General features: G+C 39.9%; 2 protein-coding genes and 1 long non-coding RNA gene across 3 annotated transcripts; 1 reads left to right on the forward strand and 2 right to left on the reverse strand.

Moving 5' to 3' along the window:
* Positions 1-5,003: 5,003 nt before the first annotated feature.
* Positions 5,004-25,330, reverse strand: LOC120222702. The gene is made up of 3 exons (XR_005526104.1): positions 25,274-25,330; positions 15,959-16,095; positions 5,004-5,666 (listed from the first exon to the last, which is right to left on the reverse strand). It is a non-coding gene; the product is annotated as an uncharacterized LOC120222702 (long non-coding RNA).
* A 308-nt stretch (positions 25,331-25,638) lies between these two features.
* On the forward strand, positions 25,639-237,003 carry TNKS (tankyrase). Its single transcript, XM_039220634.1, has 27 exons — positions 25,639-26,336; positions 57,240-57,464; positions 87,499-87,594; positions 139,289-139,325; positions 140,075-140,150; positions 162,515-162,609; positions 164,518-164,584; positions 164,892-165,078; positions 170,032-170,153; positions 171,806-171,897; positions 171,990-172,068; positions 182,012-182,183; positions 188,650-188,729; positions 192,161-192,306; positions 194,257-194,422; positions 195,889-196,108; positions 196,388-196,497; positions 203,268-203,456; positions 204,552-204,789; positions 205,392-205,474; positions 213,707-213,827; positions 215,044-215,141; positions 216,687-216,761; positions 217,604-217,709; positions 218,309-218,495; positions 221,090-221,246; positions 231,341-237,003. The coding sequence occupies exons 1-27, from the start codon at positions 25,664-25,666 to the stop codon at positions 231,425-231,427; spliced, it is 3,984 nt and encodes a 1,327-aa protein (XP_039076565.1). The 5' UTR covers positions 25,639-25,663; the 3' UTR covers positions 231,428-237,003.
* Positions 237,004-248,873: 11,870 nt separating this feature from the next.
* Positions 248,874-262,064, reverse strand: DUSP4 (dual specificity phosphatase 4). The gene is made up of 4 exons (XM_039220832.1): positions 261,189-262,064; positions 252,367-252,512; positions 250,474-250,693; positions 248,874-249,869 (listed from the first exon to the last, which is right to left on the reverse strand). Exons 1-4 carry the CDS (start codon positions 261,616-261,618, stop codon positions 249,484-249,486), a joined length of 1,182 nt encoding a protein of 393 aa, XP_039076763.1. The 5' UTR covers positions 261,619-262,064; the 3' UTR covers positions 248,874-249,483.
* Between the last annotated feature and the right edge of the window lie 26,294 nt (positions 262,065-288,358).

A 288,358-nucleotide genomic window follows, 5' to 3' on the forward strand; every position in this document is an offset into this window, starting at 1 on the left:
TTTCAGAGTGCTTTACAATCATTCATTGGTTATTCCTCACCACATCGCGATGAGAGGGATCATCGTTATCGCATTACAGATGCGCTAAGGATGTCAAGTTGGATTTAATTGATCCACGAATGTCGCTATTTTGAGTGATTCATTTGCCGGGCGGCTTTCTGGTCTTAAAAATCTATGGATGCTCTCTAGAGGGGGATCCAGCTAAAGCGCAGTTGAGAAGGAAACATTGTAGAAAAACGACAGAGAATCACAGAAGAGTAGGTACTAAATTTCTGAAAGGTTAAGAGGTGCCACAGAGAAGCACCGATGGATTCTAGAAGTACATGCATTAGCTGCCAACCGGGTTCTAAACAACTGCTTTTCTCCTAAGCTTACTGCCACCTTGAAAATAGGGACTTAGGTTAACATATATCGGTTTGAAAGCAGTTTGTACAATTTGGTCTCACAATGCTGAGCCAGGTTTCCTATCAGTGATATATCCAAACCCCGGGACCAAATTAGTTTGTGCATATGGTAGCTACAGGCGATCAGATGTTCACTCCGAGGACTAAAGCAAGTATGGTCACATGTTGGAAATCATATTGCCTAAGAAGGCTGGTGAATCTGTGGAGCAAATGTCAGTCACGGAAACGATATGTGTCATATGCGAGGAGAGTGCCCTAACTACCTGTCTATGGGGTGTTTGTCCTTCCCCTCTCCATTGTCTAGCTCTCCATTTGGCCATCTGTGGAGCCTTCTCAATAAGCACTGACATTGTCTTTCTTGTGTGTTCAGTTATATCCCTCAAAAAAGCCATGTTGGAGTCCTAACCCCTACTACGTCAGAATATGACTTTATTTAGAAATGGGGTCTTCGCAGGGGTAATCAACTTAAAATGAGGTCATAAGGGTAACCGTCATCAAATAAGATTATTATACAATCCTATATACAATCCTATGATACAATATAAATTATATTATACAAACAGGACCAGTGTCCTTAAGGAGGGGAAAGTTGAATACAGAGACAGACATACAAAGTGGGAGGATGGCCATGTGAAGGTGGAAGATTGGAGTGATGCATCTGAAAGTCAGGGGTCACCCAAGATTGCTGGCAAACTGCCCAAAGCTAGGAAGAGGCAAAAAAGATCCTTTCCCGTAAGGTTTCAGTGGAAGTGCCGACCAGCCCATACTTTGATCTCAGACTTCTAGCCTCCAGGGCTGCGAGACAATAAATTTCTGGTTGAGCCATCCCGTAGCTGGTACTTAGTCATGGCAGGCGTAGGAAACTAATACAGTCCTACGAATAGACTCATCTCAAAAGGAGATGAAAAATGACATATCATCCAAGGACACTGCCCAGTTTTCAATGGTTTCTGGTGCTAAGTCACTTCCTACTGTGTAAATGCTTGGGTGTGTAAATGAAGATTCCCCTCATCCAAACCACTAGGCAACATTTTGAATTGTTACATTAACAATTATAATTATGGCCAGAGCTCTTCACCAGAGAAGTTGCCTTTTAAATAACTAAGATTTTCATATTAACAAACTATATCCCTAGTTTGTTAAAGGACCTTCATTGGGAAACACATGCTTTGGGTCACACAAAACAGAATAGGGAGGAGTGCCTGGGTGGCTCAGTTAGTTAAGCGGCTGACTTTGGCTCAAGTCATGATCTCATGATTCATGAGTTTGAGCCCTGCATCTGGCTCTGGGCTGACAGCTTGGAACCTGGAGCCTGCTTGGGATTCTGTGTCTCCCTCTCTCTCTGTCCCTCCCCCACTTGTGCTCTGCTTCTCTCTGTGTCAAAAAGAAATAAACATTAAAATTTTAAAAAAAAATAAGAATGGGGAAAAAGGTGAATGGTATCGTATGATAATATAAAAGAAGTGCTTTAAATTCATATATTGCTAGTATCCATCACAAGCAATTTTTTAAAACGCAGTGAGTTAAATCCAGATAATGAAGAAGAAATGAAATAAAGAGGGGCAATTAATGAAATTGAAACTATAAAGCAAATAAAATCAATGTCAAAAGTTGGTTCTTTGAAAGACATTTAAAAGTGATAGATATTTAGCATAGCTAATAAGAAAAATAGAGATAAGACACAAATTGTGAATATTGGAAATAAAAAAAGAACATCACTGTAGATTAAACATGTGAAAAAGCTAATAAGGTATTATGAACAGCATTATGTCAACAAATTGGCAATTTAAACCAAACGTACACATCCAAAGAAAAACACAATTGATAAGCTGACAGAAAATTACATTTAAAATTTCAAACATGTATCTATTAAAGAAATTGAATCTGCAATTTAAAACTTTTTTACAGGGCTCCTGTGTAGCTTAGTAGGTTAAGTGTCCAACTCTTGCTTTTGGCTCAGATCAGGTCCCACAGTTCACAGGTTCAAGCCCTGAGTCGGGTTCTGCGCTGACACCGCGGAGTCTGCTTGGGATTCTTTCTCTTCCTCTCTCTCTGCCCCTCCCCTGTCCCTGTGCATGCTCTGTCTCTCAAAACAAATAAACTTTTAAAAAACCTCTCTTACAAAGAAATTTCCAGAGCTAGATGGCAGGGCTAGTAAATTTATCTAAACATACTGAAGGACGGGATAACACCAGTCTTAACAAACTCTTCCACAGAATTGAAGAGTAGAAGCACTTCTTACCTCATTTTATAAGGCCATCAGCACCTAACAATGACATTACAGGAAAGGAAAATTATAGAGTAATATCCCTCATGAGCATAGATGCTAATATCCTAAGCAATGTGTTAGCCTAGACCTCTTCACAGAAAACCATAAAGCATTTTTACAAAAATCAAAGCAGTCCTAAACAGATGAATGAACCATATGCACCAACTGGAAAATTTGAGATTATAAAATGTAAATTCTCCCACAAATAGATATATAGATCTAGTGGCACCTGGGTGGCTCAGTGGGGTAAGCATCTGACTTCGGCTCAGGTCAGGATCTCACATTTCATGAGTTTGAGCCCCACATTGGGTGAGCTCAAGCCCTGCTTTGGGTGAGCTCCACTTCTCCCTCTCTCCTCTCTTTTTGCCCCTTGTGGGATTCTCCCTCTCCCTCTCTTCCTGCCCTTTGTTCACTTGTGCCCTCTTTCTCAAAAACAAAACAAAAAACCGATATATAGATCCAGTGAAATATCGATCAAAATCCCAGATTTATTTTTGTGAAAATTGGCAAACTGATTCTAAAGTTTATATGATAATGCAAATAATGTGGAATAGCCAAGACAACTTTGAAGAACAAAGCCGAAGGACTTCCAATACCAAATGCCACAACTTATTATAAATAAATAAAGCCACAGTTATTAAGACAATGTGGCATTGGTACAGGACAGGAAAACAGACTGATGGAACTGAATAGAGAATCCAAATATAGACTCAAAACAAATGTAGCTATCTGACTTATGAAAAGGTGATTTTGCCTGGGTGGCTAAGTTGGTTAGAATAGATCTAACTTCAGTTCAGATCATGATCTCACAGTTCATGAGTTCGAGCCCCGCATTGGGCTCTGTGCTGACAGCTCGGAGCCTGGAGCCTGCTTCCGATTCTGTGTCTCCCTCTCCCTCTCTCTCTGCCCCTCTCCCACTTGCACTCTCTCAAAAATAAATAAACGTTAAAAAATAAAATAAAAAGGTGACTTAGTAGTGCAGAAGGAAAACGATGGACTTTTTGGTAAATTGGTCAAATGAATATCCATATGGAAAAGCCACAGTATGATTGCTGCCTCACATCATAAGCCAAAATCAAATCTAAAAGATTTCAGATTTAGACGAAAAACACAAAGCAATATGGCCTGTAGATGGGAGAATATCTTGATAGTTTAGAGAAGCAGAGTTCCCAACAGGACAACAGAACCATATTTTAAAAAATGAACCTATTAGACTTCATTAAAATTAAGAACTTATGTCCATCAAAAAATACACTGAGAGTGAAAAGGCAAGACACAGAATGGGATAAATGTGCATGTGTGTGTGTATACAATTTCCTCTATGTAGGATATGTAACTCCTCATAGATATGTCCTAAAATCAATAGAAAACAAAATGAGCAAAGGACTTGAATGGATACTTTACAAAAAAAAAAAAAATCAAAATGGTCAGTAGACGTGAAAAGTGTCTCAGCATCAGTTGCCACTAAGGGACCATAAAACCACAATGAGATAACATTACATATCCACCGAAAGGGCTAATATGGAAAAAGACCACAATACCAAGTGTTGGCATGAAGGAACACTCACTCACTGCCACCGGGAATGTAAATTGGCACAACTATTTTAGTAAATTGCTTGGTAGTATCCACTAAAGCTAGTGACATTCATACCCGATGACCCGATACTTTTACTCCTAGGTATACGTCCTATAGTCATGCATATACACAGTTATTGAAACACACACACAAAAATGTTTAGAGCAGCACTATGCTTAGTAGCTGAATAATGAAAACACCTGTCAAAATAAAATGGGTAAACGGGTTGCCTGGGTGGCTTAGTCAGTTAAGCATTTGACTCTTGATCTCAGCTAGGGTCATGATATCACGGTTCATGAGTTCAAGCCCTACATTGGGCTCTGCACTGATAGCAAGGAGCCTGCTTGGGATTCTTCCTCTCCCTGTCTCTCTGCCCCTCAGTTTCTCTCAATCTCTCAAAAATACATAAACTTAAAAAAGCAAATGAGTACATTGGAACACCAGACAGCAACGAGAGCAACCAACAATTGTTAGCGTTGACACAGATAAACCTTACAAACTATTGAGGAAAAGAAGCTAGGTACAAAAGAATTCCTCCTGTACAGTTCCATTTCTACAGAGTTGTAAAACAGGAAAAATGAATCCCAGGTGATAGAAGGCAGGGGACAGGAAGTGAGCGAGAGGGGGTCTGGAGAGACTTATAGGCAGTCCTGGTGATGGTCTATTTCTTGATTTAGATGACCGTGAAAGCGATGTGTTTATTTCTAAAATCAATCAAGCTACACAATTAAAGCATTTGTACTCATTTGTGTATTTCAATACTAAATTTAGTTGAAAAGTACGTATCTTACTGACAGTGGGTTCTTACAAAACCATACAACTTTACAGTCTGATGGAGTCTTAGATTTGGGGGTCAAAGGGGAGTGACTGACCCACCCTTGATGAGGAGGTGACTAGAAGAATGGCTAGGAGGGTAAATTCAGGCCATACTGTGACGTTCTCTCAGTGCAGTGCCAAGGGCTTGAGGATGTATTCAGTAGACCAGACACAGTGAGTGTGGACTGAGTGAGGCAATACAACTGGCTTCGTGTTTATAGAAATATTCTCATGGCAACTTATGAAGCAACTTGAAAATGGGGAGAGAAGACACAGGAGACTAGTTAAGACATTGGCAAAACGCTGAGAAAAGACAATGAAGAGTTTGAGGTAGCCAAGCATTAGAACGTGTGCTTTGCCCTGGCCCATGTCTGCTTCTTTATGTGGATCCTTGAGTAACAAGTACAGATTCTGAAAACACGGCTTCTGCCTAGAAAGTCACCATCCTTCTTTCCCAGGAGTATCCCCGTTGTTGACGGTTTGCGGGAGAAGGGCAAGTCCCTGGAGGGATCGTGGTCAGACCGTCTGCATTCTGACAACCGCTTGGGTGGTAGTTCTTGTCATGCTTCATATCTCAGGGCACATTCAAGCATGGAATTTCCTGTGAAGTTAAAAGAAAAGTTATGTTATCTGCTGAAAAATCACAGGGCAGACGCTGCAAGCAGGCCAGATCTGAAAGCTACAGAGGTGGATCAACCTTTTTTGACACTAACTTCTTTACTTGGATAACGCAGTCTGATGTTAAGATAGATTGAAAATACTAAACAGTAACAAAGAGGGAAGTATAGGGGATGCTTTTGCTGGTTTATGGTTTTATATGTAACAAGAATGTTCCTCCAGTTCTGTGGATACAAGGGATTCCCCCCCCAATTTTTAAACAAGGTTTACATCTGCAAGGATCCAGCAAAGAGACAAGAACACCCTCCTCCCACCTTACCTTTTGTTTCTTTATATATATTGTGTATGAGATGGAGGTATATGAGAAAAGTTAACCCCATAGGCTTGAACTGCTATTTTTAGAAAGGGCTGCTGCAAGTCTTGCCCTTGGCTGGCTTCTGGAAATTATATTTGAGGAGTGTTCCACCCATTGAGAGATCAGAGTGGCTCACTGCATCCAAACTGTATAAACCATATGGCTTATACTTGTATTACCCAGGGTTCTACAGAGGAACAGAAGCAATAGATTAGAATAGAATAGAATAGAATAGAACAGAACAGAATAGAATAGAATAGAAAGATGATATATATGTGAGAGAGACTGAAAGAGAGAAAAGAAAAAGATTTATTTTAAGGAATTGGCTCACATGATTATGGAAGGTAAGTTCAAACTCTGAAGATCTGCAAGATTAAGCCATTAGGCTTAAGATCCAGGGATAGCCAATGTTGCAATTCAAGTCCAAAGGCTTTCTGCTGACAGGATTTCTTTGTGCTTAGGAAAGGTCAATCTTTTGTTCGGTTCTGTACCCAACTGATTGGGTAAGGTCCGTCAACATTATAAGGAATAGTCTGCTTTGTTCAAATCCACCGATTTAAATGTCAGTTCCATCCAAAGCACCCTCACAGAAACATCGAAATAATGTTTGATCAAGTATCTGGGCACTATGGCCCATCAAGTTGACACAGAAAATGAATCATCGGAATGCTGAACACCTACTTTGCTTCTGGAAGTCTGGATATATGGCACATGCCGGGCAAAGTTTGCCTCTGTGATCAGCTCTCAATAAAAACCTTAGGCAATAAGGCTCTAATGAGCTTCCTTGGTAAAATGTTGTCACAACTTGCTGTTGGAGGAATTTACTGTACCCTGCACGAAACCACTGGACCCTTGGAAGCCTGCATCTGGTCTCCAGTAGGCCTTTTCCTGGGTCTCTTCCTTTGTCTAATTGGGCTTTGATTCCTTTTGCTGTAATAAATCATACCTGTCAGTACAAGTAGATGTTGAATCCTGTGGGTGTTCCTTGCGAATCATCCAACTTGGATGGTGATCTTGGGGACCCCCCAACACAGGGTATTACAACTGCCCATCCTTGTCCACTCTTCTCTTGAATATATCAAAAATCATGACACAAGTAAATCACGTATTATATCAAAAGGACATTATAATCAATGACATAAAAATTGCTCAGGAGGAACGAGTGATTATATAATACTTAAGGAATATGAAGTGCTACATAAATACTAAGTAACAACAAGACAAATTATACTTTTCAATTAATTCCAAGGGACGTTTCCACAGATTTCACAGAAAATAAACTTAATTATGTATGTCCAGCAAGAACTGTTATAAACCTTTTAAATGGTCCTAGAATATTTTTAGTGAGAAGGATAAATACAGAGATCCATTAACCAAAGGGGAAAATGTTTGGGGATTATTGAATGAAATTTCAAGGCTAATAGGTTTTGAAATCAGTTTATTAGAGTTATAGAGAAATATTTCATATATAATGATCTCTGGGTTTTGCTTAATAGTCATACTAATTAACTTCTCAAATTCAATAAAAGTGTAGGAAATTTGCCTATGTTTAGTACTTGACAAATAAATCATGGTAATTACATATTCACATGGTCAATGATAATTCTGCCAACTCAGTCTAATAAGCAAGGGTTCTTTAAGATAATTATTCTTTCTTTAAAGTTTATTTATTTATTTTTGAGACAGAGAGAGAGAAAGGACAGAGAGTATTCCAAGCAGGCTCTGCAGAGCCCACCACAGGGCTCAATCTCATGAACTGTGAGATCATGACCTGAGCCAAAATCAAGAGTCAGACACTTAACCAATGGAGCCACCCAGGAGCCTCGAATTATTCTTTCTTTAAAAAAAAAAAAAAAGCCACATTTATGAAACAGCGCCTATTGGTCAGGAGTTTTGAGGCTTCATGATGATATATAAATAAGAGTTTCCTAAATCTTCAGGTCAGTACTAACATCCTGTCCAGCTTTAGTAAGATGTGTATTCCCAGGGTTTTGTAACACATCCAGATAATATCTCTGGGGAAGTCTGAAGGTGTGAGGTGCATAGTACTGGGATTTTTCAATTTCAGGTCCACCTTGATTTCCATTGTTGCTGCATGGGGAACAAGATAATATACCAAATCCCAGAAAATCCACAGAAGATGAATTATCAAAAGTATGATATTTAAGAAGTGATCAAAACCACACACCATGCAAATTTTATCCAACTTCCGTACCATAAACAAGGCTGGCACTTAATCACTTGACATATACAATCTCATCTAAAACAGTGATTCTCAACATGTGATTCTCAGATCAGCATCACCTGGACACTTGTTTAAAATGCAAATTATCCAACAGCAACCAAAAAACTGAACAACCCAATTCAAAAATGGGCATAGGATTTGCATAGACATTTCTAAAAATATATATACACATATTTTATGTTTTATATAAGGTATTTCTATATATTGTATATATTTATATATATTGTACTGCCAATAAGCACATGAAAACATATCCAACATCACTAGCAACAGTGTAGGTACCTGACATTAGGCCTTGATTGCGGAGGTACCCACTGCAAAAGACTCCCATGTGAAATAAACATACTGCCAGCTGTAGGATGCAGCTGCTAGCAAACCAACAGATACAGAACTAGGCTGCACCCTACCTGAAGTTCCCATTATAGAAAGCCCTGGGCAACCTAGATGACTGACCACTCGAATGACCCCTGCTTCTCCCTTCCCATGCTTTAATTCCTACTCTTATGTTTTAAATTTGCCAATAAAGAGTGAACCCAAGAAACCTTTAGGCACCCAAACTCTCCACGCTAATAAAGGCAGGCCCAGGTCTGTGTTCCTCTCTGTCTTGTTACCTGCAAGCTTGCTGGTAGCCCTTGGGGCTTGCCATGCATCTGCCAGGACTTGTTAGTAACAAATACTATTCCTCAAAGTTCCCTGATGGTTTTTGTTGGAGTGTGTCCTGCGATCATAATAAGAACCACAAGAGTCCCCTCCCCAACCCCCATAAGTAGAAGCCCCAGAGGGGGACATGTCTGTGGAGCTCCCTACAAGGGATGTGTGCCCAGATGAGTGCTCTACCAAAAAAACAGACTGCATCTGTACTCTTATTGCTTTTGAGACAGAAAGACCCAGCCAACACTCTGTATATATGGAGTGGGGGCAGGGAGGGGAGAGGGAAGGGGAAAGAAACTTCACTTTGGTAAATTTTGTGTAGTTTCAGATAACCAAGGATACCAAAATTAGCACTATTTAAGTGGTTTCTTTAAAGCCAAGGATCAAAAAATATGTGCCCGTAAAATATCTGACAAATTCTCTCCATGGCCAAGGCTTGTTCAGTGAGGGTACTAGTTACCTTTATGAGCAGTTTATTAAGGACGTTTATTTAAATTCACATATTTTATCAGTTAGGATCCACTGTAGGTCTTTCAGATGAAGGGACTTTAATATAGGGAATCAAGTGCAAAGCTTATGGAAGGACAGAGAAAATAAGCAGGGCATAATGAAGGACCCCAGAAACTAGGAGCAGCAGGAAATCATTTACCTCTCCTGGGGCTGGAGGTTCAACAGGAGGGGGTGATATTGCCAAAGCCCAGAAGGCCAGGGGGATCTGGCTCTGATAAAGAAAGGGCTGTCAGGAGTGCCTGGGTGGCTCAGTCAGTTAAGCATCTGACTTGGGCTCAGGTCATGATCTCAGGGTTCTGGAGTTCGAGTCCTGTGTGGGGCTCTCCGCTGTCAGTGCAGAGCCTGCTTTGGATCCTCTGTTCCCTCCTTCTCTCTCACATGTGCGCTCTCTCTCTCAAAAATTAATAAATATAAAAAAAGAAAGGCTGTCTGACAGGAGACAGAGCCATGGAGGCCACAGCCCAGAGATGCCTAGAGATGCCCCAGGAAGCTTAGAGAGGTGGAGAATTATGCTGACTTCTCCCTTCTTCCTCCCCTCCTATTAGTGTCTCCACTGACTGAGCCCACCCGGTGGCCTAGAGGCAAGGGAGCCTGGGGAATGCCCCATGCAGTACAATACAGAACAAGGGAAAGTGGCTCATCTGAGATCAAACTGGCAGTCAAGGGGCAAGTAGGTCATGAACAAGATGCATCTCTTTCTACTGAAAGGAATAGCACACTCAGAACTAAAACATTCAAATATGGGGCCAGCGCTGTCATCTAAGATCTGAAAGAAACTGAACAACTCAGTTCACCTTCTTCAGCTCCACATTCTTTTCTACAAATAAGTGGTACTCTATGATGGACCTCTCAAATTGGTTGTAATTATCAAGTAGAAGAACACGTTTGCACATGCTTGTCAACTGTGAACCGTCATATGCACATGATGGCACTACTGCTAAGAGCAGAACCAGTGCTTTGAGAAGTTTTCATTCACTCTGAGAAAATAAAATTAAGGCACCACCATCAGCCCTCCAAAGAAGAAGCAGAGTATCTCTGCCCACCTCTTCCCTTCGTCACTCCATCTCACTTTAAAACCTGAATTCTGGAAAGCCAGGCTGGTTTAACAATGGGGTAACTCAAGCATGAAGGGCTCTTCAATTCTGTCTCCAAAACACATTGGCTGGAGATTTGGGCAGATGGCTTCTGAACTGGTATCCTCATACCTGGGGCCAAGATGTGGACCGCAGCTATATGACAATACAAGTGAACTATTTTCCCAGCTGTGAAACTAGGAGTTTAGGCAACTCTATGCCTAAAATTACTTTCGGTTATAACATTTCATGTCTTTCCAGTGAATATTATAATTTCTGTTTTATTGCGAAAAGCTTTGCCTTGAATGGAACAAAGCCACCAAGACTGTAAAGATCCTTATGACATTTGCCTCTTGCTGCTCTAATGACTACTTTTGAGAATATTAGTATGGAAATATGTCAAGAAGGAAGGCAGGTGACATAATTTCTGTTAACATCCTTATATATTTTCCTATTTGATTTTCCAGATGGAATAAGTATACTCAAGCCCATCAGCAGGTGGTGATTCCTAATCAGGGACCATGCTTGAAGGACTGCCAGGGCTTGGCTGCCGCAGGTTTAGTGATTTCAGCGAGGCCACACAGCCGGAAACATCCAAGGCAGACAGACCAGGACTTCTCAACATCAAAGGACAGTGGAGTCTGATCTTAACATTTCTGAGATCTTACTCTTCCAGCAGGCAACGGCAGGCAGGCAGGACTGATTCATCAAAAGGCATAAGCAGGGGCACCTGAGAGGCTGAGTCTGTTGAGCATCTCACTTCGGCTCAGGTCGAATCATGATTTCATGGTTTGTGAGTTCAAGCCCCACATCTGCCTCATTGCTGTCGGCGCAGAGCTTGATTCGGATCCTCTGTCCCCTGCTCCCTCTGCCCGTCCCCTGCATGTGCTCTCAAAAATAAATAAAACATTTATTTAAAAAAAAGCATAAGCAACCCTGGGAGTCCTAGAGGATACTTGGAGAAGGGAAACCTAGGAAAAGCCTGGACTTTGTCACCCTAGGGTGTACATTTGGCTATAAATATGTGACCCTATTTTATTGTCATAAGTGGTAAGGCTAAGACTCTTACTTTACAAAAGGAAATAGTAGCCAGCTGTGGTTGTCTGCAAGGTTTTTTTTTCCCAGCTATCATCTTACACACGTTTGTTTCCCGTGGCACACACTTGTAATAAATCATAGTGGGAAGAATCTCTGCAGCTGATTCAAAAATATCTGAATATTCCTGGCAATCTAGAAGCCAGGCATTCTAAGGAAAGTAAAATAGGAAATAAAATAGGGAGAATCCAGACTTTCCAGTCAGACAAACTGAGGGTAGAAGGCGGTAAATGGGTTCCGCGGGAGTTCCATAGGCTACATTTGTTTGGGACACCGAGAAGCATTTTAGCAGCACCTCATAAACGAATGCGTCATTACCATTCTTATTATGTTACTGCAGTGTGCCTTTGAAAGAAGTTTCTTGTAGTAAGCTCTGACTTTCTAAGTATTTACATCTTTTTCTTTTTTTAGTGGGGAGGGGCAGAGAGGGAGAGAGAATTCCAAGCATGCTCCGCATGCACAGTGCAGAGCCGGATGCAGGGCTCAATCCCATGAACCGTGAGATCATGACCTAAGCCAAAATCAAGAGTCGCTCAGCTTAACTGACTGAGCCATCCAGGCACCCCTTACATCTGTTTTGATTTTACACGATCAATAAGCACCCCCAAGTACTCTCAATTGCTACCAAGAGCCACTGGGCTCCCTGTCTTAATGCATGTCTCTGTCCCTTGGGAGCATCCTCCTCTAAAACTGGACAGCCTTGGTGGCTGATCTCTTTGGCTCTCCTCCATCTCTCCAAGTCTGAATAGTGATGATTGTAAGTTTCCAATGTTAATCAAGGCTTAAGATATTAAGTCAGCTAAATCAATAAAAGCTTTGTATAATTAAAGTTGAGCACCTCTTTTTGTGCTTGAGAAAAAGCCATAATGATGTCCTTGCTCTTTAGAGAGGGTTGGCTGAAGTCTAAAGATTTTCAATAAGTTCAAACTTCCAAAGAGATTTGCTTCACAGAGAGCCAAAAGAAAAATGATAAAATGAATTTGAGTATATTGGTGAGAACTGTAAAGATAATTACCCACCTTAGTCACGTTCTATCCATTTTCTTTGTCTGCTTTTTTTTTTCCTAAAAAACTAGAAAGGGAATCCAATAAAACAAATCTGAGATAATGGAACAGATCCCTTTATGAAGTGTAAGTTCACTTGAGATATAAATCCAAATGACAGTGCTGTAACTGCCAGCCGATGTTCAAATATTCTAAGTTAGATGCTGAGATGACATTCTATAAAGATATGGATCACTGGTGTTCATAGGCATTTCTCCGTGGGTGCCCTTGGGGTGGCATGGAGTTCTCCCAAGGAAGACCATGGTATGATTCTGGGCACTCTGTTTACAGAGTGCTGCCTTCTATCTGGCTCTGGGCACCCAGGGAGCAGCAGCATCAATGATTGTAATGCTGTTAATAGTACTCATCATATTTAATGAGATCTTGAGAAGCAATGATGGTACCTCATGAATACACACAGCACCCAACTGGCTGATTGGCATATATCAAAAGTCTGTGACATTTTCAATGTTGTACAAAATCACAGAACTATTATTATTGAATATGTGATCCCATGGAGCTTTCAAAACATAGTAGAGTTGTATGTATTTTCAACCTTCTGCATATGCCAGGGACAGTATGCAAAATATTTAACAACCTCTATGGCCCGGTCACCAACCAATCAGACAGATGTCAGTCAACAACAATTCATGCAGCCCCACTTCTGCTTATTAGCTGCACACAGCCCTGCTTATGTTGGGTTCTTTAGAATCTGAGTGCATTCCAGGAGATCTCCCATAGACTGATTACCAATCCTAGGACTAAAATGAGAAGACCAAATCGTTGAGAGGTCTTTAACCTGAACTGTAAAAGGGTATAGAGACATAGATGAAGAATAGTCAAAAAAGAGATGAAAGAAAGGACTGTAAAAAATTATCTTTAAGACCCCTTATAGAACTCTGAATTTTTCAAAGGACAGAATCTCTTGTCAGAGAGAGAAGCCCTATTGTAGCAACAGTTCTGACCATACATGCTTTATGTATGTATTTTGGTAGAACAAATTGAATGAAGGGATCAAATTTTATTGCTAGAGAAAGAGATCATTATTCATCATGAAGAAGTTTAGGTCAGCACGATAGTTTCCAGGATATAAGAGAACAGAGACCTGCTATTCTCCCAAGGGGCTAGGTTCCACTAAGACTCATTTCCTTCCTGAGCATGGAGCCAGACCCAGGGTCTGGAGAGCACAGCAGGAAACTGAAGAGAGCCCAGCTTGTCCTTCCTGTGATGTTATGTAGCAAGAACTGCCCATTCCTCTGTGATACCCATAATTATCCTTACTCAAAGTCAGCTGTGCCTGTGTAGTTTGTACAGTCTGAAGGTCAGGAAGGTGCAGAGGGAAGCGGACCCATCCATTGTGGAGTACCATGTATTACTGAGGCTGGTAAACAAATTGGAAAAGCTTTGAGTAAACAGAGTGGTCAAGGTGGCACTATTATCCGTAATAGAGAAATCTATTGTGGATAAGATGTAGGTCTTACCTTCTCAAAAATAAAAGGACAGATGAGATTAAATAGCCCTCCCCTGATAGATTATAGGGGTACAAATGTGCAAAAGGGATAATAGTCAAAGAACTTTTCTTTTATTTATTAATAGAATGTTAAGAAAATAAACAACGGCGTCTTTTAAGGGTATGATTAAAATAAGAATAGTCTTCTTTTCATAGTATACGTGAACAGAATAGTAAAATAATAAAAAATGGAATTTGTAAGTTAAAACTTTCCCCTCACCCAGCATGAGCCTGTTTAAGAAGATTTTTTTTTTTAAATTTTTTTTAATGTTTTATTTATTTCTAGGAAAGAGAGAGAGACAGTGTGAGCAGGGGAGGGTCAGAGAGAGAGGGAGTCACAGACTGAAACAGGCTCCAGGCTCTGAGCTGGCAGTCAGCACAGAGCCCGACGCGGGCTCGAACCCACGAACCGCGAGATCATGACCTAAGCGAAAGTCGGACGCTTAACCGACTAAGCCACCCAGGCACCCCAAGAAGACTTATTTTTTTAAAGTTGGCTCCATGCCCAGTGTGGAGCCCAGCGTGGGACTTGAATTCATGACCCTGAGATCAAAACCTGAGCTGAGATCCAGAGTTGGACGCTTAATGGACTGAGCCACCCAGGCACCCCTGTTTTAGAAGTCTTTTAACTGTTTAGATGAGATTCACCCGCAAAATGGAAGAAACTCTCCTTTACTTACAGTCAAATGATTGTAGGTGCTAACAACATCTGCAAAATATCTTCATAGCAACACTAGACCATTGTCTGATCAAATAGCTGGGTCGTATATCTTAGTCAAGTTGACATGTAAAGCTAACCATCAGTCTACCTTGTCAACCTGGCACCCGTACCAATCTCCTTAAACCATACTTAATCTGTATGTCAGTTATTGCCCTCCAAAGCTCATCCTTCTTATCTATCTCAGAACAATTGCTATCTAAGGAATTGCCCCAGCAATTCTCTCTGTAGTTCCTGCATCATGAATTTCTCTCTCTACTGGATTCTTCTCATCAGCAGAAAAACACACATTATTATCCCCATATTAAACGCCCCTCTTCTAAGTAACTGCTAATGGGTACAAGTTTCCTTTTGGGGTACTGGAAATGTTCTAAAATTGATTTCGGTGATGGTTACACAATGCTGAATAAACTATATACTAGAAATCATTGACATGTATACTTGAAATGCTGTACACATATAAATGAATTGTATGTATGTGAAGTGTATCTCAATAGAGCTATTATTTAAAAAGATAAAGCTGGCAGATATGATACCCAAATATTTGAAATTGGGTAGAATAAGTTGCAATCCTGTTTCAACGACTTTAATGGAAGATCTGAAAATATTTGCAAATGTATCCTATGAAAATGATGTATGTAGCATCTATTCATTAATAGAAATATGATAAAGTAGAAAACAGAGATAGAAGATAAAAGTACATTCGTTAAAAAAAGCTCTCTCTTGACACCACTCCTTCCAGGTGCCATTTTATTCCTCCCCTTCCCTTTGCACCCAAAGTTTAAGAATTGTCTCTACTGCTTTTCTCCAATCCTTCTTTTCCAACATTTATTGGATTTACTCCATTCAAAGTATCACCACACCACTTCAATAAAACTGTCTTCAGGGACACCAGCAACCTCCATGTAGTTATATCCGATGGTCATTTCTCAGTTCTGATCTTACTTGTCCTATCAGTCGTCTTCAACAGTTTGCCTACCGTTTCCTTATTATCCTTGCTACACAGCTACAATAGTGCAGTGTAACAAATCATTCCAAACCTCAGTAGTTGAAAACATTTATTTTGCCCATTCACCTGTGGGTCACGTGAGGGGTCTTCTGATCTGGGCTTGGCTCAACAGAGGCTGGGCTCCAGGCAGCAGGATGGGCTCAGGTCTTTCTTGGGCCAGCGAACTTACGAGGCCATGCTTCTAATCTCTTGTTGATGACAGACTGCAAAAAGGCAAGTGGAAACATAGGATGTCTGTAAGGTCTACACTCAACTGACACTGGCTTTTCCACCTAAATCCCATCAGCCAAAGAAAATAGTGTCTTTGAGTTCCAAAGCAAAGGACCCTTAAATATGTTCTATCTTTAGGGGGAATACTTATGGCAAAGAGCATGGAAACAGGGAGGGATGAAGACTGGGGGTCTTTAATTTAATGCACTATTTTGATCCACCTCATTGGTTTCCAGAATTGTACAATCTACTAGTTTTACTCTTACCCTTGGGCTGCTCCTTCTCAGCAGTGGAATTGGAATGTCTCAAGGATCAGTCCTTAGACTTCTTCTGTAGCTATAGTGGTTCTTGTGGTGATCTTCTTAGCTTTATGGTTTTAAAAATTGTCTATATTTTGATGGCTCCCCGTTTGCATTTTCACTCTGATCTCTCCCCTGAACTCTAGATCATATACCCAACTGTCTACATTTGAATGGCTAATAGTAATTTTAAATGCAGTGTATCTATTTTTTAAATGTATTTTTTAATGTTTATTTATTTTTGAGAGACAGAGGGACAGAGCATGAGCAGGGGAAGGGCAGAGAGAGAAGGAGACACAGAATTCGAAGCAGACTCCAGGCTCTGAGCTGTCAGCACAGAGCCCGACGCGGGGCTTGAACTCACAAACCGTGAGATCATGACCTGAGCCGAAGTCAGACACTTAACCAACTGAGCCACCCAGGTGCCCCAAATGTCACATATCTGAAAAGAAAATCTTGATCTTTTCCTTAAGCCATCCCTTATGTATGTCCGCCCAATGGCAACTCTCTCCTTCCAGAGTCATTCTTCCCTTTTCGTCACCATCATCTCATATTTTAACAGCCTCTTCCTTCCTAGAGTCTGTTTTTGATATAGTAGCTGGAGTAAGATTTTAAGAAAATGCATCAGATAATGTCATTTTTCTGCTCAAAATTCTTCAATAGCCCCCCCAACTTACCCCTGGACTTTAAAGCCCTGTGCAATCTGATCTTCTGTTATTCTTTGACCCTATTTCTTTTCCCCTTCTCATTAACTCTGCTCCAGCCACATGAACTTCTCTGATGTTCCTTGAATATGCCAACTATCTCCTGCCCCAGGACCTTTGTATTTGTTGCACCCACTTCCTGGAACTCTCCTCCCCCCACTATACCCATGCTTACTCCTTAAGCTCATTCACATCCTTGCTCAGATGTTACCTTTGCAATGAGACCTGGCCTAAATACATTTTATTTATTTATACCACATTTTAAATTATAATCCTTATCCCCCTCACCCTGGTTTTCCCAGCTTTTTTTTCTGTAGTATTACTTATCACCACCTGACAGACCACAGATTTTACCTATTTGTTATCTATTTCTCCTACGCAGAGATATAAGTTTCATGACAGCAAGAACTTTTGTTTTGTTCTGTATCCTCAGAATGTGGGATTGTGCTTGGCACTTGGTATGTACTCAGTAAATATTTGATGAATGGTGGGATGGATGGATATGTGGCATTGAAGAATTTGGTTAACCTGCATAGTGATATTTAATCTGCTTCATTCACTGTGGTTGAACTTAATGATTACTCAGACTGACCTGACATACCTTAAATGTCTCGATAAAAAGTGACTACCTGCCAAGTGTTATTAGCATCATGGGTACGGATGGAATCATCCAGGAAGTACATACACATGGAGGAAAGAAGAGGGCAAGGATTCCCTTGTTCTTCCTCTTTCCACTTGTCTGGCTACTTTCTATTCTTCCTTCAAGCACCACATTTAGTATAAGCCATTTCCAGTAAAAACACTGGGGCTATGGGAGGAGTGCTTTCACCTGTGAAGAGAATTGGTATCTCTGCAAATCAGGGCAAAACAAATATCCAGGGGAGATGTGGGTCTCACTGTGAGCATAGACATTAATTCCAGTTCTGGAATTCATACAAAGGTGCTGGAGTTACCATAGAAGGTGGTGTAGGGCAGGGGCTAAAAGCCCAGTCACCAGAGCCAAAATCCCTAGGCTCAAACTGTGGCTCCACACTTAATGGTCATGTGACCTTGGTAAGCAACCTGAATTTTCAGTTCCGCATTTTCTCATCTGTGCAATGCATTTAATAACAATAGCTACCTGATAGAGTTATTGGAAAGACTAAGTTGTTTAATGTCGATAAGGCACTTAGGACATTGTGTGTGTGTGTGTGTGTGTGTGTGTGTGATTTATATATGACATGGAGCAGGTACTGTGTAAATGACAGTGATAATGGTGCTATTTGGGGCTAGGATCTCAGTGCAATATGGAGTTATTGCTTCCTTGCGTGCAAACCCAGGACTGGACTACACACTGCTTTGTGTCTCCAGGGTATTCTGGATGCACCTTTTGGAACACTCCCAGTATTGTGTTGATGTTACCTGTTTATGAATCTGTCTTCCCTACTGGACCATAAACATTCAACATTTAGGGCCAGGTCTAATTCATCTTGGTAATCCACCTGATATGGCACATGGCACATAGAAAACACTCCGTGTCTCTGGGACCAGGACCTTAACCGGGTAAAGCCAACTAGTTACAAACTAATAAAAGAAATGATGGGGGAATAATTGCCCTCTGGCAATACCAAGTGGCAGCCACTATGCCATGTTAGCCTATCATCATGCAGAAAAGTGGGCTGGGTGCTTTGTATCAATTCATTTTCCAACAAATGCATTAGTTTTCTTTTGCTGCCATAACAGATTATCACACATTGAGTAGCTTCAAGCAACATGAACGTATTATTTTATAGTTCTGCAGGCCTTAAGGATGGCATGGGCTTTGCTGGGTTTAACTTAAGATGTAGGCAGGGCTGCATTCTTTTCTAAATGAATGCTAAAGGAGCATTCATTTCCTTCCCTTTGCACCTTCTAGAGGCTGCCCACATTCCTTGGCTTGTGGCTCCCTTCCTTCGTCTCCAAAACCAGCAATGGCTGGTTGATTCCCTTTCACATTGCTTCTGACAATGTCCTTTTCCGCCTCCCCTCTGCACGTTTCAGAATTCCTGTGATTACATTAGGACCGCCTACAAAATCTGGGAAAACCCCCTCCTTTAAGGTCAGTTGACTAGCAGCCTTAATTCTATCTACCACCTTAAATCCACAGGTTCCGGGGATTAGGACGTGGATATCCTTGCGGTGCCATTATTTGGCTTACCACAAGGCGGAAATATGGATATAAAAATTAACTGTGGATTGCTCTATTGTTTTCTCTGATGCAGGGCCTTTCATTCACTGGGTTTGTTGTTTCTCTCACACTGTTGGCCCTTCTCACATGCTCGCGGATTTATGGTAAGCTCATCTTCTGTGGGAGATTCCTTCTGCAAACATCCTGTTTCTCAGTGACTTCAGGACCATGGCTGCTGGGTTCTTATGAGATGGTCCCCCATACAATATCCGCAGTGGTTTCTCAGCACAGGGAGTGGGGCAGAATCTTTTGAGGGAGAAACCTACATACTTCCCTTCTGAGGTGCCCTCTTTTTCGATCTCCACCTCCCCCATGCCTGACTGCAGCCAAAAGGGATGGTATTTGCACTTCCCCAAATGTAAGAAGCCCTTTCAGTTTCCAAGCTTACTAGACCTTCCTTTAAAACACTGCAAAGCAAAAAAAGAAGTAGGTGGAAGAGGCTGGATACCAATGTCATTGGGTGAAAAGAAACCCGCTTTTTGTTGGGCTGGCAAAACTGGTCACATCTCCCAGGAAACCTTTAACATTCCATTACCAGAGGCCTTCCCCAGTTCTTGATAATAGGAGCTGACATTTACTTGTAATTTTCCATGACTTTTATTTTATTTTTTAAAATTTTAGTTAATTAACATACAGTGTTATGTTTCAGGTGTACAATGTAGAGATTCAACAATTCTATACATTACTCAGTGCTCATTGCAATAAGTGTATTCCTTTTTTTTTTAAATTTTATTTATTTCTAGGAGAGAGAGAGAGAGAGAGACAGCATGAGCAGGGGAGGGTCAGAGAGAGAGGGAGACACAGACTCCGAAACAGGCTCCAGGCTCTGAGCTGGCAGTCAGCACAGAGCCTGACGCGGGGCTCGAACCCATGAACCGCGAGATCATGACCTAAGCAAAAGTCGGATGCTTAACCGACTAAGCCACCCAGGCGCCCCTGCAATAAGTGTATTCCTAATACCCTTCACTTATTTCACCCATCCTCCTGCCCCAATGCGAACCATCAGTATGTTCTCTATAGTTTAGAGTCTGTTTTCTGGTTTGTCTCTTTTTTCTTTGTCCATTTGTTTTGTTTCTTAAATTCCACATATGAATGAAATCATATGATATTTGTCTTTCTCTGACTGGCTTATTTAATTTAGCATTATACCCTCTAGATCCATCCATATTGTCACAAATGGCAAGATTTCATTCTTTTTTATGGCTGAATAATGTTCCATCAGTATATACACCACATCTTTATTCATTCATATATCAATGGACACTTGGGTTACTTCCATAATTTGGCTATTGAAAATAATGCAGCAATAAGCATAGGGGTGCATATATCTTTTCGAATAAGAGCTGACATTTACATAGCATTTGTCATGTGCCAGAAGCTGTTCTAAGCACTTGGTATAGATCAATTCATTTACTTCTCACAACAAAGCTTTATATATCTGCCTTGCTGGTGGGTTTACAGAGGGTTAAATAACTTTTCCTGGATTGCTCAATGTCTTCTGAGCAACAACATCAACACAAAGACAAGATGAGAAGGAAGTAGACAATCCTATGAGAAGTTGCACACAAATATCATTTAACTCAAACAACTTTTACTCATTTATTTCTCTCAATGAGCCAAGCAAAACTGCAAGAAAGCAAAAGGAGATAGCTGGTGAAGCCCTCCCCCCTCCCCCCCCCCCCCTACTAGGAGACTGACTAGTGTCTCTCAATGGCTTGGCTGCCACTTACTCCAGCCAGTAGGTCTGGTGGGCTCTGCTTGCCAAGGTCTTTACTCCAGTCTTCACTGGGGGTCAGGTCATGGTCACTATGTGGTAGTCTGCAACTCCTGACATCCTGACAGTTGAGGATATGTGTTCATTATGGCTTGGCTGGCTAGCCCCATGCTCTGTCTGGGGACGCTGAGCACCCTGGGTTTTCCTCACCGTCTATTGCTTTGCTCTTCCATCAGCTCTATTCAGGTTAGCAATACCCAAACTTGCATAAGCCATTGCACCATTACATGTGCATTATTAGCTAGTTATGCCATTATCAATACATTCCAGAACATTCAAGAACTTTTCTAGACTTGTTTATGATTTTGGGGGGATATCAGGTATTTCTCTTTTTTGAGGAGGAAGCTATATGCTAACCCGTAATACACACACACACACACACACACACTTTTAATTACTTTTGTAAAAAATGCTTACAAGGAAACGAATGTTTTGGTGGGAAAGCTTGTTTACCACTTTTTTAAAGCACAGCAAATAGGTTTTTATATATTTCTGTTAAAATGTAGGATGATCTCTGTTAAAACGTAGGATGTGGTATCCTTTAATCACATATAATTAGTGACAAAGCTAGGATTCATATCCATGCAGTCGAAATGCAGAATCCATGTACGTTTTTTGTTACTTTACTTTTTTAAAAGTTTATTTATTTATTTTGAGAGAGAGAAAAAGAGAGCAGGGAAGGGGCAGAGACAAGGAGGGAGAGAGACAGAATCCCACATGGGGCCCGAACTCAGGAAGCGTGAAATCATGACTTGAGCCGAAATCAAGAGGTGGACACTTAACCGACTGAGCCACCCAGGTGCCCGCAGAATCCATTCTTTACTACTATATTATATTGCTTTCCTGCCTGGAATTAATACTTCACATTGAAGTGACTAGTCTCAAATATACAGACCACACCAGGAGAAAACCTAAGTTATCGGAGGGCAGACTATAAATGTCTTAGGAACAGTAACCAGAGACCCTGCTATGGAAGAGCTATCTTCTAAAGCAACTGAAAATCTAATAAATTAGCATATAGGGGTATTAAATTACTATAATTTTCTTGCATTGTAATAAGTTGTTTAGCTTTTCCATTTAATGAAACTTTCTCAGATACCATGTGGTTAGCATGATTGAAGCTGTTGGAATCTTTGTACATCTATGGCTTTACAAGATAATATTCTCCTGGGTTTCTGAATAGCAATGCAGCTAAAGTTTCTGTCAGCTTATTACTACTTTCATAGAGAAATCTGGGCTGTGGGCATAATGGCTATTTCTGACTTAAGAATAACATCTTCTAAGGCCAAGGTGAGGAAATGGCACTGACTCAGCTAAACTATAGCTCTAGTTGTGCTTCAGAGTTTGCAGAGAAGGCTTTGCTCAGAGCATGGGAGCACAAGTGGACTTAGTAGATCTAAAATTCTACCAGTGAACCTGGATCTGCGGCAGATCAATGAGAAGTACTTGGATGCAATAACCACAAGAAGTCTAGTTGAAATTTGGAAACTGTGCAGGTTTATGACTGTGTAACTTATGAAGTATGTTCATATGATCCCTCTGGGGGAAAAACAAACATTACATCAGAGTCCAGAAGGCGAGTGCCCTTTGAGCTGGTGGCTCTTTCTTTTGTGTCAACAATAATGCTCCAGAGAGTGCTATGTACTCACATTTTTATACCACGTGGACATTATTTTTCTGAAAATATGTTTAAAAGTGATAGGGTGCCACATAGTTTTGATTCTCAATAATTCTTGGAGGTAGTCAAGGCCTGTATAAAATCTTGAATTTTCAGATGAAGGAACAATTAAACCTGATCTTTCTTTGTTTAAGACTCCTGTTACATGCAAAATGTTGGCTATTTATTCCTAGCCACTATTTTTGCCACCAAGGCAGTTGTAAGGAGATAGCATCGATAGTGGCTATGAGTTCCTATTAAACCTTATGTATGCCACGTAAGAGAATCAAACTAACACTCGAGAAGTGCTTACAAAACACCCTTTAATCCTCATGACAATGCTGCAATAAAATCAGAATTTTTGAATGACAGAGCTGAAGCATATCTACCAAGATTAACCAACTAATAATAGTCAGAGATCTGATTCAAGCCCATTTGACTTCAGGCTTTGCTCTTTTCATTAGAGTACAATGCATCCCTCATGGAATTGCATGTAGCTGTAAAAGATTAGGTAATGATATCTGCCCTTTCCTGTTTAGAGCTCAACATTAGTCCATATAAACCTCACCCTTATAAATACTTAATGTTAAGTACCTTTACTACTTTACCACTGGAAGGGGGAAAGGCAATTTCCAATTGATCGAATGCATTTTCAGACCTAGTTTACCAGTAGAATAGTTTCAGGCAATTTGGCCTGTTTCTCTTTATCCAGCAGAAATTTTATTATTTTATACTGATAAACAGACACAGTAGATGCATTTCAATTAGGGTAAACATTACTACTTCTCTGATCTATGAGTAATTGGACATCAGGTGCCCGGTGGGATATTTCTTATGCCTCCCGTTCAGGAAGAAGGCCATAGTCAAGGGGGTGCAACGTGAATTGGAGCAACTAATGTATTATGTTGATAAATCCTTTTCTCCATACTATCCAGTGCTGTGCAATAAGATGCAATACCAGGAGTGGAGCACCTGGGTGCTCAGTCAGTTAAGTATCCAGACTCTTGATTGCAGCTCAGGTCATGATCTCACAGTTTTTGTGAGTTTGAGCCCTGCTCCTGACAGTGCAGAGTCAGCTTGGAATTCTCCCTCTCTCCTTCTGCTCCTCCCCTACTTACGCTCTCTCTGTCTCTCTCAAAACAAAGAAATTTAAAAAAAAATTCAAAACCAGAAGAATGTGTATTGTGGGCAGATGGTAGTTATACTGATGGAGTTTTCCTATCCAGCCACACATTTCTGAACAATGGCACAAATTTGTAAAACAGATGCATACAGTTGAAAGTTATAATCTGTAATCCCAGATGAGATGATAACAAGTGTCACTCATGATATTATGTTACTGACCTTGTTTTATGTAGATAGTATTCCTAAATAAACCTATTTACTTAGGTGGGAATATTAACCTCACAGTAATTATATTTAATAATGAACATATGAAACAATACCTGATCTAACATTCTGCAATGTCCAATTTCTACTTGACCCATGCAATCTTTGTCCTTTCTTAAGACACAACCTCCATCTATGTCCCCTCTGTTGGAATAATGCTGTTTGTTTAAACTTCCACAATGCATAGTTGACTGTTAAATAGGGGCAGGAAATGGACACTGTTCTGAGATGATCTCATGTGCTGACACATCTCTTCCATGACAGATCCAAAAATAGGTACAGGTGGAGGAAAGAGAGAAAAAGTAGTTGCTAAAGAATGGCATCTGAAGGTGAATGACGGATAGCAGTCAAGTTTTTATCTTAGTTTGGGAGGGAGAGAACAGAAGCGAGAGTTACTGGGGAAGAAAGGTTCAGCTAAAAAGAATTCAAAAGGAACGTATTCATAATTATTTGAGTCGAACTTTAGGCAAGAAATAAAAGTACAGAGATAAAAGCATAGAAAAATCACAATTTTAATAGTTAATAGTTACTGAACTATTAATTCGATTTTGCAGAGGAGGCCGTGAGATGCAGTGGTTATGCAGCTTGCCCAAATTTACACAGCTAGTAAATTACAAAGTTTGAAATCCGATCCCGGCAATCTGAACCATTAATTAATTAATTAATTAGTTAATTATTCTTTATTTTGGGAGAGTGTGAGCAAAGAACCTCAAGCAGGCTCTGCACTGCCAGCACAGAGCCCCATGCAGGGCTGGAACTTAGGAGCCGTGAGATCACAACCTGAGTCAAAGTTGAGTCCCACGCTGAACGGACTGAGCCACCCAGGCGCCTCCTGAACCACTATTTTAAAATGGAGTATTAACAAAGTGGACAGAGCGAGAATACTTACAGGAAGGGACATAAAGACCAAGGGAATAACGGGGGGGCGGGGGGGGAGGGGAAAGGAAGACGGTAGAGGGGCAAAGATGGGTGGGCTCCGTGAAAAAAAATTACCAATGGGCTAAATATAGTTATGTTTTAGTACCAGTCAGAGCGCTTGTGTACATTTGTTCACATAATTCCGCTAACAATTCTGTGAGGTAGGTACTCGGAGTTCCATTTCTCAGACGAGGCCACCTGAGACATGATAAATGATACAGTACCTTCTTGCACTGAATTACGCCTCAGTGGCACGCTGTGGAGCAAGATACGGAAGACTGAGGAGACGTGGCGACAGAATCGAGCAGGGCAAGGCAAGCAAGCTGAAAGCGACAATGGAGGAAAAGTGACCCATTTACAGAGTGGTCGGTTCCAACTTTCAAATCTCCGTAGTCGACCCGCCAAGGCGTCACAAAGCCCGCCCCTTAGTCACAAAGCCACGCCCCATTCCGTGGCTGTTCTCTGAGCTCCCAATACTTCCCTCCTTCTCTTTGGCCCCGCCCACTCTGCCCAGCATCATTTCCTGTGCGCTGGATGCTAATTGGTCTAGCGGTCGGAAGTGAGGGCGGGCGGTGGGGCCGTTGCCGCAGTGACAGTGCTGGGGGAGTCCGAAGATGGCGGCGTCGCGTCGCTCTCAGCATCATCACCACCATCATCAACAACAGCTCCAGCCCGCCCCAGGGGCTTCGGCGCCGCCGCCGCCACCTCCCCCCCCACTCAGCCCTGGCCTGGCCTCGGGGACCACCCCAGCCTCCCCAACGGCGGGTGGCCTGGCCCCCTTCGCCTCCCCGCGGCACGGCCTAGCGCTGCCGGAGGGGGATGGCAGTCGGGATCCGCCCGACAGGCCTCGATCCCCGGAGCCGGTTGACAGTACCAGCTGTTGCAGTACCACCAGCACAGTCTGTACGGCTGCCGCCGCCCCCGTGGCCCCGGCAGTTTCCGCTTCATCTTCCGTCGGGGTCGCTTCCAACCCAGCCGGCGGTGGCAGTAACAATTCACCGTCGTCCTCGTCTTCCCCGACTTCTTCCTCATCTTCCTCTCCATCCTCCCCTGGATCGAGCTTGGCGGAGAGCCCCGAGGCGGCAGGAGTTAGCACCACAGCAACATTGGGGCCTGGGGCAGCGGGACCTGGGCCCGGGGTCCCAGCAGTAAGCGGGGCCTTACGGGAACTGTTGGAGGCCTGTCGCAATGGGGACGTGTCCCGGGTAAAGAGGCTGGTGGACGCGGCAAACGTGAATGCTAAGGACATGGCCGGCCGGAAGTCTTCTCCCCTGCACTTCGCTGCAGGTCAGAGACTTTGTTTATTAAGGGTTTTGGTCTTGGGGACAGGGGTCTGGGTAGGGATAGAAAACAAGTTATGATAGACAAAAATGGGGGCGTGGTTATGGTTCCTCGACCCCTCACCGGAAGACTAGAGGTCCCTTTCTTTAGCTTAGTGCCTGGATGACGGGGGCGTGGTGGGGGAAATGTGTGAATCCATTCTTTTTTAGCGTTCGCCCAGGGGTCCCTGTGCTTGTTTCCAAACTCCCTTAGAGGTAGTCTCCAGATATGGGTATACTTAAACTTTTTGGTTACGAGTGTGAAGGAGTAAAGTTAGGTTTGGGCAGTCTTAAGAGTTTTGTCGTTTGTTTGCTAGTTTATTTCGTTTTTACAACAAGGGTATGTTGCATGAGGATAGCCTAGACCAAAAGAAGTTTACTGTAATTCAACAAGTGTTTAAGGATCTATGGTACTTTTAGTAAGCCAATGAAAGGCATAAATGAAGTATGTGAAACTTTTCCTCTTTCTCAAGGAGTTTACAGTCTAATTGGGTAGATTAAAATATGCCTATATGAAACAACTGGAGAAGAATATTTGGGTGCATTATGTGATGGTAGAAGAAATAAAGGCTTTGAAGTCCTAGATACTTCTCTATTTGTTACTTGTGTCACAGACAGTTTACTTTATCTCAATTGCCTCAGTTTTCTTGTGGGCAAAAACGATATACTAAGTTTGTGTGAGAAGCATCTGGCACATTAGTTTTACAGAAAAACTCTACTAGTTCTTAAACTCTGGATCACACACTTTCTGTCTTCTTCTTTTTTCATTTTATCAAGTAGTTGGCCGTTGTCTTTTAAAAATACCTAATATACTTGTATAAAATACAGAGTAGTATTTTAAAAAGGACCATAATCTCACTTCCCAGATATCTACTATTGATGTAAAATAAAGGTAATAAGGTTATATACATTCGAAACATTAAAAGCGTGTATGTTATATATACATTATAAAATTCATACAGGACAGAAATGTACAAAATGAAAAAGCACCACACACACACACACACACACATCAAGGATAACATACCAAAGATAACTCCTGTTAAGTTTCTTGCAGTGTTAGTAATATGTATCACTCTTTTGATTTGTACTATTTATGGTAAGAGATATGTTATGAACTTACTATGTGTATTACATATTTTTACCCCAACTTGAAAGATATTATTACCCTCATTTTACAGATGACAGAAGTAAAGCACATATTATTTTTTAAAAAGTCCAAATTCACACAGAAAATCATGGAACCTGCATTTGAACTCCGTGTGATTTTACAGTTTGTGAAATGAAGCTTAAACTATTAAAACCAATATCTGGGTTAAAGTCACTTTTCATTTTGTGAGTGGGTGTGATGGAAAGTTTCTGCTTTTGCGGTGTTTTGGGGGGAGGAAGTAACTGGGGACATGAACTCTAAGAGCATTCACATGTTCTTTATTGCAGCCTATACTTAGAAATCTAGTTTACATTGTCTCACACACACAGAAACTGAATCAAAAGCTTTGGGAAATACTACTTTCTTTTTTTACATGTGTGGTCTTCTTATGTTTTATATACTATTCCACTTCAGTTGTTACAAATGCTGTTTGTGGTTTGTTAGTGGGTCATGATCAGCAATATGAGAAAGAGAAAATCATTATTAGATTATTAGATCTATTTTTGATGTATAGACACTTAATAGATAGTGTCGGTACTATTAGGTATTTAGTGTATTGAATCATAAACAAGCCCATATAACTAGATATTTGCTCAAGAGTGTTGCTTATTTTAGATGAAATAACGTTTCTTTTTCTTTAAGTCAAATGAAAGATCTTATAAGTCTGATATAATAAATCAACTGAGGCTTTCTCTTGCATGCTTTGTTCCAAATTTGTCTATTTTAGCCAGTGTCACAAACCTTGTCATTCCTCACTGTACCCCATTGTAAGTAATCATTAACAGAGGATAGTTAGGTTTACTTCTGTGATAATGTACTTATTTAGGATTAGTCACACATAAAACAGTGCTTGTCTTCTAAATCAACTTCTTCTGTTTGCTATAATAGTTACTCTTTATGCTGTTTCAGAGTTTTATGAGTCCCCAGATAAGTTATAAGACAATTACACACAGCCCTGTAACTATATTGTAATTATGCGAACCTGACTTTGAACTGGTTTTTTTTTTTAAGAAAATTTATTTAGTTTGGTTGTGGAAAACAGATAAAAACAGTAAAACTCTACATAGTATAAAAACATAACACTCTGCAGTCAGTTTACCATGCTTTCCTGTTCGCGTGTATAGCATAGTGACAGATGAGTAGTTAGGAACAATTCTCAGTTGACTCTTGGTTAGAATGCTAGTAATGGGATTGCCATAGATAAGCTGTTTTAAAGAGGAAATTGGAACAGTCCCTTGGACGGAAAAATTTTAAAATTGTAATTCGTTTGTTCCACAAATGTTTTGTTACTTGTTATAGGTCATTCAATTTTGTTGTAGTAGGTAGTCCTTGTCCTTACGGAGCTTACAGTCCAATAGGGAAGAGTAAACAAGAACAGCAGTGATAACAAAATCCCGTAAAGTTGTGTAACTTGGAGTTATCGGAATATACTTCTGTGGAGGAGGCAGTAGGGATTCTTGTCCTGGTTTTAGAGCATTTAAGGAAGTCTTTTTAGATAGAAAGGGATTTAAAGGATGAGTCCAATCTAGCCAGTCAAAGATTGAAAAGGAAGTATGTTAATTAATGCCATTTAGAAATGAGTTTACAGTTGTATAGAATGAAACGAAACCATTCTGAAGATCTCAAGTGGTATGAAGTCATATTTAAATCCTTACAACTATTAATATTAAAAAATTGTTTATTTATTTTGAGAGAGGGAGGAGAGGAGCAGAGAGGGAGGGCTTCTGTGCAGTTAGTGCAGAGCCCTACTTAGGGCTTGAACCCATGAAACATGAGGTCATGATCTGAACTGAAACGAAGAGTCTGGGGCTTAACCCACAGAACTACCTGGGAACCCCTAAATCCTTATAACTTTAAAAATATTATCATAATTCTTTCTAGAGGCAGAATTAAACATTTTTTTCTATTCCATTTTAGACTGTGATAATTATTTAAAATATGGCTTAGACACAATAATGGAATCACTCTATCCACAATTAGAAACGTAATCTCCAGTTTCCATTGTTTATGCAGGTTCTCAAAATACTGTTTCTAATGCCTTCTTAAGATGGCCATATCAAAAGGATCCAGTCTTTTTATTGTTGACTAGAGTTTATATAAGATTTTCTCCTGCAAATAAGATCCTTGGCCGTGATTTTCTATTATTTAAAGGATAGCAGTCAGGGGCGCCTGGGTGGCTTAGTCGGTTAAGCGTCCGACTTTCGCTTAGGTCATGATCTCGTGGTTCATGGGTTCAAGCCCCGCGTCGGGCTCTGTGCTGACTGCCAGCTCAGAGCCTGGAGCCTGTTTCAGTCTGTGACTCCCTCTCTCTCTGACCCTCCCCTGCTCACGCTGTCTCTCTCTCTCTCCTAGAAATAAGTAAAACATTAAAAAAAAAAAAAAAAAAAATAAAGGATAGCAGTCAAAGCTTTATAAATAGTATCAATTTGGAGTGCTCAGTTCATTTCCTAGTAGTGACATATTTTTGACCAGTATGTTCTCATGTGATCTCTATTAAAGTTTAGATGGGGTCTTTTAAAAAAGGGCTTTAACAAAGCATTGAATTCTAAGATTTTTGTAGTATTTAAATTGATGCTTTGAAATAGGCTTCCTAAGTAGTTCCTAAGGCACTTCAGTATCAAAACCAGCAAAATATGTATGGCAGTTTTATACTTTCTTTTGACTTTGATGGTACAAATGAAGTTCCTACACCTGAAAAAAGGACACATAAAAAGCAGCCTGTTTCCTGAACTGTTGCCCATCGATGGCTAAGAAAATGAGTCAGAACGCTTCAGTCCTGGGGTGAGAATCTTCATTAACATTGATTGGCAAGCTCCTTGATTATACTTTCAAGCAAATACCCTGCTTCAGAGTTTAAGAAGGGTCTAATTTGTAAAAGGAACTAGCTTCAATCTTCCCATTTTGTCTTTTATTTAGTGTTTTCTTAAAGCCTTCTGCTTTGTTTAAGGTCCGTTAAAAAAAAAAGTTATATTGAGCTTTTAGTTAGAAGATGTGGTTGGTAAATTTCTCTTTCTTCTACTTTAACTGTGTCACTCTCTGGAGGCAAGGGATTTAAAGAACAAAATAGCTATGTGTAAGATGTTATATAAAACTAGTCAACAATAGAGGAGTATTTATATAACTAATTTCTATTATGTATGTAATTTCTATTACATATGTATATGCTTGTATATTCTTCTATCAATCTATTTTTGGGGGGCAGGTCAGTATAAATTGCAAGTATTTGTGCACCTTCCCTAAGTGTGCCAATATATGCATATTATTATCTAGAGTTCAGTGTTTGTTACCAAAGTTGTGTTTTGATGTAAAATCTGTACAAATCTTATTTGTACATTCACTGAGTTCTTTTTAACTAATTTATTTAACTTTATTTATTTTGAGAGAGAGAGAGTGTGTGTGTTTGTGTGTGTGTGTGTGTGTATGTGTACGTGCAAGCTGGGAAGGGGCACAGAGAGAAGGAGAGAGAATACTAAGCAGGCCCCTCACTGTCAGCACTGAGCCAGTCGCAGGGCTCAGTCTCATGAATTGTGAGATCACAGCCTGAGCTGAAATCAAGAGTTGGGATGCGTAAATGACTGAGTCACCCAGGCGCCCCCATTCACTGAGTTTTGACAAATGTGGCACCTCAAACCCTTATGGAGAGTCGTCATAACCTCAGAAAGTTCCTTCATGTCCATTCCCTCAATCCCTGACCCAGATACAAATATTGTTCTTTTTGTCCACTCTAGGTTATAAATTGCCTGTTTTAGAAGTTCATAAAAATGGAGTTGTATAATATCTACTCTTTTCTGTAAGATGTATTTTTCTCAGCTGATGTTTTTGATGTTATAACATGACTCAATAGCTCCTTACTACTGCTGAGTAGTATTTCATTATATGGAAGTGCTACAGTTGGTTTATTTCTTCTGTTGGTGAACTTTTAGGGTATTTCCAGTTTTGGACTACAGTGAATAAACATGCTATGAGCATTCCTGTAAAAAAAATTTTTTTTTGTGGACATAGACTTTCTTTCTCTTGGGCAAATGCTGAGTGTTGAAATTGCTGGGGCTTAGGGTAGGTATATACTCAGTTTTTTAAGAAACTTACAGATGTTTTCCCAAAGTGGATGTGCCCATTTTACATTCCCAATAATGTAATGTGTAAGAGTTCTAGCTGTTCTGTATCTTCATCTTCATCATTTCATTTCAGTTTTAACCATTCTGGTGGGAATGTGTAGTATCTCATTGTGATTTTATTTTGCATTTCTCCAAAGTCTAATGTTGAAGACTTTTTCATCTGTTTAGTTGCCATTTATATATCTTTTATGAAGTTTTGTCTTTTTTTAAATTAGACAAAGTTTACTTTCATTGGCTTTATCTTTTTATTGTTGAATTGTGGGAGTACTTTATATATTTACATATTAGTCCTTTGTTAGTTATATGTTACACATGTGCTGATCCATTATTAATAAGTCCTTTGAACAGAAGTTATAAATTTATATTATTTAAATTTTTTTAAGTCTTTATTTTTTTTTTATTTTGAGAGACAGAGAGTGAGTGGGGGAGGGGCAGAGAGAGAGAGGGAGATAAAGAATCTGAAGCAGGCTTCAGGCTCTGAGCTGACAGCACAGAGCCTGACATGGGGCTCGAACCCACGGACTGTGAGATCATGACCTGAGCCGAAGTAGGACACTTAACTGACTGAGCCACCCAGGTGCCCCAAATTTATGTTATCTATATGTTTATTTTATAGTTATTGCTTTCTGTGACCTATGACTTGGGTAAGAACTTTCACTGTTCCCAAGTAACAAAGATATATGTTTCTTACTAAAAGCTTTATGGTTTTAGCATTTACATTTATATTTGTGATCAATCTTGTGTTCATTGTTGTGTTATTTGTGAACTTGAGTTGAGGTTTATTTTTCACTATGTGGATATCCAGGTTTTTTTGATGCTATTTCTTGAAAAGACTTTCTTTTCTCTATTGGATTGCTTTTCTTCATTGCCAAAAATCAGATGCTTTTATAAGTGTATGTGCGAGGGGATCTGCATTGAGTCTTATTATTCTGTCTTGTTATATTTGCCTGTTGTTATGTCAGAATTACATTTGCCGCGTAACTAACTTTGTAGTTAGTTTTGAAGTTGATAGTTTGAATGTTCCAATTTGGCTAACCTTTCTAAGATGCTTTAGATCTTCTAGGTCTGTTGCATTTTCATTGAAATTTTTAGAATCAGGTTATCAATTTCTACAACAATGCATGCTGAGATGATAATTGGGATTATATTGAATCTATTGGTCAGTTTAGGAAAGATTGACATCTTAACAATATTGAGTCTTCCAATTCATGAGCATTATTTAGGCCTTTATTTTCTCTCAGCAGTTTTCATAAATTTTAGTGTAGGAGTCTTTCATGAGATTTTTTTATTCCTAAGTTTTTTTAATGTATGTAAATGCCATTGTAATGGATTTTGAAAATTTTTATTTTTCAATTGTTTGCTAATTTGATCAATTTCTATATTAACTGTATCCTATGATCTAGAAAATTTCAGTTTCCTTAGGATTTTATTAAAGAGTCATATCTTCAAATAGAGACAGTTATGACTTGTATTTGTTCTTCTGGATGATGTTGAATAAAAGTGGTGAAGATAGACTTCTTTGTCTTGTTCCAACTCTTAGGGGGGAAAATGTTCACTATTTCATATTAAGTATGATGTTAGCTATAAGTTTTTCAGAGCTGTTCTTTATCATATTGAGGATGTTCTCTTTTATTTCTAGTATGTTGAGTATGTTTTTTGTGAAACCTTGTTGAATTTTATCAGATGCTTTTTCTGCATATATTGGGATGACCGAATAGGTTTTCTCCTTTATTCTTTTAATATATTACATTATACTGAGTTTTGAAATGTTAAGTAAAACCTTGCGTTCTTGAGGTAGACACTGCCTGGTCATGATGAATATTATCCTTTTAATATATTGCTAGATTTTATTTGCTAATATTCTGTTAAAGATTTTTGCATCTAAGTTTATGAGAAATATTGGTCTGTAATTTTCTTTTTGTGTGTGTGATGTCTTTGTCAAGTTTTGGCATTAGGATTATGCCAAATACACTTTATTTGTATTTGTCAAGTGTATTTGGCAGTGTTCATTTCTTTATTTTCTGAATGAAGTTTTGGAGAATTGCCATTAATTTTCCTCAAATATTTGATTAGAATCTCAAATGACACTAACTAGACCTGTACTTTTCTTTGTGGGAGGATTTTTGATACTGAATTTCTTTTATACTTAGATGGCTAAGAGATTGTCTCAATTATCAATTTTGGTGAATTATATTTTCCAAGGAATTTATTTAAGTTGTCAAATTTGTTTGCATAAATTTGTTTATAATATTGTTTTATTACTATTACATTGTCTATAAGAGCTAATGAGATAAAATCCTTTTATTATTTTTCATACTGATAATTTGTGTTTTCTTTGATTAGACTTGCTAGGAGGTTTATCAATTCTGTTGATCTTTTCAACCAACTTTCAGCTTTGTTAATTTTCTCCATTGTTTCTTCCCTTAATTATTTCCTTCTTAATACCTAATTTGAGTTTACTTTGTTAGTTACTTATTGCTGTTTATGAAACAACCCCGAAATTTAAGAGCTTAAAATTACAAACATTTATTATTTCACAGTTGCTGTGGGTCACGATTCCAGGTGTGGGTCAGGAATCTAGGCATGACTTAGCTATGTCCTCTGGCTCAAAGTCTTCTATGTGGCTGCAGTCAAAATGTGGGTTAGGGCTACAGTCTTATCTAAAGGGGTGATTAAGGGGAGAATCTGCTTCCAAACTTGTGCATGTGATTGTTAGCAAGATTTAGTGCTTTGCAGGTTGTTGGACTGAGGTCTCCCTCAGGTTCTACAGAGCAGCTCACAACATGACATTTGACTTCTTTTAGAGCCAGCAAGTAAGAGAACAAGAAAGGACAAGCAAGATGGAAGCTAGAGTCCTCTTGAAATATAATATCCCTAGTATTTTCTCATCAACGTTTACAGTATTCTGTTGGCTAGAAGGAAATCAATAGGGCCAGCCTGTATTAAAAGGGAGAGGATATGTCTGATGGGAAATGGGGATCATTGAGAGCCATCCTGGAAGCTGTCTTGTACACTTACTTTGTTTTTCTCTTATAAACTTTATTTAGTTTTAGTTCTACAAGTGTATGTGTGATAGATAGTCCCCAAAGATGACACCATATATTCCTCCATTTTATGTATACGTATGCTACATCACTTATCAGAAGGTGTAGGCTATTTCCCTCCCCTTGTATTTGAGTTGGTTTTGTGATCTGCCAGGATGAATGGAATGTGGCAGAAGTGTTGCTGTGTAACACCCGAGCCTTCAGAGATCTTAAATTTTCTCATTCATGCATTGGAAACTTTCTCTTTTGGAACGCAGCCACCATGCTTTGATAGAAACCAGGGAGAAGAGAAGTAAGGCTTGTGGCTCTCAGTCAGTCTCCACTGCCAGCTGAATGAGTGAACCAGCTTGGATATTCCAGCCTCATCAAGCATCCAGATGACTGAGTTTAGTTAATTCATAGTATCATCAGAATAAGAAGTCGTAGTTGCTCTTATAAGCCATAGATTTTGGAATAGTTTGTTATACAGCAATAGATTCCTGAAATCATTATTTATAGCTACAATTCTAGCCATTTTTGCTGCAAATGCTCACTGCTAGTCCTGATATTGAAGTCTCTAGTTATTTTGGTGGTCACTTGTTCTCCAGAGTTTACCCAGGAAGGTGTCTTGGAAACAGCATTGTCTGAAAGTTTTTAATGTCAGTAACAGTTGTTGCCTTATTCTTGAAAGTCAGTTTGACTGTATATAAAATCTTTGGTTCTCATTTTCTTTCCTGAGTATTTAAAACATTTTCTTCTGGTAAAAACTGTTTATGTTGAAAGTGATGGCGATCTGATTTTCTTTCCCTTGGTCTTTTTTCCTGGATGTCCAAAGGAGTTTTTTCTCTTCCATAAAGTCAACATATTCTAATGGAGTATACCTTGGTCTTAGCTCCTCTAAATTGATTTTCTCAGGTACATGATGTCCCTTTTCTTTATATAGTTTTAGATCTTTTATTTCAGAAAACTTTTTTGAATTTTAGTTTTTAGTATTTGGGTTTTTTTTTCCTTTTATGTATATTGGAGCTTCACCTTTCTAAATTTGTTACTTTGCTCTCTGTGTGTGGTAAAATAATACATAACAAAGTTTACCATTTTGGCCATTTTTAAGTGTTATGTTCAGTGTCATGAAGTATATTCACAGTGTTGTACAGCCATCACCACTGTCCATTTCCAAAACTTTTTCATAGTCCTAAATACAAACTCTGTACTCATTTCAACACTAACTGCTCATTTCCACCTTCCCCCAAGCCCTGAAAACTGTCGCTTTCTCTTGAATCTTTTTTCAAAAAATACATCTTCATTTCTTTTTGCTTTTAAAAATGTTCTTTTACCTTCCCTTTTTCTCGAGGCAGGAGTTTGGAAGGTTTTTCTGTGGCTAGACAATATTTTAGGCTTTGTGTCCTATACGGTCTTTGTTTCAACTGTTTCAACTACACAGATCTGCTTTTGTGCCTTAAAAGTGTCCATAGACAATACATAAGTGACTGGGTGTGGTTTGTTCCAATAAAGCATTATTTGTGAAAGCAGGTGGTAGCCATATTTGGCTCATGGGTTGTAGTTTGCTGATCCCCATCACAGGGCATTCTCTGTGGTATTTTTTTCACTTTTGTTTTCCTTCTTAAACAAGAAGTTTTTACTTGTGAAGTTATTGAATTTTGAATTATTTTCTGAGTTTTGTCATCTTATTTTGAATTCACATACTGCTACATTTTCATATCTTGAATCCTTTTACTGTTGCCTTTTAGGAGAAAGAAATAGTAGATCATAATTTTGTTTTTGTCAGTGTTTTCTTCTGACATGCATTGTTTATGGGGTATATTATTCTGCTCAAATTATTCTTATAATAACTTTGCATGGGATTTTACTTTAATTTTTTTCCATTGCTCATGTTTATAGAAATTGGTAAGTAATATAGAGGCCTGAAAAAAAAATGAAGGTCTGAGAAATCGAGGGTAACTCCATTTGTTGTTTCTTCTCGTGTTGGACATGCAACTCTGATCTAGAATAGATGAAGTCTGTCTATAAGGTTCATATCTTACTGTAGTAGCATTTGAATTATGAAACATCACCATTTTATATCTCAGCTTAGATAGCCTAAGTACTGCTCTCTATGGGTTAAGGGACTTTTAATAGTAATATCCTTTCCTCATAGTCTATTTACATAGATTTTTTTGACAAGAAGTTTAGTCTACTCCTCTGCCATTACTTTCCCCTGGGGCAGCCCTTCCTGCCCCAGCAACTGTATAGATCACAGCTAGGTGTTCCTTCCTTCCAGATATGAAGTGATTCTTTGGCAGTTAAAAGGGTAAAGAAATATATCTGGGGGATAGGAGGCTAGTCAAGGGCCAAGTTGTGAGCATACATATGTTTAAAAAATGAAGTCTTAAGCTTAGATCTCAGGAGAAGAAACGTAATCAAGAACGTACTTGATGCTAAGAAAATAGATTTTATTATAGTGCCTCATTTTGGAAAAGAATAAACATCATCAAGAGTGTTATGATAAAATGCTGGTAAAAACACTAGAGTAGCTATTCTTAAAGTAGTTTTTTCAAGTAATTTTTTTAAGTTTATTTACTTATTTTTGAGAGAGACACAGAGAGCATGAGCAAGGGAGAGGCAGAAAGAGAGGGAGAGAGGATCCCAAGAAGGCTCCGCACTGCCAGTACAGAGGCTGACTCAGGGCTCGAACCCCTGAAACCGTGAGATCATGACCTAAGCCGAAACTAAGAGTCAGATGCCTAACCATCTGAGCAACCCAGGTGCCACTAGAGTAGCTATTCTTTTTTTTTTTTTTTTTTAAATCTTTTTTAAATGTTAATTATTTATTTCTGAGAGAGAGAGAGACAGCGTGAGCAGGGGAGGGTCAGAGAGAGAGGGAGACACAGAATCTGAAGCAGGCTCCAGGCTCTGAGCTGTCAGCACAGAACCCGACGTGGGGCTCGAACCCACGAACTGCGAGATCATGACCTGAGCGGAAGTCGGACGCTTAACCGACTGAGCCACTCAGGCGCCCCTAGAGTAGCTATTCCCTAAATGCATTTAATAGCTTCCTTTTGCTTCATGACAAAGAAATCTTTTGGATGGTTAACTAAAAATGCAGAGACCAGTGTCTCTTAAATTCTTATCTCCCCCCCATTAAGGTCCTTGAAGTTACTTTAACTTAATTTTATTTCTCTGACAAAAATGCTCAGGAAGGTGGGATGTAGCCTTGATCATGGGATTTCCACTGAAGCCTAGATACTTGGATCATTTTGAGGGTCATTTTCTAAAAATTGTTTTTTGAGTAATTGAGAAAAATTAGGAGTTCTTTGTTTTTGTGGGCTCCCTGGGTTTTCTTTTTCAGATTTCATCAGATGTCCAAGATTGCTTTTTTTCCAGCAAGTTGCTGGGTTCTTTGTCAGGTGGAAACTTGTTCTGCCTGTTTGGTCAGGTATTTGTGTATAGAATTCAAAACTATGAGTTTGAGTCCCTCTTTTCCTTTTCTTTCTCCCTCTCTTTTTTCTCTTTTTTTTGGGGGGGGGTAGTATGTCAGCTCTCTATTTAGTTTAGACTAGTGTATTTTTTAACTGTAGAAAAAGAAAGTAAAATGATATGAAGTTTCCTCTCTCTTCTGCCTTCTCTGTATAACAAAAAGTACATTAATGGTTGGTGGTACCTGTTCGTTTGTTTGTTTGGACTTGCAACTTGTTTCTTTTATGGTAGATTTTTTTAAAAAGTAAAGAGGCATTTGGTAGTTTTAGGTGATACGTATTAATGACAAACTTAACTTACTGATTGACTAAAATTTTTTTAAATTAAAGTTCCTGCATCATCAGTTATAATTTAAAAAGAACCTGCAAGGTGTCAAAACCTTGGCCTCCCCTCCCTCTCCCCGTCCCTGTCTCCTAAAATTTAATAGTAGGTAAGTGTAATTGTTCTCCTGTTAGAGTTACATGAAAGCAGATAAATTTGAAGTATGTAATAAGAGAAGTTCAAGTCTTTAATTCATTGAATTGCTCCTACTATGCACACTATAAATATTCAAGTAGTGAATTTTGTTAGTTAATGCCTCTGCTGTCTGATCTTCGGACTTTCTTAAATGTGTAAGTAATAGTCCTTTTATAGTAGTCTAGACCTTTGTCATCAGAGTGCTTTCACTGTTCTATTGCCACATATATGAATGAACTTAATTTTGAAATTATTACTACATAATAGTATAAAAGCTAATAAAAATAACAGTTGTCTTAGAGTGATTTTTTTGCGCTTTCCCTATGTAATTTTATTTAATCCTTACAGCAGTGTAGTACAAGGTAGATTTTAAGTCTTTTTTAATAGATGAAGAAACTGAGACTCAAGAGCATTATATCTTGTCCAAGGTCACATAGCTGGATTTAAACCCACATCTGGCTGTCTAAAATCATTTGGCCTGTGCTAACTCAACTAGAAAGTAGGTAGTAATCAGAAATAAAGTTTTTGAGTCATTTTGTTATTTGACAGTTGTTACCACTTTCTTATGTTTGTTTTCTGAAAATAAAAGTAATTGTACAGATTTTGGAAACTACAGTAAGAAGTCCATTATCTCACTACCTCAAATATGCCCATTTTGGCATATTTCCTTCCAGCTTTTTCTTGTAGGCATTTAAAATAGAGCAAAACTTCACGCAGAATTCATAACCAAATGGAAGAATGATCTTTTAGCAACTCCTATTTTTTTTTAAGTTTATTTATTTTGAGAGAGTGAGTGTAGGGGAGGGGCAGAGAGGGAAAGAAAGGGAGAATCCCAAGCAGGCTTTGCACTGTCAGTGCAGAGCCCAATGCAGGGCTCCATCTCATGAAACTGTGAGACCTTGACCTGAGCCAAAACCAAGAGTGGAATACTTATTAACCGACTGAGCCTCTCAGGCACTCCACAACTCCTTTCTTTTAAAGACTACTTAAAATTGATGGGGTGCCTGGGTGGTTCAGTCGGTTGAGTGTCCAGCTTTCATTCAAGTCATGATCTCAGGGCTAGTGAGTTCAAGCCCTGAGTTGGGACTCTCTCTTTCTCTCTCTAAAAAATAAACACTAAAAATCTTAAAAAAAAAAAAAAAAAGATAAAGACTACTTAAAATTGTTAGAATATCTTGAAGATAAACTGCTCTGTGTTTTGATTTTTTTTTTTTGACGTTTTTATTTATTTTTGAGAGAGAGAGACAGACCATGAGCTGGGGAGGGGCAGAGAGAGAGGGAGACACAGAATCTGAAACAGGCTTCAGGCTCTGAGCTGTCAGCACTGATGCAGGGCTCCAACTCACAAACCACGAGATCATGACCTGAGCCAGAGTCGGATGCTTAACCGACTGAGCCACCCAGGTGCCCCAGACTGCTCTATGTTTTGATTCATAGAAGTAGTCAAGGAAAAAATGCATTTTGAATAAAACACCTGGGAATCACAACAGTTTGAAAGTACTTAATGCCCCTAAATTGTACACTTAAAAATGGTTATAGTGGTAAATCTTATTACAGGTATTTTATTACCATTCAACGTTTTTGAATGGGGTATCTATCATAGTGGCATTTTGATTTTTCTGTTGTCCTAGAGAGAACTCCTTTCATAATATCACCAGCATGAAATATGGAAAATAACATATTCAGTAGAGTGAATCCTAGTGATATATTGCAGACAAGCTTTTCATCACTCCATTAATTCATGTCTCTAAGAGTGACTGAAATCTTTTCTGGGAGTGTGAGACTCACTTTTAGTAAAATGTATATGGAAATTCAAAAGAACTTTGTGCAGTTTGTTTAATTAACAGCCATGAGGACAATTCCATAGTGTGTCTTCCCCCTTTGGTCTATTTCTCAGGAATCTGGCATGATTCCTAAGATTTTACTAAGGTTTTATAGTAGTTCAATAACAACTCAAGAATTATAAGTGCCATAAGGAGCAGGATGATGAGAAAGGCATTATTTCCCACCCTTAAGGAAGTTTATTATCAAAATGCAGTCATTCCCAAATTTTGTAATCTCAGAACTCTTTTATACTCTTTTTAAAAAATATTTATTGTGTGAGTAGGGGAGGGGCAGAGAGAGAGGGGAGAGAGACAATCCCAAGCAAGCTCTGCACTGACACCTGACATGAGGCTTGACCTCACCAAACGGTGAGATCATGATCTGAGCTGAAATCAAGAGTCGAATGTCAGCTGACCGAGCCACCCAGGGTCTCCTCTTACATTCTTTTTTTTAATTTTTTTAACATTTATTTATTTTTGAGAGACAAGAGAGACAGAGTGTGAGCAGGGGAGGTGCAGAGAGAGGAGACACAGAATCAGAAGCAAGCTCCAGGCTCTGAGCTGTCAGCACAGAGCCCAATGCAGGGCTTGAACTCACAAACTGCGAGATCATAACCTGAGCCCAAGTTGGCCGCTTAACCAACTGAGCCACCCAGGGTCTTATATTCTTAAAAAGAGCTGAAAGAGCCTTTTGCTTGTGTCTTTGGAGATTTATCATGTTAGGAATTAAAACTGAGAATTAAAAAAATACAGTTAAAAAACCCTCTCTTAGATGTTAGAGTAAATCACACTGTTAATGAAAAGTAACTGTTTTCCAACACATAAATTAACGAGGAGAGGCATTATTTTACACTTTACAAGTCACTTTAATGTCTGACTTATTAGAAGAGAAGTCTCATCTGCTTCTGTGTGTCCTTTGTTGTGTTGGATTGAAGTACATGGAAAAAGTCCTGCTTTAAACAGATATGTAGTTTGAAAAGAAAGGACCATTTTAATAGCATCTTCAGATAATCGTAGATGTTTTTCTTTGGTACTACACCATAATTTGATAAGTAATGGTTTCCTAAAGGTTATTTGCAACATGAAATCTGGAGCCATATCAATGAGTTTTTCATACTCTGTTAAAATCCATTGGTCTCTTTTTTACAGATGGATCTTATGCCTATACGTCTTTCAGTCATTTGTAAAATATTAGTTCGAGGTATGCAGATCCTCTAAATGTTCACACGTTTTATTTTATAGGAAATTGTAAAGCATATTTATTTCTACCACACCACTCTTATCAAAAAAGCACTTACGTGTTGGGCAACCATCTTGGTTCATGCCAAGATGTCAGCGGTTTCACCTACCATTGCTTTGTATCACGAGCACCATGAGTACAGTTGTCAGATGACCAACCACACGATGTTATGAAAGCATGTACTTATCAATGTCTTGATAACGAAAAGGTAGAATCATCTTAGTATTATTTTGTAAATAGTTTTGACTTCTCAGACCCCCAGAAAACATCTCAGAGACCAACAGAGGTACTTACTGGCCACACTTTGAAAGCTGCTGGACTTATGTAAGTGTTTCTTAATTTTGTCAGCATTCTTTTGAGGATCTGATGAAAGGTGTAGGCGTTCTCTCCAGAAAGATATACTTAAACACCAAATTTTACATGTGATTTTCAGAGGATTACAAACATCCCGAAGCACTAGAACTATGTTTCTTAAACTCTGCATCAGGATAACCTGAAGGGCTTATTATAACAGGTTGCTAGACTACACTCCCTAAATTTCTCATTGAGCTGCTCTGGAGTAGAGGCTGAGAATTTGCATTTTTAACAAGTCCCAGGTAATTGCTGATGTTGATGTTCACTTTGTGAATAGTGATTCTTAACCCTGGACCAAGTAAGTCAAATCACAGGAGTAGGGGCAAACCTTTGTTTTTTATTTTTTTATTTTTTTAAATCTCCTCTAGTGATTCTCACATGCAGACAGGGTTGAGAATCACTGCTTGAGGATACATGTAACACAGATTAAGACTCAAGTCTAGTGAGATTAAGAACGTCTAATATTTGTATAACTTTTTATGTTTTAGGAAGTATTTTGATAATTGTAACTCATTGACTACTTACAGGCCTGTAAGGTAGTTATTATCTCTGGGGAAAACTTGGCTTGGGATTTAAGAAATTATAATTTTATAGTTATTCCAGGTTTTGAGTCTATGAAATGAACTAAAAGGGTAATTGCTGGAAGGTTTTTTTTTTTTTCCCTTAATGTTAATTTTTGAGAGAGAGCAAGTGAGCAAGCATGAGTAGGGGAGGGGCAGAGAGAGAAGGAGACAGGATTTAAAGCTGGCTCTGCGCTAACAGCAGTGAGCTTCCTCCCCGAAAATTTTTAAGACAATGCAAGACATATATTCCTAGAGAGTTTTTGTATGTGGATATATATATCTTATTAAATTTGCATTATTTAAAGGTTCTACTAATTTATATTCCTACCACACCCTTGGCAGAACCACTTTAAACTCCTGTCATGTGTCATCTTGAGTTACTCACTGCCTCTACAGCAACCATAGATTAGTTTTGTTTGTTTTGGAACTTGATATAAATCATATTGTATAGTATATTGTATATAGTATATATTGTGCGCAGTTCATCTGTCCTGCACAGTTATGGTTTGTTCATTTTCATTGTTATATAGAATTCCATGGTGTGAATATACTACAACTTATCTGTTCTACTGGTGATGAACATTTGGAAAGTTTCCATATATTATTGTGAATAGTGCTCCTTTGAGCATTTTTGTATGTGCCCCAAAGTCATCATTTAAGACATGTTTCTTAGCTTTTTGATTAAAAAAAAAAAGCAGAATTCATGTTTTAATATACATCTCTTTGATTATATCTGGATTAATTGATTTTACTTTTAAAAATAATTGATATTTGCTTTTAGTGTATTATCTTTTTCCCTTATGCTATTATTATTTTTCCTTTTGATGTTTTTCTTATCTATCATTGCACATATTTTCTTGGTTTGCTTTCTTTCAAATGTTTATCTATTTTTGAAAGAAAGAGAGCTGGGGAGGGGCAGAGAGAGGGGGAGGGAGACAGGATCTGAAGTGGGCTCCATGCTGACAGCTGGGATCTGCGATCCCAACGTGAGGCTTGAACTCACCAACCTAGAAATCGTAACCTGAGCCAAGACCAAGAGTCGGATGCCTAACTGACTGAGCCAGCCAGGATCCCTGGTTTGCTTTCTAATTTTATCCATAAACTTTACAAACATGTTGCCTTTAAAATTTTTTTTGTCTGTCTTCTTCTATTTTATGTTTAAAAAATTATTTCCATTCTGAAATCATGCAAATGTCCACCTCATTTTTTTTATGGTTTCATTTTCTCATTTTGCAACTTAATCTATTTTGAATTTATTTTGCTACATACTGAGAAGTAAGGATTTTAAAAGTTTTTTTCCTAAGTAGGTTGCTGGTTTCCTTGAACCACTTATTGTATAGTAAGTATAACCATTAAAATAAAAAGATGAAGTCTACTTATTATTATAGCTGAAAGCAAAAGTATGTTGTAGGACACATTTTATATCTTTTTTCTTTGACTTCTGGTTAACTATGTGATTAATTCATTGTACTATATTTGTATTTGACCTTTCCTCTTCTACTTTCATAGTAAAAGAATCTTCTCCAATAAGTTCTCTATTGAAATTAATTGGAAGTAGACTGAAAACTGTCAGTGGAATTTCAAGTCTTTAGCTCTCCTAAGATTGATGTATATTATAGATGTTTACAATTTGCACTTTTCTTTACAGTTACCCAAACTTGCATTCCAGAAATTTTGAATTATGCCATTTTGGTAGGGTACGTCATACTCTTCCCAGTGACTTAAGAATTTAATTGAAACGCTTTTTAGTTCTCATCTACAACTGGTTTTGAAGGATGATCCTTTTTCTCCATGATTTTTTGTGGTAGAAAGTTGGTTGATTCTATGCTGTTTCCTATTTCAGCGTCTTTATTACTGTCTCTCTGAACCATTCTGAACTTCTTTTAGGTACTTGAATGTATAAAGCGTTTCTTACCTCTTGACCTTTGGATATACTATACCTTGCCCTCCTTAGAACATTTATTCCTATCCTTTTGTCTGGTTAACTGCTTATTCACATCTTAGCTCAAAATATCACTTTACAGGAAGGTTTCCTACCCCAGGGTCAGTTAAGTTACTCTTTGTAACCCACACATAGCAGTTATTTGCTAAAATGTTTATTGTTCAGTCTTCTTGGAGATGACAGTAAACTTTTACTGAGATAATTCATGATATACAGATACACTCATATGCACACACAGATTATTAAATCAGTTTTTCATCATGCTGAAGTATTCTGATGAGAGTACTTTCAACTGGGATCTTTTTGTGTTCAACCTTGAGATTTTACATACATGAGAAAAACTTTGCTCTTTCTATGTAAATAAAGAGCTAGATATAAAATTAAGCATCAAAATGCCAAAACTGAGAAGGTTGACTTTGTTTTTATTTTGTATTTTTTTTATATGAGAGAGAGTGCAAACAAGGGTGGGGCAAAGAGACAGAGATAGAATCTGAAGCAGGCTGCAGGCTCCAGGCTCTGAGCTGTCAGCACAGAGCTCGATGTGGGGCTTGAACCCATGGAGCAGTGAGATCATAACCTGAGCCGAACTTAACTGATTGAGCCACCCAGGTGTCCCAAGAAGGCTGACTTCAGCCTGAACTAAAACAATTTCTGTTTTTGTAGATGATCTGTGTTTTCTTTCTGAAGGATTTAGAGATTTCATAACCTTTGGGCACATGAGTGGTTCAGTTGGTTAAGCATCTGACTCTTGATCTTGGCTTAGGTCATGATCTCACTGTTAGTGAATTCAAGCCCCACGTTGGGCTGTGCTGACAGCACAGAGCCTACTTAGGATTTCCTTTCTCTCTCTCTCTCTCTCTCTCTCTCTCTCCCCCCCCCCCCCCCCACTCCCATGCATGCTCTCTCTCTAAATAAATAAATAAGTAAATAAACTTAAGAAAAGAAATTTCATAGCCTTTAATATTGGCAGATTACATATAATGTGTCCATTCTGTTTGGTACTACATGAACTCTTATTAATCTGAACTTTATATTTTTCTTTAATTATGAGAAGTGCTATCATTGCTTCTACATAGGTATGTTTCTTCTCTTCCCAATTTCTACTTCTACTTTCTTCTCCATCTGTTTACTCCTATCGGACACTTTCTGGGATAGTCCTTCAACCTGATTTTCTCAGGAATTTATTCTTTGTTTTCATTACTATTCAATCAATTCATTATATTTTTTTTTGTTTCTCCACTTACATCTTCATGTCAGTATTTCCAGTTGGCTTTACTTGGTAGATTTTTGTTCTCATGTCATGCTTTCAGTATTCCCCAGTTTTTTCTCCTGAAGCATTTAATTTCCTATCTTTAAATGTCTTTTTCCCCTTTAATTTCACTTTCATTTTGCTCTTTCATGGTACTTGCACTCTTCAGACATGTTATTATTTTCTGCTATGAGCTTATATTCCCTTGAAGCTAACAGCTCTTTGGGCCAATATTGCGTTATTATGGGAGAATGGGTTTGATGGAGGTCAGGTTTAGAGGTGCTGAAGGCCTGTATTCTTGGTTTTGGTCCTCCTTCTGGACAGAGGAGAGGCCAGAAGAAGGTGTCCCTTTTGTGTCCTCTTCAAACTGTCACACTGCCCCCTATGCTACTGTGGAGTATGAACACAATATTTCCAGCCCAGTTCTAGCCAAAAGAAGAAGGTAACATCAAGGTAGAATATTAGCACTTGTTCAGGGTGGGAAGCAAAGGACCGGTGGACTCCCAATTAGGCAATTACAACGACAGTGACAGCACTTTGAGAAGAGAAGGATCAGAGAAATTCTGAGCAACCTGGATGAAGTTGAGCAAAAATTACTATCCAGAGCCTCTCTACCCGGAGGCATGTCTCCTCTGGCCAGGATACCTGATCTGTCTTTTAAGCAGATGTTTCTTCTCACAGCGGCACCCAAACATTTCGCCTTCCTTCTTCACTGTTCTGTTGTTGTTGTTGTTGTTTTAATGTTATAAGCTGGAATCTGAGATTTATCTCTTACCCTTTCTGCTTCTGGTGCTTTCTCAGCTGGGTTTGGGGAAGGCACACATTCTTGATTATACGTGCCAATTAATTAAATACTATTTTATCCAAGCATAAATGTTTTTTTAACCAGGTTCTAAAAAATAGAAAAATTAATTGGTGAGAGTCTGCCTTTGACAAATGAAAAACATGCAACTTCATTGACGTTGAAGTCATTTTGTGGTTAGTTTTCTAAATTGTTATTCTAGAACCAACAGGGAATATACATACTCGTTATTGCTTAACAGTGACCTTTGACCTAATGAAGTGTAAAATAGTTATTTATTTAAAATTTTTTAAATGTTTTATTTATTTCTGAGAGAGAGAGCTCATGAGCAGGGGAGGGGAATCTGAAGCAGGCTCCAGGCTCTGAGCTAGCTGTCAGCACAGAGCCCAACGTGGGGCTCAAACCTGCAAACTGTGAGATCATGACCTGAGCTGAAGTCGGACACTTAACTGACTGAGCCACCCAGGTGCCCAATAGTACTTTATTTAAAGGCTAATATAGTTAGAATTGAAATAAGAAGAGGAAGCAATAATGACTTTGAATATTAAATAGAAAATTTATGTTTCTTTGTCATAGAATATTTATTATACAGTAAGCAGGTATCTATGGTCCGTGTATATTAGACTGCATAAATTTAACCTAGTATATAGAAAACCCTTGACATTAAAAAAATGTTTTTAATGTTTATTTTTGAGAGAGAGAGAGAGCATGAGTGGGGGAAGAGCAGAGAGAAAGGGAGACAGAATCTGAAGTAGGCTTCAGGCTCTGAACTGTCAACACAGAGCCCAGTGCGGGGCTCGAACTCACAAACTGTGACATGACCTGAGCCAAAGTCAGTCGCTTAACTGACTGAGCCACCAAGGCAGCCCCACCCAGAGAGAATCTTAAGTAGGGTCCCTGCTCAGTGTGGAGCCTGCCATGGAGCTCGATCCCACAACCCCGGGGTCATAACCAGCGAATCTCAACTCAAATGGTTGTTTAAGCCTGGTTAAATAAAAACAGCTTATATAATGGAATATTGTACAACTAATTAAAAAAGAACCAGACAGCTCCATATATGTCAGTAGGTCCAGAGAGTATTGTTTTAATGTTCATTTATTTTTGAGAGAGAGAGAAATGAATGAGTAGGGGAGGGCCAGAGAGAGAGGGAGACACAGAAGCCAAAGGAGGGTCCAGGCTCTGAGCTGTCAGTATGGAGCCCAGTACGGGGCTCGAACTCACCAACCTCGAGGTCATGACCTGAACTGAAGTCAGCCCTTTAACCAACTAAGCCACCCAGGTGACTCACACGCCCTTGACATTTTTAAAAGAATGTGTCAAAAGACTTTCCCTACTCCCCAGATTTGAGAATGCCATTATAGCATGTAATTTCCTTCATAAAATATATTAAAACTGGAAACTTACAAACTTTAGAAGATAGACCTGTACAAGAAAGCAAGGAAAATTAGAAATCATGTAGAAATGCTCGCTAGGCACCCCCTGTAATTTTGAGGCCACCTCTTGCACATCAGCTAAGATACAGGTACAATTCAGATTCAGTGAAGTTATAAACTACTGTTTATGGACTTTTTGCGTTGCTCACAGATATCTGGAACTGCCAGTGTTAAATAGATGAATGGTAAGTCTGTTGAGGAAGGAAAAGTTACTTAAATACCTTGTATCTATTGCATAAGTATATCATAAGTAAATTTGTTTCATTGAAAGTAATTTTATTGTCATTGATGAGTTTTTATTTTGTTTTTTATTTGTATGGGAGTGGATTAATAATGCTTAAGAAAGTAAGTACATTCTTCTACTATTTTAAATTCTAGTTTTTTCTAATGTTTTTAGAGAGAATAGTGAACATTCATATCTGCCATCAAGTACCTTTTTATCTTTCCCAGCTTTGCTCTTGTGATTTCTTTGTATCAGGAAAACAGTAATATATGTGAAAGTTCATTAGTATTTCCAAGATGTCAAACTTATTTTACTCTTACTTTGAGTATCTTCTGAGTATAATTAGGTTTTTCTACCCTTAAGGAAAAAAATTTAAATATATAAATATGGGAGATGTAATATAAATTTTCTCATTGAGTATATAAGTGTAGGTCAATGGATTTTGCAGTTCAAATGATGTACAGTAGTTGTTGCTTTGCTGACAGTCCAACTAGTGTGAAAAATAACTTTAAGCTATGACTTTGCTATCATAAATGAAAACATCACTTTAAAATACTCCAGATGTCTTAGCTTTCTCTCCTTTTATTACATTTTAGAAATCATAATTGTTAGTTAGAAAGTTTAATATCGGTCAGAGTTGTTCCTTTGAGGCTTTACTTTTAGGCAGGTGTAAAATGTTGAACATGAGTGAAATAGTTTTCTATCTCTAAACTTGGACCAGGTGAATATATGCCAAATGATCTCACATTTGATACTGAAACATTTTTGAATGGCCTTAATTTAGACTCTAACATGAGGATAAGGGAAATAGTTAAGTGTATGAGTAGACGAGCCAACATGAGTTTGCTCCTTGGTGAGTCGCAGAAACTACACCAGGTGAGTTGTTGCAGAATCTGTCGGTTATTCACTCAAAGTTCATTTTCTCCTTAATCTTCACAAACAGATCTTAGATTTTGGTCAAGGCAGCACTGTGCCCAGCTATAAGCGAACTGATTTTCTAGACTTTTGGGGGAGCTGGTCAGATGACTCATTTTTGGTATAAGTGAAAGTATCTTAGAGAGGCTTCCTTAATCATAAAGACTAAGAGAAAGCCTTTTTCTCCATTTGCCCTCTTCTTTCTTGTGTGGTACCCTGAATACCAGGCTTTGAGGTGTAGCACTCTTTTCATGACCATGAGGTGACAAACAAGTAGAAGATCCTTACCCATGCTAAGCATGCCAGAGTGGAAACATTTTTAAAGAGCTTTTGTTAAACTGCTATATGAGCCTGAATTGCCTCTGACTGGACAAGTTAAATAAGATATGTGAATCTCTACACTTTTTTTTTAAGCCTCCATTAGTTAAGTATTTTGTTATTTGTAGCTGGATGTTTTCCTCACCGATAAAGGCCCTACATGATCTAGATCTTGCCTATCTTCTGACCTCATTTTGTCATTACTACCTCTAGTCACATTAGCTAGCAGACAAATCTTGGCTGACAAGCTCCTGCTCAAATCCAAACTCCTTCTGACTCAAAGGCTCTGTGTGATCTGGTTTTACTGATTGCCTCTAGTGTACCACTGCTCTCCATCCCAATATCAACAAAAACCTTTCACATACCCAAAAGTTCTTGACAAATAGTTGCAAGAAATTAATGGAGGAAAAGAAAACACAAAATGAAAGATGTGAATTTGAGGAGAGATATATCATATACGTGGATTAAAAGACTCAGTATTGTAAATTTGTCAGCATTATAGGATTAATTCTAATCAATGAGCTTAAAACATTTTTTTTCTAACACATTTCTTCATGGAACTTAAAGATACTCATACTGAACATCAAAAAGCATTAATACCCGAGATAATCTTAAACAGACAAACTGATCAACCAAAGAGAAAAGGTATAGGAAAAATAAAATTAGATTTCTGGCTCACACCATACAGACAGGTAGATTAAAGATCTAAATATGGAAAGCAGAATTATAAGAGGAATCTGGAAGAAAATGTATGAACAGTGTAAGAATAGGAAGGATTTATTATAGACTATGTAGAAAGTACAAACAGTGTGGGGAAAGATTGATGTATTTTATTATGTTAAGGTTTAAAACTTGTCTGAAATCAAACTCTGTGTAAATAGAGGGTAAGACAAGCCTTAAACAAAAGTATGTATTTTTAATTCATGTAACCAGTATAAGATTAGTGTTTAGAAAATATAAAGATCTCCTACAAAATAATAAGAAAAAGACAAAAAATTTGGGCTAGACCGTGAACTGAAAGCTGATGGGTGAGACTTGAATGGTTAGTAAATATACAGACAGATGTTTGTATTAATTTGCATGGGTTCAGCTCCAAATATTCCAGAATTCAACCAACAGAAGTAATGCCTCAGGACATTTATTTCCTGCTTGGCAAGTCTAGAGGTAAGAAGTTCAAGAATTAGGTGAGTACTCTGTGAGCACAGTGAGGCATGCATGTAGGATTTTCATAATTGCCGTGACTTTCCCATCATGGAATCAGCAACTCCAAAAGTCACAACCTTATGGGAAAAGTTTTTGAGAAATAGAGAGGAAAGGAGAGAGGAGACAGCAACCCTTTTCCTCTACATACATTCTATTAGCAGGAAGAAAAGTCTTTCCAGAAGCTTCTAGATTTTCCATTCTTTCTTATTGCCAGTCACTGCCAAAGAGGAATGAATTCATCTCTCTGGCCTGTAATAATGAGGATTACTCCTTAGACTGGGGAGTAGTCTTAGCATATTGCATTCTGACCGATTCCTGAGCAGTAATTGAGTTTCTGTGGCCCAACAAGAAGAGGGGATAATCACCACAACTATCAGCCTCCCTAATAGAGGGGGGAAGACCAGGTGATATTGATAATATAATATGAATGTATATAATCTAATAACATGGAATGTGAAACATAACATATAGATATATTAATATGAAATATATATAACGTAAAAATGTATAGGGGCGCCTGGGTGGCTTAGTCGGTTAAGCGTCCGACTTTCCGACTTTCGCTTAGGTCATGATCTCGCGGTTTGTGGGTTCGAGCCCCGCGTCGGGCTCTGTGCTGACTGCCAGCTTGGAGCCTGGAGCCTGTTTCAGTCTGTGACTCCCTCTCTCTCTGTCCCTCCCCTGCTCATGCTGTCTCTCTCTCCTAGAAATAAATAAAACATTAAAAAAAAAATGTATAAACACACATATGTGAAAGATATAAAAATATGCACAAGTATAACAAACGTCGAGTTTGTGTAATGATCTCTTTGGAGAAGAAAGAAGACTAGGATTAAGAGAGATTTCAACTGTATTTGTATATTTAATTTTCTAAAAAAGAGCAAATATTTGAACCCCCAAAATGTAAATTGAACAATGCGTTTTTTGTTTTTGCCTCTTCGCTTATAAAGCTTATGTATTTATGTTCACGGACATAAGATGGGAGAAATGGGTGTGTTTTGGTTAAAAATGAAAATTGATAGACTGAATTAGAGGACAGTTTGGCAACATAAAAAATTTTTAAATGTGTATCCTTTGACCTCATCCTTCTACTTTGAGAAGTTTATTTTATAGAACTGGACAAATGTATGAAGATACGTATACAATGGTATTTATTTGTAACTGTTTTATATAATGGCAAAATCTCCTTTTTATAATGTGGAAAACCACCCAACTAAATATATTATGACATATCCATGTAATAGAATGCTAAGTAATTCATAGGAAAATGGTGTATAGATTTAAAATTTTTGACTGAAAAATTTGAAAAGTGAAAAGCCAGAACAAAGATGTTTAAATACACACACACATGCAAAGAATGACATCTAGAAGCTTAATCATCAAAATGTTCATGGTGATCTCTGGATGATGATGGCATTACAGATGATTTTCCTTTCTCCAAACTTTGTGGGGTTTTTTTTAATATTTTAAAATATTTCTGACATTTTTGTATCTGGAAAAGGCTTTAAGAATTTTCATTTGTAAGTTAAAAATATAAAATTAAAAGCTACTCACTTTTTGATTTAATTATGATGAAGTAAACATTATGTATATTTGTGTAGTCAACAGATATTTTATTGAAGCCATTCAGGCACTGTTTTAGATGCTGCAGATACAGACAGCTCATAAGATAATTCATAAGTCAAGAATAGCTCATTTTATAGAACATCTTGAGTGGGGAGATACATAAAAGGCAAATAGATAAATGAACAAAGTGCTTTTAGGTAGTGATTAAATGCAGAAAGAAAGTAAAACTGAGTGATATTGGTATCACTGATGGAAAAGTATGTGTCATGCACGGATGACTTTAAATTGGGTGGTCGACAGAGTCCTCTAAGTTGCTTATTAACTTTAGGCTGATAATTGGATGGCATAAAGAGCTAGGCATGCGAAGATCCGGGTCCAACTTCTCAGGTGGAGGACAGTGCAAAGTCGCCTAGGCTGAAAGGAGTTTGTCATATTCAAAGAACAGAGAGTGAAAGACAGAGGGAGGAAAGTCAAACACATGGGAGAGCTCACAGGGCTCCAGTTCACAGAAAGCCCTGTAGGTCCTCAGAAGTTTGTAGTAATATTATATGCATTATGGGAACCCATTGCAGGATTTTAAGCAGGCAAGTGACCTGATCTGATACATGCCTTGAAAAGATCACTATGCCTATTATGTTAAGGATGAATTGTAGGGCAGCAGATGTGACAACAGAGTCCAGTTAGAAGGGTATATGCTGTTAGAAGGTATATGCTGAAGTCTAGGCAAGAGATTATTGAACTAGAAACTGAGATGGTAGCGCTGGGGAGTAAGTAGATAGAATTGAAATGGGTATTTGGAAGCAGTTCATGAATATCAGCACTAAGGGAAAGAATCACTTAACAAAATGAGGATAATGGTATATCCCATAGGGTGTTATCACAAGAGCTAATGCATGTCAAGTATTCGGCATCCTTTTTGACACATGAGAGCTTACAAACTGTTACTTACCATTGTTATTTTTATTATTGTCAAGAATAGGGCATTGTCTTTGAGCAAAAAGGGTTTTTCTGTAGAAGTTAAATAATACGAGTACAACTCAGATTGGATGTCTGTTAAAACACACAGTGGGTATTGGTAAAGATCAGAGAATTAGTCTTAATTTTTAGTGACTTTTGCTGGGATCAGAGAGAGAAGATTTATTGATTTCCTTCTTTACTTCATAACACTGAGCCATAAATATATGTATAAGTAGCAAGTATGTGTAAATGGCAACATTATTTCTTTAAAAAGTTGTGATTTAGCTATTTTTTAAACATGTGCTAGTTTGATGAAGTGAGACACTGAAAATCTTGTCTGCAAGTATGTGTCTGTAATGCTTTTGCTTAGGGACTATTTTCCTACAAGTGAATTAATGTTAAGTTTCTTCAAATTCTATGTAGTTCTTTGACTGTGATCCTAATTACTACTTTTATTTTGGTTCTTTAGACCCAAATAAGCAATTCAGTTATAGGGATAATTATGACTACAAACTTCGTGAAACAAAGGTCTTGTATAACCAACCATCAAAGATAATGAATTCTGTTTATGGGTAAAAATAACGTATAAGCATTTAGCATTGTCAAATGATGAATGAGCAATTTTGATTTGTACTCAATAGAACAGGTAGAATATACGTTTCAAGTAAACTTTATGTTTTAAGTAAAAGTTCCTGATTACTAAATTTCTAAGTAGTTTAGATAGAGGACTGTTTTGTGTTGTGGATAACAAAACCTCTGATTTAATACATTTCATAAATTCAAACCCAAATTAAATGAGCTAACTTCTGGGGTACCTGGGTGGCTCAGTTGGTTGAGTGGCCAACTCTTGATTTCAGCTTTGGTCATGATCCCAGGGTCGTGGGATTGAGTCCCATCTTGGGCTCTGGATGAGCGTGAGGACTGCTTAAGATTCGCTGTCTGTCCCTCTGCCCCCTCCCCCGCTTGCACGTGTGCTCTCTTTAAAACAAAACAAAACAAAACAAAACAAAAAAGATAACTTCTTTATTGTCTTTACTGATTTTGACTATTCACCTATACCTTTTTATTTTTATTTTTTTTTAACATTTATTTATTTTGAGAGAGAGAGAGACAGCGTGTGAGCAGGGGAGGGGCAGAGAGAGAATCTGAAGCAGGCTTCAGGCCCTGAGCTGTCAGCCCAGAGCCCAGTATGGGGCTAGAACCTATGAGCAAAATCATGACTTGAGCCGAAGTTGGATGCTCAACCTATTGAGTCACCCAGACGCCCCCACCTCTACCTTCTTTTATAAACATATATGTGTTACACACTTACACATATTTTATACCAAATTGTGTTTTTTATGTGATAATTAAGAAAACAGATAAAGAGAAGAAAAGGAAACTCTGTAATGCCACTACTTAGTGATTTAGTCCTTTTTTCTGTGTTTCAAATATATGTGTATATATATTTTTTGTCCTGTATTTTGTTTTGTATATATTTTAATCTAAAAGACCAATCTAAAAATACTTTTCCATGTTGTTTTCTATAATACCCTGTTTTTTTCTTGCACGTATGGTTTATACTTTTTTAATGATCTTAACTGCAGTAAAATACACAAATTTAAAATTGAAAAAATTTTATTTTTAAACAAAATTTACCATTTTAGCCATTTTTTAGTGTGTAATTCAGTGCCATTAAGTATAGTCACAGTGTTCTATAGCATCCTTTTAGTACAGGATGATGTTATATGAAAAACCGTCATTTATTTAACAGATACTTTATTGTTGGACATGTGAATTGTTTCCATGATTGTCCATAAATAGTGCTTTGATAAACATCTTGTGCAGAATCTTTGTTCAGATAATGCTATATTTTTTTCTAAAATGTACCAGGCAGCCCTTTCTCTCTATGGGTCCTGTCCCTATGCTTTAATAAAACCACTTTTTTTGCACCAAAAAAAACAAAACAAAATAAACGAAGTATGATACCAGTTTGCACTCACATTATCAGTGTATGAGCACAATTCCATTTCTTCACCCTCTTACTGATACCAAGCAGTTTCTGTTTTTGTTTTTTATATTTTAGATCTAAAAGTGTTAGTAAAAAGTAAATACACACTTTGCTCTTTTGCTTCAAAGTTGTAATGGATACTTTTTTAAAAAGTATCCATTTTTTTATTAAAATTTTTTAATGCTTCATTTATTTTTGAGAGGCACAGAGTACGAGCTGGGGACGGGTAGAGAGACAGGGAGACACAGAATCTGAAACAGGCTCCAGGCTCTGAGCTGTCAGCACAGAGCCCTACGTGGGGCTTAAACTTGTGAACTATGGGATCATGACCTGAGCCAAAGTCAGACATTCAACTTATTGAGCCACCCAGGTGCCCCTGGATACTTTTTAAAATGCCAGGTGATAAGTTTAAAAATATCTATTTTAACCTATTTGTTAGTGAAGAAAGGAAATTCAGTCTCAAGTATTATTAATGCATTGATTAGGGAAATGTGAGTTTGCCATGGAGGCTTTATTCAAACCATAGAGGGAAAATGATGCAATCTTCATGAGCAAGGAAAGTATGTGTGGCTCAGTGGCAGAGTAAGGTTATGCTAGTAGGTAGTAGGGTGAGAAGCACGCTGAAGTTAGAGAAATAAACAGAACCTAACATCTATAAAGTTGAGCAGATATTAAAAAACAAACAGCAAGATGGTGATATTTACATTAGCATGTATCCTCTACTTTGGGTATTACAAAGGTAGTAGTACAAAATTGACTTCTTTTCACCCAAAATTTTCAGCTTAATTTGAAGGATATTTTCTACAGAAACCCACTTCCGACCTTGTAATACGTATCTGTGGAAACATAATCTTTTACTTTGAAGACTTTTTCTTAGAGCCTGCTCTCCTGAATTAAATGAATTTCTATAGATAGTATGGGGAACATTATCTTGAAATAAGTCTCTTTTTTTCAATTTTCCTCATAGTTCTCATTTAGTTTATTTATGCATAAAATGGGGAAAGATATGATGGTTTTATTCTTTTAGTTTTATTTATGATGCCATTTTCTAAACTACATTACACAGTAAGTAATAGCATAGAGGTATTGATACTTAGAGAGTAAGACCAAATAAAATTTAAAGTAGCAAAGGAAGAATCCTTAATAAAGTGTATTAGCTTATAAAGATAAAAATACTAATGCTTATGGTTTCCTTTCTTTTTAATCCATAACAACGTAACTTATAATTTCATCACTGTACTAAAATTTAAAATTGTCAGCAGCTTTTTTTCACTTTCTAAATCCTCATCATGCTGGACTTTGCATAATGTTGTTGCCCTTTGACTTTTATAATGTACTTTCTTCATAATCTTCACCTTTCTCAGCATGTGCCTAGTTCTTATACTGCTTCTGATCCACTCTGGCTCCGTCCCCCACTTTTTCTGTCTGAAAATTATGATACTTCTCACTAGTTTTCTGGTTCTGCATTTCCAAATGCCTCTGTTCGGGCTTCTTGGTCATATTATTTCCTTAGAGTTACTAAATCCAGGCTTGCAATATTTTAGTTTGGTCCTAATTCCCAAGAGTAGAGTGTTTTGCCATTATTTTTAATTCTTCCTTTCCTAAGATCTTGTAACCAAACTATTACACATATTTCTAGTATCCCTATGTTCTTCTCTATAAGGTTGTAATTTGTCTTAGATTTAGTTGTCAGCTGTATTTAAATAACCTTTATTTCTTAAAATATAGAGATGGATTTTATAGATATAATAATTTTTCTTGTGAAACATGAGAGGAAAGTGCTTCGGACAGGAGTCTTCTTCTATTTTGTATTTCTAGCACAGTTGCCCAGCCCATAAAAGATGTTGAAGAAATGTCTTTCAAATGAACTGCCCAAAGACCTCAGGAACTTTCTTAGTTCCGAGTTCTCTGAGAGGAGAGAATCAATCCATTTGGATGATAGCCATTTTTTAAACCCTTTTTTGCTACAGTACTTCAGGTGTTCATATTTGTTAATATTAATATTATTAAAGAAATTCTAGTGTTTTGGTGTTTTTGTTTTTTTACGAAATTGTTTCCATATATATTCTCCTTTTCAGGTTTTGGAAGGAAGGATGTGGTAGAACACTTACTACAGATGGGTGCTAATGTCCATGCTCGTGATGATGGCGGTCTCATCCCGCTTCATAATGCCTGTTCTTTTGGCCATGCCGAGGTCGTGAGTCTGTTACTGTGTCAAGGAGCCGATCCAAATGCCAGGGATAACTGGAACTACACGCCTCTGCACGAAGCTGCTATTAAAGGGAAAATTGACGTATGTATTGGTAAGTATAAGTTGTAAGATCAATCTGACAGGTATAAAATTTGAAATGAAGGTTTAGCATTTTTTCTCTCGTTTTTTTTTTTTTTTAATTGTGGTGCAGATAGTGTTCTCTCAGAATAAATAAAGAAGGCCTTATTACTTTTTATTCTTAGAAGACTTTATTTTCCCCATCAAAAGGGAAGTAGAGAGATGGCAATATAAAGTTGGTTAAGAACAGGATTCACAACATTAACTTTCCAAATGCAAGTCAAATGCCAACTGACGTGGAACTAAATTTTGATGGATTGCTATTATCAAATTTAGTTAATTTATAGTCTCTTTAAAAGACTGCAGATTTTCCATTCTAGCATCACATGCGAGCCATTGTAAAATACAAGTTCTTACTGAATTGGATGACTTACTGGAATGTTTCAGGCTGATTCAGGGAAAGTCATCCAGCGCTAAGGCACAATCTTTTTTCCTCATGTTGCTAAAATTGAATGCCAGTTATTAGCACTGGACAGCTTTGAGTGAGTGGTTCGAATACAGTAGTATTAAAAGCTTAATATTTTCAACATGTGCCATAGTCTAGAAAAACAGCCATTTCAAGTAAAATTAAACTTTTCAACCATTTTAAATATTGAGCTTATATGAAATTGTATTCAACCAACATTTCTTTCTCTTTCATATTTACCTAAATGTGTATATATGTATATATTTTAGATTTTACTTTATTATATAAAAATCTCTCATTTTGAAATCTAAAACAAGCTTCTAGAAGACAAGCCTAGTTTCTTTTGAGTATATCTGTTTCTTGACACTCAAGATGGTGGATGTTTTACCCATGGCAGATTGGTTTTCATAATTGTCTTTCAGGGTGACATCCATTTCAAGTTTAATCTTTCATTTTTATCTTTATGATAAAACTCAAATATATATGTCATTTTTAAAGATACAGTGATGGTGGTGTTATTAAAAATTTCTCCCTCCTCATAGCCATCTATTCCAGCTTCCACTATATTTTTCATTCTTCCTCAAATTGCAATTCCTGACATATAGCTTCTTTATCACATTGTCTTTTGTTATCTTTTCTCCCTTCTACATCTGTTGACCTAAGCCTTTGGGTATCCTGGTCCTTTTTGGATCTCTGAGAGCTTCCATTTTCAGTTGATTCTCCCATTTCTTTCTAAGTCTTTAACTAAAACAGCCACGTCCTGGACTGAGTCATTACATAAAACTACCTGAAAAGCTTGAACTTCTAAAATATCCTCTCTGACCACAAAACCTCTCTTAAGTTACTCGTGTTAAGTTACCATGTGATAATTATTTTTGAATTTGTGACGTAGTCTTACCTAATCTAAACTTTCAACTTCCTACCTTTATCCCTTCTTGCTTTACCTTGTCATATCCATTGGATTTTTCCATCATTAGTCACAAAATTTTATATAGTTTTCACCTTCTTGAATTATTATCCTTTCTAGGCTTTGGTATTATATTTTCTTACCTGTGCCCCTCTGAATATCTTATTGCAATTAATATTCTTTCCTCCTCTTCCTAATCCCACTCCCAAAATTACATAATGAAAATGCACCTTTTATCTAGGTTCTTTTGGAATAAGAGACTAGATGTAGGACTTGAATTTTCACAGAATGGATCCCCGCAGTCCCCCAGCCCCTTGTCCTCGGTGTACTCTGGCACATATTGCTTTCCTTCTGTTTAAGTGCTTGTGTCTTAGAAAAGGTGAGAGAAGGGGAAGGGCACCTTCAAAACTATAATGAAGATATAATTGAGGCTGTAGCTGCTATTAAAATAGTTATTATGGGAAGTAAAATTGGTTATAGATCCTTCTGTACATTTAATTAGCTTTCAGGAATCTATTAAGAAACCAAATATACCAAAATCTCTGATTATGCAGTATATCATATTTTGTGAATTGAGTATAGTTAAGAAACTCTGAAATGTTTCTATTAGGCAAATTTCCACTTTGGGACAACTAGATGAAAACATGAGTCTGATGGTTTGGAGAGATTAGTGTACAAAATTAACTTTTGAAAGAATTTTGCCTAGATGATGAAATCCTAACCTGATTATTTTCAGATTAATCATATCTCCATGTATGAGGTATAATAGTGGCTTTTTTTTTTTTTTTAATTTATAAAAGTAGAGCCAAGCCACGTTGTCACTGGTTTAAAGGAGGCAGCAGGATGGATTGCTTCAAAGCATATGTTCTGGGCTTGTATCCCTGATGTGACCAGTGATCACCTGCTCTATGAGATCAGGGGCCATTTAAGTGCCATGTTTATATGTGAAATGGGAATACTCGGGTTCTTGGGGAATTAGCTGATAACACATTTAAGTACTTAGAATATCTGATACAGTGAACATTAAATATTGATTGCTGGCTTTTTTCACTGAAGTGTCATTGATATAATTTCAGGTATACAACATAGTGATTAGACAAGTTTATACCTCATGCTGTGCTCACCACAAGTATAGCTGCCATCTGTCACCTCACAGTGCTATTACAATTACATTGACTCTATTCCCTGCGCTGTACCTTTCCTCCCTATGACTTACTCCTTCCATAACCGGAACCCTGTACCTCCCACTCCACTGCACGCCTTTTTCCCATCCTCGAACCCCCTTCCCTTTGGCAACCACCAGTCTGTTTCTGCTTGTTTGTTTGTTTGTTTGCTTTTCTTTTTTTTTTAGATTGCACATATAAGTGAATGCATATGGTATTCTTCTTTCTCTATTTATTTCACTTAACATAATACCCTGTAGGTTAAAAAAAACACCCTCTGGGTCCATCCACTTTGTAAATGGCAAGATCTTACACATTTTTACGGCTGAGTGATAGTCCATTGTATGTGTGTGTATACCACATCTTCATCCTTTCATCTGTCAGTGCACACTTGGGTTGCTTTCATCTCTTGGCTATTGTAAATAATTCTGCAGTAAACGTAGGGGTGCATGTATCTTTTTGAAGTAGTGTTTTCATTTTCTTTGAGTAAATACCCAGTAGTAGAATTACAGGATTGTGTGATAGTTCTCCTTTTAATTTTTTGAGGAACCTCCATACTGATTTCCACAGTGGCTACACCAGTTTGCATTCCCACCAATTTCATGAGGGTTCCTTTTTCTCCACATCCTTGCCAACACTTGCTACGTCCTATCTTTTTGATTCTAGCCATTCTGACAGGTATAAGAGCTATTATTGATTGCTATGATTATTGCTAAGATCTCAATCTGAATTGTGACTACTATGTAATGTATACTTCCTGGTTTCTTTTGTTTGCCCTTTATTGACATTTTTTAAAGGCCAATTTAAAGTCTATTCCAACAAAACAAACAAATAAAAACAGACACAACAGTAAACTAGTGGTTGGCAGAAGGGAGGTCAGCGGGGGTATGGGTGAAATAGGTGAAGGAGATTAAGAATACAGACTTAAAGTTTAAAAATCAAAAAATCTATCCCATGTGTTTCTTAGATGCTATTTAGCTACCATCCAAAACAAAAAACAAAAAAGAATACTGCCTAAGATTATTTTAAAAAATCAACTTTAAATGCTTGAATAGTTAAACCAACTACTTAAGGCAGAGGTCATAGTTCATTATAGTAATGGCAATGATATAATCTTTATATTATATCTAACAAGCCTAATTTATTTTAGAAATCAATACTTCTAACTTTAGAACTTACTCATTTCTCTCTACTTCTCTCTACTCCCAGGAATCAAGTCTCTAAAAAATAAAATAAAAGACATCTTCTTTTCTGAATATATGTTATGTGGGTTTTTTTTTTGAGACTATCCAAGTGTTAGTGCTTTGAGGTTCATTTTAAAAACAAGTTGTAGATGTATCTTCTGCAAAGTTAACTGATATAAAGTCTGCCAGAATAATGGACATTTGTCTTTTGTTTGTTTAATTTTGGCTAACTAGTATCCAGCTGCTTTTCCTGATTTTGGAGATTTAAAACTATGATCATTATGGAGAGGAATACACAGGGATGATCTGTTTTGGTCAAGCAGACACACTCCTTCCCCTTCCATATTGTAGAATTTTGAGTACAAAGACTTAGAGATATTTACGATCTTTTTTTAGCATTTATTTATTTTTGAGAGATAGAGAGACAGAGCATGAGTTGGGGAGGAGCAGAGAGAGAGGGAAACACAGAATCTGAAGCAGGCTCCAAGCTCTGAGCTGTCAGCACCAAGCCTGACGCAGGGCTGGAACTAATGGACTGCAAGGCCATGACCTGAGCCAAAGTCCGGTGTTCAACCAACTGAGTCACCCAGGCACCCCAAAAGGCTTAGAGGTGTTAAGGAATCATTCATAACAGCAGTTTTTTTCCTATGGTATTGGTAGTGGCTCTGCCCGTTTAAGGTAGACAGAATGGGTTTTTGTCATTTCCCAGTGTATGTAACACAGAGATCCTGAAAAGAGAGCTAAGTGGAAGTTCTAGTATGGGGCCTTTAAACTAATAAGGAAATCTCTTGAATCTTTATGTAATTCCAACGCATGCACATTTATATCACAGTCCCATCTCTGCTTATACTGTGTGATTCTCAAGGGAGAGAGGGAAAGAGCAAGTTCCCTTTGGAGACTTCTGGTTCTTCAGTGGCCACAGGACAGCCCGCTTACTTCCACAGCAGACAGTTTCAACGGTGCAAGGTTTCATAACACCTGTGGGATTCTCACTGATTGGAATGCCCAGGGTTTAGACCTGAAAACCCAGTAAACCAAATGAAAAATTCTCAGAGGGGAAGATTGAACAATCTGAATGCATACCCCTGAATGAAAAAATAAAAATAAAAAGATTCCATCAGGGAAATTAAACTGTACTATGGGAGAAACTTCCTGGGGCCCAAACAATCTAGATTATTATTTTTTTCAAAGTAAAAAATTCAGTAGATGACTTAAAGACCACATTAGTAGCATCAAAGATCGCATATAAGAAATAACCCCAAGTACAGAGCAAAATGTTAGCATAAAGAAGTCCTGAAAAAAGGTAAATAGACCCAGGAAGTCAACATCTTTTAAAACCTTACATGTGATAGGAGTTTCAGGAGGGAAAAAGAAAAAAAATTACTGATGGAAGAGATCGGTAATAGTTAAACAAATTATAAGCATAGAACAACCCGAGTCTTGATATTGAAAAGGCTCATAGAGCTCTCTGCTGTATTGATGTGAAAAGACACACTGAGGAAGATATGTATCTATATACTGAACTTTTCCAGGCAGAAAGAATAAGTTGCCTACAAAGGGAAAAATTAAGTGAAGAACTTTCCATTTACAACATTGAAAACTTGAAGTCAGACTACTAGAAGAAAAAAACCTGTAATTCGCTTGATTAAGAGGAGTTCTTAAGCTTTGTGGGAGTATGAAAGGCTGAATAGAGCAAGTGATGTTACTTTAGAGAAACAAAGCTCCTGTCACTTGCTTTCTTTCTTTCTATACTTTGAAATAATTCTTGACTTCATTTGTCCTACATGCAAAGACTAAGAGGATCCTTCATATATATATATATAACTCCTACTTAAAATCTAACAATTAGCACTTTAAAAATATTTTCGGGCTCCAAAAGTTTTTTTCAAGCTCGATGGTATTATATTATACTGGTTGGAGTCTAAGAGATGTGGATTTTTGAACAAGGTACTTATTCTCTTTTAGTGATTAAAATGGCGGTAATAACTGTACTTCATATAGCTGGTAAGGGGATTAAGTGAGAAAATGCAAATAAAACATCTTCATGTAATATCTGTGTGGTGTATGTGCTCAGTGATTGGTAACTGCTCTTATGTTAATATAAAAATAACATGATCAGAAATAACATTCCTATTGTGTTACATAGTATTGATTCAGGTACTTTTATATTTGTTGAAAAATGTAAGAAAATATAGAGGTAAGAAGATATTTTTCTAAGAAGTCTTTAAGCAAATTGGTTTATTAGGAAAGATTAGGCCAACTTTACATAGTAACATTTAATACCATAATTAAAGTTAGCTACTGGAATGAATTAATAAAAATTCTTAGCTACATTCTCATTCTTATCCCAATTTAGAACTTCAGTTAATTATTTCATATATAATAGGATTTCTGCCCTTTTTCCCCCCATTATTTACCATTTGGGGAGTCTTACATAATTGTGTTTTGTCTGTTTTTCTTTTTCTTTGCCATAGAAATGGGAATGCCTTAGTTTGTGAGCATTCAACTGGATAAAACTTAAGTTCATTCAATCAAATGTAATATATTAACCTGGATAAGATCCTGGTTCAGAAAAAAGTTAAAGCTGAAATTATTACGTTATACAGTTTATATAATTTTTATATAAATACACTCATGTATGTACAAGTGTGTGTGTGTGTGTGTGTGTGTGTGTGTGTGTGTGTGAAATTAGGCAGTAAATAACCTAACTGATGATTCATTTAACTTATGGGCTGATAAAAATGAGCACGGAAGTTTTCAGCAATAGGGAAGACCTTGCTCTTAGAGTAATTGAAGACAGTTGTGGTCTGCTGCAGGGGGCAACAAAATAGGAAATCCTGGGACCTTGTGACTGCTCTTGGCTCTCTCATTAGCAAGCACTTTGACTTGGGATAGATTATGGGCCAGGTTACTCCCTGTGCCTTGGTTACTTCGCTTGTCAAGTGGAAATAATAGAACTGCTGTATTTATTTTTTACCTTGCTGTTATTTTATAGAGATAATATGAGATGGTAGAATGTCCTATGGGTTACAGTGTGCTTTTAAAATTTACAGTTATAAGAAGGGACATGCTATATGCAGTATGCAGCAAAATAATAGCCCAGAGATGTCTGCATCCCAATTTCTGGAACCTGGGAATGTTTTAGTTTACATGCAAACAGGAATTAAAGTTACAGATAGAATTAGGGTTGCCAGTCAGTTAACCTAAAGATGGAGAGATATCCTGAATTATCTTGGTGGGCCTCAAGTATCACAAGGTTCCTTAAAATTGGAAAAGGGAGACAGGAAGGAAGTCAGAATGATGCATTGTAAGCAGGATTCAACCAGCCATCACTTTCTTTGAAAATGGGGAAGGAGGCCATGAACCAAGGAATGCAGGGGCCTCTAGGAGACTGAAAAAGCAGGGAAATGGGGGCGCCTAGTTTTCCCATTGGTTATACCTTATGACTATTTATAGTACAATACTAAGCACAGGAAACTCGTGTTGGTACATTGTTTGTATAGTTCTGTGCCATTTCATCACATTTGGGAATTCATGTAATTACTACTGCAATCCAGATACAATACTTTTATCACAAAGATCACTCTCATTCTACCTATTTATGGTGTACTTTTATGGTCTACTCCCCAACCCCCATCCTTAACCCCTAAGAACCACTAATCTGTTTCAGTCTGTATAATTTTGTCACTTTGAAAATGCTAGAATCATATGGTATGTGATTTTTTTGAAATTGGCCTTTTTCCCACACTGCACAGTGCCTTTCAGTTTTGTTTAATTGCTGATTAGTATTTCATGTTGTTGATATACCATGATTTAGCCCTTCACCAAGTGAGAGACATTTTGATTGTTCCCAGTTTCAGACTATTATAAATAAATCTTCTATGAACATTTGTGTACAAATTTTTACATGGATATGAGTTTTCATTTTTCTAAGATAAAAGTTCTGGAGTATGATGACTGGATCTTAAGTTAAGTGTTTGTTTAGTTTTCTGAAGAAGCTGTCATACTGTTTTCCAGAGTGTTATATCATTTTCCATTCCTAACTACAGTACATGAGAGATCTAATTTCTCTGCATCTTGCCAGCATTTGGTATTGTCCCTTTCTTTTATTTTAGCTATTCTAATAGGTATGAAGGGATAGCTCAGGGTGATTTCAATTTGTACTTCCTAATGGCTAGGGATGTTAAATGTCTTTTCACATGCTTATTTACTGTCTGTATATCCTTTGGTGTAAAATATCTCTTCATGTCTTTTGCCCTTTTTCTTTTTTTTAAATTTTTTTAATTTGTTTATTTTTGAGAGAAGAGAAAGCAGGGGAAGGTCAGAGAGAGACAGACACAGAATCTGAAGCAGGCTCCAGGCTCTGAGCTGTCAGCACAGAGCTGGACACAAAACTTGAACCCACAACCATGAGATCATGACCTGAGCCAAAGTCAGATGCTTAACCAACTGAGCCACTCGGGTGTTCCTTGCCCCATTTTTTAAAATGGAGTACGATGCTGTATTACCTGGGATACATTAACTTGCAGATAACATAACACCTCACCATTGATCGCTTAAACAACAAATACTTTATTGTTTTCAAACATTTGGCACCTGCTAGGCATTTAGATTTATACATTGGTGAGGAAAACAGAATTTAAAAATGTTTATAGCCATCACAATAGATGGTGATATACTTGATCCAAAAAAATAATTATTTGAATATAAACTGATTAAGAGTATTTTAAGTAACAAAATTGATATGAATGCTCAGATAGACTCCTCTTATCTCAAGTGAGAAAATGTTCCATTTTACATTTTTGGAAATCAAACAGTTGAGTTTTCCATAATCTTTACAATTTATCCTAAATGATTTAATTTTATTATTTGAATACCATTAATCTGATATTAAATCTTATGGTTGAAACCTTCTGATTATGTATAGTGATTGATCTCATAGAATTACCTCCTGCTCTTACTGAATTCTGTGCAGGTGATAAAAAATTCTGTAGACAGTGATTTGTTTGGATGAATTGAAGCCATCCAGCCTGTAGTAAATGAAGAATAATCCACTTTGTGTTGAGTAGATTTGATTGGAGAATTAGGAAACTTGGAAGCTAGATAGGAATTCTGGATTGTGGTTGGTAGTAGGATCAGCTAGACCAGAAGGGTCTGCTATCATTTACAGAATAGAGGACATTTGCAAAGGGTCAGACAGGTATTTGTGGTTATAATAAATACTCCATGTAAAGTTGTCAGACTGCATGTCACATGGTTGAGTCAGGAACTCAACCATTCAGGAAAACGGAGAATGGAGATGTGAAGAACCAAGCTGGCTCTGGGGACTTCAATAGCTCAGGTTTGTGGACCTCCTCACTAGAACTTCCCAGTGATGCTGATGTGTCTTGGCTTCGGATCCAGTCTGGTTTTCAGACTTGAGATAGAAAGAATCTGATGCCCCAGCTGGAGTCAGATGTTGACTTTTAACCAGTCATCTTTGTTATCAGAAGTTCTCTAGTATGGACATGGCTCTCCGGGCCTCACTCTAGCAACAGGGTGCCATTCCTAGAGAGGTACCAAGTGGTGAGGTGCAGACGGTAGGGTGAGTCAGGGAGACCAAGAAGTAAAAATGAGTTTGGTTTTGAATTTGGATTCCTTCAAATATTGAATAATAATTAGCATTCTTTGAGCCATGCCATCATGCCTTCAAGGATACCTTCATACTGTTTCTGGGTTAAGGAAAAAAAAGTATTCTATATAAACTTCTATTTTATTGTGGGTGTATGTGCTGCTGCCCAGGGTATCTCTTCTGTTGCAACATACTCCATTGTCCCATTGGACTTTGTTTACAAAATCGGTGTTAAAAGCTAAAATCATTAAGTATTACAAGACAGTGACAGTAGAGCATAAACCTAGCCTGGGGCCCTGTGCAGCTGCACAGGTTATATGTCTTGATCAGATCACACCTTCGGCCTGGTTAAAGTGCTCCACAAAGAATTCTCTATACTCGAATGACATCTTAATCCCTTAACAGGGCGCTCCTTGATCTGGGTGAGGCTCCCACCTACATCATGGACCTCATGCCTGTCACTCTCTCCCTTTCTTCCTGTTACAGCTTCACTGGCCTTTTTGTCTCTGGAATGAGCCAAATGTGTGTCTTTACCAGGATCTGCGTAGTTGTTATTTTGCCTAGAATACATTCGTCTCAGATTTTCACACATGATGTTAAATCCTTGTACCTTTGCTATGATGCTATCATAATGTCTTGCCCTACCCTGCTTGTCTGGTTTCTCGAACCATTTTTCATTTTACCAACCATGTTTCATTTTACTTAATAGCACTTATTATCTGGAATTATATATTTGTTTAATCATATATTTGACTGTCACCTCTGTGTTCTCTTCCCTACTCTGTGCCTGAGTAAAAACACAGGAACCTTGTCTGCCTTATTTTGCACTGTTTCCAAGAGTACATACCTCTGTGCCTACCCAGAGCAAAAACCACCTCGTTGTGGTTTTATTTTGCATTTCCCTGATGAGTAACAGTGAGCATCTTTTCATGTGCCCTGTGGCCATTTGTGTATATTTTTTGGAGATATGCCTGTTTATGTCCTTTGCCCATTTTTAAGTGGATTGCCTCTTTATTATTGAATTGTAAGTGTTTTTTAATATATCTAGAAGCATGTTTTATCCCAAAAACATGATTTGCAAATATTTTCTTCCATTCTGTGTTGTCTTTTCACTTTCTTGATAACGTACTTTGAACTGAACGTTTTTAATTTTGATGATTTGATTAATAACATTAAAAAGTCTACTTTTTCTTTTGTTGTTCGTGCTTTGGTGTCAAAAGAATGAATCCTTTGCCAAATCTCAGGTTATGAAGAGTTAACCCTGTTTTCTTCTAAACATAGGGAACATTTCTTCTGTGTTTTATAGTTTTAGTTCTTTTTTTTGGTCTGCGATCCAAATGGAGTTAATACTTGTGAGATAAGAGGTCCAACTTTGTGGGTATCTAGTTTTCCCATTCAATTCACAGTATTTCTTTATAATCCTTTTTATTTCTGTAGTAATGTAATCCTTTCATGTGTGATTCTGGTTATTTGAGTCTTCTTTTTCTGAGTCCGTTTAGCTAAAAGTTTGGTAGCTTATGTTACTGTACTTCTCGGTAGTTCCTTCCTTTTTGTTGTGTAGTGTTCCCGCATGGATGTAGTCCAGTTGACAGCCATTTGGGTGCTTTCCAGTCTGTGGCTGTTACGAAGAATGCTGCTGTGGACACTGGTGTGTAGGTCTTGGTGTGAACATATTGTTTCATTTCTCGTAGGTGGATGCCTAGGAATGGGATTGCTAGATGGAATGCTATGTCTGTGTTGAACTTTCTAAGAAGCTGAATTTTCCTGATGGCTGAATGTATTAAGCATATTTTCATCCTTACTGGTCATTTGTGTATATTATTTTTTGAGATTTCAGTTCAGATCTTTTCTTTTCTCTCTTTCTTTCTTTCTTTTTTTTTTTTTTGCATTCTTATTATTGAATTGTATTGAATTGTAAGAATTCTTTCTGGGTTTTAGATATGGGTCCCAAGATTTTTGATTATCATAAGCATTAGTGTGAATGCTTCCTCCTAATCTGTGTCTTTGGACAAGCAAAGGTTTTTAATTTTGGTGAAGGCCAGTTTGTCAATTAAAATAGAAAAGCATTTAGTATTTTACCAGCATTGGGATAATAAAGTAGATTTCTATTAGACAACTATTTGTAGGTTAAAAACAGTTTATACAGAAATAAGATTGTAATTTTAATTACATTGCAAAAATGTAGGAAAGTAGTTTGGGTTTAAGGGTTTCTGCTTGAAGTGCATTATAACAATTTGTTTAGGACTTACTTTTAAAATTCAAAATGAAAGAATAAGCTACTCTATAATGAAAACTGAGTATATTATATAGGTCAGTTTTAAGATTTAAGAGTAAATGTCAGGCGGACCTTCTTTAATTAGAAAATAATTATCTAAAATATGCATGCTTATTTTTGAGATAATATTGCTTGCCCCTACTGTTTGGAAGTATATTTCTAGAATTTAGGGAAATAGTTTATTTTAATAGCTTGTTGTCTGAAATCTTCCCATAAAGGAAGACTCAATTCCTTATAGTTAAACATTTTTTTCGCTTGTGCTTTCCCTCTGCTTCTCTGAGATCAGAGGACACATAGATATTCTTTGAGATATTTCTCATTGTTATTGATTTTGGTATAACTCTCATAGTTTTCCATATTTCTACAACATCGAGACAGGAAATATGAGCAAAGCTTCAAACACTGATCTTTTCAGTCTGGTGTAGTCCAGCAAATCTCCAGTTCTTCTTGGCACCTGGAAGTAAACAGTCCTCTGTCCACTGGATGTATTTACTTTCTTCTTTTCCTACCCAGCAAAATGTGAGTGGGAGGAAAATATATAATTTCTGAGCAGAAGTGTAAGAGCCAAGGTATAGTTTACTATATTTTGTTTTTCCCCACCTTGGTTAGGCAGGTATCACATTTTAACATAGAGCTCTCTTCAGCCTGATATGTAAGTAAACTCCTCTGCTGTCACTTTTTCAAGTTGTGTGAGTAAGAAATAACCTTAATTTTTCTAATAAGCCTATGGGATTCTGGAGCATTTTGCTACTGCAACATAACTTAGACTAGACTGAGTGAAAACACTCTGTTTATAGAATTGAATGCAAGTGAAAATAAACAGTAAAGAAATGATTATTTAGAAAGAATGACTTGTTTGGATGCCATTATGGAAAGAAATATCTTGGAGTTGTTCCCCAAGTAAACCGGGGTCCTACACATACTTTAAAATACCTTCCTATTTATTAGCATAAACAATTGGTATGTGCACAGTGATGAATTAAATTAAAATGGCTATAATCAAAGTATATTTACTTTCTAATGCAACTTTAAGACCTGGGGCCAGTCTCTTAAACTGAATCAGATAAGGTGTGAACTTGATTATGCTCCAGATAGGTTAGTGCCTTGTTATATGCTTTCATAGTATTCTACTTGATCATAGTTGGTTCTTCTAGCTTGATAGATTGTTAATTCCCTTTGATAGGGAACTAACAATAATCTTCTGATTCATTCTTGTACTCTTATTGCCCATCACTGGTACTAGTGTGTGTGGTGTGTTCCACATACACTGATGTGTGGGGGATGGCAAAGCAGTTCACAAGAAGATAGCATTGTTCTATCCGGCCTTTTTTGCATTAATCTTGTGTTAATGGGGATAAGGAAGCCAAGTAATTTTCCACTTCTTAATTAGGTGATATTTTGAAGTGCTTTTTATTTTAAAGATAGATGAGTTTGCAATATGTCCAACATTTCCATATTCATGTACACATACAAGACACATTTTATGGTCAGGTATAAATTATGTTTAGATTATCTGTCATTTGTCAAATCATTGCTTGTCTTCATTAGGCTGGGTCGTTGAATATTGATTCCAGTCACGCGTTCACCTCTATTATAGTGGATTTTCTATAAAGAATGGGCAAACAGTTTTTGTTGTTACTTGTGGATTAAACCTTTGAATTGCTGCTGTCAGGAACTGAGAAATTGAGGTAGGGAGAGAGAAGAAAAAAAAGGTGATGGTGGCAAATGTACCAAAAATTGCTATGGATGGATGATACATAATAAAGTGTTTCCCTTTGAGGTGGCTCAAAGCACTTAGCCAAATTAATTTTGCTAATATTTATATTTGATGTATGAGGCAGGTAATTCACATCACCTGCCATTTTATCAGTGAGGAAAGGAGAACATTGTTAATTCCCAGCAGTCCGTAAAGCTGATATAGGGTTGTTATAATAGAAGTGTTTCTTTATTGAGAACTGAAAGTTCTGTCTGCTTAGTGGGAATTTATTCAAGAATGTATTTTCAGCATAAAAAAATAATTTCATTCTTTAAAGTGTGCCAAATAAATTCTTTATTTTTAGGTTAGCTTTTGAGATTGTATAATTTTTACCAAATTTGAGTAGTAATCATTACCAAGCTAGCCTTATTAAAAAAAAACCACCCAAAAAAACAAAATCTAATCTGTTTACTAAAACTTAAACCAAGTTTTTATTATTGTAATCCACTCATAAAGTAATATATTCTCATAATTTCCTGGTAACTCCATTTTATTTATCTGCTATCTAGAAAAAGATATTTACTTTCCCTGTATAAACTCTATTTTAAATGGAGTTTTGCCCAATCACTTCCATGGTTACCTGTCCTTTGATGAAGTTAAAAGCCCTGGAACTTGGAATGGCATACACTGGGGGTCAGGAAGGGAAGAGTGGGACTGGTGTTGGACCCCTCCCCCCAGGTATGTACTTACCTCTTGTTATTTTAAACATAGTATGTCAAAAATTAGCAACTTTTTTGGTATTGTCTTAACAGTATTATTAGAAGTTAAAGGTGTTCATTAAAGAAAAATGAGAAAATACACCTATAACAACTGTCACATCTTGTTTTCTGTCCAATATGGTAGCCATTAAATAAAATTAGCTAAAATTTAAAAAATAAAAAATTTAGGGTCTCACTTGCCCTAGCTGAATTGGTTATCATATCAGAGTGTGCAGGTTATAGAAATATCCATCATGGTAGGAATTTCTGTTGAGCAATATTGTTAGACCCCACTGTACCTGTGTATATAATCCTTTTTATAGTAAAAATGGGATCATTTCATGCATACTTTTCTTATTTTTTCACTTTGTGTTGTGAACATATTTCATTATCAGTGAATATTTTTATCTAATCTCATTTTTAATGGCTGCAAGAGTTATATGGAAATAACCATTTTTTTAAATCAGTCACCTATATTAATACCATTTATAATATTTCTGATTTTTCACTTTTGTTTTATAAATAGTACTATAAAGAATGTTGTTTTCTTTAAATATATGCATAAACCTTAATTATCTTAGCACAAGTTCCTGGAAAGCCACAAATTCTTAATAAGAATCAAAAAATTGTAACTGCTGGAGATCTCCACTAAGGTCCTTGGTTTAATCTGTCACATTATGTATTTATATGTCATTCATAAATGGGCTGGGTTAAGGAAAGTCATTTCCCACATCTTCCTTACTCTTTGCAAAAATTCATTGAAAATTCAGCGAAGCTCTTGAGAATGTGATTCACTTACTTTTGTTTCATGATTGTTTCTTTCCCTTTTCCTGCCAGAATACCTCCCTTAGGCTTTTTTAACATCAGTTTGTCATATAAAAACTGAGTTGAGATCTTTTAAACAAGTCTCAATATAGCATTTTCATAAAAAGTAAAAGTTGGCAAAAGTCCGCACTCGTATCCTTAAAAAGGAGAAGAGCCAAGGATGATCGTAATTTTTCCCTTCTGAAAAAATCCCCACTGACACCGAAAACCATTATCTTGATAACTTGCCCACTTAGGTTCAGCTGCTTTCAAGAAAGTTAGAGTATTTATGCATTTACTGATAAATTTGGGACTACTTTGGTAGGCATTGTGGTTAATGGTGGTAAGTATATATATTTATATATAAAGTTTTATATTTGTTCAGTTGTATTTTATTAGAATTCCCAGAGTGAATGCTTTCATTCTTTTAAGGCCTTAAGAAATATAGGAGGAAAAAGGTCAAAAACCAAGAACAACAACACAAACCTCATACAGTTTTTGAAGTGGTGTAGGGATTTGCTTATTGCTCAAGTCTGTCTATTAAAGGAATTAATTATACATTTGCATTTACTTTTAGATTAAATGTGTCGGTCCAAAACAATCTGGATTTCAGGGAGATGTCCGGCTTAAATTTGTGGTTGTATGAAAATGGTATTTGATGCAAATGGCCCATGTAATCAGTCAGTTCTCTCTTTACATGGTTATCATATTATCTGAAACGTGTTCATAATAAAGCTGTGTCCTCCCTTTGTATAGTTCCATGGTAACTGAGATTGCAGAAGCGGGTCCAGATGGGAAAGAAAGATTTACAGAGTCCTTTTCTCTCTTTATTCTCAGCTGACCCAAACTACATAGAAAATTATTAAGTATAGTAAGTACAGTTCCAGGCTTTAAAAAAATATGTACTCTTAGTCCTTAAATTGTTGGAATCTATTAATTTTTTTTTTAAATTTTTTAAATGTATGTTTATTTATTTTGGAGGAGAGAGAGGGAGAGAGGAAGAGAGAGGGAGGGAGAGCGAGAATCCCAAGCTGGCTCTGGGCTGTCAGCGCAGAGCCCGATGAGAGGCTCCATCTCATGAAATGTGAGATTGTGACCTGGGCTGAAATCAAGTGTCAGATGCTTACCCAACTAAGCCACCCAGGGGGTCCTTAACTTTCTCTTTTAAATGGAGTGGGTATTAGACTTTTCTTCTGTAAACAGAATCCAGGATTACATATATAAACCTTACTGTGAATTGTTCCATATTTTGCCCTTAGATATGACAGTTACAAATAAGACATTAAGAAATCCCACAGTGTGTCCAAATATATATGTTTATTTTATGTCAGCCCTGAAAATTTCTAAATTTGCTGTGTGGTACAAGTAATCATGGTTAGAAATAGAAGACATATATTTTATATTGCCTTTTATTTACTGTGCTTATTTTGGGACACAGTTTTGAGTGTTGATCTTTAGAAGGAATATGCTTGATCATAAGGATTGAGGGAACAAGAACAGGAAATATTCTAGTGGGTCTCCTAAAATGGAACTCTGGCTGTCATGGGTGTTATTTCTGAATCCTGGCTTCTTGGTTTCCCACTGGGGGGTTGTTCGATGGGATGAGAAAGATGACATTGGTCATGGGATTAGTAAGTAAGGTTATTTAGGACAAATGTGTAGATAGATGTGTGTTTAAGAATTCACCTAAGGGGAAAAAGGCTTGAGTTACAGTTCGGGGATGTTCCTGCCTTGTTCTTGTGTAGAATGATAAGGTAGAAATTAAATGCCTGACGTTAGTATTAGGTATGACTTCTCCTTTCCACCTATAGACTGTCACCTTGCACAGATAGCAAATTTAATTGCTGTGAGCATCAGTTTCTCATTTATAAAATGAGCATCATATTGCATTGGGTTGTTAGGGGGAGAGTTAAGTGAGACAGTAAAGCAGGTAGAGCTTCAGTAAATGTTCATTTGTTTTCACTCTCTTTTCCCTTGGGTAGCAGCAGTAAGGTATTCTTATAGGTGGGTTTTGTATAAGCTAATGATGGACTGGATAACTGTCCATTACCATATGCCATTCTTTGTTACCATCAATGCAAATTAGTTTATGTCCTTTGTTTCGTATCCTGTGTAATTTTTTAAACTTGAATTATGATTTAATAAGGCATGAAATCAGTTGTTTTTCCTCAACGTGGGGCAAAGGAGCTGAGGTGGGGTGTGAAAATGTGATTGAGTACTGTTATTAAAAATATTGCTAATATTGGTTGGCCAGTGTGTGGGCAAAACAGGTGAAGGGGACCAAGGGGTGCAAACTTCCAGTTGTAAAATAGCCACGGGGATGAAAAGTAGAGCAAAAAACAAAAGAAGAAAGGAAAGAATATTGCTAATGGGATAATTTATCAATTCTAATAGAAAAACAAAAGTGAGTTTAAAAAAATTATATGGTATATTTCCCAAAGAGTGAAAATGTAAAAGCGGTCTATTCTTTGTCTCTGTCAGATTGAAAGAACAACAGTGCATTGAAGTTGAGTCTGTTGAATCAATTCTCAGAAATATAGGAAAATAATAGTAGTGATAAAATTTTTTTTTTTTTTTTAACTTTTAATGTTTATTTATCTGTGAGAGAGAGAGAGAGACAGACAGAATGTGAACGGGGAAGGGGCAGAGAGAGGGGGACACAGAATCCAAAGCCGGCTCCAGGCTCCAAGCTGTCAGCACAGAGCCCAATACGGGGCTCGAACTCCCGAACCTCAAGATCATGACCTGAGCCGAAGTCGGACACTTAACCAACTGAGCCACCTAGGTGCCCCATAGTGGTGGTATAATTTCTTAAACTAAAGTTCAAAGCAGAATCAGAATGTTATGGTACAGGTTCAATCCTGTGTTCCTTGAGGCAAATGTTTCTAAATGTGCAACTTTAAGCCTTGTATCTAGTGGCACTAAAATGAATTTCAATTGGCTGTAATGTTTTATACTAATGAGGAGTTTGCCTGGAATACTAAGTCCTTGAGGACTTGAGAGAGGGGAGGTGGGGGTGACAGTTTAGGTAAGGTTTCAGAAAGGTAGCTAAGATCTGCCTTTCTCTCCCAGAGCACCTTTTGGATGTGGTCATTGCCCCTTAGAACTGTAAAAATATCTGTAATCCTTTTATAAACTTGTGTAGTTAGACTAAGGTTATTTGCTTTGTTCTTATTAGTGTTTCATTTAGCAGAGTCTAGTCAAGGTTTAGAAAAAGTAATCTCCCCCTAAATAAAAAGAAGCATAAAACAATAATTAACTTGGCATAAATGAATTCATTGTTCCTAGGACTGTTACCATTTTGCCTTTATTTCAGTCCAGCAGATAGATTTTTAGCACTTCCTGTGTGTATGATTCTGTTTTTGAAAGGCAGATGAAAAGATCCTGATTGAAGGGACAAGGTGTTTATTGCGTCCCTATCATATGCCAAGAACCAAGCAAGCTGGGTTTATATATATTGTCTCACTTAATTATAACAGCAATTCTCTGAGGTAGGTAGTGTTTTATGAAAGAGGAAATTGAGATTGACAGAGGTGAAGTAACTTGTGTAAGGTCAGACAATTGTAAAGTACAGAACAGTGTTCTAAAACCAGGTTTGTACAACTGCTGGGCAGTACTTTTTAGAGTTGGCTCTGTGGGGTTTCCAGGTAGAAAGGGTATCCTTTGTTATAATAATTCTTAGATTAATTCTAGGGCCTGCTTTGTCTTAAATTGTGGTTTGTGTAAGCAGATAATGCTGATTTCACAGATGTATTGTGGCCTGGCCTGCCTCTATTGCAAAAAGGATGCAATTGACCTGGATCTAAACATCTACTATATATGCATACGGAGTAATCTGTTTCTGAGTTACTCTGGATGCAATGAGCCTTTTAAAAAATTCTTGTTTTTCTGAGTTTGTTGGTGAACTTGATAATGGGAGCAAAATCTAACTAGAGGATTCCTTTATTATAATTTTCATGCCAAAATATGATCATGAAGAACTACTCTTCTGTGTGAATTCAGTAAATTTTTTCTTGGAATAATTTTTTGAGTGAGTAAATATTTTTTAATTCTTAAAAAAACACATAGAGTAGTTTCAGGTATACATGATAGCGATCCCCACGGTAAGTCTAGTTACGATCTGTCGCCAAAGTTATTACAGTACTATTTAGTATACAACTCATGCTGTGCTTTACATCCTCATGTCTTATTTATTTTCTAACTGGAAGTTTATACCCTTTGCCTTATTTATACTCATGCTTACTATATGCTGGGCACTATTCTAAGAACACCTCAAATATTTATTCTTTTTGTTCTCCTAATAACTCCACGCAGTGGGTACTGTTACTATCTCCTTATTTACAGATGAGAAAATGGGAGAGCAGAGGGGGGAAATGGCTTCCTAGGGCCCCAGAACTAGGAGGAATGGAAGCTAGGACTCGAACCCACGCAGTCCAGTTCAAGGGGATGGTCTCTTCACCACAGCTCTGTTCTTAACTGTTAACTAGGATGTTTTACCATTAGTAAGTGAAGAAGACTTGTAGAGAATTTGATCTTTTTGAACTTTTTTTCAAAAAAGAAATGCAGTCTTCCCCCCCCCCCCCCCCCCCCCCCCCCCGCAGTGAGGCACATGGAAAAAAGTAGTAAGTCAGTATCTAATAAGGCACAAAAAGGCAGGTAGTTCATTGAGGTGAAATTAAGAAATGTACCCCAAGTATGCTAGTCCCAGATGTTGACAGAATTCTGAATTTTTGGCGATTTTTGTATGAAAGACAAAGACTAAAACAAAAGGTATGATTAAAAACTTTGACTTTTACACAATAGAAAATTCTTTCTGGACTATTTTACTTAAGATTCTTTTCTACAGTCTTAGCATTATATAATCTGGATCTAGGTTCTTTCTCACATGTATTTGTTGCACATATTTTGTTCTAGTCTATGACTTTCCTTTTCATGTTTGTAATTGTGTCTTTGGAAAAGCAGAAGGTCTTAATTTTGATGAAGTACAGTTTACCAACTTTTTTAGCAGGTAGGCTATTTTTATCTTAAGAAGTCTTTTCTGTCTCAAGGCCATGTCTCTTCCATGTCTTGTCCTATAGGTTTTATTGTTTTAACTTTTATTTTTGAATTTATGGCTCATTTGGAGTTAATTTGTTTTTACGTGTGAGGTAAGAGTTTGACTTTATGTTTGTGTGTTTTCTTTTTCTTATCTGTGTAGGCAACCGTTGTTCCAACATGATTTTGTTCAAAATACTACTTTTTTCCATCATTGTATTACCTTGTCGCCTTTGTTTTTTATTAAGCTTATTTATTTATTTTGAGAGAAAGAGAGCCTGAGCATGCAAGTGGGGGAGGAGCAGAGAGAAAGAGAGAAGAGGGAGAGAATCCCAAACAAGATTGTGCTGTCAGCACAGAGCCCTTTGGGGGGCTCATCCTCACAAACCGTGGGATCATGACCTGCGCCAAGATCAGGAGTCAGAGGCTTAACCAACTGAGCCACCCAGCTGCTCCATCCTTGCCTTCTTTATAGAAAAATCAAGTGGCCATACTTGTGTTGGTTTGTTTTCTTTTTTGTTGTTCTGAATATTGGTTTTTATCCCAATAATTCGCTGTCTTATCTTTATAATAAATCTTGAAACGAATATCATGATTTCTTCAGCTTTCCAGCATGGTTCTTAGAGTATCGCTCTCCGTTTACTTTTTCAGATCATATTTTCCTTTAATTCTTTGGACTCATTTCTAATAATTGCCTTAAAGTCCTGTCTGCTAAGTCCAACATCTTGGCCATCTTGGACATGATTTCTTTTGACTGCTTTTTGGTTCTTGACTGTGGATCACATTTTCCGTTTTCTTTGTATGTTTAATAATTTTTATTCAATAGTAGATACTACAGGAGCTGCAATATTATTTTTACTTACCTTCCTCTGAAAAATTTTTATTCTTGTTTTAGCAGAGACTTTGGTTGCTGGTGAATCACCTGAACTTCTGGATGTTTGGATTTATGCTTATTAAATAAGTGCATTTCTGTGGAAAGCCCAAGACTAAAATCTCTCATAGAGGGACTCAGTGTTCATAGCGTCCCCTGCCAATCTTGTTGAGGTTTGGTTTTAGAATTTTTTAGGCTGTGTCTATTCTAAGGCTTATTCTAGAGCAATTTGCATATATTTTGGCCTTTTTGTGTTCTGAAGGGCTTTTGTTTATTTGGGCCATATATAACATTAGAATCAAAACTACAGTCTTCATAAAGGTACTAATTTATTTCACTAATAGTAAATTCACTCTTATTGATAGAAATAATGTTTTTATGAAAAGTAACTATGTTTTCCAAAATAAAGTAGTAAAAATATTGGCATTAATGCATATAATCTTTATTATCTGGCTTAATCAAAGACAGCAGGATACTTGTGAATATTCTTCTTTGATATCCCAATCCAGACTTGACAAGTGGTAGGTTCTAAACGGGCAATTGCAATATGGAAACAAACCATAAAAGAAAAGCTTTTGTACTCTGTAACATAACGGCCTGTTAACGTGTGTTTCACTTTGAAAGGTTCTGGACTCAAACATGATTTTGTAAGTTTCCATTGGTCTCTTGAAAATATTAATTCACTGAGTTGGAAATTCCAAAATGTTGACTCATTTCAGATCTATATCAAAAAATTACTTTTGTAATACCGATGTCAACAGAAAAGCCTTAAGTATTTACAATAAGTTCAAGTTCACATAGGCAGAGAAAGAAAATTTACAGAGTTCTGATTTTTGTGTGAAAGCTTAAATTTTCCATCGTTGGCATTTTAAAAATGATTCAAGTCTGAATGACCATTGTATTTCTGTTTGTTTTTCTTTTAATTAAAAATGGTGCATCATGAAAAAGAGTGGCTATTTCAGCTTGCAACCACAGTAATCCCATGAGCCCTGTAACTGAGACAGTAGAAGTCCTGAATGCATGTTCCAGTTCTTCGCAGAGAACATTAAGAAGACGTGTATCTGTGGGTCAAGATTTAATACAATTAGTAATTTTTATTGTCATTAAGGACATTCTAAAATGAAACCGCTTTTACTTATTTATTCTTTCCTTTTAAGGTAGTGAAGAATGCAGGGATCCCTAGTATAGTTTGATGACACTGCCTTGGTTTGTGCTAAGTTACCAGCAGTTTTATTCTTTGTTCTTGTACCGTCAGTGCAGATGTTAATAATAAGAAAAAAGGGTAATTAGTGATGTTGTAGACCCCAAGTCTCTGCTCTAGGGTGTGGTACATATTCATAACTCAGATGGCCTTTTGTTTTCTCAGCTCTGCACTGTTGAGGAAGTGTTTTTAGGATCTGTACTTTCTTTCTTTTTTTTTTTAATGTTTATTTATTTTTTGAGAGACAGACAGTAAGCGGGGTAGGGACAGACAGAGAGAGAGAGAGTCACAGAATCCAAAGCAGGCTCCAGGCTCTGAGCTGTCAGCACAGAGCCCGACACGGGGCTTGAACTCATGAACGGTGAGATTGTAACCCGAGCCAGAGTCGGTTGCTTAACTGACTGAGTTATCCAGAGACCCCTAGGATCTCTGTACTTTCTTAAGGCCAGAATTTCTCTCAGCACTACTCCCCACCTAGCACTTTTTGACCTCCACTAACTGTGTTATGTGCTCAATCCAATAGTAGCTACTACCTGCTAAGCCTCAGGCGGTCTTATCTTATACAGACTATACAAGGCCCGCCCACAGCCCTGTGATTGCAAGGGACCCCTACACAGACCTTTGGGCCCTGTGTGCTGCATAGTCACTCCTCTCCAGTTTCCCATCCCGCAGATTCCAGCCAGCTTATGTACTCCGAATTCAGATCTCTGTCTTCTTAGCTCAGCATGACCACCTTGTTCTCTTCTGATTCTAGTTGTATGCGGGTGGTTGCCAAATTGTTTCGGGCAGAGAGCTGATTATGGTACCCATCTTTTGAGTTTCCCTTCTTTCAAAGATCACAGTTTAGCGCAACTGTTGACCACTGCCTTCAGTTAGTTGCTTCATGTATTTTGTCTACATCATAATTATTTGCATTAGGAAGAGAGGGCTAGTCTGATACACTGTTACTCCATCTTGGCTGGAAACTAAAGCCCTGGTTTTTAATTTCAGTGAATTGCATTTTTATTTCTCAAGATTCTTTTTGGTTCTTTTACAAACTTGCCATATCACTTTTTATACTTTTATCTAACTTAGATATTTTAGGTTGTCTTTTATGATTAAACACAATAAACATAGTTCTCTTTGTTTTTCAGTCTTTGCTTGTTTATTAAATAGCATAGTTCTTTTTATAATGTATCTGGTAGTTCTTTCTGATACTTGAAGTTTTTATGGCTCTGTTTTTTGCGTTTATTGATGTTAATTGTTGCTTCTGCATTTTGGATTACCTCTGTACTTGGTTATCTTGGTTATGTGCTGGGCATTTTACTATACATTTATCTGCAGGACTAAATTTTTGCCCTTTGATGAAAGTACCTTCCCCTGAGAGGATGGGCATATATGTTTGCCAGGTATCCTGACATTACTGCCAATCTGGGACACCTTAAAATTAAACTCAAGGCTCCAGATAGTTTGGACACCCAAAGTTTCCAACCAGAAATATGATTCCGTACTAGGGTGAGTTCACGTCACTTTATCGTCATCCTGAGCATATAACTTTTTGTATGGGGACAGTCTTCGTTAGAGTACTTGCTTTGTGGGGGCGTGGCTATGATTGCTGTTCCCTCTGTCCTATGAGACATTGAAAGGACAACTTATATTTTTCTGGATTAAGTGCTTTCAGAACAAAGGGAGTTTCCATACATGTTTGTCCTCTAGATTCCCATTTGCTCCTTAGTTTGGGGCTAGTAATTGTCATCAGCTCTTAGATGAAGTTATGTTTTTGTTTTAAATCTAGTTCTGTTCATTATTCACAGCCTGAGGATTGGTCCAAATAAATGGTCAGTCAATACTGAAAACAAAATCATGTCATTTAAATTCTAACTCCGATTCAGTAAGCCATACTACTGTATAGGCAAACACTGGTACCTTAAATTTTCATGTCTACTGTTAGTGATAAATCAACTCGATTTTTTTTAAATAAAGTACAGTCTTACTTTTATGCCGTAGTAAGTAAAGTGTGTCCTAAATGAAAAGATAAATGGCTTTTCAAAACAAAGATGTATGATATATATACAGGATTATAGTGATATAATACTATGCCATTACAAAGTATTATACAGTTGTAGTATTGTACATGTTTCTATGGAAAAGGCAGTCTGAATAGGTATTAACTTCAGGATATGCCATATATATCACCTAGAAAAAATAATTTGTTGGGGCGCCTGGGTGGCTCAGTCAGTTGAGAGTCCGACTCTTGATTTCAGCTCAGGTCATGATCTCACAGTCTTGGTTTGAGCCCTGCGTCAGACTCTGTGCTGACAGGACAAAGCCTGCTTGGGATTCTCTCTCACCCTCTCTCTGCCCCTCCTCCCCTGCTCATGCTCTCTCTCTCTCAAAATAAATAAATACACATAAAAAAGGAAAAAATTAATTTGTCTTTTAGAAGCCATGTGTGTTGGTGAAAGTCCTATACATTGAAGATTTTAGTTTGTTAAAATTTGGTCCTTGATATTTTGCTCTAAAATTAAGTTTTATTTGCTAAAAAAAGAAAAAAGTCTAACAGATTTAGTCCTCTGTGTGATTCAGTTTTGGAAGCTCAGTCAGATGAATATCTCTATACTCATAAAGAGTAAGATGACTATGAAATACATTTTAATATAAACATAACTGCTTTTAAAATGGAGTGTTCAGGGGCTCCTAGATGGCTCATTTGGTCAGGCGTCTACTCAATTTTGGTTCAGGTCATGATCTTGTGGTTCGTAAGAGTGAGTCCCTCATCAGGCTCCACACTCAACTTGGGATTCTCTCTGTCCTGTTCTCTCTGCTCCTGTCCCACTTGTTTTCTCTCTCTCTGTCTCTCTCTCAAAAATAAAAAACAAACAAACAAACAAACAAACAAATAAATAAATAAATAAAAGTGAGTATTCTTTGTGAGGAACAGTTTTAGACCTTTAGCTCTAAAATTCACATAACAAAGAATTTATGATATTTTAATAGGGGATTTCTACCTTTTATAGTGAAAACACTTTTTGATAACTTACCTAAAAGTCTTGCTATGTTTTTAGCTTGGAAATTCATATTGTTTCTATTTCTTTTATCTTCTCTTTTTTTTAATGTTTTTTATTTATTTCTGAGAGAGAGAGAGAGAGCATGAGCAGGGGAGGGTCAGAGAGAGAGAGAGATACAGAATCCAAAGCAGGCTCCAGGCTCTGAGCTAGCTGTCAGCACAGAGCCCGACGCAGGGGTCAAACCCATAAACCATGAGATCATGACCTGAGCCGAAGTCAGACACTCAATGGACTGAGCCACCTACTCGGCCCTCTTTTATCTTCTTAAATAAGTTACTAATACCTATAATTAAATACAATCTGCTATAGTAGCACTTTGTATTTTTCTAGGAATTTGAAAGGACGAGGCTTTGCATACATGTAAAAATCTTTTCTTATTATTTGGAAGAATGAAAATGATAGGCATGCTTAAATTTAATAGTTTTGATAAATGAAACAATTTCAGTTTCTACTGTATTGGTCACAGGGTAAAGGCGTGCTTTCTGAATCTGGCTCCCTATAGCTGAATGCTTGCACCAGAAATAGGAAAATCACATGTCCTTCTTGGCAAACACTCTTTTGAGAATGACATTTTGAATACTGTAATCCTACCTTAGTTTTAACTATCTGTTGTTATGCCAGCTGCTATATTTTCTCCATCTCCTAAACCCAGAAAGAGATAAATGGATTGGAGATGCATCAGTCGAACAATTGGATATAGTCAAGTCATTTGGGATTTGAGGTTTGATGATGACCTAATTAATTGGTTAAAGATAGTACAAGGAGATTTTTGAATGGCTGCAGTGGTCTTGAATTTATGTACTGAATTATTACTCAGATTTTAGTTCCCTTGTTTTTCTTTCAAATCTTACTTTCTATGTTGTTTGTATATTTTAGAAACTTTGCTTCAGACATTTGTGCTACTTTTGAAGGAGAATCTGTTTTATATGAGTGTGTTGTCAGTGCATGTTGATGTTACAAGATGAATTTCTTTTTTTTTTTTAAGTTTATTTATTTTGATGTTTATTTTTGAGAGAGAGAGAGAGAGGGAGAGGGAGACACAGAATCCTAAGCAGGCTTCAACTTGTCAGCACAGAGCCCATTGTGGGGCTCGAACTCATGAACTGTGAGATTATGACCCGAGCCGAAGTCGGTTGCTTAACCAACTGAGCCACCCAGGTGCCCCACTATTTATTTATTTTGAGGGAGCCAGAGCATATGAGCGAGTACGTGCAAGGAAGGGGAGAGAGAGAGGAATTTCTAATTGTATTATATATTTGAAGTCACATTTTGTAATTATTTGGTAGCTCAGAATTTTGAATGCAAAATTTGAAGCAGGATTGAGAGTTCCTCATGTCACCAGTTCAAGTCTAGACTGACATTCTTGAAATCCATTTTTTTACCTTTGACTGATGTATGTACTAGTTTTCTGGTGCTGGAAGCAGAGAAACAAATCCCCATAGAGAATGGTGTGAAACAGCAATTCAGTTGAAGGAATTGCTTGGGAGTAGCTTGGGACGTTTTAGTATGTACCTCACAACTTCCATTGATTATGGACTCTGAGTTTTGTTTTTGTTAGATAAAGTGTTAGTGTGAATGGAAAACATTTTTTTAAATTTTGATTTAGAGGGTGGGGAAGGAAAAGGTTCTACTTGAAATAACTCTTTTTTTTATTTTAAATTAAGTTTCTACCTTAGATATCTAGACATCACCTGCCTAGTCCAGCTTCTTCATTTTATAGACTTGGAAGTCTGGCCCAGATAATTTTTTTAATCTCAAACCGTATGAGTTTTTTCTTCTTCTCCAATGCATGGCGGGCCAATAATTTTGTAATGAATAATAAAAACGAAATACCGGAAAATAATTTTAAAATAACATACACAGTTCTAAATGCTTCCTCTTAATTTCTATGCTTACTTCAATGTAGATGGATTACAAAGAGTTCTGGGACTAGAATAGTCTGTAGACCATACTTGGTATCTCACTGTCAAGGTAGGAATTGGCAGATGGTCATGTGTGGGCCAAATACAGCTCACCCCTTGCTTTTTGTATGTAAGCAAAGAATTGTTTTCACATTTTTAAAGCGATTCTTTAAAATTTTACAGTACAATATTTTGTGATACACAAAAACTATATAACATTAATATTTCACTGTCCTTAACTAAGATTTTATTGGAACACAGCCACTCACGTTCTTTCAAGTATTGTCTGTAGTGGCTTTTCCCCTGTAAGGATGAGGTTGAGGCGGGGATGAGTAGTTGAGACAGAGACCATATGGTCTACAGAGTCTGATATATTTACTATCTGACCCTTTGCAGAAAAGTAAAGATCTAAAGAGCTGGCTTTAGGACAAAGCATTGAATTAGTAGTTAGTGGCAGAGTTGAGAGTACAAACAAGGTCTCCATTTACAGATGTGCTTTAAACGTTATCATTGGCTGCTGTGTAGTACAGGCTCCGTTCTTAGCGCTTATGCCTGCCACTGTTCTTATGTCAACTTCCCAGCACTGCCCTTTTGTACAAGTTAGAGAATTGTTAGCTTCTAGTTATAGATGCCTTTATTGCCCCTAAATCCCCTTTTTAAAAAAATTTTTTATAATGTTTATTTTTTGAGAGAAAGAGCAGAAGCAAGGAAGGGGCAGAGAGATGGAGACACAGAATCTAAAGCAGGCTCCAGGCTCTGTCATCACAGAGCCTGATGTGGGGCTCGAACCTACAAACCGTGAGATCATGACCTGAGCCGAAGCTGGACACTTAACCAACTGAGCCACCCAGGTGCCCCCCCCCCCCAAAACTCTTAATTCTCCTGAGTTAGGTTTTTAATTAATTAGTCTCCAATTAATTAAAAATGATTAAATACTTTCTAATGTGGATTTTGTTGTCAGCGTCTGCTTTAGAAAATCCAACTTCTTCACTGTTGCGACATTTGTCTGCACTGATATTTCTGTGGGTTCAGGTCTAATGAAAGAAATACATAGGACTCAGAATCTTTAGAAAATAGATATTTTTAGTAACAAGATTACTCCTTTAAAAGTCACCTAAAATAAAGCAAAACTGCAGCCAAACTTAATAGCAGGTTTCTATTGTAAAATAGCGGAGAGATAATAGGTAAAGTACTAGTTACAACAAAAAAGATTGAGATTTTAGGTGACTTTTGGAGAAACGATAAGGCTTTCAGGTTTTTTCCTCTACCTCATAAACTGGAAAAAAAAAAAAAAAAAGCTCCCATCATATAATTGTCAAGCCTTGTTAAATTAACATACTGCTTACTTATTTAAAGCAGGTCTGAAGTTCCCAAAGTATGCAGTAAAAACTCTGCTTTTCATGGTAGATGTTACTTCTTTGTTTTCCTACCCTTTGCATGTGATCACTCAGCAACTAAATAAAGATAAAGTGATAGCTGTCAGCTTTGCATTTGATACATGAGTCCCCTTCCTGATAAAGACCCTTTACAAGCCAAACCTTCATGTTGGGATTTCTTCTTGGAATTAAAACAAAACAAAAACAAAAACAAAACTGTCCCCGTGAAAGCTTACTCATTATGATGAAAGAGTAACTACAGTTTGAGATTGTGATACTTGCTATTTTATCCTGTTTACTCTCGAGTCAGTTTGTAAACATCTGGAAAATAATTATGATTGCTTGCATTCAAGGATGAAATAATATGAAAAGTCCTGGCAAAATCTCACCCGCATCTTCTCAGCCCTGGCTAGTTTTTACTATCCCATATGTGAGAGTAGCCAAGATTTAATGCAAGAGGTGCTGATGCACACTGTTCCAGCAGCTGCGTCCTAATTCCAGATAAGGCTATTCCTTTATAACGAAGCCACTGACTAGATGGCTTATGGATTAAAGGAGGGGGAAGAGCTTTATAAACAGCAGGACTTATTGCTTAGTAATCTATGAGGATTGCCTTCCAAATACTCCCAAGGAATGTATGTACTTTAGCTCGGAATATCAATGAATGAAAATTCAGAGCTCACCCACTGTAGTGGCTCAGATGTTTTTAGATGTTATATAACATCTCTTTAACCACTTACTTGAATATAATATTTCTGCTTTGTTTTAAATTTATGTTGTAGTATAGTGGTAGATAGTAACAGCTACTGTCCTCCTTAGTAGTGCACAAAATCTTAACCATTTGAACTGTTAGAATAACTTATAATTGAACCTTGCTTGTTTGGACTCATTTTTATTGTATTTATTAGCTTAACCGTTGGTTGGGTGATATTACAGCATTCCCCCCCCCCCCCCCCCCCCCCCCCCACTCACATACCAGATGTGGTAGAGAAGTGTTTTGGATTAATAAATTATTAAATCCGGATTTTACTTAAACAGGGCTTCTCTCTTTGGGGAGCCTCTATGTCTAAGAATTCTCTGTAGCCACTTTCTGCCTAATATAGCATGTGCAGCATTCATTCTTTAGCATATATTATAGTGATACTCTGCTTCTAAACATTTTTTATGGAAAGAATTATTGCAGAAGGCAGTTGTTTTTTTGCAGCCTGCCTGCAGGGGAGCAGAGTTGCATGCATTCCTATGTCCCTTAAACTTCCTGGAAGCGAGCCAGTATGTTATGGTGAGTTTCCTATGTAAGCAGCGAGCCACTAAAAGGCTTGCACAGTCTTACAACTCTGCTGAGGAGAGGAAGCGCTAGGAAATTCAGCAGTAAAATAGCAGCAACAAGCAGCCACAGTGGTAGTAAAGATAGGGAGGTTCACGGTTAGTGTATTTCACAGTGTGAGGCAGTGAGCATACAGCCTCCCATTCCGCTGCCTGAAGGAGGCAGACCCAAACTGGCTTCTTGCAAGATTTTTCTAGTTTCGTGTTTATGATGTTAAGTCATGTGATAATACTGTACCACAAGTTGCCAACTTTGCTTTACTCTAGAGAGGATCTTCTGCTGCAGTGCTTGTTTTCCACCTTTCTGTGTCTGTCTTTCCTCTTTTTTTTTCTTGAAAGAGAAAAAACTGTGCAATGTATGTTTATGCCTACACCATGCCGAGGCGACACTTACCAGTAAATAATCTCTGTATCCCTGAGGTAAGATACTGTCTCTGCTTTCCCTGCACAGTGCTGCTGCAGCACGGAGCCGATCCAAACATTCGGAACACGGATGGGAAGTCAGCCCTGGACCTGGCCGACTCGTCAGCCAAAGCTGTCCTTACAGGTAAGGAAGCAGAGAGCCCACGTTCTTTTTTCTCTGGAACTTCTAGCTCGATTTTATGTAAAACCTTTATGTACTCAATTTTGTTTTCCTGCTGGTTAAGCACAACAAATATGCGTGCCATTATCTCTACTTTATTATTGATTTGCTGTATTAACTGTCTCATTAATTTCTATGCCGTCATAATCATAGGCAATAAGATTGTTTATTCTGCTTTCAATTTCTGAGAATTACAGCATTAAATGATAACATAAAGTATTCACTCATATTTAGCCCTTTTTTATGGTTTAGATCATAATTTCCCTGTACGTCCTCTTCTCAGTTGATTTCTTTTGAAGACCTTCACCATTGAGCAAGCAAGGGCATTTGTTTTACTTTATAAAAGTAGTTTTTATTGGAAAGACAACCTGCTGCCTTATTACTCAGATCAATAGTTAAATAAAATATGATACTGTTCCTTCCTTGCCCTTCTGTTTATATTTTTATCCTGTCTTCTCACTTTGCCCATGAGAGCTAAGCACTTTGTAGATGAGGCAGTGTATTGCCTTTTTCTTTCAGATGATGAAAATTGGGGGCTTAAGTATTGGTTTTATTAAGGCAAATGTCAAGAACCAGCAAAGAGAAAATGCTGGAATAGGAAGGTTGTCTCACAACAATCTAGAAGATGATGCTAGAAGTGAGATGAGACGGAGCAACTGTTCTCATTGATCTTCATTCTCAGAATACTGCATTGAATCTATTTTTGTTTTTATTCTCAGCATCTGAGTTCTGCTGCCTTTGCCTTCTTTTACTTAACTGACCTTTGTCATTTGGAGCCTCTTTGTCACTGCAGTGCTAACAGTATTGTTTTAGGTTGTGTGAAAGTAAATGACTTTTACCTTCCTTTTAAATTTGCCCATGTTTGAAGAAAATAAATCTTAACATTCACTTTTAAGTTTAGAGTACATGCTGCGCATTTTTAACAAGAGTCTGAGGTGAATGGAAAGTGTTTATGCATAGAAAGCTTTGAAAATATGTGGAATTTTGCTTAATTATGTAGAAAGGCAGCTTCCCACTATTGTTAAAATTAAGATAAATCTCTGCTAAATCAAAGTAATATGACTTTTCTCCATTAATTAAGTGATTTGAATTGGTGAAGGGATTTGGTTGCCGAATCAGGATAACATATACTAGAGAAATAAAGCTGTTTTAAACCAGTGTAGATAAGAAGGCATTTAAATATAATTATATAATTTTAAATAGTGAAATTAAAATATGTAGCCTCAGGCCTCCTTAGGTTTTGCAGCCTTTCCATCTCTTCTTTTCACAAAGCACTGGGCAATGGGAACAGCCTTGGAGTGGCCTCTGACCAGAGGAGAAACAGCCGTTGTGGTAATAGAGGTGTGTTATAAATGCTGACCAAGACTGTCTCTGTATCGGAGTGTCCTCCTCCTGACCTTCCCTTCTCTTCAGCCCTCAAAGCCTTTCTTGTCCATTTGTTAGATTCATTTAACATAACCCTGTGTTTAAATCCACTTTCAGTTTTTCAAGAGACAAAGTTTAAATATAAATTATTAACACCAAGAATCTACCTCCTAATTTGAATTGAATTTCTCGGGGCATTATATTGGCTGCTGTTAGTTTGCAAAAGAGCTTTGGCATCGTAACTCATGGAGACTAGATTCCTGGAAGACAGATACCATTATCTGTTAAGCTTGATTTGAAAACCGTCTTGCACTGTACTTTGCTTAGATAAGAAGATACTAATTCTTCTTGGTCCTGATTCTGAATTCACTAATTGTCCTTTTCATGAATATTTACCTTTTTGGAAATGATGCACAACTTTTTAGATTTAAAAGATAAACGTGCTAGTAGTGGTAGTTAATTTTGTGGAAAATATAAGCTACTGATGTTATATAATCTAATGAATAACCACTTTAGGAACATGCATTCTAAAATGATTTTTGCCCATACAGGTTTTCTTCCAAGCAGTTCTTTCGTATGGAATTATAGAGGAAATATATTTCCAAAGCTAAATTAAAACAAGAAAGCATTGATAAAAAGAATCTTTTGAAAAGAATGCCTTAATTTAGAGTTATTAGGGATTATTTTGGGCTATGTGCCATTCTTGGTTTTTATGCCAGGTACAGTTGTAGTATTAGTACTTATCTTAAGAGTAAACTTCCCATTCTTAATATTTTTCCTCTTTGGGAATTTAATTGCTGAAGATGGCTTTCTAAGATCTTTTATGTTACTGCTTATGCATTAGGCAAAATTGTGTACAGGTGTATGTGTATATTCCTTAAAGGAAATTAACAATGTGAATATCTCTTTATAGAATATTTAAAAATATGTAAATAATAATATCCTCATTTGCAGAAACAATGCATGGATTTTTATAAAGTCATATAAAACAACAGCATACCTTTAGAATAACTAATTGGAGAGACTCATCAAACTCCTATTGTGCTAAGTGAATGACATGCTAGAAGAAATCTTGAGGGTTTTTTGTTTGGTTTTGTGGGGGGAGGTTTGTTAGCCCCTCCTAAGTTCTGGGCAGTTAACCTAAGGTCTTGGAGGTGGTTGTTTGTTTGCTTTTATTTTTAGGGAATAAGCATATAAAAAGCCTAAAACAGACTATGCAAATTTTATTCCAGAGCAGTGTGGATGTGCCTTTACTTTGGCCTTTTATCCTCCCCTAGTTAAAAGAAATACATATGTTGTAGAAATTAAGGAACGTAGAAAAAGTACAAGAAAGGAAACAATTCATTCTTATTTCTACTACCTAGAGAGACCATTTTGTCTATTTTATTTATAACCATTTTTTTTTCTGAGCACACATATCCCGCACTCTTCTTTCTCTTTAATCAGGTCAGTCTTATACACTGCATGCTGCTTAATAATACTTTTTTAAAAAATTGAATTACATGGATACTCCCAGGATGCATTAAGTATTCTTCTGGAACATGAATTTATAATGACTTCATAATATCCTTTTATAGACATATTTTAGTTTTTGAGCTACTACTCTCGTGTTTGCCATTTAGGTGGGTTATTTTCACTCTCTATCCTTCTTGTAAATTTAGAGTCATTTTATCTGTTCTGTTGGAAATGTGCTTCTTTATCATAGTCGATCTTAGCATCCACAAACGTGTCATCTCTCCCCATTCCTGACTGAAGTATGTGAGGATTTGGAGAATGAGGAGCTTCCCTCTCAAGGGGCTGCATTGCATGTGGTATTATATGGGGAGAACCACATTTAAATTAAAGTTGGCTGAGACAAGAAATGTTCATTAGAGAGGGCAAGGCTATAGAGGTGTCTGTTAATCCCATAAAGGAGGTTCTGTGGGGCACCGTGGGAAGTTGAGTCAGGAGAAGCGGTAACAGCGCAGTGAAGCTGAGCGTTTGGGAAAGGATACCCGACCAAGGGAGTGTTTATCATTGGAAGAACCGAAGGTGACAGGGATGTAAAGTGGACGCGTTTAGATGGTCACAAGCATGCCCGGATAATTGGTCCCAGCGGTTTTCTAGCAGGGTAGGGAAGTCGGGAAGAAGGATGTGTTTGCACCAAGGTCTCAAGAATAAGCTTTCACTTGGATTCATTGCACTTCTGAGGAAATCCCAGTTGGTGATTGATGGGCTGGCTCCCAGTCTTTCCAGAAGGACTCAGCCGTGGCTCAGGCTAGAGGCAGCCTTGAAGGGTCTGGCATGTGCTTGCTGAGTGTGGCATGTTAAATCAACAAAATACATCTGGAATCCTGCTTTTTTTCTTACTCCACTGCTTTGTACTGCTTTTCAGAAGAAACCAAAATCTTTAGCATGATGAGTGAGGACTTCGGTGAACTGGACCCTACCCAGATAGGTTTGATCGCAAGGTTTTGCTCAGGCCAAAATTTAAGATTCCTCTCTTTTTCTCATACTTTGTTATCTGCACTGTCAGAACCTCAGGTCTACGGTACTTTGAGCTCCAACCCAGCGTCACTGCTTCGGCCTTAGTACGCACCTCCATCGTCTTTCTTTCCTGACAGCAGTAACCTTGCAGCGAGTCTCTGCCTCCACTTATTTTTCACTCAGTTTTCACTGTAGCTGGAGTGGTCTTTCTAAAGCATAGATCAGCCCTATGATTAGAAAGTCCCTTAATATATTCTCATTACCCTTCAATAAAGTCCAAACTCTCTGGCCACAGCATACCATGATGGGCCCCTGCCTCGCTTCTCCCTCATCTCCTCTTCCACTGTGTTCTCCCTTGATCTCTTTGCTTCGGCTACAGCTGGATGCTTGCCGGTCCGCCACCAGATGAAGGCCTTGTCTGTGTCTGGACTAGCACATGCTACTCACTGACCCTGGGGCACTGCCGCAGAACTGCACGTGGTTCAAGACACATCTTGGCTCAAATGTTTACTCCTCAGAGATGTCTTTTTGTCCTCAGTCCCATTAGGTTTCTTTCTTTTCTACAGGGATTTATTGGTATCTGAAATTGCATTATTTTTTTGTGCTTGTTTATTTGCCCCAATACAATGGAAGCTTTATAAGGATTTGGACCGTTGTGTGTCTTGCTCACTTTATTGTGCCCAGGACTTACATAAACACATGAAATCATTAAATACACAAATACTGATTACTGGTGACTGAGGGCTGCATATTTTCCAGGTCCTACAAATAAATACTCATTAACCATTAATTATTTGATGTCTCATGCCATAATAGAATAGTCTTCTTAAGTTTTGTACTTCCTAAAAATGGTTTTGGATTGCTTATAGTCATGGACATTTCTTAAATCAGTCCATTTAAAAGGATTTTTAAATTGGTGTAATGGGTGAGGTGTGTACGGACCCTTTCATCAATAGATTTCTTGGATAGCTCCTTTGATTGAGAACATTCCGGTTCTGGAAAGATCAAACTGCCTGCAGCTGTCACATCAGACTTCTAGATGTCAGACCAGGGCCTGATTTTTACTGGGGGTTTTTTGGCATTGCTCCGTTACTATGCTATTTTGCACAGTAGCTAATACTACTACATTGTGGCAGATTGCATTATCAGATGTAATACATTTTTACTGTCAACCTACATGATTGATGCTGATTTCTTAGACCCTTAATTTGAACTTTAGGAATTATTTTTATCAGTTAATAGGAAGTCTAATAGTATAGTATGCACCCCCCCCGCCCCCCCGCCAAGAGTAAACCATAAGAGGAAATAGCTTACTTTTAAAAAAGAGCTGTATGTTTATCCACCTCATTTTTTAAAAATGTTTATTTATTTTTGAGAGACAGAGAGACAGAGTGTAAGCAGGGGAAGGTCAGAAAGAGAAAGAGACACAGAATCTGAAGCAGGCTCCAGGCTCTGAGCTGTCAGCGCAGAGCCCGATGCGGGGCTCAAACTCACGAACTGCGAGATCATGACCTGAGCTGAAGTTGGCTGCTTAACTGACTGAGCCACCCAGGTGCCCCTATATACCTTAATTTTATTAGGGAAAATTATTGTTATGTTAAGATAAATTCCTGGTCTTTAAAATAAATTCCCTTTAGTGTAAGAGTAAGAAAGTTAAAACGTGTTATTGCTGAAATAAATCAGTGTGAACACTCCTTTTAAAGGTATGTTGAAAATGTTAATCCCTAAACCACATAATTCGTAAGAAAATTTTATTAATGCTTTGATCTGTCTATAATTTTGGGCATGAGTAGGAAAGTATAAGATTTTATTACTAAAAGTGATTGAAACATTTTTTATTTGAAACTTTAAATGTATGAAAATAATTTAGGATAGGAATATAAAGCTAGTACCTTTTTTTTTTTTTTTTAATATTTTTATTTTATTTCTAGGAGAGAGAGAGAGAGACAGCGTGAGCAGGGGAGGGTCAGAGAGAGAGGGAGACACAGACTCCGAAATATGCTCCAGGCTCTGAGCTGGCAGTCAGCACAGAGCCCGACGCGGGGCTCGAACCCACGAACCGCGAGATCATGACCCAAGCGAAAGTCAGACGCCCAACCGACTAAGCCACCCAGGCACCCCAGCTAGTACCTTTTTTAAAAGACCTTAGCTGACATAGGTCATATTCATTTAAATTTTAAAATATTACATCTTAAATAAACAAGTCAAAACCTTACTGAATCTAGTTATAATAATAATAATAGTAGTAGTAATAATAATTGACAACTCCCGAGTGCTTCTGTGAGCCAAGCACTGTTCTAAGGGCATTGATCCTCACAGCACTGGGAAATAGACATGATTGTACCCATTTTTACAGATATCAGGTTACTTTTATGAATTCACACAAACATTAAGGGAAATCACTGGGATTTGAACTCAAAACAGTTTGGCTCCTGAAGAATCAGTGCTCTGATGCAGAGTCAGATTTTTTACCTACTCATTCATTTAGAAGGATGTGGTATAAACATATTTGGAAAATTGGACAAACTCATAAATTCAGAGCTTAAATCCAACCTGTTAACAGGTTTCTCTACTTTCTTAAAGATTATTCCTTTCAAAAAAGAAAATTTACCTGATTAATATTATCTGCAAGATTCATCATCGTATTATTATAAGCTGAGTTAATTGGATAATAAGAACTACTTATCTAACTTTATAAATGCGATTTTTAAGTCTTTGCTATCTAGTCAGTAGGTTTGAATAACATTTATTTGACACATTAAAAAAACAATATTTTGAACCTATAAGGAAAGATGTAATTTCAAAATGTTTGAGCTATTCATAGATAAGAAGCATCTCAAATAATGTACATAAGCCATTCACGAGTTATAAGCAGTTACGTATGTATAAGGAGTAAGAGGGAATAGAAGCTATGTTTCTGTTTTGATAACCTAGCATTCCAGTATTTCAAATTCTTCCCATCTACCTTTTGATGTAACTAAAGCTAGCAAGCCTGCATCATTAAAACCAGCATGATCTTTCAAGTCATCGAAAATGACATCTTTGTGAAGCATAATAACTTGTGAGTGTACACCCTGAGAGCAGCTGTCATTTTCCCTGTTGAACTGTAGCAGTCATATAGCATCTTCATTGCATTTTGGATTACAGCCTCAAGTACAACCAAATTATGGCTATTTTTTTTTTTAATATTTTTATTTATTTCTAGGAGAGAGAGAGAGAGAGAGACAGCGTGAGCAGGGGAGGGTCAGAGAGAGAGGGAGACACAGACTCTGAAACAGGCTCCAGGCTCTGAGCTGGCAGTCAGCACAGAGCCCGACGTGGGGCCCGAACCCACGAACCGTGAGATCATGACCTAAGCGAAAGTCGGACGCTTAACCGACTAAGCCACCCAGGCGCCCCTATTTTATTTTATTTTTTAAAGTCTATTTATTCTTTTTGAGAGAGACAGCAAGAAAGGGACGGGGTGGGTGTGGGTGTGGGTGTGGGGGAGAGAATCGCAAGCAGGCTCCACACCAGCAGCACTGAGCATGATGTGGAGCTTGAACTCGAGCTCACCAAACGCGAGATCATGACCTGAGCCAAAACCGAGAGTTGGACACTCAACCAACTGAGCCATCCAGGTGCCCCAGATTATGGCTATTTTAAGTGTTCTTTTAAAATTTCTTATAATAAAGTAATTGCTGTTAACATTTACTTTCTTAAAGTAGCACATGACATTAGAAGTCATTAATGCTTTGGTATTGTAAGGGTTAATGGCTCTATTATTTGAAATTTTTACTAAATTTTTATTTTGACCTAATTGTAGATTTCCATGCAGTTGGTAAGAAGTAATAGAGAGGCCCCCTGTACCTAGTGTGTTATTTTCCCCAGTGGTAACATCTTACAAAACCTGTGGTATGGTATCATAATCGGGATATTGACATTGATATAGTCAAGATGCAGAACATTTCCATCTTGGGAGATGTTGTTCTGCAGTTTCTCTGTTTATAATGTGTTTATCTCTTTTGGTATTGGGGTGATGCTGGCTTCATAGGATGAGTTAGGAAGTATTCTTTAGGAAACGTTGAGTTCTTTTATTTTCTGGAAGAGATTATTTCTTTTAGTCAAATTCATCAGTGAAACCATTTGGGCCTAGTGCTTTGTTTTTTGGAAGATTATTATTGACTCAGTTTCTTTAATAGACACAGAGCTAACAAGGTTATATATTATTCCTTGTGTGAATTTTGGGCTTATGTCTTTCAAGGAATGTCTCAGTTTCACCTAAGTTGTCAAATTTCTTTGTGTAAAGTTTTTTATAGTCTTCTCTTCTTGGGTTTTTGGTGTTTGAAGGATCTATAACGATATTTCCTATTTCATTTTTGATAATTGGTAACCCACTGATTATTTAGAAGTATGTTGTTTAAACACTAAATATTTGGAGATTTTTCTGTCACCTTGCTGATACTACTTTAGAAACTAGAGCTTGATTCCATTGTGGAATGCATTCCAATGCATTCTTCCTTTTTTTCTTTTTAAAGTTTTTGTTTTTATCCCAGGATGTGGTCTATTTTGGTATGTTCCATGGGCACATGATAAGAATGTGTTTTCAGCTTTTATTGGTTGGATATTCTGTAAATGTCTGTTAGATCCCATTAGTTGATGATGTTGAGTTTTTCTGTATCATTGCTGATTTTCTTCAAATAACCTCCATTGATACCACAGGGCAGGAGGTGAGAGAGGGGAGCCTCATTACCACTGGATCGTAGTGAAAGTCTGTGGCAATCTGTGGTCTCCACTAACACTCTGGTGAGGAGAGGCTAATTATAACCAGCAGATATGAAAGTCCTGGCTCCCAGTGAGGTTGTGAATCTAGGCTCATCGCTAGGCCTTTCCTTCATGAGTGTGGGTGGAACCACAATGCTTTTCTTTCCTTTTTTTGTTTGTGTTTTTTTTGTTTGTTTGTTTTGAACTTTGTTTTTGTTTCTGTTTTTTTTGTAGTGTTTGGCTGGAATAGGCTGGTAATTGTCTAAAGGTTTTTGTCTTGCTAGGCTGTTCCTTTACTGCTCTTTGTCTAGAGGGAGTGGTCTTTATTTTGCCTGCACCCATTAGCATTTCTAGATTGCCAGCTTCTTCAGCTCTTAAGTTTGTGTGTAGGGAGCAAAAAGAACTTGCAAACCCACCACCCTGTCGGTCCTTGGGTATTGAGATCCCTAACCAGTCTGTTTTATTCTGTCCATGTTTGGGAGTCTTCATATGTTTATTTTACATATAAGGTCTAGGTTTTTTAGGTTTACTTAGCAAGAGCAGGGAAAAGTACATCTCCATTCCCCTAGAAGTAGAAGTGTTGAAATTCTTTTTAATTAGTCATTGCTATATGGAATGAGTCATTACTCAGAGTCCTTTCTCTGAGGGTTTATTCAGACAGTGAAGCTGGATAAACAGTAGGGATTTTTGTTGGATATCTATTTTTCTAAATCTACCAGCTAATCAAAAACCTGGATTTAAATAGCTTTCAGTTATGGGGGGGTAGTAGGGGACTCGCAGTACTGCTCACCTAGTATTGCAAAGAATGCCACTGCTTCATGAATGCTTTTGCTTTTTTTACTGAATAAAAAGCACAATTATGATTTTAGTTTTATAATTGAAATAATTGTGACTAAAAGAAATAGTTACCAATAGCCTGCTACTTTTTCAATTGGTAACTGGTAGAAAAGCTTATAGTCTCCTCTTGTAGGATCTTCTTTCTGTGCTGCTCACTAATTTCATTTACTCTTTGGCTCAGCCCTAAGGGGGGAGGAGGCCACCAGCCAGTATTTTCCTAGTTTGTCTCATCCAGAGGAATTACTAAACCTGTGGCATGAAGTTTTTATTATTAAAAAAAACGAGGTGTCATGGAGTGGTGGAATAAAGGGAATAATCGGTAATTATTTAGGATCAACAGGACTCCATAATTAGAGTAACCAGCTTAGTGTTTGAGTACTTAGTAGTGGAATTTCTACAGAATACCGTCTTTTCCTGATGTACCCCAGCTTTGCTATACACGGTGTCCGTGTCCCTCTCTTCTATTACTCATTCATAAGCCTGGGGAAACCGGAGCAGGGTATGATACAAAAGATATAAGTTGACCTAGAACAAAAACCTTCTTTGAACAGATACCTGCTATTATGCCTGGTATTTTCCAAGTTAAACTGCCCTTCCACCTACCTGCGTTCAATATCTTCCAACATGCTATTTAAGCAGATGTCAGTGAGGAACTTGTGCTGGCTGCTAGGCAGAGCAGCATTTGCTTAGAGAGCAGTTTAGGGAAGCCTTGGGGCAGGAGGCTTACTGATGGCCCTATAGAAGGCACCGTGCTCTTCTCAAGCCTTTTTAGGCCAGACAGAAGAAAAGACCTCCCTAGCAGCAGGTTTGTGGCTATTGTGTAAGACTGCAGCAGCGGCTATACAGCACAGTTACAGGAGTTTTGAAATCAAGAATATCTGCATTAGAATCCAGTTCTGCTACTTACTAGTTGTAAACCTGGGGAAGTTACTTTGCCTTTCTAAGCTTCGGTTTCCTACATTTTCTCATTGAGATAGTGGAGGTGATGATACCTACTTCTGGGGTTGTATATAGAATAAATTTATTTGAAAACACTTGATACATAGAAAAAAATCACTACATTGTATTTTGTGAATAATGAGCGTGTTTATTGCTTTGGCTTTAAATATTATCAACTTAGCTCTTCTAGGGCTTGTAGAATCATTTGCGTTGTTCTTTATTTTATTCTTTAGGTTAGGTTAGTCCATTATCCTCGGCTCAACTACACTGACATCATTTGGAACTTGTTAGAAATGCAGATCTTCAGGCTTCATCCCAGAATTACTGAATGAGAAATTTGGGGCCTGGGACCCTGCACTCTGTTTGACCATAAGCCCTTCAGGTGATTTTGGTACAAGCTCCAGTTTGAGAACTTTATGTACTGTTTCTTCAGTAAAGGAGGGCAAAGGAAGTCTCATTAACCAAGTCTGTTCTTTGCTAATACCTTTGATGAAAGTCATAAAAATGTGTTGACTCTGAGATGTTTAGAAATTATCTGTGATTTTAACTGATCCATTATACCTGGGAAAAAAAATTTTTTTTTTTACAAATAGTTTGTTGTCAAATTAGTTTCCACATAACACCCAGTGCTCGTCCCCACGAGTGCCCTCCTCCATGCCCATCCCCCCTCCCCCCTCCATCCATCAGTCCTCAGTTTTTGTCAACATTCAAGAGTCTCTCATAGTTTGCCTCTCTCCCTTTCCCCCACCATTTCCTCCCTTCTTCTTCCCCTTGTTCCTCTATACCTGGGAAAATTGGAGGTCAGTATTCTTGAATATAAAATAGTAAATTTATAGTTAAAAAAATGCATCTTGGATATCAACAAGGAGACTTTGGAAACATAACAAAACAGTATTTTCCTCGCAGACAACAATGACTCCTTAGTGGTGGTCGTTGTACCTCTGAAAGTATAAAATTTCCAAGACTGAACAACCACAGTAATAGAACAAACAGGATAGGAAGCAGAGGGGATTTGTCATTCTGGATGATGGGAATAAGCAATGAACAAAATCATCAAAGTTTTGCCCTTATGAAGCTTATATTCTTATGAGGGATAAGAGGGATAATGTTGGGATGAGTCATTAGGAATATGTACTGAGTCTTTTGAGTTTCCAAAGATGTAGATGGAAGAGAGATTGATCAAAACATAAATTCATAAATGATGTTCCTATTCTTATATATGTATTCATATATTAAAATGTAAGAACTTTAATACAAATAAAAACTTCACTCTTCCTACCAGAAAATAAACTTGTAGGTTTATATAGAGTGTACTAGAAAGAAGTAGAAATTGATTCATGAAGCATTTGAGCAAATACAGGAGAAAGCCATAAATAACAGTATCCAGTTAAAGTCAGGAACACATTGAAGCCTTTTCACAGCTTAAGAATTTGCTTTAGCAATATGTTATTAATATCAGATGAGCTATAGCTCTGCATCAGTATGATTAGAATGGTGGGTAGACCGGGGCGCCTGGGTGGCTTAGTCGGTTGAGCGTCCGACTTTCGCTTAGGTCATGATCTCGCGGTTTGTGGGTTCGAGCCCCGCGTCGGGCTCTGTGCTGACTGCCAGCTCAGAACCTGGAGCCTGTTTCAGTCTGTGACACCCTCTCTCTCTGACCCTCCCCTGCTCACGCTGTCTCTCTCTCTCTCTCTCCTAGAAATAAATAAAAATATTTAAAAAAAAAAAAAAAAAAAAAAAAGAATGGTGGGTAGACCGTTTTCCTCTAAAGTTTGTTGACACCACCCTGCCTCATCCCCAGGTCTCCACATGTCTAATTTGCATGGATGAAGAAAAGGGGGAAGAGTATATTCTATTTGGTAGAACAGAAAATGTTTAATATCAGGAGACATCAACTCTAAGTTTGGAGGAAAGGTGAGACCCAGTGAAAGTCTTAGATTTGTTCCCCATGGAGCCCTTTTTAGTTTCTAAGTGGGGATTTGTTTGGAGAGTGTTCTGTGTCAAGAATATGAATTAGACATACGTGCATTAAGTTTGTTCATAGAAGGAAAGATAGGAAGTAAGGAAACTGCTTTGGAGAAAAGTATAATTGAGGCTTGAGGTGATGATGGTGAGGGAATGGATTACTAGACTGTAAAATGAAAAGAAAGGGATGAGTTCAAGATATGTTGAAAGAATGGATTTGATATAACTACAGTGTGTGTGTGTGTGTGTACACGTGTATTTAACTTTTAAATTTATTTAGAATAAATGGGCTAGCTCATTATTCAGGTATTTGTGAGCCAAAATAATATGCTTACAAAGAGCTTTATATTTGGGAACAAGAGATGCCAGTTGTAGTCTTATATGCCCCCTTATTAGTTTTGTGGCCTTTGGTGAGTAAGTTTGCTTCTATTTCTTCTTCCATAAATAGAAGTGAGAATGGGAGATGACGATCTTCTCTCTTTAAAATTATTTGATTTCTGTTTGTTTTAATTATATGATAAGCCATTAATCGCAAGGGTATCAGAAAGACATAAACACAACTTATCTGTAACACTACTGTATTTTGACATATCTACATTTTTGTCTACATAATTGGATAATAAATTGATTCTAGATCATTTTTTCATATTTAGAATATCTTGGTGGGGCACCTGGGTGGCTCACTCGGTTAAGCGTCGGACTTCAACTCTGGTCATGATCTCACTGTGAATTCGAGCCCTGTGTCAGACTCTGTGCTGACAGCTCAGAGCCAGGAGCCTGCTCCAGAGTCTGAGTCTCCCTCTCTCTCTGCCCCTCCCCTGCTCACACACACACATTCTCTCTCTCAAAAATAAATAAAACATTTTAAAAAATTAAAGAAAAAAGAATATCTTGGTGTGTTCCTTTTTAGGGTACTTTGAAGCAGATTCAGCTAAAAAGCAAGGGGTTAAGATACTGTGTCCTTATAGTGGGTTGGGTCCGAAAGTTCCTTGGAAACTAACCTCTAAAAACAGAGAAGATTGTATGCTATGTTATGCTTGTCAGTTTTTGTCTTCAAAGAATGTCGTGTGTGTGTGTGTGTGTGTGATCATTTTCAGCCTTTTCCAAAGGATAAAAGAAAACAATTATATTAATAGGTATTACTGGAATGAGTGACAAAAAAAAGCAAATATTCATATGCCAGACCTTTTATGGCCTTGAAATCCCTAAATAACAGTTGTTTCACTTACTTTTTCAGATCATATTATTTAGGGAAATTGAAGTATTATTTCACTAACATCATGATGTTATTTCATCTTCCACATGGGTGACCACTTAACACCCTAACTTTTCAGTTTCTTGACTGCTTGTGTCAAACTGATTTTTCTTCCATCCTATCTTAGCTACTCACACTGTCGTCAGACTCTTCATCTTGTCTTATAATAACTGCTGTACATCCAAAATCTTGATTTTGTATCAGGACTTATGGCTCTTGTCCTTCTATCTCTCCAACTCTATTATTTTGTACATTCTTGAATTTCATCAGGCCCTCCAGTTAATAGACTCTACCTTTTTTTTTCCAATATGTCACCCGCTTTTGTCTTTACCATCTAATTATCCAGCTTAGATTTCATTGCCCACCATTGTCTTCCTTTGCACACAAACACAACTATTTACTGGCTCTCTAGCCAGTGTACTCACTTGGCGACACTGTAGTATTTAAGCCCAGCTATCTGCTTATTTTATTCCTCTACTTGAGAAATGAATGTGGCTGAGAAAAAGGAAAATATGTATATATAGAGTTGTTGGATTTCACTTTAGTATCATAACCATAAACCTCAAATTGGCTTTTATTCTTGTTTCAGCCATTTCTCTCCTTGAATCTTTAGCTCCTATTCTATTTCTTTTGTTCAACTAATTTATTTTCTTATATTTCATTGAAAAAGTAGATGGTGTCAAGCAGGAACTTGTTGCTAGGGCCGCTTCAATCAGCCTAGCTAGCTCTGTATTCACATACTCTGCTTCCTTCTACCAGTGGGGACAGCGTCCTGTTTCTCTCTAAGGCCAGCCCTCTTCTACATTTGCTCTGGATTTCATCCCATCTTACCTGTTCCGGGACCTTCTGCAGTTTTGCTCTCCCTGTTGGCTTGTAACCATTTGCATATATATGAATTCTAGTAGCTCCCATCTTTAAAAAACACAATAAAAACAAAAATTTTTCTCTTGATCCCTACATCACTCTCTAGGACCCCGTTTTTGTGCTTCCCCCGCGTGTACAAGAAGTTATCCGTGGTTGCTCTTTACTTTCTTCTTATTCTGAACAAAATTCATCTGGTCTAATTTTTGCCCCTAGCCATTGTGATAAACTCTTTTCTTTTTTCTCCCAAGTTTATCATTAAATTCTGTCCTGTATACCTAGTGGTCACTTCCCTGTGCAGTCTTCTGATGGCTTCTAGGTCGCCACACCCTCCATTTCACTGATGGCTCCTTCTCCTTACTGATTTTTTCTCCTTTGGTCCACATCTAAATACTGGAAGGGCCCAGAAATAGTTTTGGGATTCTCGTTTCCTTTCTGACTTTTAAGCTGATCTCACCTAGTCCATTCATTTTAAATAGTATCTCTGTGGCCTCACAATCCCTGTATGCCACTAATATATGACTGTAGTGCTGACACATCCTACTCGACACTTCCAACTTCACTGTAGACATCTCAAACTTAACCTGGCCAACACAGTATTCTTTATCTCCCTGTCTGATGCCATCGCCGAGCCCATCAAGCTTGGACCCCATTCTTTCAGACTCTTAAGAAATGGCATAAAAATCTACCAAGTTGCTCAGGCCAGGCTTGATTCTTCTCTTGTTCTCATACCTTGTATTCGGCTCATCACTTAATTCTGTTGATTTTACCTCCAAAATCAATTCCATATTTATTTTTCAGTCTTTCCTCCTACCATCACAATTCTAATTTAGACCAGGGCTAAGCAAAGTTGGTCTATAGGCCCGTCCTGGTGAGCTCTTTCTGGCTTGTGATAAGATAAGGGAGTGGCACCAGAATATAAATGAACTACATCAGTATATCAGTAAGAATACCCTTAGTATAGCTAACTATATGTATATTTATGTATTTTTTAAATATATATATTTATTTATTTTTGAGAGAGAGAGAGTGAGCCAGGGAAGAGCAGAGAGATGTGGGGACAGATTATCTGAAGCAGGCTCTGTGCTGACAGCAGCAAGCCCACTGTGGGACTAGAACTCACGAACAGCGAGATCATGACCTGAGCTAAACTTAGATATTCAGCCAACTGACCCACCCCTGTGCCCCCCACCTTTTTAAATTGCAAGACTGCTTTGAAGAAAACCCATTGCACTGATTCACATTCTGATGGCAAGCTCCTGACCTTGTTGCGGGCTAGCTCCTTTGATGAGTGTTGGTCTAGACCACTGCCGACGGCCTCCTGTCAAACTTCCTTTAGACCATTGTCTGTATAGCAGCCAATAAACTTTTAAAAATTTTAACTGGTTAATTTCATTCATTTCTTTAAAAGTAATTCTACTCATAATAAAACTCAAACTCTTTATCAGCCCTCTATCTGACTGCATTGTGTAACTCTTTCTGTTCCTCCTTACAGCCCAGACAACCACCAACTGCATTTCTATTAACTACCGACACCAAGTTGGTTTCTGTCTTGATTTCTTTCTCTGCCTTCTATCCTCTCCTTGGTATGCTGGTTCCTTTACTAGGATGTTCTTTTCCTCAGATCTTGTCTTAACTACTTTCTCTGAATATTTAGGTCTCAACTCAAAAATCACTGCCTTAAATAAGTTCGTCCTAACCCCTTAAATAAGCTAATGTCCAGGCCAGCTGCTGGTCACCTTTCACATCACCAATCTGTCACTGTCTGAATTACTTCATTTATTGACTTTTTTGCTTATTTATTACTTAGCTCCCATCCCCTGAATTCTAGTACTGGCTTCTTGAGAAGTGAGATTTTTCTCTTTTGTTCATTGTTTATAGTGTCAGCATTCTCTAAATATTTGTTAAATGAATGATCATTCAGCTGATTGGTACTTCATAAACTAGAACTGTTTTATTATACTGCTATAACATGGTAAAATCAAAACAGCATTCCAGAACTATAAAATGTACAAGAAATGATACCTCAGTCAGGCAAGCTGCCATTGACAATAAAATCCTGAAAGGGATCCTTGATAAGTTATCCAATCTAGTGTTGGTTCGTTAATCTGTGTTGATCTGTTGGTCCCAACATCTGCAAGTGCCATTTCCATCTGCTCTTAAATAAACTGACAAACTTGCTTATTAGTTAGATTGCTTAAGAAATAACCCTCATCATTAGTGAAAAATGAAAACATCTTTTGTGTAAAAATTCATGCTATATAAAATTTCCCATTGTGACCAGTGCAATATCTGGCCCCTCGTAGGACCCCAGTAAGAATAGTTTTTGTTACTAAAGAACAATTACAGAGCACTAGTTTTATAATTTATATAGTTTATATACAAAATAATAATCCCAGATGTATAAAATAACCTATCAAGAAGGAGATTTTGAAACTCTTCAGTTGATTTTTACTTATTTTTATGCTCTCTATACACCCTCAGATTTTTTTTAATATTTCATAATTTCAGCCACACATTCTTAATTGTGTCCAATGTAGAACCTTCTTTTACTGTCTTATTTCTCTTCTTGATGAAGCAGTGCATACATCCTCATGAGGCTTCTTAAATCTCCATGCAGTTTGATCTTAACTTTTAAAAACATTGTTTTTTGAGAGACAGAGAGAGACTGAGCATGGGCAGGAGAGGGGCATAGAGAGATGGAGACACAGAAATCGGAGCAGGCTCCAGGTTCTGAGCTGTCAGCAGAAAGCCAGACATGGGGCTCAAGCTTATGAGCTGAAGCCGGATGCCTAACCGACTGAGCCAACTGAGCTACCCAAGTGCCCCAAGTGGATCTTAACTTTTAAAGAAAACAACTTTTGATTCTATTGATTCTCAAAAGACAGTATTATAAGTTAGATATTCCTTTTTTTAAGTTCATTTTATTTTTTGGGAGAGAGAGCAAAAGTGCACGTGCGTGCATGCAAGCAGGGAAGGGACAGAGTGAGAAAGTGAGACAGAGAATCCCAAGCAGGCTCTGTGTGTCACTGCAGAGCCCGAGGCGAGGCTTGATCTCATGAACCTTGAAGTCATGACCTAAGCCGAAACCAAGAATTGGATGCTTAACCGACTGAGTCACCCAGGCACCCAAGGTAGATATTCTTGCTAAAGTTTAGAAACTTCATATCTATCATTGTGTTGATTTCAAAGATTTCATTTTAAGAGTCAGCTTGTTCATAAAGCTGACTGTTCATGAAGTATTCCGTAACATTGCTAACACCTGAAATTTTTACATAGCAAGAATCTTCTTGTGCTTGTGTGGAGTGTTAAAAGGGATCTTCCATCGACAGAACTTTTACTGACACCTGCCATGGCATGACATTGTCACAATCAGGAGCCATTTTAGGGCATTTTAGGGCAGACAAAAGATTGAAAGCCTCCCATGACTGAGAACAATCCTACTCCAGTGTGATATGATTTTTGTGGATATGTTTTCAAGTGTTTGCTTGGAGGTCATAAAATATACTGATGAAAAAGAAGGCACTGGTAATTATTTTATAAAATTAGATTGTTTTCTTTTGTCATAGAAGGAAATGTACTAAGAACTAACCCAATTTGGGGTTCTTATCAATCAGATAAACAACCTGGTCTTTTTTTCTATAGGCTTAATTAGATACTGGATTCAAAAGGTAAATCTGCTTCAAAATTTATTATTCCAGTAAACAAAATTTTTAATTTTATATTTGCAAGCCCTTAATTTTCCCCTTTTTCTCTTTTTGGTTTTCTTCTTCAGTTATAAAAGACTTTTCCAAAATAGAGCTAAAACAGAATCTAACCTGTTTAGTTCATTTTTTTCCAAGAAAAAGGTGGCAGATATTTAAGAAATTTTAACATTAATACCTACGGAATGCAGATGTGGTATCATAAAATGACAGCTGCAATGACAATTGTGCATTCTTCAATGATTCACTCATTTATAAGTCTTCTTATAAAAGGGGGCAGATGAACATTGGGTTGTATGTTCAAAAGTAATCAGATTTTGCATTAAAATCTTTGAAAAAAGGTTTGGGTGGATCATTAGTGGCAATTTTAGGTGTTATTATTATTTATATCTCTAGAGAACTTAATGATATTCATAGTTGATAACTTTCCATTAGACCTTTGATAAGCAAAAGATGACAGATTTCATATACTGAAATACAATAACATTTTTACTGCTTAAACTTTCTTAATACAGATGCAACTGCCATTCTGCCTCAAAATTGCATCATCTCTTGGATAAGTAGTTGAGCTATTGAATTGCGTGATTCATATGTCAGTGCTAATGTCAGTCTTCCCAACTGCTATTTCCCCAGAATTTATATTTTAAAAATATTTCCAATTTACAGAGAAGTTAAAAGAATAGCAAACTGAATACTTTATATACCCTTCTCATAGATTCACCAATTGTTAACATTTTCCAGGTTTATTTTTTAGCTTTTTCAATCTCTATATTTTTTCTTCTCCGAACTATTTTAGACTTACCTGTAGACACTGTCGAGCTTCACACCTAAACACTTCAGCATGTATCTCCTAAGAACTAGAATACAATTATGCTTGGGAAATTAAGCATTAATACAATTCTGTATTTCTAATATACAATTCATCTTCCTACTGTTTTATGAAAATATTTCTTGGCCTCCGTCTTTTCTCATCAATACCAGGGACTCTGTTTCTTTAAGTAGCTTTTGAACCCTTTGAACTCTTTCTTTTTTATTTAATTTTTTTAATTTTAATTTTAATTTTTTTAAATATTTTTATTTATTTCTAGGAGAGAGAGAGAGAAACAGCGTGAGCAGGGCAGGGTCAGAGAGAGAGGAAGACACAGACTCCGAAATAGGCTCCAGACTGTGAGCTGGCAGTCAGCACAGAGCCCGACACGGAGCTCGAACCCACGAACCGCGAGATCATGACCTAAGCGAAAGTCGGACACTTAACCGACTAAGCCACCCAGGCGCCCCTAATTTTTATGTTTGAGAGAGAGAGAGAGAGAGAGAGAGAGAGAGAGAAAGACAGACTGTGAGCAGGGGAGGGTAGAGAGAGGGAGACACAGAATCGGAAGCAGGCTCCAGGCTCTGAGCCATCAGCACAGAGCCTGATGCAGGGCTCAAACTCATGAACTGTGAGATCATGACCTGAGCCAGAGTCGGACTCTCAACTGACTGAGCTATCCAGGCACCCCTGAACTCATTCATAGACACTTAGAGATTGTAGATCTGTTCACTGAAGTATTTGCCTTTTTTCTTTTATGTCTTTTACTTTTGGTTTAATGATGTTATGACTGGCTGTGTTTGTGTTGTTCTTTACAGGGATATTTGGATGCAGGTAGGAATTATGGAACATGATGCATTACTACTTATATTAGGCTCTTCAGAAATGCAGGATAAAATTGTTTTAAAAATCAAATTAAGACTTTTTAATCCCCCTTCAAAAAATTTACTACTGATTTTCTCAAGGGAGTTTAATGCATTGGTGATCCAGACTGGATTTTCTAAGAACTTATAATTTTCAACAATAAAAATACATAGGCAAAAGTTTCATTATTTATAGGTGCAAAATACTGGAAACTTCCTAAATGCCCACTTATAGGAAAATGGTTGAATGATCTGTGGTACACAATATTTCATAGATATTTCATGTCTGTAAAATAATGAAGTTCTTTGTACACTGAGGATGTAATTCCCTAAGGAATATTGTTTACCGGAACAAAATATGAAAGACCACTTATAATATGCTGTCCTTTCTGTAAAACGAGAAGTGGTATCTAGTCCCCAGTTACCTTGCCTGCCTGGCCTTTTTCGCACCTTTGTGTTGTCCCTCCCACCCATGCTGTGTCAGAGTTATTCTGTGTGAACAATAGCAAGATGGCAGAGCTGATGGTCTGTCAGTTTTGAGATGGATCATAGAAGCCTGTGACTTCTGTCCTGGGATTTTTTTTTTCTTCCTCTTGGATCCCTTGCTTTGGAGGAGCCAGCTGCCATGTTGTGAGCCACCTTGTAGAGAAGTTCACTGGGGAGGTACCAAATCCTCTGGCCAACAACCAGTGAGAAACTGAGGCCTGCCAGCCACCACAAGACAGCACTGTACTTGGTGGAAGAGTCTCGAGCCTGCTGCTTAGCTGCAGCTCTGTTAGACATTAAATCCGAATCCTGCAGTTAACCATCCCAGGTTCCCGACCCTCAGAAGTCTTATGAAGTATTTGTTCTTTTAAGCCACGAAGTCTTGAAGTAATTTGTTAGGTAGACATAAATTACCAGTACACAAGGGAACATCTTTTAAAACATTTATTTAACTGCTTATTATTATTGTTGTTGCTGCTGTTAATTGGAAAATGAAATACAAGAAGGCTAAACTTGAAAACATTGAAATTGGTTATCTACCAAGGTGTGGGGATTCCAGTGGGATAAAAGAAGGTAAGACATTTTCTGTAGTATGCTTTTTTGATATAATTTTAATTTCTGGAAGCATATTAATGTTTTACATGTTAAAAAATGAAATTAAGGGTGCCTGGGTGGCTCATTTGGTTAAACTTCTGATTGTTGATTTCAGCTCATGAAATCAATGTCTCATGATTTCACCATTCGGGGGTTCGAGCCCTGCATCAGGCTTCACACTGTCAGTGCTTGGGATTTCCACCCCACACTCCAAACCTTCCCCTCCTCAAAATAAATAAATCTACAAAAAATTAAATTAAATCAAAGGTTGTTAGGGACCCTAAAATTTGACTTGAAACAAAAAAATGAACATTTTTAAATTGAACACACCACTTTGACTTTATACCTTCAGTCTAAAAAGGGAAAAGGGGGCAAATTCAAACAAACCTTGAATTCTTTATGTTAGGATTTTTTGCAGTGATATAAGATAGTTCTTCAGAAGGGATTTTTATGTATATTGTAAGATTGACTAAATATTTTGGGAGCCAAGGTTCTTACTGTGGCACAAGAGACATACAAATGTGGAATGTAGAAGACCAAGGAGAGTCTTGTGGTGTTCGATTGAAGGTGTAGGCATCAGAATCAAGGGCAGGGGTGGGGATCTCCTAGGTCTGCTGCAGGCAAGGCCTACAAGCAGTGTGTCGCCCACAGCAGTGAAGCACACCTAATTTCTGTATCTTGGTTTCTACATGCTATTCACTTACATGTGATAAAAAGAGCTCTTTTGAAAGAAAAAGAAAAAAAAAGACTGATTTCAGGGCTAGTACGGGATGGTGTAAGATGATCCAGAGCATTTTATTGTGCTAGAAAGTAAAGAAGTACTCAAAAAAATTATGGAGATATGTCAAAAGGACACAGGAGACATCTCAAAGGGGCCCCCGTTGGCCACCTCCGAGACAATTTGACCATCAAAATAAACAATGAGAGTAATGGATTATAACCCATTAGATAAAATAGGAATAGTTACATTCATATAGTTATAATAAAATGAGTGAATGAATGAATGGGGAGAGATTCTTTCTTGCTGTTAGCATGTCTATTTTTTTTTTTTATTTTTATTTTTTTATTTATTTCTAGGAGAGAGAGAGAGAGACAGCGTGAGCAGGGGAGGGTCAGAGAGGGAGGGAGATACAGACTCTGAAACAGGCTCCAGGCTCTGAGCTGGCAGTCAGCACAGAGCCTGACGCGGGGCTTGAACCCACGAACCGCGAGATCATGACCTAAGCGAAAGTCGGACGCTTAACCGACTAAGCCACCCAGGCGCCCCTGTTAGCATGTCTATTGATAAATGTGGAGGGACTATTGGAGTTGGAAAATCACCGTTTACAACCATCGTAGTGAAGACTGGTTAGGACAAGAAACAATAGTGGATGCTGAATCTTAAGGACCATATTTAATGACAGTATGTATGCTGCTGATTCTCAGCATGTCTGCCCATGGATTGATTACTGCTCAGGAAAACAGTAGCTATACAGTAGAGACATTGGACATTACTTTCTTTGGGAAAGCAAAAGTAATATAATCAGTGAGTCAGATAAACTTTCTGTGCTGGCAGATGTAATACCTGAGAAAAACGTAATATCTCTTCTGTTGTAGTCTAGCCAGGGATGCAAAACTCAATCTCGTGAAAAGACAGGAGACAAATAGAAATTTAGGCACATCCTATAAAATAATTCTCTATTTTTCAAAAATGTCAATGTCTTGAAAGACAAAGACTGAAGAATTATTCCAAATTAAAAGAGACCGACCTCTAAATACAAACTACATGATCTGGACTGGAAGGGGAAATGCTGTAAAAGATATTATTGGAACAGTAACAAAATTGGAATACTTACTCTCTGTTAGGTAAAAGTGTTGAACCAGTGTTTAATTTCCTGAATTTAATTACTTTGCAGTCTTACATTAAAAAAAATATCCTTGTGTTTTAGGAAACAGATGCTGAAGTAATAAAAGGCAAAGAGACATGATGTATTGCAGCTTTCTGAAATGGCTCAGGAAAATTATTTGTTACTTATACAAACATACACAGAGATATAGAGGGTGTTGGGAAGGAAAAGTATTTTTTTCTCTGCCCTCCAAGGCCTTCCCGCTAGACTACAAATGAAATTTATGTGAGACAGATCAATAGAAAAAGACCAAAGTTTTAATATATATGCGTGGAGGCCCACTCATGAAATTGAGACCTAAAGAAATGACCATTGTGGGCAGTTTTTACATATTTTAGATGGAGAGACCGTCCGCAAGTTTGTGGGAGAATTGACAGGATCAAGAAGACTGGGGTTTGGGAGCTCTAGTTAATAGAGGATTCCAAGCAGAATTTAGGCTGAGGTGGTAGATGAGAAAAAACAAGGTTGTTCCTATAGCTGGCTTGGCTTTGGAGTCCCTCTCTCTGTTGATAAAGGATATCTTTTTACTTCTCAGTACAGGGAGGGTATTTGTCATATGGGAGATTTGTCTCCTACTTTCAGGGTCTCAGTGTCCCTGAGTGCCCCTGTCCACAGAGGAGGGTCTCAGTGTCCTTGCACCAGCTGTTTCTAAAGCAACTTACTTAGAAGAATCCATATATCGTACTGAAGTGACCCATTTTGAGGTGGCCTGCCCTTGGCCCCTACTGGAAAAAGACGGAGAGAATGTAAAGCACGTAGGTAGAGAATTAAAAGTTGCTGAGTCTGGGCAAAGAATGTGCAAGAATCCTCTGTACTAATTTTGCAGTTTTTCTCTAGGTTTGAAATTATTTCAAGATTTTTCAAGTTATCACTATTGGGCGGGGGGGGAACCAACTAGGTCCCAAGTGGCTAAGTCCATTAAGCCTCTGACTTTGGCTCAGGTCATGATGTCAAGGTTTGTGGGTTCGAGCCCCACATAGGGGTCTGTGCTGACAGCTCAGAGCCTGGAGCCTGCTTAGGATTCTGTGTCTCCGTCTCACTCTGCCCTTCCCCTGCTCATGATCTCTCTCTCTCTCTCTCTCTCTCGCTCTCTGAAAAATAAGTAAACGTTAAAAAATTATTTTTAAAAAGTGACAGTTGGGTTAAAAATTATTAAAATCTACTATTTCCTGCTTTTCAAACTCAGATCTCAGGGTTATCTTTTCACATTACTAGTATTTAGGAAAAGCTCAGTGTTTTCTTTACATTTTACTTCTAACTGCATTGCTATTCTGTTTATTATTCTCTCAAAATTAAATGCTTATTTCTATTCTGGGAATGAAGGTCAAAGTCCGCATACCTTGCTTTAGATGAGCATACCATTTTTTAAGCGTTATTATGATTCTTAACTATCTTTGTTTTCTGCCTTTCTCTGAAGAAAACTCTTGGGCATTACATTTGTTAAGATTGTTTTGAAACAAATAATATCTGGATCTTTTTCTCTTTTCTTTTTTCAAGAACAGAATAGACTCAATGTTCTTCTTTGGGTGAGAATGTATTTACTTCCTGCTTTGAGGATACATGACCTTAGTGGGCACTAGGTAGGTGTTAGTGCCCGGGCAGCTTTTTAACCTAATTAACCTTCTTAGTTTTGTGCGTCTAACTTTTTGTGCATAGGGAGGTGAGTGGGATTTTCTTTTCTCAGGGAAAGGACTAGGTTCACTCACAGTGTCAGTAATTTAGAGTATCTTAAAATTGTAAATTTGATTATCAGCCTCTGACAGTTTAAAAATGCTTGTCGTCCGTCCGTCCTTCCTTCCTTCCTTCCTTCCTTCCTTCCTTCCTTCCTTCCTTCCTTCCTTCCTTCCTTCCTTCTTTCCTTCCTTCCTTCCTTCCTTCCTTCCTTCCTTCCTTCCTTCCTTCCTTGACGTGGGCATTGAAAAGTCATCCGAATTGACAGCTTGACCAGGCAGTAAGAGGAATAACACAAATCATCTGCTCACGTCTTTTTGAATGAAAGAGGAAACTGTGTATCTGAAATGACTATGAGTATTGTTTTATGTGTGGGCATTTCTTTTCAAAGAAGTCATTTTTAGATTAATTAAACAGGAAATCGGGGCTCTACTAATAGTCTGTCCATTGATTTGTGGATTATCAGAGCTTTGTCACCTCCAGTTTAGGTTATAATTCTTTTCTTTCTGTCAGAAGTAACAATGCTGTGTATCAGTCCTTACTTAGGTTCCTTCCTTCTGGCTTTTTCTTTGTGAGGAAAAATTCATTGCTCTTAATTTTAGGTATATGTATTTGGCATCAATGTGGGGAAGTAGGCCCCAGGTGAGTGAAAAATAATCTTTTTCTCAGTTGATGTTCTAATCTTTCTATGTTGTTTTTCTGTTATTCTATTACCTTCCATGGCACTGAAAGTGAATGATATATTGCTTATGACAGGACATAAAAATGACTCTTGTTTTTAAGAAGTCATTAGAATGCCGTTGGCAATAACAGACAGACACGAGAGATGCATACTTTTCTCCAGAAGAGTGACAAATTTTGTGGACTTGTTTGAAAAATAAGTCTTCATTCATTTTTAAAAACCTAATAAGGGTTGTAGAAAATAACTGCTGACCTATAATCGTTCTAAAGCAAAAAGAAAAACATGCCAAATAGAAACATTAATGATTATTTATGGAAGAGAAACCTGGCCAAGAATACAGAACAGAAACTCAATTACGAATGGAAGCAGTATTGGAGCACCTGGGTGGCTCAGTCGGTTAAACATTTGACCGTGGCTCAGGTCATGATCTCACGGTTCATGAGTTCAAGCCCCACGTGGGGCTCTGTGCCGACAGCTCAGAGCCTGGAGCCTGCTTTGAATTCTGTGTCTCCCCCTCTCTGCCCATCCTCTGCTCACACGCTGTCTATCTCTCTTTCAAAAATAATCAGTAAAAAAAATTTTTTTAAAAAAAGAATGAAAGCAATATTTAAATGCCTTATGCTTAGTACCATCATACCAAAGTTTGTGATTTTATTCATTCCTTTCTCTTACAGATATATTTTTATATATACTTTCCTTGATATTTTGGTTCTTAATTAGAGGACATTTGACAACTTAAAGAACCAGGATTTCATAGAAAGTCCTTGGATCCTTTTATATTTCTCTGTATTTACCTTAATCATTGCTTTCGTCATTGTTACTCTGTTCATTACTTAAAGTACGCTTTGGGCCAAATGTCATATATAAATGTTATGAGTGATACTTTGAATTATGGCAGGATTTGGACCTAAAGATTGCCTCCTCTCTTAGAGAAGACAGTAACCATGATCATACAGTGACATCCACGTGTGTATATGTATGTGTGTGATCCACGTGTGTATACACACACATATTCATTTTATATGATGACTCTTTTTTTCTTTCAGAGCAAAGAGATGTTGTTGCATGATAGTTTGTATATTTTGTTTCTTAAAGAAAATGGAAAATGTTATTCCAAATATATTTTAAGTCTTTATGTGGTACTTTTCTGAGAAAAATTGTTGGACGAAAGTTGATATATTTTTATACATGACCAAAGAATTAAGGTAAAGAAATCTTAAAAATGTGAAGTAGAAAAAAATTTGTAAATGTATTCAAAACCATAAGAGACTACTCTTCTAGAAAAGAGAATGGCACATTTTTTGGAATAGAAAAGAAAGAGGAAGGTGATATTCACAGAGCCTTTCAAGAGAAATGCGTGTACATACCTTGTACAGTTGGTGCCTGGATTACAGAGCTAAGGAACACTATAAGGAATGAATGATTGGAAAACTTTCCACAAACTGAAAGAGAAAGGGAGCTGGAGAATGTCCTGAAATTTTTACTCATAGAGAATAAAGTGAGTGAGGTTCTTAGGAAGCTATGTAGATCGCAAGAAGACTTAAATTTATGGAATGCCTGACTTCTGTTTTCCCTCAAAACAAATGGTTGTCTCACCCACTTTTGTTATTGAGTTAACTTACTTTCTATGAACTTGAGTTGAAAAATATTGCTAGACTTTTATCATCACACTTTGTCAATAGGTTTACCATTGTCCAGTAGTGTGATGTAATTAAGTCTGAGTGTTCTCAGTGTTGTTTTTCAAAACAAACGAGTGTTAACCTTATAAATTCCTTAAGGTTAAAATTCAGAAACACTACTCTTAAATACAGAGAACAAACTGAGGGTTGATTGGCACAGGGGGCTTGAGGGGTGAGGTAAATGGGTGATTGGCTATAAGACGGCACTTTTTGGGATGAGCACTGGGTGTCATGTAAGAGATGAATTATTGGGTTCTATCCTGAAGCTAGGACTACACAGTATGTTAACTAACTTGAAAATTTAAAAAAACAATCAGCAGCACTAATTTATTTTTGTTTGTTTGTTTATTTGTTTAAATAGACCCAATTTTACTTGGTATGAAAACCAGTTAAGCTTTCAAGTAGCCCACATTTACAAACAGTAAGTTGTTTCAACATATGGTGAAAAGCTTAAGAAAAAAATTTATTGATAGAATGTGAGAGCAGCTTTCTTTTGATTTTGACCAAACCTTTCTCTTTGGGGTAAGACCAGTGAATTTTATTTGTTAATTGAAATGATAAAGTATATATGATTGCTTTAAAATATATCACATACTCTTTATTTTTTCCTTTCTACTGTATAATCTTGTACATCTAATTAATCTGTTATTTTCCTGAGTATTCAATGAAAGACCTTCTATCTTTCATCATGTAGGATAATACCACATATATGTACTATGTTTCTGTGTCTCATGCAGTTCAGTCACTTTTCTGTTTATCTGTGATTTGATTAAATGGGCTTAAATAACTCCTGAAGCCATTCCTGAAAATTATGGTTAGTTCTTCATGTCATGATAGATTTTGGTTTGTATAGTGAGTCTGTTGCAGTGAGGAGGTGGATTGAAGAGTGTACTTCTCTAGTGCTTCTGAATACTTCAAATCTTTTATTCATTTTCCCTTAAGACACTCATTTCTACATATGCCTTCTGGTAAATTGTATAAAGCTTGGTGTTCCAACACAATCAGGAAAATTCAAGAGAAGTAGGAGATGTTCTTTTATTTACTTAACAAAGGATACTTGCCAAAGAGCATCATGGACCACTGTAAATCCCACTGTATCTGAACTCTTGAAGCTGAAAAGCACTCATACAGGGAATATATCAAAAGGCCTCAGTGGTAATTTTGATATTCTTATTACATCATAATCATGTCAATATTAGATTTATCCAGAAATACAAGGTTATATACTATTTGAGTTACTTATTGGAGAATTGTTCACTCCTGTCCACTTTGAGTTAGACTATCTAATATTGGAAAATAAATAAATTACTATCTGACTAGATCCATTATATTCAGGAATGTGTCTTAGGTTATATGGATTGCAATGATTTGAGAATTAAATCTGGCATAGGAAGAGTCCTCCAAGAAAACATTCACTTGTACATTTGGGCTCAGCATAGAAGTAATGTTTTCACTATCAAATTAAATGCTCCTTTTGAAAAATAGCACCTTTATTCATGGGAAGTGCTGTGACACATTCAGGCCACAGACAAAAACAAGGTCACTGTGCACCCACAACTCAGCAAGCATCCTCCTCACCTGGCTGATAAGAGTAACAGCTGCTTTTTTAGCCATTCATAGACTTGCCCCCATTTTTTTTTTTTTTTAATCAAGACAGACCTCCGTTTCCTCAGACCCTCCTTGCAAGTCTCAATAAATGCCCACTGTCTCCTATGGCTTTGTTCGCCCTCACTATAATGAATCACAGACCAACTTACTCAGCTGTAGCTGTTCCTGGTCTTGTTTGGTTAGAAGGCACTGACACTGTCCTTAAACATATTTCTTAAGGTGCAAATTATTCTCCCAACATTTAGGGGTTGACTGCTTTGTTAACTTTTTGTATATATATTTTCAATTCAGCCTGTTTGTTACCACTTACATGTCAGACATTTTAATGTTTGTTAAGTATATAAGGATACTGTCTCTGCCTTCTAGGAAATTTCAAAATAAGCAATTGATATATTTTCATGTAATAAGCATGAATCTGACTTAGTTATAAATCTTTTTCCTTTATAGATTATACTCATTTTTACCGTATTTCATCTGAAGGCAAAAAATGCTTGAAAAGTTGTTAACTTTTGTATAGGGTGTGGAATTCTGGTTTCCTTTGCCTAATACCTCGACAGGGGCTTATTACTTTTTGGAACTTATTCACAAAAACTTTGTGCCATTGAGTATAACATTATAAAATAATCTCTCTGAGAATGGTGTGTGTGTGTGTGTGTGTGTGTGTGTGTGTGTGTGTGTAGGGGGACAAAGAGACTGAGAGAGAGACGTTTACTTTGTACCTCAGTCACAATAATTTACACAGAACTACCTGATGGCCAGTTATGATGATATGTGCCTTCCTAAAAGAACCTCTGGAATTACAGTTCATTCCACCATCTGCCCCAGGATATATCTATCTCCATGAGTTGTTTTCTGTAAGATATGAACGTTTCTCAATTCATTCTCTGTCGTGAAAATTATAGATCTTCATTTCACACAAAGCAGAGGATGAATCTTAAAGCGTTTCTTGGTTTCGCTCTTTGGCAGATAACCTCAGTAAGTCTTCTTATACTCCAAGGCAAATCGGTGGATCCCTGGGACTTAAAATGTTTACACTTCCAAACAGCTACAGATACTTCTTTATAAGCTTATTGTAGATGTGTTTGCCTTAAATCTTTTAAGGTTATCAAGATGAGAAAACATTAGGCTGTCAGGAATCTGAAAATAGCTCGCTAAAATTTTGTACTCAGTCACTTATAGGTAATCCTTGTCACCATCCTCATGTAATTATTTGCAGAAGGCCATTATAGAAATGGCTGCCTCTATCAATTAAACCACATTTACTCAAAATGAATGCATAGTATTTTTTGCTAGCACAGAATGAGAATTTTGAAAGGAAGAATCATTTTCAGTATTTGCATGGTTCTAGTTGCTGTTAATTATAGCGTTCCCTAAAATGTGTGACTATTATTACCTAATCACAACTTAGAAATATGAATTTATTTGAAAGAGGTACCTGCTTTCGTCACATTAAAATTTCCACAAGTATGGTTTAAATTTTGTTTGTGTCTGTATATTCTCTTTGGCCTGGGGACAAATGATTTGGAGATGGTGGCAAATGGGCCAGAATAATGTCATCCTTCATAAGCATGGCCAGCTATGAACTAGCTCGCTATAACTTGTCAGACTTTTTTTATGTAAAAAAGAAACCCTTTAATATTGTCCTTGAAATAGGATTCATTTCCCTTTGGTTTAGAATATTGGCCACCCATTTTTTTCCTTTCATTTCTTTTTAGCCCTAATTTCTCCTCAAGTCTTTTCTGGAGATACTTTAATTCTCTATTTAAAATGAATAATAGTAGCTTAGTAGAAATGTGTTAGTTCTTTCCTTGGTTTATACCTGCAAAGAAAATATTACTAAATAAATGCACATACTTTATAATCTCATAAAAATTCATGTAAATTTAAATCAAAATATAGAAAATTCATTATTTTACCTCTTTTGGAGGACTATCATAGTAAGTACCTGACTACAAGTATATAAATACTATACATCTTTATATCCTCTTGTCATAAAGTTTATGTCATAAGATTAGCATAAAGATTATGCTATACTCCCAGAATGGTATGAAAAGACAAACATTTTATTTATTTTATATTAATTTTAAGTCAGTGAAAGGAAGAGACCGATCAAGTAAAAACCAAAATTTGCTTTATTATGCATCATTTAATATGAGAAATTATCCAGAGAAGTTTGCTTTTTGACCTAACTTTGGAGTCATTTATGGAGTCTTGGGGAGTGAGTTTGTATGAAAAATATATTCATTAGACATAGTTTTGAAAAGAAATATAAAAAAATCTGGAGTGATACCATTTCACACCCATTAGGATGTTACTATTTTAAAAAACCCAGAAAACTGCACATATCAGACAGGATGTGGAGAAGTCAGAACCTTGTGCAGTGTTGGTGGGAATGTGAAATGACGCAGGCACTATAGAAAACAGTATGGAGGTTCCTCAAAAATAAGAACAGAATTACTATGATCCAGCAATTCAACTTCTGAGTATTTATTTTAAAAAATTGAAAGCACAGACTCAAAACTATGTGTATACTCATGTTCATAATAGCATTATTTGCAGTACCCAAAAGGTGGGAGCAATTGAAGTGCCCATCACAAGATAAATGGATAAAGAAATGTGGTATGACCATAAAACGGATTTTATTCATTCTTAGAAAAGGCTCACTGCTTATAATTAGTCCAGTATTCTCCTGGAGAAAGAAATAACAAGTTCTTTGCATAACATAAATAGCTATGTTTGATTAGTTTATTGATTACTGTTGAAATATTTTCTTCCTAGTGTAATTCAGATAGCTGTCTCAACTATTTGCCTTTCATTCAGAGGTAAGAGATACATTCTAAAAAGCTAACAAACTATAGCAAGCCACACTTAAATGCTGGAAAGTACATTTATATATTTATATATGGCTGTAATAATATTTAGCTGAATTAAAAGCCACCTGGCTCAGCAATTTCAGATTGCCACATCATATTCAGTATATATTTATCCTGTTTTATTCATAATGCAATTACTAAGTCTGTATCCTAATCCTATAGTATTGGATTTTTTTTTTTTTTTAGGAATTTCCATGCAATCTTGTGATACTTTTATTCTCAGTTCTAATCCTAGATACTATTATTGCAATGGTACTTCCTTTAGATAAGACATTCTTTTTAAGAAACATGGACCCCCTCTAGATATGGAAAGGTGAGATAGATATTCCTCTTGTTTTAATAAAGTACATTGAATGTTCCTAGGGGATATAAGAATGAAAGTAAAATATGCGGTCTGACTTAAAGGAGCTTAGGTTAGGCAAGGAACACAAATAATTTTTTATACAACACAGAGTGTTTGGATCATAGAGGAAGGAGCAATTGATTCTCCAGAGAAATTATTACAGCCAGGAACTCACCATTTACCATACTCCGGTGGTTCTCTACTTTTGAGGCTGAATATTTTCTAATATTTTTGTGTATTTTTCCATTTAGAATATTTTGTTTTTCCATACTTTCGCTCAACAGTGTCAAAAGAATACAGCCTAGACGAAAACTAAATGATATTCAATTTCACTCTCCAGTTACTTCTAGGTCATCTGAAAGCATGGCATGAAAACAAATGTAATAAACAAATTAAGCAAAAGAAATACAATTCTTTTCTATCTTGTTCTCAACAACAACAATATGATTCTCCTGCATAGATAGCACTTTCCTTCTGTATCCAACTGGAGGCATCAAGTGATTACAGTCATTATGCAGAACGTGAACACAAGAAATTATTGTCTCAAATGAGGATAAAAGTATGCTTGCCTGTGTGTATGCACTGGTTTGCTAGTTTTTTCAAGTTAAAGCTTATACAGCCTTGGAACCTATTCCTGAAGATGGTAACAGGGAGTAGCTTATTTAACATGAGTTTCAAACATACCCTTTTAAATATTTTCCTTAGTTATTAATGAATGTCTTGCTACCAAAGAAGCAAGAAGAAGGGAAAAGGAAATAGTTGTCTCCAATCTGCCCATTACGGATTTCTGCTTTATTTAGTGTTTACTCGGAGCTAATGTACTGGGGACCCACACACTGAAACACACACACGCAGGCACACAATCAGTGACTAGCAGAACTGATCCCGAAGCCAGGCTGGTGGTGTCTTTATGAAAGCAATAGTAACTCGTTAGAAAAGATTGTCAGACACTTTCATAGCGATGGGATGGCCTTGTTTTATGTGGCCTTGTCCATGTCCTGATGGACAGTCACTATCAGCAGGCTGACTTTCACTTCCTCAGTATTTACCATAGTACTAATCCTAGATTACTTTTAGTTTTAATTTATCTTAAAACTCATGCTTTAAAATACTGACTCCTTATATAAGTGTGTATTAATCTTGAGCCGAGTTTCATAAAGTTTACTGCATCATATGAATGGCACATTTCTGTGGTAGCTACGTAAAATTTGCCAAAATCGATATGCATTTCATGAAATCATTATATGTAATTTAAAGTAAATCTAAAGTTAAAATGAACCAAAAACCAAACACAGACTTATCATTATTGACAGGTGGATATACTTGAAGTCACTAGGATTTAAGAAATATCACATGACTGTAGGATAGGAACTTATTACCGGTACATAATACATCTTTCTTGTGGAATGAAGTTTTCTATTGAGGAACTAGAGATTTACTCCTTGTAAGTTTCCATCAGTCTTCATAAGGTTCTATCTTTTTTGGTGTGGAGGAGAAGGGAAGTTTCATTTGCCTGGTGTTTCTAATTATCCTCTTTGAATAGCTTTCACTTTTTCTTAGAAATTATTTAAACCACCCCATTTTTTTTCCTACTATTTTATTTATGTGGTACATCAGTTTCGATAGCTTTCTTCTTATATTGTGATTACAGCTTTCTAAGGGCCCAGTAGGATTTTTAGGGCCAGAGACAAAATGCCTCCCCTCTCTTTTCATTATATGAAAGCCATTTTAGGGGCGCCTGGGTGGCTTAGTCGGTTAAGCGTCTGACTTTTGCTTAGGTCATGATCTCATGGTTCGTGGGTTCGAGCCCCGCATCGGGGTCTGTGCTGACTGCCAGCTCAGAGCCTGGAGCCTGTTTCANTAAATGAACCTAAATATGTCAGTGGTATAAACACATGGTAAGATACTGTCCCGAGTGACTTTAAAATACTGTAGTTGGACTGTATGCTTTTAACTGGATATGCCCAAAGGATAAAAGAATTAAAAAAATATTTTGGGGCACCTGGGTGGCTCAGTTGGTTAAGCGGGGTTAAGCGGTTAAGCCTCTGACTTCAGCTTAGGTCATGATCTCATGGTTCGTGGGTTCGAGCCCCGCATCGGGGTCTGTGCTGACTGCCAGCTCAGAGCCTGGAGCCTGTTTCAGAGTCTGTGACTCCCTCTCTCTCTGATCCTCCCCTGCTCACGCTGTCTCTCTTTCTCTCTCTCTCTCTCCTAGAAATAAATAAAACATTTTTTAAAAAAAGCTATTTTATTATAGAGAAATTTAGTGGGGTAGGGAGAAATCTGTTTTCTCAAATTCCTTAAATGTTAGTTAATTAAAATTCTTTCACTGATGTTAATGAAAAAGAGGTCCTAGCTTCCTGGTGATTTCTAGGAAGAAATAGTAAACAGTTATTAGTAAAATCAAATGTTTTAAAATTTGAAAAGCCTCATCACTGTCGTCATCATCATCATCATCGTTTTGTGTTGGAGATTTACTGTGAATCAAGCATTGTTGGCTGTTTTGTCTGTCTTATCCCTGACCCTCAGAGCCACCCATAAGATAAATATTATCTTTCTCATTTTACTATAAGAAACATGAAACTCAGAGGAAGGTTAAATGATTTGGTCTCACTCACTCGGTGAGACAGTAGCAGACCTAGCATTCCAAAGGTCTGGCGCAAAATGGCGCCAAAGGTGATGCTTTTTTTGTGATTTAGCGGTGCCTCCCAGGCCAAGCCCAGGCCCTGCTCCCCGTGAACAAGTGTGTATAGCACCCCCCTCTTTATGATCAAAGTCCTGAAGTTACAGGAAGAAAAAAGATTAAAGACAGCAGTAATATGCCATCCTGACTTCAATTAGAGCTTTTTAGCTTCTCCTTTTATTTTTTGTCCTCAAAAAGCATGTGGAGCTCTGGAAGAGACTCATTATTAACCCATTTTACTTAATATCAAAGATTACTGTAAAAATCCCAGACACAAAAGAAATGTTTTTAACCAGAAAGACTTTGTTCTTGAGTCAAAGAAGAAAAAAATTTAGATATTCTATACATATATATCCTTTTATATTTTATAAGGATATATATATATACACATATATCTATATCTCCTTTTCTAGATTATTTCTGAGTCGGGTACTTATGTACGTTTTAAAGGGCGTTGTGAATTATATAAAAATAAATGTAAACGTTTTAAAAACAATATTAAGCAAATAAATGAATTAAATCATAGTAGTGTTAAATTATTTGGAATCTAAAGCCGTATTTTTAAAAAGTAGGTTGGAGGCTTCAGCTGCTGCAGATTGGTTTGAATTTGCCTGTTGCTTTTTAAAGGTGAGGTGGGAGGAAGTTTCAGGGAAGAGAACAAAGCACATTGTAAACACTCATGAATCTAATTACTATTATTTAAGTGACAAAGTTTGTTGTTTAAGGGTCTTAACTACACAAAGGCAGAGATATATTTGACATCAAGGTCTGCTGGATCCGGAGACTCAGACTGCATCGGGTATCTGACTGTCACTGTTTCTCTAACCCATCGATCTACCTCCTCAGGCCCCGCGCTCTGAGCACTCTGCCCTCTTCCCTGCTTCCTTCCCCTCATTCCTGTTCTTTCTCCTCTGCTTCTCTGTTGTTTTGTCGCCTGCCTCTCTGTCTGTTTCATTTTCTTGTTTTCTTAGAGTCTTCAGATGTCAAAGAACATGGCCGTTGACAGCTCTGGGCCCACAGCTCTATAGCTTTTCTTATGTTTCTAATGTAAAAAGGGGGCTTTTTCCCAGTTGTAGAGTGAACCCTCTCAAGGAAGAACTCTGAGTCAAATATCTGTACCTGCATCAGTCATGGGTCTGTGGCTGGAGTCCAATGACTGACCAGGGGTGGAGCAGGGCTCTGATTGGGAACCCATTACAACCACACAGTCACAGTAAAGGAGGGAAACGCCTCACAACAAGGGAAAAAGCATGTATCAGAGGAAAGATGTAGCAGGCACTTGGGCAGACAAAAATAACAGGTCTTTTGTGCTTTTCTGTTTGGATTTATGTTTTCCTCTAGTTTTTTCCTAACCTAGTACTAATTAACTAAAGATAGAATATTCCATATATAACATCCATGCATTTACAAGAAAAATGAAATGTTAATACCTTTGCAATTGGAAGGAGGTATGAATGAAGTTCCTCAGAATTTTGCCAAAATCTTCCTTTCAAAATATATAAACATGGTTTTATTGATAAAGATTGTTTTTAATATCATTGCAAACTTAACCAAAAGTAGAGTAGCTATTTTCTTTAGACATTCACCATATATATATTTTTAAATAGAAAATATATTTTTTATGCTCCAAAAGAAGGTTATGCCAGGTAGAATTTTATTTCTTTCTTTATGGTCTATAATTCTAGGTGTTAAACTGAAGTCATATTGAAGAAGATATTTTATTCCTAGCAGCTGGTAGGGGATACCTTATAAGATATAATGTACTTCCCACTTACAAAGGAACAGTATTTGAGAAGCAGTGTTCATTGTGGTTAAAAATCCTCCATCTGCTCTCTACTAGCTATAGTAGGCACAACGATGGCCTCCCAGAGATGTCCACATACTGATACTCAGAACCTGCGAATGTTACCTTAATGGGGTAAAAAGGACTTTTTCGGTGTCATTAAGTTAAGGATCCTCTGATGGGAGATTATTTTAAATTATCTGGGTTGGTAGGAAAGAAAGCCGGTTAGAGAAAGAGATGTGACATGCAAATAGAGGTTGTAGTGATGCAGGGCCACAAGCCAAGGAATGTGGGCATGCTTTAGAAGCTAGAAAAAGCAAGGAAATGGATTCTTTTGTAGAGCCTCCAGAAAGAATGCAGCCTCGCTCATCCATTTCAAATTTCTGGCCTCCAGAATCCTAAGACAATAGATCTGTATTTTAAACCATTAAGTTTCTAGTAATTTATTACAGTAAAAGGGAACCTAATACAGTTAGCTCTGGAACCTTCTATTTTTCAGTTTCTCCATCTGTAAAGATGAAAATAATAGAACCAAACATTATTTGAGGATTAAATGAGTTCATTCAAGGATAGTCAATAAGATCTATAATTTTATATATGAACTCAACTTCGAGACTAATGAAGAACAGACAGTACAGAATGCATACATCTATAATTTCAATCTAGTTGTATTATAATTAACAACTAGATAACTGTAACATAAATATTACATGTACAATCATGGATCTGGAAGGTACCTGAGATTTAGAGCTCAGCTAATCCTCGGTGACATTTCTACACCGTATCCCTATGAGCTCTCTGACATAATTAGTCCATTGTTGAATAGCCTAAATGGTTAGTAATATTTCACCCATTTATTAAGCAAAATGCAGTAACTTCTTTTTGAAGTTACACTGTGTATGGCTTTGCATTTGTCTTTTGAAGAACCTCCTCTGAAATTCTAACAGTAATAGAGGACACTTCCTGTCACTATAACCACCGCCTCTATCATCTCCGTTTTTATAATGTAGGCTGAATGGCACCCACTCCTACCTTATTTTATTCTGCCGATACAATGGAAGTTTCCATTTGCTTTTCTGTAAATTTGTCACTTAATTCATTGAGCTTCCTGTCAAATGAGCTTCAGAGTAGTTTAATCTTGGCTAGTCTTAAGTCAGTTTAAGTATTTCTTACATATTTGAGCAGTCGACTGTTTTTTTTAATTTGTTCTAATAGCAGGACACTGTTTATCCTTGTTACTCATGTTACTCTTGCAGTGCTCGCTACCAGTTATCATCATTTTGTGTCCTAAAGCTCAAGTTCCTCAAGACCAGATTTTATTCTTCCATGTTATCTGGATAGCCAGCTGTTCCTTGTTTTTTTCAAAGTTGTTTTCTTTTCTTTTCTTTTTTTTTTAAGTTTCAATAAGAAATAATGAATTTATCAAGTCCTTTGGTCCCTTGCCCAGGACTTGAGTGTCACGAGAAATGATCTATATTTCTTTTGGTAAGGTCGTTCCTCTCTACAAGACCCATTAAAAGCGGTTAGTGGTATGTTTGACACATAATCTGAGCATGCTCTCAGACACGTTTTGGCATATGCATTGGAATGAGGTAGCCTAGTAAAAAGCCTGTGCTGCCTCTGTGAGTCCATGTTAACCATGGCCAGCCTCCCTCTCTGGACCGTCTAGCATGTGGCAAGGATTCTTCAGTCCTGTGAATTCTCTGCACTGTTGCATACATCTTTAAAAGCCCTATTTACCTACCAAGAAAAGCCTCATTTCTGCATTATCTGGTAAATAGTGTTCAGTACTTTGTATGTTTTACTCACTCCCCTTCCCTTTCTTCTTCTCCCGCCCATCACTCCACCCTGGCCAAATAAATGTCCAGAAGTCATACTCTGAATCGGAAGTTAGGAGAACCATTCTTAACTTAGAATTTGCTCCTACCTTAGTGACAGTGTTTTGACTTTTGTAATCCTCCAGCTCATGATGGTTTTAGATATTAACCGTCCAGAACAGTAGCTACTGGCCACAGTTACCTGTTGAACAGAGCAATGGGTCTAGTGTCACATGGTGAAATGATAATATTTTAGATATATTGGGTGACATAAAATGTATTATTAAAATTAGTATCTTCTGTTCACTTTTTAAAAAACATGGTTACTAGAGAATTTTAAATTACACACGCCTTGAATTATATTTGCAGTAGACAGCATTTTTAGACACTCTAAATTAAGGAGCTTCATTAGGCCAAAGAAAAAGAGAAAAATAAATTATACTTTAAAAATAACGAAGTGTATAGCGATCATATTGGACAGGCACACTGTTCCTGTACATCTCAGTAGCCCCAGAGAACATGGTGGCATTATTGCACAGTCTGGCTGCGGTTCATAATAATTGGTCCTGATTTGTCAAGAAAGGTTAAGTTATGTTTGGAATAACCCATTTTTAAATGCATATAATTGTGTAATATATTTCACAAAGAGATGCCATCAAGAGCAGAGGAAATAAACTGCTAAATTAGCAGTTATATTGAAAACTTGGCTATCTGGCGTGATGTAGTCTTTGAGTGTTCCAAGAGAGTTAATTTTTATGGCAGCAGCTTTCTAATAGGGCAGAGTGACGATTTTTACATGAGAGTAGGTGACAAATTCACGCAAGGAAAATAAGCCCATCAAAGAGTAGAAATCCCAAAATACTCAAAAACAGTTTGTTTCTTTGGAAATGTTTAAAATTTGATGTCAACTATTGTGTTTATATTAAAGTCATTATTTCAAGAAAAATTTTTTGAACCTATATATAAATTTGATCTCATCATTCAAGAAACTTTAGTATGTAGTACTCACAATCTTTGTCTTTGGTCATCTGTGTTTAGAAATGGTGATAAACATTTCTCACTGGCAAATTCTATAATAAAGTTATGGATGATGCAAACCCAAAACTTAGCATTGGAAAAGCAAACTAATGTTACCATCAGTCTCTGAACCTCCTGGCAATATTGTGTGCATCAAGTGATGAGTATCACAGGTTAATCTCCACTTTCTAAAAAATAAGAGGAACAAAGAATTTCTGAAGGATTATGTTCCAAAAAAGATACCAAGCACTGAAAATTACATAAACCTAACTTCTGCCCTCTAAGATGTAATAACTAGGCAGACAAATTTATATCAGCAAGGAAAAGACAAAAAGACAAGGAATTTTGACTCACACTTTATTGTTATTAATATCAGATTGTCTTAGACATATTTCCGTTAGAAATGTTGCTGCCCTGTACTGCTAGGTATTTAAAATAAGAAGGAAGTAGACAATAAAACTGATACTACGGGATGGGGTTTAATATATTTTAGATAAGAAAATGAAAATGTACAGTTGACATGCCAACTCTGCATAGAAGAATGTATTCCAATAAGAGAATTTTAAGATTATCTGAGTTGAATATCTTATTTCTCCTATTTGCTACTTCAAATAAAAAACATTTTTCTGACTTTCATTTAGTCAGACATGAAACTATTTCCCAAAGCAAAATACTACAAAATAATTTCCCCCAATGCAAATATGTCCTTTTTATTTTCTCAACTTTAAAGTCTTTTTTCCATATTTTTCTGAAATTACAGTAAACATCTTCTTATGTCTCCTTCTCGCTGAACAAAATAAGGAAAGTAGATAAAAATACAAGAGAATAGTTGCAGCCAAAAGTAACCATAGTAGTACAATAGCCCAGGGGATTCACTTTATAATAAAATGGTTAGGTAAATTAATCAAGTAAATGTTCAACTGTATTAGAAATTTTTGAAGCTGGGGCACCTGGGTGGCTCAGTCAGTTAAGCATCCAACTTCAGCTTAGGTTATGATCTCGTGGTCTGTGAGTTCGAGCCCCACGTGGGGCTCTGCTGACAGCTCAGAGCCTGGAGCCTGCTTCAGATTCTGTGTCTCCCCCCCCCCCTCTGCTCCTCCCTCGCTTATGCTCTCTCTCTCGCTCTCGCTCTCGCTCTCTTTCTCTCTCTCTGAAAAATAAATAGAAACATCAGAGCCTGGAGCCTGTTTCTGAGTCTGTGACTCCCTCTCTCTCTGACCCTCCCCTGCTCACGCTGTCTCTCTCTCTCTCTCTCCTAGAAATAAATAAAACATTTAAAAAAAAAATAAATAGAAACATTAAAAAAATTTTTTGAAGTTAATATTATGCTCAGGAAAAGGCCAAATTGACTTCCCAGGCATTATATCTCAGTAGCTCTCTTCATAGTCTTTCAGGTATAATATTTTTCAAAATTACTTTTCCTGGAGAACATTATCTTTAATATGTTTGAAGTGCCTCCTAGCTGAACTGTGAACCCTCAATGTGTGTTTTGAAGTGGGCTGTACAAGAATGAAAGGCTACTCAATTTTGCCAACTAAATAATTAAATAAACTGTATTATTTAAATAGTTTATTCTAATTTAATAGACATTTCTCAGTATATGAAGTCTGACTCTATAGTAATATACTCATTAAGTACAAACTGAAACATCAAAAGTGCTTCTATGATTATGTTCAGAAAGATTATTGGACAAAGTGTTAATCTAAGATCAAGATACAAATATTTTGAATTTTACAAATTATAGTTGTGCAACATGATACTCCTGGTCATACCATAAAGCTAACACATCAGATTACAAGCTGCCGCATCATGATCCACTCAGTGCCTTTTCTCTCCTTGACATTCTTTCCGTTCTTGTTGCTGTCATCCATGTTCTTTTTTCTCCCACCGTCCTCTGGCAGTGGCCCTGGAACTAATCTCCAGTGTCTCCAGGTCATAACTCATTGAGTTACCAGGTTAAGTTCAGCTTTAATTTGCTTACTCTTGTGCTCAAAAAAGGCAAAGAATAACTCCCCTCTTCCTATGCCTTACAGAATAATGTTCAGTTCTGCAACCTAACATTCAAGATCCTTTAAAATTGAGACCAAATTTATTTTTTTGAAGTATTATTCAGTGTTCTTTATGCGTTTTCAACATATTGGACATCGGTCACTTTTCCCCAAATATACCTTGAGTTTTCAAACTTCTTTGCTCAGGTAGATAATTATCCAACCTTCTGTCATTTCACATGTTTAAAACCCTGCCCACAAATATGTGGCCAAGCTTGTATATGACTTGACTTCATGAAATCACTCCACATCATTCGTATAAAAAATACTGTTAGGGGGCACCTGGGAGGCTCAGTCGGTTAATTGTCCGACTTCAGCTCGAGTCATGATCTCATGCTTTGTGGGTTCGAGCCCTGCATCGGGCTCTGTGCTGACAGCTCAGAGCCTGGAGCCTGCTCCAGATTCTGTGTCTCCCTCTCTCTCTGACCCTCCCCTGCTCACGCGCGCGCGCTCTCTCTCTCTCTCTCTCTCTGTCTCTCAGAAATAAATAAAACATTTTTAAAAATTAAAAAAAAAATACCATCAGAAGAGGAAAGCATCCATGCTGCTCCACTGTCTTGCCCCCTCCATGCTGTCACAGGGCAGAGATTATAGTACTAGTTTTGTCACTACATCGTTTTAAAATTTGGGGTCTTATATGAATCATGTATAAAATAAGGACATCAAACTGTTTAAACTACCAAACCTGTTTTAAGATTATATTTAGAAGCAACGAGCACAAACCAGAGGTTCTTAACCTGTTGTGTCTTTATGAATCCAAAAAGCCTGTAAAAACTCTAAGACAAAGATTTGAGTTTATTGTCAATGTGCAAGGTATTTTCTCCCTAGGGAGGGGGTCTAAAGCTACTCTTTCTTTAATTCCTTAGGATGGTCCATGATCCAACAAAGGTTAGGAACCGTCCATTTCCCTGATCTGAATCTTCTGTTTACACAGACATACCCAGATACACACAGTAGCTCTCTCAGTCACATTGGTAAATATCTAAAAGCTTTAAAAACATAGTGCTTAGCTCCGTTATCTCCGAAGAGTGGTCCTCCACCACTTTTCCTCAGCACACGTGACAGATAGTGTTCACATGGGTGATAGACATACACATCCATCAATACAGTTCTGCACCGCAGCTCGCTGAATGCGTAGGATACTCTGTAGGTTGGTGCCACGCCTGGTGTGCTAGCTCTAGTTCTAACACTTTTTCTCCTACCCATCCAGGTTAAGCATACAATAAGGAAGTGGTAGCTGTATTATTATTGCCATATTGTAGCTATCGAGAACATATATTTTAAATGAATGAAGGAAGGATGTCATTCAAAGGAGAACTAATAAATGAATCACGGATTTAAAAAAAAAAAAGAGCAAGAGTTTGAATGAGAAAGACTATGCCTAGGACAGTACCATCAATCAAACTTCACTAAAGTTAATTAACTCAACACTCAAAAAGAGATTTAGTGATACTTAGGGGAAAATAGAAAAAAATACATTAAGCATTTGCAGTTGAAATAAACCACAATTGGTGCTTCTTGAGAAGGCCAGAATGGCAAACAAGGCTACTACATCTTTTGTAAAACCAAGGACAAAATACAGTATGCAAAGAATATAAACACAGCCATACACAATAATTACAATAAAGACAAACCAGTTCTTATGCTATTCAAAAGGTGGTCACTTTGCCCTTCTACATTGCCTTTGCGTCTTTAGTTCCTCATTATAAGAAGCAGAGATTGGACAGTTCCCAAGTAGGTGTCTCATCAAACTCCAGGCCCTGAGTGTGCCGATGCACTGAGGGACCAAGCATCCTGATAAGTGTAAGGACTGCAGGAAAGTAATTTTCTTTTCCTGGTTCCTATACAGCAAAATATGCCTTGTGTGTGTATTCTCATAGCTCTGGTGTTGCAGGTACTGTGTACCAGTTTCTTGAATGAAGAGATCAAATTTGTATTTTCTCCCTGTTTAAAAAAAAATACGACAGTGCTTCCATGGCTCACTTGTTTGAGCATCCCACTCTTACTGAATCGGCCCAGGTCATGAGCTCATGGTCTTGAGATCAAGCCCCATGCAGGACTCTGTGCTGAGTGTGAAGCCTGCTTGGGGTTCTGTCTCTCCCTCTCTCTTCCTGCCCTTCCCCTACTCACACGCTCTCTCTCTCAAATGAACATATTTTAAAAAATTAAAAGAAATACAAAAGCACAAGTAAGAAGTCAAGAACTAAAAATGTATGCAAATTTGTTCAGTTTAGGTGAATTGCCCTTGTTGGGGCAGGGTTGGGATTTCTAGCTGTGAGGTTTTGGCAGTATTGTCTTGTTTCTCGTTAGTAAACTTCTTCTGTTTTGTTCTTATTCCTTTCTTTCCTTCTTATTTATTTACTTAGTTATTTAAGAGAACCATGCGAACAAGGGAGAGGAGAGGGAGAGAGAACCTTAAGCAGGCTCTACATTCAGGGCTGAGTCCCATGCAGAGCTTGATCCCATGACCCTGGGATCATGACCAGGGCCAAAATCAAGAGTCGGCGGCTCAACCGACTGAGTCACCCAGGCGCCCCTCTTATTCCTTTCTACAGGTGATAACATCCATATTCCAGAATTAAGAATTTTTCAAATTTTTAAAAAAGTCATGATTTGGCAGTTTCTTATAAAGTTTAAATGTATATTTATTATATGTAGCACCTCTACTCCTAATATTTGCCCAAGGAAATGAAGAATAGATCCTTGCAACATCTGAATTTTTATAGTAACTGTATTCATAATCTACCAAAAAGCTGGCAACAACCCGGATCTCTATTAGCTAGTGAGTACGCAAATTCAGGTGCATTCATATAAGGCTTCACACTCAAAAAGAACAAATATTAACCTGTCCAATGACATGAATAAGCATTTGTACTAAGTATAAGAATCCATATTCAAAAGTTGACATATTCTTCCATTTGTATGACGTTCAAAAAAAAATAAGTAAAACTGTAGGGACAGAAATCAGCTCAGCAGTTACCAGGGAAGTGGGTTGTGATAGACTGATTATAGAGGGGCCTGAGGAGACTTCCTGGGTGATGGAAATGTTCTGTATCCGGAGGTAGTGGCTATGGCCATGTAAGTTTGTCACAGTTCATAGAATTGTACATCTAAAAGGGATGGATTTTACTTTATGTAAATTATACTCCAGTATGAGAATAAAAGAAGACACTGTGCATCTATCTCCTATATCCTATAAATCATCCCAGTAGAGTCTTGTGCTGTACCTTGTAGTCAAACATTAATATTTTTGCAGTGAAACATATGATAGCTGTGTATGCTGAGTAGGTTAAGTTTTGCTGCCAGATGAGGTTTCGGAGCCTTTTGGATTTGGGGTTTGCAAAGAAGAAATTGTTGATTGATGACTATGGGAAAAGGACCACTGGTATAGAACAAAAAATATAAAACTATTGGCCTAACTGTTTTGGATCAAACATGGATTTTACTTTTCTAAACCACTTTTTTCGGGGAACAGATATTATGATGGTAATAAAGAATCAATGTCCCACGTCTACCAGTCTTGTCTCAGCTCTCCCTTCTTGTCTTCTTTCTGATGTCTCAAAAGATCTTTTCCTCTGCAGCATAACCTAAAAGTTCTTTTCTTTTAAAGTACAGGCATACTTTGGAGAATTTCTCATCGGTTAATAATGTGCTGTTAGAACACCTTTCTTGCTTTTAATATCCAATTTTAATTTTTTTAAGTTTTTTATTTATTTCTGAGAGAGAGAGAGAGACAGCATGAGCAGGGGAGGGTCAGAGAGAGAGGGAGACACAGAATCTGAAACAGGCTCCAGGCTCTGAGCTAGCTGTCAGCACAGAGCCCGACGTGGGGCTCGAACCCATGAACCATGAGGTCATGACCTGAGCCAAAGATGGACACTCAACTGACTGAGCCACCCAGGCGCCCCTATTAATAACCAGTTTTAGAGAGTGTATATATCTTGTAATACAGCCCTTTTTGCTGGGGTTACTGTACATTTATTTTTCTGCCCCAAATTTAAATACTTATTTAATAACAAAAACCCAGTGTAAAGTCTTATTACCTGCCAAATACAACTGACAGAATGTCAGAGACATGTATAAATTATTTGAAACTCTGCAAAGTGCCCATGAATGGGACATGTATCTTAGTTGTTGCTGGGGCTAAGCAAGGTGATATGACCCCCTATAAAGAAACTAAGCATTAACAATTCTGTTATTTATTTGGGCACCTGGATGGCTTAGTCAGCTAAGCACCCAACTTCGGCTCAGGTCCATGATCTCACCACTCGTGGGATCAAGCCCCACATTGAGCTCTGTTCTGACAGCTCAGAGCCTGGACCCTGCTTCAGATTCTGTGTCTCTCTCTCTCTATCTCTGTCTCTCCCCTGCTCGCACTCCATCTCTCCCCTTCAAAAATAAACATTAAAAAAAATTTTAAAGAAAATAATTGTTATTTATTGGTTGCATTACATGTTTTTTTTGTAGGGCCTTTGTTATTTTTGAACATTGTATTATGTTTTTGAAATGTTTTAGGACATCGGTTTAGGTTTGTATTGACATGTAATCTGTTGTTTTTTATCATTTAAATGTTGTGATATAGGATAATATGATTGTATTTGGGGGTCTTTTTCTTTGAAAATTGATTTTTAGCTGCCTTGCAGAAAGCAGGACACTTCCATTTTCCTAAAGAATTGGAAAAGTCTCAAATAATCCTTTTGTTTATATCTAGGTCAATACTTAGATGAACTTTTCTTCCTTAAAAAAAATCTTACCAACAAAATAGAAATATCTATAATTAAATATCAGAATTCTACAAATCACCACTTCCTTCTGAAAGAGCTATTTTCATTTAGCTTCTGTTAGAATGTCTCCAAAATATAGAATCAACTAAGTAAATAGTATAGGTTGAATAAAATTGCTTTATTACCAATCCTGTAATTCACAGGTGTAGTACGTCTTAAGATAGTTTAGTAGAGATTTTGTTCCCCTCATAATTTTATGTTTTTCCCTAAAGTTTGTTTTGAGCAACGTTAAAATTATATTAGAGAAAGAGCTGAGCAATATTGAGAATCAGATAGAGGATGAGAATTTTACAGCTGGAACCCAAAATCATTTAACCCCTCACCTTCCCGTTCCAGATGACAATAAAATGGAAGAAGGCCCCTGGAAGATAGAGTGACTTTCCTGAGGTCACACAAATAAATTGACGTCAGAGCTCGAATCCACTCCAGATCCTTTATCATGGAGTTCAGTGTCTTCCCCTAAATTTCATAGTGATGAAGAAGTTGTTTAATATTTAATAGGAGAAAAAAAAAATTTGTAGAGTTTTGACATTGACAAATTAATAGAATAATAATATGGCAAGTAACTTATTAAAGATGACTTTTTTTTTTGAGATGACTTTTTAAATAGTCAATAAAAACCCTAGAGTAGCATGGTCCAAAGAGTTTTAACTGTTCTAATGTTCTTTCTGCACTGTCTGCTACAGTAGACAGTAACCACATGTGCCTATTGAAAACTTGACATAAGGCTAGTGCAACTGATGAACAGAGAGTTTTGTTTTTTTATAATGTTAATGTCTGTAAAAGTAAATAACTATGTGAGAGTTGTGGGTACTGTATAGGACAGCATGGCTTTGAGGTTATGGGGTATTGTAGCACAGGCTATGTTTAATGTTAGCTGATGTTAGCTAATTAAAAAGGTCAGAGTTGTAGGAGGCACAAGAAAAAAAAGATCTCCACTAGGAAAATACTCTTGTTCAAGCCTAGAATTTGAAAGCCCCACATTATTCTGTGTTTAGATTGGATGTGGAGTGTGTACTTTGACCATGATTCTAGACTTAATTAACTAATGGTATGGACTTTGACTCCAGTATCAGAATGAATGTGAAGACTGGTAAGATTCAGAAGTACGAGGAAGGCGCGAAGAACTCTTATAACGTTGTAATTTTTCTCCAGTTGTACTGAAAATATTTAGGAAAGATTTCAGAGAGAAAAAAGAATTCAAGAACTCCTAGGGTCCTTGTTTATTATAGTACAATACCAGTCTGTCTGCACATTGCTTTTGGTGGAAGACCTGCATGTAGCTTTGGCTTCTTGAGATGAGATTATTTCCTGGTGCTTTAATGAAAGTCCTTCCACAATTACATAGTTGATTCTAAATTTTCAAATCTATTATTGAAAATACAGTGGAGTTTGTCACCTAAATTAATATTTTATATCCCATGTAGGCTGTCAGTTTAGCTGCAAGAATCAGTTCATCTCTTATATTTGCTGGTACCTTGATGAGAAGGTATCTCTGTAAGAATTATCAATTCATGGTACTATTTAGCACTCAGCAACGTAAAGTGTCCATAAACCTGATGACTGAGATGATTGATTAAAGTCTTTACATAGCTCTTCCCTTGAGATCTCTAAAGCAGGAGGAATTAAGCATGTTACTGGAAATGCAGAAAGCATTGATCATTTGAACAGACCTGGAATGAATTTTTTTCATTCCTATTGCTTTGGTCCAAAATGTTAAAAACGAACTAAAAAGGTTAAACCCTATATGCTTTTTTTTGCCCATGTTTACAAGCTCATGTGAAAGTTCAAATGCTTTAAAATGGTTTTGATGGAAATATTTAGCTTATAAAAATAAATAGGCTTAACCTATTTAAAGTTAGTTATTGTTTTAAAATTGTTTTATTGCTATTGTTTTGTTTCTCTTTGGTTTACATCATCTTGTAGAGCTCAGATTTGTTAGCTTGTGTTTACATATTAGCTTTTTTCAGGGCCTGGCAGATCATGAATAATGCTCAGTAAAACCTTAGACAATTCATTTAACTGCCTTGGTGTCAATTTCATTAACTGTAAATGAATATGTTGCAGATGATCCCTTAGGACAACAATTCTGAAATTGGAGGTGAGGTGACAGAAGAAAGGTGACTTTCAAATTCTGTTCCCCTCATTGCATCTAAGAAGATTCTACTATAAGTGTATATTGCAAATGGCTTCAAAGTAGACAAAAGTCATAATCCTTTTTTGGCCCCTCATTGCTTTAAGAATTTGTGATCCTGTGTTCATAACCTTTCCATAGTATTTCCCCTCAGCAAAGCCAAATGACTCATTTTTACAAAACTAAGTCTCCTTTGATCCTGTCAGTTGCTAAAGAAAGAGGCAAAAGCACTTTTAAATGTTGAAATGAGAGAACTCCATAATTTTGACTCCTGTTTACTGATGTACGTTTTCTTCATTTTTATTCAAAAAGTAATTTTGCCTTCATACTAAATGAAAGGAGAACTTTTTTTCGTAACCCCCTCAGAGAAATGCAAAGGGGAGTTTCATTTTTAGCCTGTATTAACTGTTATTTTTTAACCTTTTTTTTAACCTTTTTTTTAAAAACCTTCTTTCTTTGTAACACATTGACTCACACCTCCTGTGTGTGTGTGTATTTAATTTTACATATATCTTGGCATTAGTTTACTAAAAAAGAAAGCAGTTCAGACTTTGAAAAGTAAACTTTGTGGCTTGCTTATTTTTTTAATCCCACTTATTTTATTCTAATCAAAGAAAAATATTTTAAGCTATCTATTTTCAACATTCCTGCCTGCTATTATCTTGACTCTAATTGCCTAGTTTCCCTTCTGGCTGATCTATTGCTCGCCTTTATCTGGATGTTATTAAAGAATATAAATGCTCCATAGAGCACCATAGTCCCAGCCAGAATGTTTTCAGATTCTTAGCTAAAATGAAACCGAACTAGTGGTTTGGCTGTTTAGTAAGTAGCTCAGATTTGTTGTCAGAAAGTACAAGGGATTCTAAATTCACTGTTCATTGTTCCTGAGATGTGGCATTTGAAAAATAGCTTCAGCTGTTTATGGATTATGGTCCTTGGGCACCAGATAGTGGATGTTGGAATGTATTGCAGAAAAGCTGATTAAAGTACTAGAGTCTCCAAAGGTAAAAGTAGAAAGTCATTTGTAATACCTGTGCCTGACTCTGTCCGGTGCACTTATATGGTTCCTTTAGAAAGCTTTAGTTTATTATCATCTTATCCATGCAGGAATAACATTTTTGTAAAAATGTGCCTTTTGGAGAAAACATTAATAAACAGTACTTGACGAGAAGCTATGTAGGTAGACTGATTTGAACTTTGAAAATCCTAAATACCTTGCACTTTTATTATCTAGCCTATCAGAGTCTTGTTTCACTATGACTCAGATTTCAGTAGTAGCTACTTCAGTTCCCAATTTTCATGTGTTGTGACTGTTAATCAGGGAATTTACACTTACTCCAAAATATAAACTGTGTCAGAATTCATTGTCTCTCCCCACCCCCTATCTCTTGGGCCACTTTTCTCCCCAACAACAGTTCACAGAAGTAGAGTCTAGAGATATTTTATTACACAATTATTACACAATATACAGGTCTTTAAATGTACTTTGTACCCCTCTTGTTAAGATAGTTCAATATTTCTTTATTGTTTTGGAAATAAAGTTCAGACTTCTTAGCCATTCGTGATCTGTTCCTTTCCTTCCCTTTCCCCTGCAGTGTGAGTATGAGTGTGAGTGTGGTTTCAGGCTTTCAGAGCTACTGTTTCCGTTGTTGTTGTTGTTGTTGTTGACTTTGGTTGCTTGCTTCTCCTTTACCCCCACCCCCTTTTTTTTTAACCTGAGTATTACTTGCTCTTCCTTCAAAACTCTGCATACATTTCCCCTCTTCCAGTAAACCTTCCTTGAACCACAGTTACCCTGCCTCTTATTAATCTCAGACTAGCCTTTAAGCTGTTTATGGCTTTCACAAGATTGTTTTCATACTCTACCAGAATCTTCTGCTTGTCTGGCTCACTTAAGAAACTAATATTCCTTGAGTTCAGAGATGATAGTAATGTGTTGTGGTTTTGAATCTGGCATATAGGGCTTTCAAATAAATGTTTGTTGACTGACTGGATGACTTCTATAGATAATCTCATAATTTGACTTACTTTGCTCCTGATCCTTGAGGCATCTGAGAGTATGGGTTATGTCGTTTTCCTCACAAGGAGCTTTTTAAATTGACTCACTCACTTCTATGTTGCCACCTAAAATGTGTAGTAAAGGTAGGTCTTTGGCTTTTGGAAGACAAAACCTTATTGGCTGAGAGGTATAGTAATATAAATCTTAAAACTGTCAGTCATTTAAAGAATGTGGAATACAACATATGGGAAATTGGAAAGACCAACTCTATGATGATGAATGATACATTCTAACTTATCCATGTATATTGTTGAACCTGGGACTTCAGTGGTATATAAAATTCCCTTAGGAGAGAATAGATATTTACTGCGTTTTTCCTTATTTGAAAACAACTGTTTACAGTTTCTAGATTTTAATGTATCTTAATATGAGAAGCAAGACAAAGTTTAAACTAAAAGAATATTTGCTATGATGGGTTAGAGAATTTAAGCGTGTACTTGGTTGTCCTTAGGTGTGTTAAGAGTATTTGCATCAATATTCTTCATTCTGTAAAAAAACAGAAACAAAATGCAAAGAAATCCATATTTATAAATGATATGATGTTTACAATACTTTAAACTTATTAATAGAATATAACATTTTCATTTAATCTAAATGAAATTTTTTTCTCTTATGTATGCTGAATATTTGCTTTCATGTAATTATTTGCTTAGACATTTTGTATAATTATTTCTCTAATGATACAGCAAACTGAGTCAGCACATTATAGCTGAATCATAGTTCTGGCTCTTCTTTTTATTTATTGAATGAACAAACACTGTATTGTTAAAATTCCTTGTCCTTCAACTGAGCTTGCAAAAGAAGCTTATTTGTTAGATCTTGAATACTCTAAGAAATGTGTATCAAAGGTTTGAAATGATATACCTATTTTCAGTCTGATATTTTAAAAAATAGAAGGGAGCAAAATTATCCACATCTCAATAGTTGGCTCTCTGCTTATTCTCAGAGACCCCAGCCTCCTTTAAAAAATAATTTTAAGGGTTTCTTGTTTATTAAAATTTGGCATTGAATTTGTATAAAGTCTGAAGGCTGCAGCATGTTAGAATATTTTTGTCATTTAAGAACATATTCACTGTTTTGGTGTTTGGAGCACTGCCTCCAAGAGGTTCATAGCATTTGGTACGGAGTTCACGTATTTCTAGTCTACGGACCTACCCTATTGAGGCAAAAGCTTCATGATGCTCATGTATTTTTTTCTACTGCTATAATGCTCAGCAACGGTAATTAATTTTTTTTGAAAAAACTTTCCATGCCATTACAAATAAAACTGAGGCTTTTTTTGAAGGCTAGTAATTTGTACCTTTAAAGAGCCACATTATTTTGCTTTTGTCTCAGAATGTATTATGCTTCACAAGTATACTGTGACAGCCTGAATAGGAAAGGGGGGAGGGGACATTGTCTTCAGCTGGCATGCTGTTATCAGAGGGAATGTGTTTCTGGACACGAGATTTAGCATTCATTGGTTGTCTGAAGAAAGCTATTTCATCTGAGGATTGGACAAGAAGCTGCGTCAATTTGCTGCCCGTCTCCAAGGCACTGGTGATGCTGCCTTCACAAGCTGGCTAACGTCACGGCTCCATCACCCAGCGGGGTGTGGACTCTCTTTTTCTGTTCTTCTCTATTTAATTCTCTATTTGCTGCCTACTGCATTTCTTAATCTGTCTTCTGCCAAATGCTAACAGCATGATATTTTGCAATCATCTAGGTGAATACAAGAAAGACGAACTCCTAGAAGCTGCTAGGTAAGTGATTCCATTCATTTTAAGTGAGTATAATGCATGTAAGGGAGAAAAGGGGGAGGGCAGGTGGAGGACTATAAAAATTATAACATGTTATTGTCTCGCTTGAATTTTGCGCGATAATGCGGATAAGACCTTATACTCAATCTCCGTATACTTTATTTTACATGACTAGTTTATTAAATGATAGAGTTGTGCAACATGGTGAAGATTATAAGGTTAATTTTATTTGGAACATTTCTCAAGGTACCTGCAGACCTTAGTTGCCCAGCTTTTCGGAAGATCTTCTTGGGAGTATTTAAAAACCTATCTCTTCATTATTCTCTGAATATTTCTCTAGCAAAGCTTGACTGGGGAGTATAAAGTAAATGTTAAAATTCTCATCCATTTTCTTTTGTTCTTGGTCATTTATAATTTAATTAATTGGCTTTTTTCATCATTTTGTATGTATTTTTAAGTCCAGTGTTTTAGGTCACTTATCAAAATAAAGTTTGTAATTAAGAAGGTGACTCGATGCAGATAAATAAATAAAAATGTAGAAAGCTATATTATTAGAGATGTACCACTGATTGATGATTAACAGGAATTAATTAGGAATATGTTAATTTAATTCATCATACCAAAAGAGATTCATTGAGAGCCGTATATAAGAAATCAAAACAAACCCATATTATTTTCCTTCCGAAAAATGTCCATAAAGATTCATAAAAACTCCCTACTATCATAGGAATTGACTTACTACCTTTTTGCAGGAGTGGTAATGAAGAAAAACTAATGGCTTTACTGACTCCTCTAAATGTGAATTGCCACGCAAGTGATGGGCGAAAGGTAAGTTATTTAATATCTCCGTTCAACAATTTCTTCTTGCTTTATACTGAAAATTTTGAAGTTGGCATATATGTACATTTAACTATTTTTCCTGGCATCTTTTCACCATAAAATGAAACGCTGCGTATCTTGTTATTGGCAGTTGTGAGATATTCATAGAGCTGGTGAAGCATGGTTTTAAGCCTTTTCTCTTAAATGTCAGACACTGAAAGTTGTTTGTTAAATAGAACTGCAGCTTTGTCGGTGATTAAAATTATAGCAACATGTATTATTTTCTATGTATGATCATAGACATTGGAAATATTTGTTTATGTCCCATTTTACCTGTCTTTGTTAGGATATTTGCATTTTTGATTTCCTGTTTGGCAGAGGATGATTTGTTTGCTAGATACCAACAGTTTTTTCATTTAAAGCTGAGAAAATGCTAACAGTTTTTAGATATGCAACAGCATATCTGCTGCTCTTTTGTTTCTTATTTTTCTACTGGCTATGTTTTTATCATGGTATATTGAAAGAGAGTAGATTAAAAAGGAGAGAAATAGTCTGCACTAATTTACAGTTGTTACAAACGTAAGGTATATATAAAATGTATAGCTGGCATCTTTATTACATGCTCTGTATTCTTGCTGAATATAGGCTGAAATGTAACCCTTCACAGCCTTTGGTAATTGACTGCAAAGTTTTGCAGTGATTTCTCTAATAGATATCGAAAAACAAAGCACTCTGTATTGTAAAGCCTTGTTTAAAAATGACAGCTCATATTTTCATATTTAAGGATAGCTTTTGTATTTTAAAAGTGTAAAATATTTCTGAAGTTACACTGTAAATATTGAGAACATCATTTGTGTCTAGTATTTAAAGAATTCATTTCTTTGAAATTATTTTATAGTGAAAATGTGCTGTGGAAAATATCAGGCTGGAGGGTACACCCCGTAGATACCGTGTCTTTATAGTCCTCCACACAGTGTTCCCTTCCAGTGAAACCGGTATCGCAGTGGCAAGGAACTGAATGAGCCCTCCCCTCCGAATGTATGTTATCTGTTATTATAGGTGGTTTGTATATTATTTCACGTGGCCTACTGAGCGTCCAGTTTCTCTGGATAATTTAGGGACAGACTTCTACTTTAATGGAAGGTTAAATTATGCATATATCAAGCTATAAAGTAGCAGAGATTTACTCAGTATTTTTAATGACTTTTGGGAGATGTTTTTAAATGATAACTGCTCCTTTTTTTCCTTCAATTTTGAAGTTGCTTTGGGGATTTTAACATTCTTGAGCTACTTTGAGCTCCAGATTTTGTTTGGATCCTCTCAGTAAATAAAGTGACTTTTATCACAGTGCAGAAGAGGGCCTTCTTACTATGGTAAGTGTAGCTATGTCTTTAGCTAGAACTCGTCTGGAGCCCCGCCTACTCCGTTTTCCGTAGTCATTTTAATATTACAGACTTGCTGTGAGAGGACTCCAGCAGGAGTCGATTCCCACCCCTGCCTCCCATCATCACCCTCGTACCTCACCAGTCCCATTTGTAGCTGTAGCTCAGGAAGTCATAAGAATTAAGGAGCACGAACGCTGATAATTAACAAATTACCTCTTCTCCCTGCCTCACCCCCTGCCTAACTATATAAGCTCCTTTATTTTCCTTTCTGCCCAAAGGAGAATACACTTCCCTCATTCCTTTAGCTGGAACCAGTGGATTCCTTACCCAAATTCCTCTGGCTCCTTTTCTGTATTATTCTATGGCATTTACCACCGAGTTTGCTCCTCTGTTCGTCCATTAGCTCTTTGAATTTTGCACTGGACCAAGCCTGGTACCGTGCAGGTAGCCAGAATCTTAGGAGATGACTATGCTCCTTAATAGACATGATTTTATCCTCTGAGCGAAAAATCATCTGTGCTCTTTTCCATTTAGAAAATGAATTCACAAGTGTGTAAATAGGGGGTTTTATATTTTCTATTATTATATGTTACTACTAGTATTATTTTACTAATTTATTTTTGTTTATTATATCCTGAAGGAAAACTACATTTTAAAAACATGTTTCACAAATTATTATTTTGCTGTAGGATTCATACCATATAAGTAATGCAGTAATTCTCCAGAATGGGCTCCTATACTTTTTTAGATTATTAATTTGCTCCAATTAGATAGAAAAATAAAATTAGATGTAAACATTTATTAGGTTTTGGTGCTATGCATATAACATAAAAAAATAAGTCACAGTTGTGCATTAGTATGCAAAATGCAAATAAATTTTCATAATTAAAATTGAATTATGTTCATATTACCCTTATTTATAGCACAGAGTAGTCCTTATTAAATGTGCCAGCTACAATGGCACAGTGGCACACAAAGTGGCAAATATTCTGGCTAATGGAGATTGGGGTAAGATCCTTTAGTTGGTCTCAAGAAAATGTGTAAGGAAATCTAGTTGTGAAATTACAAGTCTGTCTTATGTATTTCATATTTTTTCAGGCCATTGTCCTGTGTTTATCTACAATTAGGAAATCAGATTGCATATTAACAAAAGGGTAAAGGAACTTTACATATATAGTAAGTTAGGTATATAAAGTTTTATTTCTTAAATTTGCATTTTAGAGCACAATACTGAATCAAACTTATTTTTAACGGGTTTCTAAATGACTGTATTAATGCTTCACTGAATCCGTGCTGGTCTCTGTTTTTACTATGATTCCTGGTTTGTAAATTTAAAAAGCCCTGATTTGTCCATTTAAAACTTGACATGGAAATGTCAATTCCATAATGGTTTTAGAAAAGAAATGTTCTTTATACGTTAACTGGTAGGTGTAGAATTTGCCTTGGATATATGCGGGGGTTTTAAACTACAGCGTTCCGCTTTAATGCAATACGTGGGGTTATACAATGACAATGTAACTTTTCAATAGCCTTTAATTCTAATACTGTCACTTGGTGATTATCTAATTAGGTAATAAATAAGTGGTTAATGTTTTTATTTCCCACAGACATTTGTTTTTCTAACCTGTAGAATTCTGAAAATAGTGAAGTACCAATAAGGTTTTAAGTAATTTATGTTGTTATTTTGCATGTAAATCAAAGTGGAGCTTGGCTACTCTAGAAATTTCCAGTTGTTTTTTCCCAAAAAAAAACCAAAGACAATATTTTTTTGTAATGTTTTGTTCTAAAATTCCACTTTTATACACTTACATACACATTCAAATGATGACCACTTTAGAAACATAGGGACATAGATAGAAGTTATTCTTCAATCTCCTACCCATTATGACTAGACAGAACATTCTACGGTTCCTTATTTTGAACTGCAGAGAAATGCAACTAAATTTTTCAAACAGATTATTCCCTTTCTAGAATTCTTTTTTCCTACGTTTACAAGCTTAGATTTGTAGTTCTTTAATCTCCCTTTACAGTATTTTCTGTTTATGTTTTATTAGCAATTAGCCAAATAATTGTTTACCTGTAACTTTAAGTTTACAGGTGGTCGTGGTCTCTTGTTTTTCAATATTGATTTTCATAGGGATGCCTTTATACAGTGAATAAAAAATAATTGAATACATCTCAGAATATTCCAGTACTCAACCCTCTTCAGAGTTCTTTTTGGTCCCCTTTGTGCCATTCCCCTTTCTTGTCTGCCTTATCCCCTTCCAAAATAAATGGTCTGCGGTCATCTCCTCCTTGTAATAAGGCCATAGAGTTGAGCATTACTGTGCTCATTCCTAAACAGGAGTATATACCTTTGCATGCATGTATGGTGCCTACCGTTGATATAATTGTATGTCACCAAATAATGAAAGTAACTCATATTTGGCTGGTAATTTCTGGTATTTCAGGCTTCTTTGTGTTCCTTTCACCCATTCAACCAGCACCCAGTACTTACAGCGTATAGGTCACTGTGCTAAGAGTCCTGGGAGATACATACGTGTTTACCGGTAGTGGTTTCCATGGATAGAATGATTAAGACATCATCCAGTATGAAACATTAAAAAAAAACCCGCCACGCTCCCTGTGGCTTCCTTTGTGGGGCACCTGAGTAGCTCACTCACTTACGCATCTGACTTCATCTCAGGTCATGATCTCACGGTTTGTAGGTTCGAGCTCCGCATCAGACTGCACTGGCAGTGTGGAGTCCGCTTTGGATTCTCCTTCTCTCCTCTCTCTCTGCCTCTCCCCTGCTCATTCCTTTTCTCTCTCTCTCTCAAGATAAATAAACAAACAACAAAAAAAAGACATTGTCCAGTATGTTGAAGCTAATTCTCTAAAAAATATATATATATGATTCCTTTTGCAGTGATACAATTAAAACATTTATCTATTTTTGAGAGACAGAGTGCAGGCAGGGGAGGGACAGAGAGAGAGGGAGACACAGAATCCGAAGCAGGCTCCAGGCTCTGAGCTGTCAGCACAGAGCCCGACACGGGGCTGGAACCCATGAACCGTAAGATCATGACCTGAGCTGAAGTCTGATGCTTAACCAACTGAGCTACCAGTTGATATGCTGTGATACAGTTATAAAGTGTAGATTTAAGGTGGGTGTTTGGCGGGGGTGGGGGAGGACATTTTAAAGCATTGGTTTTTAGATAATGGATCCTCTTCTCTAAGAAACCACAGATTTAGATGAACAGACAGTTGGAGAGCATGATTTAAACTCAGAAAGATTAACTGAAGGGTATCTTTAAATGTCACATTTCTACTGTGTAAATATTTGCTTCCATAAAACAGTTAATAAGGAGTAAAATTCTGGAAACAGAGAAAAGTGTTTAAAAACTATTTTTTAATAGAGATCAATCAGAAATAAAGTAGAATTTAATGCCATCCCTTGAAGATACCATAAAGAATTATTTAGTTGAAAGAGCAAATAGGCTTTAAGGTCAGACAGATTGGGTTCTCTTCTCTGTTGTTCCACTTTCTAAGTGTGGAAGTATGGCTCTGTAGTTTTCAATGCATTCATTTGTAAGTGGAGATAATCAGACTCATTCCACAAGGTAGTCGAGAGGATGAAGTGAAGTAATGTGATGACTTTATGCCATCGTAGTACTTAGTAGAACCTCAGTAAATTAGATTCCCTACTCCTTTGAAACATTTTTTTAGGCTTTTAGACATACTTAGAATGGACATATATATAGTTTTGAGTATTCCAACATTCCCCACTCCACCACGGATATTGTCTTTATTATCCAAGCTCCGTCCCAAATGTCATGTGAATATTTATGTTACCAGTTAGTCTATAAAGCATACGATTGAAATCATTCTTTAGGAGCTCAGTCTTCACCACCCTCCAAAAACATCACATTTAATAAATAAGTTTGTTTATATTAACAGTTTATAAATTCAGAAATGTGCTTTCGAGATCTATATAACCATCTTTAAGACTATATTTATGAAAAATTAATATCTGGCTGAAAATATTCAAATGAATAACAGTATTCATTTGAATTGCATAGAGCACATCCAGTGTAGCACAGAGAGAATATGGAAGGTTCGTGAACTTTCTTTGTACTTATATTGGAATGCTCAGGGTATGTACCTTTGTCATACTGTAGTATAGAATTTCTCCATATGCTTGGTTAACAGCTCCCTCCCTCACTGTTAAGTCTCCACCACGTATTATGTTTGACCAGGATTTAAACAGCCATTTATGTTAGATTATTGCTTTGATGACCCCTCAATGAAACCATGCCTCTCTTTATTTATGCTTTGGTGCAGTTCCCTCTTACACGGACTTGAGCTAAGCCCAGGACAGCTTTGATGCGTAAAATGGAGCAGAAGTGCGCTCTGCCACTTCCAGGACTAGCCTCCAAGGTGGCCCCACAGCTCGCTAGTTCTCTGCTTCTGGAATGCTCCCTCTTTGAACCCGGCTGCCATGCCATGAAGCAGCCCAGGCAGCCGTGCCGGGCCTCTAGCTAGAGACCCACTTGAGCTCAGGGAAGCCTCTAAACAGCTCATTGTGCAGGCATCATAGCCTCAGCTGAGCTCCCAGTTTAGCCTCCAGGTGACATTGGCCATCCCCAGCACCCCAGCCCATACCACACAGAGTAGAAGAACCACCCACATAAGCCACCAGCAGTTGGGGGGGGGGGGCGGTTACCTAGTAAAAGAAAACTGAAATACCCCTACCATAAGAAAATCTAACGCAGTGCTTGTTATCTACTGGGCAAGAAGATTGCATCTTTTCTCAGGTGGATTACTGAAAATTGCTGTTTCATAGCTGTGTGGAAAAGTAAGTGAAGATTTAAAGATAAATCTCCAAATATATTGATTTCTTTAGATTTAAAGATGATTTTGAATTTATATCTTATAAGATTATTTTCCCCCTCAGAATGCAAAAAAAGTAATTTCATGTACATCTTAGGTGGTCACACTATGGGGGAAAAAACAGGAATTTGAAGCTAGATGACCAAGTTTTAAGTTAAAATTATTCGTAGCTTTTAAGTTAAAATTACCATGAGGCAAGTTTTGTCATGCCTCTGACTTCTCCCATTTTTTAGCCTGTAAAATGAAGGATTTGGGCCACATGAGTTCTTAAATACCTTTCAACTCTAGGGGCAGCTGGGTGGCTCAGTCAGTTAAGCATCTCATGGTCTTGTAATTCGTGGGTTCAAGCTCCGTGTTGGGCTCTGTGCTGACGGCTCAGAGCCTGGAGCCTACTTCAGATTCTGTGTCTCCCTCTCTCTCTGCCCCTCTCCTATTTGTGCTCTGTCTCTCTCTCTCAAAATAAAAAAAAAAACAAAACATTAAAAAAAGAATACCTTTCACCTCTAACATTTTAAGATTATAATGTATTTTGTTATTTATTTCTTCATTAGAGCAGTAATTACCAGCAATACAGAATTGGATTATGTAAAGGTGTATGGAGTCACATTAGATAAGATACTCCTGGAATCTGGAATAAAGTCTATATAGAGCCTTTTTCCCCTTTAAGAAAGTGTTAGCATTGCCTGGGGCCCGGGCCTGGCTCTTGGTGGTCTTCAGTGGCCTTCAGGGGCCTTTATCATCCTCCTCTGTTCTTGGCAAATCTTGGCAGATGAAAGGTCATATCACTTTTTAATATCCAGCTTTTATGGACCATAGTTCAGATGTTACGTGGGATTACAGGAAGGTCAAAATGCATTAGGGAACTCTGCAAGTACTTTACGTTTAATTATATATCTAATCTAATCAGTTCTTTAAAGTATATCTTGCTGAGCAATGCATGTCTTGCTGTAATGCAAAAATCCCTTAGAGCAAGTTTTCTTGCCTACTTATGATGGAATATATTGTATAAAATCTTTATGCCTGTGTATATTCATTTTGTAACAATAAGGGCTTGAAAATGTCTTTTTTATTTTTCACTGGGGAATCGCTTCTACTAAAACAGTCTCTATTTTGTCAAGCATGACATTTCTACTGGTGAAGGTAATTAGTACCCATGCCAACTGTGCTCTGTTTCTCTCTGTGAGGAGAGAATTTTTAGTAGAAAGAGACCTGTGTTAAAAAGCAGGTGCTGGGGCGCCTGGGTGGCTCAGTCGGTTAAGCGTCCGACTTCGGCTCAGGTCATGATCTCACGGTTCGTGGGTTCGAGCCCCGCGTCAGGCTCTGTNCAGGTCATGATCTCACGGTTCGTGGGTTCGAGCCCCGCGTCAGGCTCTGTGCTGACAGCTAGCTCAGAGCCTGGAGCCTGCCTCAGATTCTGTGTTTCCCTCTCTCTCTGACCCTCCCCTGCTCACGCTGTCTCTCTCTCTCTCTCAGAAATAAATAAAACATTAAAAAAAATTTTTTTTAAAGCAGGTGCTAGTATAGGAGTTCATTTAAGCTCTGCTTAGGCACTCTTCTCACTTTGGTTTCTCCTACACTTGTTTCCAAAAGCATGTTTGCTGCAGTTTTCAGCATTAGACTGGTTACTGGCCGAGGGATAGAAAAAGAGTGAGTATTAAATCGTTTTGCTGTGAGTATGATTCATTACTACAATTTGAATTATAGGAGCCACTTTACAGAAGTGACACTTAAGTGTCATTTCTTTCAAATGGCAAGAGTCTAAGTTGAAAGTGCTCTTTTTGCCTCTACAAGTAAACCAAACCTTAGAGAGTACAGTGGATTACGGCTACAGCGTTAACCTGGGAAACCTCCATCTGGCAGAGTGGCAAGGGAATAGGTTCTGGAAAAAACACACAAAGTAGCTTCAGTGGTATCACTGATGCCCTCGTTCTGCACTTGAGTGGGATGGTGGGTAGTGTTATTAACATACCTTTCTGTATCTATTAGTACACACGGAAGACATTTAAAAATAGCCCTATAATGATTATGATTTGATATCATCTCTTTGGCTTAAAGTATTCAGTTAACATCGGTTAACAGAGTATTCAGAAAAAGTTCTTAAATCCTTTTGGTAGAGGGTGGACCTTAGTGGGTGAAAAGGCTTGCTTAGGGACAGAGAGAAGTGTGATTTCAGAAAGTTCGGGCTTGATGAGAAGCAGCCAAAACTGAAGAGTTAATTATGGACTTAAGAACTTCGAGACTGTATGTAGCTTTGAATTAGCATTATTAGGAACTGTGGTCTGGCCATCAGACAAAATCAATATAAACTGTTACTTGTTTTAATTCATTTTGTACCAGTTACCTGAAATCTTAGCTCAGGTTGCCATACCATAGACTGGGTGATTTAAATAACAAAAATTTTTTTCTCATAGTTCTGGAGGCTGGGAAGTCCAAGATCAAGGTGCCAGCATGGTCAGGTTCTCATGTGGGGCTCTCCTCTTGGCTTGGGGAGGGCAGCCTTCTTGCTGAAGGAGAAATTGAGCTCCTTGGGCACTAACCCCATCGTGAGGACCCCACTTCATTACCTTATCCAACCCTAACTACTCCTAAAGGTCCTGTCTTCAAATACCACCACATTAGGGTTAGGACTTCAGCATATGAATTTGCCAGGGTGGGTGTGGACCCAAAACACTCAGTCTGTAACACTTGGTTACTTTTGTGTCACTACCTTTAAAAAAGAAAAAAAAAGAAATGAAATACAGTAACGCTCAGGAATCCTACTTCCCTCCCCCCAATGCATATTCATCCATTTATTTACTTGCTCAATTAAATTAGAATTATAAAAGAAAATTTCTTGAAATATCAAGAATCCTCATAGTATTCTTTTTTTCAAAAGACTGTTTTCAGTGACTAATAAGAAAACATCTTTCTCTACTAAGAATAGCATCAGTAGTAAAACTTGAAAAACACTATGAATACCATGCATAATTGTTTGAAATGCGTATTTGGGTAGCCAAATTAGCAAATTTGAAAATAGACAAACTCTAAATATAAAATGTTTCATATATTGATTTTCCTTTTCTGAAGATAGTAACATGATAAAACCCTACTCTGAATACCATAAAAACACCCATTAAAGTCATCTCCCAGTTTCAGAGAGGGTTTCAGTACCTCTTAGAATTGGGGAAGGGGCTGCAGGCAGGGAACAGAACTACAGCTCTCTGCTCCTGGCTCCTTTTGGCTGCCATATTCACAAACGCAAACCCAGAAACAACAAGGACTTTATCGCTGAAGGAACTGTGAGGAATTCCTCCCAGTTTACACAGTTAAAATGACCGTTGAATGATCTAATGTGGAACGATACCCTCATACATAACCTTTAGATGCCAGTCAGTGTAACTTGTGTCCTGTTTGAAGAATAAGCCAACTTTCTATTGAACATTAGTTAGAATCTTTGATGTTTAGATTTAAAAACCCAAGATTGTAAATATTAATTGTAAAAAGGAATTCATGCGAGATTTGGGTTGTATGAAAACTTTCCTGTTTAAGGTATAAAACATCAGGTTAGTATCAGACATGAAACCTGCTTTCCATAAAGTCTGCCAGCTGTTTCTCATTAAACAATGCAAAATTAATGTTGCACCTTCTGAAGAGTGCTAAGCATTCTGTTTTTTCCTTCCTCCCATACAAACCCTATGAGAGGAAGCTAGAAACTCATTTTCATGCATACATTTCAATTCTGCTGAATCTGAGGCTGGTAAAGAGAAAAACAAATTTCTGGCTGTTGAAGAATCCCCTTGGAGTTTCCATGATGAGAACGTTAAGTTAAAATTGAATTAAGTTGGCATTCAGAGCTTTATTCTCACAAAGATTCCTCTGTGGATTTCCTGTTCTTTCTTGTATGCTCATTTCCTTTCCCCTCTCCTTCTCTTCCCAATGCGTGCACTAAAGATAGTCCTTTATATTCTCAATATAAAAATAAATTTATATTGTAAAAAGCAGCTGAAGTACAGAAACTTTGCTTTAGAATATATTTCAGAAATTCTACAAATTTCCAAATGCCTTAGATTCCTTCCTAAAGATGCCTACATATGCTTTGGTAGAATATCCTCTCTGATCCTGGAGAATATCAATCATATTTTACCTCTATTCATGTAGCTTATCTAGAATTCATAGAATCTTACTTGGAGGAGAACTTAAATGACAACTAATCCAGCTTCCCAGTACAGCTCTCGTCTTTGCTATAGGAACTCTGACAGATTGTCATCTGGCTCCACTTGAATACATTCCTAAAAAAGAGAGAGCTCACTCTCACTGGTTTGGATCAGCCCACATCTGATTTCGTGCTGAATTTCCAGTTCCACACATTAGGGAGGTACATTGACCAGCCCAAGGGTGACTAGGGGGGTAGTCAGGATATTATTCTGGAGAAATCAGTTGAGGCAACTGCAGGGGTTTAGTTCAAGAGACCAGATGACTATCTGTTAGGGTCTGTGGAAGAATCCTACACTAGGAAAGAGACAGGTAAACTGCCTTCTCCAATTTCAATTTTCTGTTACTCTTTCTTGTCCCCTAATATTTACTGTTTCAGATAACTTCTGTTGTTAAGAAGTCCTACGTTTCTGGGGTGCTTGTCCAGTGGTATGGTCACACTGTCATTATTGGTAAGGTTTCACATACAGTATCCTTTGGATCACAGCTGAAATAGCCAGAACGACCAAAGTGATCCCAGCCTACCAAGTTACCCTTCCACACTTAGCCATACTGGTCCATTTCTGGACATGCTGTCCAGAACCTGAGCACCCAGGCAGAGGAAAAGAAGGAAAGCAGAATGAGAGTTCTGAAGTCAGACTCCCAACTATTTTGATCTCCAACTCTGCTATTAACTTGCTGTATTAATCCTCCTCTTCCTCAGTTTACCCTTTTGTTGTATGGAGATAAGAATAGTTTCTAGCTCTGATCATTGTTGTGTAAAGTCAATGCAAGTAAATACAAGTTAATAAATATAATACGTTTTGAAGAGTTCTTGGTACATAGAAAGTACCCAGTAGATTTGAGCTGTCATTTTCAATAAACTACTTTGTATTTTCAAAATATTTTCATGTCTTCTGTTTCATTTTAGCCTGAAAATCACTCGGTGAGGAAACCAGTACTGTTGTCGCCCAACTCCACCTTTACAGAGACTGTGACTTAAAAACATTAATATGTTAAGCCCTCTTCGGTTGTAGGAGTGGTGTCATGTCTATTATTGAGAAGTCATAGTCATGGAACTCCAGGGTGGCTCAGTCGGTTAGGTGTCCAACTCTTGATTTTGGCCCAGGTCATGTTCTCATGGTTCATGAGTTGGAGCCCCACATCAGGCTCTGTGCTGATAGCACATAGCCTGCCTTGGATTCTCTCTCTCTTCTCCCTCACAAAGAAATAAACCTAAAAAGAAAAGAAAAGTATAGTCCTGACATAGTCCACTATGATAAGACCATATATGTGGTTAGCTGTGTTTAGCTCGAAGTACTGTGCTTCAGAGAACCATTGACCAGCAGCCCAGGACCAGAAGAAAAGACTAGAAAGAAAATATTACTATAGAAGGATCTAGTAATGTATAATCTGTAGAAGAGACAAGTTAAGGGGGACATAGTTTTTGAAAAAGATATGAATACAATATCTTTTTAAAAAGTTTTATTTCTACTTTGGCACATCAGTTTTATTTCACAGATAGTTTCTCTTTCAAATTCTCTTTATAATAGCCCAAGAATTGAGAAACTTCAAGGAGATGATCTAATCTTCATTATGGTACTAGTTTAAATCTCCCTTTCAAAGACAGGCATCGGTGATATGTATTTCCATGGATGCATGCCCATATGGATTCTCTGGCTTATAGTTTGTTTTGATTTTGATTTAAGTGTCTGTCTCAAAGAACTTCTTAGGTATCCCTAGCAAGCAGATGAATCGTGTCTCTCTGCCTGAAAGAAATTTAATAAGCTCTGATTATGAGGTTATTATACTTTACTGGGAATTTATATTAATGGCTGCTAACAATATTTTCTTTGTAGAAGTGGAAATACTGATATATCTTAACCAAATGATAAGTCTGAATGAGATGTTTTTTGTTAAGATAACCAGAGCTGTCTATCTACAGACAATGGGCAAATAATTATGATACAACTACACAATGCAAATACTATGCAAAGAGTAAGATAAACTTATATGTACTAGTATTTTAAGAGAAAAAAAGCAAATTGCAGAAAAATATAATATCCATTTGTGTGACCCAAACAACAGCAAAAAGAACTCAGAGGAACACACATGTCCGTATGTAGAAAAAAATCTGAAATGCTACTTGTGCATCTATAAGCAGTGGTTACTTTCAGGAAAGGGGTTTGTTGAGCTAGAGGAAGAAATAGAGAGGACATTTTACTGTATGTTATTTTAGAGGGAATCATTTTATCATTTAAAAGAATTCTATTGGGGAGAGAATAGTGAGTAAATGTAAATGATAAATGAGACCAGTTAAAACTGAGAAAATACATATGAAATACCTCATTTTGTTTTGAGAGAGAATGCTCTCGAGCTCAAGCATGAGTGAGGGAGGGGCAAAGGGAGAGGGGGGAGAGAGAATCTTAAGGAGGTTCCATGCCCACCACAGAGCCAATGCGGGGTAGGGGCTGTGGTGCTCTGTCTTAACAACTGTTTGGGTGTGACCTGAGCCAAAATCAAGTGTCAGGTGCTTAACCAACTGAGCCACCCAGGCGTCCCTGTATTACCTCATTTTTAAAACCATATCTAAAAGTATGTTTTTATAAAAAAGTGGAAATAAATATTGGAATTTTTTTTTGAGGCACAGAGACAGTACGAGTGGGAGAGGAACAGAGAGTGAGGGAGTCACCGAATCCAAAGCAGGCTCCAGACTCTGAGCTGTCAGCACAGAGCTTGATGTGGAGCTTGAACTCACAAACCATGAGACCACGACCTAAACTGACTGAGCCACCCAGGCACCCCAAGTATTAGAATTTAAGTGGAATGATTTTCTGTTTGTTTATATATACTTTGTAAAAGATGGCAGGGGGCACCTGGATGGCTCAGTTGATTAAGCCTCTGACTCTCGATTTTGGCTCAGGTCATGATCCCAGGGTCTTTGGATCAAGCTCTACATCGGGCTCCATGACGAGCATGGAGCCTGCTTAAGATTCTCTTTCTCTGCCACTCCCCCACCCCAGACAAACAAACAAACAAACAAACAAAAACACATGATATCTCTAATGCACAGATTCAGAGAGGTAGTAATTGTAAAACTGATGGTACACAGAGCAGTCTAACCACAAAAAGTAGAATATCCAGACATGAAATGTTCCCTGCTATGATTCCATATGAAATATAGTCTATGAAATATTCTTGCTAAAGAGGTTTCACATGAAAGAGGAAGTTAACTTCTAATTTACATGAAATACTGAAAATCTAGATAGGCACAAGTTAAATAATCAAACAGGAAAGACAATGACTAACAAGGTCTCTTCAACAAGTCCATAAGGTAAAACAAGACAAAAGGAGAGATTAAGACCGTCATACATGTAGGGAGACTTACTGACATAAGAACAAAAGTACTGATCCTGACATCCAGTGAAACAAAGTTAGAAAGTTTTTCAGCCCATTAGGAAATGTGAATATTGGCATGGGTGATAGATGGATTTATCCCTATTGTTAGACGTAATAAGTTTGGGGTTTTGAAAGAAAATGCCCATCATTTTTAGAGACACCTGTGGAAGTGTGTACGGGAGAAATGTTACAGTGTCTTGAATTTGTGGCAGAAGACTTTGGTGGGAAAAATAAAAGATAATAAAGAGATAGCAGAGCCCAATGTAACAAAGTCTTATTAATTAATGATCCTTGAATCTGGGTGATGCTTACATGAGTGTTCAAGTGCTGAAAAGATCGTAACATTTTATCCTCTGAAGCCATTTTTGTAACATAACTAGAGCAAGAGGCTGGAGGAAGAACTTGAATAGTATGTGGAGCTTGTTGGACTGAGAAATGACTACGCTTGAGTCTTCTGAAGAAAGTGTTAAGTGGAAAGAGAAGTATTCTTTGTTATCTCTTGAGCCAACTTTTAATAGGATTCATTTCCTAGTTTGGCCAGAGGAATAAGTCTTGCTTAATTCAGAATGCCTGTGTGCCCTTGCAAGTAGGCCGCACATACAGACGCACGCACGCTTCTCTGCCTTGGGACAGCTCTGGGAACCTAGAAGCTCAGCATTACGCTGGAGTAGGGTGACCAAGCATCGCAGTTTGCCTCGGAGGACTGGGCTTCCTGGGACCAAAAAATTCTTGGGCAGGATGAGCTAGTCACTCTCATCTAGGAAGTTCTAGAGGATTTGCTAGAGGTCACGCTGGGCCTTCATCTTAATGAAAACCCAAATACGTGATATATCATGAGGTTAGACAGCTTTCTGATGCCTTACCTCATGGCTTCACAGTTGTGGTTTTGTTCTTTCCTAGGGAATGCATCAAACATCACCTAGGCCTGCGTTGAAATGTAGGTGTAAATCTTTCACAAAAACTTAAAGCCTAATTCGCCGAGCTGGATTATTCATGTCCTCCGTTCCCTGTTAGTAATGTAAATCAAAAGCTGACAATAACTTTGGTTTTTTTAACACCCTACTAAATATAAGGGACTATGTTAAGCCTTCCAACATGAAATTAAGATAGATTCTCTGTTCTTAGGAGCTCATGGTGGATTAGAGGAGACAAATAAATAATGACTGTATGTTATTTTGTGATGAGTGTTACAGTAAAAGATTGTGGCAAATGGTTTTAGGACCAGTCTTTGGCAGTCCTTTTTGTATTTTATTTGCAAAAGTATTATACAAAGACCGAAGAGGAAAAGAGAATTATTTGGAGTATTGGTATTTTGGAAGCTCATTTTAAAATCTTGTTTAAGGCATGTCCCAAATTTTGTGCTTTATAAAAATAGAATAATAACAGTCTTAAGAAATTAAGAATTAGTGTTTATATTTTATGCATTTTAGATGAACAGTGTTACAAAGTTGATATTCTGTGTGATAATGGTTAACTTCAAAAGCTTTCTCAGCACTGTCAGATCAAGGAACACTTTCTCCTGTACCCAGCAGTCATTTGTGAGAGAGCAATGTGTGTTTTGTGTTAAAATATAAATGCTAAGGGGTGCCTGGGTGGCTCAGTCAATTAAGCATCAGCTCAGGTCATGATCTCGGGGTTCGTGAGTTCGAGCCTGGCGTTGGGTTCTGTGCTGATAGCTCAGAGCCTGGAGCCTGCTTCAGAGTCTGTGTCTCCCTCTTTCTCTGCCCTTCCCTCCCTCTCAAGAATAAATAAACATTAATAAAAAATTAATAAAGTATAAATGCTAAAATACCTTTGGCATTGACTGTATAATAATGCATTTAAATCTTGAGATATGGTTATCATGATTTCTTTGCTCAATGGAAAAAAAAGATTTAGAAATTAAATTTTTATATTTTAGGCACATAATAATATATAGGTCCCCGAAAGCTCATAGCTGCCTTACAGATCCCTAAGATTCTTTTATTTTGACATTTAACCCTCAAGAATATTTTGTCTTTTCATTGTTGTTTGGATTTGTTAAGAAGTCGGGTGAAATTCAATTTAAATGGGGGAATGTTTTGTTACTAGTTAATTTCTTCAGAAGGTATTTCACTTATTAGTATAATCTAATTCCCATTCATTCCAACTAATTAGTAATTAGAGCATTTGAGCCATGTGGAGTGAGCCAGGGGGAGCATAGTAAAAGATGACATTGGAAAGTTGGAGAGTAGTAGGGGAGAGATTTCCTATGGCCTTCTAGATCATTATATAGACTCGGCTTTTACTTATAGTGTGATGAAGAACCACTGGAAGATTCTGAACAGGGGACAGTGTGTCTAACCTGTATATTGTAACAGGATCACTCTGCTACTCTGTTGCATGAACTCGGAGGGGATTCCTCTGGAAGTAAGAATGCCAAATAGAAGGCTCTTGCCACTCGGTCAGCTACAGAGGAGACTGACGTAGACCAGGCCAGTGACCGAGCAGGGACTGGATCCTGAAGATGTTTTGGAGCTAGGGCCAACAGAAATACCCTGATGCAGTGAGCATTGCGTGTGAGAGAAACATGGTAATCAGGAAGAACTCAAAGTTTTTGACCTGGGTGACTAAGAGGGTAGAGTTGCTGTTACAGCAATAGGAAATTCTTCAGAGTAGGTTTTGGAGGGAATGCTAGGAGCTCAGTTGTGGACATGACCAGCATGAGAGGTCCCCTGTGTGTCCTTGTGGTGATGTCCAGTAGGAAATTAGATTATAAGAGTCAGGAGTCCAGCAAAGAGGACTGAGCTGAAGATACGAATGAGGAGTTGTCAGTGTATGAATGTTATTTGAAGCCACAAGGAAGAGTATAGATAATGAAGAAAAGAGATCTAAGGACATAGGCCTGGAGTACTCCAATGTCAAGAAAATGAAGAGCAACCAGAAAAAAAGACTAAGGAGTAACCAGTGAGGAAGGTATCTAGGTGTCCTAGAAACCAAGGGGAAAAATATTTCAAGAAGGAAGAAGTGATCAGCAATATCAAATAGGTCTGATAGATAAAATAAGATGAGGACTAACAAATGACCACTAAGAGATAACTGCTAAGTGTTTAAGATACTTAGTAAGGTGATAATAAGTTATAACTACTATTCACTGGGCTTTTTCTGTGGGATCCTGGATTAGGTGCTGTATACAGTTTTCTGTAATCCAGAAAATAGCCTTATATGGTAAGAATTACAAATCTCATTTTATAGATATTAGAAGCCAAGGCTCCAAGACGCTAAGAAATTAGTCCAAAACGGTATACCTTGCAAAGTTGCAAAGCAAGAATGCAAACCCCAAATTTAAAAGTCTTTACTTATTTCCTTATATTGAGCTGCTGGACTTAAAGTAAGGTTGCCGCCACAGTTTTTTAACAGGGTTTTCACTTCACATTACTTTATGCATGTATGTGTAGGATAAGTGAAATCTATCTTACACGCTTTATTCTGTGCTGCAAATTTATATCATAAAAGGCAAGGGTACATATATATGTTTGTTTTTTTCCTGTGGCCTGATTCCAAGAAGAAACTTTGAATTATGAGATTTCTTTCAGTAAAGATTCTTTTTTCTATAAACATTTTACAATATGAAATATCAGTAATAACGTTCTCTTACAGCAGAGAAAAAAGTTTTTATTTTTGCAATTGTTCCATACTTCATCACTTCTCAGGCTTGACTTTTAAAAATATTCCAACAAAAAAAATCAGTTTTAAGAGTGCATCTAAGGTGTGATTGCTAGCCTGTGTATGATGTCTTAACTATTTGCTTCTTGGGTTTACCAGTTTACAACCACCACAAAATTATCAAGGAACATGTGTGAATATTTTACAAATGGGTCTTCTTTATTTTTTCAAAGCCTAAATTACACTCTTAATTATCCTAGCATTTAGAAAATTACTTTTATCATTACTTGGTCATTTGGCAATTGTAAAAGTATAAAATTGGCACTGTGTGTTAACCATTCACAAAATTTAGTCTTAGGCCACATGATTTTAATTGCTTTGCATCAAAAAATAGTATTTGGTATGTAATGTTTAGCGTCTAGACGCTAGACGCTAAACATTATACTTACTGAACTTCTTTCTAGAAGAAAAACCTCTGGGCTCTTAGTAGTATAAGCTTGTTCAAACCGTCCTTTGTTCTTAATTTGTACTTCTTCTTTTTGCTTTCTACCATTTCTTCAAGTTTATTGCATGCATTTACAGATTTATACGTGCCTTCTAGTGATACTATTTAGTTTGCATAATTATCATCCTCATTACAGTGACTACTTGGAAAGTCTCCTCTAGCTTCTTCTGTACTTACTCTCCCTGTAAATTTATCTACTCCCTCAGCTCAGCCACCTTTACTGAGGCACAGCTACCATTTTGCTAACTGACAATGGTCAGTATCTCTCTCCTCCATTAGTCCTGCAGTCTTTAATTCAGGTCTTTAGCCACTAGTTTCACCCCCACCCCCAATTTATCTTCAATGGAATAACTAGAGCAATCTTTCCAAAGCTGCAATCTGACATCATTTTCTGCTTCACATTCTTCAGGGGGTTCCCGTTGTTCTTAGATGGTCACCTAATCGCACACACTAAACTTAGCCACTGAATTGTTTTTAGTTCCTCCGTGTCCACTGGGTATTAATATGTGCTCTTCATACTACCTAGAATGAAGTTCCCCAACCTTTTGCCTCAGTGATTTCTGCTTATCCTCAAGTCTCCCCTCAGGCAGCAGTTCAGAGAATCTTCTCTCAGCCCCTTTGCTGGCCTCCAGAGTGGTTTAGGGATGCAGCCTCTAGCCTCTCCTAACATCCCAAACTTCCCTTACTATGCTGTTTGTCATATTTAATAGCACTTGATGAGCACTCGGTGTTTTATGTAAGTGATGAATCACTAAATTCTACTCCTGAAACTAATGCTATACTATATGTTAACTAACAAGAATTTCAATTAAAAAAAAATAGTATTTACTTTCTCTAGTTGATTCCTGATCTTTGTCCTTCTGAAGAATTAGTATATATGTATTTCATTTAGGGACTCATGTTTTGGAGGAAGAAGACTCAACAAGGCCAAGTATTGAGCCTTTCTTATTTACCATGCTTACCCGTCACTTCACAAACTCCAAGATGCATTGGACGTGCTAAAATAGTCAGTGGGGCATCAAAGAGGCACTTCAGATTCATAAACCCAAACCTCTTCCTCTTCTCTCCTCCCTTCCCCACCCTAGCTTATAGCCTTCTTTCCTTTCGTCTGTCACTGACATTTCCAAACTAGATCTGCTCTATCCCTTACTACCTGCATCAGTCATTTATCAGATCTGTCTCTTCTGTTTTCTAATAGTTCTTGACACTACTCATTCCTCAATTCTTGTTTTTCCCACAACTGCTTTATCTCAAGCCTCCTATCACTTCCCACCTTGTCAATTACAGAGCCTTCTACTTTACCTAATGACAGCAGTTTAGAAGCTAAGTACATAACCATTTTGAAAGCATTATAAATAATTTTTAGTCTCACTGTTAAAAATCCAGAAACGAAATTTTTTTTCTTCTGATTTATTCTTCTAAATAAACAGTTGATGTGTGTGTGTGTATGCATTTACCTACTTAGGGACTTTGTTCATTTTCAGGAATCAGAAAAACTGTTATTAAATCAACTATATACAAATAAAATTTTGTAAAAGATTCTTAGTATGAAAGAGGGGAATCTTTTTGTGCATCAGTAATGAAGGTGTCACTTTTTTCATATAATATTAAATGGCAGCTATGTCCTATAAAAGAACTCACTGACTTACTGACCAGTCATCCAGAGCAGTCATTGTCTCTGGAAGAAGCTTCCCAAGTGCGGTAAAAAGTTCAATTAAATCCTGAAAGTGGGTCAAGGTGGAGTAACAGGGACTAGTTTTACTTTCCCTCTTGAAACAATAAACACACACATACACACACCTGAACAAAATCTATAAAACGATGGTTGCAGATATTGGACATCATGCAGTACATGTAGTGATCCCTGAGAGATAAGCGTTAAATAAGCCGAGTGGTGTGATTGCTCTAGCTTATTGTCTAGAAAACATTTCCAGTCCTTAAACCGGAAAGGGGAAACCCAGGAGGAGCCCATTGGTCTCCCTGAGTTGAGAAGATGGAATTAAGAGTTTGGGGAGACCCTGGGGCAAGAGTTAGCAGGTTGGGGGCCAGCGAAAGGAGAGCTACACAAAGAGAGCTCCAGAGATCTGCAGAGGGGCCCTTTCCCGTGCTCAGCTGCGTACTGATGTTCCGTGAGTACAAGGAAGCCACAGGAGGTGAGAGAAGAACCACTAAAAAGAGGGTTAGAGGGAACAGCTCTGACGGGTCACATGGTGTCTGTGACTGTGTCTGTTGCTACCAGCCAGAGTGGACGAACCTCTTAATTCATCAGATATCACGGGCTACTCAGAAGGGTAATAAATACCTCACTAGAAGAGGAAAATTAGTCCTCAACTAAAAAGGCTGCTCCGAGCCTGTTTAACAAAGCTTAAAAACAAGCTTTTTTTTTTTTTTTAATTTTTTTTTAATGTTTTATTTATTTCTAAGAGAGAGAGAGAGACAGCGTGAGCAGGGGAGGGTCAGAGAGAGAGGGAATCACAGACTCCGAAACAGGCTCCAGGCTCTGAGCTGGCAGTCAGCACAGAGCCCGACGCGGGGCTCGAACCCACGAACCGCGAGATCATGACCCAAGTGAAAGTCGGACGCTTAACCGACTAAGCCACCCAGGTGCCCCTTAAAAACAAGCTTTGAAAGCAACCTACAATATATTATCATTGGAGTCCCTGAAGGAGAGAATGGTGGGAAAGAGGGCAGAAAAAGTATTTGAAAAAATGATAGCTGAATGTTTTCCAAGTTTGGTGAAAACTATAAAGCACAGATCTAAAAAGCCCAGCTAGTGCCAAGCGTCACAAAAGGAGAAGAAGGAGAAGGAAGGGGGGTGGGGAGGAGGGTACACCAATATACCTCACAGTCAGGTTGCTTAGAGCCAGTGATACAGAGAAAATATCAAACCATCTGGAGGAAAAGCACACGTACAAAAGAATAAGCATACGCATGTTGGCAAATTTCTAGTCCGAAATGATGCAAGCCAGAAGAGAGTGAAGCAACATCTTTCAAATATTAAAGGAGAGGGGGAAACAGTTTTGAAAAAACTTGGTATTCCCTGGCAATTTTATTTCCAGTAACATTTGACATGTGTCTGAAAGCAGACACTTGGATGGGCAAGTGGTTTGATGATACAGACATTTTAATCATCTATCCTGATATGGCATTTTGCATTTTAAAAGTGTTTATGTATGGGAGAAAACTTTCTTTCAGCACATTTTTGAGGTAGCTAGGATGGGTGATTTTCTGTCTGGGTTACACATGGAGAGGCTGAGATATATAGGTAATACGGCTTTCACAGTTTCTAAGACTCAGAAATAGAATCAGGTTTCCTGACTTCCCCTTCAAGACTCTTCTCATCTACTCAATCTCCTCATTATTAGCTGTGTTCCCTCAAAAATATTTCCTAAACTTAAAGACTGCTGGAATATACAACGCGCTGTGAAAGTAGTAACAGAAAGTACAGTATTTAGTGATTGTTTTGTATCTTGATATTTATAGTATATGAAGAGAAGAAATTTAAAATCTTACTAAATACCAAGGCCCAAATAGAAGACAGGAAGAGATGAGAGTACATGAAGGTGTATGTTAGGCCTTGGGTGAAAAGCTGTTAAAGTATTTAAACTTTACGTAAATGAGCAAAGGTGGGAAAATTGCAGTGGTTGCAGAGAACCTTTTCATTACTGTTATTTTGTTTTTAAAAAAAGAAGCAAGAAGTTTGATTATTTTAATTACCATTTTAAATATGAGCAGAGATTCTTTTAATAACTTGGTTCAAATTAACATGGCAGAAATTAGTTGAGAAGAAACTAGATTTTTTATATATGCCGCATATAGTACATAAAATAGAAGAATTAAATGCTATGTTATATTTCATTGCATCTGAAAGAGCAAATTAATTTTGACCCATTGCTAACAGCCATGTGCAATGAATATGGTCCATTGTCCTTTTTGTTCGCCACTAAAGTTTCTTCAAATTGTTCTTTAGAGAGGCTTCTCAACCTCTGTACTTGGGAGAAATTTTGAGAGCCAGGTCTTTAGGGAAGTCCTTATGGTTGAACTGGGATTTGAAGTTGAGCTTGAAAAGTGGGCAAGGTTTAAGTAGGATAAGGAAGAATGTTTTTGGTCATAACATGTCTTCTCAGAACACTGAGGATGGTTCCTGATGGAAAGAAGTAAGAAATAAAGTAGAGAAGGTAGGGCACTGAAGGCCCTAAAAGCAAGTAGGAGAAATGGGTGAATGACACTGAAGGTAGAATTTGCCCTGAGGTGAGTGAACGGTCTCTCATCCAGTTATGAAATGTGCCTTTCTGGCACTTTGACGCAGTGCTTTCTGTGTATGTTAGAATGTATTGTGTTTCAATCTAAATAAACACAGGTGAAATGACAAAGCGAGAGTGATTTACCTGAAGAGAGAATGTGTTTTGCTTTTCTAGTCTACACCTCTACATCTAGCGGCAGGCTACAACAGAGTGAGGATAGTACAGCTTCTTCTCCAGCATGGTGCTGATGTTCACGCAAAAGACAAAGGGTAAGTGTATCTGTTTCCTTTTTTTTTTTTTTATTAAAAATATTTGTTTCTTACTGTTTATTTATTCATGAGAGACAGAGAGTGCGCTAGTGGAGGTGGGGGAAGGGAGGGGCAGAGAGAGAAGGAGACACAGAATCTGAAGCAGGCTCCAGGCTCTGAGCCGTCAGCACAGAGCCCTACGCAGGGATTGAACTCACGAGCCGTGAGATCATGACCTGAGCCGAAGTTGGACGCTTCACTGACTGAGCCACCCAGGCGCCCCTCAGTTTATTTCCTTTAGTGGTCTTACCCACGGCCTGTTATACTTTGTTTTAGCATCTGTTACACTAAAGCTTTTGCTCACTGGACAGAGTCCTGTATCTCATGACTTTGTAGTTTGTATAGCATTTTAAGAATGTTTACAACTTCACTTTGACTTCATTTTCATGTTCTACTCATTGAAGATGCTTTCACATAGTAACTTCCAAATTAGTTCAATTTTATTGCAGTTCTATTATTTGACGTTAAATTTTGCTTTTCTCAATTACATTGATTTTTCAACTCAAGTTGCATTTCAGAAAGGGAGATGAAACAAATTGAAAATTCTGATAATCCCGTAATGTAGTTGTCCTGTTCATCTGGTGTGTAAGGATCATCTTTTCTTAATAAACCAAAATCATAAGTTTATAATAATCTGATTTGGCTTTTATCCTGATAAAATCTTGGACATTCGAACTGAGAACATTTATGAAGGTTGAGGTGGGAATGGAGGGGAGACGGACAGCTAGGAAAGCAGTGAAATCGTTTACTTTGTACCAGTTTCTTACCTCATCTTCAGAGGCATGAATTAAGTCTGCTCCTATGAGATGGGCTAACATTTCTCATTATCCCACCTTCAGTTCTAAAAGAGAATTGACCTTAGTACCCAGGTGATGTAGATCCGTATTACACGCCTGTCATTGGCAGCATAAAGCAAAGAAGCCCTGTAGGGAGGAGGCTTCCTTTTACTTTGCCCCTCGCCATGTCAGGAAACATTAGAAATGAAGAAACAGCTCAGTACCTGAGACACTTACCAGGGAGGGAATCCAACATTTTGAATCATCTTTTTGGTACTGTTTCTCTCTCGCCTGAGTTGTGCCCTAGGTGAACAGTGTCCCCATAATACAGGGGCACAAGTGCCTGATGCTTCTCTGAAAATAGATGGGTGTACAATAGGTGAGTCATCAAGAGAAGTACACCACAAAAACGGGATGTCTCTGACTCATGCCGAATGAGAGTTGGACATGCAAGTCATAATAGTTTGGATGTTTCATTCTTATGCCAGCAGTTACCTTCAGAGTGAAATAAAATGGTAGGAATATTTCAACTCACTATCAATTAATATTTTTCTATAAATATGTGATCTTTAAAGCAGGCAGTTGTCATTTAGCTCATGCTCTTTTACCTCGATGCTTTCCTAATTGGTGTTTTATCATTATATGTAGGGATTATGTACACAAAGCACAAGATAGATACAAAAGGGTAAACATTAGCTATGCTTTGTATCCTCTTATTAAATGTTTTAAAATATTTTAATATAGGGGTGCCTGGGTGGGTTAGTCGGTTAAGCGTCCGACTTTCGCTTAGGTCATGATCTCGCGGTTCGTGGGTTCGAGCCCCACGTCGGGCTCTGTGCTGACTGCCAGCTCAGAGCCTGGAGCCTGTTTCAGTCTGTGACTCCCTCTCTCTGACCCTCCCCTGCTCACGCTGTCTCTCTCTCTCTCTCCTAGAAATAAATTTTAAAAATAAATAAATAAATAAATAATAAAATATTTTTATATAATTATATTTGGATTTATTAGTTTTTGTCTTTTAGCATTTAGATAAATGACTATATGTTGTTTGTTTGAAATTTTAGTACTTTCATTACCTTTTTTTTTTTCCATTTAGTGGACTTGTGCCTCTTCATAATGCATGTTCATATGGACATTATGAAGTCACAGAACTGCTACTAAAGGTAAAAGATATTTTAAAATATTGAATGCTCTTTGCTTTTTGTCCCCCTAACTTGTCATGAGTTTTCATGTGTTTTGGGGGCTAATAAGAGTTTTAAGAACATAAAATGTTTTTTGAAAATACTACTGCCTTAAAGTTTTCAAAACATTCAACTTATTTTAAATTGTTTTAAAAAGCTGAAATTAACTAAAACACGGTATTACTGGCATCTCAGTCACATCTGCAACTTACAATGAAATAAACGTCCTCTGAGTTTTACTCGATCTGGCGAAACTGTCACTGACCTGAAACCGTTTTTCTCCATCCAGCACGGAGCTTGCGTCAACGCGATGGACCTCTGGCAATTCACTCCACTCCATGAGGCTGCTTCCAAGAACCGCGTGGAAGTCTGCTCTCTGTTGCTTAGCCATGGCGCTGATCCTACGCTGGTCAATTGCCATGGCAAAAGTGCTGTGGATATGGCTCCGACTCCTGAGCTGCGGGAGAGGTTGACTTGTATGTATTTATATCTCAAACTCAGTATCGCTTGTTGTAAATTGCAGTATCTCACTTTTGTTTAGCTACTGGTATTTTGTCCAGCTTGAATAACCTTCTGTTCTTACCCGTGCCCTAGTTGATAATCCTCCTTTCTGATCCTGTACTTTTCTTCTAAGGCTAATGAGGGTGAGTCAATCAATGACCATATCTTGCATGCTTACTGTACACTGCAACTATGACAGTGTACAAACCAGGAAAAAAAATTCTGAGCTCACAGAGCTTATAAATTCTTGTGCTATCGAGCGCTCACTGTTTCCCAGGCCTTGCAAGGTTGCACAATCATGTTTGTGTTTCTTATGTGGGTGATAGCCCAAGTACAATCACTTGCCCCAATTTGTTTTTTTCTTTTAATTTTTTAAAAAATGTCTATTTATTTTTGAGAGATGGAGAGAGACAGAGCATGAGTAGGGGAAGCGCAGAGAAAGAGGGAGACACAGAATCCAAAGAAGGTTCCAGGCTCCAAGCTGTCAGCACAGAGCCTGATGTGGGGCTTGACCTCAAGAACTACGAGATCGTGACCTCAGCCAAAGTCGGATGCTTGACCAACTGAGCCACCCAGGCGCCCCCCCTATATGCATGTTTTTTAGATAAGCTTTTTGTTCTTGGAATAGTTTTGTATATTTTTTTAAGGTTTATTTATTTTGAGAAAGAGAGCATGCATGAGTATGAGAGTGAGCTGGGGAGAGACCAAGAGAGAATTCCAAGCAGTCTCTGCGCCGTGAGCACAGAGCCCAGCATGGAGCTTATTCTCACAAACCAGGAGATGGTGACCTGAGCCAAAATTAAGAGTCAGGTGCTTAACAGACTGAGCCACCCAGGTGCCTCTGTCTTGGAATAGTTTCTGATTTACATAAAAGTTATAAAAATAGTGCAGAGAGTTCTCATTTACTCCATGTCTAGTTTACCCTCTTACTAACATCTTACATTAGTATGATACATTTGCCATAATTAATGAACTAGTATTGATAGATTATTAACTAATGACCATATTTTACTCAGATTTCCTTAGTTTTGACCTAAAGTTCTGCGTCTCTTCCAGGATCTCATTCAGGATAGCACATTACATTTAGTTGCCCTCTCAAATACAGAGGTACATTTAATTCTACATGTGGGCATTGCAGATTTAAATTAAACTAAGGCATTACTTACCTAATATTTAACTGATCCCATGGTTGTCATTCTCTCCAAAGATTCTAAGAGTCAGGTAACTGGATTTAAATGCCTGAGAAAAATCTTTAAATGATACTTTAAGAAAAAGAGTAAAATGGTGATGTCATTTAAATTTAAGTAGATTTTAAGCTGGTTTATAGTAAAACAGGAAGACTTGCAATTTTCACTTTAAGTAGAAATTTAAACTTACTTTGGTACCGACACAGATGACATCCACTATTTTATAGGCCAGCACCAACCAGATTGTAACTAGCTAGGTGTCTCAGCAATGAATCCTCGTAGAAACGCTTTTATTCTCTCTGCCACTCATATGACCCTTGCTATATGTTATCTTGCATTATATAGTTCATTCTTCTGTGTGCATGTTCTGTCTTCCCAGTGAAATTTAAATTCTCGAAAGACTTTTTGTTTCATTGTTGTCTTCTTAGCACCCACACAATGCCTTGTTACCTAATAAAAATATGTTGATGGTATTTGTGTCTGGGTCTCTCTCTCTGCCTACCCTCAGCCCAGCACAGTTCATTGTGCATACTGTGCACTGCAAGTTTATTGAATTGAATTTAACTCAAAACTTTTTTTTAATCTTTTTTTAATTTCCTTCTTTTTGTTTATACCCTGGACTCAGCTTTATCTTCCCTGTCACCTTTGACTTATTTTTCCTTTCAAGCATTTTGCTCATTGTGAGTACTGTTATATGAGTTTTTATAGTATATTTCACTGGGCTATCTGATTCCAGTATACACATTATGATTTAATGGAAATTATGTATATAGTTTTGTAAAAGAAGTTCCCTGATTAGAGTACTTTTCAACCTTCCCAATATTTCTTTTACTTTCTTAAATATAACTCCACCAAGAAATTATCTGAAGAAAAGGAGTTAACAAAATTGGAACTTCTCTGTGATTTTCATCATCATACCCACTGCCTTACTCTAGGCATTCACAATTACAGAGTTCTTAAGAAAATTATACAAGGGGGTGCCTGGGTGGCTCAGTCCAGCTTCTGACTTTGGCTCAGTTCCTGATCTCATGGTTCCTGAGTTTACACCCTGCATGGGGCTCTCTGCTGTCAGCACAGAGCCTGCTTCGGATCCTCTGTCCCCCTCTCTCTCTGCCCCTTCTCCATACTCTCTCTCTTTCTCTCTCTCTCTCAAAAAGAAACATTAAAATTTTTTTTTTAATTATATAAGAAACAACCAATATCTTGATCATACCCATGGTTATAGCATTTTTATTACACACATTTTTTTTCTCCTCTCTCTCTTTTTTTTTTATTGTTTCCATGAAGCCAAATGAACAAGGCAGTTTGGATTCTGCATATATTAGAGTGAAAATACTGAATGTAGCTTTCATTCTTGTTTCAAAATGCACTTGAAGAGGAACTTTTGGGGCGCCTGTGTGACTTAGTTGGTTTAAGTGTCTGACTCTTGATTTTAGGTCAGGTCATGATCTCATGGTTTGTGAGTTCAAGCCCTGCATCGGACTCTGTACTGGCAGTGTTGAGCCAACTTGGGATCCTTTCTTTCTCCCTTTCTCTCTCTCTCTCTCTCTCTCTCTCTCAAATAAACTTTAAAAAAAAAACAAACTTATATGGCATCTTGTAAGTATTAAGTTTTGAGGGTAAGTTTGAGTAATTTGCAATTTTACTGCCTTTTCTGCTACTTAAGTACTTCCTTGAGGTTTTAAAAACACACCTTTATGTAACCTTTACATTTGGAGGGTTCATTATATTGTTGATAGATTTTCCATTTTCTGGCTTTTTTTTAATGTTGAGTATACATCAATAATATATTTTAGATTTGAAAGTCAATTTGGGTAGAAATCTTTACTTTTTCCTAAAAAGCAAAGATAAGGGAGATTTTATTTCTTGTTATTTGAGAAAATAATCATTTTGTTTAGTTGCATTGTTCCATGCATCCTAATTTCTTAATTTCCTTAGTTTTATAGTTATATTATTTATGTTTTTCATAAGTTTGCCCTGAATTTTTTTTCTGAGGCACCTATTCTGAACTCAGAGTAATTGAAAAAGTAGAATTGCTTGTATCATTTTGATAGTCATAGAACATTTGTCACTAGAAAAACAGCCGATATGATTTAAATTCAATTTAAGTTTCCTCAGACTGATGGCCAAAGCAAAACTGTACTTTGTGTTTGAAATCCGTTCTCAACACATCACCTTCCTTTGCAGTTGCCAGGATCCTATTCCTGACCTGTGGCAGCTTGTAATTCTTCCCCTTGATTTATCCCTAATTTTTCATTAACATGAACATCATTAATTTTGTTTTCTGAAAATACTGGTTTACTTTTACTGCATTTGACCTCAACTTTGACCTTCTGAAGTTTCAAAATCCTATACTTTCAGGGATTTAGCAATGATAAGGTATCACTAAATAAGAGCTTTCCTAAAAATGGTTTTTCCCTAGCACCTGCCATGACTTATTTTATAAATATTGAGCATTCATGCAACATTGAATATGTAATATACTGTATACAAGCAGTGTGCTTAAGTGATAGGACCACCGTAGCAAATAAGGCTATGTGATTTGTCCTGTGATACAAGGCTAATGCAAGTGCAGGTCACTTCATAAGAAGGAATCCTAGCCCAGTAATGGGGAACGTCAAGTAGGCCTATCCAGAGTATCTAAGCTGAGACCTTGAACAATGGTAGTAAGGGGTTTTTTTCTCTTTTTTAAGGTTTTATTTAAATTCCAGTCAGTTAACAGATAGTATAATCTTAGTTTCACTAGTAGAAGTTTGTGATTCATCACAGTAATAGGAGTTATTAAGGCAGATATGTTTCTGTGTGTGTCTTTCTCTGTCTTTTGAGGGACAGAGGGGAGTGAAATGGGGAACCCAGGAGAAGAGAGAGGAAAAGAAAGGAATTTAGTAGTAGGCAGGTGCAGAGGCCTGTGTGGGCTGGCCAGGGATTGCTATGTAATACATTAACTTACATATCATTTGTATCTTTTTAGAAGAATTTCCAGCTTTTTGTCATATCCAAATACAAACCAAAATTGTAAAATAGAAAATATGACTGTAAGTTTTTAATTAGAATACTGGATTTTTATTTAGGCAGTTAATTAAGAAATCGCAGTTGAAAAAAATCTCTTATTTGCTTACACAAATAATAAAGAAAATATTATTTATCCTTTAAAAAATTATCAAACTCTTGGCACTTCCCCTATAATTCAGTTCTTTCCTTCTCTGTGCTAAAACTATTAATATTTTGGTGAATATTTCTCTAAGTGCCTGTTTTGTACCATTTCTTGTATTTAGTTGTGTGGTAGCAGTGGTAGTGTAACAGTATAAAAATATGGGTCAACCTGTCATTCCTCTTTTGCTACTTGATTTTTTGTGTAATTATATGTATTTTCTTGATAGTATGTGCAGACCTATCTTTTTTGTTTATTATAAAGTATTTCGGTGTATATGTTTAGAACCGGCTTCCATTTGGTAGACATTTTTGTTGCTTGTTTTAAAACTTAGCTGCAGTGAGTGTCTTCGTTTGTGTGTATCTCTGTGGACTCGGAGACTATAAAATGGTTTTATTTTAGAGCATACATTTTTCAGAATTTTTCATTAACTGTACATCCTCTGCACCTTTATCGTCCTACCATCATGTTGCTGCTATTGATAAAATAGAGTCATATGTAAAATTGATAATTTTCTTACTTAATCATAATCATGCTATTGAGTTTTACAGATTTTAAATCTTTTATGTCAACCATTATTTCATTGGCAGATGAATTTAAAGGTCATTCTTTACTACAAGCAGCCAGAGAAGCAGACCTAGCCAAAGTTAAAAAAACACTTGCTTTGGAAATCATTAATTTCAAACAACCACAGTCTCACGAAACTGCCCTGGTAAGAGTTCATTGTTAATCCATTCCTAAGGTCTGTAATAGCAGAAGCACAAAGTATGGTTTTCATTTCAGAAACCTTAAGTAACTTAGTATCTGAAATGCCAGGAATTTCCATTTTAATGTTGGTTGCATTGATTTTTAAATTTGGTTCAGGAGATGATTGCTTTCATGCATGAGAGAATAGACATTTGCTCACACTTGACTTGGAAATTATTTTTACCTTTGTCTTTACCCAACTGTATTAAAACAAATCTACTTTTGTGGCCAATTCTTTCATAAAATACAAGATGTGATTTTCTCTATAGAATCTTTTTCTTATCGTTGCTAGGTAAAGACTATTTGTCTTCTATAGACTATTAAAGTATTTTCAGAGGTACTTGCATTAATCTTTGGAGCAGTTATCCAAAGAATTAGTCTTAATTCTACAAAGAATTACTACATTCATTATAGAAAAATATTAAGATTATGAGTTTTTTGTTCTAGACTATACAGATTGTTTTTTTAAACTCTTCATATTTTTTCTTCTAATGTACTTTCAGAAAGATTAGCTTATTTTTCTTGTTAGTGATCACATTAAGTTTTAGAAATAGGGCTGATAAAATTATTCCTAGTCAGAATTTTAGCATATGTGATGCCTATATCACAGACCTCTAAATATGCTTCAGTTAAAATTCCCAAATTTAGCCGGCACAAAAAAGTCAACCTGTAGTCAATACCTGCTGAAAACGACATTAAAAGAGTCATCAAACCGAAATGGGCCAGCTGTATGTATACTTAAATACATGCTCTCTAACTGGGGTTCAGAAATTACACAGCATTATGCCGGGACATACCCAAAGCAAAAGAATAAACCTGGCCTGCTTTTTTGGAGTGTTCAGTTTATTCATTAGTTAGTAGGTTTTAACTCTTAAAATTTTATATTTTTAAATGTGTATTTATTTTGAGAGAGAGGGAGAGAGAGTGAATTGAGGACAAAGAGAGAGAATGCCAAAGAAGGCTCCGCACTGCCAGCACAGAGCCCAACATGGGGCTTGATCTCACAAACCATGAGATCAGAACCTGAGCCGAAATCAAGAGTCAGACACCTAACACACTGAGCCACCCAGGTGCCCCTACTCTTAACATTTTAATATAAAACAAAGTTGAATACAAAAACTGTATAAATATAGGATAAAACATTAAACTTCTAAGAATACTTCTTCCACTAAACAAATTCAAGTCTATTACCTTCTTGCCTGTCCCTGGGCATATAGGCTTATATAGAGCCAGGAGTGGCTCGGGGGAAGATTTTGAGCACTATTGATTTATGTGGCTGACAACCCAATGAAGGATTGACCAACTGAGGTATAGAAATTTGTACCTTTGGAGAGGCAGTATTCTGTTACCTTCAAATAAGTATATTCTGGATAATTATGTATTGGCCAAAGGAAAAGGAACAAAGTCTTTCTTATTTCTTAATGCTTTATCTTGTTTTAAAGACCTGTGTCTTATACTTCCAGTGTATTTAGGGAGAATTCATTCATCTCCATAACACAAAATATATAAATAAACATTTTTTGACATAACAGTGTTCTAAAGAGTCAGCAGATGCTATTTAATTTAGAAATCTGCTTTCACATAGAAGCTTATTAACTTAGTTTTTTTGCTTTACAGCACTGTGCTGTGGCCTCCCTGCATCCCAAACGAAAACAAGTGACAGAACTATTACTTAGAAAAGGAGCAAATGTTAATGAAAAAAATAAAGAGTAAGTGCAGTCGCAGAAGGAGATGTTCAGTTCCTAAAGGGGAAATGCAACAAAAGCTAGGACATCACCTTTTCCTTCTCTCTTCTCTGTAGTTTCATGACTCCCTTGCATGTTGCCGCAGAAAGAGCTCACAATGATGTCATGGAAGTTCTACACAAGCATGGAGCAAAGGTAAGACGCGCATCAAAAATAAAATGCCAAATTTGGAATTTAGTAGCTAGCTGCTTTTAATACTGTTACTATTCTCTCTGATTTTCCTGGAGACATTAATTTTGTAAAGGACTGTTACCATGTATTTGAAGTCATCTCTTCTCTTTTCGAGCTGATTTAAGTCTTGTTACTAATAAAAATAATTACCTGTGTCTTACTGTACTTTAACATCATTCTTCTGTAAGGCAATAAAACGTAGCTCCGATCTTACCAGTTGAAATACATTGAACTTTGTATTTTACATTAATACTGGAATTGATATATTTTGATAGTCAACATCATTGATGGTTTATCAGAGAATAATTTATGTAAATGATACTCAAAATATTGCTACTTACTCTAAAGAACATTTTTATTCCTTCAAACTGGTAATGATAATACTTTTCTCCAGTAACCTCAACACTGAAGATATGTGAAATTTGGGGGTAACCATTTTTGTTGGCATTATCTATGAATTGCTATGAATTGCTTGAGGGAGGAAGGAAGCAAACCGGTTGTTTTTCAGAGGTGATTTGAATGTGCATATTTTTACATCCTCAAGAGTAGTTATATTTTTAAAGCAGAAGTCTTCAAAGTAGATACTTTATGGAATATACAAGATGAGCCATTAAGAATAGGAAAAAATAGAATTTTAATTGTTTAAAATCATAATTCCCTTATTTATGAATAAAGAAGTTAAGATCTAATATTTAATACAAAGATTGATGCTGGCTCCCTCATTAGGTCTGTGTGTCAGCCTGTCTGAGTCAGTTCAAGATGTTTCCTCTGAGGAGAATGGGAGTCTGAGTAGTGAGGGGCTGACACTGACAAACTTACTCATCTGTTCAATTCCAGCATGTTGTGACATATTGCACTTTACACCTGTCCACATGAGTAGATTTATGGGTACTATCCTAAATGGTAGATCCTTCATAAATAACATTGTTCGTAATTCAAGGGAATGACAACCTGATAGCATAAAGAGATTGTCTGGCTATTTCATGAATTAGTATTTTCAAGAATATTCATTCTTAGTTCTTGTGCTTTTTTTTTGTTTAATGAAAATAAGAGGGTTCAAAATTTGTTGTCATCTATGATGACAAATGACTACTTGCATGTAGATATTTTTTACTTGCATATAGGTACTTTATAAAAAAAACAGAAACATAATCAGACCCTTAAAGGCAAATATTACATATTTTAGAGTAAGTAGGAAAGTGACTGCATGTTTAAAGAAACTTTAAAAATAAAGGGGACATTTTGAGAACAGATTTTTGGAAAACGTCCACTGTTTTGCGATTTTGTTGCCAAAAAAATGATGTAAATGTATCACCCACCTGTCGTATCTACATATAATTTAAAAACTTGAAAACAGAATTTTCCAACCTGTTTTAAAGTCTTTCCTAATTTGTGTTTAGGTGGTTTTTGAACCTATTAGAAAACACCAAGAAGGATGGAATTTTACTAGCAGAGTTTCAATTAAAACCTTAACATAATTAGTAAATTACATTAAAAATAAGCATTGTGGTGGTACCTGTGTGGCTCTGTCCATTAAGTGTCCAACTCTTGGTTTGGGCTCAGGTCATGATGTCATAGTTTGTGAGTTCAAGCCCCACATCAGGCTCTGTGCCTATAGTGGGGGGCCTGCTTGGGATTGTCTCTCACCCTCTCTCTCTCTCTGTCCCTCCCTTGTTCACTCTCTGTTTTTCCAAATAAATAAACTTTAAAAAAATTGTTCAAAAATAAGCATTGTGACTTAGTAGGCATTGCTAACAGTGCACTTTTCCCAGTGGCTCTAACATGTTTCTCTTATATCTTTTGAGCTAATATGGTCAATGGTACCAGCTATTGAAAATGAACTTAGAATCCGACACTCAAATCTACATCACAATTTTTATAAGATTTTTAGTTTTTTTTAACTGAGCCAGAAGATATTTTGTACATTAGTAATTAAAATATTTTTAAATTTTTAATTGTGTCATCTCTTTCCCATCCTTTGTAATTTCTTTTTGTATAAGTTTTATATGTATCTATTGTGTATTAGTGTAGCATTGCTTCTTACAATTTACAAATAAACACATGTGTATATTGAAAGGGTTCTCAACACATTTTTTTATTCATAAGATTCAGAGTCCAAAAATTTAGATATCCTTGCTTTAAAAGGACAATTGGTATTTTTATCTAAAAAAGTCAGGATGACCTAGAATGAAAGGGAACATAGTTCTACTGATTTATTACTTATTTTGAGGGTACGACTACTGCATTGTTTTATAAATAATGTCTTGTTGCTCCGTCAAGCAGAAAATACTAAGCTAAGTGGACTCTCTGCTACACTTAAGAGCATTATATGTTTATCATTGACCTATTTTTAAAAACAGTTTATGGCATTTATAATGTTCTTGAAAGCCCGTGAACAATGCCCTTCATTTTTGAAAGATATCTATTTGTTTTCTCCCATGAGTCATTTTATTTTATGGCGTTTCTGTGAAAAATAACACTGTTTTCTAAGCTCTCCCAGTCCTCCTTGCTCTAGCTCTGTGGTTCTCAATCTTATTCTGCTCCTTATGTTCACAGTATAGTCTCATCAATAACGTCTCAATTCATCAGTTTGGTATGTGCGACTTTAAACACTCTGTCGGTGATATAGAATGACTTTTAGACTAGTTGGCCCTCCTTAGTCTTTCCACTGCAGCTCATCCAAATCGAGAACTCCTACTATTAGGCCCTTTAAAATGGAAGATAAATCCTGTTGAATCAGGGTTCTGAACCAATAGATAGCAGTGGCCATCCTCCCCACTCACTTACTCACTGGTTCCAGCGCAGGCTGCTATCCCTCAGGGTTGGTTTATTTGGTGACTAATGTGTTGGTAAAAACTCATTTAGCTACTTTTGAGCCCCATTGTTTGCTTGCTCAGTGTTCTTTCTGGAGAACTCATGGTTTCAGTTTGATTTTTAGACAACTTACACTTCCCATTTGATTCTAAAACCACCTTCCTAACAAGCAACACCACCCTTGGATTAGAATTCAACCCCCTTACACCGTTTCCACCATCCTGCCTCCTTCCCTCCTCATGTCAAGTTCCTAGATTAAGGCTAATAAATCAGAAAAGGCAGAGATTTGGATAGGGAGATCTAATACCATGAGCCAGTCTGTCTTACTTTGACAGATACAACTTAGTAGTCTTTACATAAGCCAAAACATTCTTTTGCTCAAAGCTTGATGATAAAGTTCAGGTTCACTATGCATGTTAAACTAAACATATTGGAAATATAACATAGACAAGCATACTTTTAAGTGTACAGTCCTCCACTTTCTAGTTTTGTGAACTTGGAATTAATTTCTGGAACCCTAATTGACTCATCAGTGATATGTATGTGTTAATACCTCCTCTATAAGTAATTGTGTGTGTGTGTGTATAAAAATTAAATGAGCTTATGTATATATAAGTATGTAGTATAATACCTGGCATATAAGCAATACTTTAATTACTTGTAAATATGAGCACTGTATTTTTCCATGTTTGTCTTTTCAGACATGTATTACGTATTTCCTTTAATCATCTAAATTTTTATGTAAGGTTTATATATCAGTTCCTTTATAATTTGTTTTGATCTGTTAACTCAAGAAATACTGAGATGCAAAATGATTAAGACTGTGTGCTAGATACTGTAGAAAGTACCAATTTGAAATGTATGCAGTTACCAAATTGAAGCTAATCCTGATTAGTGGCATTAGTAATGAAGAAGGAACAGAAAGATGAAAGCCACTTATGAAGGAATAGTTATATATGTGGAAATGAATCAGGAATTAGAATGGATTTAGAAAAGGGTGGTACAATTCAGGGAAGTGAGAAAGCTAGAGAGAAATACTAGTTTCCTATGCCCTGATAATTTTGTACTGAGAGTTGATATGATATAGGGACATTTAGATATAGCCAGTGGTTGGAAATAATGCCCTAGAGTGTGAAAGACAGTCTAGAGTTAGAAAGACCTTTTTGGAAAGCCATCGACATAGTGATCATGCATAACAGGGTCTGTAGAAAAAATATAGAGAGATGGGTTGAGAATTTAGGAAAGGACCTTTGTAGATTACCATGTTTGAAGGGCAGCAATGGGAAGAGAAAACTGAAAGTTCTATCACAGTGTCTACTGAGTGCAATAGAAGTATGAAGAAGGAACAGGTGATCGGTGCTACAGAGTGAAATCAAGGTAGGCAACGCCGTTTTACTTGGCAATGTTTATGTAAAAGCTTTGACAACTTTCAGAGGAGGTGTTCCAAAGATACAGGGGTAGAGAATTGTATTCGTTAGGGTCTTGGCAATAAGCGGCACACTCAAAATGGGTAATTTGAGGAAAGTTTAATAAAAGAATCATATACAAAGGTGAGCATGGTTTAAGGATATGAGCAAGGGATAGCAGCAAGTCGGAAGACATTATCATCCCTGGGCCTGAAGGGACAAAGAAACAGAAGAAGGTAGCTATTTGGAGAAGGTCCCCTGACACCATGTGTAGACTTTGATGGGGGTATATCGGGCTCCTCCCCCTCACACCCGTGCTTCCCACCAGTCTCTTGCCATTCCCTCCCATTGGCCAAATGTAATAAAACTTAAAGAGCAAAAGGACTTGTTGATCTGATCCACATTTTTAAGTGAATTTCCCAGGACATCGAGCAGGGTGGAGGATAGCTAGTTATCTGGATAGACAAGCAGGCAGTATTCAGAAAAAAGATAGGAAACAGATGGCTTGTAAAGAAAGGAGGGCTATAAGAAAATGGGGGTATTAGCCAACTCATTTGAAAAATCAACTTTTATAGTGGAATAAATTTCTATTTCTCAAAAAGATTAATTATCTCTACCAACCCCCAGCTTTGTGAGACCTAAAGCCTAAATGGGAGAGACATGAAGACTTTATCCTTCATGTGGCAGTTTTTTCTTTATTATTGTTAGTCTCCCTTGACATTCCATTCCTACAGCTCTGTCTGCTATCATTATTAAGTAGAACTTAAGTCCCAATTGCATATTGGTATTATTAATGCCTAAAAATGAAAGGTTTAATTCAAAAGTGCTTTTTTTTTCATATATAAAAGTACTTGCTATTTTGTCATTACTCAAGCATCTGTTAAATGTGTGGAACATGGAGAAATTTCTTTCAATTGTTCGTTTGTCTTTATTGGACAGATTTATTTATATTATATGTAAGAAGAAATTGTGTCAATAGTAATTGGCATTAAGTGGGCTTATTTCTCACACTGAAAAGCGATGAAGAGTCTTTGCTCACTTTGGGGAAATATGTTAGCTCGTAATAAAGATCTGATTAATGCTATTCAAGAGGTGGACTGATAAGCAGTTGCTATTAGCCCAAAGATGTTAAAATGCTTTCAAAGCTGTAGATGTAAAGTATCTCTTATCGTTCAGCTGTCTGCAGTTTGAACATGTCAACGCAAAGAGCAAAAGGGCCAATGTCTCAGAGACATTTTGGTTACCAGTAACAGATCAACTGAATCTAGATTAAGCACAAATGGAAATCTACTTCTATAAATGTATGCTTATTACGTTTCTGAGATTACCCATATTGTTATCCCATAGAAACAATCTACAGGAATTATAGCTGAGATCTACAAAAGACTAGAACAAGGAATTTGGAAACTATTGAGTACCTCGACTGCATTCTCTATCTGTGTGTCTGTCTCTCTCTCTCTGTGGTCACTTGGGTTTCTTTTCTGTGTTGGTCTTAGGTCATCTGCTTCATTCTTTTCCTGTTTTACTTCTCTATGGCTTAAAAGTGGGCTTGGTAGCCCCTGTTTTATGAGTCTTTGGCTTAAAAATCTAACACCTGCAGCTGTTGTCTTTCCTGAGTCTCAGAGGAGAAAGGGAGAATCTGAATGAGATTGCAGTTTGTTCCACACGGCCATTGGATTGGCTCCCACCCATCCAATCAGCTCTGCTCAGGGGGTTGTCTCTCACACAGTTAGGGCACATGAGGTGAGTGCCCTTTTAATAAAGCAAAGAAAATACATACCATTATAATATATCTCTTTTGTTAAAATTCCACACGAATTTTGAAGGTTTGCAAATAATACACTCGAGGTCAGCTAGGAAATGTTCAAGGATTAAGAACCTTTTAAAGTAAAATATTGATTACTCTATCAGAATTTGAGCTAAGAATTAAATTATGGTCATTTTTGTCTATTTCATTCCTCACAGGAGAGGCTTTAAAGATGTCCATCCTACTTGGATAACAGTGCTCTGTAAATATCTGTAAAAACTTTAAATTATACTCTTACTACAGATAAAGTAAGTTAGTTATTTTCAATATTATACAATTCTGTCAACACTGGCATTTAAATTTTTTTTCCCTTCAGATTTCTACGGAAAGAAGAATACATATTTTCTGGTTAGAGAATATCTTAAGAGTCTGATGTTCACGTAGTATACACACTTAATGATTTGTGAACCATTTATTCACCAGCCATTTTTGAACACCCAGCTTGTACCAGGCATTGCACTTGTTACTGTGGGGTATATATGAAGTTTCAATTTGATCAAGATGCTCTCTTAGGGGCCTTAAAATCTAGTAATAGTCGTATCTACTATAGTCAACTTGAATATCTATCATACAAATTGGAAAGTGATATATATAAGAGAAGTATGGGTAGATTGCTATTCAAAGATCAGTTACTTCCACTGGTGGTAACAGGCTGGGGGAGAGATTGTAGACATTTCACGAAGAAACTAAGATTTCAGCTGGAAATGTCCAGGGATTAGATATATAGAAATTGGCAAAATACAAACAATATTTCAACTCACGACTCAATCAAGAAAGCAAAGGAGTTAGTCAGAAGTTATAATTAGTGAATCCAGTAGGTACTGAAAAAGGAGAATAATGAAAATCTTGAAAATATATGTTGGAGCGAGGTCTTGGTAGTTTCAATGGGAGAGTTTTTATTTTGATCTCATAATACTGGGGGAACCATTGGGAAGTTTTGAACAGGTAGGTGGCATGCACAGAATCCTGCTTCAGGAAGGTAAATACTTCCTAGAAAACTACTTTCTCCTAGAAGGCCAATTACAAAAATGTAGACGATGTTATAAATGTTATAATATGCCTGCCACCTGCTCCCTAGGTTATAGTCTGTCTACCAGGACATAGACCTATTTCAGATCCCTATCTTTTGCTCCTTTCTTGTAGATTTATTAATGCCTGTTATTTTTGTTTTAACTCTTCGCTTTCACTTTCAGAGTGTCCTGATTAGGGAGAAAGTCATTTAGCTAGACAATTCTTTAGCTAGAATTGTCATTCTAGCTAAAGGAAGACAGAGACTGGCTTCAATTCTCAGGTTACTTGAAATCCAGTTTAGATTGAGACATGCCCATGTTCAGCAGCTTAAGTAGAATTAAAATGTGAGTTAACAATAAATGCTTAATTACAGCAACATCACAGAACATGAGCACAGTTTTAACTTTCTACATTTACCAGTCCTCATCAAATGGTTGGAGTTTTTGTCAGCTAAACATAAAAAAAATTCATTTTATAAATTAACTCTGACAATGATTAATACATTATTCTGGGTTTTTTTTTTTTCGACTATTCACAAGATATTTATGAAGCTCCATGAAATGCCCTAACCTTTTATATTTCTTGAGATGGAGAGGGTAGAGGAAAGAGTGACATTGAAATGGAAGTCATAATTTCTGCTTTTAAATAGCTTACAATTTAAATAGAGCATCTAGCACAGAGCCTGATATTAGCAAGTCCTTAGTAAATGTTAGTTGCAAGACTTCTTTGGAGGTAAACAACCGGGTTCTAATTTTGACACCTATGTGCGAGGGTAAGGAGCATGAGAAGAGAATAATCGCTGGGTAGAGAAATGAGAATAGGCGTTAGTGCATTCAGACAACCATCCAAAACCGAGAGGGGGAGAGGAACAAGTTCATGTAAATATTAGACAGTGATGATTTTTGCCCCAACTTGACTCCATGAGTGCATGCTCCAGGGTGAGTGGGAGAGGGAAGGGAATCTGCTGTTTTCTGTATTGCACTCAGTTTCACCATGCATATGCAGTGGGAGAACCCCCCCTCACACAGAGTGTGTTCTTACTGTTTTGAGGCACTCTATGTCTGGTGTTCAGTTGATCTGTTCACGCGTTGAAGGTAAAACTGAGAAACCTTATGTCTGTCTCTGCCATTGCATTGCTAAGGTATTTTCAGGGATAGTATTGGCCAAAGGCAAAGATTACCTTTTACAATGACTTTAGAAATGAACACCTTTATAAAATGGGGTTCCAGTGTAATCTAATAAAGCTGGAGCGTAGCAGACCTATTAAATTGTGGTGAAAAAATAAAGTAGGAAGGAAGATAGTGTAAAAGTAAATTACAGATGGTCTTAAATGACATGCTGAACGATTTAGTTATTTGAAGGCACTGGAGAGTCCCTCCGTTTGAGATGAAAAATAACTTTAGATAATATCAGTATTTTGGAGTAGTAATTCTCAAACCATGTTACCGTGGTTTAACAAGCTATATTGAGGATTTCTGTCACTCTGATTAAATAATTTAGTGAGTTTCTTACGCAATTTCCAGGAAAACATTAATGACTAGAATATTCCCAATTTTAAGTTTTTCTCCTGTGGTGAAGTAACAAAGAAATGTTCATAGAAAAAGTCAAGAACTTTAGTTTGGGAGCATATGTTTTCCATCAATACATGGTAATGGCTGTGTTTTTATGTTGTGTGTATAAAAAGGTCGCTTTTCCACTAGCAAATGAGATCTAACTAAATATGTCAGTATTTCATGGCAAATTTTGTGAAACACCATTAAGAATTTAGATGAACCTTTGCTGGAACAAGTGTGACCGCCTTACTCATAATGAAGAAAGACTAGAGACATGGAGATCAGTTGTCTTAAATCTTTTCTTTCTTTAATCTTGTATTTATTTGGTGAATGTGCATAAATGCTTAAAATAGCCAACTAGCATATATTTGTGAATTCACTATACATCCTTAAAAGGAGTTTTCTAGAGGACTCAGAAAACCTATATAATACAATCCATATCCTCAATAGCCATAAATTTTACTTGGTGAACAAAAACGTCCCCAGTGGTATAATTTGTAATATAGTGCTAACTTGACATGGGTATTCGGAAAGGCAGTAATCATCAAGCCTTTAAGCAATCAGAGAACATTTCCTAAGAGAGATGAGACTTGCGCTGGATTTCATAATCCAGAAAGGCTTGTCTGGAAGGAGCAGCATGTACAGTGAACAGGGACGGTGGTCTGATTGGAATAGAGTGTATTTACTGGGGCCTCCTGGAAAACAGGTTTGATCAAATTATGAACGTGATCCCAAAGCATAATGTTGTCTTAAACCGTCTTAAAACTAGCTATGTGATTCATCCTTTATAACTCCTCAAAGTTTGTTTGTTTGTTTATAACTCTTCAGAGTTTTAAAAACGGAACGCGTGAATCTTTAAATATTTCTGGAGGGCAGGGTGTTACTTTTTGTAACTGCTTACATATCCTGTCATCTTTAAACCACTGGAGCAATTTTGGTAAAACCCATTCATCCATAAGTATTTAATGCGTGTCTCAGATGTGACAGGCAGTGCACGCCAGAGTCCCACTCTCAGAGATCTTACTTCCTAGTTGTGGAGGGGAGTGGCCAGGCATGGAAGATGGACAAGAAGACAGTCCATTCAGGGAAAGGATGAGTATGTTGTCATTTGTATTTGTAAGGTGGTCAGAAAAGGGTAACTTTTCAAGAAAGGGATATTGTTTCAGAAGCAGAAAACAAAAGTTAGTAGTGAATAGTCTATGGCATTTTTCAAAAAAACTTTGACAATTTATTTTTCTCATAGGAATGTATTTGCTAGGGTGTAAAAGGGAACAGTCAGTTGCTCAATTCCGTGTGCTCACGCATTGATCTTTCAGATGAACGCACTGGACACCCTCGGTCAGACTGCTCTGCACAGAGCTGCCCTCGCAGGCCACCTGCAGACCTGCCGCCTCCTGCTGAGTTACGGCTCCGATCCCTCCATCATCTCCTTACAAGGCTTTACGGCAGCACAGATGGGGAACGAAGCCGTGCAGCAGATTCTGAGCGGTGAGTCCAAGCAGATAAACGGTGTGGTCTCAGCTTCCCGTTTCACGGCACTCATCTAAGTGGGCTAACCTTTCACTGCTTGCTTTAAGTAGCTCTTCCAAACGCTTTCTTTGCCTGAGTATTTCTCCTACCTCCCCTTGCTCACAGTTTGTGACTGAGGCCCTTCCTATCAGGCTTTTTCGTGGAGTGAGGTAGGTGTCATGAGGAGACATTCTCTTTTTTTTTCAATTTTAAATTGAAAACCTGACTCATGGGTGTGCCGATCAGAAGTGACTGAAGGCTCATATAAACAGTGTGGAATTACAGTAGCTCTCAAATCTATCAAATAGAGAAAATTAGAAATCATTCATATGGTGATGATCTTTAATTGATTGTTCTTACACATGTGATAGCCTGACCTGCTTTTTTGTAATTCTTAACTTCCTTGTCCCATTATGAGATTATCTTGGTTTTCTTCTAGCTGAAATGTAATTATGAAGTCTTGCTGAACGTTAGTGCCTACCTAGAACAGCGTTAGATGGTTTACCTCTTTAACTTATTGAAGGAGATCAAACGTAAACAAATATGAAAGTAGATTAGTTTCCCAAGCCTCCAAGTTAGAGGAAATAACACAATCTAGCCATTAAAGAATCATGAACTAGATACAGAATTAATTTGGTATAATTGACTCTTCTTTCCCATCCCTTTTATTTTGTCTGTGGGCTCTATCTGCTCTAGAACGACATAACCGACTGGAAGAGTTAAATGGAGAAGGAAGGCTACAGACTAGGAACCCAAAGTTCAGTTGCTTCCTCCTGCCTATAACCCAGTAGTTCTTTCTTCCAGCAGCACAATGCCCCTCTTTTCGTAATGAATATTTTATAATATCCCCTTTTCTTATACAGAAATGAAGTGTATAAACAATGTGACCTAACTCTACAGCTACCTTCCAAAAATCTCATATTAAATGCCCTAACTATAATATAGAGAATGACAGTAAGTTACACTAAAAGAGTTTATACTTATTGTAATAGTAATAGCTTGAGCAAAACTACACCAGAAGATAAAAATATACCCACAAATTTATGACGGGTCCCCCCCAAAGTACAACACAGTTGAGCATCAGAGCTGTATACTGAAATAGGGAACTTTCCAGACTTGTGAGCTCATATGTGTTAGAGCTGAATCAGAGCTAACCAGCCTCCTAAGAGAGTGCCACATTGTAAGAGCTAGTAATTAGGATTTACTTTCCTCAAGCTAATTTATTGGTGTATAGTGTCATAGAACTCCAGTCTTAGATAGTTGATCTCGAGACAGTTAAAGTAAGACCTATAAGACACCTTTACTATCAAAACTAAGAAGATCTTAAAGGAATGAAATGTCCTGTTATAGGATTTCAAGCTTTAAACTATGAAAAACGTGACTTCATTTAACTTCCTGTTTCTACAGAGCAATAGAACATTTACTTAAGGTAATCATGCTTTGACTAGGAAATAGTTCTGCCTTCTCAGTAAATTCTAATATAATTTCCGAAGGCTGTGATTTTTGTTCAAACATTCTAAATTTTTTTCTTACACTTTTCCCCAAGAACCATTTAGTGCTGAGTTTTAAGTTAGTTTCTTTAAATTATAACCATAAATCAGGCAAACAGATAGCTATCACGTTAAAATTTCTAATAATACTATGCATGATTTAGAGATAATTGACAAAATGGAGAAGAAAGGATTGAGTAAATTAGGCAGATTAGATCCATTAATGTTTTTTAAATGTCTTCTAAATCAATGCAGTTAGAATATATGACTTCTGGTAAAAGATAAAATTAAATACTGAATCAAATGAAATATATTATTCAATTATTCTGATAATTCTTCTTAAAAGTTTGTTTGGAAGATAAAACACTGAATAGGTAATTAAATGCTTAACATAGGATATGCCAGAACTCTTTGGTTTAATTTTTAATATTCTTTATTGATAGGGAAAAATAATACAGATAGTAGAATTATATGATAAAATCTTGCCCATCGAAAGGATTTGAAATGGGAATTGTTTTTTGTTTGTAAGAGGATACAATTTTTTTTTATTTTTAGTGTTATTAGAGAGAGCACACACGCATGAGTGGGAGAGAGCAGCAGAAAGAGAGAGAGGGAGGGAGGGAAGGAGAGAGACTCTTAAGCAGGCTCCGTGCTGAGCAGGGCTTGATCTCACAACCCTGGGATCATGACCTGAGCTGAAATCAAGAATCAGTCACGCAACCAACTAAACCACCCAGGCACCCCGAGGATAACAATTTTTTAAACTAATATTTCTATGAGTAACTTGTGTATCTATAGTCAGTGGACCATGTACTAGCTGGACTTTTTGATTATACCTAAATTTACTAATCCAATTTCAGGTTATATCTGTGATGACTTCTAAAAGAATGCATCAGTCATATAGGATGTATACCAGGTTATTGGAGTACTGTTCTGGGCAACATTTTTTTAAAGATACATTTAAATAATAATGCTGATACCAGGTTTAAGATCCAGTTTTAGAAACCTGCACTTCTAGCTCCCAAGTCAGTTATTGCCAATAGTTTACATTAAGAAAGTTTGAATTGGGGGCGCCTGGGTGGCTCAGTCGGTTACGTGTCCAATTCTTGGTCTCAGCTCAGGTCATGATCTCATGGTTCATAGGTTCAAGCCCCACATCAGGCTCTGTACTGACAGTGCAGGTCCTGCTTGGGACTCTTTCTTTCTCTCTCTGTGCTCCTTCCCCACTTGTGTGCTTGCTCTTTTTCTCTCTTTCTCTCAAAATAAATAAATACTTTAAAAATAGAATAAAGTTTTAATTGTAAACTGTTGGCAGTATTTATGTCAGAATTAATGTCTGATAGCTTTTTTATAAACCAGAATTTTATTTATTTATTTTTAAATGTTTATTTTTGAGAGAAAGAGGGAGAGAGACAGAGTGTGAGTGGGGGAGGGGCGGAGAGAGGGAGACACAGAATCCAAAGCAGACTCCAGGCTCTGAGCTGTCAGCACAGAGCCCCATGCAGAGCTCGAACTCAAGAATCGTGAGATCATGACCTGAGCCAAAGTCAGACGCTTAACTGACTGAGCCACCCAGGTGCCCCAATAAACCAGAATTTTAAAACATGCTTTCAGAAGATTTGACTTTTTTCTCCAGACCTGCTTTCTCTATATCTGTTCTGTCCAATATAGTAGCTACTAGCTACATGTGGCTAAATTTAAATTAATTAAAATTAAATAAAAGTTTTAAATCTGTTCATCAGTTGTCCTAGCCACATGTGACTAGTGGCTACTATATTAGCATAGATAAAGAATATTCCCAGCATCACGATAGTTCTTTTAAATAGTACATTTAGGCTAGACCTTGCATGAAATATTCTTTTTTTTTTTTTTTTTAATATTCTTATTTCTAGGGGAGAGAGAGAGACAGCATGAGCAGGGGAGGGTCAGAGAGAGAAAGGGAGATACAGACTCTGAAACAGGCTCCAGGCTCTGAGCTGGCAGTCAGCACAGAGCCCGACGCGGGGCTCGAACCCACCAACCGCGAGATCATGACCTAAGCGAAAGTCAGACGCTTAACTGACTAAGCCACCCAGGCGCCCCAAAATATTTTTTTTTAAATGTTTGTTTATTTTTGAGAGAGAGAGTGTGATGGGGGAGAGGCAGAGAGAGAGAGACAGAATCTGAAGCAGGCTCCAGGCCCTGAGCTATCAGCACAGAGCCTGATGTGAGCTGCAAGATTATGACCTGAACCGAAGTCAGATGCTCAACCGACTGAGCCACCCGGGTGCCCTAGCATGAATTATTCTGACTGTATATTCCAGTATGATTATTCCATTACTTTTACCTAATTATTTATAGAGGTAAGGATTTGGGGATTTAAAATAGCTAAATTAAACACTGAAATCCCCACTTACATTTGCACATTGAAATAAGTCAGTAAGACCTATTGCCAGTCCAGTTAACTGCCAGTCTACAGGAGATTTTTTTTTTTTTTTTTAATAATAATAAACTGCCTTCAACATTTGAAACTTTAAGTTTGGGTCGTGTCCTTTCCTGTCCTGTCCTGTCCTAAATTCTGGTGAGCCAGAATAGAATTGGAGAAAAAATTAGAAGTTTATCTTTAGCCTTGACTCTAGGTGAAATCTTTAATTTCATACTCTGCAAAAGCCAGTGTGCTTACAAAGGAATTTACTAATACAGTACTTCGACTCTCAGCTACTCTTCTTTTACCTATGTAAAAACTTTTCACTTCATTTTTATATCCTTTCAATTCTGTTTCTCTTTGTATAAAGCTCCTGGAGTGTATATATATCCTTGCAGCTACTACTTTGGTCCCATTGTTTCTAAAAATGAATCTCTTCTAAGCCTGTTCAGGATTTATAATGGATGCAAGCTCTACACTTTCTATAGTAATTAATCAATATCTTTAAATAGCTACCTTCTACTCTTTGACAAGGAGTAACAATTTCTCCATAGTTCTCAGAAGTATTTTTATATTTGCATAAAAATTTTTGCTTTTTTGTAAAATTATAACCCTTTGCAAGTAGTCTGTATCAAGACCAATACTCCAGTTAGAAATAATTCATAGAATTAAAACACTTATCCATATGAATTGTATCCTTCAAATGCTAGAATCTGAAAATACCCAAAGTCCTAACTCTATATACATAAACAATTGTCATTTCATTTTGTTGAAGTGATAAACCAAAAATATTACCTATAGATATCCAAAGGATGTTTCAATGAGCTTCACCAACCTCCCGAATTACTGTCACAGAGACGTGACTCACCCATCAATGCAGCAATACCATACACAACAAGAAAGAAGGTAAATGAGACAACAGAGAACAGGATAAAGGCAACCAAAGAAAGAGCAATGGTGGGCCAGACACACTGACCACAATATAAAATAGCACGGAGGTCCGTTCAGCAAATGCTTTCTGATGAGCAAGACCTGATTTCTTTCCTCAACAGTTCTCCAAACTAATGAGTAATAAACTCTCATCTTAAGAAAAGTACTTACTAATGTTTCAAAAATGTACTTCATTATATGAAATACTCTCCTTTCCTCCCTTTAATCTTAGCATTTTATCTGCTAAGTATTACCATGACTAATTAAACACAGTTTAACTTTTATGGAAGAGTGCTCATAACTTATGCTATAAAAGCCACTCTCCTGAATGAAGCACTTTAGAAAGAGCTGAAGTTATTCTGAAATCTAAAACCTTTTCATAGCATCACTTACTCTTCCCGTGTAGACAGTGGACTCAAGAAAGGCTCTTTGATCACAAGATAATGTAGTCTTAAATCTGAAAGAGGATATAAGGGAACTCAACACTCACTTTATTGGTGCGAAAACTAAGCTGTGAAGTGATTTGGCCATCATTACCCTTAAAATCCAAGTCTCCTAGACTTCACTCCTTTTGTATTAGGTGAGTGTGTATACATATGCGCATTATAAAGGCCACATGTAATGTCCACAAACATATTTTGAGTGACGTATTTGTGCATTGTTTTCTTTAAAAAATTTTTTATTTGGGCCAATATGTAATGAATTTTTGGTTTATATTAATCAAAACACTTCATTCGTTAACCTCATACTTTTCTAGACCTAACGGCCTAATCTGATTATTCCATTTGGCATTTGTGTCATGCCTCCCAATTGTTCAGACATTTTTAATTGCATTTCCCTGAAGCCATTCAATAAATATGAGTTAATGTGAATTTTAGTATACTGATTATATTTTTTAAGATCATTAATTTTAGGAGTAGTACTTCTGTTTCATATTGAGAAAGTTGAGTCCAAAAAGAAAAAGGCTAAGCATTGAGTACTGAAAAGTTGAGTGGTCTTTCCCTAGGTTTGCACAACAGAATCAACAGCAAAGCTTTTGCTACAGCACTTTGTAAGACCAAAGTATCATAAAGATGTGCTTGATACTGTGTTCTAGGTTTCTTTATTCCCCTTTGCCAAGTTTTGGCCAGAAGATTTGAAGGCTAGAATAGTAGGGATGGAGAGGATTTATGTGTCTTTGAATTTATTTAAATGTAGCTTAGGATAGCGGTGCCTGCGTAGCTCAGTCCGTTAAGCATCCAACTCTTGATCTGGGCTCAGGTCACAATCTCACAATTTGTAAATTCAAGCCCCATGTTGGGCTCTGGGCTGACAACATAGAGCTTGCTTGAAATCTGTCTCTCTCTCTGTCTCTCCCTCTTTAACCCCCTCCCCGCCCTGATCTCTCTCTCACTCTCTCTCAAAATAAATACTTTTTTTTTTAATTTAGCTTAGGATGAGATGGATGTTAATTGAAATAAGCCGCTTTTTTCTTATCTGAAAACAATTTACAAAAATCTGTAGATTAGATCTCAGGAATTTCTGACCCCTTAATCTCTTTTTCCATTCACCAAGTAATTTTCCCTTCTTAACTCTGTGATTCCTTAAAAATTAACACTAATCTTTCTTCTCTTTTATTCAGAAAGTACACCTATACGAACTTCTGACGTTGACTATCGACTTTTAGAGGCATCTAAAGCTGGAGACTTGGAAACTGTGAAGGTAAATCAGTGCTTTTCACATCTCACGTGGCACAGTTGAACTTTGCTAACCAATTCATTTTAAGCTTCTAAGTGAAACAATTAAATTCCAAACAATAAAAGGGAAGAACCAAGTCGATCCATAAAGCAGGAAGATTTCCTAGTCTGTGCTTTATATCTATTAAACCAATTTTAGTCACTTTTCTTCTGATTATATGAAAGCTCTTTTATTTTCAGTTACATTAATGAAACTGTTATTTTTGGCCGCATTTGTAAATTTCCAAGCTAGTTCAAGCCCAGGTAATATTACTATAAATTTCAAAACAATTTTTGAAATTTCTGAAATTTCTTCAGCTTTTCCAGGAGACTCTCACAATTGCTCTAGGAAAGTATTCTTATGATCCTACAACCATTTGGAATTACTTATGTACAGAGGATGGATTTTCTTTTCTATGTAACTCTGCTTGCCAGGAAAATTTTAATAGCCTTTATTTGTGGTATAGAAACATGGTTATAGATTTATGAAATAATAGTCTGATCTTGAATATTTTTTTTAAAAAAACACTCTTCCTATCTATAACCACTCCTGCAGGGATGATAGAAAGAAGCAGCATTTGGTTCTTGGTTCTTTGTCTTGTTTGTAATCTTTTTTTTTTTAAGAAAAGCTAATGTGAAATTGGCACTGATGGCCATAACAGGTTAATTTTTACAAACTAAACTTTGTCACTTCTTATGAAGCAACCTCTTTTTGTGGTTTTTAACAAACTACTTTTAGCATTCTTACTGCTGTGTATTACTAGAAAATGACAACAAATGCTTTCAAGTTCTGTTGCCTAGAAATTTTATTTTTGTTTCGGTATGTGGCCATTTCTAACATCATTTCCATCTTACATGAACATCTAAATTATTTGAAGGAAAATAGTAAATTTTATTGTAATGGCCACTGGGGAGAAATTTTAAAGTTCTCTTAGATCTAAAATTATGTACTTTTTTCCCTTAATTAAAATTACATACTTCTTATCATTTGAAATGTATCCTAATAAAAGAAAATCTTTAGGGGCGCCTGGGTAGCTCAGTTGTTTAAGTGTCTGACTCTGGGTTTCAGCTCAGGTCATGATCTCCGGGTTCCTGGGACCAAACCCTGTGTCGGCCTCTGTGCTGACACCACAGAGCCTGAGCCTGCTTGGGATTCTCTCTCTCCCTTCCTACTCCTCCCCTACTCGTGTGTCACACACTCTCCCTCTTGCGCACTCTTTCTGCCTCTCAAAATAAATAAACTTTTTAAAAAAATCTTTAAATAGAAAAGTGATCAGGACTCCTTTTCTGCACCGCAGCATGATAATCTTGGCTCCAGACTTACCACATGTGCCCATTATCATTAAATTAATAGTTTAGTATTTTCCATTTATGTAGTTTTTAATTCCATATGTTCTGTATGTACTGATAGGCAAATATACCACAGCTTTCAGGTTTCCTAACCATTCTATTCACAGTAAAGGCCAAATATATTTGTATAAATGGAATGGAAGTGGAAGAAGAAAAGCACAGCACAGATTGAGAATTAACTGGGGTGGGTTGCTTTCCCTCGAGACTTCAGAAAGTATCTTTTAAAAAATAGGATTAGAAGCAAGGCTGTCTGCTGAGTAAAGTATTTGAAATTATGGAGACCAGGTGAGAAGGATGCCAGGATGCTTTGGCATTCAAAAGGTAAGTGAAATTGAACAGAGAATAAAGAACGTCCAAATATTAGAAATCAAATATTCAATAAGCAGAATGGGCTTTTATTTTTGTAAGCTGGCAAAATGAGGTGTGCTTTTTTCCCGACCTCATCCCTCTTGCCAGTATTCTCTGCAAGGAAAAAAAAATGAATTTAGAGTATAATAGCCTGAAGAAACACTAGGAGCAACACGAAGCAGCTTTAATCATGTAAGATACCACTAGAAGGCGTTTGCTACCAGTGTTTGTATCCTTTCTTTTTACTTTATGTATTCATTTATATTTCATTTTGTTTTTTGATTCTATAGTTTATGTATTAATGTAGCCACAGATTCACTTGTCAATGAGAGGGTACGATATATGACCTGGCCAGGTGACAATGACTCCTCAGAGTTTAGAGTCTGGGGCTTCTCCACATAGAGCTGATGAGATCGTAGGCTCTCTCTCATGGCCCAGACTTCCCTCTGTCATGTGAGCCTTGTACCACCTGAAAAGCCTGTTTCTACTCTCCCAACATTGAAGGTGCCTACCCAGTAAGTCTGCAGAAGCAGGTGCCTTCCAGGTTCTTAGTTTTTATATAATGATAGCTCATTACAGTGGCAGGAGTGGCAGCAAGATTGTCAAATGCCTGGAAAGCCCTGCCATCATACCTCATAGCCTAGAAAATGTCACTGTTCTCTCGGCTTTTTTGACTTCTTCTGTTACCTTTCTTCGCATCACTTCCCTGAATGCAGGTAATTAAGACAGTAAGCAAAGATAGAGCAGAAAGATCAAGAGATGACAAATCAGGAAAATCGGGTTTGAGTCTTCATTGTACCCTTGACCTTGCCGACTCTATGAAAAAAGACAAGCTCCTTAGCCTTTCTGAACCTTGGTGTATTTATCCATAAGGTGGAGATGATGAGCAGCTTCTCAGCTAGACAGTAATTCTCTCACTGAAAGAATACGAGATGCTTTGTAAATTGTGGATTATTATTCACATATTATTACTATAATTCATCTATCACCGCCAGTGGCACAGCCCACCAGCCCTCCTTTGCGTCCTCCCACTGCAGTGTAAGCAGACAGAATGGAGCTTGTGCTGAAACAGTAGCATTTGGAAGGAGGTAAAAGGGAAGGCGAAACACCAGACCATGATTGGAATCAGTTTGACTCACAGAGTCAGACAGACATCGCCCAGAGATCAGGTCAAGCACTGGTGACTGCCTGGCATGCTGTAGTGGGGCAGAAGGCTGAGTGGGTAGTCCAGGCAGACGTAATGCAGTTGCCCTGGAGGCTCTTAGCTTGCCACATCCGCAGAGATGGGCACTCTGGGTGGTTCTGCAGTCAGTCGGGGTTGGTCTTGCTCCAGGAAGGAATGGCTGACAGCGTGCGGGACCGGCAGACACGCTGTGGCAGTCAGTCTCGGAGGAAAGCCCTGTGAGGATAAAAAATGAAGGCATCATTTGCCTTGGAAATTCTTACTTTATTATGGGTTTAGTTCTCTTTGATTAGGATTTTGGCCAGGAAATGATGGGGAAAAAAAGATTAAATTACTCTGTAAACAGTAAGAACATTTGTAGACACTGTGAAGCCAGGCATAGTGCTGAGTTTTAAACATGACTTGCATGATCTAATCTTTGGAAATAAATATTCATTAGAAAATTACAGTGTATCCAAGATGCCTGTGGTATTTCGGAGCAAAACCTATGAATAAATACTAATGTTCTTTGTGTGTTTGTGTGTGTGTCACTAAAGCAACTTTGCAGCCCTCAAAATGTGAATTGCAGAGATTTGGAGGGTCGGCATTCTACACCTCTGCACTTCGCAGCAGGCTACAATCGTGTGTCTGTTGTGGAATACCTCCTACACCACGGGGCCGATGTCCACGCCAAAGACAAAGGGTAGGTGCTAGAATTTAGCTGTTTGGGACTTGAAAACTGTTAAATGTTTTTGAAGTCTCAGATTTGTTTCCCTGTTAAAAAAGTGATGCACCTTTTTTAAAATGTAAAGCATTAATAGAAATGTACAGTATAGAAAACAAAAATTCCTTATCGCCCCACCTTCTAGATAAAAATTTTGTTGTAATCCTCCAAATTTTTTAAAAGCATAAATCAGTGAGTATCGTGCTCGTTTTTAACATAAGTGATGAGGCCATTTCATGCAGCCCACTTTGTAATTTGCTTTCTCACCCAGTAGTAGATCTTGAATGTCTTTCCATATCAATACTTAATTGTTCATCTCATCTTTTTAATGCCTATAATAGTATTTTATTGTATTGTATGAATGTGTTTACATCATTTGTAATTTATTGTTTGTCCTTTTTTGTTTTTGCCATTAAAAATGTGTAATCTCTTCCCAAAAGAAGCCATCCATCCCAAAGTCATTGGTATTAATAGACACATAATTTTATTTTTACTAATTCAGATATTCTGTACTTCTCTGTTAGTTTACTAAATTATTTTAATTTATCTAGTCACAGTTTAAAGCAGCCATGGCAGCTAATTAGAAATGTAAGAAGGAAGTTTTAACTGAAATGAGCTTCCATATTCTGAGTTAATTTCATATCATCTCAAAATAGAAATAAGCAAGCACTTTTCTGTGCAATTACATATCAGAGTACTGTAGAATTAAACCATACAATTTAGACTTAATTAGCCATTATGGATTTATCCTTTAAAAGGGACACATCAGACTTGAAGTTTGTAGACCACTGGAGAGCAACCAGCATTTATTTCTACTGACCATTTTAGTTAACACTTAGTATTTTTGATCTCAGAATATTAAAAAAAAATTGCTGCTCTCTAAATAAAAAGGCGTTTGATACCTTGTTTTGTCATGGTTTAAGTGCAACATAAGCATATCCTTCTGTTGCACTCTCTTTATGGGAACAGCTTTTGTATTCTTTTAGATGCCAAGTGCCTCTAACCAGAGCTTAGACTTACCTCAGAATACTTTGTTCATGAGCTGAGGCAGCTGGAGTTTCTCACGCAACTGGAGTTTATGGTTGGTGTCGTTATTTTCCTCACCAAATACTACGGTTCCTGTATCACTTGCATTTTGAGTTTTCATTGCTTGACACCTAAATATTAAATCTTGCATAGAAGCCACTGCTGAATTATTAGGAATTCAGAAATAAAAACCAAAGACAAAAGGTAGAACTTGCCTAAGTAAATCAGTTACATTTTATTGTCTATTTCATAAATAGGCATACCATTTTAGGAAAACCCAAATGAAGAAAAGCTGACTGGATGAAACCAGATTATTGATTATTATTCCTGAAATCACCTTGTAGTATTGCTTTTCATATCAGCAGGACGAAACCTGAATTAAAAGTATTATGATGGAGGGGCTGCCGGGTGGCTCAGTCGGTTGAGCATCCGGCTCTTGATTTCGGCTCAGGTCCTGATCTCACAGTTTGTGGGTTTGAGCCCCATATCAGGCTCCCTGCTGGCAGTGCGGAGCCTGCTTGGCATTCTCTCTCTCTGCCCCGCCCCTGCTTGCACACTCTCTCTCAAAATAAAAAAAACTTAAAAATTTTTTTAATTAAAAAATATATCGTGATAGAACCTTTTCTCTGGGTATATCTGTATGTATTCGAAGCACAGGATTGCTGTGAAATTTATATCCATCACCAAGAAGCCAGGGAAAATCCTTGTATTGAAAGGGGTGTTTTTGAAATTCTTAATCCCTGAAAATAGGTGACTGTATCTTCAAGACCCAAGGGGAATTCTTTCTTTTTAAGTGAGTGTTCAGTATAGTCACCGCCAAAGAAAAATTACATTATTTTTATTATAAGTGTCATTTTAATGCAAAGCTGTTACATGTTTTTAAAATACTTTTCTTTCGTTTAGTGGCTTGGTGCCCCTTCATAATGCTTGTTCATATGGACACTATGAGGTAGCTGAGCTTTTAGTAAGGCACGGGGCCTCTGTCAATGTGGCGGACTTATGGAAATTTACCCCTCTGCATGAAGCAGCCGCTAAAGGAAAATATGAAATCTGCAAGCTCCTTTTAAAAGTATGTAATTTTAAAAATTATAAAATATCAAGTAATTAATTTAATTTTTGGTTAGTATGTAAAATTACATCAAAGTAAATTATTAAGTACAATAAGTGCTGTAGAGATTGCTTCCATTTTCTGTTTTAGGGGGATATTTAAGTGTGATATGATACTTACATAGCTTTGAATAGTGTCTGAAGTATCTTTCTGATAAGTTCAGTTCATCACAATTCATCAAGGTAGGTTTTGGAAAGAGATGCATTTATTTGCATTGTTTATACTTATGGCATTAATATCAGAAAAGATAGTTCAAGGGAAAACAAGTTTTTCGATCAACTTTGATTTTTTTCTTAGTAGCTATATTATTATTAACAAATTCATTGCTCATTATTAAACATTAAACATATATGTCTTGTAAGAACCTTAATACTAGATTTTTATTAAAATACAAAGTAATCTTTAAACAAAGTGATTCATATAAATTTGGGGAATAGAAACAAAATAGTAGAAACTAATAGTTACATGAAACTAACTTACAATTTTGTATTCTTTTTAAATTGAAAGATGTAAAAAATGATTAGACATATATTTGTGTAGTTTTCTGTCTCTTTTTTTAACTAAAAAAACAACTTATGCTGGTTACATATAAATAGATTTCTTGCCTCACCACTTTTATGCCATCAAATATATTTTTATGAGTCTTAAGAATAATAATGTATTTGATGCCCATTTTTATCTTCACTGGGTGGTAAGAAATAACTTCCAGGAAAAACAAACAAAGAACTTCCAGGTCACTATGAATTCACTGTCTGGTTTGGTTTATTCTGAATTTCTCCAGTGGGCTGGTAGCAGTTTGTCAGGCCCATAATAAAGATCCTTGACTTTTATTCATTTCATGTCGCAGGTATAGATGACTCAACTTTTAAAATCAAATTAATTGTTAATACATTTATACCTAATTTTTTGTGAGGTGTTAAGACTTAAAATGAAAATAGTAAAAAAATAAGCAGTCTTTTGTATTGATTGTATTTAGAATTAAGTACTTTTTCCACCAGTCTGTCTTCCTCTTCTTACTTCCTTCTCATGATATACACTAAATATCTTTATATCACTTAAATCTGGTCAAAAAGTAATATCCAGACCATTCTTAAAAGGAAAAGGGGTTTCCAAAGACAGTATGCTGTCTGAGAAAGTATATGACATGACACATTAAAGGTGCCCGGCCCCTTCCCCACTTCACGATAGCCATTGATCCTAAGACTTGGACTTTCCATTGAAAAGTAGTTCCAGAGCTGATCCACCATATTGCTAAGAAGGGAATTTACAAAGTAAAGCCTGGTATTGTCCCTGTTTTTCAAAACACATATAGATACCTTTCCTTAGGTGAGTGAAGGTGAAGTTAAAAATTTTAAAAACCTTAAGAAAGCTACTGTAGAAAATACCAACCCCACTTGGTTTTGTTTGTCTTATTGTCATTGTTTTAGCATGGAGCAGACCCAACCAAAAAGAACAGAGATGGAAACACACCATTAGATTTGGTAAAAGAGGGAGACACGGACATCCAGGACTTGCTACGGGGAGATGCCGCCTTGCTGGACGCGGCTAAGAAAGGCTGCCTGGCAAGGGTGCAGAAGCTCTGCACGCCGGAGAACATCAACTGCAGGGACACCCAGGGCAGGAACTCGACCCCTCTGCACCTGGCAGGTGGGCACCACAGCACCCCCAGGGCTTGCGGCGCTGCCTCGGGTACCCGACACAGCTCCCCAGAAGATGAACATGCTGGACAGAAATAGGAAAATGCTTTCGATTGACATTATTTTATATAACATCTTATCATAAAGGCTCTTAGTCGTGTGAGAGTAGTAGTAGCTGTTCAGTAAGCCGAAAATATTAAAATCGTGACATTTTCCAGCCCTTGTTATTTATATGCAAAGGTATAGATAGTTTTTTCATCTGACATGTTCGCCTTTTCCACTCTAACAGCAGGCTACAATAACCTGGAAGTGGCTGAGTATCTTCTGGAGCACGGAGCAGATGTTAATGCCCAGGACAAAGGCGGTTTAATTCCTCTTCATAATGCAGCATCCTATGGGGTGAGCATGCTACCTTTCAAGTCTAGGAAACTTCACTGATGTTTACTATTTTATCAAATACATACTGTGCATGAAGTAAGCAGATGTCTAAGCAACACTGTAAGTTAGCACAATTTTAATCTTACTGTCTAGAGTGTGTCTGGACTTCCCAGTTAAGCTTAACTATGTTTTTGGTCAAGGGCCATGCCCTTTACAGCTCTCTGTTCTCCTCACATTTGTCTAGCACAGTAATAGATGTATAATGGCTGCTCATTTAATATTTATCATTACAGATAATAGATCCTAGTAGATTTTAGAAACCGTAAGACCCAGGAGGCTTTTTATTCGCAGGCATGGAAACGATGCTTGCTTTTGTTTGTCGTCCACATCTTAAAACATGCAAGTAAAAGGTGGAGCTCGTGGTACGTGTGGGTTCATAGAATTTGATTGAGTAGCTAAAGCCCTACAGTGAGAGTCCAGAGCCGTTCTCAAAGCACTCTGACTGTAACCATCCGCTGAAGGAGGATGAGGAAGGGGAGTGTATTGCAGTGCCTTGATGACCTCTGTTGGAACTGACTGCCTGGAAGTCACCCAGGCCCACTCAGGCCTGAGTCACACAGGAATAATCCCACAGGATGAATGCTCATGTGCTTGTCTGTTCATTCACTGAATCCCCGTTGACTGTAAAAACCCACAGATGCCCGAGTGTACATACCAGGGGTTCTCACAGCTGGAATCACTACTGATGAGGACAGTCTCTGGATTTGCAGAAGCCTAACAAACTATTAAGTAAAACCTAATCATTGGGATTTCCGTATCCTCTTATTCTCTTTCCCCCTTGCCCTTCATAAAGAATGTCCTCATCTTCTCATATCCCCTCTGCAAAAACCAGTATTTCAGAGAGATGACAGTCTGAGTGGCAATACTCTTAAGAAAAACAAACAGTCCAGTTTTGAGTTGCACAGACAGGAAAGAAAATTATTATACTTCCAAATGTCACATAAATTAATTGAAAGTTATCAGACTTACTACATGTATCATTAGTACTGAAATCCTCTTGAAACTGTAGTAATCTGTCCAAAGATGATTATCTTTAATGAGATTTTTTAAAATTTTCCTTTAACTTTCCTTCATATAAGATGCCCAGTTTCACTGTACACCATGTTTCTCCTGAAGGCCAGGTATGCTAAGTATTTACTGCTAACTTCCTACTTATGCAGTTATGTAGAATTTCTTTACCTCTGTGTGAGAACTACAAATATGTATCATTTGGAGATTAATGTTCACTTCTTAGCATGATCCTTCTCTCCATACTGTGTTCCACTAATCCGTTTGCTAAAGCCTCAGTTCAGAGTTTCTAAAGCGGATGGGTTCAGCAGAACTCAAAGCAGAGTCTTTGGAGTAAGGATAGGTGTGGCAGTAGAAGTAGTTCTTGCCCTGACTTGGTAAAGCTTACACTGTCAGTTGTGTGTAGACCACATAGATCCATGTGCTTTTCAGTGCATTTTATACATTGTGGCTGTGGATAAGCTCTGTCCCATCAGTTTTCCCCTGTCACAGCCGTCGCAGCTGTCACAGAGAGCAAAGAAAGTAAAACTTGCTTGGAAAGTAAATAAAGCATTTTACCTTTTAATTCCCATCCTCCTGATCTGAAAGGTGTATGAGATGTTACTTACACATGTGTCATTTGGTGACTCGTACGATGAGAGAATCAAAATGTCCAGTGCTCTCTGTCTTGTGGTTAATGGGAAATGCGGTGCGCAGGTCTTATTTCCTGTTCCCTGGAAGCATCTTGCCATTAGCTGAGGGAGGTGTCATGTAATCAGGGTCCAGAGCAGAGACCCACTGTTCTGTGTCATAAACTTACTTCACTGTCATCCATCTGCTCTCTCCTTCTAACTCCATGGGAGAAAAATAGTGGACGTTTTTTCATTTCATTCTCTCTTCTCATACTATCCTGTGTGCGATCACATCCCTGCTGGTATCCCTCTGTGTAAACGAAGGTAATTTATCGAAGTAAAAATGAACAGAAAATTCTGCAGGCTGCGTAAAGAGCATGTGGTAGAGGTTTGGATCAACATGGTTTGTCCCATCCTTCTACTAAACAATGTTAACAGGCTAGAAAATGTGTTTATAGTAGTTATTTTTACCTCATTGTGTAGGTGGAGTTTTTGAGTCATTAAAAGTCCTTTTGGTATTAACCTTATAAATTCAAAAATCAAATATCTGTGAGTTAATGACAATGTATTGTTATTCACTGAAAGCTTTACCTTTGTGGTTTCTTGAGCTTTCTTTTTTGCCATAGATTTGGCATGTGCAACATGTACCCCCCTCCCAGTAACATCCCTTAGGATTCCCACAGTGATTCTCAGTTGACGGTAGGTGAGATCATCCCCGCCATTGAGAATCTCTGCTCTACAAACTAATTTGACCTAATGCAGTTTGTATAGTGTTTAATCCATTGTTAATAACCATATCAAGTCGGTTTTTATCTCAGTCTCAATTAGTAGATTTAAAACAAGGACGAATGTTAAACACAATATAAAAATTTTTAAAGCTACTTTGTCTTTTAACTGAAAGGTAAATATAATTATATTTTTATTGTCTGGATATATAAATCTCTTTTCTTTCAAAAGTTCCTTTTTATTCATGTTGCAATGAGTGTTGGCTGGATATTTTAATGAAATCATAGGGCTCTGGTCCCCATTTCAGTCCACATTCCTCAGTTAAGGGGGCAAAACACTAGGTACAGTGTATTCATCCCAGTGATGCCCAACCTGGCCTGACTGTATGGTGTTTATGATAAACTGCCCTGAAGTAACAGTTTTGTGGAGATTTTTGTGGTACTTCATATGAAATAGAAACTGCTAAGTTAAAAATAAAGCTGTTTGCAGAATAGTTTTGGGTATAGTGTTACCTGGGTATAGTCCCTGCTTACATGGCTTCTCGCTGATACTATACACTTTGCCATTGTCAACTCTTCAAGAAATGACTCTTGAGTTTTAGTCCAGCAAGCCCTTGCAGGCAGCCATGTATAATGGAAAGACCTGAACCCAGGATCTGAACATCTGCGATCTAGTCTTTAGGCGTTTACTCAGTAGCCCAGCAGTCTTCAGAAGTGCCTTAATCTTTCTGATCCTCAGTTTTCTCATTAGTAGAACTCAGATACCGAAACCTCCTTTTTGGGGTTGTTGTGACTATCAGATGAGATCATGCATGTGGAACGTGCATTCTCTAGCCTAAGGCACTCTAAACTCTGGGCTAATAACTCTTCTTATAAGATAACTCGCTCCCCATGGCCATCCTACTAGTTAGAATAAGGGTATGTGTCACTCTGACATCGCACAGCCCTAGGAGTAATGTGTGTGCTTGACCAGCTCGGTATCCCTGTGAAATAGCCACAGACTAACCGGCTTCAGTAGGACATAATGACTGGTAGCCTGGGGATAAAATAATCATGTGAGGTGTCTGTGAAATTACATAAAGCTACTTAAGCTGTTATTTATTGGTAATTATTCTTTGACTTGTATTTTACCTTTTTTTCCTCTAGAGAGCTCAGTCCGCTGTCTGTAGATCTTTAACCATTTTATACAGAAAGAACTGCCACCTCAGTTTTTCTAAACAGAGAAACACGTAGTTTAAGAAGTTTCAATAAAAGGTAGAGATTTCATGAGAGTGTATATTAATGGTAATATACATTATCCTGTTTAGTGTTTTGTATTATAATGCCTTATATTTTTAATATATGTTTACACAAGACAGTTCATTTTTCTATTAATAAATGTAAGACCTCGATATTTATTTACTGCAAAGCATGTGATTTTCTGTTACCTCATAAATCAACTTGCTGACTTTTTCATTTTTCAGCGCTTTGTCCAAAGTGTATAATATTGGGTGGATTTCATGACATTCATACAATTAAATGGCTCTAACTGGAGCCCAAGCATGTTTCTCTTCTCCCAGCTTCCCAGCTTTCTAAAATTAAATTAAGGCCCTCACAGTATTTATGTAGTATCTGTCACTTAAAGCATTCTGTGTTTCAGCTGGATTCTGAAACCATGTTTAATTGGCTCTTTCTTCTGGAAACATTCCAGCAGAGTTCAGTTCCTTTTCTAGACCTTCCAGTTCAGTACTTTGTTCTTATAAATGGCATAGAACTAAGCTGTAGCTTATTTATTGCATCTGTCAACCTCAAATTTCAGTTACTGTTTTTGCCCCCGTGGTATAGCCACTTAGAAGACTTAAGAATGGTGTTTTTTGTCTACTTTGGTAGTGATACACTCCTTCCTGTTTATTGCTCTTTCACAGGTTTGTCAGCAGAGTTAACAAGCATGTAATTGGTTTCTCCAAGCATCAACTATATATTCATTGTAAAGAAAGTTGAATAGTAAATACCATATACTTGTATACAATTCATATTACACACCTACACTAATTTTCCTTGGACTATCTAATTTTGGAAACCCATGCAAATTACTCTACCAAGTTATATTACCCTGCCAGTACACATGGGAGCAGCATAAAATAACCATCAGAAGCACTGTTTGAATGCCCTGTAACCTTACCAGGGAAAAGCATGAAGTTATTCCATGCGTTGGGTTAGCTGAACAAAAAGAGCTACCCCTTTTCAACATATATCCTTTGAATAAGGGAGATACATTTTGGGGGTTAAATTTTTGATTTGTTTTAAACATTTAAAAACCATTTTTAACATTTATTTACTGTTTTTGAGAGAGAGAGACAAAGAAACAGAACACAGCTCTGTTTATTATTTTTGAGAGAGAGAGGGAGACACAGAATCCGAAGCAGGCTCCAGGCTCTGACCTGTCAGCACAGAGCCCGACACGGGGCTCGAACTCACAAACCGTGAGATCATGACCTGAGCTGCAGTCTGATGCTCAACCCACTGAGCCACCCAGACGCCCCATTGTTTTGTTTTAAGTAATTTGGATAATGCCACAGTTGGTACCTGTTTTTATCTTTTGTGTTAGAATCAGTTTTATAATGATGATGTATCTTTCTTAATCCCAAAAGGATCACAAAACACAGCTTGTTCTCAGAAGCCCTAATGTCATTATGTTCCTCTACTTCTGTTTTGTTTCTTATACTCGCAGAGCAAATGCGGGAGTTTCCTTAGAAGTTATTTGATTCGTATTTTCCTAATAAATTTTCTTTATTTTCTGAAACTATTTTCCTGAAATAATGAGCACGTGTATTATCTTTTAAAAACGTTAACATTAACCTCAGAAAAAGTGTCCTTTTTGAGGTGAGCGTCTTCAAAAGAGCAAAGGCTGTCTTAAAGAAAACATGAAGACGCGTGCCCTAGATCTCGCCTTGGGATATTTCTGTTTCTCCCTTCCTTCCCCATCTCTTCCCATTCTCACAAAAGCTTCAATATATTGCAGTATGAGTTAGATATGTTTATAAGAATAAAGTTATTTTTATTATTCTCAGAAGCCCAATTGTTGAATCAATATTACTGTTGCATAATTGCTTATCTGAAGCTTATTTTATGAGGACTTTGGGGAAGAAACAAACTTTTTGCTACGTAGAACGTACTATTTGAGAGAAACTGCTCTCCTTGAAACTTTCTCCTACATTGTCTTACACAGTCCTGCCTCTTTATAGTTCTTCTTCTGTTCCCACTGCCCCTTTTGTCTCCCCTGGGGACCCTTCACTCTCCTTTTCCCACATTTTGTTCTCTTGACGTTTTATTCCCCCTTGAAATCATCTTTCTGAATTCCTTTTCTTAGAGAGTTCATTTATCATCTGGCTGTAGCTATCAGCTGGACATTCTGTTTTGCAGACCCCCGGGACCCCTACCCCCAGGGCCAGGCACATAGTAGGTGTTAACCAATATGTGCTTGAAGGGGGAGGTGATGAGAGAGCGTTAAGTGAGTAAATAAACAGGCCCTTATCTGTGCTCTGGCCGTTTGTGTCAGATCATTAACGGAACGTCATTACTTTGATATTTTATCTCGAAAACTACTTCCTCCAAGTGAACCTTAACTTTCTTACATTCCCACTTAAACTACTCCGTTTCTGTTAATAGTTCCACTTCTGTTTTTTTAATCTTCTAGACCAATTTTGCAAAAAGAGAGGTAGTCATCTTTGACTTTTCTTTCTCTGTTGTTCATGTCTTTTTAAAGCCCAGTAGTTTTTCCTTCACAGTTTTTCAAAGGTAGCCCTTCTTTTCTATTCTTCTCTGTGATAGTTCAGCATGTGAGAACCTTACCCCCAGCTTATCAGTTAATGCGTCTGCTGCTGAGATGTCCTTCACCCAATGTCGCTTTGTTATGTTACATTACCTTTCCCCAAGGCTGAAGAGAGAACATGGAGACTCGTTGAGATGTGTGTTTCAATAAATAGATCAGAGTGCAGAGGACTAGAAGGGACATAGCAAGATAAGAGAAGCAAATAAGAACACTGGTTTGACAGGTGGACTAGACCTTTAATAGGAAACTTGGAGTCAGGAAATAGTTGCATTTCTTGTGTTTGTTTTTAAGATAGACCTGACTATGTGGAACTGTTATGTTATATGAAAAAATTTTTAAAGCACCTGTGAAGAATTACAAGGTAAAGGAGTGATTGTGAAATTGAGATTCTATAGGCAAGAAAAGACGGAGTCCAAAGTACAGGAATGGGCTAAGTATGTTTTTTCTAGAGTAGGACTGTGTATTAAGGATGAGAATAGAGCTACAGACGGAATGAAATGTTAAACAAAACAAGCGTACCTGATGGAGCTTCTCCAGTCTCATTTGTAACTCTTCACGTCCTTTGTTTTTCTGCAGCATGTGGACATAGCAGCATTGTTGATAAAATACAACACGTGTGTAAATGCAACAGATAAGTGGGCGTTTACTCCTCTCCATGAAGCAGCCCAGAAAGGAAGGACACAGCTCTGTGCCCTACTCCTAGCACACGGTGCAGATCCAACTATGAAGAACCAGGAAGGTCAGACACCTTTAGATCTGGCAACGGTAAGTCTTCATTCCGAATTATTTAGTATTGCTTTAAATGTCATCCTTGTCAAATGTCTCCAGATTAAAGGGGCCCCTGGGTGGCTCAGTCGGTGAAGCGTACAACTTCGACTTAGTTCATGATCTCACAATTCATGGGTAAGAGCCCCGACTTGGGCTCTGTGCTGACAGCTCAGAGCCTGCTTGTTATTCTCTCACTCCCCCTCTCTCTCTGCCCCTTCCCTACTCATGTCCTGTCTCTCTCTCTGAAAAATAAACATTAAAAAAAACTCCAGATTTTAACTATACATTAAATTATTAATTGTGCACTAAATAATGCCCAATGTATAAAAATCATTGTTATTTAAACAATATGCAAAATAAAGTAAAAGCATGGAAACTCATTCTGAAGAAGAGATTGAGAATCAACACTATGCAGCAGGTTCTTTTGTAAATGAGAAATGAGGGACGCCTGGGTGGCATCAGTTAAGCATCTGACTCTGGATTTCAGCTCAGGTCATGAAATCAAGCCCTCAGTCAGGTTCTATGCTGTCAGTGCAGACAGGGGGAGCTTAAGATTCTCTCTCCCCCTCTCTCTCTGCCCCTCACCACTTGCATGCTCGCTATCTCTCTCTCTCTAAAAAAAGATGAACTTATCCTTTAAATACATGTGTGATCAGTATGACCAACTATATGCACATATAGTGTTAAAACATGTTTCCAGAAATCAACATAGTCTACATTCTACATTCTTAGACTTTTTTTCATAGTTAACTCTCGTACATTTGGATATGTGTGTGGTGAGAACATTTAAGATCTATTCTCAGCAGGTTCAAGGTATGTAATACAGTATTAGTAGCTAAAGTCACCAAGTTGTACGTCAGATCTTCAAAAGATGAAATATTTTTTAAAAATTATAGGGATTCTAGTTCTACCTGTAGAAACTGCTGGGACTTTTTGGAGCTGGTGGCCAGGAACAAATGATCAAAAGCCAGTAGGCAATAAAGAGGCACTTGCTAAAGACGAATTTCAGAAAGCATTTGGTCCTTAGTGAAAAACTTACTGTTTTAAAATACAGTATTTTTGTGTTTGTTTTTTTTGTATTATTATTTGTAGGCTGACGACATCAGAGCTTTGCTGATAGATGCCATGCCCCCCGAGGCCTTACCCACCTGCTTTAAACCTCAGGCCACCGTAGTGAGTGCCTCGCTGATCTCACCAGCATCCACCCCCTCCTGCCTGTCTGCTGCCAGCAGCATCGATAACCTCACTGGCCCTTTAGCGGAACTGGCAGTTGGAGGAGCGTCCAACACAGGGGACGGGGCCGCGGGCGCCGAGAGGAAGGAAGGAGAAGGCAAGTACACTTGTGAACGCTGGTTTGGTTTGGGGGTTTTTAAATGAATAGATTTCACTTACCTCTCTTGCTAAGTATTGAGCACCTGTCATAAAGACATCCTGTATTCATACACACCAGTGTACAAGAACTGTCTTCACAGAATCAATCCCTTGACATCGATCTTGTTCTTACTTATGTATGCTCCAGTATACCCATTTATAACCATAGTATTTTATTAACTACCGCGTGAGTCTTATTGAAATTGTATTTTTTTTAAACCCTGAAAGATCATTGAACGAATGGAAACTGAAGCAACAACTAGTCAACTCAGTTTTTAATTCCAGCTATTAAATATTTCACTAAAAGCTTTAGATTATATTTTATAATATCGCAATTAATATAAATGCTCCTAGTAAGATAAAGGTAAATTGTGCTTTTACTTCTTTGCCAAACTCAGAGATAACCTGAAACGTCTGAATTAAATTTCTGTATTCTGGATGATTTTTATGCCGTGTAAAATCATCTGCACAGCTAAGGGTGTCAGAGAGTCATGGCTTTAAATAAATACTGTAACTCCCTTTAGATTCTGCTTTCTGAAAACTTCAGTGTGTTTGTTTTAGTTGCAGGTCTTGACATGAATATCAGCCAATTCCTAAAAAGCCTTGGTCTTGAACACCTTCGGGACATCTTTGAAACAGAACAGGTAAGCTCTCATATGTAGCTGAGTCGTTTTTATTACATGCTAAGAGCTATCAGTTGCTATTCCTTGTTTTTTTTTTTTTATTTCTTAATCACTTACTCAATACATTAAAACTCATCAAATTTCTAAAGAAGCTAGAGGAATCCAGTATTTTACAGTTCTCCCCCAAAATTGGCTAATAGACAGTGGGAGTCATTAACAGTTATTTTGTTATATCTCTATAAGCAGTTTGACTCTGTTTTATTACATGTCAAAACTTAGGCCATGAAACCCCCTCAGAAGAATGTTTTCAAAATCTTCTCTCATTATTTTGTTTCCAAAAAGTGTTGTTCCTTATTTATCTCAATCTACTACTAATGTGACTTGACTCCACTTAAAACCAATGACAGATTTTTATATTAGCAAAATCTTCACCAAGCACTTAACTGTTAAATTTAGAAAGCAAAATAATTCTTAGACAAGTGTACCTTTTTCAAATAGCCTCTTTATGAAGTTTCTATTGTCCATTTGAGTCTAAAATAATGGTGAACCTAAAATTGGCCTCACATTCATAGACCTATCCTGTTTTCACATACATCTTAAATGTATATAAAGGTGTTAGCCTGAGGTCATTATTAAGGTATTTATGAATTAAGACTCTTCTGTTTGTTATTCTGTTTTTATACAGGATAATGAGTTTTTAACTAATTAATGATTTTATTACCAGGATCAGTGTTAAATATTGAATAAATTCCTGATTTTCAATTGACTATTACTACTGTATATAGAATCTTAAAATCAGAAAGGTGTTTAGAAGTCATTAAGTCACTTTCTGAGATCCTACATAGGAATTACTCTTTTAACATCCATGTGGGAAGATAACTTGTTACATTTTGGGGAAGTGTAATAAAATGCTTGTAATTTAAAGTGTGCCCAAATCTGCCCCTGCATATAATCCATTAGTTTTATGTTTACATTTACCTTGTTTTGTACAGAAATCTAAACCTTGTCTACTTAATGTATTAGTTTCATAAGCTTGTTACAGCAAATTACCTCAAACTTGGTGGCTTAAACAACAGATTCCATGGCAGTTCTGGAAGCCTGACGTTCAAAATCAAGTTGTTTTGGTTTTTTTAAATTTTTGTTTAATATTTTTGAGAGAGAGAGAGAGATGGGCAGGAAGGGGCAGAGAAAGAGACATACACACAGAATCTGACGTAGGCTCCAGGCTCTAAGCTGTCAACACAGAGCCCGATGCAGGGCTTGAACTCACAAACTGTGAGATCATGACTGAGCCAAAGCCAAACGCTTAACCGACTTGAGCCACCAAGGTGCCCCCAAAACTGAGCTTTTGACAGGTCTGCACTCCCACGCCTCTGCCAGCTTCTAGGCCCCTTTGGCTTATGGTCGCGATTCTGCAGTTATGCTCCCATGGGCACCTTGCCTTCTCTGTCAGTCTTCTCCTGTGTAGCTTTTAGAAGAACGCTTACACTAGATATAAGGCCTATCTGTATAATACTAGATGATCTCCTCATATGAAGATTCTTAATTACATATGCAAAGATCTAAACAAAGGTTTCCAAGTAGGAAACCTTCATAAATTTTGGTAATCAAAACATGGACAGCCGCCCTTCAGCTCACCACAACATGTCATATAGCCTCTCATATATTTCTAAGACCTAATCAACTTATCATCGACTTAATCTTTCCAGCCACCCACTCCACAAAACTTCTCCTGTTTTAGGATAAATATACCATTTTATCCCCCCAATTATTCTTTATATGGACATAGTTTCCAAATTCTTCACTAGCCTCTTTGCCCCATTCTGCTGGTTTCTTTGTAGGCTTATAGTCAATTAGGAGTTAATTAAAAACACTATTTCTTTTTTATAGTATTTATACTGTGAAGATGTTCTAATGTCTTATCTTTTTTTTTTTTTTAGCTTGCTTTCTTTATAGCACTTATTTTAGTTCATCTTTTATGCTCTTATTAATCAAAACAGTTGAGTAGAAACAGCACTGGACTAAAAGACCTTGATTCTATTATTTTTCTTATTACCTGTGTAACATTGGGTAAGGCCTTTACCATATCACTCCCCTTAACTGTAAAATAGAACGCCTGCAAATGTCCAGATAGTTAAAATTTGCAGTCATACTTGCTTCTGTGCCAGTTTTTAGGATGTGCTTTAATGAAGCATCAAATGTGTCTTTGTCTAGTGGTGAGGACTTTATAAACTTATATAATAATTTCCTTTTCCTTTAGCTTCACCTACCATTGATTTACCCTCTGGTTTAGAGACTTCTAAAATTTTTTTAATGTTTTTATTTATTTTTGAGAGAGAGAGAGGGAGACACAGAATCTGAAGCAGGCTCCAGGCTCTGAGCTAGCTGTCAGCACAGAGCCCGATGTGGGGCTCAAACCCACGAGCTGTGAGATCATGACCTGAGCCAAAGTTGGATGCTTAACCGACTGAGCCACCCAGGCACCCCTGGTTTAGAAACTTCTTACGAGAGTGTCCTAAACAGGAGGAATGTTTTCCCCTTATTCCCTCCCTGAAGGTCTGAAAGCCGTTTTAAAAGCATTATCTTCTGATAAAGCCAAAAGCTATATCTTAATGTATCCCTCCTTCCCAGATCAGCTCCACAATAACTGTGTGATTTCACACATCTTTGCTTAATAAGCCAAAGACCCCATTTGTGTAAATCACAAATAACTTCAATTGACTATTGAAAATTTTTCAGAGGATTTCGGTTTCTACTCTTTCAGTTAGTTTGCAGCATAATTTTATGGTTTCCTTTTTCTCTTTTACTTGATTCTCTCAGTAACTGATTTCCTATGACATGGTTATCTCCTTATTGATCGTAGTAGTTTAATCTTACAGTCTGTCCTTTTGACCGCTTATCCCGTTTGGTCCGTTTTATTGTCTTTTACACTGCACTTCTGTTCTGAGTAAATGGCTCCATCGATTTTCTTTTTTGCCAGAATAATTTCTATATCCATTTTATTAATATGTTGACTATTCCATTTTAGTGTATATTACCTAGCACGGCGCCTTTCTTGCCGACAAATGATTTTACCTTTCTTTGTATTGAACCGTGTTTGTCTTCTGGCCCGGTCATCAGGCAGTCAAATTAATTTTCACTTTGACTGCAAGTGTTACTTGAGTAGCCTTCAGTTATAGAGTAAAACATTCTGTAACCCTTTCTATAGTTTACCCTCAGTGCCTCTGCTCCTGCTCAAGGATACTTCTCTGCCAGTGGGCTGGGGAATATAGTTCTTTTACTCCAGTATTAGGAAAACTGCCTTCGGAACATCACAGCCTCACCTCTTATCTCCGCAATTATTCTCTCAGAAGTCTCTTACCTAAATTGGCTTGTTTGAACACATATACTTGGCCAAGTAATACAGACCTATGTCTTTTATAGTTATTGAAATATAGCACCAGTGTCACTCTGGCCCTTCCTTTATAACATAGCTTCCTGATTAGAGCACTTTTTCTATGAGAAAGGCTGATTTGATTTACACTGCAATTTCTAAATAGAAATGCTATGACTTAGAAGACTTTTTGTGGACATATTTATGGGCAACCTATATATTTTTGTGAAAAGTGATCATATAAATTTTTATTTCAAAATCGAAAGACCACGGAATGGACTCAAGTAAATGAATCGTGCACATGATTGTAAAGTTATTTCTACTCTGACTTGCATCCTTTTATGCCTAAAAGAAAGGGGTTTTTCATTAAAACTCTACTTTTTCTCTCCCTGCCCCAGAGAAAATGAACAGATCTTAGGAACAAAAGGCAACCCTTCCTGAAGTGACATTTGCTTTATATGCAAGATGATTTCATTGATAGATAGATAATCCTTATTTTAAAGATTATAATTTGATTTTTTAATTGAAGTATAATTGATGTATGATATTTATTAGGTTCAAGAGTACATCGTAGTGATTTGATATTTTTATCAAATAAAATTATCCCCACGATAAGTCTAGTTACATCTATCACCAAAGTTATTACCATGTTGTTGTCTATATTCCTTATACTATCCACTGCATTACCATCACTTATTTATTTTATAACTGGAAGTCTATACCTCTTCATCTCCTTCACCAACCCCCCCCCCCAACCCCTACCTCCTCTGGTAACCAAGTTTGCCTCTTATATCTGTGGTTCTGTTTCTGTTTTCTATTTTAGATCCAACATATGAGTGAAATCTTAATGGTGTTTGTCTTTCTCTCTCTGACTAATTTCACTTGGCATAATAGCCTCTAGGTTCATCCGTGTTGTCATGAATGGCAAGATTTCATTCTTCTCTATGGCTGAGTAATATTGTATATAAATACACCACACCTGTATCCATTCATCTGTTAATGGACACTTGGGGTACTTCCATATCTTGGCTATTGTAAATAATGCTTCAGTGAACCCAGGGACGCATCTATCTCTTTGAATTGATGTTTCTGTTTTCTTTACATAAATACCCAGAAGTGGAATTCCTGGATGATAGGATAGTTCTATTTTTCATCTTTTGAGGATTCCCCATACTGCTTTCCACAGTGGCTGCACCAGTTCACATTTCCACCAACAGTTCCCTTTTCTCCACATCCTTGACAACACTTGTTATTTTTTTCTTTGTGATAGTAGCCAGTCTGACAAGTTTGATCACTTTGATTTCTTTTTTTTTAAATTTTTTTTTAATGTTTTTATTTATTTCTAGGAGAGAGAGAGACAGTGTGAGCAGGGGAGGGTGAGAGAGGGAGGGAGTCACAGACTCTGAAACAGGCTCCAGGCTCTGAGCTGGCAGTCAGCACAGAGCCCGACGCGGGGCTCGAACCCACCAACCGCGAGATCATGACCTAAGCGAAAGTCCGACACTTAACCGACCGACTAAGCCACCCAGGCGCCCCTGATCACTTTGATTTCAATGTGTGCTAGATATAAATAACTAGCCCAAGAAACTTGTGGTTTCCTGGATGTAACAAAGTTATTTTTGACGCGTTAAAGATAATTTTCAAAAAAAAAAAAAAAAAAAACTATTTCTAATAGTATAAAAGCCCTGAATCTTACAGCAACATATCTAAAATCCGTCTAACTTGTTATATTGGATATTTCCATTTCTTTTATTGATAGGATAGTCTCAGATTCACCATTTTACACATTTTTATAATACTCTCTACTCCGTTTCCTTTTTTGTCCTCCCCTTAACGATTTCTATTTACCAGGCTCTGTCATCTTTTTGAAGTTTCTCTCTGACTCCTCCCATCCACTCCACTCCATCTTGACTTTGTTCATGCAGTCCCTTTCCCTTCCAAACCTGCCCTTCAGAACGATACCGTCCTCCTCATGAAGTACAACTTTGTGTGGCTCTGCTGCAATGGCTCCCCAGGAGGTTTTGCATACTATCCTAACATGATCTAAAAAGCCCATTAAGATTATCCCTAACCTGCTGCTCTATCCATCCCTTCTTTTTTCCTGTATGTATATTGTACGCTCACCCTCTTGGACTTCAGTGCTGAGAATCTCCCAAATGTTCTGTATTCTCTTACTTGATATTCCTTTTGCACATGCTGTTGTTCCCTTTGTCTTAAACAGCTTTCCGTTCTTCTGACGGATCAGCTCTTGCTTCTTAGCCAAGCTATCACCTTCTTCCAAGAACCTTTCCTGACCCCCTTCTGTCCCTTCCATCTTTTCCCGCCCTACCTACAGCCTTGGTCAAGTAAGAACCTTTCTGAGAGTTCCCATAGGGATTCCTACAAAACATTGACCAACCTGTACCATGTTTTAGTGTTTACTTCTTTTCTCCTTGGTAGAGGAAATAGCATGAACATTTGTGGTTCTACCTTGTGTTTACCGGCCCTACTCCTTTACCACCTTTGGACTAGTTATCTACCTTTCTGAACTATAATGGGAAGTTTTAGAATTGTTTAAGTAGTTACTTTCTTAGGAAACACCTAGCATATAGAAGGTATTCATTAAATATATTATGTATTAATGAATGAACAAATGAATAATAATCTGAATTCCTTAGCTTATTGTTTAAGGTTTTCCAGTGGCCGCTGCCTGATAAGTATGGGGACAAATTGCGTACCATGTAACCCCAAGCAACTCAATGTTATTTTAGCTTTCTAGTCAGCCCTTTGAAGAAATATAAGCAGGGAAAGACCTATAACAACAATCCGCCTCAGTTTCCTCATGAGCGCATCAGTAGTACTTCTTGGGTGACTGTGAGGAGGAATTGAGGTATTCATTTTATAGATGGAGCAATATAATCAACAAATATATTAAACATTCTTCATTTCTTTTCTGGAACTCATAGAGAGCACCCTATACTTTGTTTGCCTGGTTTCTGCTTCTTCCAAATATACACAATATGCACAATTCAGAAAAGCTTAAGTTTCCTCTGAATTGAAGCTACCACATCCATTGAGATCCTGTTTTTACATCAGCTTTATTTGAACCAAAGTTTAAAAGGAAAAAATTGGGACATCAGTAATGTAGTAAACCCTGTGCATGGCTTCCAGTGTATATTAAATTACATGTAGCTAAAAAATGTACAGGCACCTATTATTATTGTGAACTATTCTGTCTCCAAGATCCATATTTCAAAACTGTTGCTTTTTAAAAGCTCTGCTCAAAATTTCCTTTTGGTAATTGGAAGCAAATTGCCCATTTTGTACAATAGAGCAATCATTTCTCAAATGGCCACTTAAGAGCAATACAGTAAATTATTTCCAAAGAATGAATGGTATATGCTTGCTGCACCGAGAAGATCAGACTCATTATAAATACTTCATTCTGACAATAAAAATCAGTAAAACTCCAGACCTAATTTGTCAGGTTTCTTTTAATGTTATGTGTAACTAAAAAGGTAGAGAATACTACATACAGATAGTTAACACATATCTCATTTGAGTTGGGAAAAGGGTATCTAAAAGGATTTCTCAGTTTTCCAAGGAAAGAGAAAATTAAAGGCTGATCTTGTAAACTGGTATCTGCATTGTCATAGGACCAGCTTCGTCTGAGCTAGAAAATGACATGCTCAGCCCTCTAGCAGTGTTTCTGCCCAACATTTTATCCTGTGCGTTCAGAACTCTGCCACTGGGTGGTGGTAGAGTCACAGTTAACTGTTTCAATAAAGGAAATGGATGATTTTGAGTCCCGATGGTAGCCAGCTGTCTCCATTTGCAGGGATGAAGAACCAAAAATTAAAAACCACTCTTTTTACAACAATAGAATGTTAGGCTTCAGGGACCAAAAATTAAAAACCACTCTTTTTACAACAATAGAATGTTAGGCTTCAGGGACGGTTACATCTGCGATTTTATAAGAAAACTTAAAAGCCATCTACTGTCTCTTTTCCATTTTGGAATTTTGTATGCAGCTTCTATGTAAAATGGTCTGTAATTGAACTAAATACTTACCATCTAAATCTCACCACTTTCTAAGGTAGCCTTTTCCATTCTTGAATATTTCTCAGCACTGGGAAGTTCTTCTTTATCTTGATATAAAATCCCACTTATCTAAAACTGCTTACCCCCTTGCCACATTCTGTTTCATTGTGCTAATAAACCTCTCTCCCACTCCCCTACCATTTTTCTCTGCTACCTGCTGGATACTGGGACCCAGTATTTCACCACTTTTATGCTTCTGGTTGTTCTCGCTTATATTTTGAGGCAAGCAAGAAGTGGTAGAATTAAATAATCAAAAGGATATATAGCAGTGACCATTTTATATTTGTATAGCATTGTTTCTTCTATTTTAATTCACAAATAACTGGAAGCACAGAGTTTTTCAAGTGAGTAAAAAGCTGATAAGGGGCACTTGGGTGACTCAGTTGGGTAAGCATCTGACTTTGACTCAGGTCACGATCTCACAGTTCATGAGTTCAAGTCCCGCATAGGGTGAGCTCAAGCCCTGCTTCGGGTGAGCCCCACTTCTCTTTCTCTCTCTCTCCCTCTCTCTCTCTCTCTCTCTCTCTCTCTCTCTCTCCCCCTCCCTCTCTCTCTCTCTCTCTTTCTCTCTCTCTCTTCCCCTCGTGGGATTCTCTTTCTCTTAGCCCTCACTCACTTCCAGCCTCTCTCTCTCAAAAAAAAAAAAAATTGATAAAATTATCACAACTTAAAATTGGTTTATAAAGGAGACAAGAGAATTTGTTAATTTGGATGGATATTATAGCATTAAAGACAAATGGAAGAACTGAGGAACAATTCAAGATTTAGCAATTAATTTTGTTACTTTTTTTTTTTTTAAGATTACGCTAGATGTACTGGCTGATATGGGTCATGAGGAGTTGAAAGAAATAGGCATCAATGCATATGGACACCGCCATAAATTAATCAAAGGAGTAGAAAGACTCTTAGGTGGACAACAAGGTAAGGAAAAATAAATAAATAAATCTCAGAAGGAACAAGTGAGTTGTCAGGGCTGGCATTTGAGCTCAGGCGGTCTGAACCCAGGGCACATGTGCCCGTCCGGTGTAGCGCCTCCTGCCTGCCCCATCTTCCTTATTGCTTGGCTCTCCCTCCAGCTGCTCTAGCTAGCTGTCTACCCATTCTCCCCTCTCCCCTCTCACTTTATACCCTCAACATCTCTGGAATCTACACTTCTCTCCTTTCCCACTGCTGTCTAATCCAGTATAAGTCACCCAGTCTAGGCCACTGTCATCTGTCGCCTTGACTGTCACAACTGCCTTCGAGCTTATCTCCGACGCTGACCTTCGCCTCCCCACCAGTACCTGCCCTGCATGTACATAGAAGACTCTTTTCAAAATGACTATGTGATCATATCACTCCATTGCTTAAAACCTTTCAACAGAATCCTGTCGCTTTTAGGATAAAATCAGACATTCGTGACATGGCTTTTCATAATCTGACCTTTCTCTCTGACCTCATCCTGAACCTTTCTCCCCACTCACAGCTGTCAGCTCAGCCTTTTTCCTCCCACCATACTTTGCTGTTACAAGCCTCCTATCTTTCCCCTTTGTCAACCTCCATTTTTATCATTGTTCTATTTGTTAGAAGTGCTTTTACCATAGGAAAGTAAAGGTAGAAAAAGGAAAAACTTGAATTAGCCCCTCTGCAGCCCATAAAATTTCAAGAGTAGCATGAAATTAAATGTTAGCAGATTTTGAGCTTAAGTCTTGCTTATTTATCTGCATTAAATTAACAAGCATAATGAAATGAAGAAGAATAAAATATTTTAAACTGATTATAAGTGACCATCTCAAGCCATCTCATAGAGTTTTTACAGGATCATTCTTCTGTTTTAGACCTGACTGCATTGTGATCAGTGTGTTTCTCTTTTGTATCAGACATAGTTTCATGTATGTTTATGAATGAAGTCAGTTCAACAAAAATTAGCTGAGCCCTGCTGGGGAACTCTGTAAGAACAGATAAAGTTGGTCCCCAGTCACACCTCTGTTACTTCTCTTGTCTTTGGATGTACTTATTCAATATAACCTTATATATTAGGTTTGAATTGCCAGTAATTTAGACTGCTTCCAAAATGTCAATTATTTATGACAAGGTTTTCCCTAAAATTGAGGCTGAGTAGTGTGGACTTTAACATACTCATTTTTCTTTCCTACAGGCACCAACCCTTATCTGACTTTTCACTGTGTTAATCAGGGAACTATTTTGCTGGATCTTGCTCCAGAGGATAAGGAATATCAGTCAGTAGAAGAAGAGGTAATGTGCATCAAGATTTTTCATGCTCTTCCTGAAATCTGTGGTTAAGCCTGTTTTTCCAATAGGGCTAAGCTTGTCTTATAATGATTTACCATCATTCACCTGACTTAGCCGTGGGGGGCCATATTGCCCAAATTCAGATAGGACTCTGGATTAGGACTATGCCACAGTGTTCTCACATCCTAATAAGCCTTGGGTGTCCAGCGGGTGGGCCAGAGATGTCCAGTTTTCATCCCGGAAACTTTCCTGAAACTATGCAAGAAAGAACCCTACCAGAACTATTTTCTTAAACTATTAAAATGCTACCTAAGAATGATAGGGAGTGAGAATCTTGCCTCATGAATAACAAAGATCTTCTTGTTTTTATTTTCAACCAAAGTTATAAGATGTGATAATAAAATAATATGCCTCCTGTTTGTGTGTACCTGTGCAATCTGCCTCATAACTCAGGTCACCTTTCAAGTCTTCAGTCACGGGGTGAAAGCACCGTGGTAAGGCTGATGGATGGCCCTCTTGCTAGACAGATGCCATAGAGATTCCCCCTCCCCCTCGGGGTAATGCTTCATTTCTTACACATCATCAACACAGTGCTGGTGGTATTATCACAGTAAATAAGCTGCCTAACCAATTCCATAATTTTGCAGAGAAAGGCGTGCATTCGTATTTTTGTTTACTGTCTGCCTTTTAATCAGTGCTCGCATTGCTCTCATCCTGGGAAGTCAGGACCATTACAGCTCAGGGTGGCATTTCAGCTCAGGCCTGGCCAGCCTGTCAGGAGAGCATCGTATCTTCTAGCAGCTTAGCGCCTAATCACTGTTTTACTGGTTTCACAAATTTGGATCATAATGTCAAAACTGTGATGAGTAACTTCACAGACAGAGCAACGAGATGGAGAATTAACTCTTTTGAGTCAATTCTGTGAGGAACGTGGGTCCTCCAAACGTTTCACTTTTCCATCATTCTTTTGAATGTGGAAAGCGGGAGAAGAGCAAGGACTGCCCAGAAGAAGGTCACTCCCCTGGGTCATACGTCACAGCCAGCTTTCCCCAGTCTGTGCAGATATACCTTGAGGCCCCAGGTGAAAGAGATAAAATAGGATATCTCATCCAAGGAACAACTTACTGATTTTTAAAAATCACGCTTGTTTAATGAGTACTCATCGAATGTGAGGAGCTGAAGTTTGACTTCTCCCCGGCGCTGCTTCTCCTCACTACCGTAACATAGCAGTGCCGGTGGCTTAGTGTGATGCTTTATCTCTGTTTCCCCACTGTGCTGCCAGGAAAGTCTTTCAAAGCTTTTTTTTATTAGAAAAGAAAGAAAATGTAGAGGTTTAGTATCTATGTCTCTGACTTACTGTCTCATCAGAAATACTCATCCTCTAAACTTTGTTGAACAATTTATAGCGAGCTCCCATTTATTTCTTAGTGTTGAGTCTGAGACTCTCAGTAAAACAGTATAACAGAAGGTGAACGTTGAACAACAGAGGAATGTCTTAGAATTAGACGCTGGCGTATTTTCAGGAAGTTATTTTATTTTGTTCTGTAGATGCAAAGTACAATTCGAGAACACAGAGATGGCGGTAATGCTGGTGGCATCTTCAACAGATACAATGTCATTCGAGTAAGTTTTTAAAATTTCAGGGTAAAAATTAGATTGCAAGGTGTGCCTGAAAGTCAAATATAGACAATGACAAATTTTTTCTCAGCATCATATTTTTAAACTGCCAAGATAATCAGTCATCTGCTGCCTGGCAGTCAGGTGCTCCCTTCCTCTTACCCGTCAAGACCGTACTTCGCTAGAAACAGACTGGGTGGAAACAGAAGAGCTACAGACGGAGGCTAGATCCGCTGGTGTTGCCGGTACAGGTGCACTGAGGAGACCCGGCCCACCCACAGCTTGAGACTGTAGCTGACAGAAATTTTTACCACCTCTTCAGAGCAGTGTCCAGAGCCTGGATTTTCAGTCTGAGTCAGCAATTGTATCGGAATGCATATATCTCTTCATCTCAGTATCTTAATCAATACTATGAGATAGATGTGCTTTTTCAAGGGAGCATCATAACGATGAGTAAAATCTTTTGAGAACAGGCTTACACCAGTGCCTTGGAAGATACACCAGTGCACATCAGAATTCCCTGGAGAGATTTTAGAAGAAGCTAGATGTACAGGCCCCTGTATCCTAAAACTCAGTAAGTCTGGGAGGAGTCTAGGAATGGCTTTCCTTTTACTTTAATTCTTCAGGTGATTTTGAGGCACAGCCAGGTCTGGTGCAGAATAACAAAAGCCAGAATGTTAACTTAGCTACGCTACCTGGCAACGTTACCATTTTCAAGGAATGTTTTAAGCAAACAAAACAACAAAAATTGAACCTTCCTAAAAGAAAACATAATTTTCATTTTAAATGATAAACTGCCACGTAACATTCTTTGCACTCATTTGCTTCATTCTTCCTCATCCTTAAAGATTCAAAAGGTTGTCAACAAGAAGTTGAGGGAACGGTTCTGTCACAGACAGAAGGAAGTATCCGAGGAGAACCACAACCATCACAATGAGCGCATGCTGTTTCACGGTGAGCATAGGGACCACCGTTAGCTCTCTGGGCTTTTTTGCAAATTCCAGTAAAGTGAAGAGCGTATGTCATTGACCATAACGGTGTTGTGTTAAAAATGGGTGGTTTTGATTTTTTTAATTCCCTGTGGGTACTGGTTTTGTAATGCATTGCATGTTAGTACGGGCTTCCCAAGGCGTGCAGAATGAAAATAATTTAGCTGAAATTGTTCTAGAACTTCTGTTGCAAGTTGAGCCATCTAGATAGTGAAATCTTTTTATTACAGTTTAGCATAATTGTTCCAGTTTGTCCGATTATCTGTTTTTGTGTAAAGTAAGATTGCATGGAAAATCTATATTTTTAAAGCCACATTGTACTTTGGTATCTAAAAGCTCCTGCCATCTGCAGAATCCATATTACATCCTTGCTTGGCGAACACTGTGGGTCCCCGCTGAGATTCTAGTACAAGAGAATAATTTATGTAAGGTAGACCATCTTACAACTTCATTTATGCATTACTAATTACTTAATATTAACCTGCCAAATGCAAAATAATTTGCAGCTAATTGGGATTCTAGAGAAGATTTCAAAAACTGATCTTTCTGTGTTTATATTTTTAGGCTCTCCTTTCATTAATGCCATTATTCATAAAGGGTTTGATGAGCGACACGCATATATAGGAGGAATGTTTGGTGCCGGGATTTATTTTGCTGAAAACTCCTCCAAAAGCAACCAGTACGTCTATGGGATTGGTGGAGGAACCGGCTGCCCCACACACAAAGACCGCTCGTGTTATATATGTCACCGGTGAGCACCCTGCCCCCGTATAGTGGTTGCTGCCTCGGGTCACACATGGATTAGTTTCTCAGGCTCTGCCCATGTCACATGTTATCCTCAGTGTTGACAATGGATCACACGGGTTCGGGGTTGGATCCGAATAGCTGATCAACCTCTGTCCTAATAGGAGAAATGGCAGTACAATAAATAGCGGTGCTGGGAAACACCAGATATCTGTCAGCCAGTCGTAGGTTACGTTGAAACTCCCTCCACCTGGACTTGCTCCCTGAGCTTCACTTGCTCGGGTTCAGAGTCAGAACAAGAAAAGGTTGAGAGTTTCATCTCTCGAAGAACCTCTGGCTTTAGACACATTTGAACTAAGACACACAACTTCTGTAAAGAAGTTGAGTCTTCAATTTACTTCTGATGTTGTGAGCAGTGCTTTAAGGCAGGACATATAATCAGCCTTGAGAAGTCCAGTTTCAGAACATTAACTTTGGATTTCATAGTGAACAAATGAATATTGGCTTTTTAAATAGAATCTTAAAACTCAAATTCAAGAGAATGCTGGTACACTCTTTCTGAAGTCAGTGAAAAAATACCATTCTCTTCCCTACCATTGGAAAAAATACAAAAGAATTGTACATCACAAAGATTACAGTTGATTGCATTTTTCTTTTAACCAGATGGAAAGTCAGGTTAATTAGAGATCTTGTAATTCAGAGGAAAGTTCGAAAAGACCCAGATAGCCTTGAAATTTATTAGAGTTTTTGACCTTAAAGCTTCCTGCTTCCCTTTACTTTGAAAAACTTACAGCTGTCAGCAGTTCTAGGATGGATCTGGTATGTCCGAAGGAACCTTTCTATAGAAGCCGCCATGGTTAATAACACACAAAATTTCCCAGGGATACGTAACATGCAAAAACTCTGTGCTGCTGCACACCTATCCTAAATAAACAAAGAAATGAGCCTCGATGAAGACGAGCAGTTGCCCATGACAACTAGGCACATAGGTTTATGTCTGAGCCAGGATTTCCTAGAAAACAGAGCCCGAAGCTAAAGCTGATGTACCAGCACTTTCTTGGCAATACCGGGGAGGCAGGAACGAGGCCACACGAAGAAGTGAGGTGGAGATGGAGGCAGAGCAGGGGCTGTGAGATGCATCCGTGAGTTGGCCTGTTTCAGAACGAGTGCAGGTGGCTGCTCAGCCCATGAGACCGCGTCAGAGGTTGTGGGCACTGCTATGCCTCACAGGAGGGCGTCGTGGGAGGATGTCTGGCTCCTGTCTGGCTCTGGTCACTAGTTGCCCCACAGGATGTCGTGATCCCTGTGGCTGGGGCTGCTGCATCTGCGCCCACAGCTTCGTGGGCCGGTCCTGCATTTTCTCCTGCCTCCATGACTACAGGGAAGTCCAGGGCAGGAAGCAGAATCCAGGAGGTGGGGGCCTGTCATGTCAAGCTCTGCAGGACCTAAGGACTGGGAGTAGCCATGGCAGTGGGCCCGGCGGGCTGGGCGGGCAGGATCCAGTGACCTCCCCCAAGTGCTACCATAATGTGGAGACGGAGCTCAAACACCTCCCACTAATACAGAGCCGAACCTTTTCCTCTGGGACCTACGGGAGATGCAGCTGGTACCGAGCCGGCACTCCAGACAGCCATCAGTCACATCGTGCTAAAACAGCAGGCCCAGGCAGGACCCATTTATAGGGGGTCTGGCCCAGAATTAACTCAAAATAGTATCTCTGATTGGTTAGAATGCAGAGATCACACTCTGTAACTAAAAACAAACCATTTGACTGAATACTAACTGTTTTACACGTTTAACAGTGTGACTAATCTCACTGACTAAAGTGTTTGTAGTGTATATTAAAAGTTTGCAAACTTTTATTTTAAAGGGCCACATAATAAATATTTTAGGCTTCGCAGGCCGTATCATCCCTGTCACAGTGACTCACCTCTGCCCTTGTAGTGCAAAAGCAGCCGCAGATGACATGCAAATGAACGTGTGGCTTGTTCCAATAACATTTTCTTTACAAAAACGGGTGGCAGACTAGATTTAGCCCATAGGCCATAGTTTCTCAGCTCCTAGTTTATATAATACACTTTCTTCCCAGTCAACTTACTTTTTCTCTGTAATATTTAACATCTACTCCAATTGGTGTTTCACCCAAGTAGGATTCCCAGCCATACATTTAAGCTAAGTATTTTTGTAATTGATCCACTTTTATTATTATTTGTCTCATCCTAGTTTTTACTTCTTCCTAATGAGTAAACCCAATCTTAATTTCAGATGCAGCTGCCATTTGTTTATTTGCTTCAGGTTCCTCCTGTCCATCCTCATAAGAACTTAGTTTTTGCTAGTATTTCGCTTTTCCCACTAGTCAAAACTCTCCAGGTATTTTTCTGTCATTGGTTGTGTAACTAATTTGTGCCTGCTGACTGCTTCTAGTAAATCAGTCTGTCAAATCCCATCCCATTCCTCCTCACATTTGAAAGTGACATTTGAAACTATCTTGCCTTGTGTTAAATATTTTTTTTATAAAATCAACAAACCTAACACTTTTATCACTCTAAGATTGACTGCCTCCTTCAAAGCATCACTCCTTTCTTTCCTTTTCTTCTGTAGACAAATGCTTTTCTGTAGAGTGACCCTTGGCAAATCCTTTCTGCAATTCAGCACCATGAAAATGGCTCATGCCCCTCCGGGACATCACTCAGTGATCGGGAGACCGAGTGTGAATGGGCTGGCGTATGCCGAATATGTCATCTACAGAGGCGAACAGGTATGCTGTTTGTCAGATAAGCATAAATAAGCTGCTAAGATGTCAGTGCATGGAGAACTAAGAGCTTCCATTTAGAGAATTCTTTTTTTTCCTTTTTTAAAAATATTTATTTTAAAACTTTTACTACTTTTTTTTTACTGGGGGCAGAGAAAGAGGGAGAGAGAAAATCCCAAGCAGGCCCATGCTCACGATCAGTGAGGAGCCCTACACGGGGCTCAATCCTGCCACCATGAGATCATGACCTAAACCAAAGCCAAGAGTTGGACGCTTAACCAGTTGAGTCACCCGGGTGCCCCTAAAGAGTTTTCTGGATGGATGTACTTGCTCTAGACCAGTCACTGAGTTGAAGCTCTAGATTTCTGATCATGACACTTAACATAGAATAATAGCTTTCTGAGTTGAAAAGCTACAGTACATTAAATTCTGTAACTGCTTGAGGCTCCAAAGTAAAATTGTCAACAAAGCAGGGAAACTTTCTATCACTTTTCAGCCCAGTCCTTAACTCTCACAGTATTGCTAAATGCCTACCGATTTGTCTAAAAACAAAGATCAGTTTGTCTGAACTTAATTGAATTTCAAATGGATACCTTAACTACCCTGGTGGAGAAGAGGGGGGACAAAAAAGGGAAGGCAGAAATTAAATACAAGTAACATGAGATCAATATCTTATTATATGCTATCAGTTGTGGGCCAGATAGGATATGGAGTAAGGGTAGGAATTGCACACAAATCCTGAACTCCATTTAGTAGATAAGTTGATTGCGGGGAGTTAGGCAAAGCAATTTAACGCCTTTAGGTGCACTGTAGGATTGAGCAAATGAGTAAATGTATTGATGTTTGATTTGGGACCTGGGATTCTCATCGTGGAAGAACAGACTTACGAAAGTGCCGTAGGGGGGAGAGTAAGAATGACTCTGTAGAGATGGACTGAAATTGGAGGTATCAATAGGAACTCATCATTTTCAATATATGTACATGTGTGCACTTGTAAAAATACACATTATGTATAGGTATGTGTGTAAGAGTCTATGTAAGCGTATGTATGTATATGAGCATATATACACTTATATTTCTTAGCACTCTCTGCTGAAAACAAGGAATCCCCAATAGCTGTGAACACACTCAGACCTAGATCTTGGCCTCTAATACCATTCCCCGCTAAAAGGAACCCACCCTCTCTGGAGAAACAGCTAATTCCAGGGCTGAAGCAGAATAGAAACAAGTGAGTCTGGAACATCCTGTTTTGCCAGCAAGGAATGAAGTACTCAAAAATGTGGTGGGGGCATGTCACAAGGACACAGAGTTAGTATGAAGGGGCTCCCACTGGCCAAATCTGGAATAGTTGGAATACCAAAATAAGTACAGTAATAAATTTTAAACCACTGGGAAAAATATTTCGAAGTCATGATTCTATACTGATAACAAATAGGTAAATAAATGAAAGTGAAAAGAAGGCTTTTGCCTATAGTAGAAAGCCAAGGGCAGAGGAGGACATGTGGAGGGAATACTGGATTTGGGAAATCATCATCTTGAAACCACTGTGGCAAGAATCATAAATGGATGCTAAAGCTAGGAGATAATTTTGATTTAAAAAATGATATTTGCATGGTATTCTTATTAACTACAAAGGAGAAGAAAACAGTAATTATGCTTGGAGAAAGGGGCCAGTACTTTGACCAGATGATCAAAATTAACATCACCAGTGAGGGACAAATAGAAATAGAGTGTGCCTCCAGGTATATTCTGAGAAGGGCATATCATCTATGCAGTATTCAAGCCAAGAAGGCATAACCCTGGTCTAATCAAAATGAGAAATGTTCTAGTAAAAAAAAATCTGGGAATGGAGCACCTAAGTGGCTCATTTGATTAAGTGTCCAACTCTTGATTTTGGCTCAGGTGATGATCTCACAGTATGTGAGGTTGAGCCCCACATTGGGCTCCATGTGCTGAAAGCACAGAGCCTGCTTGGGATCCTCTCTCTCCCTCTGTCTATGTCCCTCTCCTGCTCATGATGCGCTCGCTCACGCGCTCTCTCTCCCTCTCTCTCTCTCAAAGTAAAGAAATAAACTTTTTTTTAATGTGGAAAGATTAGACTTTTCAGAAATGTAAATATGATAAAAGAGAAAGGCTTTAGAAACTTTCCAGATTAGAGGCATGAGGGTGGCTCTGTTGGTTAAGCATCCGCCTTTGGCTCAGGTCATAATCTCACAGTTCATGGGTTCAAGCCCCAGTGTCAGGCTCAGAGCCTGGAGCGTGCTTCAGATTTCTGTGTTTCCCTCTCTCTCTCTCTGCTCCTCCCCTGCTCGCACTCTGTCTCTCTCAAAAATAAAAAAATAAACTTTCCAGATTAAATGAAACCCAAGAGACAAGACAACTCACTTAAGGCCTTGCCCCCCAATTGAATCTGGTATTAGAAGAGAAACAGCATTATTAAATCCACTGAGGGGGCACCTAGACAGCTCAGGTGATTAGGCATCTGACTGTTCCTCTCTCAACTCAGGTCAGGATCTCACAGATCATGAGTTTGAGGCCTGTGTTGCAGTGTCAGTGCAGAGCCTGCTTGGGATTCTCTCTCTCTCTCTCTCTCTCTCTCTCTCTCTGCCTCTCCCCCACTCTCTCGCCATGTCTCAAAAATAAACTTTTTAAAAAATTGACCAAGAACATTGGAATATGAAGGATAGGTATTACGTCAGCATAAAATTATAGTTCAATCCTGTGCTTATGTAAGTGAGTATCCCTATTCTTAGGAAATAAATATTTGAGGGTTAAAGAACCATGATGATAAAGAACTTATTCTCAAGTGGCCCAAGAAAAATATGGGCCTCTGTCTGTCTCCTTAGTATATAGAGAGGTGGGGGAGGGCATACATAACAAAGCAAAAGGGGTAAATAAAAGCTTAACAATAGGTGGATAGGGGTAACGGGTGTATACAGGTGTTTGGATGGCATTTTCATTTTTGCAATTTAATATGTAAGTTTGCATTTTTTTCCAAATAAAAAGTTTTTAAAAACTGCCAAAGAACAAATTTGTCAAAATTTTCTGTGTAAATCAGAAACCCCATACTTGTAAAGAAAATGCTTTCACTTTGATCCAGCAATTCCACTTCTAGAAATTTGTGTTCATTATGATCAAATGATGACCACCACCAAAAAGAAACCCACAAAACCATACAAGGATGGCCACCACTGTTCTGGATTACCATAATGAAAATTTTAAGTTGCCTAAATATTCAACAAAAAGAATGATTAAATAGGTGTTAGTATGGTTATATGCCTGTGAGTTTAAAAAATATATATTTACAACATTTATGTTAAACAGAAGCAACCCCAAAACTTAAGAGCAGTTATCTCTAGATATTAAGATTTTAGGTGATTTCAGTTGTCTTCACTATACACTTTTCAAGGAAGTTACCTATAGTAAAAACAATGTATCTCATATTTGGGTGGAAAGAAATAATGAGGGCTACTTCAAAAATAATAGGTTTACCTTTCTGATAATTGCCGATCAATCATTTCCCCAGTAATTTGGCTTGATAACTTGTTTAGAATCTCTTGCTAAAAGAATTTTAGAGAATGATGTGGTCCAAATCTATTTGAAAGAAAAAGGTCCCTTCCACAATGAAATGCAGGTGATAGTAGTGTTACTTCAGGGAAGCACCCTTGTTCTTCCATATCGGGGTGTACTTGCCTGCATGGATATTGTTAACTGTATTGTCTGGTGACTGTCATTTTCCGTGTCCATTTTAGCAGTTGCTCCTAAAGTTTGCATGAAGTTTTCTTTTGCTAACTTGACTTCTTTCCTCTTAGTTACACCTTAAATCCTTTACCCTTAGTGCTAACACTTTCAAGAGCACACAAATGTCTTATTCAGAGGGTTGATTTAAGGAGTATCCTTCATCATTGGTGAGATTGTTTCTTTCTTTAGAATTGAAAAGATATGTTCAAAATTATGCTTGGAAGAAAAGTGGTTCTGGTTTTAGTATATGGCTGGACTCAAAATGTCAGAAGTATTTTTGTATGTTGTACTTTAAGCATCACATTAAATTAGCCCTAAAGGAGAGGTAGTCTCTGGCCATTGGTTGCTACTGAGATTTAGCCTTAATTTTACAGAAGTGACATAAACAATGTAGTTACTTAACCTGGAAAAGAGAAAATTGTACAATAATTTATACCATGATTTTCAAATACGTAAAATTATTCATGAGACCATGACTTCCTCTTCATCCCTGTGAAGAATAAACACAAAGTGTTTGAGTTTAGATAACAGTGGGGATTTGGATTAAGGAATGGCTCCTGAAAGGCAGTTAGTTACCAAAGTGGTTGTTGAATTTTTTTCTTACAGGAACTTAAAAAAAAAATACATTTCATGCTTTTAGGACCAGGGTGGACGTAAAGTGACTTGACAGGAAGTAACACTTGTTGGTTGGTCCTGTGCCCTTCTCGTCCTGCGGTGAAATGATTCCCTTGTCTTATGTCCCTCCGGACTTGAATGTCTGTAGTCAGTATCTCAGCTGCACACACAGTGCCGTAGCCTAACTGCAGGAATCAGGCCCTGGTCATTCATACCACTGGAGTCTTAGAATCTGCCTGCCTAAAATTGACATGTGACAGGGATCGCCTTAAATAGTGCGCCACCAAAATGTAAACACCAGCATTACCAACTCCTTTGCTTCAGCGGCTTTTCTGCAAGCAAAAAGAATGTGTCACACGAAGTATGGTAGATATGACATTTCGCCGGGACAAAAAGAAGTAGGAGTGTGCTTCACACTCATTTTTGACACTTGGCACATGCCAGCTTGGGTTATTTTTTAATTCTTCTTTTTTTGGGTCTGACTTATCTTCCCAAGCAAGCCTGGAAGCTCCTTGACAGCAAAGGACCTTATCTCACCGCAGGCTGCCTTTTATACACAGAGATGCTCAGTACATGTATATTGGGGGTGAATAGTTTTCTTGACCATTAAACCATCTCGTTGACTAGGCAGTTTGTCCATTTCTCCAGGAGTGCTTGAGCTTCCCTAGAGTGTTTATACCCAACTCTAGAATTAGGAGATTTGCTGACCTAGCCTATTGTAGTAACTAGTTAACCAAAATACCATTTAAAACCATTTCAGGAATTAAGCAGTGTTCAAATCATAATAAAATAAGACTACAAACTTTTTAGTTATGGAAGCTTCAGATTGGAAAGTCAGAAGAGATGAAGATTGTTAACGGTGTTATTCCAACTAGAGGTACTAAGAAGATAAGAAACCATTGCTGTTTTTAAGGCAAACCAGAGCAGACTAGAATTTCAGGAAAGAATATTATGAGTGATGGTGTTTCCTTACATGTGTACACAGTTACAACTTAAAAACATGTACATTTTTTGTTCTTTTTAGTCTTGCTGAGACCCTCTCAGGAGGGACTTGTCTTTAATACATCATCATCATACTGTGAATTGTGACGACTTATACATACTAGATTCTCAGTAGGCCAAACCCATTCTAAGATCTTTGTATTTAATCCTCACAAAAATCTTAGTATTATTACTGATCCCCTGTATAGATGAAGAAAGTGGAGGCAAAGACCTGTAACAGTTTCTGCCTCCTAAAAATCAGAGGTAAAATTAGAAAGAAGTAATTTAGTGAGTCAACTATATGTTTACTTCTGCATTTTAAGTATTCAACAGTCCAGGTTTTTTTCTTGTTTATCAGCTGTATTCTCTATGCTGCACTTTTCACCCCCACTACTTACTTAAATAACTAGAATGTTGTACCTCTTAATGCCTGTCCCCTATTTCTCCCGTCCCCTCGCCTCCTTCCCATTTGGCAACCACCAGCTTATTCTCTGCATTTGTGAGGCTGGGTTGGTTTGTTTTGTTTAAGTTTTTTTTTTTTAAGACTTTATTTAAATATCAGTCAGTTAACATACAGTGTATTCTTAGATTCAGGTGTACATTATAGTGATTCCACACTTCCATCCATCACCAGTGCTCATCACAACAAGTGCACTCCCTAATCCCCACCACCTATTTCACCCATCCCCTCACCCACTGCCCCTCTGTAACCATTGTTAAGGGTCTGTTTCTTGGTTTGTCTCTCCTTTTCCCTTTGCTCATTTGTTTTCTTTCTCAAATTCCACATATGAGTGAAATCCTGTGGTATCTGTGTTTCTCTGACTGACTTCTTTCATTCTAGCATTATGCTCTCAAGCCCCATCCACGTCTTTGCGGATGGCAAGCTTTCATTCTTTTTTATGGCTGAGTAATATTCCATTGTATATGTATATACCACTTCTTGTTTATCCATTCATCAGTCAGTGGACACTTTGGTATAATGCTGTTATAAACATCAGGGTACATATATCCCTTTGAATTAATGTTTTGTATTCTTTGGGTAAATACCCAATAGTGTGATTGCTAGATCATAGCGTAGTGTTTTTTTATTTTTTATTTTTTTCTATTTTATTTATTTCTGAGAGAGAGACAGAGACAGAGACAGAGACAGTGTGAGTAGGGGAGGGTCAGAGAGAGAGGGAGACACAGAATCGAAAACAGGCTCCAGGCTCTGAGCTGGCTGTCAGCACAGAGCCCGACGCGGGGCTCGAACCCACGAACTGTGAGCTCATGACCTGAGCCGAAGTCGGACGCTTAATCGACTGAGCCACCCAGGTGCCCCGCGTAGTGTTTTTTTTTAATTTTGTGAGGAACCTCCATACTGTTTTCCACAGTGACTACACCAGTTTGCATTCCCATCAACAGCACACAATGGCTACTTTTTCTCTACATCCTCGCCACCACCTGTTGTTTCATATGTTCTTGATTCTAGTCATTCTGACAGGTGTGAGGTGATATCTCATATAGTTTTTATTTGCATTTCCCTGATGATACGTGATAATGAGCATCTTTTCATATGTGTGTTGGCCATCTGGAAGTATTCTTTGGACAAATGTCTGTTCATGTCTTTTTCCTATTTTTTAAATTGGATTATTTGGTTTGAGGGTGTTGAGTTGCATGGGTTTTTTTATATATATTTTGGATACTAACCCTTTATCGGCTATGTCATTTGCAAATATCTTCTCCCATTCGATGAAATCCCAGCGGTTCATTTTTGCTTTTGTTTCCCTTGCCTCAAGGGACATACCTAGAAAAAAATTGCTATGGTCAGTGTTAGAGAAATTATTGCCAGTGCTCTCTTCTAAAATTTTTATGGTTTCATGGGGCGCCTAGGTGGCTTAGTCGGTTAAGCGTCCGACTTTCGCTTAGGTCATGATCTCGCAGTTCGTGGGTTCGGGCCCCGCGTCGGGCTCTGTGCTGACTGCCAGCTCAGAGCCTGGAGCCTGTTTCAGCCTGTGACTCCCTCTCTCTCTGACCCTCCCCTGCTCACGCTGTCTCTCTCTCTCTCTCCTAAAAATAAATAAAACATTAAAAAAAAATTTTTTTTAATTTTTATGGTTTCAGGTCTCACATTTAGGTCTTTAATCCATTTTGAATTTTATTTTTGTGTATGGTATAATAAAGTGGTTCAGTTTCTTTTTTTTTTTTTTTTGCATGTTACTGTCCATTTTTCCCAACACTGTTGAAGAGATCATCTTTTTCCCATTGGATATTCTTGCCTGGTTTGTTGAAGATTAATTGACCATATAACTGTGGGTTTATTTCTGGGTTTTCTGTTCTGTTCCACTGATCAGTGTGTTTTTGTGCGGGTATCTTACTGTTTTTGTCACTACAGCTTTGTAATGTAGCCTGAAGTCTGTGATGCCTCCAGCTTTGCTTTTCTTTTTCAAGATGACTTTGGCTGTTCAGAGTCTTTTGTGGTTCCTTTTAAATTTTACGATGGTTTGTTCTAGTTCTGTGAAAAATGCTTTTGATACTTTGATAGGAATTGCATTAGATATATAGATGGCTTTGGGTAGTGTAGACATTTTAACAATATTTGTTCTTCCAATCCATGAGCATGGAATGGAATGGAATGTCTTTCCATTTCTTTGTATCATCTTCAGTTTCTTTCATTAGTGTTTTATAGTTTTCAGAGTATAGGTCTTTCACCTATTTGGTTATAAGCTACCTTCCTAGATATCTTTTTTTTTTTTTTTTTTAAATATTTTTATTTATTTCTAGGAGAGAGAGAGACAGCGTGAGCAGGGGAGGGTCAGAGAGAGAGGGAGTCACAGACTCTGAAGCAGGCTGCAGGCTCTGAGCTGGCAGTCAGCACAGAGCCCGACGCGGGGCTCGAACCCACAAACCGCGAGATCATGACCTAAGCGAAATTCGGACGCTTAACCGACTAAGCCACCCAGGCGCCCCCTTCCTAGATATCTTATTATTTTTGGTGCAGTTGTAAATGGGATTGTTTTCTTAATTTCTCTTTCTGCTGCTTCATTGTCGATGTATAGAAATGCAACAGATTTATGTACATTGTATGCTGCAATTTTACTGAATTCATTTACCAATTCTAGCAGATTGGGGTGGAGTCTTTAGGGCTTTCTAAATACAGATAGTGTAGAATATAGCATAGTTTGTCATCTGCAAATAGTGAAAGTTTTACTTGTTCATTGCCAATTAGGATGCCTCTTACTTCTTTGTGTTATCTGATGGCTGTGCTACGACTTCCAGTACTATGTCGAATAAAAATGGTGAGAGCAGACATCCTTGTCTTGTTCCTGATCTTACGGGGAAAGCTCTCGGTTTTTACATTATTGCGGATGATGTCAGCTGTGGACTTTACATATATGGCCTTTTTTATGAATATTAATACCCTGGCAACCCAAGAATGAATCCCACTTGATTGTGGTGAATGACTTTTATAATGTATTGTTGGATTTGGTTTGCTAGCATTTTCTTGCGTTTGTTTTGTTTTGTTTTGTTTTTTAGATTCCATATATAAGTGAAAGCACTGTGGTATTTTTCTTTCTCTGCCTGACTTACTTCACTCAGGAAATACCTCTAAGGCCATCCATATTGTCCCTAATGGCAAGATCTCCTTTTTTTTTAATGGCTGAGTAATATTCCATATATACACACACACACATATATATACATATATACACACACACACACACACGTATATACACCACACCTTTATCGTTTCATCTGTCGATGGACACTAAAGTTGCTTCTTGCTTGGCTACTGTAAATAGTGCTGCAGTGAACATAGATGTTCATATATCTTTTTAAAGTCCAGGTTTTTTTATCCTTATTTAAATTATTATTCCATATCTATATACAAGTAATTTGTAAGTCAGCATTCAGCAAATTATTTTTGGGCCCAAAACATTTACCTACCCACAGATACTAGTTTCCATCCCAAGAGTGCTCTGAAATACTGCATCTAGCTGTCTCATTATATTTAGGGTTGAAGACTCCTCTGTTGTGCACATGGGTATTAAGGGGTTTTGCCCCCCACTCAGTTGTCTTAGTAATGACTTCTGGTGACGGTCTGTAACAACTTCCCCTAAGAAGTACTCTTCTCACTCCAGATACTGAGCCTTTCATTATGTACTACAAGAAAAAGAGGAAAGAGAGAATTTTTGGGGTAGAGGGTCTAAATCTGAACCATTACGTTACCTGTAAAAGTTACCTTTCATTAGTTACCTTTTAAAACATTATCTCCAGACTGTTGCCTCTACTCAACTAGTGACTCCACAGGCCTCACTCTTCCTCCTTCTCGTGCAGTACGTTCTGTTTGTGATTCATTAGTTGGAAATTAATTTGAAATCGATTTGGCCAAATTACTCTTTGACTTAACAAACTGTATTAAACATATGCTATGTGACAGAGAGAGATTTTCTCCCGCCTTAGCTTTCCTGTGAGTGGCTTGTGCGTGACAGGTGAATGCAACACTTTAAAGTACTCAAAGTGGAGATAACATTAAAACGGTTCTCCAGATCAGAGGGTCTGTATATGTTTATGTACAAGAGACAGGTAGATCGTGTGTGTGTGTGTGTGTGTGTGTGTGTGTGTGTGTGTGTGTGTGTGTGACTTAAGCACCTATTGATTGGCTGGCCTCTGCAGGATTTTGGGTCTATATAGAATCGTGATGGTGAACTACGGCCTCTGAGACACCCACGTGCTATCATACCCGCTGAAGGAGTGCTTTGTTCCCTTACTGTCCTCTGCAGGCCTACCCAGAGTATCTCATCACGTACCAGATCATGAAGCCAGAAGCTCCTTCGCAAACCGCCACAGCCGCAGAGCAGAAGACCTAGTGAAGGCCCCCCGGGGAAAGGCCAGATCGGATTTAAACTTGGGACTGGATTACAGTGGATTGTTTCCAACAAAATCAATACTCCGTAAATCCCTGACAGCCTAGAAATAAGCTGTTTGTCTTTTATAAAGCATTGCGATAGTGATGAGGATAGTATGAGTAACTGATACATACTCAACTGCTACTGTTCCCTTTGAGGAAATGTTTACAGGGGCGGCCTTTTGACATATCTCAGGCTCATTTGCATTGCAATTGTCCATTTCTCAAACAAGATTGCCTTGATCTGGTCTTGGAAATGGAAAAAAAAACATAACATGTACTTCCCCAAATTTCACAATATACACACTACGTTTGCTTTGTTATATATGGCACGTGTATGTAACAAATACATATGTCAGGCTCATTTTAAATGTTTTCTAAACATGCATCATTCTTTTTCTTTTCCCTTTTGTTTTTTTTTTTTTTTTTTGGTGTGTGCGTGTGTTTTTGTTTACTTTGAAAATGAGCCAGAGCCTTCTCGAGGATATTTTGCACAAAGTCACACTGACTAAAATCATTAGCAACGCAACACAAGCTTCTGGCTGAGCGAGACTTAGTTTCCCCTTTTTTTTTTCACTTTGATCTATTTCCTATCTGTACTTCTTACCATTGTGAATCGGGTTGGGAAGGAAAAACATCAGGTTTTAGTGTCCTCTTATAGGGGAAAGGCACAAAGGTCAGACTGACTTAGGAGCATGCAGGCTCAGAGAAGGCATGGAAGCTTCTGGTGGGCCCTGCTCTTTCCTTCTCAGCCTGCCTGGGGGGCGTTGGGAGGGAGGGTGCCTAGTGCGGAGAGCGAGGAGAGTGCAGCCAGGGAAAGGGCAGTGCGTGGGGGCCCCCACTGACACGTGGGAGGACCTTGGGGTTCCAGGATAGGGGTTCCAGGATATCGCTGCAGGAAAGGATCCCAGGGCCTCCTCAAAGAAAAAGTACTTCTCTTGCTTGACCCGGACTGCCAGAATAGTCGCCCCCAAAATTAGCTGCCTTATTTCCAAATTCAGTGGAATTATTATACTTCATTAGAGTCACAAAAATCTTTATGGTTTCTCCAGTCCAGAAAGCTAGGATTCACATCCTCCTTAGTAGATAGATGCGCAGGGACGGTTGCATTTACTCCAGATTGGGGGTTATTTTGAGTGAGGTGCTTCCGGTAGTTTACAGAGGTCCCTACACTACATTTTCAAACCATTTCTTCAAACTTCTCAACAGACAAGGAGAATACTGAAACCAAAGCTCTATTCGGTTATTTTTGTAATTGCAGTGGAGAAATACTGTACTGTTTCTGCAGGAAATTACTACTTTGTTTTGCGTGTTTTAATCAATATTTGCCTGGTGCACATCAATGCTCGTAAAAGATTACCCATTCCAGTTTTTACACTCGCCCTTTTCACCTGAACTAAATATCAAATTGGCTGCATAACTCACTTACTTTGACATGCCGTTCATCTGCTCAGCTTTGAAGCAAAAGTAACATAAATGTGATTAGAGAAAAAAAGGAAAAACAGTGTGACACAAACTTGCCGTTTCAACTTCAAGTTCTGGAAACGAATTTGTTTTTTTATGCAGGCTGATTAGGCTGTGACCTCAGTTAATCTCCTGAAGGAAAATAAAATGGTTACCTGCAAAAATTCTAGAATAGGCTCTTAAAATATGCACTTAGCTTTCTTTTTGGCTTACGTCCAGCACTAGAACTAGGCATCAGGAACTAGTTTGAGTTTTATAGCAGAATCTTGCATGGGTCCTCAAAATGAAATCAAGAATTAACCTCAGTCGTTGCTTCTGTTGAAGTTTTAGTGACCCTTGCTGGGTGTCCGTGTCTTGGCTACCTGTGTAATAGCACTAGAATTCCATACGAAGCTTCGGAGTTTAATATTTGTTAAGAGGGCTTTTTTCCTCCTTTCCTTCTTTTTTTCTGTGACAACGGGTCGGAGGAATGGCATCCGTATCGTTTTCAGTAGCTGTGAAAGTGGATGACACTTGCCTCCTCACTTAGAAATAGTTTAAAATGGTAAAACATGGCTGTGATTTTTAGTTCAGTAAAAGGGTTAATATGGTATAGATACCAAAAGCTTTATGGCTTTATTAAAAAGATAAGCCGCTGTTCAACTGTGGTTATATGTTGTTTCCATCGTACTAACTAGATTAATGGATGTGTTAAACTTCAGCCTCACACTCGAGAAGTCAAACTGTGGTTCAGTATCTAACCTGCCGACGTTCTGTATCCGATGCTGCGTGTGCCGAGTAAAGGTACTTGTGTAAGGAAGACACTGCAGTGCTTGTAATGATTCCAGTGTATAGTCGTTGTCGAAAGAATGTGTATCTATTATTCATCTGCTAAGAGAATGGGTTAGTTCATATTTCACAGGAGCCAAATACATTTTTTCAAAACTTGAAAACCAAAGGTCATCATGAGTGCCCACAAGTTAGTAACAGTTGATTCCATTTGGAACTTCCATCCATAGCAGCGTGAACATCCCTTTGGAATATAAAAGCATGGCATTCACTTAGGCTGAAATCCATTTGCTGTCTTGCACGTGTACTCTAGAGGAGCGCTGGCACCTGGAGGACTCCAGTGTGGCCTCCCCTGAACTTGCCCTTATGCTTTCCCAAACCGAATGGAAGAGAGGATCTGAACACCTCCGCCAGCCTTACTGCACTTCTAAAGGCAAATCTTCCAGCGCGACGCTGCCGGTTTCCTGGGTATTGCCGGCTGCGTTCTTCGCTCCTAAGTTGAGGGCCCTGGACACTCCTTGCACTTGGCCTTCTTCCCTCTTCCTCAGGTTGCTAGTCTGGAACTATAAGTAACTCCCGTAGTTACCTTTGACCCCACTCACTTTCCTCCTTTCTTCATCTTGAGTCTTGCAAAAGGAGACTGTACTTCTGCTTCCGTAGCACAGCCGGGTCCAGTAGGAGGCTCCCCGGGGCTTTGCTCCGGAGATTCTGCCAGTTTGTTAACAAACGTCAGCGTGGAAGCCAGAGTTTTACTTCTATGCAAAATATTAACAGTACAACCAGAATTCTTATTTACCTTTTCCTTCTTGCAATTTGGAATTTCTAGCTTTTCAGTAACATAAGTAGAATACGTAGTATTGGGAGGTTTTCACGACAGCCTCCTGGTGCCCCTTGAGCTTGATGTCAGCGGCTAGATTAGCTTCCTTTTGCTCTCAAAATAGCAAAGTGCATTGACATAGAGAAATGCCTGAACATGGCAAATGAAGTAATAGAGATTAATATTCTATTATTATAGTCTTTATACAAAAACTGACACCTCGGTGTGTTCTGGAAGAGCAGCAGTGGAAGGCACTAGATTGCCTGGGTTGTTCTTTATGCCAGTCCAGCTGCCAAGTGCACAGGGGCCGGTGGCCATTGCTTGCCCTCCCTTCCCTACATGCACGCTCCCCCAACCCCTGTAAGCAGCCTGGCGAACAGAAGTGGGGTGTGTGCCCACGCACCTCGCCTCCAGTGTGGCCAGAGCCCACTCGTATGATCACGTGTGCTAAGCGGCCTTCTTGCCATGTTTTCCGTCGGGCAGTTTTCTTCCTTCCACGGGGCTATAGACTTCGGTCATTTGGGGAACACTCCAAACCGACATTAAGATAGGGTCCCCCGTGTTAGAAATTCACTTAAAGACTAAACTTAAACTTGTTCGATGTCAAATCAGTGACAGAAAAAGGAAAAGAAAGTAATGGGGACGATAACATGTGAGCTTTGATCGGACACAGCACGTGAATAGGAAATGGTTTCCTGAAAAGCCGCCCTAAAGCATGAGGCACCTTGGGATACCTTGTGCATTCTGAAATTAATAGACAATTAAGTGTTTCTTCTTAAGAAAGAAAAAGCCTTAACTATGGCAGAAACTTTTTAACCTTTTATAGTCTAATAAATAAGAAGTTGGAATTCCATTTCTTAGTGTTTGAAAGGCGTCAGTCGGGTGTGTCTCCATGTATGTACGTCACACCCATAAAGCTGATGTGATGAGGGTACCTATTTCACAAGTAATGGCTCCCTTAGATGCCAAGGAGCAGATCTAATCAATCCCTCCCGATTTCTCCATGCTTGAAGTTCCTGGACAAGCAGATATTCTGGTTTAAAGAAATGCTAGCAAGATTTCGAAACCTAGTCAGCATTAGGAGAGGGGAGGGGGTGGACACAGCAGCATCTCATGAAGTGATACCATGTGGTACCTGAGCGGTGCCCAAGCTGTTTTCTCCTCATAAGCCATGGTTATGAGTGAAGGGCAGTAGGAAGCTCCAGATTTTATGCCCCAGGAGACCAAACCCGCTCACAGTGTGACCAGTTTTCTACATCTGCCAGAGGTCCCGCCCCCTTTGAAATAACATTCACGCCGCACAGGTGACTGCATTTGGACTCTTCCTTCATTCAGGTTTTCTTTTCTGCTTTATGCTGTCGCTCACCTGACCACTCTTCTTTTCAAACAGATTTCTTGTGCTCCACAATTCAGATCGTTTTGCTACTTTTACATCTCTCTGTGCATTTCCGCAGGCAGCCCTGAAAGCCCTTTGTTGATTGAGAGTGTTTGCAGAGAAACGCAGGAAAACTCTGGTAGCGGGGTATCTCTCACACTCCCATGCCCACCCCACCCCCAAGGTTCAGGATGAGGAGCTAGAAAACAGCAGTAGGAACAGAACCAAAATCTTTGAGATTAATAGCCTCAACCTAGAAGGTGACCTTGACCCTATAACCATTGTATTCATCACACAAAATATTTAAGCTCTTCATGTGCATACAATACCTGCTTCTGCTTCCATTGTTTCAGGATCAGCTGTCTTAGTTGTAGTAGTATTTGTCTTTGATAGCTGCACACTCTAAAGGTACTTTTATCAGTGAGGTTTCTCAAAAACATTTACAAAACCAGCTTTGAGGAAATCTAAGAGTGTTTCCCGGCAACAGCATTTGGAGTAGTGATCGTACGATCCCATTGTGACCTTGGTCTGTGTGCGTTACCATCGTAGTGACTCCTTGGCTCATTATCGGTGTTGTTTTTATTTTTAGTCTCTCTGTGACCCACCAGTGGCAGGGGGGTTCCAGTCCCCTCGCTTTGCTTTTTTGCATTCGTCCATGTGTAGGATTGCCAGGTGAAACACAAGGCACCCAGTTACATTTGAATTTTAGATAAATAATTTTGTAGTTTAAATATGTTTCATGCACTATTTGGCACATATATATATATGATGATAAATAAAAAATGTTTCTCATTATCTGAAATTCAAGAATCCTGGCTTTTCGCTTTGTTTTATTTTGTTTTACTGAATCTGGCAACCCTATCAACTGGGTCCTGGGAAATCGCTTACAGCATGTAAATTCTTCTAGTCTTTACTGTCTTTCACGTGGAACAGAAGACCTTTTTTCCTCGCCTTCTACTTTCCAAATGAGGGCATCAAGGAACGTCACCTGCCTGCATGGTGGGTTTCTATTTAAGACATCTTTATGATTATATTTAACCTGTAACTGTGCTTTGGCTAAATGTCTAACAGTACTTGTAACTGTTTAATATTCAATAAAAACATTTTTAAAATATGCCGTGTACGGACAGCGGTTAGCCCTGGAGTGCCTTCATTTCCCTGCTTGTCCATTGCAGCCTGACCACCCTAACACAACCGGCCTGACACGGTCAGGACACAAGTGCTCCTCTTGCCGCCGTCTTGCTCAGATCTGTGCTGCAAGCGCCGTATCCACACGTCTAAGCTCGCATGGGAGTTAGTGACGTACCGCGGTCAAAGGGAAAGAAGCACGGGTTCCTTTTAAAAATATCTCTGCAATGAAGGGGCCCGGGCTCCGGCGGCAGGCCTCACGCCAGCCCCTGGGGCAGCTCAGACGCCCTGCACAACTTCTGTGCCGAGACTCCCTGCCTCCACCACTCCCAGCATGATGCCTTCCAGGCGCAACGGGAAATGCCAAGTACCCAGCATGGTACCTGGCACGTAGCACTTAGGAAATTATTCCCTTTTCTTCCATCCTCCTTTCTCCATGCTTAGTGGCTCATTAAATAGCAAATTGGAAGCTAGGATTTTATCTATAACTTCTTTGCCAAAGGGAGTGTCAGTGTCACAAAGAGTCCTAAATTGAGCACTTGGATGCATGCGAATAACCCCACAAAGAGCAATAGCTGGCACTGAGCCCTTATGATGAGCCAGGGACTCCATATAGATATTGTCATGAACAATCCCAACAACCCCACAAAAATGGGAATTTTAATCCCCATTTCACAGATGAAGAAACTGATACTCAAAGAGGTGAAACAGATAATTGATGTCCCAGAGTTCTTTCCAATATAGACTTTGACACATTGATAGGCACCAAACCTGTGTCTGAAGTTGTGGTGTTTAAGCAGGAACAAAACCACCAAGGTGACTCTACTACATGGTTTTGTATCATCAACATCTCATGAGAAGATCAGATTCTAAATGCCATTAGGTGCAAGTTTCCCCAGTGGTTTTTGCTGGGGTTAAAATAAATGATAGATTGCTTTTTAAATGTTTCTTTCTGCTGCTTCATTATTAGTGTATAGAAAAGCAACTGATTTCTGTCTGTTAATTTTGTATCCGGTGAGTTCACTGAATTCATTCTAATAGTTCTTTGGCAGAGTCTCACAATGACTTTTTAAAATTCAACACCAAAGGCATGATCCACGAAAGAAATTGATAAACTAAACTTCATTAAATTTTTAAAAGCTTCTGTGAAAGACACTGTAGAGAAATGAGAAGACAAGCCACAGGCTGGGAAAAAATATTTGCAGAAGATGTGCATCTGCTAAAAGTCCTCCTTCCTGTTCAAAGGATACAAAGAATTCCTAAAACCCAATAGTAACAAAATGAACGAGCTGAGTAAAATGTAGGCCACAGATCTGAACAGACACCTCCCCAAAGAAGGTGAACAGATGGTAAGGAAGCATGTGAAAAGATGCTGCATATCATTTGTCACTGGGTGGGCGCTAGCTTAAATAACGAGAAAACATCACACACCTAGAATGGCCGAGATCCCAGACGCAGACAAGACTGAATGCTGGTGAGGATGTGGAGCAACAGAACTCTCATCCGTTGCCAGTGGGAGCGCCCCACAGTACAGCTACCTTCAAAGACAGTTTGGCAACTTTCTCACAAAACTAGACACCGAACAATCCAGGGGTTGTACGTAACCGCACCATCCAGCAATTGCACTCCTTGGTATTTACCCAAAGGAGTTGAAAAACATGTCCACACAAAAACCTGCATGCAGGGATTTGTGGCGGCTTTATTCATAACTGCCAAGATTGGAAGCGACCAAAATGTCCTTCAGCAGGTAAATGGATAAATAAGCCGTGTCACATCCAGACGATGGGATATTATTCAGCACTGAAAAGAAACGAGCTACCAAGCCATGAGAAGACGTGGAAGAAACTTGAATGCTTATTGCTAAGTGAAAGAAACCAATCTAAAAAGACCATTCCAACTATATATGACACTCTGGGAAAGGCAAAACCATGGAGACAGTTAAGAGACCAGTGAATGCCAGGGGTTAGGTGGGAAGAGAGGGACAGACAGGTGGGGCACAGAAAATTCTTAGAGCAATGAGAATACTCTATGGGATATCATGATGCTGGACATGTGTCAGACATTTGTCCAAATCCATGAAATGAACAACACCCAAGAGTGAACTCTCATGGAAACTGTGGACATTGGGTGCCTGTGATGTTTCGGTGCAGCCTCATCCACTGTAACAATGGAGCCGTTCTGATGGGAGGCGTTGGAAATGTGGGGGGAAGCCACGCATGTGTGGGGACGCTGTGTATGTGGCACATCTCTGTACCTTCCCGTTTTGGTGTGAATCTAAAACTGCTGTTAAAAATTCAGTCTATTTTCAAAGAGAGAGAGAGATGAGGGATAGAAACATGTTCAAGCATAGGATAGATAGAAGATAGATAGATGACAGATGATAGATAGATGATTGATAGATAGATGATAGACTTTCTCTTTTAGTGAGACTGGAAACCTAGACATGCGCACGAATAAATAAATATTAAATAAAATTTGTTAATTTTGATTAACTCCTCCTTTGACTTTAAGGAGGTGAACAGTGTAAACATATTAAAGAATCCTGGACTATTAATTAATTTAAAACTTGGGAGAACGAAGGGGAAAAACAAAACATCTTGGTGTTTCCTCCACTTTGGACCTGGAGCTGGATTTTATAGACCAATGCTCCAAAGCTGAGACCCAGGAGAACAGTGAGAGAAAGAGAGCAGTAAGCTGGGTGAGCTCCTCCCACGGACTCGCCAGCACATACAACGAGTGTGCCTTATGCATGACACTCCCTTGCGCAGGGCTGGGGGCCCGGCCACAGGACAAGCGGCTTTGCTCTCTGTCTACCTTGTTCGAGGAAGGCAGCCTGGTATATACCCAGAAGCATTGAAAGCAGGGACTCAAAGACTATTTGTTTAAAAAAAAAAAAAAAAAAAAAAAACTAAGCAAAGACAAATGACAAACGAGAAATGTTTGCAATTCATACTATAGACAAGGGGCTAAAATCCTTCATACACATAAAAAGTTTGTGAAAAGCTGTAAGATTTAAAAAAAAAAACCAATCAGTTGTGAACACACAGCTCATAGAAAAAAATACAAATGGTGCTTGAATACATAAAAGTGTCCAATCTCATAATAAAAGAAACACAAGTTAAAATAGTAAATTAATGCAATTTACCTATCAGATTAACCCAGGAAGTTTTATGACAAAGTGTTAGTGATTATTTGGGTAAAAAAGCAGTGAGTGGGGGGCGAAATTACATAAATGTGAACACACACTTTCATGTAACTTGTATATGCATGGCATATCTTCTGGGTAAATATATAAAAATCCAACAACATTGGAAACATGGGTACACTGAGTGGTGAAACAACATAGTTGAGAAGAAGACACCATTGTATACACTTCTGTATTTTTAAGATCTTGATCATCCAAATGAATAAATTATATAAAGAACTAAAACCTAGGAGCAAATTGGATTATTTGTCTTAGACTTGGAGGGGTTTCCACAATATATTAAGGAAAGCAAGATACAGAAAATTGCATATTATATGGTCTTGCTTTTTTATGAAGCAACTATGAAATAAAATCCCTATATGCACTTATATATATAGATGCATGGTACATATACAATATATATATAGCATATAATTCAGTACATTATATCTGAGCAGGGAGAGCTATGAAAGGACACATGTGTACAATAGTTGTTTGCAGGATCTGGTGGAAGGAGGGAGGTAAGTCAAAAAGTATTCATCTCATGAATGACCTGAGCAGAGATCAAGAGATAGATGCTTAACAGACTGAGCCACCCAGGCACCGCAGTCAAAAAGTACTCTTTAACATGTCTGACATATTTTTGGAATACTGTGTGTGTGTGTGTGCATGCGCGTGCGCATCTGCTTCTGTTGAACATGGAAGAAGCACCACCTACAAGCCATAAAATAACAGAGCTATCGTGACTCATCCATTAAATAGGACATCAAACCATGTGTATATTTGTATATATTTTGCACATATGTATATATCCATGCATACACCCCCACATCCATATATAAAAAACATTCGTGGAATCTAAGGGCGATAGTTTCAGAGATAAGGATTTCAGAAGGTTTGTTGCTTTTTAATATTTTGATATGTTTGAATTCCTCAATAAAGCTATTTTACTGTGGGAGGGGAAAAGGAATCATAATTTTTAAAAAATCATGTAGCTCAGTAATTCAGGGATCCTCTAAATTTAGAGTCTGATCTCCAGGTGAATTGCTTGCATCTGTTTGGAAACTTAAAGCAGAAGCAATCATCTTGGCAATGACAGAAGTCACGATGGTGATGACAGTGTCGGTGGGTGTGCCATTCTGTTGTGCCTCTGTTTCTGCCCATTTGCTCAGAATGTTGGAGGCGCATCTGTTCAGTGGGAAGGTGGAAATGAAGAGGACCGGGGGGGAGGGCTTTTCTTGGCTTGTCTCTTGCTGTGTCCGCTCAAAGCAATGGATTATACATTAAATGCAGTTACACTGTGGTAAACAAATACCCAGACTCAACATTTGGCCAAATTACAGAATTCCGCCCATACTGTCAGCCTGTTTCTATTACTTAATGGTCAGTGTTTCCTCTGTGATTAAAAGATAAACCCCCAACTGTTACTTAAAAATTAAAGAAGGGCCCAGGGGTGCCTGGGTGGCACAGCTGGTTCAGAGTCTGACTTGATTTCAGCTCAGGTCACGATCTCACAGTTGGTGAGATTAAGCCCCACATGGGGCTCTGTGCTGTCAGTGCAGAGCCTGCTTGGGATTCTCTTTCTGCCCCTTTCCTGCTTGTGCTCTCTCGCTCGCTCGCTCTCTAAAAATAAATAAACATTTTTTTAAAGGTACATGGACACAAGACATCTCCAGAGTATACTGTTAAAAAGCAGGTTGGATCACCACGTGTAACCCCACCGCCCCCTGGAGCAGGAGCGTCTGACTGCAGACACGTTTTCTCATTTCTATTGCTTTATGTCTTTGCAACTCAAAAGAAGGATGTAATTGCTAAGTTTCTGTGTTCTGGCCCAGTGCCGTCCCTGACCTGGGGGCAATTAGAGTGACTGGTGAGCCAATCAAATGGAGGGCAGGGCAGGAATAAGTGAGCAACAGGGAAAAAGTCCTGGCCTAACAGCATTATCCTGTCAAACACACGACATTTATATGATGCATCAAGAAAAGTTACCAAGTAATTACACCGAATTGCTCGTTTGGGTTATGGAAAGTAAAAGAGGTGGACGTAGGGCAGAAATATGGAGAAACTTTCCATTTTTACTCATCTGCATTTGTGTTCTTTGAAATTCTTGGCAGTGAGCATATTTCCATGTATCAATCATTGAGCAGTTTTATTGGGATGTAATTTATATGTCACAAAGCTACCCACTTTAAGTGTGCAATTCAGTGACTTTTAGTAAGTTTACTAAATTTAAGGGTTGTACACCATCTCCTCCCCCCGCAAAAGCATTGACACGAAGTCAGCCTGGAACTCTGATGGGAGATACGCCTCAAGGCCAAGTTCAGTTGCTTCCCACTTAACTTCCCTAGGGCACCTTGCGGGAGCCGGTTCCCTTGGCTATTGCTCTGATAAGACTAGATTCCCTGTTCTCATGAGAGATCCAAGCCGTTTCCAGAAGACCATCCTAGCTCCCTGTTGCGTCTGCGCTGGTTGTAGTGAGGTTCCCAGGACGTCGATGGGACTTTTGCCAATTACTGAGAGAGAGAGCCCACGCCACTTATTCCCATGGATCCGGAGGGTGGACAACCATTAGGGAAGAGACAGTCGAAATGCCCAATCTCAAGGTAACAGACGACTTTTCTATAAAGGCCTCTCCCCCTGAAGGCGCATGTTGGAGAAACGGACCTTTTTGCCTTCTTTCCAACCCCTTTCTGTGCCTCAGCCTGCCCATCCACCCCCTCACTAACAAACCTCTCTCCCAGAAGAGGAGGCCCATCTAGGTGGTCAGAACTCAGGACAGCCATTGGACCAGTTTTTTTCCACTGGGTGAGGTCCCTATGCACCAAGGTTAACATGTTTTTCTTGTTCTTTCTCCTGACACAAAGTCCTTCGCTTCCCTTCTCTACCAGCAGCTAGGAAGGGAAGTTCAAGTGGGGCTGGCTCTTTCATCTCAGCTCTTCCAGGTTCACGGAGTACGAAGTTGTTGGTCTAAGCTGGGTTCTCCGACTCAGGTCTTGTGTAAGAGCCCATTGGTGGATGTTACTAATAACCTCCTTGGATGAAAATCCAGTCCAAACCTCCCCACCCTCACGGCACTGTATGTGTCCCCAGAGGAGCAGGGGAAAGAGTTTTAGCAAGAGCTCATAGGAATGGGTCCCCCGAGCTACCCTTGTCTGCCTTCCTCAACTGGCTGCCAGACGCAGTTTCAGTAGCTCTGTATTTTGCTGACGGAGAATCCAGCACACTGTCTCTAGCCACTGGTTCTCCGTATCATGCACTTGGTGGGTCTCTGCACCTCACTGTGCAGCAGAGAAGACACCTTGGGTGGACACAGATGTAAAAAGGTGAACTTTCATGACAAGGCAGGGGTCCTGAAATCAGTGGTTACTTCAAACTCTCCTCCCCGCATTCGCTCCTTGGATTGTAGTTTTCCAGCATGTCTTTACGTAACAATAGGTTTATCTTGTGATGTTTTCTGGATCAGAAGGGGCCATAGACAGTGTGCATGATGGTTGAAAGCCGTTTCAGTCCTTGGAAGAGATCTTAGATGACAAATTCTCTCAATTAGAAGCGAAACTTGAGTCTGAGAAGGCTTAACACTGCTTCAACCAAGTAGGGAGGAAGTGACTTCCGAAACCAGATCATAAAAGGGTGTTGACTGGAACACTCACACTGGAGCTCCGATCTATCTGTCTTATGAGAAATCCGACTGCTCTCGGGAGGGGGCGTGTGTCGGCGCTCCAAGCGACTGTCACAACTGAACTCAGCTGAAAGCATCATTGCCAGCCATTTGAGTGCGCCATTTTGGAAGCCCAGCCCGACTGCCTGTCAGGGACTGTGACCACCACAGAGATGCCAAGGGAGGACTCCTCAGCTGGGCCTTTCCCAAGCTTCTAATCTACACGTTTGTCAGAAAAATAAAGTGGTAACTGGCTTATACAAGGAAGCTCTTGGGGTAAGTTGTCATAGTAATATTGACAGTAATCTGAAGCCATGGTCTGGGGGGTTGAATGGAAGAGGGGTGGAAGAAGACAGAGCTGTACCAGGCATTCCGGAGCTATAAACCAGAGATCACCTGTGGGAGTCTGTAGGGTCTCTGGCTCAGTCAGTCTTAGGTGAGCCCAAGAATCTCTATTTTTTAGATAATGTTTCACAGTCGAGAAAAATAGATACCCCTCCCCTCACCTTGTCATTCTCTCCCATCCATTATTTTACCAGATTTCCTGCCCTTTTCTGCATATTTAGTTCTCCAGGTGAAATCAGGATCGTTTTCCCACGTCCCTCACAAATCCTGTTGGTGTTGTGAGATCACAGTAAATGTATAGATTAGTTTATGGAGAAATAATATTTTTCCAGTATTGTCTGAGAGCACAGTAGGTCTTTTGCTTTTTTCATGTGTTCTCAGAAACCCCTTGGTAGGGCTGTACGATGTCCGTCACATAGGTCTTGCCTACCTCCGGTAATTTTACTTTAGGCATTTCCTTTTTTTTTTTTTAAGTTTATTCATTTATTGAGAGAGCCAGTGGGGGAGGGGCAGAGGGAGAGAGGGGGCCAGAGGAGCTGAAGCAGGCTCTGTGCTGTCAGCACCGAGCCCAGTGTGGGGCTCGACCTCACGAACCGTGAGATCATGACCTGAGCCAGTGGGGCTCGACCTCATGAACCATGAGATCATGACCTGAGCTAACGTCGGATGCTTAACCGATGGATCCACCCAGGCACCCGGTAGGTATTTCACCTTTAAGATATACTGTAAATTGGATCTACTACTTCCACTTTGTTAACTGTTATGTTCACATAAGAGGCCTATTGATTTTCTCACAGTAATTTTACAGTCAAGTATTTACCGAATCTTCTTACTTCTGATCATCTTTTAGTCGATTCTCCTGTGTTTTCCTGGCACATATCCTCTGCAAACCATTTGGCTTCCTGCTTTCCAAACAGTATACCTCATTTTTATCGCTTGCCAATCACACTGGGTAGTGCTTCCAGAATGTCAAATAACAATGATATAGTGGGAATGCAGGTTTACCAATTACGTTTTTGGTTTACAATTTGGAAACTCTGTACCAATGGAATCTGGTAAAAAAATCCACAGATCAGCACTGGGGGGCCACTGATTTATAGAATCTTTATCCATGTAGGTCTTAAATCTGGCCTTGAAAAATACTGCTAATTTCAATGGTCCCAACTTTCCTGAGATTCTGTGCGAGTCAGGCAGGAGCCCCTTGTTATCGATGGGGTGACAATATCCCAGTGGCGGTGATTCTGTACACATTTTACTCCAGCCCCAATCACTTCCTGCTTAGGTGGTTTGATTGGCTTCTCCCACCAAGGAGCCATCCTTGTCACTCCATCCTGTGCTTGGCCCTAAGGAGATTGTCAGAGGAAGGACACTCCCTGTCTCTCACTGTTTAATTCTTCCCCTAGGAGTCTGACTAGAGAAATCAGGTTCTCAGAGATGCGTGTCAGCCATCCCCTGTCACTGTCCTTGAGTGGTGTTCAGGGAGCACAATGGACTCTCTGATGTTACCAGTTGGTCTACCATCTTACTGTCAACGTCACTGAGTGGGCGTTAAGTGACACAGTCCTTCCCTTCTCTTCCGAGTCATCCCAGCAGTGCCATTTTCAAGGAAAGGATAAGCCAGGCCAGAGGTGGTTGAAAATGTATTTATTTTTCTTCAAATGATCTTTTTCAAGCAATAAATAAAAACACACATGTCAACTTTTCTAAAAAACAAAACCAAACAAACAAAAAAATCCCCTAAACTATATACATCCTACAGAAATACAAGCATATCAAATGTAGAAATGACATCACTCTGAAAGATGGGGCTATTTACAAAAGTTACAAGTATTGCATTGCTCTGTCTCGAAGAAGCCTCTTCCTCATACGACCCACAAGCTCTAAGAACTGGCAAGGTGCCCTTCGGGGATGGGGTTATCTTCAAGAGCTGAAAACCCCCCATCTTTCTTGCTCGACAAGGAAAACTTAAGACCTCAACGTCCAGACACTGTGTTCAGTTCGCCAACAATGTTCCACAGATCCGATGACTTTCAAGGATCCTGAGAGGTGCCCCGTTCAGGAGGTCGCATGCTCCTTGGGCTCCTGAGAGAAACCATCTTGTCCCTCAGCCAAGGACTGGGACTGGTGGCAAGACCCTGCTGAGCCGGTGACCAACCCCGGGCTGTGGTTTCTTCGAGACAAGCTAGTTCTGTGTCAGGAAGACCGACCTCCAGTAGCACCTAGCCTTCCAGAAAGCAAGGCGGTTTTTTCCACCTTGGCTGCACATGGGGCACACGTGGGGAGCTCGGAAACACACGGACGCCTGGGTCCCAGCTCCAGAAATCTTGGCTTAGTTGGTCTGGGATAGCCCGGTAGCAGACTCCCCAGCTGATGCCAGCGGACAGCCAAGGTGAACCACCGCTTCGACGCTACGGGCTCGGAGGCCACCTCCCATCCCTATCAACCCTCCTGCCTCCCTCTGTCCACTTTCCCGCAGATGTTTACGTTTTTTCTCATGGCCTCCCAACGCTGTTGGAAACTCTGGAATCCAGCTCCAACAAGAACCTGAGCAAAACGGCCTCAGGAGGAAAGGACTGAAAACAGTGAGCTCCCAGCCGCCTGTTCGCGGCATGTTCGGCCTGATACGTCTCCTGAGGAAAGTCAGGTCCGCTACCCTTAGTGCTCCACAAACAGCCTCGGTCACACAAGGCTCCGGCAGCGGACAGCACCCTTGATCTCTAGAGAAGATCCAAGGTAGCCAACAGCGTGGCTGATAATCAGTGAAACTGGCAATGTTTTCTGGCCATCACAGAAAGTCTGCATCACCGGAAATCACTTCATGGGAGAGACGCTGATGGAAACCCACCTGGCCATTTGAACTGACCCTGCGGTGGGGTCTTCATTAGAGTTATTTCGAGTCATCAAAGAGGCTTCTGGTGGCAGAATTATGACCCCCCCCCAAAAAAAATCCCCTTTTCCAATCAAGCCAATTTCCTATTTTTATTTCTGAGAGTTCTGGGACTCACGCTGTCAAGTACAAAGAAAATGGCTTTATAAATAGTTTGACACAGTGACAGAAGACTGGAAAGTGGGGGAAGACATGTCTGGGGCTGGACCTGAGCTCCGGCCGTCCATATGGTTGGAACCCAGTCTGGGAAAACACGGGTTTTGGCGGATGTGCACTTGGTTCTATAGAAAGTGAGTCTGTTCCGGGTTCCTTTTCCTCCTCCCGCAGTAGCCGCCCCCCCCGCACCCAGCTCTATCTGCTGTTGGAACCCACAGATCAGCTGCAGAGCCCACTGGACCTCATTCAACACAAAACATAGAGCAACTTCCAGGAATCAAGGAAAAAGTGTGAACGGCCAGCCGTGCCATCTCTAAATAGGTCCATCGTCCAGGAAACTTAACCCCTCCACACCTCACCCCTATTCAGCCAAGCAGCTCCTAGGGAATGAGGGAGCCTTTGGCTTTTCTAAAAACAGGAAGCGGGAACTCTGGCCTCACCCAAAGACAGGGCTTGACAAAGGCAGGATGAGTGATGCCAACCCAGGTTCATGTTTATGGAAGGAAATGTAATGAACCTGGTCCTGTCTGGAATGCCAGGATAAGAAAGAGAATTCCAACACGATTCTGACACTGAGGCTTGAAGTTATTCATGGATGAGCAAGAATGTTCATCTAGATCTAGACTCACAAGGGGCTAAAAACAAAACACGAAAAAAAAAACAAGCAAAAAAACAAACATGCTCTCATTTCTAGACAAGTTTGCAAATACCTCTAAGCTGGCACTCGGTAACAACACTGGTCCACACTACTACAAATAAAGTAACATGTAGATTCCCTCCTCCCTCCCCCCAAGCCCAACCCACACACAACAGCCTTCTCCCTCGAAAAGCCTTCCCTCCATTTGGAAAGGCCCCTTAAAATGGCGTTGTCCCAAGAAAGGATTCCAAAATGGCACCAAGCACCCATGGTGCCCATCCCAGGAAGCCCAGAAGCCAGCTCCCAAGCAAAGGGGCTGCCCAGCTCCTCACACACACTCTCTTCCTTCCTAGACCTGAAACATGGTGTCCCCTCCCCTCTTTTTATTCCAATAAGAGCCTTTAAAAACCTTCACCTAAGCCAGGGAACTTTAAGAAGGCAAGAATTTGTTGACGTACTTCCTTCAAAGCAAATTCTCTACGTGGTGTCCCTCCACTCTCAGAGGAGTCACGTCAGGCCTGGCTCTAGTTAGCTGCGTTCCCCAAGGGCCTCGCCCAGTGATTGCCTGGAGGACAACCTCCACTGCGCCCGATTTTTCCAGAAGCACCTTGCGAGATATGGCGTCTATCACAGACGATCTGCAAGTCCTCAGGCAGGTCTGTGGGAACACGCTCCCGCACCCCAACTCAGTTACCAATCCTCAGAAAGAAAAGGTGTTCTCGTCGGGATGTAAAGCCACGTCACAGTTCCACGTGCCCAGAAACCAGCTTCGAAAGTCATCAAAGAGCAGTCCTTACCTTTCTTCCGCCTGCCACCCCGCCCCGGCTGCTTCTCAGTGGCAGCCAATCCCAGGCGGCCATCCCGCCACCTCGTCCACACCTAGGAGACGCCGCTCTCCTCCTAACTGCTTCGACAGGTGCGCGCTGTCGAGCTCCGCTGCCCGACATCGACAGAAACGTATCCGAAATTCACTGTCGCTAGACTCCTTGTACTTACATACTCTGAGGAAATTCTTAATAAATACTTTTATTTATTATTTAGCGTAATTATTCACCTGTTGGTGACTTCGAAAGGAAAACCACGTCCTGTAAGATTTCTTCAAAACACGGAAACAAAAAGACCACAACAGAAACAAAAAACAAACAAAAATAATAAAACCTGTTACAAGAACCAATAAAGGACGAAGCACACAGAACCAGGCACTTCTGGCAACCTCGTTTTCTTTGTGTCCCTTTCCCACTCCCCCCCCCTCCCCCCCCCTTAATAAAACCGGATGGGCACATTTGCCAGGATCTGTGGGTTTCCGAACTTCAAGCCTTACCGCTTAAAAAAATGAGGTAAGAAATTCCTATCTGAAAAGTAACAGACACACAAACCAAACCAAGGTCTTCCCTGCCCGCCGAGGCAGCCGCAGCCGTTATTGCTCTAGGTTGGAGTGTTTTGTTTGCTCGTGGTTATGTGTATTTGAAGTCCTTATTGCCATTCTAGCTGGCTCCAGGCTGGCCCAGGAGGGGCGGCCGGGGAGGGGCTTGGCCACCCGCTGGCCGCGCTGGTCAGTCCCGGCGGGGCCGGCGCGCTCAGGGGCGGCTCGGAGCGGCCCTAGCAGCTGGGGGACGTGGTGATGGGGCTGTGCAGGTAGGGCAGGCTGCTGGGGGCCGAATGCACGCCCACCGACACCGGGAAGCTGAAGACAAACTGCGACGTGGGGGTGGGGGTGGCCTTGCCCCGCTCCCGCAGGGGCCCGGACGGGCTGGCGGCCTCCACGGCGCAGGACGTGGCCAGCACCTGCGACTCGAACTGCAGCAGCTGCCCCATGAAGCTGAAGTTGGGCGAGATGATGCTCCGCCGCTGCTTCACGAACTCGAAGGCCTCCTCCAGCCGCACCCGCTTCTTCATCATCAGGTAGGCCAGGCAGATGGTGGCCGAGCGCGAGATGCCCGCCTGGCAGTGCACCAGCACCCGGCCGCGGCAGTCCTTCACGGCATCTGGGGCAGGGGCAGAGGGGTGGCGGTCAGTGCCCCTCGCGAGCCCCAGGCTTCCCCAGAAGGCAGGTGCAGCCGGCGCATGGGGGGGAGGGGGGGCTGGGGGAGGGGCGCTCCCATTCTAGGAAGAATATTCGTGGCTGAGAAAGGGGAGGAAGAAGCCCACTGCAAAGGACTCTGGGATTCCACCCGTTCTGGGCCAGTTTTCCAGACGTATCCAAACAAATGCACTAAGCTTGGGGAAAATGCATGGCAAAGCCAGTTAAATCCCAGCATACCTTCAAGGACTTCCAGGTGCAGACACAAAAACGACGACCCGATTCTCCCTTTGTTTCCTCCCCATCCCCAAAGCCTCATCACGGAGACATCTGGAGCCTCGCAAGGAAAACCTCGTCGGCTAGGTAAGCTAACAGCACGGCCGGCAGTCTCTCTTCCTATCCCCACCCAACACGACGTCCAGGCAGTGAGCCTGCCTTAGAGCACAGGGGAAACGGGCACACCCCGGAGACCGCGCCCCTCAGTCCCTCGTTCCACAGCGAGTCCGCGCGGTGCCCTCCCGCCCTCCTGCCCTCGGCCTCCCCCCTGCACGCCACCGGAGCCAACCTACCAATGTACTCGATGGCCTCCATGAACCAGGAGCTGATGTCTGCCTTGTGGTTATCTTCCACCGGGATGCACTTGTACTGATAGTGTCCTTCAAAGTGGTTTGGGCAATCGGAGGACACGTTCAACAGGGCCGTGATCCCCAGGGCATCCAGCATGTCCCTCCGGGCAGCGTGGTAGGCACTGCCGAGGTAGAGGAAGGGAAGGATCTCCACAGGACCCCCCTGTACCAGAAAGAGAAAGCGGAGTCCCCCCCAGACATCTTGAGTGTAAGGCAACCGGGAAAAGGGCTGGGGTGCTGGGGGCGGGGAGGGGGGAAGCTGTGCGAGGTGGGCTTTCACAGGCCCAGGGGAGAACGCCTGGAGAGCCAGCCCTTCCAGGCTTCCCCTTGGCCTGCTGGGGCTCCCGGCGGAACGAAAGGCCTGGTGGGCGTCTCTAGCCTTCACACTTTGCTCTGCTGGGAGTGGAAAACCCAAGACAGGTAAAGGTCCACCTGCAGGTTCAAGCAGCCCTCCTCCTTGATAAATGAGGTGGCAGACGTAACGCGGGCCTTGCCACACCACTTAGGACACGGGTCTACACCTGACTCGTCGCCAGGCTGTTATGTGGTGCAGGGACTTACTTCACTTGGCACATTAGAAACAGAGGCTGTGTAGGGGCGCCTGGGTGGCTCAGTCGGTTAAGCGTCCGACTTCGGCTCAGGTCACGATCTCACAGTTTGTGGGTTCGAGCCCCGCATCAGGCTCTGTGCTGACAGCTAGCTCAGAGCCTGGAGCCTGTTTCGGATTCTGTGCCTCCCTCTCTCTCTGATCCTCCCCTGCTCATGCTGTCTCTATCTCTCTCTCAAAAATAAATAAAAAAGAAAAAAAAAAAAGAAACAAAGGCTGTGTCGGCCTCACTGACAAGAGGCAGGATCTATTAGGTAACGTGGGCTTCAATTCATGACGTTGTCTAAGTCAGATCAACTCGAATGATCTGGGAGCAGAGTTGCTGGACCCCATAAATCCACTCTCTGTCTGTCTAAGTGAAAAGGCTGGTAAGAAACAGAGCGGCTTGGGGCACCTGGGCGGCTCAGTCAGTTGAGCATCTGACTTCAGCTCAGATCGTGATCTCACGGCTCAGGAGTTCGAGCCCCGTTGGACTCTGTGCTGACAGCTCAGAGCCTGGAGTCAGCTTCGGATTCTATGTCTCCCTCTCTGTCTGAACCTCTCCTGCTCACACTGTCTCTCTCTCCTTCAAAAAATAAACATTACAGGGGCACCTGGGTAGCTCAGTCGGTTAAGCATCCAACTTTGGCTCAGGTCATGATCTCACGGTGCGTAGGTTCAAGCCCCACGTCGGGCTCTGTGCTGACAGCTAGCTCAGAGCCTGGAGCCTGTTTCAGATTCTGTGTCTCCCTCTCTCTCTGACCCTCCCCTGTTCATGCTGTCTCTCTCTCTCTCCCAGAAATAAATAAAAAACGTTTTTAAAAAAAATTTAAAAAATTAAAAAAAGAAAAGAAACAGAGCAGCTTAAGCTGATTTTCTTGGGGGAGGGTTGGCCGACCATTTATGTCCATTTGGCGTTCGCATTTGGCTCGGACACGGAGGGGGTGGCCTGGCTCTTTCTACACAGCAGCCCACACGCTCTGGCTGCAGCAATCCCGACGTGTCCACACATAACTTTAGAGGCCAAGTCAGAGAGTTAGATCTTTGTTATTTTTCCAAATGAGGGTGATAAGACGGAAGAAGGAACAAATGGACCCTCCCTAACACTGAACCGCAGTACGCAGGGTTCACTCCATTCCCCCCACATTGAGGCACAGGATCCAAAGCCTCTGAAAAGCACAAATCTGAAAATAAGCCCCCTTGCCCCCCCTCATCGCCCCTTTCTCCCAGGCTCTGGGCCCCAGGTCTACCTGGTCGTGCAGAGGGGTTCCGCAGGAGCCACAGCCCACATCCAAGGACTCGGCAGTGCTGGGGGGCACAGCAGGTGGGATGGTGGCCAGGGCCTTCGTTTTGGAACAGAATTCTGGGTACTCGGAGGAAAACCTCTCATAGCCACCTTTAAAAGAGAAAGGCGATGGGGTTAAGAGAGTCACAAAGCCAGCAAAACACCAGGGAAGTACTTGAATCCAATCCCTGGACTGAGAACGGCTGGGAAGCTGGGACCGGTCAGACCTACACTGGCCACCGGGTGGCGCTGTGGGCCCAGAGATCATGGCTACGGAGGCTTCACAGAGCCGCATTTGGCCAGGAAGGCATCTTGAAGGCTGGAAGGGAAGTTTTAGCAGCAGGACTTGGGTTTGGGAGGCATATAACAGAAAGGATGACGTGCAGGGGTCTTGCCACAGAACAAAGCATGGAAGACAGGCCACCATGTGTCTCTGGGAGCCCCGAGGCAGCCTGGTGCTGGGCCCTGGGACCTGCAAAGATGTCTGTGATCCCCTCCAGTCCAGCCTTTGGAGAGGTTCTACGATGTGGGAGAGAAGGGGAAAAATTTACCCTGGCACCAGCCTTTCTGGATCTCCGCAACAGAACAGATGCCAATCGCCCAGCCTCATGAACAGCTGTTCATCAGCAAGGGGCCAAAAGAGGAGGAAACGGGCTTAAATATAAATCCCTCTTGCCACATACAGGTTTGGGGCAAGGCAGGATTTCCTGACCTGAGAGTTGCTAAGCTCTGGAATGGTTATCTGTGGGATCGTCTTCCGGGGAAGGGAGGTCTTTTAAGTAAAAAGAGATAAAGGACCGACTTCTCTGGAATAGTGTCAGGGCCAAGCCGAAAAGCGAAAAGCGCCTGCTGGCTGGGGGAGGGCAGAGAGGCTGGCGAGCGGCAGAAAACACTAGGAGAAGAAAAGGGCTTGGTCCCTATCTGATTTACTCGTCAGTTCTGGGGCTTTGCTTTGCGAGTAACTTAGCCTCCATAGTCCATGTGTGGCCCTGCTTTGTATTTTTCTCTGGCAGTTTCTGTAGGACCCAAAACATGTTATAAATTCGTTCAGGAGAGCCCACAGGCTATGGGACATCCACTGTAACGGACCCATTCAACCAACAGTCATGAATGCAGCTAGCATCAATTAAATGCTGACGTGTAAGCGGCACGGTGCCGAGTTCCTAGAGCCATTCGCGGTAACCTTCCGACATGCAGACATGTCACAGTTAGTCAATTCCTTGCCCAGACCCCACCCCTAGAAAATTCTGCTTTGCAGAGGAAGGGAATGCTGCTTTGCCACATCATAAGGCTCATGGAACAGAGTATACATTTTTTCCTCTCTGCCCCAGTCTTCGTTCCCCTCCACCCCATCTCTCGGGATATAAATGGGGAGCTCTCTGGTCACAGGCCCCGCTCCTTAACCGGCCTCCCCTGGAGGGGAGGGGCCAGTCCTGGCAGTTTCGGGAGGCCTTCAAGGTCATCTCAGCACAGGGGCACCCCTCCTTCCCATTAGCACCCCCTTTTCTTTACAAGGCTACCAACATTGCTGCCCCAAATGCAGTGAATACTGGGGGAAGAGCCAGCAAATGTCTTTAGCTCCCGTTCCTGAGGTAGAACTCTGGGAAACTTCCTGAAATGTTCTCCTTTGAAAGGTGGAAAGAGAAATGGCTCAATCAACAAACCACGGTTGAATCTACAAGGCCATTCGTTGTTACTCTGTGTATTTCTATAGGATTTAAAGATAATTTTAAGTAAAATGATTCCTGTCTATTACATAACTTGAGCTATTCAAATAGGCTTTTTTTCAAAGGTCCATGGAAGGCCCAGTGGGTGCACTTCCAAAGCGCGACCGGCAGCCTAGCAGTGCCTCCCACTGAAAGCAAGTGCTGGAGTCCCAGGGGTGCCAGGGCCAGGCTGCAAGGTCACAGGGGAGGAGCACCCCCCCTCCAAGGGCAGTGGAAGTAGGAGGGGCCTCAGAGTGGGGGACACAATGCCCTTCCCGTTGCTGACAAGGTACAGGACAGGGCGCCACACTGAACAGGCCTGGGTTGAATCCCCACCTGGTAAAATCATCAAGCTGTGCAGCCTGGGCCTGTCATCGAACCTCTCTGAGCCTCTCCCTCACTTGTAAAACATGATGAAACATCTGCGCCCAGCATTCTCTGAGGACAGGTTGGAACGGCCAGTGCTCTGCGCCTGGCCCGGGGTGGGGGGTGGGGGGGGCGGTCATCTCCTTGAAGACTTCCTTTTCTGGCACCTACAGGGGGACTGTGGCATTACTGGCAATTTCCTAGACTCTGGACAGCCTTCTCCTCCTGGGCTTTGCTTTTTTTTTTCCCCAATCAGTCTGGGGATCTGGTAGTTAGACAGCAGAAGGGCAGGCACTGCACTGTCTGAGCTCCAGGACCTTTCCCCATCGGGGACTCCCGCTGCCCCCAGGTCGATCCTGAGTCCACCCCACAGCGGGCACAGCGCCCGCAGCCCAAGGCTCCAGAGGGCAGCCAACTGCGAAGGACAGAGATGACCCGGGGACCCAGACCCGGCTTGAGGGGGCCCACTTGTCATCCGCACCACCCCCAAGCCTCTCATAACTGGGCAGAGAGGGCGGGAGAAGGCAGCATTAGGACGGAGCAGAACCCTGATTACGGAGGTCCGTTCCCTCTGGCAGATCTTTAAACAGGTAGAAAGGAACCAAGTGAAAAAACAGATTTGCCCGAGGGACTGGAGTGTCCCAGGCAGCGGCAGCCCTGGAAGGGATTCTCCCTCCTGAGCTGTTGCTAGCTCTGGGGGGGTCTGTGGCTGACCCTTACGAGCAGTTGCACCCAAGGAACTCCTTCCTGCAGGCGGATGAGCTGCACTGGGCTGGGACCTCGGCTGAGCAGAGCAAGGACAGCCCCAGAGCACGCAGGCGGGGAGGCAGCGACGGAAGGCTGCAAGTTAGGAACGACCCACGTCCACACCCCACGAGACCAGCGTGTCCTCTCCGGGTATCTGCTCCACGTTAGTAAAAGGGATAGAGGAAAAGCTCGCTATGTGCCAGGCTCTTCCCAAAGCAGTCCTTGAGGGGGGACTGGCCCCAGTTTTACAGACGAGGAAACTGAGGCACAGGGCAACCCCAGGTTAGGGGCAGTGCCAGCGTTCAGGCCACCGGCCTCGAAGCCACCTACTACTCGGCCGTCAGGAGCCCACCCTGCTGTGTGCCCATCTCTGCCCGCCAGGTGGTCCTTCTCCTGGGGGAGGCACAGACTGCTGGGTCATCCCGTTGAAGACACAGAATTTTCATGTAGAAACAGAAAAGATCCGAACAGGACACTCCTGACATGTCACCGAACTCCACGTCTTTCCAGTGCTTTTTTCAAACTACAGGTTGTCCTAAGAGTCATGACTAGCACTTTTTTATTTAAGAACAAGACAGAAACTTCTAGAACGCACTGCATTTAAAGAAGGTAGAAGTTCATGGACCTCTGGTTTCAGACGTGTCCCTACAAGGTCACGATGTAAGGATTTCAGACCGTTATCTTCTTTGACGCCTAATATGCCTTGATCCTAAAGGTCACAAACTCATCTGCAAAGTCACACCGACAGGTGTCTAAGATCTGCATTTCTAGCTTCTGGATGCAACTTCATCACGACATGTACACCAATGACTTTCCGCCTCTTCTGTGTAGTTTCGATAGAATATAATTCCATAACAGATCTTCTGACTACTTTTGACCTGTTTTTCCCCCGTGTCCCTAATAATAGACTTTCTGGTCTTAAAGCTCTCATTTTCTCGTCTTCATTTTGAAACCTGAGCGTCTAGAGGGAAGAAAAGGAATATAATCCTTCCCCACCAACTTTCTTAAGGGGTAACCACATCCATAGCTGAACTCTGCACTCTTTTTCTCACACAAAGCAAGACAACTGTCACAGCTTACTAAAACGATGACCCACTGGGCCACCCGTCCGTGCAGGGCTGAGACAGTATGCGTAAAAGTGCTCTAGAAAGGACAGGCTGATGCAGTGCTGATCACATCACCACAGCAGGGTGATGGGGAAGCCAGTCATATGGTGGGGACAATGGTCACGGATCCGGATATGGCTGTCGCTCTTCCAATTACCCTCTCTCAACACTCAGAACGTCACCCATTCACAGACAGAAGCTTGCTCTCCTGGGACTTCATTATCAGTACAAGGCCAAGCTGCCCAGCAAGGAAGTGTGGGGTCACCTGGCTTTGAGAACTCCCCTTCATGGGGGCGTTAACTTAGTAAGCACCCACATAAATGCTGAGCAGTGCTGAAGACTCACCTAAGTGAGCTTCCCACTCGGGGACCCCATGCACAAACCCGAGCGTCCTGGGCTAGCTCAGCTGGCTGACAGTGCCGCCCTGGGGCTGAAGCCTGTTCAGGGTCCCTCCCAGTGCTTCTGGGCTCTCTGCTACATTCAGCAAGCTGGCCTGTGCCGCCTTCCGCTGGGGAGTGAAGTTTTCTTCCTGTCAAACTTCCTTTGTTAGGCGGCAACTGCCTCCCAGTAAGGAAACTGGCTATCTGGCTTCAGATGTTCTGATTTTTTAAAGGAATTTCTTGGCTCCTTGAGAAAGCAACCTTCCCTCAGTTCCAAACCCTCAGGACAAGCCCAAGGCACCTGTGAGAGGCTTCCTAGTGATCGGGTTTTCACTTTCAATTGATACCTATACCCTGTCTTTGTTACTTCTGTTGATTGGAAATGTCCAGTTCAAAGGATACGAAAAAGCGAGTTTGCTTCGTTCCGGTCATTCTTTAACGAATGACAACAGAGGCGAGAGATTCTCTCTAACGCCTGCCATTTTGTGTAATTCTAATGCTCTCAAGCCTTGGCTGTTACGGGCACGGTGTCCTATTTGTAAGAAGAAAAGCCAGTCCGTTTCTCTTTGGGTCGAAGACGTGTGCAACCTTATACCCCCAGGGTTTGCTGTTTGATGCCTCTGACCTCCTGAGGGACTAGGATGGGCTGGGAAAATGGAGACAGAGACAAGAGAGAAGGCTGTCACCAGAGTCACTAGAGCGGCTGGCTGAGCACCGCCCCCTCCCCAATCCTTGGCCTTGGTGGCTGTTTTCTACAGAAAGTATAATGTCACACACTGCGTAGGGTCAGGCCTCGGGCCTACAGTGTATGTGAGCCCCCAACCTGGAGGGAGGAGCTGGAATATTCAATGGATCGCTCCACTTTCTGAAGACAGCGCCAGGACAACTTTTAAATCGGAACTTAAATAAAAAAGGGACAAAATTCATGAGCTGAGATGAATGTGAGACAGGAAAAAAGTAAAATAGTGTCTTTATACCTCAGGCCTTCTGTGTAAGACTGACTGACTTGAGAAATATGGGAGGCAAAGAATGACTTCTATTAGGGTAAGAAAACGCCCCTTTCAGCTTTCCCTCATGACCAGGGTCTAAAACCTTCATCTGAGGATTTATGAAGGAAACAAAAAGGGATTTCAAAAGAGATGTGTACTGTAATGAAATCTGAAAAGCTGAAATTTCTAAATTTTCCCTAAAAAATGCCTTACAGGATTTTAAATAAAATGAGCTTAAAGGCAGGGGGGGGGGGGGGGGGGGGGGGGGGGGAGTCTGCCCCAATGGCAATCTTTTACTAGCAAAAAGACCAGAGAACATAGTGATTCAGGTTATCACTCTTAGCAAAGCTTGGAGAACATGTACGAAATATAAAACCCAGGCAGCATTGTATTGATATTAAGTAACATTTACTCTCAACTATGAATTCTTGCATGTGCTTTTGGTTAACTACCTGCAGTTAACTCATTTCTACCAATGCCTTCCACGTGGCAAAAACAGAAAACTCAGATTATTAAACACAATTAGTTGGCAGAATTAGATAGCCTTTGACTGGGAAGGATAACAGATAACTTCCGAAACTATTCCGCTGTTTTTCTATCCCTGTAGGTTGGCAGAGGACAACAGTCGGGTCTGGCCACTTTCCTCTCACATTCCCCACCACATGTGCAATGAGACATACATAAAGTCCCACTAGATGGAAATTACAACGAACAACACGGATGGAAACCAAATTACTCAACTCTTAATCAATTTAGCCCTTTACTAAAGATAATCTAGGGGGCTTTTCTTCCCTGGTTTCCCATTAGTTCTCTGCCCCCAGAGTGCCCTTCCATGACCCCACATTTTCTCCCTTTTTTTTACTGGCTTCGCCGCTAGGACTTAGGAGGCCCGTCTGTGATCTCCCAGGGGTGTGGGGAGCAGACACTTCCGGTTCTTTGGGTCCTCAACTCACTGGAGATGCCTTTTCATTAGGGGGTCAAGGGAAGGAAGAGGGGCGGTGTTAATACTTCCCCTGCTTAGCACACATATGAAAGGAAGCCAGGTTAAACAGAATAAGACCCTGTGACCCTGACAACTTCAACCATGACTACAGAACAAGCCCCTCACCACCACCACCACCACCGAATTTTACACGGCTGCTTCCAGCAGCAGGCTCCTGTCGCTTAGAAGACGCAGCTGTTCAGCTAAGTGTCCTGGCTACTCCCCCGGCCCGTTCCTTAAGACGCATTAGTTCAACCTGCTGCCCAGGCCTAGACGCTAAAGGACGTCGACTTTGAGAAGCCAAGGGTGGGCCTCCCCATCACCCCAGGTCAGACAACAGGAAGCTATGCAGGGGCCCAGTAGGAAGGAGCCGTGAGAACGCTCCTTTTTCTCGGTCCAAGGACCTCGCCAACGACCAGGGAACTGTCATTTTACCCAGAGGCTTCTGTCCCACTCAGTCCTTAGCATTAGCCTCGCGCCCAACAGCTTAACGGCAGGACAGGGCGGCTCTCAGAACGGATCTGGCTCTGGGCTCTCCCCACGGGACCAGGGAGGTGCCCACACCAGCGGGAGGAGGAAACCTTAAAAACATGCCTCCTAGTCCCGAGCTTAAGCGTCCTCGCGCCCAGAAGCCCAGGGGCCAAGGCCCCCGAGCTGCTGCTCTAGAGCGATCCCCTACGGGTTTCCTCCAGGAAGAGAAACAAAACAAAACGCAGCCAGGCTGCACGTGGGTCTGCACTACTTCGATAAAGGCCCTGGCTTCCGAGCCGGCGAAGGCAACGCGCAGGTTCGAGCTCTCCATCAGGAGGGATCCAGAGCAGCGCGGCACGGAGGGCAGCCCGTGCCACCCGAAGGGGCGACCTCTCCCAGGAGAAATTTCTCCCATTGTCGCCATGGACGCCGGCACTAGGCAGGGGAGGGCAGGCGCGCTCGGCCGCCCCAGACCCCCACACGGGCGCGGGAGGAAGCGGGACGTGCGTCTGCCGGAGGGGGGGGGGGCGGCTCCGGGCACAGCTCGGCCCCCGGGTCCCAGGCGCCCGGCTCGCCGGTCCTTCCGGTGCTACCCCTTCCCGGCACTTTCTCTTAAAGCGTTTTGGGGAGAAGAAAGGAAGATTAGGCTGGATCGGAGGTGCAAAAGGCAGCTCTCACAGAGAAAGAAAAATCAGCAAAATCGCCTTAGTAGTTCAACCAAAGGTCAACAGCAGCATTTCCCCAGCAGCTGACAGGTCAAATGGCCAGGAAACAACTGCCGAGAACAAAGCCCCCCGCTGTTCGGCAGGGGCGAACCCGGCTCGGCGGCACTGAGCAGTTTTGTTGTGCTTTTTGGAAAGGGCGGTGGGGAGAGGTTTCCGCCCCTCCTCCCGCCACCACCTCCCTTCCTCTGGGGTGAGCAGGTCCGGAGGAGAAAGAAAGGAGGGAGGAGGCGAAGGTCGCCAGCAGGGAAAGGAGCGGCTCTTTGAAGGCCGGGGTCTGAAACGCCTCTGGGGTTCGGAGGCGAGGACCGGACGCGGGCGAAAGAATGCGCGGAATGCGGCTGTGGGAGGAAGGGGCGCAGCGCGGCAGGGGCGCCCCTACGCACACCCCGTCCTGTCCGCTCTTCCGCGCGAGCAACGTCAGGGACCGGGACTCGACAGGGCCCGGCAGGTGCGGCCGTGGCACCGTCCCTCCGGTTACTTAGCATGAGGTCCTTTGCGTCCTTTCTGACTTCCGGATTTGACCAGAACTCCTGTCCCCGAAGAGTTTTGCCAGGGTTCACGTAAGTCAAGCACGCGCTGACAGACCGCGGAGAATCCTGGCTGAACAAAAGGTCGTACTTCTCTGTGGCCTGAATTTAAGAGGCACGGTCCCATCTCGCGTTCCCCAAACACTCAGTCCCACACCCCCCATCCCCGCTCCCGCTCCCGCTCCCGGAGCTGGGGTCGGCCCGAGGCGGGAGAAGTTGGCCACCTTCCAGACGGAGCTCGGAGTCGGGCAGCAGATAGCCGCACACCATGTCCGCAACCCGATCTTCCTTTCTGCGTTTACCGAGCCGATCCCACCTCGGCGCTCTCCCTTCTTCGCCGTCTTCCCCACCTCTTGGGTTCAAGGGGTCGGACTCCGTGCAGGGCCCGAGCAAGCCAAACCAACAGGCCTGACCTGCGCCACCCCGCACAGCGGCACTGGGAGCAGCTCCCTGGACTAGATACGGGTGGGCAACGCAGTTGAGCCGCTACGCCCAAGAGATCTGACGGTTAATGAGTGTAAACAAATGCGGTCTCTAGGAAGCGTACCGACTTGCAGGTGACAGAGGAAACGCACCCTCACCGTCTCTGAGGACTTCAGGCGCTCGCACTTGCACCCAAACGCGCAGAAACCTTGCAAACCCATGCACACCAGCACGCACAAAGGAGTGCGCGGAAAGCCTCGCAGCCACGAGTCCCTGCGGGCACTTCTTCCCCTGGCCACTAAGGCGCAGGCCGCCAAACCCCGCGACACCTACCCTCCGGCCCGCGCCCCGGTGCCCGAGTTTACCTTTCAGCAGGCAGATGTCGGTGCGCTCGGCGTTGCGGCGCAGCGCCTGCACTACCAGCGACACGGTGCTGTCTTCGCGGAGACACTCGGCGCGCGGACTGCGCTCATCGTAGACGATGACCGCCGAGTAGAGGCCGGAGCGCAGGCGGGCGCGCACCTCCTCCTCCGCGGGCAGGATCTGCTCCAGGCTCACGGAGCCCTTGGCCCGCCGCCGCACGATGGTGTTGCAGCGCACGTTGACCGAGCCTCGGATGTAGCCCGCGCTGTGCGCCAGGAACGGTCTGCAGTCCAGCAGCAGGCACTTGCCGCCGCTCAGCAGCCCCAAGGCGCCGTGGCTGCCGCTGCCGCCCGCACCGCCGTTCTCTTCCCGGTTCATGAGCCTTTTGAGCACGCTGCAGTCCATCTCCCGCAGCTCCTCCACCGTCACCATGGTCGCCGGGAGCCGCGGCTGCTGGGCACGCGAGGCGGCGGCGAAGGACACCCGGGCCAGCTGGGCTGCAGGAAACTGCAAGCGGGGGCTAAGGAAAGCGCGTGCAGAAGTGGCCGCAAACTTGGCCCCCACGGGCGAGCCTCTTCTCCCCGGTCCCCTTCCTCCCGCGGTCTCGCGGTTACATAGCAGTCCGAGCGGCCTCGGGCACCGGGCGGCACCGCGCGCGGTGCTGCAGGGGGTGGTGGAGGGGAGTGTGTTTACTGGAGAGGAGAGGACCACGGGCTCCCTTCTGTTGCTGCCTCTATTGTATTTTGTCCGTTGTGCCGCTGCCGCCGTAGCCGCCCCCGGCGCTGCCGTTCGGGCCGCCGCTCGCTGCCCCAGCCAGAGTTTCCTCTTTAGCTCGTAGATGTATTAACGCTCCTCTGCTCTCCCTCGGGCGGGGGCAGATTCATTACTACCGCGCGAGGCCCCGCCTCTTGCCGTTCTGGGCCTCGCGCCCGCCCCCCGCCCCCCGCGCCGGCTCCCCGCCCCGCGCCGGCTCCCTCCGCCCCGCCCGTCCCTCCTCTTCCCCCTCCCCTGCGCGTGAATGGAGAGCGGGCCGCTCGCGCCCAGTCATGGGAACGCGACGTCACAAAGAGCAGAGTAAACAGGGCGCTCGGCGCTCGCCTTCAGGCCCATTCATAAAACCGAGACCTAGAGGAAGAGGGAGGCGGCCTCCGACCGGCAGGCGAGCGGCCGCGCCGGGACTTTGTGAATGGAGCGCGGCAGCGCCTGTCGCAGCCCGCCCGCCGGCCGGCCGGCCCCGGCCTCCCCGGCGCGCTTCCCGCCCGGACCCTACGGGCCGCGCAGCCCTTCCGCTCCGCCCTGGCGATGCGGCGTTCGGCGTGCGCGAAACGGCCCGCCGGGAAGCCGGCCTAACGCAGGCGGGGGCCCGGTTTGGAGGTTTCATTCCTTTTTGCCCGCGTGCTTCCCCCTTAGCAGCCTCGCAGGTCTCCTCCCGCAAACCGAAGTGGAGAGGGCAACGCTGCCCCGCGGGCCTGGCCGGGGACCCCCCCTCGCCCCCGGGCGTACAGAGTGCGTTCCGCCCGGCGGGTCGTTTTATCAAAGCGACCCCTCAGACGTCAGCTTCTGCGTTCGCGTGATCGATTTTCATCTCAAGCCATTAAATCAGCTTTATGGCTTCCCGAGGAACGTGGGCAAGCCCTAACTTACAAGATGAAAGAGAAAAGCCCTCCTGCCCCGCAGCCCAGTACTAGTGAGGTGTCGGGTTTGTTGCTTTACGACCCAGAGGGAGGCATTAATTGCCGGAATGTTGTTCCTATGGAGGAGGGCAGGGGTGCCACTCCCGTCCACGCTTCCTAAAGATGTTGATTGAATCCCGGTGCGGGCAAAGCCCGACGTTTGGGGCTTTTGGAACAGTCCTCGCCTCATCTTGCATGCATGTGAATGGTCTTCTCAGGAAATGACAGTTACGGTCTACATTTGGTACGAAGCTAGACCCGGAGAAATGGACGCGTAAAGGATTTCATAAGTTCTGGGGATGATTCGGGTTTCCATGCATCCCTCTTTCCAGGTCATGTAGCATTTTTCCCGCCCCCAGTTTTACTTAGGCATTTAATTTCCCAGAGGCCGCTTTTGGCACGGGGCTGGTGCGCGCCGCCGTGGGGACACGGCACAAGCCAAAAATTATTCGCCCGACATCTTGCCAAATCTTGTTAGTGAGAATTAACCACTCGCTCGCGGGCCCCGGTGGAGGCGGGGTCGGGCCTTCCATTCTCGGTCTCCCCTGGAAGTACGACCCAGGCAGCGACGGCCGCAGCGGGGCCCCTGCGCGCCCCAAACTCGGCCTTCCGCTCCGCCTTTGTTACCCGCAGGGCGATTCCTTGGAGCTCGCACCTCCGGGCCCCCGGACCCCTCCCCCACTCCCCAAGCCGGCCTGGGGAGGGGGCCTCCGCCTCCGAGGCCTACCACCCGCGCTCCCCGCCCACTGCGCCGCGAATCCCTTGATAATCCTGGCTCAGGCCGAGTAGATCGAATCCCTTGATAATCCTGGCTCAGGCCGAGTAGATCTTCTTTTTACCTCGGACTACAAAATGGCTCAGCGTGGCTCTGCACTGATCCTGTCTCTATTTAGACTCTACTATGTCGTTCATGCAATTTTTTGCAATTAACTTTGTTTTTAAAAAGCACTGCAGTTTTGATCCCTGACTTCTCGGTGCCTCCGAAATTTTGACGCCCAAGGCACGCTGCTCATAATCGGAGCCCTGGAGGGGGGCCACAACTGCGCACCGACCGAGGCCTCCGGGTGGCAAGCCACTGGGAGCCAGGCACTCCGGGGGGCGGGGGGGGGGCGGAGGTAAGCAGTCTGAGGCTCACTGCGTGACCTCTCCTGTGGGGAGGGGTTTGTACTTCCTCCCGAAGGCAAAGGGGGCCCGTGTGCGGTTTCTCATTTGCTGAGCCGAGGTCTGTCTACAGACTCGCTCTCACTGGTACACCAGGGGTGCGCGCTCTTTCCAAGGAGCTCCTGCCAAGCCCCGGCCGTCCGGGGCGACCCAGGAACCCGCCGACTGGCTCCCCTGGCCTCAAGAAACGTCGACACCTTTATAAGGGCTTGGGCAAGATTTCTCTTGGATGAGCCTCTCAATCGGAGGCAGGTCTGGGCTAATTTCACAGGTGTCGCAGGAGCTGGGGAGCCGTCCCTGGGCCACACTGGCCGCGCTCAGCTAGCCTTTGTTTCCCTGCCCGACCCCCGCCCAGCGCTCACGTGGCCGGTAAATAACCGTCAAATCCGGGGGCGGGGGGAGGAAAATGCCCGAGGACAAAGGCTTGCTTTCTGCACCTGACAGTAATCCTTGGTGGCGAAGCCCGTAAATCCCGCAGGCGATTCACAGGGAAGGTAGTGTGGGCGCGCGCGCGTGTGTGTGTGTGTGTGTGTCCATATCTGCGTGCCCGCGCCTGCGCGCCCGCACCTTGGAGGGGAGCCGCAGCTTCAGACTTAATGTATTTAAGCCCCAGCAGCTTTAATTACAAATGCGAATGCCTAGTTTCTGATAGATTTAAAAAAAAAAAAATTCTTTCCTCAACTCGGGAAATTCCAGAGCCTTCAGTTGTGTGAATTTCAGCAGATGAAATTTAAATTTTGTATTTACCCGATCCTCTGTAAGCGCCCTAGATAATTTTTTTCTGAATTTTTAATATTTGGTATTGCAAGTGTGCGGGCCATTTGGTACACGGTTCAATAAATACAATGTGAGGGCTACCTGATACCGGCTATAGAGACGTCTAAACTCGTTCCCAATTAGTGTGCAGGCTGGGAGTGGTCAATAAGGTAGATCTTAGAAGAAAACAAAGGCATTTGATAGGAAGACATTGTTTGAATGTCATTTCAAAGTTAATTTAATTAAGGAAGGCATATCTGCCGGAGTTCGGGTGGGATTGCCCAGGGAGAGAGATTTTATTTATATTCAGCAGTAAACCTCCGGGTGAAAATGCTTTAAAAATTCGCTGTGACATGTAAACCCAACTTCTCTTTCATCAGACAGTCCTTAGACCGACCTTATTAGTCACTGGCCGACCTGGCAAAACCCCTCCTCTTGTTTAAGAACATTTCTTTCCAGTTAGGATGTTCTGTGATCAGGGACCTTAAAGCCCAGAGTAGGATCCCCAGAGAGGACGATGGCTTCTATTCTGGTTTTGATGCCAGCCTCTGACTCACTGCCCTGTCCCAAAGTGCCTGGATAAAACTTGCCTGGAAACCCATTAATGAATTAATCAAGGTGGCATTGGAAAGAAAGGGTCTGTGGATTCCTCTTTCCTGAGCAGAAAAATTACCTTGCTCATTACTCTCACTTGGAACAGAAATGATCCACTTTCCAAGGACCTGTTGGTGAGGCTTGCTAGGTCAGCTGATTGGGAAGCTTCCCCTCTGGCAGTGAGAATGCTCAAAAGGACGGGGAATCTGTCCCATGCTCCTCAAAGCAGGTGTGTGTCCCCTACGTGTTCTTAGGCGACATGTACAAATGAAATCGAGGCATGTCCTTCCCTGCTCCCTCTGCTCATCAAGTCAGAACTCAAAAGCAATGGAACATGGAACGTTCTCCAGCATTTAGACTGAAATCACCAAGCAATGTCAAAAACATAACCTGAAGTTTTAGACCTGACTTTGTCACATTTATTTTCTCTGCATAATACTGTAACACTTGCTAATGATTTTAAATGCTAGGTTTCTAACCTTAGGGTCTCAGCAGAAAGGTTTTAATCCATTGCTTGGTTCACTAATCTATTTGAAAACTATCCAATCCCGGCTGTACCACCAAGTATGATCCTGGGCAAGACAATCTCCCTGGGTCTCACTTTCTTTGTCTGCAAATGAAGAGTTGGGGCAGGGCAGTTTTTAAGGTGGAGTCCACTTTCCACCCTGTGTGAATCCAAGCAGCAGAGCTTCCTGTCAACCCCAAACTTCAGCAGCCCTCTCTTTTCCGTCCCCAGAGCCTGCCATGCACTAAATGCCCAAGACCAAGAACAGTCTCTAACCCCTATCTGTCCCTCTTTTGCTCATGGAAGGCAAAGTTGGGAGTTTTGATTTAGATGGTTTTTGTCAAGTGCTGATACCCCAAGTAGCCTGATAACATTTATTCGACAAACACGTTAAACTCAGTGGGGGAAACAAATTTGTCCAAAACATTGACCATGATTTCAAAGAGTTTAGTCAGGGTGTGAATGTCACTGTGTGTTAGTGCAGGGTAGGATCTAATAAATATCATTAGGGAAGAACAACAACAACAAAATGCCAGTGGGATTCAGGAAAAAGGGGGAGGGATTGCATGGTGCTGCGGGATTAGGGAAATGGAAGAAAAAAGCCAGTGAAAATAAAATGCATTTCATCTGCTTAAATGTTATCCTTGACTTCTGTGTTAGGCCCTTTTTCTTTTCTTTTTTAACTTTTATCCCACCTCTGACATTCATTCTGTCCTTGTACCTTATATCTTTTCCTTTCATTTGTTAACCTCTCTCTTCCCCAGTGGTTTTGCCTGCTAAAAATAGATGAGCGATTGGTCGGAAGCTACAAGAGAGCCAAAGTGATGCAAAAACTCTGGAAAATCTATGCCGTGGACAGTGAGCCGACCTTAGATGCCAGGTAAACTGGGTGTGGGCCCAACTCAAGTGACAGTGACACCATCTCAAGCAAGTCAGTTGATCTAGATCTTAATTTTACCACCTGTAAAACTGGGAAAAATAATGTCATTCTTATTTACTTTGTGTTTTTTTTTTTTAGGACAACAAAATATCTAAATCACCTTTCTAAGGACCCAGCCTTGGTGAACATATTTGCCAAATCACATGTCGAGTACATGCTCAGAAAAGATTTTTGGACTTATAAAATTATTTCTATAAAAGTTCTTACCAAGAAGTGAACATTAAATCACATTTGTTTCTATGTTTTCTAAATCTTCTTTAATCGAAAGCAATAGGAGCAGCCCCAAATTAAGACTGTCACAAAAAATCTGGGATTTAGTGGCATTATTTCTTCATTAGAGAAACAGTAAAAACAAAACAGAAACAAAACCAAGAAGACCCATGTCAGTCCACCTGTTTGCTACCATAGTTGCCACCGTAGCCCCAGATCATCATTACCCACTTATATCCCCACATTCATTCTGCAGATGGTCCCACCCAGTAAGTGTGGGGAGTGTGTGTCCTGCCTATTAGATGTTATGCTATTCTTTGCTTCTACATTTTGGCTTCATTGAGGTTTTGTTTGTATAACAGTTGATTAACGCTCATCAGAACTGTAGGAGAGGAAAAAAAATCTTTACCCTCTTAGGTTTGTACATGGGGCCTGCAAATTAAACTGACAAAGATAGGTTAGCAGGAGAAAAAGCATTTAATTTTAATGTTTATTTATTTTGAGGGAGAGAGAAACAGAGTGCGAGCAGGGGAGGGGCAGAGAGAGAGGGAGACACAGAATCCAAAGAAGGCTCCAGGCTCCCAGCTGTCAGCACACAGCCAGATGCAGGACTCGAACTTACAAACTGCAAGATCATAACCGGAGCCGAAGTTGGACACTTAACTGAATGAACCACACAGGTACCCGAAAAAGCATTTAATTTTAATTGATGTTAGTTGGGATTTTTGTTTTTGTTGTTGTTTATTTGGGGTTTTGCTTTGGGGGGGTTGTCTTTTTTTTTTTTTTTTTTTTTTTTTACATAAAAAAAAAATTAACGAAATAGAAATAGAAACCAAGGAAATGATTAAATGTCAGGACTTATATGCCATTTTAACAAAGGGCAATAAATTGTAGATAAATGATTAGACAAAGGGGGTTGGGCTTCTAGGGCCAATAAGGAAAGACAACTAGGAAATCTGTGGGGGAGACTAATGGTAGGTAAGGATTGTTTAGTAAGATATGTACAGATGCATCTGGGTGCCATGTCTGTCTCTGGTGATGAGGATTGCTCTCCTCTTCCTTATACAGAAGGAGAAGGAGACACCTGCACAAGGGAAATTTATGCACTGCTTTTAGGCAGATGGGAAATGGAACAGAGAGCTCTTCTTGTTTCAATTGCCTTTAGCTCCAAACAATCCTTATGGCAAAGGGGCATATTTGGGGATGCCGCACCCTGACCCCCTTCGTAACCATATCACAGCTGAAGCAGGTACTGGGTAGTGCAAAGAAACGTACCAGAGTTTCAGCATGGCCTTTGCTTGAGTGATGAGCTGGTCCAAATAATCAATGGCTTTAGAAACCCTTAATCCTTTAGAAACCCTGAAGCCCTTATTTCTGAGTTTTCAGGTAGACGGGAGGGAGAGGCCAAGAACTAACAATTCATGAATGAAAAATATCCACCTTTAACTGACAGTTTTAGCAAAAAGCAAAAGACCTATGACGGTGCAGGAGATTGATCGGTTCACTCCAGTTGAAATAATCGTTGTCTGGACTCCGTGTGAACAGCCTCTCCCAGCTGTATAAAATGCTCAGATTACCAGCCCCTCAAAGGAACAAAAGGAGAAACCGAGGTGAGGAGGAGCCAAAGGTCTCTGCTCTCTCCCTCAAGCTTCTCAGTGGGCTTCGGTTCTGAGACTCCCCTGCACAATGACAGACCGCCCCCCCTCCATGCACCCTGGTCACCATGTCTGCCTCCATCATTCTGCACCAGGAGCTGCCCCTCCTACAGTGCAAGTTTTCCTCCATATAATCTAATCTGCTGCTTAATCCATTTTTTGCTTCTTAAAAGAAATGCTTTGGGCCATCAGGCATCAACATACAAAAGGAAAACCGCTAAATGTGCTCTATTCTTTTCCAGATGAGAATTGTAGTCTCTCTCTACCTCTTCAGCTGCGATTAGCATAACAATCCCCAGGGGTTTGCTCACTGAGGGAAATACCCAGGGTCCTCTTTAAGCAGTGGTTAATTACATCCTGCTATTTATCCCATTGATTAGAGGTTAACTAATTTGCACCCAGCCAACTCCATTTTTAATCTAATCTGTTTCTCTTTTTCCCCACACTCTCGGTGTCCTGTATCTGGTCTGTCACACAGTCTTGAACCTCCCTACCAAGGAAAAAAGTAATGAGAACTGTCTTCTCCGTCAGGTGGCCAAAGGTCCCTTTTCAAGGCCCATCCGATGCCCCTACCTTGAACCTGAGCTATATCCTCACCAGACCTGGCTTTCGTTTGGTGCAGGCTTTGGAGCCAGACAACTGTGGGTTTCCATGTGGCCATTTAGCACCTGGGGAACCTTGGATGAGTTCTGACCTTCACTTTCCACGTCTTCTCAATGGGAGTGTGACTAAACGCTTAGACGAATTTGGGGGAGCGTCGTTCTTCACAATGTATTCCCTTTCTTTTGGAGAAAATTTTTTAATGTTTTATTTATTTCTGAGAGAGAGAGGCAGCATGAGCAGGGGAGGGTCAGAGAGAGAGGGAGATACAGAATCAGAAGCAGGCTCCAGGCTCTGAGCTGGCTGTCAGCACAGAGCCCGATGCGGGGCTCGAATCCACAAACCGTGAGATCATGACCTGAGCCGAAGCCGGACGCTTAACCAAATGAGCCACCCAGGCGCCCCTCTTTTAGAGTATTTTTTTAGAAGCTGGGAGATGCCTGTGAGGCGGCATTTCTGATTTATACATAATTCTCTCCACGGAGGTGCAACAGGCAAAAGTCCAAGTGCATTGGAAAGCACAGGCAGGTTCAGTGTCATCGGGCCAGGCTACTGAGCTGGCCCAGCTGTTAAGCCAGGTGTTTGCCCATCGGCCAACGTGCCATGGAAGGCCCCTAGATCCTTTCTGCTGCTTCCTGCTATCCTGGACTGCTCCGTGACCCCCCTCCCCGCCCTGTCCCCTTCGACATGTCGCCACCCACCCCCATGTATCTCCACACACATCTCACTGTATCAGTGAGACCTGTGACCCCTTCAGCGGGAAACGTGACCCTTCCCGCTTCTGATTTCCTCTAACCCTTGCTGCCTCACGCTCATGCCTTTCTTAACTGTTTCTGCAAGGTAACTTCTCTTTTCACCAAGAGATGTGAGACATGTCCCTGACGAAAAGGAGCCTCCCATCCTACTCCTGGGCGAGCTGTCTGTCTTGGGTTGTTCGGGCTGCTGTAACAAAATACCGCAGACAGAGCGGCTGAGACAACAGATATTTATTTCCCAGAGGCTGCGGATTCTGCCCAAGGTCACGGTGCCAGCAGATCTGGGGGCTGGTGGGGTGACCCGCATTCTGGCTTGCAGATGGCCGTCTTTCCATGACATCATCACACAGAATGGAGAGGAAGACGCAAGCTCTGGCCCATCTCTACTTACAAGGGCACTGATCCCATTCATGAGGGCTCCACCCTCACTGCCTAATCACCTCCCAGAGCCCCACCTCCTGGGCGGGCCATCACCTTGGCAGTGAGGGTTTCAACACATGAATTTCGAGGAGACACAACTACCCAGTCTGCAGCAAGCTTCTCGCTTCCAAAAGGAATTTTCCTTATTTTCAGCGGTAGAATTAAACTCATTTTAGACATTGCAGCAAGTTCACATGAAAACTGTTGCCTACTGTGCATTAAGGGCAACGCCGTAAGCTCTGTACTTGAGCCTTGATGAAACTTCTACAGTCCTCAGGCCAGAGCTCTACAGAACGCCTGGAACCGAGATCTGTCAACATACCAATTACTGTGACGGTGCTCGGAAAAAACGGAGGCTTCTTGTATCTCCCCCCGCCCCCCATCTCTGCTTCAATTGTGCCCCTCACGCCTTGCAGGATCCACCTGCTCCAGCGCACCACCGCTGTTGCTGGCTTCTCTGCCCACCATTTCCTGCACCTTTTATGTGGTTTCGATGTTTGTCGCCGCGAGACCCAGGACCACGGCTCAGTTGTCTGGAGACACCCATCCGGACCCCTCAGCCTCCAGCTAGTCCACTGGGCCAGCTGCCCTTTGGACCCCTTTAGCTTGATCAACTGTCCAAAGCCCCGGGCGCTTTCCGATCCTGCCCTGAAGAGGCGTGTGCTTCGCAGGAACTCCTGACCAGACCCGCTGCTTCCGCTCAGCTGAGGCGCACAAAGGCAGTCACACTGAAGCAGGCTTATGTGTGTAGATGGCTGTGCAGAGCAGAACCCAAGCTAAAGGATATACTTCCTGGCCCGAGGGATAAACACCACATATGATTTTTTTTTCTCCTTTCATAAGGGATATTTTTCAGGCTTGTAATGAAGTGTGGTCCGAATGTATTCTCTTCTAGAATATTGAGTCAGGCAGAGGATATTTTCCCCCTTTTTCTCTTTTATACATGTGAATAAAAGTGGAGCAAACAAAGCATACTGTTAAACATTTTACACAAATGTCAGTGGATGTAATTCTAGAGCAGACATTTTTCTGGGGGATTTGGTGTTGGTTTAGGAGGAAAGGCAAGAAATCAGACGAGGTACCTTTGGCAGTAACTTCACAGGGTTGGGCTGCAAAAAACACTGAAATGATTTTTTAAAGGATCAGGATTTCCACTTGGGAGTTAACAAGTTTGAGAAATACCAAGCTGCAGAATGCTAAAAATACAGATTCTTTTGGTCTCACTTACGAGGACCCCCGTTTCTGTGCCTTCTCTCCAGCTGACTGAAGAATCAAGAAAAATGTTGTGCGGGACACTTGGGTGGCTCAGTCGGTTAGGTGGCTGCCTTCAGCTCAGATCATGAGCTCACAGTTCATGGGATTGAGCCCTGCATGAGGCTCTGTGCTTGATTCGGATCCTCTCCTTCAGATCCTCTGTCTCCCTCTCTTTCTGCTCCTCCCCTACTCATGCTCTCTCTCTCTCAAAAAGAAAAAGAAAAGAAATGTTGCAGACAGGCTTAATCCTTCTCTGTAGGGCAGCTCTGGCAAAGGCCTTTTTCCTGTATGAAATTCCCCAAGATTTCGGAAGATGAAATGTGTGCGTGTGCGCATCTGTGTGTGGGTACACGTACATATATGCACACACATGCATGTATGCATGTGTTTATATATACGTGTACATCTGCACAAATGCATGTGTATACATTTTTTTTCTTCTTGAAACACCCATTTCCGACCTCCCTCCCCATGCCTGGGCTCACTTCTGTGAAACCTCCTTGTTCCTTCCCCACTCTGCCATTCAAAGGGGTTTTCTTCCTCTTCCGTTGTGTGTGTTAACTCCTGTTCACTGGTGATAGGATGTATTCAGATGGAGTGTTCGCAAAATTCAAAGACCGATTCTCTTCTGCCTCCAGGCTGGGTCTTCCCGCGCGTCTTCAGCTCGTCACCACTCTGGATGGTCAGCAGTAAAGACTGGGTGAGGATTGATGGGGGAACAGGGAGGTGCAGGGAGGATCCAGCAGTGAGCCGTCTTGCGCTTCACTGGCATCACTGCAGAGGGGAAAAGCAGTTGCTCAAATAAGGCCGGGAGAAGAAGGGCCTGACCCCCGACCGGCCAGTGCCTCAAGTCAGCTTGTGTCTGTCATCTGGGAAGGTCAGTGTCTGTCGATCCGAATTCCCCCTGCACTTCTTCTGGTCCTGCTTTTTTTTTTTTTTTTTAAGTTTATGTATTTTGAGAGAGACAGAGACAGCATGAGGGGAGGGGCACAGAGAGAGAGAGAGAGAGAATTCCAAGCAGGTTCCTCACTGTGAACACAGAGTCTGACGCAGGGCTCGAACTCATGAAACCACGAGACCATGACTCGAGCTGAAACCAAGAGTCGGTCCCTTAACCGACTGAGCCAGCCAGGCGCCCCTACTTCTAGTCCTATTTTGAGAGGACCAAGCGACCTCTTCTGCCTCCCTCTTGGATGCGGTTCCTTTGTGAACAGGAGTCCATGTCAAATACCCTGCATGCAGTAGAGACGACAATGAGCACCCAGAAAATGCGGACCTGCGTTAGTCAGCTTGGGCTGCTAGAACAAAGGACCACAGACAGAGTGGCGTAGCCAACAGGAAGTTACTTCCTCAGGTCTGGAGGCCAGAAGTCCAAGATCAAGGTGCCGGCAGGGGTGGTCCCTTCTGAGGCCTCTCCCCTTGGTTCATGGCTGGCTGACTTCTCTCTGTGTCCTCACAGTGGCCTTTCCTCCGTGTGTCTGTGTCCTACTTTCCTCTTCGTATAAGGGCACCAGTCATATTGGCTTAGGGCCCACCCTTATGACTTCATCTTAACTTAATTACCGCCTCAAAAACCCCATCTCCAAATACATGCACCACATCCTGAGGTATGGGGAGTTAGGATTTTAACATGAATTTTGGTGACACAACAGAACTGCTGTTAACTCTTCCCAGAAAGAGGCTCAGAATCTTCAATATCATTCTTCTTGATGCTCTCCCCAGGGGGGTAGTTCTATGTGGCTGAGAGAGCTCGGGTTCTAGAATCAGCCGGAAATGGATTTGGACCCCAGATTGGCCCTTTCTAGCTGTGTGCCCTTAGGTCAGTTACTTAATGTTTCTGAGCTCCAGTTTCCTCGGCCGACACACCTCAAGAGCCCCAGGATTCAGTACGATGACGTAAAAGAGCCTGGCTTGCTAGCTGGTTCGAGACCCAGGTCCCCTACTCTATCTCTTGACTCATTCACTTCCCTGAGGTCCCCAAGCACGTGCCCATCTAGAGATCAGACAGGTACGTTTATTTCTGACCAAGAGACCAATTGCCTGCCAGGTCAGTAGCTTATGCCCCCCCTCATGATATCTCAGGGCCTCAAGGGAAGGATCTTGGTCTCCCGGGGCCCTCGGCTGTTCGCGGTTCCCACATGCAGAGCTGAACCTGCTTTGTGCTCCCAGACCTTTCCTCCAGCAGCTCGTGCCCACGCTGGGCTGGGCATGGGGGAGGGTTAGGGAGCCTCAACTCCAAGGGCGCTTGTCCCCGGACAGCCAGGGAGAGGGCAGAGGTCTTCTGGTGGAGAGGCCAGTGTGGCCACAGACGGAAATCGAAATGCGCTAACCTTGGATTGGGGCCAAGGCAAATCCGCTCGTACTAGGTTGTCAGATTCCAATGATGAGCAGTTTCCCAGGCTGTGGAAGGTGACCTATGGCTCGTCAGGAGAGTCAGAAGCAATTGCTAAGAGCAGCTGAGGAAAGAGAAGTCACAGGGGAGAGTGCCAGATTCCCTAGGAGAGCTTGGCTCTCCTTGCTCTAGAAGGCAGCGTATGGAGGATGTCCCTGAAGACGGGGAAGGAGTTTCTAGATCAAAAGGCACGTTGCAGGGCTGCTGAAATCAGCACCTTCCAAGTACCACCCACCCCGCACCCCGTTGTTCCCACACTCTCATGCTCTGTGGTCAGGGCCCTGGTGGGTAGCACTTTCTGGCCGAGGAACCGGGGGAGAGAAGAGATCAGCCCCGTGAAGGGCATTGCCTGGGTGCAAGGCAGCCCATCGGTGGCGGTTTTCTCTCCTGCCTCTCTTTTGCCTCTTCCTGCCCTTCCTAGCCTAGTTCCCATCTTCTCCAAAAGATGCCGAAAGGGGAAGAATTGACAGAGAGGCAGGTACAATATGCTTGCCAAGGGTAGGCGCTGTGTTAGAGTTATCTGGGTACCGTGTCCTTGAAGGTACCCCCTTTCTTCCCGATGCAGCGGAAAAGAGACAAAGGTTAAATAAACACAGGTCATTCCATAGCAGAGCATCTGCCCAGAGCTTTGCTGGGGAGTGGGGAAGGGAAATGGTGCATCGGAAGAGGAATTCCCAGCCCTCTCCAGTATATCCATGAAGACACAGACGTCGCTCAACCCCGCCATCTCCCACCAAGACTGGTCATGTGTCCGTCTTTTCCCTTCGCTGCTGCGGGATTAACTGTCTGAAAAACAGCCCTGATCGTACTTCCTGATTTTAAATGTCTGATGACTCTATTGCTGGCCACGTTCAGGGAGTCTACCCTGAAGCATCCACCTGCTCTCCCAACATCTTCCAGCCTTTGTCTGGAGTTACCCTTTGCTCTGTGTCTTCCTTGGACATGCTCTGTATTTTCTTTCCCGAGTGCTTTGGCTCCCACGGGTCCTTCTCCCAGATCTCTCGAGACAGCAGAAGAGAGAGTGCATGGCACTCTGCGCATGCACAGACGAATTTGGGATTCCCAGTCTGCTCCCAGCCGGGCCTCCTGCAACCCATCGTGGTTTTGAGAGTCGCCCCACATCCGAGTGATGCAAAACCAGAAGAGTAACCCACCTCAAGAGGAGACTTCAGACTTCCCTTTTGAATCAACTGGAAATTTGGACAAAACTTCTGGTGCCATGATATCTGCCCCTTTCACTTTCGATTCAGGGAGACTCACCGAACTTTCTGAAAGGATGTGGCTCTTCCTAGCCTGGCGAACGATACATTCACGCCTCTACACTTAGACTACACTGGTGGCTTTTGTTCCTTGTCACAATCAAGTGCTATGTCTTCTTGATGCTCTAGCCAAAAGTAACCCTCTTTTCTTTGGAACTCAGCACTCCATTTTTTTTTATTCATTCAGCTAACAAATATCCAGGCACTGTTATTATACCAGGCACTGTTCTTTGTACCGGGTTATGATAGTAAGCAAGACAGCCCAATAAATTATGATGAAAATCCCTGACTTCATGGAGCTTATATTGTCTATAAGCTAGACAGTATACAGGTAGACAGGCAATAAACACAAAGAGCTAACATGTATAGTATGTGAGATGTTGAGAGGTCGTGGAGAATAAAGCAGGGATGGAGATGCAGAGTGTGGGAGAATGGCAAAGATTTTAAATAAGAAGGTTTGCAAACCTGACCCAAGCTGGTTTGTACATGCTCAGTTCTTGGGTTCTTTTTGGCAGATGATGGTGGCCACTAAGAAGTTTGAGGCAGGTGATGGTAGGCCATTTCCCCATAATGTCACCATCAGGGAATCTCAAACCAGATTCTGCTTATGACATCTGTAAGCCAAATAACTGTTAGCAAAGCAGGCCCGGCAGCATTCATCAAACCTGTTCTGAATTCCCAGTGACCTTTCCACATTTCCAAGGTTCTCTGCCTTCTCGTTGGGATCATGCACCACAGATTCTTCCAAACTGATGTCTGGAGATGAGGCAGGGTAGGGAACAAGCCTCTCCTAGTGGGTATATGCTGCAGCCTTACTGGAATCGTATACCCTAATTATGTATGATTGTAGCAAACTAAGGGAGCCAATCCACAGAGATGATTTAAATTTTTCCTAAGAAAGGCAATTCTTCACTTTCGCCATGCTGCGTAACAGGTTTGTAGTTTCACCAGTAAAGAGCTTTTTTGTTTTTTTAATTGACTGTTTTGATTCTCAGTGTCGGTCTTTGCGTGAGAGGGGACAACAGAAGCTCTGGGAGCAGCTGCCGTGGAGTGTGGCCTTGGCCCACGGAGCACCGGCTGGACATTCCTGAACTGCCCGTTCTGGACTGCACGTGAACCAACCATCTCTAGAATGAAAATGTAAGTAACAGGCACATCCGTCACATACCACTGACCATACTGATGCATTTTAAATTAAATTACAAGTATCATAACAGGTGTTGAGGGACGGTCACCGGGAGGGTGGCCTGTGGAAAGACCTGCAGGTGGGGGAGGGGTGAGCCTGTATCTTTGGGAAGCGTTCTAGGCTGAAAGAGTCGTTAAGTCCAATATCTCTGAAGCAAAGGGTGCCTTACCTGTTTGAGGAACAGTAAGGGGCAAAGAAGCCAGTGTGGGTAAGCTGAGTCAAGGAAGGAGGGAGAGAACAGCAGCAGGTAGGGGCAGAAAGGTACTAGGGCCGCAGCACATGGAGCCTTGAAGGCCATTGTAAGTGAGACGGGAGCCACTGGAGAGTTCTGCACAGAGCAGCGATGTGATCGGGCTCAGGTTTTCACGAGATCGATCAGGTAGTCTTATTGAAATAAACTGATGGGGACAAAGGCCACAGCAAGGTGACCAGTTAGGGACCTATGAGAATAGGCCAGGTGAGAATGGCCAGAGCAGTGAGAAGTGGTGGGAGTCTGCAAATACAGTGAAGACAAAGCATGGGGGTTTGGGCACAGATCGGAGGTAGGGTATCAGAGGAAGAAAGGTCTCCAAGTTGACTCAAGGTGTTTGAGCTGAGAAGCCAGCAGGCTAGAGTTGAAATTCACTGCAATGGGGGGACTGAGGGGGAAGAGGGTGTTGGGAAGGTAGATCAAGATTTCTGTTGGACAGGTTTGAACGGTGGAGTGGAGATGTGGACTCTTCAGTTGGATACAGGAGCCTTACGTTCAAGAGAGAAGGACAGGCAGGCGTTCTCAATTCGGAAGTAATCAACGGAGAGATGGTGCTACAGCCATCACTCTGGATGAGGGGGCCCAGAGAGTTAGGCAGAAAGTAAATAGAAAAGAGAAGAGGTCCTGGGATCCAGCCCTAAGGTCAGGGAGGTCAGGGAGACGAGGAGGACCTAGCTGAGTCTGAGAAGGAGCCACCAGTGAAACGGATGATCACCAGAATTGTGTGTCCAGGGAACCACGGGAGGAAAGTGAGCGAGGAGGTGGTGATGCACTGTGACAATGAGGACAGAGATCGGAGGTTTAACAACACGGGGGTCACCGGTGCCCTTGATGAGACTCCATGCCTCGGTTGAAGTGGATGCAAGGGCGAATGGGGTGAACAAAGTTGAGGCAGTGAGTATAATCCACCCTTTTGATCAGTATTGCTGAAAAGAGCAAGAGAATGGGAGGTAAGTCCCTTTAGGGTGCTCTTCACTTTAGGCCAATCCCATATTTCCTGGCCATCTACTGCGTGCCAGGGACGGGTGCCAAAGGAACAGAGCTGGAGCCATGGCTCCCCTGGGAGCCACCACCAGACCGCCACAGGCATCCTAGTAAGGATTGTACCAAGTCCTCTGGGAACAAAAAGACGCGGAGACAACCGTGGGGGACGTTCAAGGAAGTGACATCTGATCTGGTCCCGAAGCGAGGGTGGCCATTGCCAGGTGGAGTTGGGGAAGAAAGCTGTGCTCAGCGGAACAAAGAGTTGTCAGGACCCCAAGATGAGGTGCTTGGAAGGAACACGGGGAGCTGAATCTGGTGAGGGTGAGAAACCACAGGGCCAATGGCCTCGTGTGGAATTGGAACCTGGACTCGGTGGTCAAGAGGTAACACTGCCAGTTTCTAACTCTCAGAGGAGAAGGCTCTAATTTGCATTCTGGAAACCCTGCCCCAGAGGCAGAGAGACCAGGGAGGACTTTTTGCAACAGGCCAGGCAAGAAACGGAGGGGCCCCAAGCAGGGCAAATGCTTTGCGGAAGTTCAGGAGGGGAAGGATGCGGTGAAGGCCACAGGACCCAGTGACAGACTGAGACGGGGACCAGGGGATAGAGAGGCACGAGAGGGAGGCATGACTCAAAGGTTTGGGTTGATTAATCTTTATGGCTCCACATACGATAGAATCATGCAGAATCGTTCTTAGTGGCTGAATTTAAATATAGAAACCCTAAAAGTTTTGAAATTAGTTTGTAAGAAATCCACGCCCTCCCACACCCCCACAATGTCCTAGTTCGTGGAGACTGTTAGCCGGGGTTCAGGGCAACCGGCCACGGTGGGAGAGGCCGTGCCCGGAGCTGTGCGTTCACAGCCTTCCTGAGGAGCCTTGCCGAGTGACCAGAGCAATCCAGAGTCACAGAGTGCCATGGACAATGTGTGACGCAAAGCATTATCTTTCGAGGTTCAGATGAACATCCTTGGGGAGCTTGGAGAAGAGAAAGACCCTGACGAGACATCTAACTCGGCCCTGAAGGGTAAGAGAGGTTAGGAGAGATGTAATCGTGATTATAAATATTTGTCAAGCATTCGCTACGTGTCAGGAGCTGTTGTAGGTGCTACGGGAGCCCAGCTAATCCTCACAACAGGCCTAGGAGGTGGCTCCTGCAATGAGCCCCAATTTACAGAGGAGGGCGGTGAGGCACGCAGAGTCTGGGGCCCCTGGTCAGGGTCCCGGCTAGGAACGTGGTGCTTCGCAGAGCCAGAACTGTGACTCGGGTGTCTGGCTCTGCATCCTGACCCTCCTGCCTCCCCCCTACGAGCCCCAGTGGGTACACGCGGAGGAGAACAAAGGTGGCGTAAGGCAGCTCGGGAGCGAGCGTGGGGTGCAGCGAACCTCCTCGCCCGGCCCAGGGGAGCTGTACTGGGCAAAGCAGGAGGCGATCTTCGTAGGGCTGCTGGGGACACAGCCCAGGCAGGCAGCTCTCCTTAACCCCAAGACAGCTGGTTTTCAAGAGGAGGGACTTCTTGACCACAGAAACCATGGGGAGAAGCCAACAAGGAGGAAGCCCTCAGGGGGCCGCAGTTAGGGACCACAGTCGCCTGGCCCCCCAAAAAACACACTAGAATGGTGGGGGTGGGGAAAGAGGGGGTACGTGCTAATGGGCTTAGCTAACGGGACAGTGGCAGGAAGTCAGGCCCTCCAAAGGCGCCTCCCCCGAACAAGTGGGTCCAGGCCCCTTGGCATGGCCGGGCGTGGGGGGTGAGCTCCCTTTCAGCTCCTGAGGGGCCTGAGCGAAGATGACAGCTTGTCTCGCAAGCCAAGTGAATGAAGCTTCTTTCTGCAGCGGGTTTTTATTCCCTCCTTTTCATCACATCCTCTGGAGCTGAAGGAAGAAAAGGAGCCAAGAATAGTGCAATGTGGGAGAGCGCCCTGTGCAGGCCTTTGATCCCCACTTCTGTCTTACATAACCATCCTGATCCCCTTCCGGCGCTCTTTGGCTGAGGTCTCCCGTGTGTGTGTGTGTGTGTGTGTGTGTGTGTGTGCGCGCACGTTTCTGCTGTGAGCTGCTGCCCAGAGGGGCCCCCGGCCCACCGTCCAGCCTCCTCAGTGCAGCACTGAGGCCGGAGCTCCTGAGTCACCCCCAGCCCTGAGCACAGCCCAGCTGCCTGGCCCGCTCACTTGGCCGCCTCGGGTGGCCAGCACCGAGTGGCAGGGGTGACTTTCTAGCTCCTCTCCACTGACAGGCCCGGCCACAGACTCAGTGGCGATCCCAAACTAGTTTTGTGAAGAAGTGGTGCAAATACTTCATGAGTCCCGAACGGGCCAGGGGCTGCTCTGGGTGGAGGAGGCATAGCTGTGAACTGAACAGACAGGAAACTCTGCACCTCAGGAATTCACATTCTGGTGGATGAGTGGTTGGAGTCAACCAGGTTCTTAAGAATCAGAGCCTTCAGCCGATGTAACCCTGATGGGCATTCCATCATCCTGTGTCCTGCCTGTGTGCCCCCACTGCCTCGTCCCCCAACCCTGCCCCCACTTCTGGTCCTGGTCACCCCGGGTGTTGGCACAGATTGCAAGGTGAGGCGAAGCTGACGTTCAGGTCCGTGGGCCTCTTCTAACCCGCGGAAGCTCCCATCATGGCCTGGAAGAGGCCCAGACTTCCCAAATGTCAGCTTTGGGGCAGGGCTTGCAAGGGAAGACTTGAAGTCTTGCTCCACCAGATGGGGACAGAGGTGACTCACTAAGGCCATTCCAGTGATGGCTCAGAGAAAACTCCTGCTCCATTGGAACTTTGGCTGCTCCAAAGCGGGGGTCCTGGGAAACTCACATTTGTGAGCAGAGCTTGGCTCGTGGATTTGGAGAAACATTGGAGAAAATGTTCTGGAATCCATGATCTTCGCCTCCTCTGCTTACTCTTTGAGATGCATGCAGGGAGATGGCATGCCATGATGCGCCATAATGTCACATCATTTGGAAGAGGCTCTACGTTGTATCCAGTAAGGACAAAAACCATGCATTGAGTGCAGGGAGACTGCGACAGGCATTTCACCTGCCCTGTGTTCGTTCTTTTGGCCACAGGGGCACAATTTTCCTGTGGGGAAACATGCTTTCTCTCAGTTTGGGTGGGCTTGTCAGTCAAGCTGCCTGCCTTCAATGGATGCGGCCAGCAGGGTAGCCTATCAGACTGTCTTTCCCTTGAGCAGACATGAGGTCAGCTGCCATGGACATGTCTCAGCGCGCCTGTTGATAGGATTTTGCTACTCAGATCCCAGATGGCTCTGACTCCTATTCTTTTCAAACTTGATTATTCAGTTCTGGAAGCTTCCCTCTATCTGTCCCATACATCCATTTTCCTGCTGAGATTATCCAGAGCTCTTTTCTGTTGCTGGCATCTTCAGACCCCTACGTACTAAGAAAGCTAATCGGCGGCTTGTCCCTGGACCTGATCCCGCACAGGGAGAGGTTGACATAGACCCAGTGAGGCTTACAGGGACCTCGGAAGCTGCTTTCCCCAGTGACGGAGGAGGCCTGGAGAGAGGAGGGTTCAGCTAGCCGAGCGACTTAGCTGCACTGTGATGTGTGTCAAATAGCTGGCCTGCCCCCACCCTTCTGCCGTGTGGTCAATGTTGCCATGAAGAAAATCCATTCATATTTTGGATTGCAGTTTCCAGAATGTTCTCTTTACCTTGCAGAGTCCAGAATGGCAGGGAGGTAGGGCATCTCAGCATTTGCCTGCATCTAGCCTGGCCTCCCAGGTCTGACTCCTTGCTAGCTCAGACCCCAACTTGGCTGTCTCCTTCCTGGCCCTTCCTCTCTCCTTCAGACCAGCTCAGCCAGGAGCCCCGGAGCTCTGTCAGTGCTTGCCAGACCGAGCGGCTGCAGCTCTGCCACTGGTCGCCATGTGGTCAGCTTCTGCTCACGCCTGCATCTCCAGCAGAGGCCCCGAGTAGGTGCTCACTGACTGCTAGTGCTCCAGCGAGCCTGCTCCTGAGAAGGGTGGGCTACGTAGGGGTCCTCCTCTTCTCTGGATTTTCATAGCACCCTATCTCTGTACCTTCCTGAATGCTTCACTCACCATTTTGGTTTTAGAATCTGCTGCCCCAGAGGGTGATCAGGTCCAGTTTGGAAGACCAACTAACAACGGTGTTTTGAGGAGCAACACGTTCAAGTTGGAAAGTTCGGCTAAATGAACTTTAAGGTCTAACTTTTTTTTTAGTTTCTTTATTTATTTTTGGATAGAGAGCTAGAGCAGGGGAGGGACAGAGAGAGGGGGAGAGAGAGAGAATCCCAAGCAGTCTCCACACTGCTACCACGGAGCACGATGCAGGGCTTGAACCCACAAACCATGAGATCATGACCTGAGCTGAAATCATGAGTCAGATGCTTAACCGACTGAGCTACCCAGGTGCCCATATGGTTTGATTATTCTATATCCATTTCTTGCTTTTGAACTTTTAAAAGACTTTTTTTATTGTAGAATTTTCAAGCATATGGTAAAGTACAGGAACAATACCACAAATAGCAGACACCTATGTAACTAAGACCTAATTGTCAAATTTTAACTTTTTATTCTGGACACAAAGCCTGTGCAGACTTGTTTCTTCTTTTTAATTAAATATCGATTGAGATATAATGTACATAAAATAAAGTACACCGATTTGAAATGTACAGTGTGGTAAGTTTTGACAACTGTGTACCTCTGTGTAACCAACCATCACCCCAGACAGGACAAGATAGAGAATTTTCTCTCATCTGTCTTTTTCAGTCAATCCCCCCTGCCTTAGGCAACCACTGTCCTGATTTCTCTCACAATAGATTAGTTTTGCCTGTTCTAGAACTTTATATAAATAGAATCGTACAGAATGAACTCTTTTGTGCCTGACTTCTTTTGCCCATCATAATGTGTTTGGGATTCTTCCATGATGTCGCAAATACCAGGAGTCTATTCCTTTTTATTTCTGAGTAATATTCCATTGGATGATTATACCACAGTTTCTCTATTCACCTGATAATGGACCTTTGGATGACATATTTACCCAAGATAAATGAAAACATAGGTCTATAAAAAGAACTGTATAAATATATTCATAGCAGCTTTTCTCATAATGGCCCCAAACTGGAAACAACCCAAATGGGCATTCTATTTTTATATGAGCATCTTCTCCCCCAGACAATGAGGACAGGATGCTTACCTAATTCATCTGTGCTCCCTGACAGCATTTTGAACATAGCAGCTGAATCAGTAAGTCTTTGCTGATTGGATGAAAGGCAAAGGAGGATGCAGAGTTCTTCAAGCTCAGTTCCAGAGGTGCGGTGGGAGGACCAGCCCTGGCTGGCTCACCAGGAGTAAGGCAAGAACGTGAGCCCGAAAAATGTGGGTGTTAGTTCAGAGCATCAGTGCTAAGCACGGGGCCCAGCACAGGGTAAATGTTCAGAAAATATACACTGAATGAATGAAAAGGGGTAAACGGGCTGTCAGATGTTGAAATCACGAGGTCTTCTTGCTCTTGGGTCAACCCACCTTTCACATCCTCCTTGCTTCCTGGAAAGATACAGCGTCCAGGGTACAGAGTCAAAGGGACAGGGTCAAACAGGGGAAACCGGTCTAGTGTCTGGAGATAAGGATGAGGAGGTTAAGAGTTTCTAGAGTAAAGTTAGAGTCGGTATCAGATTGGTTCTTGCTCTTGTCCCCAGGCCCCCTTCCTTATCTCTCTCATTCTTAGAGACTGTAGACTCAAGCACAGGTCTCCTCCCTCTGAGATCAAGGAATTCACCTGGAGAACCCCGGGGAACCCCAGGAGACCTTCCGGAGACCTTCCCCTCTCTTCCGAGGTCTCAGAACCATTGCCTCTCTCACTTCCCGTTGCTGCTTCAGGCCGACGCTTCCAGATCTTCATAAAGGCATCGAACAAAGCCAGATGATGGATAGCTGTTCATTTACCCCAGCCGGGGACACTGACCATTTGGCAACTCAGGAAACCGGACTCTTGGCTGTGGATTGGAAGTTGGTTTTGCAGGGGGTAGTAAATGTGTTTCAGTATGCTTGTTACAATGTAGGGATCAATTTATTTCCTTAAATGACAAGTGTTAAACAATTCAAAGCCACAACTAAAGCTTTCAAGAGAAGTGTGGAGAAAGTTTTCTGGGCACTCTGTCCCCATTGTGACTCTTCTTTCATAAAAGGATTCGTATCGGGGCGCCTGGGTGGCTCAATCTACGAGTCCGACTTCGGCTCAGGTCATGATCTCATGGCTCGTGAGTTCAAGTCCCGCATTGGGCTCTGTGCTGACAGCTCAGATGGAGCTGAGCAGCTCCAAACACAGCTGTTTTGGATTCTGTGTCTCCATCTCTCTCTGCACCTCCCCCCCTCAAAAATAAATAAACATTTAAAACAAAATTTTAAGAGGATTAGTATAGAAGGATCTAGAGATTGTTATCTATGGTGCCCCAACCCTAACACTTGGCCTAGAAGCCTTGGCCTGGAACCCACAGGCACTGTAGTTTCCAGTAAGTGGATTGGGGGCAGGTGTTGGGGAGGAAACTAGGAACCCAAACTCCTTCATTCTTCTGGCTCTACGGTGGCTATTGATAGCACCTCAGGTTGGCCCTCACGTGCACAGGGAAAATGCTGGATTCGAGCATCTCTACCACCCCCTTCCAGCTCCCAAACCGATCCCTCTTGTATAACAACCTCGGAGCCTGGTGTGTTGGCCTGGCCGCTATAAACGCCCTCAGGGGGAGCGCTCACAGCAGCCTCCTGCAATAAACACACGTGTCTGAAAAACCAAGACGAATGTTTTAAAGACCGCAGCTCACTGTTCGTTTCCCACTGAGGTGACCTTCCTGCTCACAAGGTTTTCTTTTTTTGGGTCCCATTCGGAAATGCTTTCAGTCAACTGTCAGTGCGGATGGAAACACATCTGGAAGATTTTCTGCTTTATATCCTTGTTGATAATACTCACAAACAAGGCCCCTACTGCCTTCGCAGGATGGTGGAGGGGTAGGAAATTCTCATCCTTTCAGGTCTAAAAATAAGTATTTGTTGATAATCTGGACAATCTGATTGCTTGAAGCAGCAGCAGCCTGGAGTCTTACCACATGAAAGAGAAGAGTGCATTTCCCTGGCCGGGCCCAGGGACACCAGAGTTAAAATAAATTTGACCTTTTGAAAAGGCACACTGAGAAACTTGTGTCTGTGGTTCCCACCCCACGGCCCTCCCGCTTCTGGGCCTGGTACTGAATTTTACATGAGATATTCTAAGTACATCCTTCAGGCCGAACATCGTTTATTTCCTGTTAGGACTTAAAGTGGATTATATATGCAGCTTGACCTTTAAAGAACTTAGGACTCCAGTAGGATTTCTAAGGATTCACTTAATGGAAGATCCTGAAGATTAAAGGTGGTTCAGTCAATAAGGAGAATCTTTTCCCCCTCCTCTGTTGACTGACAGAACTATTGGTCGGTCTCAAATGGCTCCGTTTGCTTACATTGGCCTTCACCCTTTCTTCAAGAGGCAGCTGGCCCGTGGGCTTTGGAGGAGATGGACCCGGCCCCACATTCTGGCCTTGCCCCTCACTGTGGGATGGGTTCGGACCGCAACTCAGCCAGTCTGATCGTTTAGCACTCGGCAGGGACCACCTGACAGAGAAGGGAAGGGGGGAGGTCTCTGGAGGCCAGAGACAAATGAGTTGACGTCCCTTTTCCCACAGCAGTGTTCCACGTGACGGTGAAAGCCAGTCTTAGGCTCAATTTAGCCAAGTGTACAAACGCTTTTTAGCATGCTGGTACAGTTGTGTGACCTGTTCACCTAACTCATTTTGTAGCGCTCTGACAAGGACCTTGCACTGAAGGTTTGCTCGGAGGGTCAGGACATGCCTTCTGGTGGGTCCACGGGGCACTGGAGCACCTGGGATGCCCTTTGGCATTAAACTGCTGGACCCACCCACATTTTAAGCCTTGTTTATGCAGTGACACTGGAGGCTGTACCATATTTCTAACCAATGACCTATTTGAGAATATACCACCTATTCACGTCACCAAGAGAAATACTTCTAGCATCCCTTATGCTAATTAATAAACTCTTTAGTGTACGGTGACATACTGTAATTTAAATGCTAAGTAGCTGCCCCTGAAGGTATTGATTCTTGGTTAGGGCACTTCATCTGTTAACCATTCCCGATGTGTCCTTGAATACTTAACTCGCTTGGTGCTCCCATGGTATACAGATCCGAGGGATCCTGTCCAAGTATCACACTGTTTCTACTGAAGTGTCTGGAAATTACCCTACAGGCAATGTAGCAGAGATCAAGGGCAAATTACTACACCTCTCCAAATTTCAGCTTCCTCATCTATAAAACATTGATAATAATACCCTCTAGGGGGTTGTTGTGAGGATTCAAGGAGATAATGTGTATAAAATAAAATGTGTGTGTGTGTGTGTGTGTGTGTGTGTGTGTGTGTTCATTCACTGACCTATAAAGCTTCTAAACATTAGTCCCCTCATACTTAGCTCTGGAGAAATCCAAAGAAGGAAAGAGAGCAACTTGACAGGGTAGGAAAAGGAAGCAGAGATACCAAATACAGGGAATTATGGGGAGCTGGGGGCATTCCTGAAGTTTTAAAGAAAATGAAGGGAGGTCAAAGTCACACTCCCACTCTTCCTTCAGAAATGTGCCCTTGTAGGGGCACCTGGATGTCTCAGTCGGTTAAGTGTCGGGCTCTTGATTTTGGTTCAGGTCATGATCTTGTGGTTCATGAGTTCGAGTCCCACTTCGGGCTCCGCGCTGACAGTGCTGAGCCTGCTTGGGATTCATTCTCCCTTTCTCTCTGCCCACCTCCTGCTTGCACACACACACACACACACACACACACTCTCTCTCTCTCTCTCTCTCTCTCAGTAAATAAATAAAAACTTTTATAAAAAGAAAAGAAATGTGCTCTTGTAGAAAATAACATAAAAAGAAATTCGCAAAAGAGAGAAACCAAGAAGTTTTCCTTGGAGATGTTTTCCCAAGAGTTTTTCATCAAAGATGCTCAGATGCCCACTACCTAAGTCCTACAGAGGATGCCATTACCGGTGAAAGACCTTATTTGATGAAGGCACCTTCAGGAAAGAAAGCACTGCCCAGTCTGGGGAAGGAGCCACACCCGTGGCCCCCTGGACTGGATAGTGGGTACAGTCCACCCCATACCCTCCTACAGACAGACCATCCAGTGAGGGACACAGAAATGGTAAAGGGGATGTGGGAACAGACTAGCTGCGTAATCTAGAACTCAAACAAAGGGAAAGCAGAAGCTGGAGGGCACAGGTGAGCCCAGGACCATGGGCTTTGACACGTCTGAGCTGCACCTTCAGATGCGCCAACTCCCTCTTTGCGCACAACAGGCAACTGAGGTTCAAGAGGTGGAGGGTTCTTTTGAAATGAACAAAAGATCACCAACTGATTCAAGCAGTGGCTGCTCAAGTTAACACACTGGAACCTGGAATTTGGGTCACTTACTTCAACTTCAGCAGGGACTCTGTTAACCAGCCCCTAAACCAGCCATGGGCCTCTAAGCCATTCTCCAGTGGCTCAGGATAAAAGATCCAAGCATTTCAGAACGGACCAAATATACCTTGAATGCTAGAGCTTTATGGATTATTAAGGATGGTTGGAAATATTTAGGATGGATTACATTTGGGCCTGGCCCTGATTTCATTATGAAATGTCCTTACTCAATAATACCTACAAACAACACATCGAACTTCTGCTCTTGGATGGATCGGGAGTCTGATCTCTCATAATTGGGAGTATCACTATGACACCACCAAAGAGATCAGAACACACTGTGGGTTTTGGATTTCAACTCAGCTCTAATACTTATTAAGCTGTGTGATCTTGGGTAAGGTACTCAACTTCTTTGAGAGGCTCTTCCTGTAAAAGTAGGGGATAATAAAAGTTACATCACAAGACTGTAGCTAGTGGTGGTACAGATGTTTGGCTTTCGTACTGTTAGTTGATGTTTGTTAAAGCACATTTTTTTCTTTTATTTGAGAGAGAGAGAGAGCATGAGTGGGGGAGAGGTGCAGAGAGAGAGAGAGAGAGAGAGAGAGAGACAGACTCTCAAGTAGACTCCATGCTCAGCACAGAGTCCAACTTGAGGCTCGATCCCACAACCCAGGGATCATGACCTGAGCCAAAAGCAAGCGTCAGACACTCAACCAACTGAGCCACCCAGGCGCCCCAAAGTAGATTAAAAAACAAACAACTGATTTTAATATTTTGATAAGAAAAAGTCAAGATTGCGTCGGCCAGCTGGATAAGGCCTTTGGTCAGGACAGTCATTTGGGGAGGAAGCCGAGTTTCCTCGGGTGGCATGTGGGAACAGGAAGTGGAAATGGCAGGAGAGGAAATCAGGAGTAATAACAACCGGAGCCTCAGACCCCACCTCCAGCCACCACCACCACCCCTCCCCCCCACCCCCACCCCCACTCGCCAGCTCCCCGACTTAAGAGAGGTGAAGGCCTTTGTGTGGGCATGTCCCTGAGCTCTGCCAAAGACTTTAACAGCCCACCTCCCCAGGGCTCTGGCCAGACCTGAGCCACT

The sequence above is a fragment of the Hyaena hyaena genome, unplaced genomic scaffold (genome assembly GCF_003009895.1).
Source record: "Hyaena hyaena isolate Hyena2069 unplaced genomic scaffold, ASM300989v1 scaffold_17, whole genome shotgun sequence".
Taxonomy (NCBI): Eukaryota; Metazoa; Chordata; class Mammalia; order Carnivora; family Hyaenidae; genus Hyaena; species Hyaena hyaena.

What these genes read in the sequence shown, in the direction of transcription:
- DUSP4 (XM_039220832.1), bottom strand. Translation starts at nt 261,618, where the DNA reads ATGGTGACGGTGGAGGAGCTGCGGGAGATGGACTGCAGCGTGCTCAAA. An exon ending in CGACATCTGCCTGCTGAAAG is followed by an intron (nt 252,513 to 261,188) that starts GTAAACTCGGGC and finishes TCTCTTTTAAAG; the next exon opens with GTGGCTATGAGAGGTTTTCC. An exon ending in GAACCCCTCTGCACGACCAG is followed by an intron (nt 250,694 to 252,366) that starts GTAGACCTGGGG and finishes TTTCTGGTACAG; the next exon opens with GGGGGTCCTGTGGAGATCCT.
- TNKS (XM_039220634.1), top strand. Translation starts at nt 25,664, where the DNA reads ATGGCGGCGTCGCGTCGCTCTCAGCATCATCACCACCATCATCAACAA. An exon ending in ACGCAAGTGATGGGCGAAAG is followed by an intron (nt 140,151 to 162,514) that starts GTAAGTTATTTA and finishes TTGCTTTTCTAG; the next exon opens with TCTACACCTCTACATCTAGC. An exon ending in GAGACTTGGAAACTGTGAAG is followed by an intron (nt 188,730 to 192,160) that starts GTAAATCAGTGC and finishes GTGTCACTAAAG; the next exon opens with CAACTTTGCAGCCCTCAAAA.